This window comes from Rhopilema esculentum, chromosome 7, assembly GCF_057945365.1.
Source record: "Rhopilema esculentum isolate cy_ngs chromosome 7, ASM5794536v1, whole genome shotgun sequence".
Classification (NCBI taxonomy): Eukaryota; Metazoa; Cnidaria; class Scyphozoa; order Rhizostomeae; family Rhizostomatidae; genus Rhopilema; species Rhopilema esculentum.
The window spans coordinates 4,019,743-4,259,550 of record NC_142821.1 but is presented as its reverse complement, the minus strand read 5'-3'; the positions used below and the strand labels follow the sequence as shown (position 1 = coordinate 4,259,550).

At 36.1% G+C, this 239,808-nt stretch overlaps 23 protein-coding genes and 1 non-coding gene across 32 annotated transcripts; 10 read left to right on the top strand and 14 right to left on the bottom strand.

Annotated features, from left to right (window-relative positions):
* Nucleotides 1–8,126: 8,126 nt before the first annotated feature.
* LOC135693855 (uncharacterized) lies at nucleotides 8,127–9,881 on the top strand. Its single transcript, XM_065212439.2, has 2 exons — nucleotides 8,127–8,262; nucleotides 8,847–9,881. The coding sequence occupies exons 1-2, from the start codon at nucleotides 8,203–8,205 to the stop codon at nucleotides 9,879–9,881; spliced, it is 1,095 nt and encodes a 364-aa protein (XP_065068511.2). The 5' UTR covers nucleotides 8,127–8,202.
* A 10,265-nt stretch (nucleotides 9,882–20,146) lies between these two features.
* On the top strand, nucleotides 20,147–23,693 carry LOC135683549 (caspase-7). The gene is made up of 3 exons (XM_065198843.2): nucleotides 20,147–20,629; nucleotides 21,755–22,066; nucleotides 23,093–23,693. Exons 1-3 carry the CDS (start codon nucleotides 20,347–20,349, stop codon nucleotides 23,644–23,646), a joined length of 1,149 nt encoding a protein of 382 aa, XP_065054915.2. The 5' UTR covers nucleotides 20,147–20,346; the 3' UTR covers nucleotides 23,647–23,693.
* Nucleotides 23,694–23,842: 149 nt separating this feature from the next.
* On the bottom strand, nucleotides 23,843–33,049 carry LOC135683558 (peroxisomal membrane protein 11C). The gene is made up of 3 exons (XM_065198853.2): nucleotides 31,829–33,049; nucleotides 26,933–27,174; nucleotides 23,843–26,418 (listed from the first exon to the last, which is right to left on the bottom strand). Exons 1-3 carry the CDS (start codon nucleotides 32,081–32,083, stop codon nucleotides 26,172–26,174), a joined length of 744 nt encoding a protein of 247 aa, XP_065054925.2. The 5' UTR covers nucleotides 32,084–33,049; the 3' UTR covers nucleotides 23,843–26,171.
* A 149-nt stretch (nucleotides 33,050–33,198) lies between these two features.
* LOC135683555 (malectin-A) lies at nucleotides 33,199–39,770 on the bottom strand. The gene is made up of 4 exons (XM_065198849.2): nucleotides 39,328–39,770; nucleotides 37,701–37,877; nucleotides 36,196–36,253; nucleotides 33,199–33,608 (listed from the first exon to the last, which is right to left on the bottom strand). The coding sequence occupies exons 1-4, from the start codon at nucleotides 39,715–39,717 to the stop codon at nucleotides 33,391–33,393; spliced, it is 843 nt and encodes a 280-aa protein (XP_065054921.1). The 5' UTR covers nucleotides 39,718–39,770; the 3' UTR covers nucleotides 33,199–33,390.
* A 5,230-nt stretch (nucleotides 39,771–45,000) lies between these two features.
* Nucleotides 45,001–47,590, top strand: LOC135683562 (sterile alpha motif domain-containing protein 15). Its single transcript, XM_065198859.2, has 3 exons — nucleotides 45,001–45,199; nucleotides 46,355–46,453; nucleotides 46,668–47,590. Exons 1-3 carry the CDS (start codon nucleotides 45,056–45,058, stop codon nucleotides 46,875–46,877), a joined length of 453 nt encoding a protein of 150 aa, XP_065054931.2. The 5' UTR covers nucleotides 45,001–45,055; the 3' UTR covers nucleotides 46,878–47,590.
* LOC135683540 (peroxisomal acyl-coenzyme A oxidase 3) lies at nucleotides 47,402–69,957 on the bottom strand. The gene is made up of 16 exons (XM_065198829.2): nucleotides 69,511–69,957; nucleotides 66,635–66,712; nucleotides 64,086–64,175; nucleotides 62,918–63,150; nucleotides 62,274–62,480; nucleotides 59,339–59,411; nucleotides 58,067–58,189; nucleotides 57,517–57,637; nucleotides 56,501–56,623; nucleotides 56,065–56,163; nucleotides 55,088–55,173; nucleotides 54,023–54,091; nucleotides 53,326–53,461; nucleotides 52,737–52,804; nucleotides 52,059–52,145; nucleotides 47,402–48,775 (listed from the first exon to the last, which is right to left on the bottom strand). Exons 1-16 carry the CDS (start codon nucleotides 69,862–69,864, stop codon nucleotides 48,659–48,661), a joined length of 2,064 nt encoding a protein of 687 aa, XP_065054901.2. The 5' UTR covers nucleotides 69,865–69,957; the 3' UTR covers nucleotides 47,402–48,658.
* A 3,259-nt stretch (nucleotides 69,958–73,216) lies between these two features.
* Nucleotides 73,217–85,052, bottom strand: LOC135683541 (peroxisomal acyl-coenzyme A oxidase 3). The gene is made up of 16 exons (XM_089109479.1): nucleotides 84,575–85,052; nucleotides 83,441–83,518; nucleotides 82,479–82,568; nucleotides 82,001–82,233; nucleotides 81,383–81,589; nucleotides 80,809–80,881; nucleotides 80,370–80,492; nucleotides 79,229–79,349; nucleotides 77,712–77,834; nucleotides 76,896–76,994; nucleotides 76,360–76,445; nucleotides 75,698–75,766; nucleotides 75,209–75,344; nucleotides 74,384–74,451; nucleotides 73,956–74,042; nucleotides 73,217–73,572 (listed from the first exon to the last, which is right to left on the bottom strand). The coding sequence occupies exons 1-16, from the start codon at nucleotides 84,923–84,925 to the stop codon at nucleotides 73,456–73,458; spliced, it is 2,061 nt and encodes a 686-aa protein (XP_088965605.1). The 5' UTR covers nucleotides 84,926–85,052; the 3' UTR covers nucleotides 73,217–73,455.
* A 3,598-nt stretch (nucleotides 85,053–88,650) lies between these two features.
* On the bottom strand, nucleotides 88,651–105,305 carry LOC135683542 (TNF receptor-associated factor 4). 2 transcript variants are annotated; one of them, XM_065198831.2, is made up of 10 exons: nucleotides 104,150–105,305; nucleotides 102,514–102,721; nucleotides 94,400–94,593; nucleotides 93,787–93,835; nucleotides 93,277–93,381; nucleotides 92,463–92,624; nucleotides 91,577–91,657; nucleotides 91,067–91,144; nucleotides 90,399–90,774; nucleotides 88,653–90,050 (listed from the first exon to the last, which is right to left on the bottom strand). In XM_065198831.2, the coding sequence occupies exons 1-10, from the start codon at nucleotides 104,401–104,403 to the stop codon at nucleotides 89,764–89,766; spliced, it is 1,794 nt and encodes a 597-aa protein (XP_065054903.2). In that variant the 5' UTR covers nucleotides 104,404–105,305; the 3' UTR covers nucleotides 88,653–89,763. The 2 variants fall into 2 exon arrangements, with proteins under 2 accessions (XP_088965606.1, XP_065054903.2); XM_089109480.1 differs by lacking the exons at nucleotides 102,514–102,721; nucleotides 104,150–105,305 and adding an exon at nucleotides 101,252–102,490 and having other exon boundaries at nucleotides 88,651–90,050.
* Nucleotides 105,306–107,070: 1,765 nt separating this feature from the next.
* Nucleotides 107,071–111,549, bottom strand: LOC135683561 (PRKR-interacting protein 1 homolog). Its single transcript, XM_065198857.2, has 6 exons — nucleotides 111,415–111,549; nucleotides 111,186–111,264; nucleotides 110,497–110,597; nucleotides 108,985–109,070; nucleotides 108,004–108,059; nucleotides 107,071–107,612 (listed from the first exon to the last, which is right to left on the bottom strand). The coding sequence occupies exons 1-6, from the start codon at nucleotides 111,547–111,549 to the stop codon at nucleotides 107,524–107,526; spliced, it is 546 nt and encodes a 181-aa protein (XP_065054929.2). The 3' UTR covers nucleotides 107,071–107,523.
* Nucleotides 111,550–111,622: 73 nt separating this feature from the next.
* LOC135683560 (mitochondrial import inner membrane translocase subunit Tim22) lies at nucleotides 111,623–113,994 on the top strand. Its single transcript, XM_065198856.2, has 4 exons — nucleotides 111,623–111,827; nucleotides 112,407–112,603; nucleotides 113,006–113,078; nucleotides 113,233–113,994. Exons 1-4 carry the CDS (start codon nucleotides 111,623–111,625, stop codon nucleotides 113,310–113,312), a joined length of 555 nt encoding a protein of 184 aa, XP_065054928.2. The 3' UTR covers nucleotides 113,313–113,994.
* Nucleotides 113,995–114,032: 38 nt separating this feature from the next.
* LOC135683548 (required for meiotic nuclear division protein 1 homolog) lies at nucleotides 114,033–122,401 on the bottom strand. 2 transcript variants are annotated; one of them, XM_089109481.1, is made up of 9 exons: nucleotides 122,271–122,401; nucleotides 120,004–120,156; nucleotides 119,803–119,856; nucleotides 118,240–118,675; nucleotides 117,295–117,359; nucleotides 116,799–116,875; nucleotides 116,060–116,180; nucleotides 115,060–115,176; nucleotides 114,033–114,314 (listed from the first exon to the last, which is right to left on the bottom strand). In XM_089109481.1, exons 1-9 carry the CDS (start codon nucleotides 122,352–122,354, stop codon nucleotides 114,267–114,269), a joined length of 1,155 nt encoding a protein of 384 aa, XP_088965607.1. In that variant the 5' UTR covers nucleotides 122,355–122,401; the 3' UTR covers nucleotides 114,033–114,266. The 2 variants fall into 2 exon arrangements, with proteins under 2 accessions (XP_088965607.1, XP_088965608.1); XM_089109482.1 differs by lacking the exon at nucleotides 119,803–119,856.
* A 1,921-nt stretch (nucleotides 122,402–124,322) lies between these two features.
* On the top strand, nucleotides 124,323–131,781 carry LOC135683559 (uncharacterized). 2 transcript variants are annotated; one of them, XM_065198855.2, is made up of 3 exons: nucleotides 124,323–124,732; nucleotides 129,724–130,225; nucleotides 130,713–131,781. In XM_065198855.2, exons 1-3 carry the CDS (start codon nucleotides 124,690–124,692, stop codon nucleotides 130,765–130,767), a joined length of 600 nt encoding a protein of 199 aa, XP_065054927.2. In that variant the 5' UTR covers nucleotides 124,323–124,689; the 3' UTR covers nucleotides 130,768–131,781. The 2 variants fall into 2 exon arrangements, with proteins under 2 accessions (XP_065054927.2, XP_065054926.2); XM_065198854.2 differs by having other exon boundaries at nucleotides 124,326–124,732; nucleotides 129,724–130,292.
* LOC135683543 (uncharacterized) lies at nucleotides 130,866–147,339 on the bottom strand. Of its 3 annotated transcripts, XM_065198834.2 has the most exons (14): nucleotides 147,247–147,339; nucleotides 146,772–147,020; nucleotides 145,614–145,883; nucleotides 144,436–144,509; nucleotides 142,751–142,808; nucleotides 142,513–142,593; nucleotides 141,563–141,691; nucleotides 139,282–139,356; nucleotides 137,759–137,853; nucleotides 135,326–135,400; nucleotides 134,403–134,555; nucleotides 133,691–133,792; nucleotides 132,966–133,062; nucleotides 130,866–132,390 (listed from the first exon to the last, which is right to left on the bottom strand). In XM_065198834.2, exons 1-14 carry the CDS (start codon nucleotides 147,274–147,276, stop codon nucleotides 132,253–132,255), a joined length of 1,626 nt encoding a protein of 541 aa, XP_065054906.2. In that variant the 5' UTR covers nucleotides 147,277–147,339; the 3' UTR covers nucleotides 130,866–132,252. The 3 variants fall into 3 exon arrangements, with proteins under 3 accessions (XP_065054906.2, XP_065054904.2, XP_065054905.2); XM_065198832.2 differs by lacking the exon at nucleotides 130,866–132,390 and having other exon boundaries at nucleotides 132,615–133,062; XM_065198833.2 differs by lacking the exons at nucleotides 130,866–132,390; nucleotides 147,247–147,339 and having other exon boundaries at nucleotides 132,615–133,062; nucleotides 146,772–147,202.
* LOC135684059 (U4 spliceosomal RNA) lies at nucleotides 142,272–142,410 on the bottom strand. Its single transcript, XR_010515847.1, has one exon. It is a non-coding gene; the product is annotated as a U4 spliceosomal RNA (small nuclear RNA).
* Nucleotides 147,340–147,345: 6 nt separating the features above from the next.
* Nucleotides 147,346–150,117, bottom strand: LOC135683546 (major facilitator superfamily domain-containing protein 6-like). Its single transcript, XM_065198837.2, has one exon. The coding sequence runs from the start codon at nucleotides 149,854–149,856 to the stop codon at nucleotides 148,204–148,206; it is 1,653 nt and encodes a 550-aa protein (XP_065054909.2). The 5' UTR covers nucleotides 149,857–150,117; the 3' UTR covers nucleotides 147,346–148,203.
* A 3,695-nt stretch (nucleotides 150,118–153,812) lies between these two features.
* Nucleotides 153,813–160,900, bottom strand: LOC135683552 (serine/arginine-rich splicing factor 1). Of its 2 annotated transcripts, none has more exons than XM_065198846.2 (3): nucleotides 160,679–160,899; nucleotides 156,280–156,637; nucleotides 153,813–154,386 (listed from the first exon to the last, which is right to left on the bottom strand). In XM_065198846.2, exons 1-3 carry the CDS (start codon nucleotides 160,861–160,863, stop codon nucleotides 153,961–153,963), a joined length of 969 nt encoding a protein of 322 aa, XP_065054918.1. In that variant the 5' UTR covers nucleotides 160,864–160,899; the 3' UTR covers nucleotides 153,813–153,960. The 2 variants fall into 2 exon arrangements, with proteins under 2 accessions (XP_065054918.1, XP_065054919.1); XM_065198847.2 differs by lacking the exon at nucleotides 153,813–154,386 and adding an exon at nucleotides 154,904–155,140 and having other exon boundaries at nucleotides 160,679–160,900.
* A 2,126-nt stretch (nucleotides 160,901–163,026) lies between these two features.
* Nucleotides 163,027–164,195, bottom strand: LOC148959926 (dynein light chain 2, cytoplasmic). Its single transcript, XM_089109484.1, has 2 exons — nucleotides 164,036–164,195; nucleotides 163,027–163,433 (listed from the first exon to the last, which is right to left on the bottom strand). Exon 2 carries the CDS (start codon nucleotides 163,431–163,433, stop codon nucleotides 163,164–163,166), a length of 270 nt encoding a protein of 89 aa, XP_088965610.1. The 5' UTR covers nucleotides 164,036–164,195; the 3' UTR covers nucleotides 163,027–163,163.
* Nucleotides 164,196–165,463: 1,268 nt separating this feature from the next.
* LOC135683557 (serine/arginine-rich splicing factor 1B) lies at nucleotides 165,464–172,574 on the top strand. Of its 2 annotated transcripts, XR_016143892.1 has the most exons (4): nucleotides 165,464–165,754; nucleotides 167,257–167,632; nucleotides 168,280–168,535; nucleotides 169,546–172,574. XR_016143892.1 is itself a non-coding variant. In XM_065198852.2 (3 exons), exons 1-3 carry the CDS (start codon nucleotides 165,543–165,545, stop codon nucleotides 168,433–168,435), a joined length of 744 nt encoding a protein of 247 aa, XP_065054924.2. In that variant the 5' UTR covers nucleotides 165,464–165,542; the 3' UTR covers nucleotides 168,436–169,175. The 2 variants fall into 2 exon arrangements, 1 of the variants encoding a protein (XP_065054924.2); XM_065198852.2 differs by lacking the exon at nucleotides 169,546–172,574 and having other exon boundaries at nucleotides 168,280–169,175.
* A 2,130-nt stretch (nucleotides 172,575–174,704) lies between these two features.
* LOC135695016 (uncharacterized) lies at nucleotides 174,705–181,050 on the bottom strand. Its single transcript, XM_089109478.1, has 7 exons — nucleotides 180,779–181,050; nucleotides 178,854–180,223; nucleotides 178,542–178,694; nucleotides 178,311–178,412; nucleotides 176,662–177,042; nucleotides 176,126–176,377; nucleotides 174,705–175,943 (listed from the first exon to the last, which is right to left on the bottom strand). Exons 2-7 carry the CDS (start codon nucleotides 178,956–178,958, stop codon nucleotides 174,705–174,707), a joined length of 2,232 nt encoding a protein of 743 aa, XP_088965604.1. The 5' UTR covers nucleotides 178,959–180,223; nucleotides 180,779–181,050.
* A 361-nt stretch (nucleotides 181,051–181,411) lies between these two features.
* On the top strand, nucleotides 181,412–189,444 carry LOC135683550 (uncharacterized). The gene is made up of 5 exons (XM_065198844.2): nucleotides 181,412–182,183; nucleotides 185,188–185,596; nucleotides 186,467–186,669; nucleotides 187,179–187,394; nucleotides 187,899–189,444. Exons 1-5 carry the CDS (start codon nucleotides 182,123–182,125, stop codon nucleotides 188,060–188,062), a joined length of 1,053 nt encoding a protein of 350 aa, XP_065054916.2. The 5' UTR covers nucleotides 181,412–182,122; the 3' UTR covers nucleotides 188,063–189,444.
* Nucleotides 189,445–193,372: 3,928 nt separating this feature from the next.
* LOC135683556 (uncharacterized) lies at nucleotides 193,373–200,491 on the top strand. The gene is made up of 5 exons (XM_065198851.2): nucleotides 193,373–193,665; nucleotides 197,128–197,461; nucleotides 197,766–198,019; nucleotides 198,836–199,012; nucleotides 199,639–200,491. The coding sequence occupies exons 1-5, from the start codon at nucleotides 193,614–193,616 to the stop codon at nucleotides 199,662–199,664; spliced, it is 843 nt and encodes a 280-aa protein (XP_065054923.2). The 5' UTR covers nucleotides 193,373–193,613; the 3' UTR covers nucleotides 199,665–200,491.
* LOC135683545 (TNF receptor-associated factor 3) lies at nucleotides 199,852–219,613 on the bottom strand. 2 transcript variants are annotated; one of them, XM_065198835.2, is made up of 9 exons: nucleotides 219,460–219,613; nucleotides 216,863–217,014; nucleotides 211,523–211,685; nucleotides 208,652–208,813; nucleotides 208,010–208,165; nucleotides 206,869–207,037; nucleotides 204,488–204,772; nucleotides 204,141–204,366; nucleotides 199,852–201,606 (listed from the first exon to the last, which is right to left on the bottom strand). In XM_065198835.2, exons 2-9 carry the CDS (start codon nucleotides 217,006–217,008, stop codon nucleotides 201,237–201,239), a joined length of 1,677 nt encoding a protein of 558 aa, XP_065054907.2. In that variant the 5' UTR covers nucleotides 217,009–217,014; nucleotides 219,460–219,613; the 3' UTR covers nucleotides 199,852–201,236. The 2 variants fall into 2 exon arrangements, with proteins under 2 accessions (XP_065054907.2, XP_065054908.2); XM_065198836.2 differs by lacking the exons at nucleotides 211,523–211,685; nucleotides 216,863–217,014; nucleotides 219,460–219,613 and adding an exon at nucleotides 209,095–211,461.
* Nucleotides 219,614–225,600: 5,987 nt separating this feature from the next.
* Nucleotides 225,601–229,421, top strand: LOC135683536 (uncharacterized). Its single transcript, XM_065198821.2, has 5 exons — nucleotides 225,601–225,812; nucleotides 226,680–227,037; nucleotides 227,567–227,751; nucleotides 228,443–228,631; nucleotides 229,062–229,421. The coding sequence occupies exons 1-5, from the start codon at nucleotides 225,728–225,730 to the stop codon at nucleotides 229,166–229,168; spliced, it is 924 nt and encodes a 307-aa protein (XP_065054893.1). The 5' UTR covers nucleotides 225,601–225,727; the 3' UTR covers nucleotides 229,169–229,421.
* Nucleotides 229,422–233,550: 4,129 nt separating this feature from the next.
* LOC135683535 (uncharacterized) lies at nucleotides 233,551–238,886 on the top strand. The gene is made up of 6 exons (XM_065198820.2): nucleotides 233,551–233,703; nucleotides 235,857–235,979; nucleotides 236,213–236,573; nucleotides 237,094–237,296; nucleotides 237,493–237,690; nucleotides 238,086–238,886. The coding sequence occupies exons 2-6, from the start codon at nucleotides 235,907–235,909 to the stop codon at nucleotides 238,181–238,183; spliced, it is 933 nt and encodes a 310-aa protein (XP_065054892.2). The 5' UTR covers nucleotides 233,551–233,703; nucleotides 235,857–235,906; the 3' UTR covers nucleotides 238,184–238,886.
* The last annotated feature ends 922 nt before the right edge of the window (nucleotides 238,887–239,808 follow it).

Below are 239,808 nucleotides of genomic sequence, written 5' to 3'. Positions count from 1 at the left end.
ACGAGATTTTCTTAGAGTGATTTGCCCCTCTATTTTGGCTCAGTTCATAAAGTTATCAACTGAGACCAAATTACAAAGGTTTGATGGGGCCAGAGCTTGTGCTCATCTGGTCATATCTGAGCCAATTCGTAATACCTGATTTTGCAGATTTAGAGGTATTTTATGATGCTCTTTCAGGTAGTAAGAAAAAATTTCAAAAATTTTAAAAATAAATTTTGTAACGTCATCATTTGACAACTCTATTACTAAGCAGAAAAGATTCTTAGATAAATAACTAGAACATTTATCCAGCTATACTTTTCAATTTGATTTCTAGATCCTAACAGCTAGTAGGCTGGGTTCAGGGGGGAGGGCGAAGTGTATTTAAAAGCGGATGAGGCAAAATATTAAAGTCTTGAAAGGGCATGGGAAAGATCGCCACCATGGTTGATGGCAAGAATTTTTAAAATTATGGTGACTTAGGGATGGCCAAAACAGTATCTAAAATGGATTTTGACTGAAGGAAAATCCGAAGCAATATATTTACGTTTGTTTCGTCAATCTGTCCCATAGTTCCGTCTAATGGAACACGATTTCGATGTTTACATTAAATAGAAAAGGTCTTTATTGCAAATGACATTTATGATTTATTCGGGGGGGAGGGTACCTTAACATGTTTGAAGTTACGGGGATGTGCCATTATTAAGGGGTGCCTTTTTTCTGAAAAATGCCGAAACATCATTGTCGTTTTTGAAATATGTGCAGAACCAAGGGTACAATTTGAAGAAATATGCAGAAATGTGGGTACGAGATTTTTGGCAAAGGACATGCCAAATTTGTTTGAAGATTTCGTTGTGCTTTAGAAATAATACTTGCTTTTGCGGAATTATTGGTATAGTTTTCATCATTTTTGCGGAATTATGGGTCACATTTTTCAGACTTATGTGGGATTATGGGTCTAAATTTTTTAACCAAAATGGCACATCCCCGTCCAAAATTAGGCTTAGTTAACGAGATGATATAGCTCTTAATAAAACTTTGTTTTAGATTTTAAAAGTAGTCAAAATAAGGTGGAAGGGAAAAATAAATAAAGCATGGTTTACTAGAAAATATTAACATTGAAATACCAACAGAAGAACTATCAACTAAAAACAAAAGATTTGGCAATTTTTTATAGTTAGGATATTATCTTGTAACATCTTATCTCAAATTTTTGGGAAAAATAGCCCTCTTAACAAAAAAGACACTATATTTGAAAAAATTCAAACTGGACTGGTCACAACGAGTTTCAATAGAATTTATAATTGCATCTAGTTTTTCTCTTTCTTATTAGGGATGGATCGTTACAATCATACTTTGAAGTTTTCTTGATGATACTTGTAAAGGACATATTTCTCAGATCCTCAATAACGTTCTTTCCAGCTGTTTTAGCTCAATAGTTAGTCCCTATGATGATGTAAACCTTGTAAAGTTTAAAATTGTACTAATTTTTCTACTTTAAACTCATATCTCAAGAAGCTAAAAAAAACATTAACAGAAAATGTGGCAGGGAGCTGTATTCAATCCAGGTTTTCCATTGTTTTGTAAAGGGCCTAAGACTTCTTCCTTTTTAGAAAACAATGTTCTATTGCTACAAAGGCAATTGTATGGAATCAAGGAGCACACAGTGTAAAAATCTCTGGGACTAGATATGAAGCTAGATTAGGTGAAAACAGCCATAGCCAATGTTGTCATTTTGAGCTGTTAATAATTATGCTTCTGGATAACCTTCTTTGTTAGATACTAAACCAATACGAAAACTCTGGAAATTATTACCAAGATTTGAGTAGGAGGATAAAATCTTTGTCTATAGTTTGTCCCTGTATTGTTTTCTATTGAAATTCCTTTTTTAAGGTTGTTTTTTCTATTTCAGCAACAAATGTCGCCAATGATTCTTGTTGGAAGAAGTTGAACACAGAGGCACAAGGATATGGAACCTGTGATCCTTTGACTAACAAATCATGCGCACCACAGTCAGTCATCATTTTGTATCAATTCCTAAATTACATGAAATGTCATTTTTATTGACAAAGTAATGTTGCACAGTCAAGCACAAAAACAGTGTCCAGAAAACATTACTGCCGCACGGTCATCGACCGGAAGAAGGTTTGAGAAACAATAGAAAGTTTGAAGAAGATATTGGTAAAATAGAACCTAAAAAAGACAGCTTATTTTGAACTTGTTTATTTGCTGCGCTTTGAATCTGTCGCAGAGTCGAATGGTGATTGGTGGCACGAAAAGACGCAAAATTTCTAAGCCACGCCCTTTAAATGCCAAAAAAATACATCTGAAAAATAATGCTGTTCGTGGCCCGTGGTTTTGAAATTTTTCAATGTATATTATATCATGTTTCCATCGATTTTATTGTTCGACAATAAAAAGAAATATTATTCTTGAGCTGTAAGGTGATTGCTTGAGAATTTGGAGGAAGGTTTTGAAAGGAAAAAATTTGACCGGAGGATGGTTGAGGACTTTATCGTATATGCGGTGAGTAAACAGGTAGTGTGACAAAAAACTCTTTAACAAATTATAAAGACCCTTCTGAATTGCAAATTCAACATAACAGCGTGCTATGTACTACCTACTTCTACTAGGTACTTTGAATACTACCTTCCTCAATTGCATTTTGATTGCCGTTTATATTGCATTTTCTAAAAGGGACATATTCTGCAGGCAGCTGCCAGGGCCGTAAATCTGTCGTGTCAATTTGGGAGGGGGGGAGGAGGAATGGAAGGTCAGCAGAGCGTGTGAATTAAGGTCATGGCACCAACAAGCAATTTATTGTATGTGTTATGGAAACAACGACGTAAAAAACAAAAATCAAGATTTTCAGGTTTAGTAAGAATTTTTCAGCTCTATAGAAGAAATTTACAGATATCTCTTAGAATGCTAATTTTTTTATAATAGAACTGATAACATTTTTCAGAGACAACAGGAAGACATTGAATCTGGGGGACTGAGAATCAAGTTTAGTGATGTAGAAAGACCAACCATGGTTGGGTCCGATGCGAAAGAAAATTTTTAAAATCATACCTTCTAGAAAAGCTGTAAAAACATCTCCCAGACCAAGTTTAACAAAATACTACACCCTTCAGGATAGACAAATCGAAGTTACTCAGAAAAATACAGATTATTGTTTCTGGGAGAAATTGGGGAGGGGAAGAGTCATGCTGAAACTCTAGTGACAGACGTTGTGGAAAGAAAGAAAGAAAACATTACCTTTGGCGTAGAGGGCACATTTTCAGCAGTTGCTTTATTCGCAACAGAGAAACGCAATGCTGACATTTTCCGCTTTTCCCAAATGTGTGTATTCTAGAGCAAGCGATTTTTTCCTGAAACCATATCGGATTCGAAAAAATAAGGATGCATTTAAAAACATATTCGGTCTCAAAACGAATCTTTTCTTAAAAAGATTTAGGCTGAGCAAAATTTATTGTATTCTTATGATAAAAAGTGTAGTCATTGCTTCTCTCTATATTAAATGCAAAGGTACTTCTTTATTGACGTTGTACTTTTACGCAAATTAATTTATTTCTTGCCCTCTTTGTCTTTAGGCCTTGTTCCTTGCTACAGTTAGAGGCAAGACTTAAGGATTTATTTTTTGTGTCTATGCTATTTTCATGTCACTAAATGTGCAGTTAGAATTAAGGAGCTATTATGAAGATCTTGGTACCGCAATTCTTTATAGAGGTTCAGAAATTAGGAACTTTAGGACCTAGGTTTTGAGTTAGGATTTTTATAAAAAGGCGTGTACTGAGAATATGTGTAATGTGGGTTTGTTGAGATTTATGGCGACTTAAATGATTCTTTTCTTACATGATTTTTGAGATTTATTCAAGGGGTGACCAGTGGATAAGATTTTTGGGGCTAATCCCCCCATGGGCAACGTCACCGACTCAAGACCACTCTGCAAACATAAATAACAGCCATCAACAATAGTGAACTTGCACTTAACACTATTACATAGTGGCTGAGGTTTGTTGCAATAACACATAAAAACTTAGTTTCGTTCTAACCCAGCTACCAGGGATTCCATTCTTTGAAAGAAAATGACGATAATTTCTTAAACGTTTTGCTCCAGGTTTTTGGGGGGTCCAGTCACTTTTGGGGGGTCCCAGTCACTTAAGTGATACAAACGCTTCTTGAACTGATATTTTGTTTATGTTTTCTTAATCCATAATGTTGCGTTTTTGACTCAGCTTAAGGAACTGCGAGGCAGTGTGAAAAACCGATTTGCATGGTTGGGTAATTAAAAAGGGTTCCTGATGACAGCAGATTCTTCATCTTGCTCCTGACGAAGAACAATCGTAGCCAGTAACGATAAATACAGAGTACAGACCAGCTCCATGGGTATATCCAGTCATGAAACATCCTGGAGAGGTGTGGCGCTAGAAACTAAAGTGCTGACGACTATAAAATGATTGCCGACATATTTCATGAACTCCCCTTTATAGTATTATTAAATCTTATGATGTTTTGAAAATGAATGAACAAAATGTTTTTATCCGTCAATCAAATCGTGTATACCTTCTTTAACGAAGATTGACGTAAACGTAAAAGTCAAGCATCTTGCCCCGCTCAGACTGAATATCATGGAAATGTCTTGTTGACAGTGAAAATGGCTATGCATTTAATGGTTATCACAAGCCCTTGGTTAAGACACTAAAAATGATTTCCCTGCGAGCAAAGCGAGTGGAAAATTTTGCGACCACGCCCTTTAGTTTAGCTGTAAATACATTCCAGAATATTTCTTGGAGCCATCTTCTTCTCATTGTTTGAAATGTTTTACTTTTCTTAATTTGATTTTTATACTATGAACAGTTTTAATTTTTCTATGTTTGAAAAAAAAATTATGATTGAATTCATTACATTCTTAAATACATTCTTAAAAATTGAATTACTTTAAAAGGCCCCATAGAGCCTTGAAGAAGCCCTAGAGAAATTTTTTAAATTGACGCTGAATTTTTCAAACTTTGATTGCAAATGGTGCCTGAACACTCCCCTCAAGCACAATATTTAGCAATTGCACTGCTTAAACCCTTATGATCTAAAACCAAGTGATGAACTTTTTTAAAAGGCGCCGACAAATTCTTACGTCACATAATGTTTTGATTTTACTCTGCTTTCGTTCAGAGTAAAATTCCAAATGATAGAGGGTTAACAACTGATAAGCGCATTAAATTCTGCAGCGAAAATGAACAATTTTAGTATGTTACACGATCACTTTTCAGCATGTTGGTCCAATATTGAAAAAAGTGATGGTAAAAAGTGATCGTGTAACCCGGCCTTTAAAGTTTTCAGTATCTGAGGTTTTCCTGTTTCTTAAATTCACACTAGCTGCACGGCTCTGGTGAAGTTTCTCGTTTCATTAATGGAAAACCTACGGAAAAAGGTATAAAACTTCCCCCCGTTTAACATGTTTATTAAACGGAACCATGCTTAACAAATAAAATAATTTTACAACAAATTCATCAGAGGTAGAATAGAAGATGAAAGTAGTGGTTGGGAAAATGGTTAGAGCAAAGAGAATGAAGATACAAAATGGGATGTTTTTACTTCTAAAATAGAGGAAAAGGTTTGATTTATGAATTATTTGCAGCTTTCTACTCGCTGTCCTTCATCCTTTTTCGATTGAAATTTAGCAAGGGTTGGAAGGTGGCTTGAGCAATTTTTTGTTTTTTGCTTTGTTTTTATCGTTTTATGGCTTCAGCACAGTTAGTGAAACATGAGAATAGAAAATTTCTTTATAAAAGTTGTTATAAAATGTTTTATTCAGGCATGGAACAGTAGAACTGCCTACCCGCTAAATGATTAAATATTCGACTACCACCACGCACGCCCCCAGTGGCCTAAGTGATTCTTTTTCTTTTCGTCCTTAAGTTAAAGCCTTCATTTCCAACTCATTTTAAAGTGTCTATGCAGCGAAATTTTATGTCTTGTTTTTTTTAAAAGTTATATTTTTCCATCTTTTCCGATACGTTTGACACCAAAATTGTCATAATTTGACCAGCAAAAGTGTGTTTAATCAGACTTTGAAATTAGGTAGTACTTGCGAAAACCAAGGCCAGTTTGTGACGTCACAGTGATGAGTCGGGTCGACAGCAATCAGGAAAATGCGGTAGTACAGACTAGGTTTTTAGTGAGGGAGATAAGCAGAAAAATTGTACAAATTGTGATACAGGAACCAAAATTTCAGAAAACACAAAGTTTGATACACTGAAAAAGATGTGATATAGACCCAAATCAAATCTTGCCCAAATAAGATCTATTTTTAGACTCCATGTCAAGACCCCTAATTGTACCTTTGGTCATAAACGGAGAACTCCAGGTCATAGAAAGTTGAAATTCACAATAAAAAGACAGTTTCACAAGTTAAAAAAGATGTGATCTAGACCCAATTCATGATTTGCCCCTAAATTCTATTTTTAGACTGGGGTACTCTGGTACAGACCCCTAATTGTACAATTGGCCATAAACAGAGAGTACCAGTTCATAAAAAGTTGAAATTCACAATACAAAGGCAGTTTAACGAGCCAAAAAAGATGTCAAATAGACCCAAATCATATGATGCACCCTAAATTCTATTTTTAAAACTGGGGTACTCTGGTCCAGACCCCTGGTGATAACTGGAGAACGCTAGGTCATAGAAACTTGGAATTCTCAATGTAAAGGCAGTTTGACATGCAGGAAAAGATTGGATATAGAACCAAATCATATCTTGTCCCTAAGTTATATTGTTAGACTGGGGTGCTCTGATACAGACCTTTAGTTCTACCATTGGCCATAAACGGAGAACGGAAATTCTCAATATAAAGGCAGTTTGATACGCTGACAAAGATGTGATACCGTAAATCCTCGAATTGGTCCCCCCTCGAATAAGTAAATAAATAAGCCCCCAGGAGGCTAATAAGAGAGTTTACGATATAGTTCCTATTCAAAAATAAAAAAGGGGGCAATATTCAGCCGGGGTCCAAATTCTATCTTTTATCAAACTGCCCCTTATTGCAAAGTGTCATGCTACGCTACCAAAGTGAGACTGAGATACGATAATACCGTCAATAAAAGTCTAGGGCAAAGTACCCCAGTCTAAAAATAAAATAAGAGAGAAATTTTCAGCCGGGGTCCAAATTCTATCTTTTTAAGAGTATTAAACTGCCCCTTATTGCAAAGTTTCATGCTATTCTACCAAAGTGAGACTGTGATACGATAATACCGTCAATAAACGTTTAGGGCAAAGTACCCCAGTCTAAAAATAGAACAAGGGGGCAATTTTCAGTTGGGGTACTTATCCTACATTATTGCAAAGTTTCATGCTAGTATCACAATTTGCACAATTCGACCTAATAAATGATTCAAACAGATCTGAATAAATGGTTTCGCCTCGACTCAGGGGCGGATCCAGAGCAAATTTGAAGGAGGGGCAGTTGTTAGTAGGGCGCTAAAAAATTTGCAAAAATTGAAGGCGAGTGTTCGCTGTATACAACAATTTCAGATCAATTTTCGTAATAAACAACATAATCCTTGAAGCAAATTAACTTATCGGTCTCAGAAAATTTTTCACTTGATTCTCATTCTTCAAAAGGGGCGCATAATTTCCAAAAAAAGGGGCGCCAGACTTGCTTCAACTCATTGAAAGGGGCAACTGCCTCTAGTTGCCCCCCCCCCCCCCTTGAAGCCGCCACCGCCTCGATTCATCACTGTGACGTCACAGCTGGAAATAAAATTTTCAATGCAACTGCAAAATGTGCATAGTTTAACACTCAATAAGAAAAGGACCATTAAACTTATCAGAATTCTGTTTTTTGTATAAGAACAATGGCGAAGGATTCTATAGATTTCTTTTAAAATATTTGAATGGTAAATTTGGCTGCATAGGCACCAGTGGCGTAGCATGAGCGCAGAACTTAGGCATGCAGTAACATAAAATATACGGCCATGATGAATGAATGTAATCGTAATTTCAGCTTCTTAAAATTACAAGCGGTAATTAATGATAATCGTGATAATAAATTTTGATTCTGAAAGCAAAGATAATGGAAGTGTGACTGGATAGGAAACTAAGCTGGAGAACAATAGGTTCTTATCAAAATGATGCGCGCGGTCTAAAATTTCAACTTGAGGGCTATGGTCATTTCCGGTTGCGCTTTTTAGTGGCAAGATCTCTCGACGTTGAACTTCAAAAAGATGGAATTTGAATATTTTTCAGACGACATCAACTTAGAAGACTTAGAGGTAGCGGCAGAGGTAAATTATGTTTATTTCCACAATTTAATTTTCAGTAAACCAATCTCAATGCGTAGAATGGATCGGCAAGCCGTCTCATATGGTGGCCTAACCGGCTTCTAAAACTTTATCCAAAACTTTTTCGTTGCCGCAGAACTACCCGTATATCGTCGATCGTATAAAAGCTGCAAGATAGCAAGGTAACATACGATATTAAGCAATACCTGATTAAAAAAGAGAACTAATCATTAGTTTCTCCCTCTGAAGCAAAAATATGGAAAAGGATACAACAAATATATAACATGGAACGGGACCGGTAGTTGTGATGAAGAGGGTTTTTTCGCAAAAAAGTGATTCTGTCATTTCAAGTAGTAAGCATTTACATATTGATATACTAGTGCTTGAGCATAGTTTCATTTTGTCTCCAAAATAACAATGGCATCATCTCTTGAATTTTATTTTAACTTGGCTCCTATAATAAATTCCATCAAGGAAGTATTTGCTTTTTTCCCCAGCCCATTATAAATACCATTGATATATACTTTATCATACTAACTAGTTGATGTTACATAAGTAGACACTATAATTATTTGCTTTGATTACAGGAAGTAACTGTGGCATTTTGCAGTGACAAAAACACGCAATTGATTATTGGAAAAAGTCAAATGAAAAAGAAAAGAAAAAGACAGACAGAGCCCAAACCAAACGCAGGTCATCTTCAAAATATCAACATCAGTTCAGTTTATAAAGAGGCATTGAAGGCTATGTCTGAAAAAGAGATGCTTCAACAACTATATAGTGCCACAATCAAACGCCTTCTTGATGCACCTTCTCCAAATTTAGACTTTCTTAGCAAACGCCTTGAGGATACAGTAGCAGGAAAGGCAGTTTCCCTTGACAAAATGTGGCAAAAGTTCCATCAAATATGGACAGACAATGAAATTGTTACTCAACTACAAGATTGTCTTGAAATTGAACAAGGATTCTCCTCCTGGCTTATTTTTGAATGTCAAGAAGTAATTGCAAAGAAAAACTATGCAATAACAGAAGACAAGGAGGTAGAGAAACAAATTTTATCCAGCAATGAAAAAGAAGTAGTAACATATATTTGTGGTGCAATCCTTAATAAGCTCACAAAAAAAACCTATGACAACATGCGTAAAGTTGAGGAAAATAAAACTGCACATGTTTTGTTAAAAGAACGATTGGAAGTGTTAAATGCTTGTAAGGGAGAAGAGGGGAAGCAAGAAGGCTCAACCAGACTTATAAGCACTCTAACTAGGGGAGGTTTGACATACCCCAAGGAATCTTTTGCAAAAATACTAGAAAAAACAGAGCTTGTTTTCCGAGACCACATCTCCACCCAGAAAACAAGGATAAATGTGCAAGAGATTCTGGGCAACTGTCTACTAGAAGATGCAATTTTGAATAATTTGAGTAGAGTATGCCAAAATTGTTTGGCCTCAGAACCTGTAAAAGAGGCAACACTGAAAGACTGCATCCTAATGTACATAAAAATCAGGGCTCATTCACATGCCAAACATATGATTGAAGAGCACAGGATGACCAAAAAGATTGAAAAGAAAGAAAAGGCATTAAGAAAAAAACTTAAAATCACAAATGAACAAAAGAAGCAGTGATTGTTATTGTGATATGATTCATAAAACAGCATTATACTAAACAAAACATTAACCATTTTCATTGCAAAAAACATAATACATATACATAAATTGGTTATTATGAAGTTTTATTAAAAAATTGGTTTATTATCAAGTTTCTGAAAAGCTGTTACACTATGTATAATTAACTATGCAATGTTGTACTTCATATATATTGAAAAAAATTTCCAACAAACAAAATAGCTCTTTTTCTTAAAGGCAACTTTAACTCTTTCAGTTTGTTTGAAAAATCTCTGCCAAAGTGATGCGGGGGAAGGCTGGGGAAGGGTAAAAATAAAAATAATTTTCTTTCCTTTAGCATCTTTTGGACATGATTCCAAACAAGTTTTTGTTTTGTAATGGCCAAATATGCATGGCTATTAATGTACAGGGGCACAAGTATGTTAAAATTGAAATCAATACAAGACAAGATCCTGTGCTTTGAAAATAAATCATTCATCTTAATTGGAAAATGGTTTCTTGATTTATGAAATGACAGGTGTATGCTGCTGACAGTTTGCAATAAGGGGTCAAAAGGTAGATATGGTCTCATAAAACCAGCCATCCCCTTATGTATACCTAAAAAATCTCAGAACAAATGAAGATTTCAGGTCACAACCCAAATTTCCTGATGCCAAAATTATGCAGTGAAAAAGGATTGATTAAGTATTCTAACTAGAAATTTTACTTGGAAACAAATCAGTTCGAAAAGCTAATTGATGCTAAAGTAAGTCTTGAAAAATAATGAAAAATGAGTTTGAAAGAGACCCTGGTCATTTCTTTCTCCTTTTCAATGGGCTTGTTGTGATTGTTATTCCTGCTGCTGGCCGCTTTATCCCTTTTGTATTCCCCTTTGGTGTAATGCTTGTTGCAATGCTCCTTTGAATACGAAATTTGGTTTCTTGAAACCCAAAGGAACTAATGTTGGGGTTAGTTGACCTCCGCCCTAAGCCTCTGTGTCTTCCAAAATGGTCTTCCAGAGGGTCTTGGCAAAATCTGTTTGTCAGAACGTATTTGAAGCCATTCTGAAGGAGATATCTCACACATTCTACAAGTGAAAGAGCAGTAGTCTGCAGCCCCTCATATGTTGCCTCACTCAAAAACATCTTTCTTCTGTCCTCATCTGAGAAGTTACCTTTTCTGTTTTTAACTGCATCTTTCCATCTGTTAAGATACACAAAAAACTCATCTTGAATAAATCTAAACCTCTCATCATTTATATCTTTGTATGGCTTGAGGAATGGTTTAATTTTATGATCTCCCTCTGTAAGTGACCTCACATTGCACAAATCAAAAAACTTGTCAATCATGAGGATATAATTTGCTGTTGCACTTGCTTGAGTGGGACCATACTCCACCATTACCTTACCAACTGTCTCACTCATAACTTGTGCTGCTAAATTAACACGCATCTTGCTGTATGGGTTAAGATAGATGTGCTCATTAGTTAACTTTGGCAGCTTCCGAACCATACACTTCCTGTCTGATTCATATACATCTACCACATGACTCCAAACAATGTCCTTCTCGTTCCACATGAGACGCTTCTTACCAAATCCTGAATTTGCTAAGTTATTTCTTGCAGTTTTCAGCAGATGTGGGGGGTCTGAAAAAAAGAACAAAGGGCGCTTCTCAGCCCCACTGAAGACATTTATTGTCTTGTGAGTTATTTCCTTGTCTTGCCCATGGATTTTAAACAGCTTTTGATTACTAGTTGCCTTATCACAAACAACAGCAATAACCTTTAAACCAACATAGGTCTCACAAAATCCAACTGCTTGCCACATTAAGGGATATAGCATTCCACAGGTGGCAGTACGAGTTGCAAAGTAACCTAAAGAAAATTTCAGTGATGATGCTATACCGCATATCATGAAAACCAATGCACGTGAAGCAACTGATGGTACCTTGCCATCAAAGCCACTGCTCTTCCTGAAAATGTCATTCAAATCTGCTCCAAGATCAATAAATCCTACAAGTTCTCCTGAATGTTTATCGAAAACCAAGTCATCGCTTACAGATACTTCGTCAAACATAAGAATAACATACTTTGCAATTCCATGCAGCTTCTCTGTTTGATCCTTCAAATCATCAAGGACTTCTTTCCTGAAACCAACAGAAGGGTGGACAATGTTCGAATAGTCCCTGAGTGTACGTTCAGATGGCAACTTCAAAACTAAACTTTGTTTTAGTGCTCTGTAAGTGGAAGGTGAGCGCATGTGCAAATGCAAAGCAAACCTGATCATCATAGGGTGCCATCTTAAACCTTTATCGAATGACTGAAAAGCCTTGCACTGTTCCTTCCAGAAAAGTTTCTCAAAAGAATTCTCTGGAAATTGGCTAGAAACATTATCAATAATTTTGGTCAGGTCTGCATGCACTTCATTGTCTAGAAATATGCCCTTGGATCTAATTTCTCTTTCCAGTTGCTGTATGGTGGCCTCTAGCTTTTTCTCTTTTTGACGTAAAATCTGAACTGCCACAACTAGTCGCCTTTTAGCAACCCTTGTTAATGGAGACTTTAGGCTTATTGGTTTTGTAACAGATTGTTTTTCAAAATCCAATTGTCTTTGTATCTTTAAAGCTATCTTTCTGCATTCAGTGCAAGATTCAGAAGACTTGACCAAGGTGTTGCAATGTTTGCTGTATACTTTGTCAACTATTTTGCCACTGACCTTGGTTTTGATAAAGATAAGCTGCTCAGACTTTTTTTGGCCACCTTGCCTTAAGGCATGTTCTTTTATTATTCTGTCAGTTATGCCTAGGCAAATGTGCCACTCTTGTATTTCGCTTAATAACCAGTGAATTCTTTGTCTGCAAATGCTGTGCTTGTAATTTTTGTACAGAAGGTGATCCACTGGCAGCTCATTGAAATTTGTTTCAACAAGGAATTCTAAAGATTCATCGACAGAGAAATTAAGATCTATTTGACCGTGATTTATCAAAGCAACCTTTATGTAGTTTTCTGTTTCCACTATTGTCACCCAGGGTGCCTTTATCTTTTTCAGATCCTTCTTCAAGTCACTGAAGTTTAAATACTTGTATGGCAACTGCGTTTCGTCTAAAGAACTCCTTTGAATATGACGTCTTGGTTTTGGTTTTGATGTAATAATACTCTTTTCAGCCAAGAATTCTGTTGGTATAGACCCAACAATCAGGTCCTTTCTTCCTGTTTTTCCTATTAAACGATTTAAGAATTTTAGAGTTCATACCATCAATAAGCTGACACAATTAAGGGTGCACTGCAAATCTTTACTGGGGGAGTGGGGGCAGGGTGACAATGGTTACCTTGACTTTTTAGCACCAAATCAGTGTCGTCGGAAAGAAATTCATATTGGGGGAGGGGGGAGGGGGGATTGCTGGAAGCCCACCTCTGTCTAGCAAATCAGTTTGTGAAAATTTTAAGGTTTTCCTCCCATATAAAAAATTTCATTTGTCCTATCCTTCCATAGCAACACCCACTTTTCCGAGTAATGCGGCCCCATTTGATAACATAAAAACATTTTACGCAAAATAATTTTTATTTGATAAAATGAGACAACTTTATGCAACCATTTTCAAAATTAATCAAAGCAGTTTGAGGGAGAGGAAAGAAGAAAGAAAACTGAACGTGTTTGATGGCCTAGGACTTACGACTAAAGAAGGAAATAGCTTTTGAAAACGTACCTGTTTTAAAACACTCCGGCTTGAAATGTCGAGAGCATATGAAGGCTGCTTCGGAATTGAAACTGGGGTCACATCTGTTGACTACTTTAATAAGCTGAGTTCTCCAAGCCTTTTTCTTTTGACATTTGGTTGAACTTGGTGGTATTTTGTGGAAACTTAGGAGAGGGTAAACCTCTTTACTTTTATAGGTACTACAATTGACCAAAGCACAACGCGCAACCATGGGCGAATGACACTGTTAATGAAATTCACAGCAAAAATCAAATTTCGAATAACTTGTAACTAAGTTTCTTACAAGCTTACCGAACGAAAACTTCGCCTACTCTATCGAAATCGCGTGATAAGTTTGAAACCGGAAATGAACATAGCCCTCAAGTTGAAAATATCAATGAACCATAACATGATCCATTGTTCTAGCAGAGTTTCCTATCCAGTCACACTTCCATTATCTTTGCTGAAAGTAACAAATTATTTGTACTCTAATTCTAATCAATCAATGCGTCTATTCTCTGCATCAGAGGCTCCGACACAGGTTTGAAAGTGAAGGGGTTTAAAAACTTCGAAAAGTTTTTAAAAAAGCTCAATTTTTTTGCAAAATTTTTCAGAATGACTCCTAGTGCTAAAATCGTTTTGCGAAAGATCTTATTCTTATTCATATTCCTCAAGAAAAGGCATCACCGAATGCTCACCTAATGTAAGACTTTTTATGCTATAATGCAGCTATGGATTCCCGCAAGGAGGAGCTCTCCACATTGCGAAAAGGTTAGGAGAAAAAGTTTCTGCTCATTATGACGTTGTGAGAGTTGTTAGAATTGAAGATGCTTCCATGTGTAAAGTTTCAGAAAGTTAGTCCCGGCAAATCATCAACTATTTGGCAAGGCTTCCGCTCAGGTCTACCGCATGCCCTGGTCCGTAAATTCTGACTATACTGGCAAGCCTTTTGACTTGAATTACGAAATGCGGATCATGACAAATAAACTTTGACCCCACTTTGACGAAACTTTTTCTCTTTATAACAGTCACAAAGTAAAGAAAGAAAAATAATTGGATTTGAAATGATGTATCGCGCAAAGAATATTCGGAGAAAGCAGCTTATAGGCAAAAAAATGTTCTGTATTATCAAATATTTGGAAATTCTTGCGCCCAGGCCGACCGCAAGCTCCAGTCCGGATAATTTTCACTTCTCTCAGAAGCTTCTCTCGAGCTGCACTGAAGCTGCACTGAAGCTGCACTGAAGCTGCACTGGGCATGGACTTGCTACAAGTCTCTCTCTTTAAAGAAAGGGGAAAAAGAAAGAGAGAGACTTGTAGCAAGTCCACACTGGGCATTGAAGCTGCACTGAAGCTGCACTGGAGCATCGCATGTTTCGGCAAAAAGACGGGAAAAAAGAATGACGCGGAGGGGCTTCAGTTTATTAGATTTTTCGAATTTCTCAATTTTAAGCGATCTGTTTACTTGGAAAAATAGCCAATTGGCATGTTGGCGCTGGAGTTCACTGCATGCTGCTCATGACCAGAAAGAGAAGCCGCGTATTTATTACCGTTAGAAGTGTTGCAAGAATTTAAGAATTTGTCTAGAATTTTTTGCGCTTGCGCCGCAAGCGTAGCATACAACACAGACGCTACTCCACTGATAGGAACTTTAAGTTATTTACTAAGAAAATACATATTTCATACGGCAGCCACTTTTTGAGATTACACTCGTTCCCTGTTCAACCATTTCGCTCAGCTCGGGCCTACGATTTTCCAACAAAAGACAACATCTTGGGTTGGCTTCTGCTTCTGACAAATTGAACATTTGTCAAATATCCACCAAAAGCCCGAATTTTCCGACGCGATTACCTTAGCCCCACATGCCCTCCATCATTTCCACAACTAGATACCAATAATTTTCGTTTTGCGTTTTACTAGCACGATCCCTACCTTCCGCATTCCTTGGAAAATTTGTGGTATGCTAAATTTGTCCACTCCGACCGATAGTGCTGAAGCACGTATAGACAGGACATATAGCCTGACAATCTGACATTCAAGCTAATGTTTGCTTTCTCAACGGATTCTGGTAGTAGAGAGTTCAGGCTTTCATAATCTGCCAGGTGACTTTTTTGAAAATGCCTGGATGTCACGTGACTGATGACGTCATTTAACGGCAAACAGTCAGACAAAATCATCGTTAGCTCCTCACTGAAGGGTTATTTTTTAACGCAACTTACATATTTTGACTCGTCTCATTGCAAGCTTTCAAATGATATATATATTTAAGCAAGATTTGCCGACATAAGTATTTTCATTATGACGTCATAAAAAATTTTGCATGACGTCATCAAATATTTTATTGTCATAAAATGATACGTTAGCATAATTTTGTTTTAATATGACGCTTGCTGTCAGCAAAAGCTTTTCTTCCATATGTTTTTCAATCAAAATAATTAGTATTCAGTTCATTTAAATTGAATTTGTGCCAACCGCAAAGCCAAAGTTCAAATAAAGAAGTCGCTTCTTTCTCCGAAGTTGCAAAGTCTTGCTCCCACTTTGAATCCGCATTTGAATGTTACACTAAATCGGAAGAATGTCTTGGCAATATAGGCTATCCAAGATGTCCTACCGATGGGCTGAAGGTGCATGACTTTTTTCAAAAAGGCTATCTTCTGCTGCGAAATAAGGCCATCTCATAAATAATATACTCCATCTGGCATTTTTCTGATGGTGGATTTATATATTGATTTGGCTCCTTGCACATGAAATTATAAAGAACAGCTTTATCTCCTTGTCACAGTACACCTTCAGGAGTTGCAAGACTAGAGTTATGGTTTTGATGGGATATGAAAATGCCTTTTCGATAGAGGCAGCCTTGCCAATCACGAAAGCTTGGTGGTCTTCGTTTATTATTGACACTGCTTTCGCTGTTTTCCTGGATCTTTGTGCTCCAGAATGCAGCTTAAGTTTCTGACTATACTTTCGTTGCCAGCAACAACCTACAATTCGAGCAAAATAGCTCATTTCTTCGAGATATTTCTTCCATGTTAGCGATGGTGTCATCAGTCCGTGAGAACATTTTGTAAAAACGCCACCAGAAAACGCCAGATGGAGATTTGATGAGACGGCCTGAGTTCGTAGCATCAAAACCAAGGAAACATTCAGTGTTTGGTTCAAGAACATCCATGGATGTGCTAATCCTCCTTATGAGGCTAAAGCAATGGAAGTGGAAACAAAGTCAACGCTAAATATTTAGAAACAGCACACGAGCAAGCAAACGGCAAAAGAGAGTCATCAAGGCAAGTGCATATAAAAAGTGGAGAGCAAAAGATACTCCAAAGTAAGAAGAGTATTTTTACATTGATGAAAAAAAGAGAATCTTATGAGACTTGCTCCCGAATTCTTTCGAAGCGCTGAGGGTCACAGGCCCCTGACAATTCAATTTGTCGTAGCTTAAGGAGGGGAAGCATCGGAGACTTCAAAAAGCAAGTAGAAGTCCCTTCAAGATGTAACCACAAAAACCAGAATATTTTGCATGGTAACTCAAAAGATGCAAAATTAGTTGCTGTTGCAAAATATACTGATTTATGTGTGCTGCTTGTTCATGCAACACAGAAGTGCAAACCCACAAATTAGTGGTTTATGTGCATAAATAACAAACAAATCGTCAAAATTTGAGGCATCGCTGAAACTTTTGGTTCCAAAATTTGCTGTATTTTATCACAGATTAATGGAATTGTGGGCTGAGACAACTGCATATATATAAGCACAACATTGATAAGGTTACTGTGAAAAAAGCTAACGAGGAACCAGAAACAAGTCATCATTAAAAGTCTCTCCGAAGGAGTTATCGCAAAAGCAAAGACATTCGCGAAACAGCAGAATATAGTGGAACAACATATAAAAGCTATTTAGGGACAAAGATATTTATCAAATCTGAAAAAATCATCTGCAGCAGTTCCAGCAGATCCATAATCACTCAATCAGAAAAGAATTAAATTGTATCAACTTAACAAGGTTATTTTGGCTACACTGTTTAGGTGCAACTACTACAAGACATGTCCCAAAAGCCTGATGTTGAAATTTGGACGACATACTCGACCGTTTAAAGTCTAAATGGTTCACAGGAAAGCAGATTCCTCATCTCCGAGAGCTTCCTTTACATCACAAGAATATGAAGGTAACGCAGGAGATGAATTTACCCATGAAGAAAATCATACACTTTCATACCCAGCGCTAAAGACCTATAGTGCGAAGACATCTTGGACAGCCTATAATAGTGCGAAGATATTTTCCGACTTAGCAACAGTCAAATGCAGATGCAGAGAAATAATTGTCCGGTTCAGAGTGGGAGCAAGACTTTGCGACTTCGGAGTAAGAAGTGACTCACTCGTCAGATAGTGACTACTACCTGTTTCGAACTTTGGCTATTGCAGTGGGCACAAATTCAATTTAAATGAACTAAATACTAATATTTTAATTGAAAAACATATGGAAGAAAAGCTTATGCTGACAGCAAGCATTATATCAAAACAAAATTATGCTAACGTATAATTCTATGACAATAAAATATTTGATGACGTCATGCAAAATTTTTTATGACGTCATAATGAAAATACTTGTGTCGGCAAATCTTGCTTAAATATATATATCATTTGAAAGCTTGCAATGAGCCGAGTCAAAATATGTAAGTTGCGTTAAAAAATAACCCTTCAGTGAGGAGCTAACGATGATTTTGTCTGATTTTTTACCGTTAAATGACGTCATCAATCACGTGACATCCAGGCATTTTCAAAAAAGGCACCTGACAGATTATGAAAGCCTGAACTCCCTACTACCAGAATCCGTTGAGAAAGTAAACATTAGCTTGAATGTCAGATTGTCAAGCTATATGTCCTGTCTAGTACTGTCTGGGTGCATTCGTAGGCAGCACACTAAGGTATGATTCCCTAACTTAGACCCTGTTTACACTGTCCCGGGACAATTTTGTACCGTTTTGTACTTTGATTTTCAGTGTTACTCTAGACTACAAAACTGCAAAGTCCAATGAATGCTATCTCATATTTTCCTTGCAAAAATGATTTATATCTAAAGTGACTGGGAAACTTTTGGCAGTAGCGTGCCTCAAATGCCTTGAAAGGACGTTCGGCTGAAAATAGCTTTAAAACGACCAAAGGCTGATAATGTATCACTTGCCACAAAATTCAAGGCCAATTTGATCATATTGGTTCTCAAACAGCTAAATGTGATTTAGCAAAGATATTTCTAAAGTTATCATGCCTTGTTCTAAAAACCTTTTAGCAGGTATCAGTAAGGTTTCAAGGCTTTGAGACTGTCCAGGAAAAGTGGGTCTTTGTTACTTTTTAAAAAGATGATATCTCTCAAAAATTGAATTGAAAGTATTGCCAATATTTTGGCCTTTTTGGCTTCAAACTATAGACTGATGTCTAATGGCTTCACAAAAGTGGTTTGAGTTTCATTGACTGTGATGCTCAGGAGGAATGTTCAGAAAGGGCCTAGGCATCCCGTGCGGTAGTGTAGAGGAGGAAATAGGCAATTATAAAAAAAGCCTAGTTTTTTTAAGAAAATACATTATTCCCAAGTGATAGCTGGGTGATTTGCTTGCGCAAACTATCAGGTAACTAAAATCTTAAAATGTTTCCTTGTTTAATTAACTAAAGCTTCATATAAAGTAAACTAGGGGCTGGCCATTTTTGGAGGTAGGTCTCTGGTGGGAAATAAGTGATGTTTCAGTGCAGATATTTTAGACACCGTTTGTGTTTCTGCTTAGGGCTCCGAGATTTGTACGAAACAAATACTCTAGAAACTAAGTTTGAAAAATCTTCTAGGTTAAAGAACGTAAATTTTTTTCCCGGGCAAAGGTATGGGGGTAGGTTTTTCTCCAAAGCAACTGTGTTTTGGTTTGAAACATTCAAAAATCAAGCTCGAAATGGAGGCCGGTGATTGGTTAATGACATTTTGTAAACAAACCCGTTGATTGGTCTAGAACAAAATGTGCCCTTGTTGCTTCAGACGATGCTATCTCATATTTTCCTTGCAAAAATGATTTATATCTAAAGTGACACATGAAATTTTTCTTGCTAAAATTCAAATAGCCGTTTTGTGGTTTTAGAAACCCCAGATCGTGGCAATATATTGAAGACCTGTTCAATTAGCTTTTACCTACAAGTATCAAGAGAGAAAAATTTGGCGCCAAATTAGGTGGTACAAGTTCTTTAAGTCTCAGTTAAATTTATGCTCCTTAACTCGGATGATCCATGAAAGAAATATTAATACAAAATACAAACTTCATAGCAGACTGTAAAAAGGTTTTGCAACATTTTGTGCAAGAGCCCCCCTTATTATTTTGATAGGGCAGTGGTGTAGTGCTATACGACAACGAATTCCAAAACACCTAATTGTAATATCAAGACTGTATTTTTAATAATCATCTCTTTTCTAATCAAGTAATGCTACTTTCCAAAAAAATTAGACCCAAATGTTCTAGAGAAACCCTGTTTCTCATTTCCCCCCTCCCCCTCCTCCCCACCCGTGCAGGAAAATGTAAACAATGAAAACTATTTGAGCCCACGCTATACAAAGCGGAACATGGGAAGTAGATTCTGACGCATCAAGTAGTTTCGCTTCAACTACGCATGGCAAACAGACAGAAATACGGCGGAAGGCGAGCATTGTAGAATATTTAAAAAAGCCTGCACATAGCCTCAACTCAAATCTATTTTTCAGACAGTAACGAACAAACCAGCTTTGCAGAATTTTTTTCGAGTCTCAACCCTTACCAACAAATAATGGCAAAAGCAAGCAACGATGAATTGGAATATTTTCCAGCAGTTAAAGATTTCTCAGTCGACTCTATTTCAAATGCACTGGAAGAGATACTCAAAATTAATTTTCGTGCATTGGAGCACTGTCAATGTTCTAAAGACTGCAGTCATGCAAAAGAACTTCAAGAACTAATTTCTAGAACAACGCAGGTACTTGAAAAGATACAGGAGAAGGAACGTTACTCGTCGACCATCCTCACGAGACAAAGCTCCTTTGACTTTTCTTCGCGTGCACATTATGGAAAAGGTAAGCTACAGATCCTGCTCTTCATGTTTGCCAAGTCCTGATTAACGGCATCTAATAATTTAAGAATAAAAATATTTTGATAACTAACCACGCAAATCACTTCTCGAGTTCACTGTGACTCTGATTTATTCTCCTCGTCATGTGATGGGTTTCCCCCTCTGTAGTGTTTGTTTTCGTGCAACCCTCGTCTGCAGGCCTACGCACGAAGTCTGTTTTCAGTTTCCTAAGTAAACTTATTCTTCGAATGGAAATTACGTTTCCTTTTTGTTAAGAGCCTGAAAATAGAATTGCTATCCTATGCCAACATCAAATGGACCAAGCAGGCTTCCTTGCAAATTATGATGTTCCTTCCCGCCGGGTTAGCGTTCTTCCCGGGTTAGCGTTGTCAATTTGTTACCTTCACATTTGCCATAAATTAACCATTGAAATGGAATCTTCACATTGAATCAATCTGGAAAGAAAATTCATTCTAAATATTCCAAATGTATCCTAGTAACTAAACGAAGTAGCGACCGAACTAATTTTCATATTGCATGAAATAATTTTCATCATAAACATCTTTATTTAAAACTAAATATTTAAAACTTAGTATTTAGCTTCTCATAAATTTGAAAAGGTTCAGTGCTACATTTTTTCAAATTAGAAAGGTAATATAGGGACAAGACTTTTTAAATCGCAGTTTGTCAAATGGAAAATTACAAAAAATTTAAAGTAACTGAAAATTTTTACCAGTGGATTGGATTGCATTTTTACCAATTTATTTTTAAAAAAATTTGGATTTTCAAAACACATTAGGTACTATCTAAAGCTAACAATAATAGTGGATATTATAGACATGCCCAAAAAATGTCATTCACAGTCACTCCTGCTGTGATATTTATTCAGATTGGGTCAAAGAATCTGATGTGAAACTAATCTAGTCTGGTATAGTATGATTGAGACCTAAAACAAGGAGCATTAAAAAAAGCATGCGTATTAAAATATAAAACAGCACAGCTCTGAAGGGATAAAAAATTCAATTTTGTTGATGTGTTTTATACTACCAAATAAATTATCTTTAGACTTTCTTCCTAGCATAACATGCAAAATTATTCTTACACAATCGCAAATGCCATTTTTACACAGATAATCTTTTATATGGATCATCAGCAATTCAAGATCAACAGCCTTCTTCATCAAGATTATCTAGAAGCACTCTATCCAAGTATCCAAGTTTGGACAATCAATCGGTGTACAAAGTCAAAAAAGGCTACTTGCTTCTTATAGTCAATGTCTGGTTTGATGGAAGGCTAGCACCCAGAAATGGAGCAGCAGAAGAGGGTGGAAATGTGAAGAAGCTTTTTGAAACATTTGGATTTTATGTTTACTGCTTATATAATGTGAAAAGGGATGAAATCCGAGAGTCTATTCAAGAATTAGCAAAGCCTGGTGTTCTAGGTATGTTATGGTTAAGGTTTAAATATATCTTGAAGTTAGACCCAGTGATAAAGAAATTCAATGTATTTCGTTTAAACAGAAAATATTCTAACAGAAAAATGTGAAATTTTGTTCGAAAGCATGTAACACTGAAATGCAGACTTCAGGATGCAAAAAAACAGAGAATAAAAGGAAAGATGTTTGCTATCAGTATTGGCATTACATCAGGCTCATTAAAACTAACTTAGATTAATTGAAATTTTTGAGGGTTTTGTGAAAGAAATATTCCAGAATCATGGTGGGAGGTATTTAAGAAACAACTGATAAACTGTTTTTAGGGCATTATTACAGAACAACTGCTGAATAATGGTTTTTTCAGGTGATTTACTTTTGTTTGTTCCATGGAAGTGATGGTCGATAGCAGACAGGGAAGGGCTAACAATATATTTAAAATACTTTTTAAAATTCTATGTTCTGAAAAAATAAGTGGCAAAGATGGGGTTTGCGAAAAAAAGGAACAGAGTAGTGGGGTTTAGCTGTACTCTTGTTTGTCCATTAACAATTATATTTGGGAGCACATTTGATGTGACAAATTTGTATCAAAATGAAATCTGATTATTGCTGATTTCTATTATTTAGTCTAAAATTCGTTTTAAATGTTTGTATTTTTGATACATAGAAAGTTATGTTTTCATTAGAAAATGTATTATTGTAGACATGGTATTAAAAGAAGCCAGATGTTAAATCAAAATGTAAAAAAATTAGTGGACCACTAATTTTTTTAGGTATATGTTCTTGTACAAATCTTATGAATCATACTATTGGGGTCATTTAAGAAGATAGTTTGAGTTTGATCAACAATATTCTGAAACAATATGAGTGCTTGATTGAGCACCTTTCCCGGCAAGGCCGGCTAATTATCTATTATTACATTAATTATCTTTTATTATATAATTATTACATTTTTTTATATTAACATGTAAATAAATAAAAAAAGTCAAATGCCAAAGTATGTTAAGAAAATTTTAAATTTTTTTTTTATTATAGATGACTTTGATTGTTTTGCATTTGTCATGATGAGTCATGGCAGTAAAGAGGGAATCTTTGGAACAGATAACCTTCCAGAAGACTTTGAAGCCATTGCAAATGAGGTGAAAGGAGATAAATGCAAATCCTTGATCGGAAAGCCTAAGCTTTTCTTCTTTCAATCCTGTCGTGGAACAAAGATGGACAGGGGACAAGAATTATATGGTCGCGGTAAGAATGCAGTAATGGATGGAAAAAATAGAGGGAATCAAGAAGTCCGCATTCCTACTGACAGTGACATCCTCATTGTCTGTGCTACAACTCAGGGTCAATTAGCCCATAAAGATATAGTGACTACTGTGGATGGAAGAGTCATTTCAAAATCCTGGCTGTTTGAAGCTATGTTGCAAGTCTTTTATGCGTACGCTGAGCATGAAGATTTAATGTCAATGATGTCCAGAATTAACAGTCATGTTTCACTGATGGGCAATGAGGACAGAGGAGTGCAGGTTCCCTGCCAGCTCTCAACATTAACCAAAAAAGTGTATTTCCAAAAAAGTCCTAAATTTCTTTGAGTTACCATGAGGTGATTATTTTAAAATGAGATATATATTTTCATATATTTATGCTATTTGCAAGACAGCATTTCTTACTCCCTTAACTATGTATTATTTAACTATACAACAAGCTATGTGAATATGTCTTTAGAAAAAAATTTATCATGCCACAAAAATAAACAGCATGAAATAGTTTTTTACCATTGTCATTAGAAATTGATCATATTTTTGCAATGCCTTAAATAATATCAGTTTACAAGCTATGATAAATGATAAATTTGAATGTAACAAAGAAATGATTATAAAATACATTTATGTTTGTATATTAGAGTAATAAGAATATTCATGTAATATAATAATTTATAGATATTTATGTTCGAAAGGTAATGCTCTGGTTATAATGCAATCAGTGTAGTTACATGTTGGTTTTTTCTATCATTTGAAACACATCTCTGAAACATTTCTATCATTAGCAATTGGCAAAAAAAATTTCATTTCATTAAAGTGAATTATCAAAATGTGTATGAATGAGATGTGAATGGAATTTTGACCTGAGAGACAATTGTGGTCTACCCCAAATTATCTTATTAGTTTAACTTTTCTGCTTTACTAGATCTCCAGCACAGAAGCTGGCACTTTTTTCATTTCTTTTGTTTAAACTGCTCATACAAGGTGTGCTAGATTTACAAAGATTGCTAAAGAAACTTGTAATGGTTCTAACAAGAAACAACAGAAATTAATATACCAAAAGATTGGAATAATATGAAGATGTATGGTAGTGTAAATCTGCATAATTTGTATTCATATTTGGATTAATCACTTGCATCCAAATGTGCATGAAATGGTGAGGTACCTAAAATACAATTAATGACCTGTGGCAGAGAAATAAACAGAAAAATACCAAAAAACCAGGTTACTTTGTATGATTAGGGAATTTAACCACTCTTTAGAAATTCTGTATTTTGGTCGACAGAAAATCTCCTTTGTATCGGTGCATAGATGTTCTGAAAGTCGAATTCCTTCTTTTTAAACACAATTCTATGTCATACTAAACAATCTAGATGAATCAACTTCTTTGCATTGTATAGGCTTTATCACTTAAAAGCCCCAATACAAGTGCCTGGTCATTTTTCCTGCATATTTGTAAAAATTTTTTTTACATGAATCTAGATGGAAAAGGCACTATTTGCCTGGTCTGCTACATCTCTTTTTGAACATTTAGTGTACTTTGCTTCTGCTTATAAAATGGCAAGGTAAAAGTCAACCTATTTTTAAGTGAACAAAATTTGATAGAATAAAATAATATGACTTTGTACAAGAAATGAATATTTGGTACAATGTTTCAAACTTAACTCTTCATCAGGTCAAAACGTTTTAGTTAAGCTGGAAATGTTGTACCAAATATTCATTTCATGTACAAAGTCGTTATTTTATTTCATCAAATTTTGTTCATTTTCAATTTACAACACGCACAACTTCATTGATTATTTTTAAGTGACTTTGAGCAGTAAGAACACAAGGTTAACCAAACCAGTCTTACATTTTGAAAGGTTTGTAATGCAGTTAGTTAAAAGAGTTGAAAGATTTAGTTATTAATATTTTCCTAGAAAAGATATGTGAAGGAAAAAAGCAATAAGAAATGATTAAGTCTCAATTTGATTTGGAAATTGATCATTTTATATATTGTTGGTCTTGATGGAAGTAAACAAAGCTTAGGAAGCTTTTTCTGAGGGAACAGGTGTAGACAAACAGACTACAATATTTTGTTGGTGCAAATTTTTCTTCTATATCCAGATCCGCTGTTCTCACTTGGAAGATTTGGAGTGCCTTTAACTTAAATACCTGAGTTGTAATTCCGGTTGTTCACATTCTGTTGCTTCATTTTGGTCCACTATTATTAAGAAGTTTTTTGTACAATCATTTTCAATCACTCTTGTTCACCAAAATCAACTAAAAACAGTTTCTTTACAGTTTATTGAATGTTTTTTTTAATCAAGACATGATAAAAAATAGCTAGAATTATTTTAGTCAAGAGGCAGGTATTTTGATAGTTCTTCTCTGATGAGAAGAAATTGAAGCAATATTGCACTTTGAATGAAACATAGCCCCACTGTAACTGAAATCATCCCACAGCAATCCTGTGAGCCTTCCCTTCTAAAAACAAAGGATGTCAAAATCATTGATTGCATCTGTGAAGTATGTATTTCATAGAGACAAGATAAAATATTCTTTGTTTGAGGAGAATATTATTTGTATACTCAAGTGAAAACCTGAAAAGTTGATATTGGTTTATGGTACAATATGCTGTTAATGGTAAAGTTATGTTTTGCAACACCCATAAAACCACATGTTTACTAGCCAGAGTTTTTGTGGAAAATTATTTTGCAAAATGATCACCTGGTAACATTTTATTTTACATGCAACCCTAGCATATTCATTAAATTATACAAATTTATAGTGTGAATTATAGTTAGATTATGGTCAGTGTTGTGCCACATATTTCAAAAATCCTGACTATCAACAATCCACAATTTTCCTGACTATCAGACAGCCGTTATTGCATTAAATAACAAGCATAAAGATGATATTGTCCCACACAAACCAACAACTTCTAATGGAAGTTTTGATGACCAAAGGAACCCTTGAGGCAGCCAATGAACCCCATTCACCAAATCAAATAGGTTTCCACACAGTCCTACAATAAGGGACACATTTTGCTTTGTTATACCAACAATGTGCCTGGTTTCAATTTCTTTGTATTCTTTGCTGCTATGTACAGGTGTTTCTTCCCTGAAAATATTAATTAAAAACTTTTTGAGTTAGTTCAATAAACAAGGATTAATAAACTAGGAGAAATCTAGTGTATTTCTAGCCTGAAGGGTCTCCCAAGCCAAAACTTGCTTTTGTCATTTAATCTGGTGAAATTTAACTTGCTGGTCATCAACCTCTTGTTTATTTTTATTGGGTTTTTAAGTTTTTTGGAAAGCCACACCAAGGCTCTCTAAATGCATTTCTAATTTTTGAGCAAGCAAGCAACTCAAAGTAAACAAAAGCTGAACCTTGCAATGCAGCAAAGTTAGCTCACTTTGTTGCTGATCTTCTCCATTGCTGGAAAACACTTTTTAGCATTTTTGCTTAAGAGCAGTTCAAAACAATAGGCTTGCCCCCTAATATTTGGGAAAGTGTCAGCCCTTGCTGCAAACTTGAAATAAAATGCTAATATAGACAGGAGCTCTGACCAGGTTGCAAAATGGGAGTAAAAATGCATAATAATTTCTCGTTAGAAGTAACTGGGAAGGCTCACTTGTTAGTTGATTTTGTATCTTTCTCTGACATGTTTTTAGAAGCCACCAGCTTTCTTATACTTGACAAAATCCCCATCATAAGTGAGATGACCCATAACAAACAACCAAAACTCCATAGCTTGTTTGAACTTCCCTTCAGAAGTCCAACATCTCTTGCCCAGGCCAAATGCTCAACTGGATAATAGAGCTGGTCAACAAAATTTTGAATGACTTGGAGAACTCGACAGACTGGATCTTTCTCCTGATAGATACAATGACAGAATGACAATAAACAGAGTATAAAAAAATGAATTTGGTAATGTTTAAGACCTATGATGAATATGGCTAATAAAGTAACAGAAGAAATTTGATGGATGTTAAACGCCATAATAAAGATGCTGTAAAGCAAGGAATAACAACACAACTTTTGACAATGTAAATAAGGTACAAATATACAAGTATGCAAATTTTGAAGCAAAAAGGACAATGGCACTTGAATTGGCTAAAGGTTATTTATTTGGTAACGGATGGAGGGATAGATTTCCTAGAATGAAATCTTTGTAGAAGATTGTAAATTCTATTTCAATGCTGCAGCATAGCTACTGTTAGACTGTTTATGAAATATGGTACAGGATCCCTCTTTTTAAATCTCTGGCAAAATTTCAATGCAACTTACCAGTGAAGTGTTTGTAGCATGCATATAAAGTAAAAGAAGGAATAGGAATAAAGTAAGTACCCAGAAGAAAATATATGTCATTTACATAAAGTAACGAAAGGAATTTTATTACGGAAAGGCATCAAATGCTTTTCATTCCTAAATAGAGTATATTATAAGAAATTGCAACCAAGCCACAGAAACAGCTACTCTTTAATATTCTAAAATATATGCTTCAAAGCAGGGGCAGTGCGCTGGGGTATTCAAGGTATTCACAAATACCAACTTTTTTCCAAACAACTTTTAATGCTTTTAATATGTTCCAAAATCAAAATCAAAATAAAATTTTATTTTGCCCATACAATGCCATTACAAAGCGGGCGAAGTTTCTTAAAAAAAATCAATGACCTTAACAATTGATATTGTTTTGGCAGTGGGTATAGAGACTTCTTAATCCCTTTTGTTTTCCGATGAGGCCAGTGGCCAGCAGTCACAAGGTATTCAACACTGGAGATAACTGTGAGGCAGGGCTCATTAATAATATTTTGCGCCTGTGAGCGCAAAGCCAAGTAAAAATGTGCCTCCAAGAAAGTAGGGTGCAATTTATAGTCAGATACCGATAAATCGAGAACCTAATGTTATGCTAAATTCTGTTACACCAACTTGCCTTTGTCAAAAGCAGATACCATATCAATATCATCATGAAGTACATGTAACTACATGTAAAACTGAACAGATGACATAATAAATGCTACTAACGTCATATTGTGTACATAAGAAAGGGAATGATCCAGTTTTTATCTATGGGTTGTTTTGGGTTGTCAAGTAGCCCTATCGCTGTTATCGATTCGATTTCATCAAATAGAGACATCTTCACGAATTCATCAAAGGCTTTTCAATATCTTAAACGCTTTACTTTAAATGGAGCAGATTTGTTTAGAACATCTTGTTTTAAGGTCTGTGAATTTAAGGATTTTTCTTTCGCTTCCTTGGCAAAGGTTGCAAGAATTTTGACATCATTAAACTGGCTTTTTCTCATTTCGAAGAAAGATTCTTTTTTCAATTACTTTCGTTGAAATGTCTTATTATAAAAAGTATCTTATACGGATACTCCGTTTTTTAGCTTTGAGTTCATCATGCTTGTAAGATTTGATTATTTTAATATGAAAATGCTTTTACTCCAATAATTGAAGAAATAGAGACTTGTTTGGCTGTCACAAATTGTCGAAAATTTTTGTTTTTGATGAATTATTTGGAGGTGCAGCGTGAAATTTCAGAAATCGATAGCTACCAGATTCAAAAGCTTGAAGACTTTAACTTAAAGAAAGTGTTACTTCAGCCTACTATGCACGAACAAGATTAACAAGTCATAACATAATACTCTGAAAAAAATGATACAATAATTGCAAATGATATCTTCCACCACTTGATTTTGAGAATCAAATGGCACCTTTAGAGTAAGGATCTTCTGTCTTTTTGGTAATAAAGACTTGCAACTACTACCTTTTATATTCTATTTGACCGTTCAATTTCAATACCAAGAAAGATGTTTGACTCTAATAAAGCATGACTCTAATACAACAAAGGTAAATGAAAATAAATGAAATGTGCCAGCAGAAATTCCTGAGAATGAGCTTTTGTGCCTGCGAGTGCCACTCGCGCAGATAAATGAGGTCTGCTGTGAGGCTAAACAAAGAATTTTGAAAGTGAAGGTATGCAGAACTTGTCCCAATACCTTGAGCGTACATGTCCCCTTCTAGCTTGCGTTTTCAGAACAGAATACTGCTTGGAAATTTGCAAGTTTCAAAGTATGTTCAACAAAGATAATCAGAATAAAATGCTGGCCTTATCTGGCTATTTTTTTTATTTTTAATGGCCTCATTTGGCCATTGCCTCAGTCCACAAACTGTCACAGCCTTGTGGCTACACTATTTAGAATTCAAACTGAATACCTTCCAATATGGTGCAGCTTCATTGAAAGGCTTTTGGCCATGCTTTGGTTTTGGATACAGGCCTCAGTTTTTACTGCCTGATAACCTTTCATACGTGTATATCAAGAGTGCAACGAAGCATTTGTTGTCAAGTGGAAGGTACATAATACAAACGAGATCTAGTTTTCTTGCAAGTTGATCCTGGACAACTGAGATATTTAGCAAATAAACCCTTTGGAGTAAAACATTTTAAATATGATCTAAAGCATACCACAAACGTTTTGGGTTTCTTGCTTTTTTTTGTTGGAATGTGGACAAGGTGAAGTAAATTATCAAAACTATTTAGACATCATTTTAGAAGCCAATTTTGAAAATCCTTTTTGCAAGGCTATATAAAGGGGTGCGGCATGTGGGGGATTTTATTTTTTTGGGTGTGGCATTTTATCGAGTAGATTGTTAGTATCTTGAATACCGATCTTATATTGCTCCAAGCCGCCCCTGCTTCAAAGAAATTCTAGCTCAACTTCATCTTAAAATTTAAACTTTGGTATAACCAAAAAATACATCACAATTCAATTATGAATTATTTCCTAAACTTCACTGCCCTGTAGTTCAAAACATAGTTGAGATAATTCTTAACATTTTTTACATTGTTTAGATATCATATAATCATGTAAATGTGATCTATACTCTTGTAAATGTGATCTAAACTCTTGGTTCCTAGGTGAAATTTTTTCAAAATGTGTCCCTTACTTTGAAATATGCCAATTGATTAAAATTTTCAAAAGATCTACTAGGACACTGCTTAAAATATCTATTATTTGAAAAAGTATTATATTTGGCATTATATCATTAAATTGTATTATATCAATAATTTGATTATTAGCACTAAGTTATTAAATATTCTGTAACATAGGGATAGAACTTATGAATGCAGATATCCTAGGCCCAGAACACAACCAGTTCTTAAGATTTGTCATCTATAGTTTTATGAAAAAAGTAAGCTCGGAACTAAGAGTACAAACAGAACTCACTATATGCACAGCATCTGGACCACATTTGTAAGATATCAGCACAATATCTAGCAGTTGAATGGCTGTCATTTGTTTCTGTAGCCTGGCAGCTGGTCAAAAATTTAACAAAATGGAAACTAAAGAAGCTTTTCCTCTTCTGATTTTGGCCACACTTTGTGATTCAAATTCTTTGTAGCTTAAAAGTAGATTTTTTAAAGTTGAAGATAAACCAGAAGATATATATATTTAATTCTTCTCAAACCAATTGGAGCAATGAGCATACATATACATAGCTTGAGATGCTGTTGCAGAGAGTATTGAAGGTGAAGTGATCTTATCTCAAGAGTGACAGCACCATAATTTGATGACCTGCCAAACAGTCATATGCCTTAAATAAGTCCATCAGAATGGTATTTATTGGCTTATAGTCCAATTTACATAGTCCTGTTTTTGAAGAGAGTGATATAGTCCTTTTGAAGAGCATGAAAATATCTGGCTAGGGTCAGGGACTGAAGATCCAAGGGTTTTGGGTTCGAGTTATTGAATTGATAATAACTAGCACTTAGAATTTGGAGAGCCACTGGCTCTCTCTAATTCCAGGTGAAGGAATCACAAGGTGTGGCTGCATTGAGAGGGAGTACAAAGACACTGTGTGATATACAATCACAGCTTTTCATATACAAGTAACATCTACAATGACCAGGGCCTTTTGAGAAGAAAAATGTTTCCTATAAGCATATTTAAGTACTTTGGGAATTTGTTTACCAGAAACAGAAAAATTTGTTGATTTAAATCTTTTTGAAAAATTTCTAATAGCTTTAACCTAAAAGGATTTTTTTCTTATAAATAGTTCCAATGCAAATACTGTTGTAAAAGATTTGGAAAAAAATACTTTAAACAATGCAATGGATGAAAATTGCAATCATGAGTCGCAATTTGCAAAATTACATCTACTGAGATTTCAAGAAAGTTTGTGCTTACCAAATCATTTCCACAAACAATTTTATAGTTGAGATAAATAATTATTTGCTGGCAGTTCTTTTTTAATATTGGTCTAAAGCTGAAAAAAAATTTTATTAAGCAATTTAATATCTTCATGCTGGGATGTTCTTTAAACAATTTTATGATTTTTGCAATACAGTGGCTTGTTGTATTTTATTAAGCTGGGTATGCAGCATAACAGCCAGCATGGCACACAAGTCAGCTAAAGGCCTACCATGAGATTAGTTTTTTTAAAAAAAAAAACAAGTAATGACATCTTGCACAAAACAACAAAAGTGTCATCACTAACGAAAGAAAATAGTCGATATTACATACATGCTTTCCAATTCCATATGAGAGCGAATATTTTAACATGGAAAAGTCGTCGATTAACCGAAGCATAACTCTGAGGTTTGAAAGCTCAGCAGCTAGACGCCCAGTAGTGAAGTCATTATCTTTCCCCCGTAATCTTTGCAGCAATCCACTTGCAATGTATGCTGCATAGTTGAGTAACCTGATTACTTTGTCCCTTCCTCTATAGGTTTCAAGGAATGTAACCAACTGGGAAAAACGAGTGTTTACGTCCGCCATGATCGTGCACTGTCTGCAGCTACCACCTTAAAGGTTACGTGCGCTTTGAGGTCACAGGTCACCTTTTTCCAAAAGATTGTGCTCCAAAACTTTGCCCGAAAACATGGGCTCCGACCCAGGTTGGAACAAAGTATGGAGGAGAGGGAAAATTTAGCACCCATGACAAAAATTTGTAAAAAATCTCTATTGTTTTGCAAAAATCTCTATTGTTTTGCAAAAAAGTGGTTGGCCTTCATCGGCTGCCCTTCATCAGAGGCCCTGTAAATTGACAACCTTTTTGCCAGATTGACTGTTAATTGTAGAGAACATATGTTTTTCTATTTCAAATCAAATCCTTACGTTGAAATGAACAGGCACCGCACAGCCAATGGGCTAGCAAGGGCTATGTTAAACTAAATAAAAAATAAAGCTCTACCACACCCTGTGCACAATAGCCAGAGAGACAAAATTTGAAATCATTTTATCGAAGTACTTTCCTGAGAGTGCAATCGTATTCATGGTTCAGGCATCGATCAACGTTTTTGCGCCCCGAAGTCATTAATTTTCCTACAGTTTACCGTAAATAGAGTTTAAAGTGATGACGTCACAAAAAAATCATTTTAGAAATTTTGAAGTTGGATCCCATAGCTTGAAAGAGCATCAGGAAATACCTCTAACTGTGCAAAATCAGTCAAATGTGTTACGAATTGGGTGAGATATGGCCATATGGGTATCAGCTCTTTTCTCACCAAACCTCTGTATTTTGGTCTCTGTTCATAGCTCGATAAACAGAACGAAAAATATAGTGATTCGTTTGCAAACTTCAAATCTTTCATTGGCAATATCTCAACCGATTTTAGATATATTTGAATAAATTTGCATATTTGGAAGTATTTCGTGGTGACCTTTTATGTTATGTGGTTAAAATTAAAAAATTCTTAAAAGTAGGTTTTTGGTGATATCACACTTTTGAACTCTATTGAAGGACGTTGATAAATAAGAGGAATTTTTCCTTAACTGAGACGTTACCTTATACGGGCTGGAAAAATATAAGTCACGATTTGAAATTCTTTTGCTTGCGCTTGGCAAGCGAGTCAATCATTGAAAAGTCGAGAAAAAGTTAACAAAACGAGAGCTTCGAGATTTTTAACATTTATTTTGAAGAGGCAGACAATACCTCTGCTAAAATTTAACCGTTTTAAGCTGCGATCACATCAGGATATCAAATACATCGGTGTACAGCTTAGAAGGGAAATAAATATTGGTCATCGTCCAATAAAAGTCAAATCTGACGGGTACTGTTCTAAGACAGCAGCCAGTGAATCTATCTATAATTTGCATAAACATAAAAGAGTTGGCAAGAATATACCTAGGGCAAGAAGGATAGGGTAGAGAAAAGAACTATCCTCCAAGTCATACGGGTTTGTTGCCTTAGGCCCAGACGTCTTCCTTTTCTTGGCTGGCTTCTCAGATAGTTCTTCTGGTTCTTCTTCTTTCTCTTCCAATTTCTCATCTTGGACATTCATTGTGGGTAGCTTTGGTATATCTAAATTAGATAAATTATTGATCAGTATCGTTTAAAAGAACAACAAAATATCTCTTTTGGACAATTATAATGTTCAAACGTCGGATTAGTGTCCGTCTTAAGAGGAATTGATCTGTGGCATAAGTATACAATTTTAAAGAAATTTAACCCAAAACTGAGCAATAATATGAATAGTTCGGGTTTATGGCTAATTGGCAACGATGTTGCACCTTACATTGCAGAAAAAAAACGAAAAAACTCTACAAAGTCATCATCAATGGTAAGTGATAATTCTTTATCAAACAAGGTGTGCTTAAAGGGAATGATCTGAGCTAAAAAGCTGATGTACCAAAAACACTTGACGATTTATTTCGGTTAAGGATACTCCAATAATCTGTGGTGATATTTTATCAATAAGAAGCTTGCATTAAGTCGAAACATCATAACTTTATTAGATAATGAACAGATCTAATTTCGTCATAAGAGGAAACGATTGGAGATCTCCACTTTTAACTCATCTCACTTCTAATTTACGTTTCATTAACGTTCTATAGTTCTACTTTTGACGGCGAATATGTGCTCAGTTAGCGAACCAATGGGCTAGGCCAATGGCCCTAATCCCGGAATAAATAACACGAATAAAAAAATTCTTGTTGGATGAGCAAGCACACGATAAAAGACAGCGTATGCTACTATAAAGACACTATAACCTAACTTTTGAAATGCTTCTTGAGTGGCTAAAAAATCCCTTAAAATTTATAGTTCTTTTTGGACTTCTTGTCATAAAACAAAACAGTTTTCAAGGTTACTAAAACCAAGATAACATATTGTAAAAAACCTCAAACTAAAACTATTTTACCCTCAATTGTTTGATATAATGTCATTGTTGGTGTTCAGGATCGAAAAGAAACGTTGAGAAGATAAGCCTTTCAAAAAAACATTTTTTTAACATTGCTCATAAAGATTCTTTTTAACCACAGTTTAGAAAAAAAGTTGCTTGACTCAAATTTTACATATACCGAAGTTACTTAGACATGTTTCAGTTTTAGGAAAGATGATTACAAAATAGTCACTTATAAAACAATATGTGTAAATGGAAACTAACTAAGAAAAAATAAAAGTATCACACATAATTTTGAAACAGGAATCAACAAATGCTTTGATCCACAACTGAAACATTACTAAATTGATTAAGTATAAAGTCAGCCTGTTGCACATTACATACATTCAGAAGATTGGAGAATTCTGAAGAGCATAAAAAATAAACCATTTATCCGTACTTATAGACAATCTGGCCTGGCCGTTTGAGGAGTGTCATAGCTCTTGCTCCTCTCTAGGCTCTCCTCAAATGCTAGAGGGGAGCTTTAGACTGCTCTCTTAAATTGATCTAAAAAGCAAATTGCTCGCCTTGAAATTAATTTTTACTGTGTTTCTATTCATACCAATCTGCAAATACACTAGGTGAGCAAAATTAATGCACCCCCCCCCCTCCCACCAAAAACGGCCGCACCCCGCGAAATTTTTATAGCAAACCGAAATTCAAATAGCTGAAGCAAATTAAATAAAAGTTTCAAGATGACCGTTTGGGTGGGGAATCATGGGAAATTTATCAAGATAGAGTAATGATAATGAAAATTGTAAATATATCGTTTGTTTCTTTTTATTTTTCAGCCATATGGAACACTGCAAAAACATGAAAACTGAGCTATGGCGATAGGAGTACCTGTAATATTTTTGCAACAAAAAAGGCTTTTCTTTGCACAAACCTGTAAGATTTCAGTAAGGCGAACTTGGAAATACTTACTTTTTGCTCGGTTGCCCAAAACAGTTAATTTTTCTGGGCGTTATTTAAGTATTTTTCAAAAGTTTTGGTCACACGTTTTTCGACCTGCAAAACGCCTAATTTCGGATACCATTTCGTAACATGTTGCAACAGAATACAATCGATAGAACATGTCAGTAGCCTTTAACTCCATCTATTCCAGCTAATTGCGATGTTTTTTACGGAACAAATATTACAGCAATACGTCCAAAACAGCATTTCATCTCCTCGTTGAATGAAAATACCAAAATTTCTGCGATAAACAGTCGTAAAGAGTGACCCGCCAGTGTCCAAAAAACCCTCATTAAAAAACAGCTGTAAGTGTCATTTTTTGCTAAATTCAAGGCCAATAATGATCTTCTGCGATTTGAAACACCTAAATGTGATCTTGCCAAAGTTTACTAGAAATCCTTGCCAAAGTTTACTTACAAACAAGAAATCCGGGATACACTTGCATTAATTTAAAACTCAGTTATTCATTTACAGCACTTTTCTTTGCTATTCTTGAACCAAGATGTCTTTGAATCATGGTGGAAAGTTCTTTAAACCTGCTTACTTACCACATGGTAAATGGATCCAAACTTAGGAATGCTTTTATACCAAAACAAACCAAATAAAGCAATTAATATAGATAAGCTTTTGGCTAGATGGTTACAAATACTTTTATAAGGAGTCTCTTTAATAGCCTAAATGGAGCAAATATAACTCAAACAAGACACAGTGAAGAAGATACTCCAGAAGATCTACCAGTTACACATACAAACATGTCTAAATAAAAATACTTGCCATCAATAGTTCCTTTAAAAACAGCAAGTGCATTTATCTTTGGGTTGTCATAGTAGGTCTAAAATAAAAGTTTGGCAGTTTGATAAATGGGAATATGGAATGACTAAAAGATTTAGAATCATTGCTACAAATAATTGGAGAAGTTGACTACTTCCAAATTCTCAAAGCTACCACTAAAACAATGCTTTCATCTCCCTTAAACAATGCTTTTCACTTCATTAGAGGCTTTTATGCATCCAATGTCAATCATACTTACTGGCAACAAAATAATATCAAAACTGAGCAACATTCTAAGGGGGAATCAACTTTGTAAAACTGTGGAGATTTTGTGTACCAACAATTTAGTCTGTCACTTAACAAAATCCTAAGCAAAACTTCACAAGAAAAGAACACAGTTCTGTTGTAATTATGCATTAAAACTGAAAAATTGCTTTTCATCAAGCCATTCACACAAAATTTAGCTGGAAACAACAAGTCTTAAGCTTGGACACCTTATAGTCAAGCATTTTCAATGTAGCCTCCATTTAGAAGATGATAAGTCCTGTATTGTATCAAATAGCACTGTGACTACTTCATGCATTTTCTGATAAAAATCAAAACTATTGTATCCATCCAATTTGATGCATTCTTCAGCAACAAATGCCTGTCTTTCAAGGAATCATACCCACTCTAACAGCATACATTTTTCCTTAAAATCAAACAGAAGAATGATCAAACAGACCAATCTCATTCCAGGGTTCCCTGAAGCTAGGGGTTCATCATTGAATGAAATCACCTTTCTTTCCTTGACAAAATTTATATACATTAACTACAAAAAGTTTCGTCATGACAAAATTTCAAAATGAGACAAAATTTTGTCATGACTATTACATGAGGTCAATAATCAAATTCATGTATCCTCATCCTCATCCTCATCCTCATCCTCATCCTCATCCTCATCATCATCATCATCATCATCATCATCATCATCATCATCATCATCATCATCATCATCATCATCATCATCATCATCATCATCATCATCATCATCATCATCATCATCATCATCATCATCATCATCATCATTGTTATATTGGGTCCAAAAGGGTGAGGGCCCCTATGTTCCCTGCTCAATTCACCTTTGCCCAAACCCCTCTCCTTCCCAATCTTACCACCCAGGCTACGCTTCTTCACCGGTTTCAAAGAATTCCACCTCTGTCTTTTTATACCTATACAACCTATACATTTTAGAGATTGTGATTATTTCCCAATTTTTTACAAATTATGTGGCAGTTTACAAAACACACTAATTATTTTCAAAGTTTATAAAAAGCACTTTAATGCCCTTTGTTGAAAAAATTTAACAAAGGCCACAGATCAATTCTTTTACAAATATATTTCACTGACATTTTCTTGCAAAAATTAAAAGAGGAAAATCCATAGGACATTCTTTTCATGGTAGGAGGCTTTGTTGCAAAATAAACTCTGATTTTAACAAATTATTTTAAACATTTGAGTGCACCTACCTTGACAAACTCTACATGTAACTGACCAGGAAATGGAGCCTTTTGCTTACCAACTTTTAATGTACCCTTCTTTATACTGAACGGGATGTACTCATCATGTGCAATGCCATACCCAACTTTGTCATATATGTCAAGGTCTTTTACCACTGGAAACTGGTTAATTTTTATGTCAAAAACCTAAAAAGATTACATTGTATTATAGATTTCACTGAATAGCCTATTTTTGATGTTGCTGCAATTTAAAAACAACACAAGCTAGGATTGAAGAATAGAAAATAATTACAGAATATCTTAAATAATAACTAAGTTGTAATAGAAGTTTCCATTCATTAAAGTGTAGAGGATTTTGAATTAAAATGTCACTTACTCTTTTTATGTTTAAACAAAATAATAAATTACATTTTTCAATTCAGGATAGTCTCTTTTTAACAGCTCCACAAGATATATAAAGCTTATCACCCTTTATTCATCTTCTGCTTAAAGATATTCATGGTGCATTCCATGCAAAATCATCAAGGTCATGACACCCTTCATCTCAGAACAAGGCTTGCTTTGTTTACAAACAAACTGAATCATACGTTTCGAAGTAGGAATTGTAAAATTTCATCATTTTTTATTATGTTATGACATTCTTCTTCTGGAACCAAATACTTTGAGTTTGCACAGCCTTAATTTTAAATACGCAGAGAAGGTCAATCTCAAAACCAGATTTTGCACACCTCCTTAATAAAAATGTTTACATATTCCAAAAATATTTAAGCTTAGCAAACTGCGGTTATGAGGGTGAAGTTATTTCTAAAGAAAGTTAAGCATCTCTTGATCTTGCTAATATCATTTTTAACCAGCCTGTTTGAAACATGTATATCTTCTGTTTAAATAATATCCTAAAATTATATAAGGGGCTTATTATTGCAATATGAATGTATACCAAAGTTTGATTACAAAGTGTTTTTCTTCTGTTATCAAGGTAACCAAAGAGGTTGGAAAAACTATTCTAGCAAAGCATATCCAAACTCAATGGTCTAAAGGCTTTTAAAAACCCCTCACAGAATGTAATAATCAAGGAGAGTATAAATAATGTAGTTCAGCATATTGTACATTGAATCAAACTTTGAATGTCTGAGCAAATTTTCTATTTATCATGACACTACAAAGAGTTAGGCTCAAAACATTCCTAAGGAAATTCAGAGATATAAACAATGCTGAATTTTCCTGATAAAGAGTTATGTTTGAAACATAGTTATACTATGTTTCCCATATGACAAAGTCGATTCTTCAGTCAATTCAAGCAAACTTTTATATCTAATTTTATAGTGATTTTGAATTGTTGACTAGGCTGACAATTCTAGGTGGCTGACAAAAAATATGTACGTAACAAACAAAGTTGAGTGCTGTAATTTATTACATAGAGTAGGGTGCTGCATGCACGATGATGATCGGTAAACAGTTTTTTTAAAAACAATGATGATCGGTAAAAATATTCCAGAGAAGCAACTAGTGTTTTGTGGTGTTAGTTTTATCTTGTACAAAAAAATGCAAACTCCCAGTCGCATAATCCTTCTCTCTGCACGGTTAAGATTGCAATAAACACAAAGCCATTTCGAAACCGTGCATCGACATGTCCTACCTTGAGTTTGGAGCCTCTGAAGTAGACTTCGCTAAACTTTAAAACCAGAACGAAATCACCCTCTTGTTTGATAGGAATATTGTATCCAAAATCTGCAACATGGTATCTTTCAGTCTGATAAAGGATCTGATCGGCTGCAGCCACTCTTCCTATTTGAACATTCTTTCCATAATCGGAGGAAATTCCGACAGACAACTTATCAGCTTGATAATGGACTCCATTTAAATCTGTATGTGATGAGCCACCAGAGTTTACAGCATAAATTACTTCACCAATGCTATGAACACATTTTGTGAAATCCCCAATAGTTATTATTAAGATTACAAATAATTTTGACAAATCGAACACTAATTTATGCGCCATATTGACTTCTTTTATTCTTTCCACCATTGCACACGAGTACCCTAGTGAACAAGCTAGCCTCTCAACGGCAATCAGAGATGAGGCAGGGAAAACCTCCGTTGAATGAGCAATGAAACACCTGTGCCTTGTCGTTTTTCAGAAAAAAATGACACGCACTTTTTGTTTTGTGCTCCTTATTAATGTATTTCGTGGCTGATCTTGGCAGTGACCAGGCACCACGCAGCCATTAGGCTAGCAGGGGCTATAGCCCCCCTCCACTTTTTTGCAGTAATAGGCTACACATTTTAGGAAGGTTTACTTTGCATCGTTTGCATAGTTTATGTAGTAGAAGTTCTTCTTGACTTGGAACCGTTTTTGTTCATTTTCTAGGTGTTTATCTTGTTTAATGATATGATATATTTTCTAGGTTGGTTAGCTTGGTATTTTGTTACCCTCAAGCTAATTTTATATATATTTTTATAGTTATCGATAACTTCTCTGAACCCGACTGCTCCCTCCCTGCTCCCACCCTGCTCCCTCCCTGCTCCCTCCCTGCTCCCTCCCTGCTCCCTCCCTGCTCCCTCCCTGCTCCCTCCCTGCTCCCTCCCTCGTTTTGAAGTCCTGCAAAGAAAAGAGTCTTTAGGTTCAACTAGAAAGAGAACATCATTTTTTTGAGTGTAATTTAATATTTCTCTAGACACGCTTAAACTGAATATTTGTGTTGATTTCTCTTTGAAAAATGAAAAAATCGTTGGATGATATGTTTTTTAGCCTTAATGCAATGTAAAGTCTTTGCAGTCAATTGTACAATCATTTATTTGGCCCCATGAAATTCCGAAGTAATTTTTGCTTCTTGAATAGGAGAACAGATTAAAAACTTACAGAATGATATTTAATTGTTAAAGGGCCACTCCAGCCCAAAATTTTTATTTCAGAATACGATGTAATCAGACCTCCTGAAAACGAATATGTTATTATTTTTTTCATATCTCTAACCGTTTTGTAGTTATTAGCGTTTGTAAAATGGTCATTGAGTTGAATTGTTTTTCAACCGTGTTATCGGAGATCTTAGGATTGACGTCACAAGCATTTTCGGCCTCGGTAAGTTCGCGACAAGTATCATCGGCTGTCCAAAGGGTCAACGAGAACCTAGCGAAATGGTAGACAGGGCCTAGCAGCGGCATGCTTTTTAGAAGGCCAGACTTTTATCTGGAATCGATATAAAGATAGAAGTATCGTTCATCAGTCTTGATATTCTAATCGAATATGGAAGTTTTTATCGCACGAATCTTTCTGACAGAGAAGTCATATTGTCAAAGAAGGCCAGCGAGACAGAGACATTAGGATGTTGACAGACTTTCATGGAATGTTGCTTTTGAAGCAATTTATATTGGAAGGCCAGTTCTCTGATTTTAAAAAGAAGATTCGCGCTTTTTCATCAGCTCTTCCTTTAGTGCAACAGCTAAAAAAACCATCGCGCAATTAATTCGGGAGGAAAGACCAAAACAAAACCAGTATACCGGGAATGAAAGCTGTATGAATTGATACAACATATTCATTAGGATAAAGAGCTTCATATCAACATGACTATGACTTATTAGAAGTAAACCAGGACAATCGAGGGCATGGACAAGAAAGTATACAAACTTTCAAGACAAGACTAAAATCCTACCATTAGTCATGAGTGAAACAACTTTTTCAAAAATTATAAATGTGTTTTTATACAAAAAAAGGGATTTGAGATTATATTAATAATTCAACTTTTTCAATATACTTGTGTAAATATAATTTTTGTTTTTAACCTTTAAGCTATTACAGGGGCCTTTTCAGCTCCTTTGAGCTGTCAGAATTTCAACCTGCTATATTTATGAATAATAAATACATGTTTGTATTTAAATACTTGGCTACATTGAATTATATATTTAAATATCTATACAATCAGGCCAGTGAACTAGCTAGCAATTTGTAATTTCTATTGCACATGAGAAATGTTCTTATAAAAGTATCATGAAACAATAATCTATTGCAAAACTTCTAGAAAATACCTATATGTTGTTACTAGTTTGAAATAATAGTTCTGGATTTGCAAACTTTATATAGATATGACCAAATTATATATAAAATTTTGATAATTTTAAAAATAGTCTCCTTTGTAAAAATGTTAATACAAAAACAGAATAATGTGTTGAGGTCTTTGTGGTAACTCTTGCAGGGAAGAGAGGGGCAAGTTATCACTCCCCCAAAGCCAGTAGCCAGATAACAGGATGCACGTAATCTCCAACCTTCATCTAGCATTTTTTTGCAAGATCCTTTCTGCTGATCCATAAAAGAGTTTGTTACCTTTTTTATGCCTAGAATAATAAGGTTGACAGGGATCAATACTAACATACCAGTCAAAATTTACTTTAGAGTCATATTAAAACATAAAATGATCAAAGAAATCACTACCTTGGACACTCAGGGGCATTCAGAGTATAGATATTTAAAAGGATCAAAGAGAAATTTAGGGGTGAAAGGGCAACCACTGTTACTATAGCAAATAGCATCGAAGGATATTAATTTGAAGTAACACAAAGATGAATTTAAATGATATAGGCCATGCTTACATGAATCAATGCTAGAATAGCAAAGGTAAATTTAACAAATATAAACAATTCTGCCTTTAAAACATTAGAATGAGGATATGACACATCTTTTTTCCAAAACCAAGGGTGTAAATTCCATGTTTTATCTTTGGGGTAGTAGATCTTTTGCCCTGGATATTGATCTGGAAAATTTTGAAATTGTGCATCAATTTTATGATGAAAAAGGCAGAACTCCAAAATTGAAGGCAGAACATGGTAGAACATGATGAAAAAGGGTTCAGGAGACAAACCCTGGAAAATTTTACACATCTATACCTCGGGCAAAGGTGTAGTGCACAGATCATTGGAAGGGATGTTATGCTAGGAGGCTCAGGCCCCCTTGTTGGTACGAAAAGTAGCAAACTTCTACTTTTGGTACTATTTTATGCGACATTTTGCTTGAGAGCCCCTGTTGTACTTTTAATATAACCACATTTCTGACCATTTGGGGGGCAGTTCACAAGACTGGCTGTTAAAAAACTTATATTTAGAGGACGAAGTTTTTCTCAAAGCCCGGCAAATTGCGTTGCTTAGGGGGTGTGTGTCACACCTTCCCCAAACCCCCTCCAAACCTCTACACCCTGCAGTTTCGCCAAACGTTCAACATAGTAAAATGATAATAAGGATGAATTGTGACTTACGGGGAAGTTTCCATCTTGTGAATAGGGTTCTTCTTCTAATGCGTTAAGACATCAATTATTATTTAGCTCCCTGGAAATCCCTGAGATGACACGACGATAAGAAATGCCTTCGGTCAGAAATCCATTCACATCGGAAAATTCGTGAAGCATTCCATTTTGAAAAGCTTGCTGCGTTGCCAAGATGAGGATATGCGTTCAGGTTGAAGGTTCCATCTTTGATTTGTCGAATTACTAGTCCATGTTGGCTGGAAACCTCCGCTGAACATTAATCGCAATGAAGGAAAATAAATAAAACGACAACCGCGAGTCCGACATGAATCGCCTCTTCCGAGCCTCTACCGAGTCGTGCGAATTTCAGTGCGAACGTATAACAATAGCGCCGAATGTTAAAACAATGGTCCCTTCATACGTCACAAGGTACTTTTTCCGAAAAAAATTTTGTCGTATTTTTACGGCGATTCTCAACTTTGAGCGTCTATATCTGAAAAACGAGTTAAGCTTTTCAAAAAAAAATTTCACGATGGCTTCTTTTTCTCGACTAACTACCAATTTATGCAAAAATCTCAGAAAAATTTTTTGGGCTGGAGTGGCCCTTTAAGTATGGTTCAATGAAAACCCTCTGTGGTTTATTGACTTTTAAAGGATTTATCAATTGATAATAATTCAACATCCATATGCTTTGAATTGATCTACATTGCCTAAATTTCATAATATTATATGCTTAATTTACATTTTTAAGCTTCTGATATTTGCTTATCGCAAGTACCTTTGCATAATCTTCACTGTCCTTTTGTATTCATTTCATGGAATTACCACGATAGTAATATTGTTCTTTGAAAAAATCACCACACCAAGAACGGAAAATGCATGATTTTCCGGGAGATGTTGATTGCTTTCGTTGATACTATTCTTGTGTTGTTATGATGAACTTGTACCGATCATGTAAAATTATCAACCAAATACAGTTCTTTTATTTATAAGAAAGTAATTTATAAGAGACTAGTACTAGTATGGCCAACGATTTAAGGACCCAAAGTACCCAGCTCAGGAAAAATTAATTTCCATCTTTAAAAAAAGAGTCCAGAGTTTTTTATTTGTTGATTTTCTTTGGAAAAGATAATAAAATAAAATAAAAAGTTTTCAATAAAATAAAAAAACGCGAAATTTGGGAGTGAGGGTGAGACAATTTGGGATTTGAATATCATAATTGTATTGTTCCTCTAAACATATTGTTCATCAAGTAATGCAGGGTCCTTGCATGGCTTTTCAGAGTTAAATGGTAAAAATTTGGTAATCTTCTATTTTAAGTAATGTATAACTCGCTAATAGACAATTACAGAACAACAATCTAAATAGAATGTAACTTTATGAGGAATTGTGATGCTAAGATGCTATGCTGCCCATGAGTTCTCCTCTATTAACTATGGTCTAACATAACGATTTCTGACTTATTAAGCGTACGACTTTTGACTTGAAAAGGGAAAATTATCTAATGAGAATTGAAAATTACCCCGACTTAGCGAAAGTCCTAGTTATCCGGGAACGACTTAACAGAGTTCAACAGTATTTACTAAGAAGCGGCTTCCAATTTGTGATTCTTCCAATTTCACTGCTGCTCAGAATTCTCAGAAGAATTGAATGTTTAAAATTCAAATTGATGAGTTTCTATTCCACATTCCTACATCCTGTCCCGTTTCTACGAACAGCATGTGGCCATAAATGCTTTTCTTTTAGAGGGGCAAAACTATTGAATAGCCTGGACGCAAAATGTTATCTCGAAAACTCCAGAACATAAAGGGACCCTTTTTAGTCCTGGCGCTAGTTCCAGTATTTTAAATGCTTTTACTTTGTCATTCTAATCTGTATATTTGTATATCTGTATTTTAAAATTTTAGCGTTTATCGTTTTCTTTGTACAGGGCAGCTTTGAAAGCAATTTATGTATGTAGTTGATAGCTCTACCCTGTGTAAATAATTGAAAGTGATAATGAAATGAAAATATCGAAAGTTACAAAAAATGACTTCACGCCTCTTTAACAGCAGCAACCACCACCACGTGACCTTGCCAACAACCATTGAAATGCAAACAGCAGTTGCTAGGAAATAAGGCCCTAAACCTAAAATGGCTACCCAAAACAAGGAAGGAGATGCAGGGCAGCAAAATTTTGAACCGGCTTTTGACCGCCAAGGTATCCCGCTTTGCCTTTCATGGAGCATTCAACAGGTTGAAAACTGGATGGAGAGCCTAGGATTCCCACAGTACAAGGTATTGGAACTGCTTGTTAAGTCATTCCGTGTAAAATCACCGAGAAAAAAAGAAAATGTCACCTACCATCTCAGATTTTGCTAATTTTCACTTATTGTGTACTAACTAATAGGAATAGAACATTCTGAAAATTTCAGATCATTATCTTCGGTAATTTTTGAGATATCCGTAAATGAATTTTCAAGAATTTTGAGGTAAAACTACAGAGGAAGACTACAAAAAATTTTCTTTATTATCTGAGAAGTAAATTACCAGAACATATCCTATTTAACTTTTACAACTAAATTTAGCTATGAGCAATCCGAAAATGGTGTCAAATCGCATGTCTGACAGACATCTAAGATTCTATTTATAGAAACAACAGCAGGGGTTGAAAATCTGAAAGAACTGACTTTGGTGTCAAATTTCATTTTGTAATTTCATGGTGTTTGACAGGTAGCACCATAATGAGATCTGGCAATTGGCTTAAAGACATATTGAAGTACCAGAATATAGAATTTTGACTTGGTGTCTCTCCTTACTTCAGAACTATGGGCATTTAAAGTGAACAGAAAATATTCTCATATTCTTTGTGCAGAAGTTTATTTTTTGATGTAACTTGTCTGTTTATGGACATATAACTAACATCATTTGCAGCTTTATCAATACATTATTTGTTACTCACCACCTTTGTGTAATTGATAATGAGATGACCACACCCACACAACGGTGCGACAAGATGACCACACCCAATAAAGGGTGTGGCAAAGACAAGCAACATGTAAAGTTGCAGCATGTATGAAAATTTATACAAGTGTGCAGACAAAGATTTATCCTTTGCAAGCTACATTTTTTCTTTCAGGTATTGATGAAGGTAAAAACCTTGTAAAAATGGGTATAGATTTCCATCCCAAGGCAATTTCCTCTTGCATACACAAACAAACAAAAATAATGAGCCAGTTTTTAATCTTACTGGTAATCTTGGTACTTTTTAATCTAACATTAGAAAAACATTGATGATTATTTATATTTATCAGAGATGAGATTATTGAGTCGAGTAAGCATGGGGTTGAAGTACCTGCAAATCTATTTAAGTGAAGATGTTGCTTTAAAATGCTACACAGGACCTTGGGGCTTTCTTACACAATGTGATATTTCTTATTTTGTCTAATCCAGGAATGTATTAAAACAAATTATATAAATGGAAGAAAGTTGGTTATGGTGGACACGTCTACGTTACCCAAGATTGGGATAACTGATTTTGAGCATATGAAGGTAAATATGGCTATAAGCAAATTCTTATTGCTAAACTTGCAGATTTTCATGTGAATAATTAGACAAGTCAAAATAATCAAACATTAAACATTATCAACATACCTTGTGGTGCAATGCTCAATAATTTCACCACCCAGTAAAAAATTGGTGCCTCTTTGTTCATTTTTCATTTCCAAGAATGGGTTTTCCTGCAAGTGTCTTGATATATTTACAGTTTATAGCAAAGAACATACGTGAACTACTTGATGTAGAAGAACCATATTGGAATCGTAGTATCAGCCTGCCACCAAGAGAACCAAAGACACTATTTCTTGAAAGGAAATCAGCTACTGGCAAGGAAATAAATGCATTGACACTAGAGGAGCATCTTAGAGAACTAAAGCAATTCAATCTACATGGAGTTCCAGAGAAACATTTGTTGTGATATCAAGAATATAAGTTTCCACATAAGATAGATTCAGTAGCTGGTAATGAATACTTTGCAAACTATAGCCCTGTTAAGACACACAGAGTACCTGAATATTGATTAAATTACATTGTTAATGTACTAAGTTCTTGAATCATTTTGTAATACATTAATATATATATATATATATTTATACTGTCACTAGTAAATACCATATCAGGCATTTTGTTATATTTTCATATAATGATACACAAGTGTAACTTGTGGTTTATGGATGACTCCCTTTTTGTAGATAACCATCATCGTAATGCCAATAACTATTTAAGTTTTTTTCAATATTTTGACACTCTGATGTAAGCCACTTATCCAGGACTACCAACAAGATTCTCCTGCAATAGAGTCCATTGCCAACCCATTAAGTGGTTCTTATTTGCCTCCTATCCAAATTTAAGTTTTCAAGAATATTTTAAAAACTTTAACACAAAGGTAACTTCCAGAAATTATGTAAGACACCAAGGTAGAAATAAAAGACAACAACTTCCAAAAGCCTTATCTGGAAAAATTTAATTTTCAGCAACAAAGGATGGATTATGCTAAGAAACAGTAAGATAGGTTAAATAAATTTGCAACAGAACACAGTTCAAGAAGGTTTAAGATGCATGTTGTTCAGGTTTAAGAAAACAAAATGTAAAACTAATGGACTGTTATTTAAAAATATCAATGGATGTGGACCTGCCTTCTTTTAATGATACAATTCTCATTATAAAAATCTACGGTAATTTTTCACACAATTTATTACATATATCTTAATACATGACCGTTTTTCTTCACCCCAACAATGAGCCACACATTCAACTTTCTAAATGTCTAGATACCATTATACATGAGATTAAAACCAGCAAACTGCAATCAAGCAAATAACTTTATTTTGGTTTACATTACATTCTTATGGCTAAAAGTATAATAAGCAATCTAAATTCACTAATTTTTTTCCAAGACTAGCCAATGAATACCAGCAAAAGCAAAATTTCATGAACTGGAAGCAAACATGGAAAGTAATGGGCCATCCTTCTGGTACTACAAATCATGTCTCAAAGATAGCTACATCTTACAGCTAAAAATAGTTGTTTTACTTGTCAAGAGAAATGCCACCAAAGGGGGAACTCCCATACTTGACCTTATAGCATGTGATGTAGGACAGAGTATTTTTTTTCCTTAAAAATTATTGGACAGGGTATTATTGATGGTACTTAAATTCTGGGACATGGCATCAAAATTAAGAAAATCTAAAGAAGAAATACTTGAGAACAGCTTACTCTGATTTTAGAGTTTTCTTAGGATGAGCATGTTCCAATTTTATTTGTTACCAATGACAAATATCACAAGACTGGTTATTTTTTGGCATTATTGTGCCATATTCTTGGCATACTTGTTATAGGACAGTGTTTCCTTTTGGAAATTTATTTATGTGACAGGGTTGGTCCAAAAAGGCTTCTTGACATCCCTGTCAATTTCCTAATCAAGTGCCCCCCAAGTCATATGCCTAACTTGATAATCTGTTTTCTCCAAAAACTCTAAAATCACAAACAATATTATTCATTCATTTTCCACAAGATTAAATGTTCCATTTAAACAAAAGATTATATGTCTCTATAAAGAATGCACTATCGCAGACTTAGGCTGACTTCTATCCTTCTAAAAGCTTAGTAAAAAAAAGCATATATAGAGAATCAAAGAACAGTTGAACACATAATTATCTCTGTTTCTAACTTAAACTTACTGTCAAGTAATATTCGAAATCATAGTTTACTGGAAGGTACTTGATCTGACGGCTGATTCAAAACATCTTTCCACCAAGAAATGCGTTTCCTCTTGTCTGGATCTTCCATGAAGTTTTTGTAAAGATTTTCTAGGGGCTAATAAATGAAAGCAAAATATGAATTGGTGATTAAAAGGGAAGAAAAAATTACGAGCCAAAAAGAGGATTAAGAGATACATTCCATTCAAAATCCCATTTAAATAAAGGGGTGTCACAAAATGAAAAGCAAACACATAAGCAACCAGCTTAAATAGATGCACCAATGCCACACTTCGTACATTTTTAAACTATTAGCAAATTATTTAAGTCAATCATACTAAGCAGAAAAATGATTCATAAAGAACTTCCATTTGTGATTGCTACTGACTTGTTCCCAATATATAACTCATTCTATAAAATGTTTAGATGACAGTATATAAACTCAAAGAAAACAGTTCCGTAAGACGTTTTGCTTTTGCTTCATCAGTAATAACTTTACAAATCAGAGGAGCCTACTTATCAACCTAAATTACAATAGAAACAATAGAAATCTAAGGGGGACCTGCCAAATACAATACATATTGTTAAATGTTAAATGTTAAATTGTTAAATCTGTCAAAATGCAAATTGTTATGGGGAACTGGGAGAGAAGTGAATAGAAAGGTAGAAAAAAGAATGTGATGGAGATGTTAGTGTTGACTATCTCAAATACATATTGTTAAAATACAATACATATCATTAAATGTTAAATTGTTAAATGTGTAAAAATGCAAATTGTTATGGGGAACTGGGAGAGAAGTGAATAGAAAGGGAGAAAAAATAATAAAATAATAAGCACAGAAAATGAAAAGATAAGCTTAAAACATAAGAGCTGACAGCATAAAAAACAGGAAGGAACAAAATTAAATATGTACAATGATTACTGTAAATCAGTAATGATTACTGATGAAGACTTCGATCGAAACATGTTTAAACATTTTACATTATGAGCTTTTGAATACATATATATATATATATATAGAAATTTGTCTTTTGATACTTCCAAAGCACAGTGCTCAATACGTTAGCAAGTAGAGCGTGATATATCAACATCTCCTGAAGAGTGAGTTACTCACGAAACAGGCTTGTAGAGATAAACCATGTAGTTTTACTTTCTTCAATCTATGATATATATATATATATATATATTAGGTTGTTAAAACTATGTTATCTTCCTCTGATGCTATAAACACAACACCTGTCACTGTGCACTTAATAAAAAACATCAGCTACTATAATATTGCTCCAAAATTAAAATATATAGACACAGGCCACCAACATTGTCATGAAGTCTTGCAATATACTCTTCAGAAATAGTCTATCGAAATGCGCCATTGGCATAACAACAACAGGTGAATATCTTAAGTCACAAAGTTTTCTGTAAATAACTTCATAGTGCAGGGTAAGACCTGCTTCATTTTTTTTGGGGGGGGGAACACCTGTTATCAAAGTAATCTAGAAAAACATTTTCCATTTATTCAACTATTCACTGTTTGTTTTATTGCATTCCACTTTCTTTTATTTTTTTGATTTGTTTTGTCCCATTTTATAAAACCAAATACCACAAAAACTTGGGCAAAATCGGTTTCTGTACATACAGGCCGCATCCATAAGAGTCATTTCTGTGCCCTTTGGCCTTCGTCTACATGGATCCGTTTTAAAAAGATTGCATTTCATCTTAATGAAAATTAAAAAAATTCGCGTCCACACAGAAACAATGTATTTTCAAACTCTTGGTGTTTGAAAATAATCTACTCTGAAAGGCGATTTCGATTTATGTCGCAAGCTTAACTACTTGCTTGAACTACTTTGTGTATGAAGTATGAAAGGGGTTGGTTGTATCACAGCTCTAAAAGAAGTATACGTCGACAATGTAGGGGCAAAAAACTGACAACCAAAAGGGTAAGTTTTATCAAAACACCTCAAGATCATACACATGGGTATTTTGTTTAATCAGAAACGGAAGAAATTCACTTTGTCGATTAAAATAGCAAGGCTCTAATTCAGTTACGTTTAAATTACTCCTGGAAAAGACTCTGCAAATATAACACCCCCCCCCCCCCTAACACCAGCTAGCAAGACGAAAAATAATACGTGGTTAATACGTGGGTTTTTACCAAAAGCATTTACAGATCTATATATGAACTAGCCTGTGCTGCAGACCAGATTCTTCTTCAGAATGGGAAGTGCGCCGGCGACACTGGCTACCGTATTTGACCTAATAAACGCCCGGTATTTATTAAAATTATTGGCCTTTTGGAGAGGGCGACTATTAGAGAGGGTCCTTTACTGAAAAAATGTTCTTTGTAAAATAAAATCATTTTTCTCAAATCAATCCATGCTAAATCTGAAAAGTACAAAATATAATTAATTGATAAAAAATCATCCTCCTCTTCGTCTAAATCAATTTCAGTTAGTAGATTCTCCTCCACGTCCGAATCTGCTATTTCAAATGGATCCTTATTCTTATTGTAGTCATAAGGGGTCTCTGTTTTCAATTGTTCATAGCCTGCATGGCGCTGCTTTTTGACATTGCTTATAAAACGACCTAAACACGAAATTTTATCTTTTTTATAACATTTCTAAGAAAAGCCATAGGCATTAACTGGAGGGTAGGCGTTATAAGAGAGGGCTTTTTAAGATCAAATATGGTGTATATGATCTGGGTGCACAAATCAAAGCATCTATATTTTGCCATGGACATAAGGCCCTGTTCCAAAATTGCACTTGAATACACTTAACCCTTGTAGAATGCGAGGGATGTAAACAATTGAAAACCTTTTTAAGCAATGTTCAGCCATGTTCAGTGATGTTAAGTCAAATTTGACTGAAGTAAATTAACTCAACACTTATATAATTCCTTAAAAATGGAAGGACAAAGGAAGCCAACGTTTAAGCTGGGTACTTCTAAATGAGGGTAGAAAACACATCATACACGTATACTGGCAGTCATAAAGAACGTATACTGGCAGTCATAAACGCGCAGGTGTTTCTGGCAAAGTCAGAAGAGCATTGAAAAACTGTCTTTGATCTTTTTTACCTCTAACCTTATTACTTTTTCGAAATGAGATTATGGGAACAACTCCTATCATCTTTATTATAAGATATAGTTGTAATAGCAGAAAAAGATAAAAACTAAAAATACATTGATTACATAGAGCAGCGTAAGCAAACCCTATTACTGAATCCCCCTATTCTTGCCACAGAGCATGGCTTTGTAATGTAAAGATAAATACTTTTACATGGGAGCACTGTTAATTGCTCTTACAGGATAGTACAAGAGTCTGTGTGCTAACAAACAACAATGGTAACATAGCAGGTATTATGTCATTTGGACAAGAGTATCACGTATAAAGAATTACCTTGCCATTACTTAAACCAATGGGAGCTTGCAGAACCCAGTCTGGAGGTGCAAATGTATCAACAAGTGTGACTGCATCAGGCCGCAGCTGCAATACAAAAGTAAATGGGCATCTAGTTACAAATGAATAGGAAAATGCATAAAACTGGACATTGGAACTAAATTATTGAAAGACGGGTATGCATGTCTGTGTATCGTAATTACTGATTTTGCTACCCTTGGTACCAGAGCCTCAGTTAAAGAAATGATCGAATAGTGGTCGGACGAAGAAGAAGAGGAGAGGAAAGAGGCTCTGGAATAAGCGTAACACAAGCTCTTTCCTCCCCTCCCCTTCACTACCCACTCTTTACCGACCCACTGATGTTACATGATTTTACAAACTTCAAAAAAAAATGCGAAAAGGCAACCTGAGAATACTGATAAACTCCATAGTGAGCAATGCATTTTTGTTGGCATATAAGAATGGATTGTGATTCTAGATGGACGTAACAATGTATGTCCAAATGTACACAATTTTGACCAGTTTTGATTTGGCAGAAGCACTATATTGGCAGCAGGTGTAAAATCCTCGTTATAAGAGCTTATTTCCTATATGAATAGAACCAGTCAAACCTTAAATAAAAAATGTAACCATAGCAATAGAGTGGATCTTATCATAAACAAAAAAAATGCTGCTTACCTTGCTACACAATTGGAGAATTTCCTCTCGCAGTTTCATTGCTTCATTTCCATTCTTAAAGAAACCACCTATTGAATGGAACGGTTAAACTCAAGAAACACAATCACAAATTTATCAGAAACGACCTTAGTTATATGGTATTTTGAGTCTGAAATTTAATGCTATAGCATGGTAATGAGGGGGTAACGGTGAAAGTCTGGCAGAAGCAACTAAAATGCCACAACCAAATGCAAGTCGAAAAGTCCTATTTCATAAAAATCCATCCCAAAAATAACTTGTATTCTTAAAAGTAGGAGATAAAATAACAACTGACTTTTGCCAGGAAGGAAAATAAATAAACCAATAGGTACCATGTATGAATTTTTAGGTATCCAAAGTCGCTCCTGTTTGTTCATTGGTCATTCCTGTTTTATAGTTATTAGTGATTGGGCAATATGAAGATATATTTTACAAAGTTAATGAAAACCTCATAAAGTCGTTCCCAAATTCATCCTCTGTGTCGTATTCTTGCCAATGTTTATAGATAAAGATTGGTCATTGAGGAGGAGTACTTTAAGCATTTGATCTGAAGTGGAACAAACTGCGTTACCTTGAAACAGTGTTGCTAGATGTTTTTCTAAACTCCAAAGTCCATAAAGCATGTATATGTTTCTGATCACTTTACAAACGCTTTGTGGAACCTCGGTCTGGTAAACCTTTTTGTAAAACCTTTCAATTGCCACGTGCTACAAATTTAAGTGAGATAAAGCTGAGACAACGTAATACGTATAGGTAAATTTCCAATTGAATGGGAATTTCAATGTGAATTAGACCACTATTAGTTTTAACTCAGACAGCAGTTATTTAATTTGCAGAAAACTATTCGCTATGCTTATGCTAGTCAATGAAGAAAAGGGGTCGCAAAACTATGTTACAAACAAATCTGACAAGGTATTGACAAGGAATGTACTGAAAACATGCCTTCAATTTTGCATATACTGTTCATGGCCTTCAAAGGAAATGTAAATGTTTATGGGACCGTGTTATATTACTATCTGATTGGCAACTTAATGATGCGAGATTCAAACTCTTACTAACATTTTGTTCTGCTCAATTTTTAACTTATCAGAAAGAACAAAATTTTTTACTTGGGATGACTTTAAATACAAAGTTCAAAACTGTCAACATGCTTTTACAATGAAAGAAATTACAGGATACACAAGGACACAGTTAAATTTGGCTTCATTTGAGTTTAAAACATGGATGTTTACAAATTAAAATTGCAGCATAAATAAAGTATTTCTTACTTCAATGAAAGCCATTGCCAGAGTTCGACAGTAATAAACCTGACTGTCATTCTTTGCTGTAAACTTGTCCTGTAAAAAAAACTTCCAACATCAAATCATTGCAAAAGTGATTTCACAATTCTTCTCTTAACGAAAGGATTTAACTCAATTCAATGTTACTCGCAAACAAGGCGGCCAATAAAACTGGGACAAAGCTAGTCATTGATTTACGGTGATCTCAACGATTGTGATATTTCTATACAAAACAAGGTCCACAATATAAACCATAGTCCAATGGGGGGGGGGGGGATACAAATTGTTAAAATGGTTTGCCCTAGAAAAATATCGAAAAAACATAGCTTTGTAAATCTTGTTCTATTCTTTATCTAGCTTGGTAATACCACAAAAACCGTTTTGATAGAAGCTTAGTTGATTTCATAGCAAAACTGACTGGGAATTTCGAAAACAGGGAATTTTGAATAAATGGGGTGGGTGGGAATGCTAATAAATAGGGGACCTTGAATAGACAGGGTGGATAGGGAAAAACTCAAATGCCAATAAAGGGGGGTTACAGAGTAACAAGGTGATTGAAAGTTTTTGTAAGTTCGAAAATGTAGCAAACATTTAACATGTATTTTCACAACAACACACAAATTCTTACGACGAGTGGAATGCTGCAATGACGATGGCTGGGTTGCCTTTTTGGCTGTTAACAGAATTAAACATGCAAGTTTCTTAACACACAGAGCTGGAAAGGGAGGTTTAGAATAAGGTTGATTTTGGCTGTTATTCTTTGAAAAAATACTTAGAAGGGAGGGAACCTCTTTTTGCTTCTTTTTTTCTCCAAAAGAATAAAATACTCGCGTAAGGATACAAATATATAAGGATACACTACTTGAGGAAAAAACACGCACAAAGAGGTCGTTTTGAAGCTTGTCTAGTATAGTGAAATAAGGTTAGGAAGGGGGGGGGATACCGAAAAAATGTTATGCTTGAAGTGTATATGGGCAGTGTGTACCAAAACTACTATGCAGCCTCTACATTCACTCTAAATATAACTTGTAGAGATTTGAGAAAAACATTTACCTTTTGCATGGCCAACTGTTCGTTATACTTCCGATGACTTTCCGCAAGTAAGTAACAAACAAGCCAGTCATAAGCAGCCAAAACACCTGAAAATACAGTTCCAATTTATCAACAAGGTCGACTTTTCATTATACCTATAAATCTGTTATGAACAATGTTAATCCAAGACCAACGGAATTTCATACAAAAAATAAGTGACTATATCATAGCCATTCAGGGTACCTTTTTGCAAGAGCAGTTTTTTTGCACAAGAATTAGCTTTGTGCAAGCAACCCTATATAGCCCTGAATATAATATAAAAGATTTGTAACAAAAATTAAAAGAGTGCAGCTTGATTCCTTTACACTTCAGGGCAACATACGATCTTTCTGACTTATCATTTACTATATACATTCTCACGAATTTTAAATGAAAAAATCTGGAGGGGGTGTAGCTGGTATAACATAAAACCCAATTCGGTTATACAAGGTTACATTTAGTAACACAGTGTTACATTCTACTACGCACAGCCTCAATTGCTACAAGGAACAATGTTCGTTTGGTATCAAATCTCTATCAGTCCGAGGGAAGTCATCAAAGAAAAGGGGACATATCATTTTGATATAACAATGATGGCGGATTTGAGCCAAAGCGCATTGCTAAAAGGCGCATTCAGGTTCCATTAGCCTGCGTGCAGACATTACTATCCGTTGCGAAGGAGAACCAATACGGAGCTTGTATTGGTTCTCCTTCGCAACGGATAGTAAAGTCTGCACGCAGGCTAGGTCTCATTTGCCAACAAAGCTGTTGAGTCATCCTTTATCTGCTGACAGATTTGAAAATTCGCCTATCAAGGAGACAGAAAAATATGCTTTGCTTTGCAATGGATTTATAATGGTGGATTTAAAATGTAAAAACTGTCGAGTTCATCAATTGAGTAGATTAAGCTAGCAATCTCTAAAGTAAACTCCTTATTGTCTAAAATGTGGGGTGCTTACCTTCTGGTGTAGTGACATCGGGATGGTTTGTCGCAGAAAGGATTTCAGCATACCGATTGAGGAAAAGGGTAGAGCCAAGTGGTGATGCAATTTGCTTTCCTATATAAAGACAAAGATACAGTCGAAAAAAGCTGGAGAGCGTATAACTCGAGACACAGATAATTCTTGTTGATTGTTAAGCAAAAGCTAACAAGATAAGCAAGACACCTTAATTATCAAAGTGTAAAATGAGCATCGTATATTCCCTGTTTAATTCAAAATAGGGCAGGATTTTATTGGAGGGTGGAGAAAGTTAACTCCCAAAATTCAGAAAATTAGGCAAAAGTTATGGCTCCTGCAATCAGGCATGATTTTTAACACTCTAATGTTGAATACGTATTTCAAATTTGTTCCATGAAACACAAATAAATCTAAAGGAAATCTATAGGAAACATACCAATTTTTAGCTGATACAGCAATGATAACAGATGGTTACTTGTCTGGCCAAGAAGCATGTTGTTATCTCCTTCATAAGTGCAGTTTGGATCGTTGTCATCTCGCAGACTTCCAAACCTGTTGACTATCAGGAAGATCATCAAAAGCATTTCAAACTGGATGATTCTTAATCTCCTTAAACGGAACAGTAAGTTAGGAAACCTGCCAACTTCGCAGGGGGCAGCCCAATTTTAAGTGATTATGGGATGGCTGGCATTTTCATAAAGTTCTCTGTTCCAGTCAGATTCACTTTAAATTGGGGACAAGTTATATTTTGGGCAATCCTTGAGATGGAATCCGTGTAACTAAATAGTTCAGAGAAAAACTAGGGCCACTTGTTACGTTACTGGCACCAGGTTTAGAAGTATATGTCTGGTTGCTGTACAATTTAAGGACCAATAAGTCTTGTTATAAAACATTAGTAAAATTTTCCTGTCAATCTCTTGAATTATGGCAATACTAATCATGCTGAATTGAAGGTATAATTGACACTTCTATTGCTTCAGTGTTAAAATTTGGTGAGAAGAAATGAATGGTTTTTTATTATATGAAAAAGAGGCGTAGTCTTTATGACTCAACTCAAATGGGCAAGCACTCAAACTTAAACAGAGCAAAAAACTTGATTTTCAAAGTTTATTGAGAAAAAAACTGACAAAAGTTTATTGAGAAATAAAGAATTTAAATTCAACAAGAATTTTATTTAGTTGCTCACATGGTATCGACTCGAAGGACTACAAACATATAAATTGTGTAAAAATGTTTTTATGCTGAGTGATAAATATATTGAAAAAAAGTAAAATGAAGGACACCAAATGCAACATTATTGTAATAATCATGAAACCTGTTGGCTAAAGTAGGTATATATTTCTAAGTAAAACAACCTAACAAAAAAGTTAGAAACTAGGAATAAAAAATAAAACTACATATCCAACAGAATGTCTGAACAATCGTAACCTGAAATAAGAGTGAATTTTGTACCTGATAAATAGCCATGACCACCACAGGCTTCTCTGCATTCTTGGATGCCATCCCTTGCTAGCCATGATGTTAGAGGCTTGCTTGCACACGACAATGCATGGATCTCTTTACCAGTATTGTCCTGCAAAGAGCAAAGAGCAAAATCCCAAGAAACTTCAACAAGTATGTCAAATTCCTTCAATTCTTGGATATAACAGTCTCAGTGCTGACAAAGAACAATTGTCTTCTCCCAAGAATGCTGTTTCATCCACTATAGAGTGAAAAATTTCACCCTACCAGGAAAGAAATGATTGTTCAGAGAAAATTGTTGACAGTTTCATGCATTTATGATTTACCTTGAAAATGATGTAGGGCTTGTACTACATAAATTTTGACAGAATCATGACCACAGAAAATTACTGTGTAGGATAAACACCCAAAGTTATATCTTCAAAAGATGATTCTCAACACTACAATACTCTAAAGATAAAACATCATAAAACTATACAGAAGGTGCATTTAAGTACGTATTTTACAAGAAAAAAGTTATAACTTAAGAGTATTTTCGTACCATATGCTCACCCTTTTCACCAAACATCAGCTTCAATTGAAACTCATGTGAATCTACATACGAAGTTTTGAAGTAGTGATCCGTCACAAAAACAGCAGCTAAGTATGGCAACAAACGCCATTGCTAGAAAAAATATTTGAGCATCAAATCAAATATCAAATGAATACACTGAAAATTACTGTCAGTGGTCTTTCACATATGTCACAACTTGAAGCAGCCCTGTTGTATACACCAAGTACATACAAATAAAGCGTACACAGCATGTTGTATAGCTGTGTATGCTTTAGTGTACAGCAGAATGGCTCTTAGTTTTGAACTTTATGAGGCTTTAATTGAGTTACTGCTCTAGATCAGGCCAGATGCACTTTTATGGAGAGACGGCATATTGAGGGACAACTTTGGCATAAAGTCCATTATTATCAATGTCTTAGAAGAATTGTGCAGATATTTTCTTGCAGGTTGCTGTTGTGGTTCTAGAAAAGACACTTTTATTTAAAGGGGTTTATCACAATGATTGAGTGAGCACCATTTCTATGACTGAACTCACAATTTCAATAGCATTGTTCTTTGTTTTTGTTCTTGGATGTTAAAAAGGTTGATATAGAAAACTTATAGAAAACAGTTTTATTTTCACTCTTATATGTCTGTTGAGGCAAAAACACAACAGTTACTCAGAGGAAATGCTTTAGGCAGATGACATAGTCCCTATCAGCGTTACAATGGAGGAAAATTAAGCACATAAAAAAGCAACATTCATCTTCAGACCTTTATTCAAGGGAATAATCTGAGTCTGAGAGTGAATGTTGCCAAGACAAAGGTGGTGATCAGTGGGTGCAGTGTTGGACAGCCCCAGAAAAAGAAAAATTCTCCTGCTAAGTTTATGGAACGACTCAATTTTTGTTTTACTTGTAAGGAAAGAGTTCACAAAAGGCGTAGTGGGATTATAGGAAGGCCAAAAGATAACAACCATTTTATGCGCAAAAGGTGGGCAAAAACGAAGACAGGTTGCGACTTAATAGTGTATATATGGATGGTGAACCAATCGAAGTTTTTCAGTAGTTTGGCTACCTTGTTGATATCTTTCAGAATATTATTGATACTAGTGTAACAGTTAAAGTTAGAAATGGATGGAGTAAATTTAGGGAATTTCTACCATTACTAGCAAGCTGGTTGATGGTCGCAATAGAGTTTATATTTGACGATCGTCTGTTTAGGTGAAACAATACATTTTGGTAACAAACTGTTTTAAAGCATTTAGGAAATAGAAGATACCTGCATTTGGTAATCAAGGACAGGTATCTCAGCATCAGGAGTTGGTCCAAACTGCTTACGAGCAGCTGAATATCTATAAACAAATTATTATTATTGTTATTATTATAAAATTATTTACAGTAGGCGAAGCAAATTTTTTAGCTAATATAACAGCTAATTAAAGCCTACTATTTATACTTAATTTTTCTAAATCTAAAATTAATTACAATGAATAGATAAAATAATATAGGAAATGTACAAAATTAAAGGGATGACTCATTAGATAAAAATATACAATTATTCGATGACTATTTCAAAAATTAAATCTGCGCAAAGAAAGGTTTGCATAGTCTGCAGTGGCATTTTGTATCTTTCCGAGTTTTAATCTTTTTCTTAAATATTGCAAGGCTAGAAGATGTTTTAATGTCATTTGTAAGCTCTTGCCAGAGCTTGGATCCCATAAAGGTTGCATTTTCTATACCATAACAATTTGATTCTAGTTTTGAAAGCGATATTCGGGATATGTTTCTAAGATTATCGCACGTATTTCTTTCAGTAAAGATTTCTTTCATGAAACTTGGGTTGAGATTATGTAAAGTTTTATATATTGGATAGACGTTGAGTTGTCTTTTTCAAGAAGAGTTTGAAAGTTTGATTTATAGTCATCATAGGCAAGAAGCAAAGACTTTTCATGAATTCTATTTATTCTATTGTTAACCTGTCGATCACAAAACACCTAAATTAAAGGACAGTAGCTAAATTGTGATAAAATGAAGACGTGCATGGTCTGTTTTACTTTTCTATCATCCATGTAGTTGGAGATTCGGGATAAAGCATGTAGCTTTTGGCTGGCCTTTTTGCATATCGATTGTACGTGTCCTTTGAACGACAAATTATTATCAATACTTATTCCAAGAAGTTTTTGTTCTTTACTTGGTTTAATTATCGTATTATCTATTTTCAGAGATGTGTCTTTGCTGCCTTTACCAAAATTTATAAGATGGCATTTGTCCCCATTCACTTTCATATGATTATTTTCAAACCATTCTCTCAGAATAACTACGTGTTGTTCTAGTATTTTAATAGCCTGCTTAATGTCTTGGTCGATGACATAAAGCGTTGTGTCATCAGCATAATTGCATATTTGGCTATTTGATATAAACATAAACATGTCATTTATGTAAATATTAAACAAGAGAGGTCCCAAAACTGATCCTTGTGGCACACCTACACTCGTGGTTTTCCATTCACTGAAAAAGCCATTTATTTTGACTCTTTGTTTCCTCTGGCTAAGATTCGATAATGGGAAATTAAAGGCGCTTCTACTAAAATCATAAGCATTAAGTTTAGCGATCATTAGGGTCATGATTCAGACAATCGAATGCTTTTGACAGATCCATCAATAGTGCACTGACTGTTGTTTAGTATCTAGAGCTTTTTTGCAATTTTCTATGAGTCTGAGTAATGTATGTTGGGTGCTATAATTCCTTCACATACTATGTTCTGAAACCACATAGCAGTTGTGATAGAAAACCATGAGCGAAGGGAGGAATTTGTGATTCCATGATTCTCTCATATATTTTTTATGCTGATGGTAAGGTAGCAATAGGTCTATAATTTTATAATTTTTTGTGCAACGATGATATGTCTCCTAATTTGAGTTCTTTTGGAAATTTCATATTAGCTAGGTCCTCATTAAATGTTCTTTGTAAAATTTCAGAGAAAATGTCTGAATATTCTTTACATATCCTAGCAGGTATATTTTCTATTGGTGAGGCCTTTCTGGTATTAAGTTTGTTTATCTGATCCCAAATTTCCCCACTGTTAACTTCCCTAAATATAAAGGGCTGTGGGTCAGGGTACATTTCTCTTATTTTTATGATACTTGGGTGGTTTTTATATTTCTCAATGGCTTTATCAATTTGGTTATTTATACCATTTGTAACTGATATGTGAGTTATATCTTGTTGAATTCCTAGATCTTGTGTTGTTTATAAAGTAGTTGTTAAATAATTCTGCAATCTTGCGGTCATTACCAATCAATTCTCCACTTTCTTCCAATGTAATGGAGGGTGTTGATTTTATCTTTTCTGCAAAGACTGGTTTGATCACTCTCCAGAATTTGCGATTATCTGTAAGATTACTCAAGTCTAGGTTTCTAAAATAACTGCTTTTAGCATTACGTAATAACTTTCCACATTTGTTCCTTTGCCGTTTATATGCTTTATGATTTATAATTACAAAAAGGTCAATCTTTCGTCTATATCAGCTGATGACTTTTATGGAATTCGTAAGCTAAATTTTTCAAACAAAAACTGAACTACAAGTTAAGTGGTAAGGGAAATTATTTAAAAGGTTTTGTGAATTTGAAAATGGAGCTAAATTTGACATTTATGATTCAACTTTCAAATATTGGAAGATTAAAAGCATGAAAGGCGTGTCAAAGCCGGTGGCAAAGCTATCAGCTTAACTGGCTTTGTTTTAACTCTGTAATCTGAGATGAATCCTTCCGCATAAATAATGGTATCATGTTGCTCAAATCTTCTTATTTGTAGTATGTGATCATCTGAGATCTTATTCATGAAGTTAGTTGAATGCTTTGCAAGGCTTTTTCAGCTTGGGAGAATAGATCTTAAACTTCAAGAACACTGTAAACTGTATACACTGTACACTATAAAAAATAGAACACAGGAACTGGAAATGTTATCTGATGTACTCTTAGAGCCAAAACCCATTAAAATTCAAAGGTTTAAAAACCTGTCTGTATCACATTTCTTGCTGTGTTTAGAATTATGGCCAGTTCTTATCAAGAGTCTTTCATAACTCTTAGCAGATGTTGCATCTCGACTCGCATTACAAAATCTGCATGTGCGCTTAGTAACAACTTGGTAAGTTAAACAACAGAACAATAAGTCTAAAAAATAGAAAGTTTTGTACCTAAAGCAGCATAACAAACCTTATAGCTATTGTGATAGCAACTTTGAGATTTACGATTCCCATTCCAGTGATACCAACTCTACCCGCAGAAAGAACACCCAGAGCAGCACTGTGCCTTTTCTGTGGGTCTTTATATTTAGAAACATATTGACCTTCTGGAGTAACATCAGCAGTTCTGTTCATTAAATGTGTTCTTGGAATGCGAACATGGTCAAATAAAGCAAAGCTAGGAAAGATAAAATGTTTAGTTAAGAATTTCATTTAGATCTTACCTCTACCAAAAAATCAGAAAATGTATATTTTTGTCACACAAACTTATGAAACATATAACTATAAAAGAAAGCAAATATCAGTAAAGATGGGATAGCAATATCATACTTTGAAAAACTTCATAAACAGCATTCCACACTACAATAGATAAATTTGGGTGGAATCTCACAAATGTGGGGTGGAAAATCAATCATGTAGAAGGAAAGATTATAAAATCCAGTAGAAAATTGATAAAGTCATGTTATCAACAAAATAGGGTAGAAAATCAATGATCCCAAATTTGAATAAATTATCTAGAAATAGGGGACTCATTCCTTTCAATAGTTGCATGTTCAGTTTCGTATTTCGGTAATTCCCTAGTACCGTAAAGAATGGGTGACAAAATAATCATACCCATTGGCAAAATAATTTAAGCCAAGCTTCTTTCCCATATCACCCACAGTAACTCCAGGTAGTGAATGTAGAGTCTCTGGATCTCGCACTGGCACAACAAAAGTATGTAGTCCATGGCAGACATTGTCTGGTGTATAGAGTTGGGCATAGACAAGGGCATGTGTTGCTCCATCACCTAACAGCCCAGACCAGCATTTTGCAGCATCAAAATGTGGTGTATTGATGACGAATTCCTTGAAAAAAATACTATAGTAGCACAAAAACCACAAACCCTTTGACATATACCTTTCGTTCAAAGTTATTTGTGCACGCTAGAAAATCGTTTTAGAGCAACCTAGGCCTTTCTGGCAGCAAACATGATTTATATTTCACATACTGTAATTCACCATGTATAAATGAACCTCAAATTTTTTTTGCCTTTGCCTGAGGGTGTGTCTTAGCAGTACATTTTAGCATTGACTATCCCATCATTTCTTTTTTAAGGCAAAGTGTTATTTTATAGAGGGTTTGTTCCCTGTATCACTTCATTTGGAGGTATGTGGGAAACATAACTATAATGAGAAATGTATCATTGTGAATACAACATTGAATTGGAAAAAAACAAAGAACACTGCCAGTGACAACTCAGTGTAATTTAAATGTTTAGTTGAATTAAAGGCAGTATGTCCCCCAATTGTTTTCATGGCCAAGATATTTATGCATCATTGGATTAATGCACAAATAGCAATCAGGATGAAGAACAACCACAGTGTACTCTCCCTGAGGGAGTTGCTGTGAATTTTGTTTTGATGTCAAATGTCTAAATCCATTTTGATTATATAAATATTAAGGCATTTTTGTCATATAACCCACAATAACTAATGCCAGATGCTAAAAGGCAGATGAAATCCCTCTTCAAGGCAAGAATTTCAAGTAAGAATTAGCCAATCACAGGGGGGACAGACAGCCTTTAACTGGAAAATAATTTCATCACAGGTTTTACATTAGCAAAAGCTTTAACAAGGAATTAATCTTAGAACTTTAACAAGGAATTAAGGGCATTTCTTATACAAGAATGTGCCTTATACACAGCAAAATACAGTATCTGGCAAAACATTGCCCATGTTGAATTTAAAAAAAACATGCTTGTTTACATGTTGATGTTTCAAAACCCTTAATCTAAAAGTACCTCTGTTTTGGGGTCATATGTAGCAGTGGTTTTCATGGCCTTTGTGTTACTTCCATGACCAATTTCTGTTAATGCAAAACAGCCATATACCTGCATTGAAAAAGAAAGACAGGTCAAAGTTGAAATATATAATTAATACTCGATCACATCAATGGAAAGTGTGAAACATAGAGAAAGGCATAACAGGTCATTGAGTAGAAAGTTTAGACAATGAGAATGTTCACTCATTGGCGTTTGTCATTGCTTATTGGTATGTGTTATTGGAAATTTCCTGTGTTTCATGGAAAAAAGGAAATGAGTGACTTTATATACTGTTCCACTTTCCTGAAAGTAATGAGTCAAATTTTTGCTAAAGCTACCTCGAGTCCCCAGATTGTCTTTTAATGTCTGAAGCAACAGTCTATTCAGTTTGTTAGGAAAAATCTTGTACATAACATTTAGATTTGCAACAGGGCTTTATTTGAAAGATTTGCATATCAGTCCTTTTCGTGAGCAAAATTACGCGTGTGTGGCAAATCGCACATGTAAACAAATTTGCGCGTGCGATCGCACTTGTAAGAAAATTTGAAGTACACACCTGATAAAATTGGTAAAAGGAGCAAGAAGGAAAAAGCCACTCGAATACGTGCAAGAGCAAAACTCAATTAATCAATACATAACAGATGTTGTTGCCCTTAGCAGCCATCTTTTAAAAGTCGTCGTCACTCTCCAAAGTTACAACAGCAAGTAAAAATTGTTTCCAACAGCTACTTGCTTTCAGGGCCTAATTACGTTTTGACAGGAAATCAGTTATTACACTTAACATGCTAATGGCGATTTAGCTGAAGACGAGACGCTAAGTTGAATGGAGCACTCAGTCAAAAGCCAAACATCACTTCCGAAAATTGGAAAAATCATATTGTGGTCAAAAGTGTGAATCAAGTAACATAGGAAAGGATAAACAATCATGAGACCATGGGAAATTGATGTTAAAGGGCCTCTCCAGCAAAAAAATTTTTTTTTTAATGACTTAAAAGTTAGCATCTGGTGCGTGTATTATGACAAAGTCATTGTTTTTGAAAAATTCCAATTAGTTTAGAAGTTGTGAGGCTTTAAAGTTGCACCTTTCCGAGAAAAAAAACGACAAAAGCTCAATCAGTTTGGTGACATTCTGACGTCACAATGTGCGGCTCTCGTTCTCCATGAATTTCGTATATCTTCCACCGAAGCGTGAAGGACTCATGGTCACGCGTTGATAACTGCATCCAGTTCCAGTTCCTGTTCCAGCTCTTCCCTCGCGTATAATTAATCGAAATTGTCACTTCAGTTGTTCTCCAGAAACGATGAACAACCAAAGGCTTCAGAATTGGTGTCTGAAATGCTCAAACAGAAAAGCTGGTGGAGAGTACCATCACTTGCAGTGTTCAATTTGCGAATCGCCGTCGTTCGATTCGGTTTGAGGCGAGACTATCCGAAATACACTGTGACGTCAAAATTGCGTCACAGTGTCACCAAACCAAAAATTTTTGTCGGTTAATTCAATTAAATTATCGAAATGCAAGAGCTTATATCTCACAAACTGTAAAAAAATATCGAAAAACAAATAACGAATTCGTGATCAGCAGGCTCAACTTCTTTATAAAAATTGCCAATAAAATGCAAGTGCAAAATTTGGCTGGAGAGGCCCTTTAACAGAAAACTGCAAAACACCTGTTTGCACGTGTTGTCAAAAGCACGCGCAATTCAACTTGCGCGTGTGCAGGCGTGTGCGGGTGCGATCGCACGCGCTAAACGAAAAGGACTGCATATCCATAAGGATTTGCATATCTTTCTTTAAAGCATATCCATAAAGATTTGCATATCTTTCTCTATTAATTATATCCATAAGGGTGCAAAAGAGTGTAAATTCCAGCGAGGAGATCAGTTCTATGAACACTAAAAGATGGCAAAGCAGTAAAAAGTCTTTCAAATGACTTTTTACTGCTTTGCTTCGTAAAAAGTAAAAATGAAAGGAAAGTAGAATTGCAGTGTGCTTAGTTTGGGTTGAGGGATCTGATATAATTTTGAGTATCTTAACCTGAAGAAAGGCAAAATTATTCTGTAAAGCATTTGTTATCTGAACAACTTTTTTTGAGGGGGGGGGGGGGGAGGTTTTCTTACCTGCATCAATTATTCGGCACTAGGACAAGAAATAGTCATTAAATATTTGTGCCCTTTTTACAAAAGTTGGTCACAAATACATCTTTTTCAATAAATTGGTGGTATGACAGGAATTTTGGCTTTGTTTAGTAAAATGTTTATTTGTGACCAGTTATTTTGCTGCCTCTTCTAAGATTGGCAAATGAATTTCCTATCTTTAGCCCATCATAGTCTAGGCTGGAGTTTATTCTTCTAATTCAACAAACAGGTGAGGAGGGTGTAATACAATGGAAAGACTAAGATCAAATAAAGATTTATAGCATTAGGACAAAAAAACCTAGATATCAAAATGTAGCCAAAAAGTCTAACATGGGGAGGGGGTGTTAGGTGTGTGTTACAAAGCATCTAAGAGTATAAAGAATCCACGTCACCTCAAGTCTTGATGCCTTCTTTGATAGCTCAAGCATGTCAGGATTTGTGCATGTTGCTTTTATTGTTCCTGCAAACATCTACAATGAAATAAATCAATCTAAATTACCCCAGAAATGAGGGGATAAATCATAATTGAACATAGATGATTTTTTGGACTCACTAAACAAAAAAGCTAATACCTGAGCTTGGTAAAACAATCTTGAGAACAACTAATGTTTGACAAGCATAGCAATTAATGTCTAATAAATTTAAGAAAAATACCGCCATCTGTCAGACTGGCAGAGGAACAGATGGATCAGGCCTTGCTCGGAAAGGCGCTCGATCGAGCGCGCGCGCCTAGAGCGCACCCAAAAGAAGCCTTGGAGAGCGATTTATAGAGCCCCTCAAAACGTCAAAACAATATTACCACGGAGCAAAATAATTTCTTGGCCTTTGTCTAATAAACTTGATCAAGCATAAACAATCTTCCCAATAGACTGCAATATTATGATTTGCGTAAGATTACCCCTTGAGAAAAAAATTCAGCAAATTCAACGTTGGGTTTTCGATACCATTTTTAATCTAATAACCCTCTAATAACCACCAAGGTCACAGGCCATCAACCCTCATCTCCGGAAGATTTATTTGATTTTCGAGCAAGCGTTAATCTTCTGTTGAAGTATTATTTTCTGTTTTTTCTTAATAATTTAGAATCACCTTTGCAAATCAGAGATCACATTTCCGTCCAAATTACCGCATTGCTTTTCAGTTTTCATTTGCTTTCGTGAGTAGTAGATGTTCTAGTGTGTCTTATAGAAAGAATAGCATAAAAAGGGAAACAAAGCTAATGTTCGACTTAAAGCCATGCGTTTTCCTATATTTCTATATTTGTATTAACATAGTGTTTGCTGCATGTTTTGTTGTTTCATATTATGGTGCTTTTTGGTATCACCGTTGAATTTCTTATTTAACACTCTTCCAAAGCTTTCGATATGAAGCTCTCGATCTTCCAAAGCTCTTGAAGGATGCTCTCAAGGATATTTTATTTAAAGGTGCTAAATAGAGCGCCTAGAGTTTCTAAGGGGCTCTTTTTATGGAGCACCTTCATTTTGCTTAGAGCAAGGCCTGATGGATCCCAGTCAATACTTGAATGTCTCAAAGACATTCTGATGTCATGTTAGAAAGTTTGTCATGCATATGGAATAACTTCAAATAAAATCTGTGTCCAAAGGTCTGTGTCCATATTTGAAAATGTTTTGCAATCTGAGGTGCATCAAGAGAACCGAATTTTAATATACTTTGTTTGTGAATTTGGTCAAGCTATCAGCAACTTGATTGAGGTAAAAATGCTTGCCAAGAAGTAGTGAATCTAGCATAGAGAACTTAATATTCCTAGGCAGGTGCAAGAAACTTTTGTTCCCAGCAGAATTTTTTATAGAGGTACATTGGCAGGATTAATGGAAAGTTTCCAGGCAAAGTAGTCTGTTGCTGCAGCATACCTTGTGAGAGCCCTTAACCATCACTGATTCCATTAACCTGGTATTTTCAAACTATCACAAGATTTAATCAAAGCAATCAGCATGAAAGATGGTGCAGTTGTTCAGCTAGATAAGTTATATGAATAGCTAGAGAAGATTGTTGACAGTGTTTAGCAAAACTTCAATCCTGCAGAATTAGCATGGAAGTCAACAAGAAGACAAAATTGCAGGATAATGAACAGCATGGACATTAGGGGTGACACCATCTTTGACAGTGTCAGGTCAGTGGAAGTCTGAGATGTTTTTTGTTTCAGTTGATGAAGTGTCTAATGAAATCTTTTGCTTTCCCAAGTTGCTTTCCTTGACTTCTGCTAGATTGATTTACCCTCGTGATCTCTAGAAGGTCCTTGGATGTTTCACCCAGAGATACAAGCTACAATCCTGGAAAAAATTATTGACACAAAATGCAATTTCTGAAATTCTCTACTTTACATTGCCCCTAGCAAACTTGACTCCCCCTCCCCTCCTGAATCAATGTTGGATAAGTAGTTCTTTTTTTGTGCTTCAAAAACATGCAGTTAACATTGAATTGAGGGGGAGGTATTTTTCAAAGGAAAGTGAAAACACCAACTTTTCTTGAAAAGTCTCAACTTTTTTTTCCGGGATAGTTAATTGCTACAGACGTGCTTGTACGCTATTTGGCTATTTTGAGACATTCTAAAAGATCAATCCTGTCTGCCGAAATAGGATAGAGACAATGCCAGTGGTGATTTGGACAATGACGCTATTGGTGATGACAAGTCTACTCAATTTGTGGATAAAGGTGATGCGCACATAGGTGCTGGAAAAGTTGCAAAAGCTGACAAAGGTGCAGCTCAGCAGAAGAATAAGGCAACCTTCCTTTATCAATGCACTTCCTATCCTAATAAAGTTGGTAGGTGCATATCCAATGCTATAGCAGGCCAGTTTCATCATGTGACTGTCCCTGTTAGCTCAACAACAGCAGAAACTTCATTTTCAGCATCAGATCAAGCATGGTTCAAAATTGATTTCAACAATGATAGAAAAGAAAATTTTGCTGTTGCTAGATGTGGAACGTATCATTGACTTGTATGTGACAATTTTAAGTGAACACTCTATTGTATATATATTGTAAAAACTATTGTATGGTAGAACTTTCCTTTACAGAAGCAGTCATTAATATTTGCAAGACTGAGTGTGAAGCAAATGATGAGAAGAAATTTATGCTGGAGCTGGGGTCTGAAAACAATAGTTATTAAGAATAGATAGTTCTTGTTACTCGTTCTTGGAAAAATTTGATATTTTGAATATACTGAAGTAGAAAATAAACATTTCTAAAATTCAAACATTGCAGGCAGGTGTTTAAACCAAGATTATAATCATAATAACTTTCTTACTGAGCTGTTTAAACCAAGTCTTGCGCTCAAACCCCAGCCATATTTGGCCATTCCAAAGCACATTGGGGCATATGTTGCAAGTAAAGGGTGCTCTATGAACAACTCGGCGTCTACAAAGTTGTACTCCAATAATCTTTTTAATCTAAGGTGTTCAAGGTGTTGAATTTCTTCCATAGACATTTGGCCGGTTAATTCTTTCTCCGAACATTGGAACAAAGGATCTTTTTGGAGAGTTCTCCAGATCTGATCGAGCAGATCCTTGCAAAACATGTCTTCCAAAAACGTATGCATTTCGTGTATGTTAAATGTTGATCGCTTTTCAATATTTGAATTTTGGTATCCTTTCGTCTCCATTTTGAACGAGCTTTCTTTTGTTCCTCTTCAACTGTGATCGTCTACCCCCACCTCCCGCATTCGGACTTTGATTCTAATGTTGCTGTTGCATAATACACATTTATGAAAACCTCCCATTCAGTATTTCAAAACGAGACATACAATCAGCCGGGAAACAGGTTCCCATTGTTGACATCGACCTTATAGAGAATTATTCTCCAGGTAGTCAAAGGCTGGTGCACTCGCAGGCCCACTAAAGAAAACTCCAGAAAAAAAACATAAAATTAATTCAAATTCAAAATTCAGATCCATTTTAATTCGACATCAGTAACTTACTAACAAGTATAAGATTGCATCCCGTCCAACTTGCTTCAAAATTTTTACAGCGTAACAAACATATTCCAGGATTTGATCAGGCGTTCTCAATTATTTGCTTCAAATTATCCAAAACCTGAATCATAGAACTTGAATTTTCATGTTGAAATGAATCTGTGCCGAAAATTTAATGCAGCTTGGTTAGTCAGGCTGTGAATTACGACGTTTTCAAAAATTTACTGTCAAATGAGTCGCAGTTTCAAAGTTTTAAAGGGTGTGGACTTGCATTAATTTCAATGCTATAGAAAAATCATCATTACTAAAAATGTAACTTTTCATACCATTTATAATAAACGTCTTGAAATATGCAACGATACATTAAAAGCTTTAAATTATTCTCATTAACAAGGTATGAATTTTACCGATAACTAAAATCTACAGGCAAAGTCTGGTTTTGGCTTGTTCCAAGCAAAGTCTTTCAATAGAAAGACTTTACTCCAAGTTATGGTAAAAACGTTAAAACAAAGGGGAAATCTCAAGGTTTGAATGAATTGGATTTCTAGTATTAAAAGTCTCTGTTACTAGACTAATCTGCCTGTTAAGCAACCATTTTCTCATCAGAAAAATATGTTCATAATTTCAGTTACAGTCAGGTCTTGACAATGAAAGACTTTGAGATATTTAAATTTGGTTGGCAGCAAAGTAACCACTTGTATCCTTAGTTCTGTGACACGGACCGTTGTCTTGATAAAAAAAGGAACGGCTTATTGATATATCAAGTTTTCTCTGGCACTTTGGGTAAGATTTTCTCGATATATGACGATATATGAGAATGGCGATATATGCTACGCTTACAAAATACTTGCAGAAAAAGATTTCAGCAAGTTCTAACGCAATTCAAACCAATAATGAAGTTCCTCTTTTGAAGATTACTTGGTAAAATTCGCTTCTTCGGTTATTCTCCAGACGCTGAGAATTCCAGATATTATATTGACAGCAAATCTTCACTAGTCCGAGAGGAAAATATCTGGCTTTCTCTTTGGACAGATTTTGGTGTGGAAAAATTAAGGCTACTTTTCAGGGCCAATTTCCACATATTAGGGGAATAGTCCGCCCCTTCCCGCTTCTCCGCTAACGGACTGACCAGACTTCCTTGGCTCCTTCTTGCGATTTGATCTCAATAATTAAAACCATAATTACTGTACACAACTATATTATGCATATTTTAGAAGTTTTCTCTGGGAAAACCAGCCTGCTATCAGCAGATTTAAGAGGATCGTTAGCAACCCAAACAATTCCATTTTAATCTATTTCTAAATACTTTGAATTAATTCCTTTAAGGTTACGGTAAACGTTTTTGACACGATATTTGGTTTTCTCTCCCTAACAGCCGATCTATTAACGGGAGGCGGATTAAACTTCACATCATTCGATGCACAAGAATGTGATGATCCTAACCATAGCAAAAGTTATTGCATAGCAAATTGTAAAATGATACTCTCCAGGCAAATTTATTGCTTAAATGAGCATACCACCTTCAAAAGCTATTAGTGTAGTGGAATTAGATATAAAAACGGTCTAACCCAGATAAAAATAATATAAAGCTGTAATTTGGCACAGATGTTCTATACTAAGTTGGAAATGACCAGAAAAATACCCCATCAATTGGACATTGGGAATTCCTTATTTGGGCAAATACCATAATGGCGCACTGATCAGTAGTGGTTCAATGTTGCTAAAACCACATAGTATGTACATCTTTTGAAAGATAATTTCTTGCTGAATAACTTTTATTATTTAGACAGAAGGGTGGGAGCTTCCAACAGGGGGGCTAAATTGACTATAATATGCAGTTTTCGTACGTTATTTTGTCAAATTTGCTCCGACAATAACCTAAAATTTCCTTCCGATAGGGGGGCTAGATGCTTCCGATGGAGGGACTGTAGCGCCCCAGCCCTCACCTGGCGCCACCACTGTATACATTCTATTGCCCAGTTGCCCCCTATCTGCTATTTTTGACTAGAAAGTATTTATTTCCACATTGTAAGGGCGTGTATGTTGAATAAAAGTTGTTCAGCATGAAGCCGCCTTTCAGAATATGTACATATAATGTGGTTTTAGCGACATCAAAATTTGAACCCCTACTGATCAGTGCGCCATATGGGATTTGCCCAAATAAGGAATTCCCAATGTCCAATTGATGAGGCTTTTTTTCTGGTTATTCTCAGTATCGTATGGAACCTATGTGCCAACTTACAGCTTTTTAATATTCTTGTCCGGGTAAAATCGTATTTCCACCACACTATTAATCATATTTTGTACCTTTGAGGTATCAAAATCTGACTTATATCAGCAGAAAGCGCAGATCCTAAGCTACCAAAATGTGTCCCAGACTTTTCAAATTCCTTCTTCCCTCGAAATTGGCAAACAATTTTTCTACAATCTCATAGCTGTATTTGGCTATAAAAGACGGACCAAAGCAAATACAAAAATTTTGAGACCCACCTTGCTTAGCCGATATCTGTCCTGGCCGTGTGCAAATTTTTGAGCCATTTGATTGGTTCCTTGGGTACCAAATAGCTTTTTCGTACATGTTTGTAGGGGAGTTTTGTTTCCGGAGAAAACGGGATTTTACTGATCGCACTTGCAAGGTACACTCGTAAACCACAGTGTAATACGGGTCACGTCACTTGAAGCTTTAAAATCAATAAGCCTGTTTAAATAAACACGGTCGTACATTGGATACAGATGTACCATGCGATATTGTACATGAGACATGCGACCACAACCGCAAAGAAATGATAATCGGCTTCACAGGTTAAGAGAATTTCAGACCTAAACTAAAAGTTTTGATAAATAAAATATGGAAACCTTCGTTTACATGGGATTTTTTCCATTTTCAAATTGTCTGTTAGTTTCAAATTTGGTATCATTGTGTGCCTTGAAAGTTCGGCTACTTGAATGTGAAATAATCGAAAAATGGATGTTTACATCCAGAAAACGTTCACCGTAACCTCAAGTTCCTTTGAGTTCCTTTAAAATATAAGATAACTAAATATCGTCCTTTCATGTGATCACATAAAACCTTGGAAAACAGTTTAAATCGTAAAATATATCTTACAGATAAAGTTTAACTGTTATTGCAGCGCATAATTTCTAATTAAAGTTCAAACATGAACGACCTAAAATTCAGATTCAATCATTAAAAATGCCTCCTTGTGATGAGGAGTGGAAGCGAGACTGTCTTCACAGAATACATCATTTTATTCCATCGTTTTACAAAGCAAATCAATGTGTTTAGAGTTTGCTTTTTGTAGGTGAATCCTTCGGACGATTCAGGACATCCCGCCACCATGAAATTCTTTCACTTTTCTTCGGATCTTTTGTAAAATTTTCGTATAAATTTTTCAGTGGCTGAAAAGAAAAGTATAGCACTACTTGGAAAGATAGCAAAAAATAGCTTGTTAACATGCATAAACATTACAATAGTTTAAAGTGAAATTTAACTGAACTTAAATCTAATAAATAATTGTTTCCTGCAAACAAATATAATAAAAAGTTTCCTGCAAAAATCTTTAAAAATACAGTGGTGAAGTGTCTTCTCTGTCTTAAAATTTGACAATGTTGTTTCCGCATTGACTCCTGCGTTGAAATCCTGTAGAATCCAAATACTTAACTTTATATGCTACGGTTCCCGAGATAGCCTGGCTTGATAGCAGCTTCGTACTGGGAAATTCAATGTAGCATTAAAGCTTTGAAGTATTTAAGCGAAAGTGTCTTGAAAGTAGCTAGCTTACCATGCCATTACTGTGTCCTAGCGCTGACTGAAGAACCCAGTCAGGAGGCGCGAAACTGTCAACCAGCGTAACAACATCAGGTTTGAGCTACAACCAAGCAGAAGTAAAAAATTTCAATCGCTTATCCTCATTTATTACATGAATTTTCAAACAAGGAAAACTGATTGCGAGAGCGCCAACGTCTTCATATTGCCCACGGAGAAAAGACATCTTTGGGAACAAGTTTATTTCTTAAATGTTATCTTTCAGAGACTTTCGTACATCAGATCTCTTTAGATACATTCTTTTAGCCATCTTCTCCATAATGCTCGCATGATTAACTTTTAAGTATTTCATTGAAAAACGTTTATATGACTGATAGTAAACTTTACACATCATAACAGCATCTTTAATTAAATTGAAAGTCGATAACTGGTCTTGCACCATACCTCTGAACAAAGCTGAAGAACAGTATCCCGAACAGTCCTAGCGTATTCTCCATTTTTAAAGTAGCCACCTAAAACAGTTACAGAAAAAAGATAGCAAATGCAAGGAGGGGACCAAAGTTTGAAAAACATAATCAGATGTGTCAGTTTTAAATGTTGAAAAGTTGAAAAACATAATCATTTTCATCACAACCATAATCAGATGTGCGCTGACGTGTATTACCAGTAAGTAAACAACAACAAAATTAATCAAGGAGAGGAGACTTATCAAATCTCTGTAATTAACAGTTTTACACAAAAACCATTAATAAGAAGGTATTCTTCGTGCGTAAAACTGGGAGCTATAAAGTGGCACCTAGAAGTTAAGCACGTAACTCGGAGCAAACTTGGCACCATGTTATACACATAAAAGCTTGCTAGCTCTGTTTATACGACGTCAGCCACTATAAAACAAACTTGCACACAAAAACCTTCAATATTATCTCTCCCAAAAACAAATCATCTAAAGAGCAAAATTTTCTAAAGAGTTTTCATCAAAGAGAACAGCAGGTTCAGCCTAATCATTCTCTCAATTCAAAGTTTCTTTCCGTATGATAGCAATGATTAGAAAAATCATCCATGATGCCAATCGTGTAAACGAACAAAATGATTTTCTCTTGCGTTCTCACTGGGATCTTTGTGAGAAATTCTGTCAGTAGATAAAGTAAAATGGTAGCAGTTGTAGCGTCCGTAAAGAGAGACAGTAGCAGACAGAGGCTCGTGGAGTAAGTATATAGGCACTTACTACTCATAACGGTATGTAAACAAACGATCAACGAATGAAAATACCTTGGAAAAGAGTGGAGAGATGATTTTCTAGACTCCATAATCCGTACAGACGGAACATACGTTCAGACACATCACGAATATTTGCTGATATGTTGCTTTGGAACACTTTTTGGTAGAAACTATCTATCACCACTTTCTAAAGAAAACATAAACATCAATTACAAAATAACTCACTAAATATTGCTCTGGAAATGCACAGAATAGAAAATGAATGCTTTTATCAAAAATATCTGCAGGTGATGAGTCAACTAGTTTCGGGCGCAAAACAAACAATCATGGATTGACTCCCAGCATGACCAGTCAAAGAAATTTCAACTGTCACCTGAAATGTAAATCTACAATTTTTCCAAATAATATAAATCAACTATAAAGCCATGAAAACTGGTGCCATATCTTAAGCAACATAGCCTACCAATTAGAGAATTTGTTATTAAATCCTGACATTTGAGGAGCACCTGTTCGAAAAGAGGAAGCACAAAATAACCATACCTCAATGAAGGCCAAAGCCAAAGTTCTACTGTAGTAAACTTGGCTGTCGTTTCGAGATGTGAAATCATCCTTAAGAATAAAAAAGAAAAGAAAATCGTTACTAATTTCAAATACTCAGTACCAAAGAAATGTATGATAAGACCAGAAATAATATTATAAAACTTGAAAAGAAAGCAAATAAAGCGAAGAATGGAGAACTCTCAGTTTTTCTGAACTTTGAAGGAGTCATTTATCTCATTGGAACACGGCCTTTTTAATCATTTTGAGCATTGCTAAGGCAAGCAGAATCGTGCTAAACATACTTTGTTTAAAACCAACGTGCAACATGCTTGATTGCAATTAAGATTGTCTTAAGTTTATTTCAAAGTTTAGAGAGAAACTGTTTATGTTTTCACTATGACTCAAGGCTAAAAAAATAGACTGAAAAGCAATTCAGACCTTTCTTCTTTCCAATGGGCTAGTCTCGGTTCATATATATATATAAATATATATAATTGATTCATATGCTTTCCAACAATCCATCTATTCATGCCCTAACATTTATGGGACGAAAAAGAATGCTAGGTTCACATTGAACGGTCATCGTTATTCCAAAGAGCTTTCGATTTTTATACAGATCTAGGCTTTGAAAGATGAGAACAAAACATTTAAAATTGACTGACCTTTCCACTTTGCAACTGGTCACGAAGCTTTCTATCACTTTCAACCAGCAAATAACAAACAAGCCAGTCATAGGCCTGCAATATTCCTTGAATAAAATTCAAAACATATATACTTTGAAAGTTAACAACAACCAAAAATATTTGATTCATTTGTCAAACCCTAAAAATGTTTGTGAATTTTACTTTTCTTATTCAGTTTCTTTAGAATATTACCAAAAAGCTTACTAATTTTCTAAACAAACAAATCAGCATGTTTAAATAATCATTATGCCCGTTCATTCATGCTTTATCTCTCAACTTTTTGGGGATATTTTATTCCAAAACAGTATGCATTCAAGTCAGGACAGTATATTATCAATCTGCGTGTATATTTTCTTTGGTGATACGCCAGTGGATGAAGATCAGGACAAAGTAAACGTGATGCAATTCTACTGCCTTCAAGCACTGCATACGTGATACTTGGATCAAAGCGCTGCCCAGGAGCTTTGATTTGAAAGGCTGTCTTATGGCAAATAAAAGCTCTCCAGTACTCTTACCTTGGGGTGTTGTTACGTCCGACGTGTAGCCTGTTTTGAGTATGTGGTCAAGTCGTTGGATGAAATTTACCGACCCAAGCGGAGATGAAATGTCCAGTCCTGAAATACAGAATTGTTAGATTTTTCTTAAAGAATCTTAAAATGCCGAGAATATGATTAGGTTAACGAGGATGGGAATTAAAAAAGGAATGGGAACAAAGTCGCAAAAGTCCCCTTTTCTAAAGGATAAAACAGCGACTTAACCTGCCTTTGAATATAAAACAAGTGATACAAAGAATAGAAGGGCAAAATAGCCCTGCTTTCAAATAGGTCTTGCTGGGGAAACGAACACGTAGACCTTTTCTGGTAGTTCCCCTTGTCCTCTTGTTCAACGTCAAGTGCTTGGACACTGAACTCAATCTTTATTGGACATGCATAATGTTATTTCACGTGGATGGTTTCTTCATTAAGATAATTGCACTTGATCGTACCCTCTCCCACAACGATTGCGTCAAACTTCACTGACGTTGCAACGGATAATATTTACATCAGCTTTGAATGGGTTGAAAAAATTGCCCAATGACACGAGTTGAAATTGTACATGTTCTTTCTGCAACAACTGTACGAGTAGGTTACGCTTTTTGAAATTATGATTAGCAACATTCACGTGGATATTGCTAAGGAAGGCAAAAATATGTGGTGGAGACTTGAGTTGCAACTTAGAACCGTCCGGTAATGTAAATAAAACACAAAGCACCATATGAATAACCAGTAAACTTTATGAATATATGAATATTTATGAATATATGTTTTCATGTAATAAAAGACTGAGCATACCATTTTTCATGTCTTTTAATTTGCTTATCAAGTAATTGCTTGTTTGACCAAGAAGCATGTTGTTGTCCCCTTCATATGTACAATTTGGATCGTTTGAATCACGTAGATACCCAAAGCGGCTTACTGCAATGAATTGAAGAGCAATGCAAACAAATAGTGTTTTATTTCAGTAAATGAAGCATTCGTTAAGTAACACGCCCTTCTAGCCCGCCTTTGCCATTCTTAAGCTGGCTTTGGAAAACATCAAACACGTGACTGCATTCACCATTCACAAGCTGGTTTCTCCTTTCAGTGCTAAATGCTGGTTATCAGCATGCCTCACATTAACTAAAATAACAATTGCACGTTTCTGGGTTCAGTTAACAAAATAAAAAAAAATTTTATTGAAAGGTTCGAATAAAGGTAAGGGATGTCATTGGCATAAGAAAAAGGGGGAGAGAATTAAACCAACTATAGACATAACTTCTAAGTTCAATTATTCAACAGTTTGTATAGAACTAGCCCGTAACGTGAAAATATAGTCATGCGTGTAAATGACATTCCCATCATCAAATTACAGAGTATGTACCCTTCTATAGTGCCTGGAAAACTTTTTGCCAATTATCAAGACTCTTTATCAAAACAGGCGCCACGTTATCGGAAAAAGAAAGTTTGGTATCATGAAAGAGCTTGACTTAGTAATATCGTTGAAGTTTTTGATGCTATGAAGAAAATTTCCTCATTACTTAGTTAACATTAATTAACTTCATTTAATATATTTGCTTCCAAAGGACGCATGTAGATATATTCAAACATAAGCAGCTCTCAAATCTTGCTATATTAAATAAAAAACAAAAGGATTCTAAAGTTAGTCAAATTCAAACTGAATGTTATAACGTGGTTATAAAATATGTTTTATAATCTGTGACAATAGTAGTGTTATAATGATTTGTTATAAAGTTATAATGACCACGCCCAGGGGGCAATTTTGATTTTGATGAAAATTCATTTTGGTCAACATTTGAAATCTTGGTGCACTGTTTCTGTAAGTATACTGGAAAGACTTCAGACTCGGAATTACAAGAGCTTTCATTTGATACAAAAATCTTTGTTGTAGGTGCTACAGAACAGAAACGATGAGCATCTGGGTGTGGTCCAAATGCCCCTGATTTTGGAAATTTTGCAATTTTTGACCCGTCATAACTCGGAAACGGGTTGACATAGAACCGTAAAATTTTGGGTGTAAGCTTTTCTTATAGAGCCCTACACCTATGCAAATTATCAGCAAACTCTGTGAGGGTCATTGTGCAAATGAGGTTTCTTGGGTACACTTGATATGGAATGTCCCACTTGTTTTATTACATGTGATAACAAACTATTTGCATCATTATTACGGAATAAATGAATGTGAAAGTAGTAGACTGGGTTCAAATTGAGTTAAATATTCAAAGGAGAAGGTATAGATAGGAAAAGCAAAAACGGATGGGCTATATGCTTGCAATGGCGTAAGTAAATTTTCTGTTTTCAAGAAAACGTACCTGCTAAGTATCCATGGCCTCCACAAGCTTCACGACACTCTTGAATCGCTCGCTGAGCCATCCATGAACCAAGCGGCTTGCCGGAACACGATAGAGCATGAATTTCGCGACCCAAATGATGCTATAGGGCAAAACGTAAGAGAGGGTTCTGAGATAACATAGCAGAACAATATATCGCAACTACGTAATGTAAGTATATTCAATCTGGATATAATTAGTATATACGGATATTCAATCTGCATATAGTGAATACAAAGTGAATTAGAGAGAACACTTCCTTTCACCGCTCCCTTTAATTTCCTATTCATTGTTGGGGTGATATATGGCAGTCTCCCAACTTATAGGTCCATTCTGGACTTAAACACCAAACTTCTGTACAGCAACCGCAGTTCAGTTAGCTACCTGGCCTTTTGGCAGCACTACTCAAGGATACAATATTTTATGCACTGTGTCTTTTAAGTTACAATGTATTTAATATTCGTATTGATGATTAAGATAGGGGCCATAATCGCATTCTGCATCGAAAAAGGTGTTGTTTAACCACTTGGAGAGACTTACTGGAAGAGAAGAGGATTATCCAAATCACTATCGTTTGGGCATTGGGGCACTACTGTTGTCGTGACTATTGAATGGTACCATGACCAAATGAAGCTTCTTCGATTTTCTTTACAATTTAGATCTTGCTAAACTCCCATAGTAACTCCTATATCCAAAATATCTTTCAATTCTTCTTAAAATTAAACAAATAACCCTTTTTAAATGTTGAGGCAGATGTCACTTGCATCAATAGACTATCTTCTAGTGAGGCGGAACTTTGGAATGAAATTGTGAACTATATAAAATAGCAATTCTATTTTATCTGCAGATTTTAGATACAGTACCCTTAAAAGAGTCGATTATGACTAACAGGAATGCTTTGCACATAGACTTTGTTAAATATGATATAAATACAAATGTGAAATATAGAAAATTTGGTATAGAAAATTGACCTAGCTGAAATGTTAGCGGTAACTCATTTAGCCAGGTTGCAAAACAGCTGAAAATAAACTTGGAAAAAACAAACATAGACTGTAGTTGTGACGATATGGGACAAGTTTAAAGTGACACATATTGCAAGAATAGATATATAGTTGAAACCTACCAGCCTTTCTCCTTTTTCTCCAAACATGAGACTTGTTTCCATTTTAAAACAATCAATGAATAAGGATTGGTAGTAATTGTCAAGCGCAAATATGGTGGCAACAAAGGGGATGAGTCTCCATTGCTTTAAAAAGGAAAAAAGACAAAATGAAAATAGGCTACCTACATCACATTTCTACTTTAATTCATTCAAAGTCCAAGAGCTTAAAAGTAATCATAAACAAGAAATTAAAAATCATTACAAAGTAATTATTCTGAAACTTTGAAATTATTACAAAGCCTGCCGAATAAAAAAATTCTCTAAATACATCAATCCAAAAGGCATTCAGTAAAAAATCATTATTCAACATTTTGACAATTTAGAAGGAGTGTGATCGGCATAAAACTTGGTTCCTTTATCTTTAATCAGAGCTTATTTGTTAAAACAGACTTAAATCTACCTGCATTTGGTATTCTAACACTGGGATTTCTTCATTTTTGTTTGGACCAAATTGTTTACGAGCTGCAGAATATCTATGCAAAAAAATGACACAGGTGGCTTGAAAAAGCAAAGGCTTTTTTAAAGGCTTGAAACTTGCACCCAAAATTCGTTTGAAATGACAATAAAAAATACAGAAATATACATCTCAGCAATTCATTCAAGCTGTATTATCAGCAAAGTAATCAGCCATAACAGATGTTCACATTTCTTACGGAGCTCTATATAGATTTCAAAATAGTTTTCTCTAAAAAAAGTGTCTCAATAAAACCCAAAGGCAACTAGCCACCCATCAAAAGAGACTCAATAGTCCATAGAAAAACCTTTTCAGACATGCCTTTTAGGACACCCTTGAAAAACAAAGAAAAAGTAGGAATAACCAACCAACTTTGTAATAACACAGAAAACCAAAAAATATATTACAAATTACATGTGAAATGTAGCATTGGCCAACTTTTTGACAGGGAGATATAACCCTGGTGAGAGGAAAGGCTGGAATTTTGCTAGAGTAATGTTAAATGACATAATAGTCATACCTTATTGCTATTGTGAGAGCACATTTCAGATTGGATACCCCAACACCAAGTATACTAACTCTTCCCCTTGGCAAAGTACCAAGAGTTGCACTGAATCGCTTCTTATCATCTTTGACACTGGTTACATATTTTCCATCTGGAGTTACATCTGCATTCTTATTTAGAAGATAAGTTCGAGGAATTCTGGCATTGTTGAATCGCATAAATCTGGTAAAAGCCAATTGAATAAGTGCATTTTATACAGGGTGCATAAGATCATTTAATCAACAATACCTTGGGTTTTCAAAACATATTGAAGCTAAAAGTTTTTAAAAAACAAAAAAAAGACAGAAAAATATTGTTGAACTTTATAAGCTAAAATACTTCCTGTCTTCATATTAACAAATTTCAGTTTACTGTTGTCATCACAAACTAATGTAGCAACATGCAAACAAATGAGTTTACAAATTCCATTTATAATTAATTATGACATTAATTATCTTGGAATAACATCCATAAAAGTGCTTTCATCACTCATTATTTGAGATCTGTATTTAAAATTCAACAAAAACATAGCAAATTCAACAAATTCTTCAACATAAACAAAGACATCTTTGGACATTTTGATAAAATACCCACCCATTATCTAATCCATTAAGGCCAAGCTTCTTTCCCATATCACCAACAGTAATGCCAGGTAAGGTTTCCCATGTTTCTAGGTCTCTAATTTGAACAACAAAGCTGTGCAAGCCATGACAAATTCCATCTGGGGTGTAGAGCTTTGCAAATGTGACAGCATGAGATGCTGTGTGTGCCAAATGGCCTGACCAACACTTTACTGCTTCAAAATCGGGTGTATGTAGAATAAATTCCTACAAAAAATGTCCATAGCTAATTGTTTCATCTGTTTGGATATATTTCAAGTCTAGATTACAAAAAGTCCAAGAACAGCAATGAGTTTAACACTGCAACACACAAGACAAAACAAGACACAAAGGGGACTCACACCTTCGGAATAAAATTGAATCTAGTCTTGGTAAAATTGCACTGATTGTTGCATCAATTTAAACTTTGAGCTCAAGCATTAAGAACTTTTAAATTCCTGAGTAAGTCATACCTGAGTAAGAGGGTCATATGTAGCTGTTGTTCGCATACCCTTGGTATTGGAGCCATGGCTGATTTCTGTCAATGCATAACAGCCAAAAACCTGCAGAAAGAACAAAGTAACTAGTACAGCTACAAGTAATTTAGAGGGTTATGTCTGACCTCTAAAACTAAAATTAAAAGTATTCTAACAAATATTTTGACTTATTAAAATAAAAGGGACCTTTGTTCAATAATTTCTACATCAAAACTAATTATTCATGAAAAATGAAAACACCTTTTCTTGAACTTTGCTATGTTTGATGATACGCCTCATAAATATTATTTACTGGGCTCTGGTCTGGTCCAGAGTAAACAAACCACACTTTTATCAGATAAACTAACCTTACTGGGGAGGGGGGTGGGGGTATGTCCAGTGGCAGCAACAGGGGGTGGTATGGGGGGTAATCACCCCCCCCCCCCCCACTTTTTTCAAAACATGGTCTACATATTTCGCCTAAAAACGGGTTAAAAAGCACTAGGTAGGGGTAGATCATATTTCATAAGGAAATTTGACCTGGTACAATGCACTGAAATGAGGCGATTAGAGCGTGGTCTCACTGGCCACACCCATTACCCTCCCACTCGGCAGTAGCTGGCCCTGCCACTGGGTATGTCACTGCACAAAATTCAAGGAGGAACTTCGTGGATTTTAAAACCTCTATTTGATAATTTTAAACATAATGCTACACAAAATGGGTATGAACAAATTTTTCACCACAGAATAAGTTTCTTAGTATTTCTTGAGTATGATATATTTCATTTTTCACTGAAAATAAATGCTTTCAAAGTACCAAGAAAAGGGGGTGTGTCTTATACACACCCAGACACAGAAGCAACTATTTTCTTAGAATTTAAACAGGGAGTTATTGGTGCATCTTATACAAGAATGCATCTTAAACTTGTCAAAATACCACATTACACAAAAAAACAAACCTCCATTCTATCTGCTTTGTCTGCTATTTCTAGGAGCTCATGGTTTGACGTTGTTGCTTTAATTGTATTTCCAAACATCTAAATGAATCAAACAATGCTACTAAATTTCAAATTTTGACTATATTACAAATAAACCTGTGGAGTGATGAAAACTTTTTTATTCAAAAAACTCAGAATCTGATGTGATGATTAAACCTTCCAAACTTCAGCATTTAACATTAAAACTTCCAAACTTTCTGAAGTATAAATTATATTTCAGGTCTTCTCCATATCCAACATGTTTATTAAGCAAAGCTACAAATTATATTTTCAAATAGCTAGTTCTTCTTAAAGTTTATTTTCTAACCCAGGTGTGGGACATGTCTCATTTAAATAACAAAGTCAGATAAATGCATTGTCACATACCCATCTAAAACCAAAAGTATGTTGCTTAAATCTGCAGGAAAATCGTAGCAAGCAGACTTTCCTTAAGCAGGGTTAACAATTTTTAAAAGTGAAACATGAAAATAGCTTGTAAATGAAAGTAATTCCAAACATTGTGATACCCCCATGGACCTAGGGTGACAAGGAAAACATTAAAAAATGATATTATGTTACACAATATAGTTGATTTAATTTCATTTGTTGGACATTTAATTCAGAAGTCAAATCTCTAATGAGTCTTTTCCCTCTATAATTATGCTTACATACTCTTGATGGCATACTGGTCCTTGGTTAAATTAATCAAATATGTGCTAATAAAAGAAAGCTAGCTATCATATAGGAAGGCAACCTTAAAAGGCAATATTACTGTCATTGACAGAATTAGATCAATAAATTACTCTATAATTCACTTTTGCAAGTAACAGATCACTTTTGCTCTCTTTTCTTCTTTACATTCCTTTCCTATATGTACTAGGCTCACCAAAAATATCTTAGCAGATTGTAAAATCCATTTTGTTGGTTCAACAAAATATTTACTGGTGTTTGAAGGTTAACATATATTAAATTAAATGATCGTTACAGATATCCTGAATTATATATATTTTTTGGTAAAATTCGACAATTACTAGTTTCTTTTGCATCCTTGATAACATCTGCATCCCCATGGTTTAACCTAGCAAATAACTAAAAATTGTTTGAAGATTTTCTTACAGTCAAATGAATAAGATAACTTGTTAGGCAATCTCGGTTGAACATTCCAATCGAACTTTGCAGGGCTGCACCAACAAGTGGGTACTCCAAGAATGTTTCTAAATCAACAAACTGGTATTCACAAATTCTCTTGGCTCTCATATGTGCTAATCGCCTACACTCATCAAGATCCATTTGTTCAGTTATTTCAGCTTCTGTAGTCTGGAATAATGGGTCTTTTTCCAAGGTGTTCCATATTTTTCCACGCATTTCCAAACATTTCTCATCATCAAAATGGCGCTGCAGCTCTTTGACAGTGCACGATGCTTGGCGTCTATAAAAATCTAGTGGTGAATGGTTTGTGCTGGACATTTTGCAGATGATGATAGCAGAAAAATCTCAAGGTATCCTAATATTGTAAATTTACATGTCCTCTGACCCTGCACACAAATAAAGACATTTGTCGTGTCTGTCGGTCGCCTCGTTTCCGTAATTTTGGGGAGTGGTGGCTCACGTGCAATGAGGGTATTGTAACGACACAGGGTTCCCTTACGGACAGTATCACGTGACAATTGCACCATTGCGCTGTGATTGCATCAGCGTCTGTAAAAATGTTTTTTGTATTACGTAATTATTATTGCCCGCAACTCGCGCGCGATAGCGCGCGAGTGAAGGGCTTACTATTGCCCGCAACTCGCGCGCGATAGCGCGCGAGTGAAGGGCTTATAGTCTGCCCCGCGTATAAGTAGCATATGGAAGCTTCAGTTCATGTTGTCAGCACTTTGTCAGCAGATTTTGTCACTTTTCTGCTGCCATGACAACTGTCAATCAATTTCATTGTCAATCAATCGGCTTTGTCGAGGAGGTCGTTAACCGCCACCTCTTTGTGCGGAAGGGAATTATCTTCGGAGCGTTGCTCTGCCAATACTCTGTTAAAGGCCTTCGGTTTTTTTGGCACGAAAACGGTGCTGCATCACAGCTCGGTTCTCCGCAATGGATGGAAGTTTTGATTCGAAGTTTTGGGAATCAAAACCAGTCGAATGCCACACCTTTCTCCCAAAAACTCGAGACCATACGAGCAAAAGTTATGATTGGCGTGATTATCGAAAAATAAATGTCAAACCCTTGAAAAACTTTCATGATTTTCAAAAGGGCGTTGGACTTAAATCAAAGGCAAACTGAACACCAAAAATTCTTGATAAAAAGAATAGTTTAGCATCAACTAGAGCAGCTGTTTTTAAAAAATTGTGAAAACCCAAGATGTCTTCTTCGAATATCCTGACCTAAATTTTCAAAACAATCATTATCAAGGAACTAATTGTTTGCGGGCAGTACTAGCAAGAGCTATTTCTAGTTTTAAGGTTTGCTTAGGTTATATAAAGGGTTGTTTCATAAGTTAGGAGTAGTCTTGTCGAAAGTTTTGTCGTACTGCTTGGAGCTCTGCCGCTAGTTTTGTCGTGCCTGTTGAAGCCGTGTCGTTATTTGTCGAACTTGCTGTTAGCCGTTAGTCGTATCATTGCCATAAAAAGAAGAATTTTGATCTTATCTGCCGTTGCCGTATTTTTGAGAATTTCTGCCTACAAAGAACTCACGTTTGTAAAACCCCCACTTTAAGAGGTTTTACAGTATACCTCATTGCTCACGTGCAATTCTCTATCCAAGGTCCCAAAATTTGTTTTAGATCTGTACCATGGGTCCTGTTTTTCGGGTACCAGTAAAGTATACTGAACCCCCACAAGGTAAAATACTTGCTCAGAGCCTGAATTCCTACTTGTGTTTTCCTGTAATGGGTATTCCATTTTTCTTCAATGTAGATTTATATGTATACGAAATGTACAAGTTTAATATCATAGAAGGAGAACTGGCACCATCAGTGGCGATGCAAAAGGTTCGTATGGGGGGGGGGGGTGGGAGAGTGGTTATTAGTCTCCTCAAAGTTTTTCAAACAATGGTTCACATAATTTTTCTTACAATTGATAAAAATGCAGGGTATTTGTATAGCATTTTTCTCTTGTGGGCAAAATAGCCAAAAGGGCCCCCGATTTTTGCGGCATTAGTCTGCCACAAGGACAAATATATATTGTTTACTAAGCGAAATAAAAAAAATAAACGACTGCTTCATTAAAAAAAATTCCACCTTGGAGACATTCTGAAAAATTGGAAACAGCAAGAGCATTTCGCATCCTCGGAGAATGTACTGGCACCTCTGAGTTAACATGAAGTACCATTACATTCATTCATTCCCGTTACTCATTACCAATTGAATAGAATTTTAAACTATTTTTAGAACACTGGGATATTCCTTCCAAATGTTTTCGCCTACGACTGTGGTAATAGATTAAAGGCATTGAGTCATGGTAAATAGGCCTTCTCTATAGGGGGTCATTTGGTTTCGGCGTGATCGGTGCTATTTCATGTGATATTTGCATCCGCTGTTGACAACTTGCTATTGATGGAAATTGTTTTGTCAATCAGTACGAGGTGAGTTCATGTGACCAGTTCCAGGTCAACCAATAGCATCGCAGTCATGAAAATCATGACTCAGCGGATTTTGCACTTGGGGTATACCCAATCCATTATATCATGACTCAATGCAAATTTTAGGCTGTATTTGAGTCAAAAAAGTCTTGATTGTTCAATCACGGTATATCATATCCCTGATAGTTTTTTCTTTGGCTCCCCACAAACAGCATCGAGTAATCACACAACAATGCAGATTTCTCGTTTCACTAAAAACTAACTCCAGTGCTAAATCTGAGCAATGACATATGACAACAGATTGTAAAGACATCTCTACCCAATTAAACTTTATGGTACCGCTACAAAACTTCATTTTTCTTGTGTTAGCCTTCTTTCTATACTTTTGTATTTGTGTTCTTTTTTACCCAGCATCCGAGAGTGGTTTTTTTTAGGACACTGACAAGCTACAAGCATTGTTCTCCTCTAGTCCTCCCTTAATGTAACACGCTACGCATTATAATTTCTACGCACGGAATTGCAGTGAGCTGGCTAATTCACTCAATCTGGGTGAAAGTTTGGCCATGTCAAGGACTCGAACACTAAAACTTTGAAACTGTAGTTTGCGACCATAAGCAACCACTGAGAGATTCTCTATTAGTGATTACCCCGAAAAACTTTTAAAACCTAAGTTGCCATGACAGGAAATAATCTTATAAGTAACGAAATCATTTAATACCCATAAAAATAAAGTTTTGACTCATCACATGACAGTTATAAAATCGAGTCTATTTGTATCGTGTCAGTTATTCAGTCAATCTGGACTGAATAGCAAAGACAGTCCTTTAAACAATCAGCTATGGGCTTTACTTCCAGCTTTCTTTTTAACTATTGCATCTCTCCATTTGTAACTAGATCTCGGTAATAGTCAAACGAGACAGGTGAAGTATATGGTACAAAATTGAAGCTTTATCCTTCTTTACTACAGAAACAAACCAAATGGTTCACTGGGTTCCAGACCATCAAGCGTCAAAACAAGTGGGGCGTCGAGGAATTAAGCGTTCCGGGAGAGTGCGGTTACTCTGCTCTTGAAGGACAACTCCTAGCACTTATTGAATTATCTTGTATATCGTTATCTGCATCCATTGCAGGATTAATTAAAAAATTCAAAGTCGCTGTTTTGCTTTTCTTTGTCACAGTTTCCTAAGGGTAGTTGCCTGACATAGAACGCTTTGCTTTATAGCTTTCCTTTTTTGTGTACTGTTTTTTAAATGATCTACAACGCAACCTTCTTTGCCGTCTGCACGAATTATGTTAGAAGTTGAAAGCCAACCACTGGCTGCAATGTTTTTAACTTCTAATTCATATTACTGACATGGCATTCATATAATAAACGCTGTTATTCCATTCAACTACTCTCCTTTCTACCTGGAGAGAATTCTTAGTTGTTCAAAGCAAGTTAATCTCAAAATGATTGATTAACTTTGCAACAACAGCAACCAGGATTGGATGAAGATGCACCATTGCCCATACTTGGCATCCGCCTCTTCTGCTGAGCAGTTAATTGGTCAACTGGTTGCGGTAATAGTACTAACTTTTTCTTCACTGCTGGTTCCACCGGGCCAACTGTCCCACCAGTCAGCACGTTGAAAAACCCATTAAAAATGTATTAGATAGGGGTAGGCTATATCCTTAAAGACCCACTGTCAACCAACAAGAAGTCTCTATATTTTACAGGGTCTTCTCTCGTTTATTAACATTGCACCTGCTCAATTTATCGATTGGCTAACGAGTCACAGAATGTTGAAATGATTTATAAATATTAAATAATTAATATTTTTACTTTTTCAAAGAAATCATTGAAACTAATGAAGTTCATTCTGTTGACATCTGTGTCCAAGTTCATTATACTTCGAAGAATTGAAAAAAGACACAAAATTATGTGTTACGATTTTGTTCAATATTTTTCTAATGTTACGTGCACATGGTAAATGATATAATTTAAAATGAAGACTTTTTTACAAGTCTGTTAGTCTACTTTTATCTACAATATTACCATGTTCAGAGAGGAACTACTAACACCAAAACATTAATACAACCAGTCGTGCTGTTACTGATTTAATAGTGAAGTCACATTTCTTATCTGTCAAGCTAATAGACAAATTGCTAATGATGATGTATTTGAGCAACTTCTAAACTAAATACCCTAAATGAAATCTGGATATCAATTCTGGAGATTGCATATCAGCTCGATAATCTCATTCTATATGTTTTAGCACCTTAATTTAAATCGTTCAGAAAATCTGCCCCTTCTTTCACCCATTGGAAACAATATCAGAATCATATCTTTTACTTTAGAATGGGCCTAAAATATGGAATTGGCAGTTTGATTTTACATCGGTTAATATAGTTGTCTTTACTTGTCCCTTTACGGTATACAAAGACTGTCTTTTCAAGGGGCGTAATCAGTTGTTTAGTCAGTTTCAGCCTAATTAGAGAGGAATTTGGCTTATATCATATGACAGTTAGGGTCGGAACTAAAGGGTAGAGCCACTATATTTGTGTTTTTGATATTTGTAAGTTACCCCCTGAAAATCGTTATTATGTGACTCTTGTGAAATGGTGTTGAAAATGTCAAAAAGTCCCAGGATTATCACAACTGAGTACGTTTAAATAAATGCTCTCACAACTGATGTTATAAATAGAATAATTTATTTTACATATCATTTTTATATACAGAAAGTCAGTTACTTTCATGGCTCACTACTTCCATCACAGTCAATGGTTATTTTTATAAATATTGTATCATCTTTGATATACCCTCTCGTTTCAACATCTTCTTGCTTGGCAAACTTTGCTCCTCCAAAGCTAGCATTTTTCTCCAATCGTGGTCTTCCTAAGAATGGTTCGTTATCCTGGCAAGGGTTTGGCTTGATGCTAAACTTCAGGTGTTTTCTTTTTGATGCATCCTCTGTTTGATCCAGTAGATAAAATGTCACGCGGAAATCAAATGGCCATTTGAGTAGAGCATCGTATGCACCTATGTATCAATAGAATTTTATGAATATTATGTAAACGATAAAGGCCAGGTGCAACACAAGTTACAGGATTGCATGTATCTGATATGCAAGTGATTTAGGCATAGGGGTAACCAATAATCTATTTGTTCACATACTTCCTTAATAGCAAGTGTGCATATAGGGTGGGTTGGCTACACGTTTCGTTCTTGGCAATTTTTTGCAATTATCACTTTTCTAATACAAAATAGAATTTAGCATATATATACCTATTAAATGTGTGAAAGTTGATGAGACAGTATTTAGAAGCATGTCTCTTTTCACATAAAGAAGATAACTGTATGTGTGACCTATAAGAAAGTGTGACCTACCTCGAAGAACACTAACAAAAACTGACATGTGTGTTCCTTTGCCCTTTCCATCTCCATTCAAGCAAACAGATGCTGCCAGTCGATAACCGTGCTTGCTTGTAGTGAAACTCGGGCTGAACAGGGTCGTCAGAGAACCTGCTTTCGCTTCTTTCAGCTTTCTGGAATAGTCCTCGATTCTCCATATAAGCTGGTTACGGGAAATGCGTTCAACATCAGCTAGTCTTTCTTGGTGGTTTTGAAGGAGATTTAAATGATCTTGCAGCTGGACGTCGTGAGATTCCAGTCTCTTACCCTGTTCCATCACGAGGTCGTAGATTAGACGCACGTGCTCAATGATCCCAGTTTTGTAATGCTTTGGCAACTTCTCACGACTGGACTGCACAATAAGAACAGATCTCATATTATCGAGAGATTGTGAGCAGGAATTAGAAAAACAAAGTTAGATACACGTATATCTGAAATCAAAAAGGGATATAGAAAAATAGATAATATGGAAAACCATAGTTCGCCAATCAAAATGGTCACATGTTCGAGGCAGATTGAGACAAGATACACAAGGATTAAAAGTCAAAATCTCCCTTTCCTGTTCAGAGTACAAACATGCTTTTAAACACTTCTACATTTATAAAACAGTGAAAAAATATACTCTACAAAATGTAGATGCTTACTCGATGTGTACAGCCAATGTCCTCATACTGACACATGATCTTTGTTCTTGGGCATTCTTGCTCAATGTGGGCATCCAACTATATAAATAGTAAAGTAGTTTTACTGCAAGTTTCCAAAGACCATGAAACATAGAGCAGGTTTTGAAATTTGCTTTAACCGATTAAGAGCAAATGAATAGATCCATCAAAATAAACAACCAGGATACGTTTTACAAGTAAAGAATACGTTTTGGAAACATTTAGTTGGTTTTGTTAGAAAGGGTGCATCTTAATTCGGTGTAAATTCTCACTCTCCTATTAATCTCAGATAATAACAAAACGCTGATTGCCTACGTACCAAAGTGTGAAACCTAGATCATTTCGAAAAGACGAATTACTGTATCTTTACTTAAAAAGTGAAATTGCTGATAGTTTTGAAAAGGAAGCAAGACAAAGCAAAGAGAAAATATTGAAAGCTAAGGACAAGAAACTCAATATGGGATAAAGGCAGGAATTTATCGAGTTACTTACACTCTCTCGAGGAATAGTCAACTTTTTGTCGCATTTGTTTGGACAAGGCAGTGGCACTTTTTTGCATTCCTCAAGATGTTGCTGCAATTTACAAAATATGAAAATAACATATATCGTATAAACATATAACTACATACAAAGTCACGTGTCTAGACTACGAATCACGTGTCTCATGTTGGGGGTGCAAAACCGGGATGTAAAAATGGGGTATCATTTTCGAAGTAGTTACTCTAGTCAGTTTTTGCTCCAATGAAGGCACCCACACGTTTCCCTTAAGAAAGAATTCAATGTTATACAAAGAAAATATCTTAAAACCTTGTTTTTTGTTCATGGCTCAGCAGATGTATGTAGAGTTATTTCTGCACAGAAATGATCACAAAAGAAGCTTTCCGTCCAAAAAATACAAACAGAAACAAGACCTGCTTATATGCTTCTAGCTATATCGTACAATACAGTAGCGTACAACACAAGACACTAGAGTACAATACAATACTGTTGACAGTGGCGTAACGCAGTTTAGGGCACCTTAGCTCGATAATTGTCTTTTATATCTATGTTTTTAAATCTTCAAAGTTTTAAAGATTTTGAACGGAAGTTTTAATAACTCAGCTTCTTCTTGTTAACGAGTAAAATTATCATTCTTTCATCTTCGTAATTGTGTTTGACATGCTCTTCGCCCTTGGATGGGGCTTTTTGCAATCTGTATATAGGGCACTGACTCAGTTTTTTCCTTAGGGCCACAGATGGCTCCGTTTCGCCACTGACTGTTGAGTACAATAAAATACCTTAGGTTACTATACAATACTATTGAGTGCAATACAGTACCTTAGTTTACATTATAATACAGTAGCGTACAATACATTGCAGATATTTAGTCGATACTCACTCGTTTTTCTTCTCGAAGATGCCTTTCATCACAATATGCGCAAGGAATGATTCTTTTTGGGCAGTCTTTATCCAAATGCTTCTGCAAGAATCTTCTCTGGAACTTGGCTCCACAATCGTTGGCACAAAGAATGTCAGCATAGTCACATTTGTCATTGTGAACCTACAAATTGGTTTAATTTTGAGACTTTCAAAAAATTTCTACCGTTACTGTCAGTTTGCTCTCTTCCTGGCTTTAGGGGTATTCCCGTACAACAACTGCCCTGAACAAATAGATGAAATACAGAAGAAATAATTGATATTTCTACCCGCTCATCAGTGATGAAAATCATTTTTAATTCGCCAAATTTATAAATTCAACAATTATCCTTACAAGACTGGGTTTACATAGAGTCGTCGTAAACGTGGGCAAAGGGGCTGCGATGTCCACCATGATAACAGCCTTTCGGAAAATGTTTTTGTGTGGATGAAATATTAATCGTGCTGGTGTTATTTCGGAAAAGGTTTTATTTGAAGAAGGTCAAAGAACGGATTACAATTCTATTTTGGCAAACATGTTTTGTCATATAACCAAACAAAAACTGCAAGCATTACATAACGTTTGTTCTTTTCTTAAGCCTTAGATTCAGCGCCCAAACTCGATACGATCGTTTGTCGGAATTAAATTATAGCATGGATGCTCCCCTTTCTATTAGATTAAAGCCACCAAAGCTCAAGTATTGCAACATATGCAAAGTTATTTTGAAGTTACTGCATCGAAGTCTTTGTAAACATAAAACCAAATGCTTTAATAACCAAGATAAATCTACCCTTACCTGTACTTCTCTGAAGGATCCTTGCCAAGTGCACCCCCACTCATGGTTATTGCAAATTACATCCAATGCCATGATTTCCTCATTGAAAGCCTGGTCCACTGGAGGCTATCAAAAACAATCAGAGTATGAGTATTAACACAACAAAGGAACGGTTGCTTTCTGTTCTTGTCAAACCGGCTTTCATGCATAACCAGTTGAACTTTCTAGCCAAATCATGAAACGGGTCAGCTACAAGACTTATGAAAGATCAATTTGTTGCTAGGTCAATTTTCCAGCATAATTACACTAGACGACTATTTGATTCGACTATGCTAAATCGTATCTTCTGGCAAGGTTTCTAGGCTAAGTACTCGAACCGGAACCTGTTCTGCAGGTAATGGCTATTGATTTTGTTTCCAGAGATTTTCAACAGTTGAAAAACTCGGGAGCCTGCAACAAAAGAAACGAAACTCAATATCTATATTATGTGATAAAACGCAAGGCCATTGTAGGCCGCAAACACAACCGTACCTTTCCCTTATCGAACTGTGATTGATCTACTGGGCAGCGTGGTTCCACTCTGGAAGACAAATGAAAATTTGCAAGTTAAAACATAAACATATGAACATGATTATATTGGCATGATCATATTGGAATGAATATAATCCATGGTATGATTCTATTGGAAGCAGGTTTTTAAATCGAGTATGTGTGGTTGCTTTCAAGAACTATTAATTTCTTGCAATAACGAGAAACAAGCCTGAGAAACAACGTGCAAGATGGTTCCCCACGAGTACCATTAATGGTAAAAATAAAACCAGATTTGAGCATCCTGATGACCTCGTGGGAGCCGTTAATGCTATGATGGTGTTATTGGTTGTCAGTCATATAGGGGGATGACGTCTGATGAAGATTGGTGATAGCTGTTGGTCACTTAAAATGACGATGATGATAATGGTAATGATGATGATACTGGTCAATATGATTATTATAATGGCTAGTTATTATCGCAATTGCTACCCTTTCATTTAGCATAAGTGTCTTGAGTATTTGCTATAGGCAAGCCATTTGAAAAATACCAGTAAGCAATTCCTATGTAAAAGGAAAATAAGGAAATTGTTATCATTAACATCATCAATTTTACCTGGCAACCTCTTGATGACAGCTGTAGCACAGTCTATGGCCACATCCTAGTTTCACTGGGTATCGCAAGACGTCCCTACAAACAGGACAGGAGTGTTGCTTCTCCAGTGGAAATGCAAGCGTTACTTTGGATCTTTCGCGCCACCCTGCAGGACTTTCCATGCTGCTGCGGCTGAGAGCCCTCGATCCATTCACCTAGACCGGTCAAGCGTATTTTATTAAACATCATCATAATAATCACTACCATGATGTATAGAATGTAAACTGCTGTTAACAATTTACAGGCAGAGCAGTGCAAGGCAACTCCGTAGAGCTTCTAAAAGTATTAGCAACTATGCGTGGTTAGTTAAGCATGTTTGACTTCGTTGCTAAAACGAAAGCTCAGGCCAATCTCAAAAACAAGCAACAATTAATTTGGAACCCTGTCGTTTAAATGATTAGAATTTTACATCGTCTGGTAATTCCAATAAGCTACAAGGCCCACTGCGATGAATACTGTTCAATTCTTTCAGAGCGGTCTTGTTTAATAAAACAACATGTTTATTGGATATGTACTTTACCCTAATCAGATAATTCTAGTGCAGTAATGATGATGATGCTAAAGGTTTTCCCTTTCCTTAAAAACTTAAAGACTCAACGATGTCCCTTTTTCTTGAAATACTGAATTATCTGTGTTGACTGTATTTATCATTTTTACTTGCTGCCGAAAAATTGCTAAATTGCAAAATATGGATTTAAAATGAAATGCTATGAAGTGCAAGATAATGATATATGATTGATCATATTGAATCGCAAAATTTTTCTTTATGAGTATTTAGTGAATGGTCGTAGGACTGCTAGGTCAAGGCAACAAGATAAGTATAATTAATGCTAAGTGTCAATTAGAACTGTAAAAGAAAACTTTTGTAGAACTACTGTTTAAATATGCTTCGAAGCAGTGGCAGGTGTGTTAAAAGTCGGCATCAACACAACAGTTCTAGCAAGTCGCGAAATTGTGAACGAGATAAGTTATAAAGCGTTTCTCGCATTGAAAGACGAATATGGTTGTTGCTAATGTAACGAACACGCGAATTGCGCAAAATACAACACATCGGAGCCTGCATGAAATGTGATAACGATGCAATTCTCCACCAAGTGAGGAATGAAAAGACTAAACAGAAAAAAGGCAAAAAAGCTGTAGATGATTTGTATGAAAGGTAGAAAGTGGTACTTGATGGGAGCTCCAAAGACAGATAGCATACACTGAAATACTCAAGACAACGCTTCACTATCCCTCTAACAAATTACAGGCTATGGAAAAAAGAGGAGTTTCTGTTAAATTTTCTTTCGTATACCGAAAAAAGGTCACGTGTTCCAGTTGATAGGCTATTTCTCAATATTCATGTGATTTTCTGTTTCTCCTTAAATCAATGCAAAAAGTGGCATGTGGTATGTCGTACAGGACTAGCAGAAATCTCATCGTGTTTGGAGTGTTGTAACTAAGGTTAATTGGGGGTAAAAACAATAAATCAAAAGAAATCTACAAAGAGCAGAATAAGAACGTAGAGGGAATGGTGTATTTCTTCTCCAAGACCGCTTAAAATGAAATGCATACGCTGAATAAATCTTGAAAATATTCAGTTGTGCGAAAGTAATATGGAAAATTGTTTGATGTCAAGCTTTATCTTGACAATCAACAGAAATCTACGCCAAAATAGTTCAAAACTATTTGAAAACAGGAAAATAGACGTGAGTAAATGTGAATGACTCTGCGTGTGGGTTAAAATTGATAAAGACACATTAAATTCATTATATTCTTGCCAAATTTCCTGATTTGAAGGTTTTGAGGTTGTCAAAACCACACAAAGGACTTACATTAATCCAGCCTACGACAGGCTAGAGATATGGCCTGCCGAGTGAATATATAACACTGTTTTCAAGATGAGATGACGATATTGCTTTCCAAAAATGCCAATGATGCGACAGAAAGTTATTCCTACACTGTTTAACGTAGTATGTCTTTGGTAGAAAACGTATTAGAAAGGCTTTTACGAAACTTTCAATACTTATAATTCACAAGCAGAAGCAACAAAAATATAAGGTAAATGAAAGAACAACTAAATGTCAAACAATGTAAAAGGAAGAGATTCTTCTAAACAAATGATGATAAATTATCAAACTAGGTGTTGGTAGTCAAACTAGGCGTGTTAGTAGAGAATACAACTAAACTGAAGTGAACAGTAGAGCAGAGTCTTTTTTGCAATCTACGTTCATATTCTTATTCCCATCTAATCAAATGCTCTTACATCAAGAGCTCTAATATCGTTACTATACTTTTAATTTTTTAGGGATGCTTCAAATCAAATTTCTTTGTCATCTCATGTTACTTTTCTATAACTAGAAAACGTTTCCTAAAGTTTATTGCTCCCAGTTTATTGTTGTATTTTTTTATAGCCTTAGTTTTATTAAATATTGTAAATTAGGTTAGGTTGGTAAATTTTATTTGTTATTAGTATTATAACATATTTATTAGCGCTTATTTTAATCTTTTAAACATGTCAGGTTGAAAAACAAATATGTATGAACCTTTAACCTGGATAAATATTATAAAATGAAATGTATAAATATTATAAAATGAAAAAATGAAAAAAATAAAATGAAAAAGTGAATCAATTTTGAGAAATTCTCCCAATTCCCATCGTTTTGTAGAATGCTTCAGTGTCAAGATGTTCCATCCTTTTTTGTTTGAGAGCTAAACATTCGTACATGTAAGGACAAAATCATTAATCGGAGTCACATCTTCAAGTAGAGGACTTTCCTTGTTGAGGCAAGCCTACTTTATCACCTTTAAGCAAACCCACTTCAATTAGTTATGTTTGCTGGATGGCACACCAAAAATCACTTCCAAGCGCTATCAACGAGCGAGTGAATATAACTTTGATCCGACCATTGAAGAAGTGGCAAAAAAGCCTTGAAAATAGCTACCTCCGTTGACTTTGATGAATTTCTCCTGCGCATATTGCCTTCTTCTGGTGAATCACTTCTTCCTTCATGCGGCGACTTTTCGTCATTGCACGAAGACTCGACAATTTCAAGGGCAGATTCTCCAATGAAGGAGAGAATAGAATTACGTTTCTTTCTGTCGTTGAATGAATCGCATGCTTTTAGCAGTGAATTAAAAGCAGACACCCACTTGTCTGCATTTGCATTTTCGCTCCTGAGTTTTCCAATATCCACAGAATAGGACCGACCTCTTGCCATATTCTTCTGCAGATGTATGACTTTTGTCCTTCTAAACTTTGAAACTCTAGCAATGAAGCACTCCCAATCTTGATATAATGATGCGTGTTTTAGTGGTGTGACAAAATTGGCACCATTTGTGGGGAAATCACACTTGGTTTTCACAAATCTTATAATTTGACATCACTAAACATGGTAGATAGATGTGGATAGGTGAAACATAAGGTGGCTGATACCGGTGAAAGATCAACCGAATATTATCATTTCTGTCATCAGAATAGCTACAAAATTTCTTGTTCAAAACCAGCATTTCATACTTCTCTGCTTTTGCTGCAGATATATTTCTTTACCAATACAACCGTTCCTTTTATCACTTTTATTTTCTTCTACACCAATTGATAGACCAGGATAAAAATTCCCTTTAAAAGTCATTAACGCCCCTAAACAACTTCATTTTGAAAAAGAACAACTTGCGAGAATGGAAATGTTTGTTGCGAGAAGCAATAAACATAATGTAAAGTGAAGGTATCAAAACAAAATGCAATTTTACAAGGATTATTTGAATTGCATTGAAAAAAGTAAACATTTTGAAACACACTAGATGGTGCAATTCTCCTATCAGGCAGCATTTACCGGAAACCCCATATTGCGCAAAAAACTATAATGATGACATGTTTCGGATTATTTGTAAGCATGATCGTCTTTCCATCTATCTACATAAACATGACAAAACCATTATTGTGTAGACAGAAGGAGTTCGTTTTGACCTTAGGACTCCACTGATAAAATTTTCAATACGCAAGCAATGATTGGGAAACCTCGACAGTCATGTGCTCACATTCCTGATTGGCCCATTTCGATCAACAACTGGGTATAAACATATCATACCTAGCGTAGATTTTTCGATTTTTTGACGTTTTATACTTTGAAGAGTGTAAGACCAAAAGCTTTAGTATGTTTCAAAATATTGTTTTTTCAAAGAAGTTTTTTTTATTTTGTCCCACAAAAAGATTGTTTGAATTAATAAATAGCAAAGTCCATGTAAAATCACGTGTTTAGAAATAGAACATAGATAACAACAGCAAGTTCGACACAATATCACCAAAAAGCTTTAAATAACTTTTTTAACAGCTGCAATTGTCTTTATGGTGCCAGAATCTTCTAGTTTAAGATGCTGTTGATTTTATTTGCGTAATCCCACGCGCATTAACAAGGGATCCACTTTGTGTGTTGATTCACTGCTGTAGCAACTGCTAGCCTAGCAACAGTTTTTCGAAAGATGGCAGGTTGCGCTAACAGTAGAAAGTTTAACAGAGCTACCTGGCTTGAAATAATCAGGCAAGAGATTTGATATTCGGTGGTATTTGGAAGTTACTGTACCAAGTGCAAATAAGAGGGGAGTTTTGAACATAACAGTGACATGAGGGATAAGAAAAAACATTGTGTACTCACAGATGAATCAATTATGATAGAAAACAAAATGAGCCAATACTCTCGGCGTAGTTTTCAGCAAAATGAACAGCTATCGTAATTAGATATTTTATGAATGGGTTTCTGCATCACACACAGAACATCAATATCTTTAACACGATGATATAAACGGTTTGGACACTTTATAAACATTTCAAGGCATTTCGCTCATACAACATTCATGACATTGTCACCAAACTTCAAAATCATCTTACGCCGCTGCAATTTCGGCAGCTGTACACAGGTTGGTCGTATTAAGGAGACGGCTAGACATCCAATCAGTAAAATGTAGTTTCTGACGTACATTCAAAAAATCTGCAAATTCGTTATGGCTTGCAATACGCCATCACACCACTGTTTATTATACGTCAAGAATTGTACCTGCGAATTGCGATGAGGATGACAGGTGAAACATGCACATGCCTGGTCACTGCGATGTTTTAATTACAAGCAAAAGATCTTCTGTAAAAAACCGATTTTCAAAAAAACCAAATGAAATTAAAAAAAGGAGAGAGTAACAGGCTCTTCTTTCAATCATTCTTCACTTCTTCAAAACATTATTAAACAGGAAATTCTTTAAGAATTACAGAAAATGCATCAGATTTGAAGAAGTAACCTCAATTGACAGAAGTAACTTTCGATTGACAGAAACTATTTCAGACAGACAAAAAGCTACATTTGATTGGAAGAAAGTACTGTGGGTTGTACTATATATTGACAGAAAGTACTATAGATTGGCAGAAACCTCTTTGCATTGACAAAAACGACTTTGCATTGACAGAACCTACTTTTGAAGGAAGGCAACTACTTTCGATTGTGGGAAACAACTCTGCCTGAATTGTGAAACTAGATACTGCGATTCAAAGCCAATTTCAATACGTGACTATATCAGAAAACAAATTTGTATCAATAGAAACTTTAGAATGACAAACAGCGAGAATATCTACTGGTTGTTGAAGCAATGGCAACAAACATTTGACAGAAACAAGATGATTATCGAGCCACTGTCTGTTGCCAGCAAACAGCAAATCCCAAATCGCAACAAACCTATTCTGATAATGCAAAATAAGCTACAACGATGCTGAGAGTAGTGTCATTGAAAATCATTTCAAGTGCATGTATCATAAATTCTACTGTATATTTTTCCAAGTTCTGATTTCATGATAACTCGTCGACACTATAATTTCATGGGGTTAAACACATTAGGCCTATAAAGGTAGAACATAAATCAAAATGCATAAAAACCGAGTGGCGCAGGCTACGGTAGAGATTAAAGAGGTTTATATAAAAAAACTGTGATCAAAGGATTTTGAATGGGTATGGAAAGCGTTGTCATAGAGCTAAAAGCATTAAAAAAGTTGTTGTTAGTTTCTATGTAGAATATCCGCACGTTCAGATAATTTTAATCTTCTTACAATGGATGCAGAACTCCATTTCTTTGCAACAATATATACTATTCAAATTTTTGCTACATCCAAAGAAGTATTTTTAGCTGATGGATAGAAAGAGTTAGTAACATAACTAAAAAATAGAAATTGGGCTAAGGAATATTAATATCATTAACTCTTCTCCTGCAAGATGAAGGAAAAAGTTCATAATCAGAAAATCTGAACCGGCAATCATATCGATAATTGCAGTGATACGCATGAAACAAAATAAAACGAACATCTTCACGGTTACTGGGATAGAAAGGTTTCGTCCATTAAATACATCACTTCTCATATTAAACCAAGATAAAACTCAAAACTGGTTGATAGGATTAAAACATCAACCATCTGGACTGGATTACTGCGGAAGCTGAAAGTATTCAAACAAGCAAGCACACAGAAAAGACCAAAAAACAGACCTTTGAACGAGATGATTGTCGTTAAATCTGCGTATATTGATATGTATCCGTGTAACGAAGAATGGAAAGAAAAGCACTGCGCAAAATGTTGAGTAGGGTGATGAAAAAGTTTGAATTATATCACTTGTGCATGGACGTGGTAATGGGTTTTAGTCTAGAAAATACCATCAAATATTAAATATTCTGGGAATTATTAGCAATAACTGTTAAGAAATGGCTAGTTCCATGATATTGAAGAGAGAGTTTATCGAAAGTACAAAGAAAACTGTAGAAAAACAATTAGACAGTAGTAGATAAAAAAACAGCAGAATACCGTACATCATTTGAAGTTTTTTCTGTTTCTTGCATTGAGACGCACTCGCACAACTAAATTGACTGGTTATCATAACCAACTTTGGCCAGCTTGCAGCAATATCTCCCGATAACGAACTTACGTTTGTGACTTTGTTCTTCAGACAACTTTTAATTACAGCTTCTGTTCAAAATTATCAATGCGGCTAAACTGAAAGCAGTCGACCTGCTACTGATTAACAAAAGTTCAAATGCAGTCACAACCGTTTGCCTACGAAACTCAGTTGACAGTTTTGTTTGACAATGAAATTGCTGCAACAATCGGGCACCTGTTTTATGAAATTCAAATGACATTGAAATGTTTATTCCTTTAAATATAGAGAAAATGAGAAACATTGATTGAGAGCAAATGCTCTTTCTTCTTCTTTTTAAGCACTGTCAGTCCACGATAACAACATTGTCATTGACTTGATCTGACCATACAGCAATATCTTGTTCAAAAATTACTCAACAAAGTACTGCTTGAATTTTGGATTGTTTTGATTCTGACAGAGCATGACAGCAGTCTTCATGACAGTGATATTACATGCATTAATAATAAAGCTTGCTGGTAAAATGGTTTTTTCACAGCCAATGCAGGTCTAAAGCACGGCGAAACATTCTGTTGCTAAAGCAAATAGAAGTTTGCTTCTTAAAAATAAAAAAATTCATTAGGCGGTTCTAAAACAAAGTTCGAGATTTTATTGCAAAGAACAATTTAGTTATAAATGTTTTTTAAAGAGCTCTTGTAGATTGTCCTGATGCAGGTTCTTCTACTGAAGAAAGTGTTTTATTAAGAAAATCCAAAAAAGACTTCATTTCTTTGAGAGCAATTTTTGAAAAACTTCATACTTTAGTAAGCATTGAGCCTCGTTTCTAAGTTAAAAAAGTCAAGACGAGGACTGCAGATACTTGAGGTATTTTCACGAAACAAATCGAACGTTCAAGATACAAATCTACCCCGGTGACGTTTCTGCTTGAAGGAGGTGATGTTAAATTATTTCACAAATTTCAAACAATCAGGCAAAAAGGAAGCTGTATAACAAACCAAGCAAATTGCGGTCGTCTCACAGATTTGAAAGGTCTGAAGCAATAAAAGGCTTGATTTCGTGTAAAAAAGCTGAGCTTCGCATTACTCAGTCTATTGGCAGCCAATAAATGCCAAAGTTTAACAGTTTATGAGCCAGTAAAACTATAACGTTTGGTCTATGGCTAAGTTTCAACGATGATATGAAAACACAGGCCCTTACCGATTTCAATTCTCTTTCTTCTTCTCCATTCTGTTGTTCTCCCGCCTCTTCATCAACAAGCTTTTGCAACTCATCAGACCCCATTGAGATATTGCTCTTTGGTCTACTTACAGGTCTGGTTGCTGAGCCCATTCTGCTTTTATTTTGTTGTCCAGACTGGCGACCATCCCCATCCATGTTAGACTGTCTCGAGTTGCTTGTGCGTGGCCTTGGAAAAAATAAGCAAGTAAGAGAAGGACACAAGAAGAAAATTTAAACCTAAAGCTTTACTGTTGATGACTTGGTTTTTTCAAGCAACCGACCTTCTCAACTATAGATTGAACGACAGGCAGTGTAGACATTACAGGGCCAGACAGAACCTTATGCAGACATTGTATAGTACCCATAAAAAGACTTCGGATACAGTAAGCTGTGTTTCATATGTCAATGAGAATTGGATAATATCAGTCAACGTAAATAGAATAAACAACTAATCCCTAAACTAATGTCACTGTAAAATGGACATATTCCTACTGAAAGTGTATATCAGTGTTATGTTTGAATAGATAAGTTAACTATTGAAGATAAGAGTCTTTTGTTGCAGGCACTTGCTTTCAGTCAAAGGCAATACAACATTTCGCATTGTTTTTGGGTATAAGCTACATTGAGTTTTAGATCAATGGGTTTATATTAATAACAGGAAACAAGTAACACAATGAGAAATGTAAGACGATGGCCAAGAAAGCGCGAAGATCTGGTTTTTCCACTTGAAACTGTACTTTGCATAAAGTATTTTAGATTCCATAGCAACCAGAAAATTTCGGAATTGAAAGGAGCATCGGAATAACTTGATATGCATCTTCTTGTGTGTGTGCTTAGCAGTGGAAAATGGGTCGAAGAGGGCATTCGTATTCATAACACAAAATAATCAATTGAAATTTTCAAGAAAAGTGTTCGCTGCAAAAGGCTTGACTTCCAAGCAGGGGTACTCATTTGTTGGAATTGACCACAGCATTCCAGGTCTTATCCTAATATCGAGCTACGCGGCTACAAACGTTCCTTCAAATCCATTTAAGAATTAAATATTTTTTCAAAGATAAATAGAAGAGATTCTAGATGGTGATATAATATAGAATTACCTCAAATTTTGAATACATGTCAAAGTATAATCTGACGATGTATTGTTGAGACCTTAGTGACATCTACCGTAAATCCTCGAATTGGCTCCCCCCCCTCGAATAAGCCCTCACCCTAGAACTACAATTGTCAATAAGCCCCCTCCCCTTGAATAAGCCCCCATTGCTACCGTAAATGCTCAAATTGGACCCCTCAATTTGATGATTTTTGCCATCTGAGGTTGCCTATGGCGTTTTATTGAATAACTACAACAAATTCATACTTTTGGCAGTAATTAGTTAATACTGATAAAGAAATTCCTACTAAAATAAACGAGGTCTTTAAATAATGTTTTCTTAATATCTACAATAATTTTATAAGCCCCCCCTCGTATAAGCCCCCCTCGAATAAGCCCCCATCCAAAAATATCAAAGATAAAAAAGCCCCCAGGGGGCTAATTCGAGGATTTACGGTATTCCTATATCATGTTTGTTGTCCTGTTTCTGGCTTGTTTGATTGCACCATCAAAATTTATAATTACCTATCTTCAATTGACTCGACTTCGTTGTTTTCTTTGCTTTCGTTGTTTGCATTTTCTTCCTCTTCGATATTGTTTGTTTCACTGTTTGTTTCATCTTTATTCTCTTCTTCACTGTTCCCATTTCCAATTTCCTCTAAATCGTCATCTTCGACATTTTCGTTTTCATCCTGTCCACCATTCGTTTCTCCTTCTTCAATCTTCTTTGGTTCTTCTTCACCGATCAACTCTGCTTCAAGTTCTTCAATGGTTGACATTTCTAGACCTGAAGCAAGGTTTGAACTCGACACAGGTCTTTTTCAATTTCTTCGATAAAATTTTCAGCTAACGATGAGAAAAAGCTTTGCCTGCTCTCAGCGTAGCGGTTGAGAAAAATGTTTATTTTCGTAGCAACGAGCTGGTTTATCTAAACGGGAAATATCCCAATAGAAACGTGAAGCTAAGGAAGGGATGGCAATTAATAAGAACTGAATATGCACCATGAATAGATTCAATGATATCGTTGGATACCAGAATTGTCGGCTGTAAATAACACCAATCGTGGGTCCAGCAGGTTGCTCGATTCTGCTGAACGTATAAGCAGTTGTGAGGCATGTCTTGTTTTTCTACCGTTGCTACGCTATAAGCCTGCTGAACTCTTTAATACAACTGAGATCGGTGATATGGTTATAGTTTTGCCTGCTCGAGAAACCCAAAAAAGGCATTGAAATAGAATGCTGTTCTTCTCCTACAACTGGCGCTGTAAAATCTCATATAGTCTCTAATGAGAGGTGAAGATATGACATAAATTCTCGCTTCTGACTGAATTTCTGATACCTTTTATCCATCATTCACCTTTTTTCTAAAGACTGCATTTACCAAAAAAACTAAAATAATATACTGGTAACATGTTTGTAGGGATGAATTAATAACCAATGTATTGTTTCCACAATGTAACAGCAAGAATACTTAACGAAGGACAAAGTTTTCCTAGAGTGCAAATTATTACAGCGATAATTTAAGCAATATAAAAGGTTTAGATTTATAAAACCTAATAAACAGCAGATGTTCTGATGTAGATATTACTTCCTCTTGACCTTTTACAAGACACAGATCCTGAAAAAAGCAGCAAAACAATCTTCAAGCTCTAAACCGGTCGTTTTCTGTCTTTGTAAAATTTAGCAGAAAATGAATAGGCCATGAAAAGGCGTACGAGATCTTTTCGGATTTAAAAATCCGTCAATTTCGGGTCCAGATTTGCGGATTTTTTCAGATTTTTAGCAAATTTTTCGGATTTTTCCTCCGAAAATCTTAAAGAAAAGTCATTTAGCTTCGTTATACCTCCTTGCTTGACAACTCCGATTATCGCCAAATGTTAGTTGGTATATTTCATTTATTCATGCAGTTCTGTGAAAAGAACTTATCAAAACATAAGTTATTTAGCCATGTCCTTTAGACTTCAAAACATAACTCAACGAAACAACCAAATCAAAGCATAACAATAATGCCGGGTGGACAGGGTGTTAAAAACACTCAGCCCACTTTTTCGGGATTCTTCAGAAAATGATGACATTTGAATTCAATTGACGCATACCATTTGAATGTTTGTTCTATCTTCATTACAACGATATCAAGTTTTGGCTCTTTCATTGAATCATATATTACACAATGGACCATTCAGCTATTTCACAAAAGAGTCTGGATCGAATCATCTGTTTATACAATGGCTCGATTGAGTTGCGTTACAGGTCTTAGAGCATATATCGTTTTGTCATCTCATCATGCTTGAAAATTTTAAACTATGGTTTGGCTACATTTTCCTAGGTAGCTCTTGTCCTTTTATTGCCCTTTAAGCACAAAAATGATAGTATTCTCCCTAACAATGACTTGGAAGGATCATCTTCTTTCCTAAAGAAGCACTGGTTTCCAGGCTTTTCAATGTTGCGTTCTCGTTACGTTGCGCACCTGCGCTGCCGAGATAGGTTTTTGCGAAATGGTTGGTGGCTTTTCACGTTTCTTTTTGTCAAGGAAGGGACTGTTGGTGCACAAAAATAAAGGGACGACTGGAACAAGAACTCATGTTACCAAAGATGACTGTCAGCCAGCGAGGAACTATGATGAGGAACGGTAACAGCAACAACAACGGAAAGTCTCCGTATTCACTGTTCCAAATCATCCATTTCATCGTCCAAATCATCCATCTCATCGTCCAGATCATCCATCGTATCTTTCGATGATGTTTTTGATTGATCCAATAGATTTTCATTCAAAATGTAAGTCCGTGATTCAACGCTGATGTTGCCAGAGTTTGGCCTTATTTCTTCGACTTGGTACCGGGCATTTCTTGCACATTTCTGAGTCTGATTGGATTTTCGGAATTTTATTTTCTTTGTGGATCTCTGGATTTTTGAAAGGATTTCGTGGCTTTTTGCGGATTTTTGAAAGGATTTTCGTGGATTTTTGCGGATTTTTGGCAGGGTGTACGAGGATTTTTGAAGTGATACACCCCTCGCGAAACTCAATGTAGAGTAGACGCTACTTGTCATTCAATAAAAAAAATTTGAAAAGCCACAAATATAAAAGTATTCAAGATCGAAATAATCAAGTTCGCCTTGCTAAAGAAAATAGCTACGTAACGATTGACTGACTTATATTCTATGGCAACATCTAATGTATAGCATGGCCCATAAATATGTTGATAGGTAGTTGAAGCCCATAAAAAGCAATTAACTTATTCAAAACTCTTTTCAGCATTTGAACAAATCATATCAGCAGGCTTTTAAACAGTTCTATAAAAGTCGGTAGACAAAAGAAGCAAAGTTTGCATAATCATAGATAACGGACGCCATGCTAATTTGATATCATTTTTAGATACGACTTGTAATGCATTAACAGGTGAAGAAGATTCTTAGTTCACCAGAAGGGAAAAGGAGAAATTTCAGACGTGACATTAAAATTTCTAGTTCTTTTCAAAATAACAACAATAACATCTTATACAACGTTTCACGGGTGTTACAAATTTCGCCAGCGTGAAGTTGTGTTTACAGATACGTGATGGCGACGCGTTAAACAAATGTCTGATCCTCTTTTCGTGTCCAAAGTACATAACAAATGGGAGGAAACCGCTTATCGAGCAGCTGCACCCAACTTCGCCATGTTTACTGACAAGGTTAACAATGCAGGTAATTATGTCTGTATTTCGTTAAGGCTTTCCATATTTCAAATCCCTTGGAAAATATTATACAGATAATCTGGCTAAACAAGCATCCGTGATATCTCTTAGAGTGGAAGAAATGCAAAGTAATACGCGTGACCAGGCTTGCTGCATGAGCAAACCTATGACGAATTGTATGGGTGATTCCTCCAGCCATTTAAACACACATACACAAGCCTAGGCATCACCTCCCTCCAATAACAAAATGTTTTTCCTCTGTTTCACCTTCATCCTCCTCTTCTGATTCATCCTTACATTCGCTTTGTTTTTCATCTAAGCAAAAAAAATATATATAGCTACCTTTTCACAAGGAAAGAACCTATAAACATGATTGGGTCCCCTAAAGAGTTACTCTCTCATTTGAGAATAATTCTGCAGAATCTAGGATCAGTGTAAAAAGACTTCCCGGAAATGAATAACCGGAAATGAATAACTTCGCTTGAAGTCATTACAAAAACACTTGGTAATGCTTGATTTCACTAGTGCTGGTTGTTGCTAATATACAGCATGCATACAGAGCTTCCGAGATATTTCTACATTGGCAAACAATACCGGTACATAAAACATAACAATTATGTAACAATTTACTTGAACAAAAACTGAAAGACAGGGCACAAGAAACGTGCGAAAGGTAGCAATGAAAAAGAAGACCAAAGAGGAAAACCTTTGTCTGTATTGGTCTCTTTCTTCTTCACAGCTCTTCTTTGTTTTTTCTTTTGCCTGAAAATGAAAGCCGCATAACTATATTTAGAGAATAAAACTCTACATTAGGGAAATAACTCTTTTGATAAACAAGGGGCTTTATCCAAAGATAGCAGGTTAATATTCAGTACTTATGGATTACGAAGATTTTCTTCGCTGAAAACATTAACATGCGTAGTCATAGGTAGATTAAGATCTTAGCAACAAAGTACATTACAGCAAAGATCGTTATAGCAGTTTATGTTAGTAGCTGACGAGATTTTAAGATATAATGGTTCAGTCCAGCTTCTTTAACTTCCAAAATATATAAAAACCGTATGGATGTTTGAGACAAAGCAGCTATTATTTATAAATCGACAATAAACTGATCTCTTCATATCGAGATTCTCAAAATGAGATCCATTAAATGTCTTTAATTCAATTATAATTTTAGCAAAAATAAACAATTCTATAAACAAGCCAGTAATATGAACCTTGCATTGTCAGAACTATGCTGAAATATCTAACAACAACATACAATCTGAAATGGCAGCAATTAATTTCTTTCCAGGACTAGAATGCCACGCTTGCATTTTTTGTCACAAATATCAGTAGCTCAAACAAGGTTTACATGACGTCTTTTTCTTTTCTTTTTTCTTTTTTCTTCGACATACTTCAACAAAACACTATCCGTGACCATTTAACAAAAAACGATATAAAAAGAATGGACAGTCTTTTGCAAACACAACATGCTATTTGCAAAGTTTGAAAACAGTTGGTCCTTATGTCTGTGGAAACGTTCATATATATTGTAATATTGTGGGAAACAGTTGGAAGCAGGGGAAAATATTAACATGATGGATACATGTTACCCTCGAGAAATTAGGGTGTCATGTTTTTACCCCTCACACAGTGAAAACTGAATCAATGCACACATATCAGTATGGCAAGAAAAACCACAAACCTTTTTGCTCTCAATTTGGCTGTTTTTTGTTCAGCTTCTTGCTTGTTCTGATCAATTTTCTGATGGTATTGCTCTTCAGCTTTTCTCTAAAAGATGTTACCAATAGGGGAATGACAGCAAAAGACGGACTTGAATTCAAGACAACAGTATATCAGCTAGTCTTTGCAGTAGTCAAGAAAGCCATTTCGTGTTACAAAACATTCACCAAAGTAAATTATGTAACTTTATCTCATAATGATGAATGATTTATTTATGGCTTGTTAGCAAATCATAGCATGCTTGCTGTTACAGGAAATCTGTCATTTCTCCAGTTTCATTCTGGCTTGTTCTCAAAATTAGTTTGCAGGTCCCTTTGAGTCATTGGTCACTACAAAGAATTCTATAATGATCTGCTAAATCAAAAATTTGACAACAAGTTTTATGTTCTGGTCCATTTGCAACATTTTAGCTTTCAGGTCTTCTATGATGTCTGTATCAAACAAATTATGCCTACTTCTGGCCTCTAAATTTTTGGCACTTTGGGAAACAAGCTGTTGTTACTGTGACTGAAATGCTACAGGAAAAATGGAACAATGTTTTGTTGTCGTCATTTTGAGTTGCGTGAACAGCAGAAATGATAAAAATGTTGCTTTTTCGGAAATTTGTAAATGTTTGAGCATTACAATTTCTTCATTTTTCCCTCTCTACAATTTTTAAAATTGTCTTAGATTGGCAACTTCAAAAATGTTTTCTTGGTAATGATTTTCCAACAGGCTGAAGAAATTGTCTGATGATTACTAGGCACTAAATAAAACTAAATAAACATTTCTAGCAGGCTTTATAACTGAATGTAAGAACAAGTCACTGATCATTAGTTTGACCACATTTTTACAATGCAAATTTCACTACATGCATTTTTTTGCCCACTGTTCTGTAAAAGGTTGAAATCTTTTGGGAAGCCTGCAGTTTTACTAATTTGATGTTTAACATTGATAGGAAATTTGAAGATGTCTGCATGATTGATTGAAATCAAATATTGAGAAATTAAAACAAAGAAAACATTGAATTTACTATCATTTATTTCACAGAAACACTGTAATGTTACTGCCATTTTGAGTTTACAGAAATGCTGCAGTAATGAAAAGTCTTTTGGCCAAATTTCCAGGCTTTTAACTTCAGAAAAATTATCTTGTTTTTGGAAGGCAAGAACAATTCTGTGCATTGTCAAAGACTTTGTAAATTTGCTGTTAAACAACATGGAAAAGCAGATAAAATGCCACTTGTTGAACTTTATTACAATGGATAGCATTAAAAATATTTGATGTGATGCCTAGAGGCACTAGACGACAAGCCATGTGGTTGCATATATCCAGTTTAACCTTAAGTATAATATTAAGGAATTTTAAGGCATATATCCAGTTTAATATTAAGGAAGACCCCTCAGCTTCTCAACTGAACCTTAAATATCAATGACGTGAGTCTGAATGTCAAAACCAATCAGATTTTGAAAAGCCAAGTGAACTCATGACATACTTTGGCTGCTTGAGCATCTAGCCATTCATTTCTCTTGGTTTCTCTTTCGCGTAGTCCACGGTATACATGAAACTCACCACTACCAGCACCAGCACTTGACCCTTGAAAATACAAACTGGCAATAAACAAAGTTTTATCACTGTTTTAACCAATGCAGCACAATCTAAACTACATGACATAATTCATGGAAACTGATAGGCACTAGCTACTTGCCAATCATCAAAATATAAATTTATGAGAAAGCAGCGTTTTGTCATAATTCCCTTTCCATACAATGGTTGTTTCTCAAAAAATTGTTCTGTGCAAGAAAAAGGATTTTGAGCAGTTTTGAAAGGTATTTTTGCAAAATAGCCTTGTTAAAATCTGTATTGATGAGAATCATTGTCTAACAACATGTTCGTATTCAACATGAACCATACATGAAGAGCTTATTCCAATTTGCAAAATTTCAGGGACATTTCTTTTCATAAAATCCACCTTTTATAGCTCAAAAAAGCATAAAAACCAACTGATAGTGATATAGCTAAACCTTGCGTTCTTTCTTTGTCTACCATCATAAGGTTAAGCTATCACTATCATTGATAGTATCAGAGGGTTTATGCTTTTTTGAGTTATAGAAGGCGGACTTAATGCACCGAAATTTGTAGGAAATTTCGGGGAAATTTCGAAATTACAATAATATCTCTTACCCATAACATGACGAACAAATTCTGGTGCGTCTCTGGGCTTCCATTCTTTCCTTGACTTTGGAAGCTCGATTAGTTTGTCCTTTAAGATATTGATGAAAAGGGGGAATCAGACAACAATTTCCTTCTTTGGAAATTAAACTAGAAAATACAAAAACAGTAGGCTATTGAATCGAAAATTAAATGAGTGAATGAATATGTAACACTAAAATAGCATAAAATTTGAGCATACTGGGTCTTTCATAAGCTTTTCAAGTTGGCGCTTCTGAACATCAATAGCAGATCTAGCAACGAATGGTTTCTTTGCGTCGCTGTCGTCTCCTTCTTTAGGCTTCTTTCTTTTAGCGGTATTTACGACGACCTCCATTTTGAAATTTAGAGTAGAAGCTCTTTTAGCAAAGCCTCCTTTTCAATATCTTGCCGCTTCTAAATTTTTAAAGATGGACGACGAACGTGAGCAAGCTGGACGTCTGACGACCCTGCGGCTAAGCCAGGTAATACCGACACTTGAAGAGTTTAGGAATAGCAAAGTAAATTTCACGCCGACGCCTGCTATCCCAAGCATGCTCAAAAGGAAAGAAGAGGTTGTTGTGGAGAGAGTCATGGAAAATTGTGCATTCAAAACCGCGATGGCATGTGTGCTAGGCAAGAAATTTTACTTGCATCAGGCTTGATTTATCAAGGTTCCTCTAAAAATATCTTGATTTTCTTGTCTTTTAGCCAGGCACCGCGCAGACACTGGGCTAGCAGGGGCCATAGCCCAATGCAATAGTAGGCTAGAAAATTTTTATGAAGGTTTACTCTAACGCAACTTTGGATAGTTTACTCCTATGTAGTAGCAGTTCTCATTGACTGGGAACCATTTTTGTTCTTTTTCTAGGTGTCTCATCTTGTTTAATGATATGATGTATTTTCTAACTTGGTTAGCTTGGCTTTTTATTACCCTCAAGCTAATTATATCTATTTTTATGGTTATTGATAACTTCTCTGAACCAGACTTTTTATAAAAATTCAATAGAAATAAGCAAGCATTTTCTAAAAGGTGTGCTTTCTGTCGTTCAAGAGGGCTTGGCCTCAAAACATTTTGGTCACACCCATTTCAGCCCCTCCACCTTTAGAGTAGTGTGCGGTCCCTGCTTTTAACTGCAATTCCCTACTCTCATTCTAAATTTCAATATTGTGATTGTGATTTCATTCCTCACTAAATGATAATCATTTCAACAGGATATGGCCTTGGTGCTGGTTTTGGATTATTTACTGCAGGACTCGACTCATCAATGCCATCATACATGGTACAAGATACTCAAAACCAAACTGCAAGATCAGTATTTCGAGAAATGAAATCACGAGCCTCATCATATGGAAAGAATTTTGCAGTTGTTGGAGCAATGTTTTCAGCTACAGAGTGTCTCTTAGAATCAGTATGTTAACCTAACAAGTTTATATTCTTAATTTGGAAAACTTAAAGTTTGCATACAGTTTTACTCTATTTTCATATTTAATATAGCAAATTAAGGATTATGAAATGTCCTCCAAAACCAGGGCTTGAACTAAAAGGTGAATAATTTGGACAAAGGTTTAAAAGTAATTAAGTGTACAGCAGTATGAAAAAAAATATGATGAAAGTGCTCTTTAATGAAAGTGTTCTTAAAAAAAGAAATTACTGAAATCCATTGGTAGCATATACTTACAAATTCAAACTCTTGTGAATAAATTGTCATTATAAGTTTCAACACACAAAATAGTAAAATATTGTTTGTGTCTTGACTAAATGTTACCTACCATTCAGAAAAAAATATTTAGTTTTCTTATTTTGCTAACAGTACAGAGGGAAAACTGATTTACAAAATGGAACCATGGCTGGATGCATTACTGGAGGTCTTCTTGGTTTGAGAGGTTGGTCACATTTTGATAAATATCATATGAAACATATCATAACATATTTTATCTAATAAATAATCTGATTTAGTCAACTAAACTTTGGATGCAAAGTTCTATGTTTAGGATTTAAGCATATCAATTTCTTGATATTTTTGCAATTTTCTTTTAGCTGGAGGTCAAGCAGCCATACTTGGTTGTGCAGGCTTTGCTGCATTCTCAACTGCAATTGACTACTATTTCAGGCACTAAGTGATACAAGTATGGTATGAGAGATTGCAGCTCTTGTGTAGCAACTTGTAAACTGTGATTAGAATGATATCGTGGGAAGGATTTGGCACCAAAACCAGACTGATACATTACCAGACTTGATGAAACATAGAAGTCAAGCCACGTGGAAGAGTGGATATAATGATAGAAAAACGATGGTAAATAATGAGCTATTGGAATGTCTGTATTCAGTATTTCAATAACTGACTGTTATCTGTAAATAACTGAAATTTTCCAATAACTCAAAAAATACACCTGCCCTGCTAGTGAAATTAAGCTACATCTATTATTTAAGATTTTTAGAAAATTTAGAATCCTTTCCTTGCATGGGGAATGATTCAGGTTTTTAGAATATAAAATTCTCTAGTCAAGATTTTCAAGGTAGTCAATGGCCTGATAACATGCCTGAAGTAGAGATCTTCATGATATCAAAAACTTTTTCTAGTAATATGTTGATCTTAGAGGTCTCATTGGCTTTATATTTCAATAAAGTTCCACCCTCGCTAGTTATGTTTTTTCTACAAGGACCAATTTTATGGCTAAAACAAAATCAAATAGCCTGTCATTACAATATTGCTGTGAAACTTGAATTTATTGTTGATAAATGTTCACAAATGCTTGTTTATTTGGTAGTTTGTTTGGATGTAGCTACTACAAGGCATATATTTGAATTGAGAAAAATAAAAAAAAAAGGAACAAATATTTATCAAATAATGTGTATTTTTTCAAACTTTTTGTTGAAGCTAAAAACTTAGGCGATATACATTGGTCTTATTACATAGCATAAAAACAGTCATAAATTGTCTCTAGGCTCTGCTAATTAGGCTAGCATTCTTGTACCATAAAATGTAATGATGTGGATTGGCAAACCTTCTAAATTTATTTGTATTTATTAGAAGTTGAGTGTGATTGTGCGATCCACTGCCTGTTGATAGTTTATAGCGGAAAAAACTTCTCTATCCAATGCCCAATTTCAAATAATACCTATAAACAAAAATACAATTATAGCAAGCAGTGGTGGTGTGCACTAAAAAGAGTTGATACTAGTCTACATACAGAATATGGATGTGACCTGCTTCAGGTCATGCCCTTTTCAACATATGTAATGAAAGAAACAAGATTGTTGATTCAAAAGTTCTGAAAATAATATAACACTTCTCGTGTACACAGTGTCTGCATCTATAACACTTTTGTTGATACAATCTGTTGCAGTGTGAAAATTGCCCATTGTGATGCTGATTGTATGCCCATGAAACTCGATTACAATATTTCACAAGGGAGTTGGTGACAATCTCCAGTAAATGCAAGAGGCAAATGATTTTGAAAGAAATTAATCAAATGGGCAATAAATCCTTGAAAGTTTAGAGTTCTCAATCAAACATGTTGGATGATGTTTTCTGCTGATTTTTTATTCGTTTGGTTGGGGCTTTAATGTTTTGAAATTAAATCTAGTAATTCTTGAAAACAAAATGATTTAACAAAAATCATACAATTTTTTCTAGAGCGATAATGCCCCACCAAAATGCCATCAAGATAACACACACAAAATAACAAGAAATTAACTTAGAGAAAATTAATGAGAAATAAAAGAGATAAAATGGAAGTCAGTCAAAATGTGGTGCTACCAGTACAATTTGGAGATTTAAGCCCGTGTAGAGGTGTGCATGTGCGATTGCCCACCTAATATTACCAGGAATGCAGACATGAATGAAAAAAAACACATGCTTACCTCTATGGCAATAAGAGCGACGATAGCCCATTCAACTCTCAAAGAGTGTCTGTCATCTAAGTGACTTCTAAGAATTTCAACCATTTCTGAACAAAGATTTAATTTCTCATTTGTTACCTATGAAGATAGATGAATCAAAGGATAAAATGGAAAATTCTTTTCCATAAATTAAATTTGGAAGACTTTTTAATAATCAGGCCTTGTTAGAAAGCAAAAAAGCAGACACTTGACAAACTGATCAAATTTCTAGGCGGTCAATTCATCACCTGGGAAAAGTATTGCTTTATTGTTTAAAAATTAGTCAGCCATGATTTGAAAATAGAGATTTGTTTTCTCAAAATGCATGAAGTAAACTCTGTTTAAACATTGTGATTTGTGCTAATTTATTTGTCCAGATTATGATATAATGAAAGAAACTCAAATAAATTTGAAACTTTGCCATTTAAAGTACATATGCTTGGATTCAGTGTAAAGAATGTAAAAACCGAATATTATAAAATATCAGTAATAACGAATTTTGGTTTTTGGCATTTAGTTTTAGAGAGCAAAAACACATTAAGTGCCAGTCAATAAAAATCCCTAGAACGTTCTAGGCATGTGCAGCGGTTTTTCATAAAATCTAAATATCAACATAAAATGAAGAGCTGTTTAGTTCTTTATTTTATCTTGCTAATATAGGCTCATATCAGGTCTAAAACGCTGAAACTCTATGGTCATATAGAAAGATAAAGTAAAGGCCTCTCAAAATTCTGTGTTGAAGGGTTGGTATCTTTAAACCTACTAAAATCTTTACGGAACGGCTTGCAATAGAAGTTAGGAGTTATCAAATCACAGCTTAAAATACCTCTTTAGACTAGCTTGTCATTTATACTTTGCAAATATTCCTATTATGTACAGTCCCTAATAGAAATACTAGGCCAAATTGGCAAATTGGTATTTTGCTAAAAAATATGCAGGTCTGATCACTTTTTTACCAATGGTTTGACCAATGTTTACCTACCTTTGTTCTCCTTCCAACATCTAAATAATTGCATGTTTTATTATACAGAATCTCCAAAGACTCTCTGTCCCAGTAAAAGTCTGGCGTCATAAGTAGATCTGAATACAAATTTATCTGATGCCTATAGATAAAACCAAACAAAGATTCATTCATCTTTTATAAAAATACATTATATCAAGAAACTTTTGATATCATGAGATGATTGAAAATTTATTTGAGATATTGCAAAACTCAATGCAAATTAAAAAAACTTACAATACTTTATCATAAATGTATATACAATATAAAAACTATTAAAAAGAATCAAGACCCATTTTTCAAGTAAAGATGTCAAGAAAAACTATTAATGTGCTTACAGCCTCAACCCTCAATAGAGTTTTCCTGCAAGCCTTTCTCGTGTTCAATTCAAGCTGATTCCGCAACCTGGCACCACAAAAGGAAATAGCTTACTGCCCATTACCAGTTCTGATCTTAGGTACCAGTTTTCATGCTTAAAAGGGGTCTTTCCTCGTGGTTCTCATCCCCGTTGTGTCACATGATGATTTTTGATGAAAAAGTGTGACATATAACATGGTGCCAGAGTATTCATTAATTCTTACATGGAGGTAGTTCAGTGTCTGTGTCAAGCCTCTAGGGTTCAAGAAATTTAGACATAGAGCAAGAAAATCAAGAATTTTATCAGGGTACACATGATATGGCTAAAAATAAACAATCAGAATAAAAAATAAAAAAAACATACCGTAAGCTTAATAGCTCTCCTAACTTCTGTAAAACTTGTTTTCTTGATATGTTGGGCTTAAGCCCTTTCTGTAAATCCTGTCAATTCCCAAATCATTACAATTAGCATTAGCTGCAAGATCAAAGGTGACTGAGCTTAAAATGATTATCTCTTTCAAGATTTATCTGGGTTAACTACACCAGGCAAGATATACAAAGGGTGCTAGTTGCATTTCAGATCAACTCAAGAGACAGGCATAGGAAATAAAGCACCTAAAACTTTTCCTGACTTTCAGAATAAATGAGGGATTTTTGTGCAAAAACTTCTAAGTTTGTCACAATTAAATAAAATATTTCGACTTTCAACAAATAAAATATTGTATGCCGAATAAAGCACAACATTCAATGTGTTGTGTCAAACTCAATCATACGAAACTCCAGGGTAAAGCAACAATAACTAGACTGTTGCAATCTTATTGATAAAGACAACATCTCAAGCTGAATTATAATGGGTTTACCTCTGGAATATTTCTCAAAGAATCTACAAACTGATCCAATGCAGCCTCCCATATAGCAAGCTTCACTAAATTGAAAAAAGAGAAAATGGTCAAAATCAACTCAACTAACATGTCAGATTTGATGAGAAAATATTACTGGTTTTTCGATCCTTTCTATCTTGGTCTGTTCTCAATTATCTCACATTTATCATTTTACTATAACAGGCCCATTGAAATGAGAATTATGCTACAATTCATAAATTATACTGGCAAAGTCATCATCATAGCTCAGCAAGTTGGACCACAATATATTGTTACTAAAGCCTATCTTGCTTTATTGTATGATGACAATCGTGCTCCTCACTCTCCTGAAATATCTACTTGTGTTGAAGCAAGGCTGTGCCCAAAGTCAACAGGAGGTATCTAGTCTCCAGTTAACAGCTTCATGAAAACTGATTCATTTGGCTTTAATAATTTGGCTTTTAGTCGCAAAAATAAATACCAGAAAAATGGCTGCTTGTTGACAGCAGATGATCAAAGTACACTCCATTAATTATTCGGTAGATTTTGAATACTTGTTCATTCATACTGAAAATTTGTAAAGAATAAACAGATTGTAAAGATAACCAAATTTCTCTCCACAGGTTCCAACTACAAATAAATTTCAGCTTTGAGTTTATGACTCCAATCTCTTTAATGTGCTTTGTAGCAAACAAGATAAAGTCAAGGGCTTTGAACCAGGCACAGGTTGGGATTAAGTCATATGGCCAAAACCACTATATCTGTAACATACTGAATATCAAGGTAGCATGCCTAAGAAAAGGGTTATGAGATAGCTCCATGGCATTTTCCCAATATTTCCAAAATTAGAACATTGTACTGAAAGTCAAAAAAGAAGATATTATAGAGATACTCCTTCAAATGAACAATTCATAGCAAAGATTATATAAAAACAGTATAGCATACCTGATAAAGCCATTGCATTTGCAAATGCATATTTTTCTAATGCTTTATTTTCATCCCCTAATTTGCTGTTCAGGTGAATATCCCCACCAGCCAAATTTGAGTCCCGTTCTTTATAAAGATATGTTAGCTGTTCATTTTCTCGCTCAACAAGTTCGTCAGGATAAGGCTTTGTTTGAAAATCATTGAGCATCAACTTTAATTCCACTCTTTCTGCTTCATTGACATTCCAGCAAACAAAAGCTCCTAGGCGCCTAAAGAAGAAAATTTCATGACTTTCAGCTCCGAGTTGCTCTTGACGTGAAATCCTTAAGACATCTGATGTATCTTTGGGTAATTCTGCCACTTTGTAAGTGCTACTTTTCCTCTCAAAATACTTTCTCAAAGCTTCAATGTTGTATGATTCACCTGTTGAATATGCTGTGCAAAGCCAGGAGTCCTAGAAAAAACAATAAACCATTTTGGTCTTTGATGCATTGACAGCTGAGTTGGCAGGGCTCCAGATGGAACATGATCCACATATGGCTAAAACTCGCCATAGTTAAAACTGTGATTTGGAAGGGGTGGTTAAGCCTCCTCTTATAAAAAAATAGGAAAATACTTTGTTTCCAATAAAGGATCCATTTGTTTCTATTATTGTGTTGCTATAAATGGTCTCACCAATAATTCTATTCCTCCTATTGGAACTGGTTCAGATCATGGAAAAAATACTTTGACAACACCAACTTTAAGCTATGAAAGCCATGATGCAGCATGCCAAATAACTTTATTACAAAATTAATAATAAGTACCATGTCAAGGAAAAAGACACATGGAGACATTAGACAACTTCTTGTTACATCATGACAATCCGATAATTTCTTTTTGTGACATTATGCGACATATGATGTAACAAGAAGTTGTAAAATGTTTCAAGCATTATGTCTGTTTTCTTTGTTGTGGTACTTATTATTAATTTTATTATCAAGCTGCGGTTTCCAAAGTTTCAATCTACTTTATTACAGTGTGGTATGATTGAACAGAATTCAGAAAAGTGAATCAGATTTATGAAGGTGTACTTGCAGTCCAAAGTTTTAAGATGTTCCATCACAATTGTTATATAACATGACACGATATGCAATCTGCCAGATTTACAAACAAACAATTCAAAGAGATCTCTATAAATTATTTGGCTTAAGGTCATAAAACTTTTAAATGTCAGATAACTAACAGAGTGACAGTTAATTAATGAGAAATTTCAAAGAAAATTACAGTTGCCCTTAGCCCTCATGAGTGTTTTGAATTTTAGAATTTGCTTTCATTTGGCAAATAATATGTTCAATTCAAGAGCCTGTATGGTAGTTCACAGTTTCCTGAAATAGTTATCCCAAAATAATCATTAATTTGCCCTGATGATCTATTATGACATTCAATTCATTCAGACCAATGGAACCGTTTTTAAAAGGGACAGCTACAAATGTAATTTCCACTTTAAGATCTTTGAAGTAGCATGTCTCCATTCAGAGAGAGCATTAATTGTACAATACAAGCTTGGCGTAGATGTACCGAATAAACAAACTAAAGTACCTTTGTAAACCTATCAACTTTGCCTTTTCTGATGATAATGGCCAGTTCTCTAAACTGAAAATATAATTGGATAAAATATTTACAAAATAACCCCCTTCAAGACATGATAGAAGTTTCCCTTAAGATTAATAAGAATCACTTCATATACATACTTATGAAACTGGAAGATATTGCATGAAACAGAGTAGGAATTCTACGTACTAGTCTATCTCGTTTTGAAATTGTAGAAGATGGTGACTTGGTTCTAGGTCTTGTTCCATCTCTCTTCTCTACAACTGATGAAGTGGTTGAGCAGAAACATTTGAAGATAGCAGGAGTACCTGAATTTCTTGCAAAGCTTATTTCGTTTCTCATCTGAAATAGAACAAAATAAAATCAAGGAATATATTTAAATTCAATTTGCTTTCCTAAATCGTAATTAATTTTCCTACTTGATAAGTAGTCATATTCAAATTGTGAATCTTTTTTAAGTGCAGTTTATACAGCCAACTTGTTACCGGCATGCATATTGTTGCAAAATGCAACCTATCATCATCTACTGTAGCCTACAGCTAATTTAGAATCAAAATCTTATTTTCAGGTCAAGTTGCCTTAGGTTCCAGGTCCGTGGCGATAAGAAAACTGAACAAATATAATGTGATATTTACTTCATGGTGAGAAGTTCGAGTTGACAAAGTCAATTAAGTTTGAATGCTCATTCAAGGCAGAAAATCCACTGGTTGAAAATCTCGAGAGATACCTATGCCTCTATAGCATAAAACTAGATGAATATAAAGACAGGAACCATCTGTATCACATACATGCAAACACTCCTGCAAATTGCAGGAAAGTCTCCCTATATTTTCGCTCAATAATGACCCCCAACACGCAAACCATCATATCAGAGAAAAACTCGCTGGTAAATCCGAATGGTCCACTGTTGGAAACAACATTATTTTGTTTAAACATTTTTTGATTGACAAAAAGCACTCACCCTTAACAAAGCACCCACTATCTCTACCTTAACATGTAATAACTCAAAAGATTCACCAAAACAAGTTTCTGAGACTCTGCAAGTCTTAGCCTTACAGTAGCAGTGAAGGCAAATGTTGCATAAGGTAAAACAAGGAAGAAGTCCATTAATACCATCATTTTCCGCCAGTGGATATTCATTTTAAGAATAAAACTTTAATATCAAAATTTTCTTCAAAGAATGCAATTAAGATTCTTCCGGCGAGATTGAAGCATTAAGATTATGAAAAATTTTGCCTTTTTGTGGCAACCATGGTGCCGCCCTATTAATATGGCATTGCTTACACTCTATTAATCTGAGAAAAAATTAAGAACAATTCAGCCTCAGATTTTTCAAAAAAAACTAAGAACAGTCAGTCTGAACTTAAATTTACTGGTTCAGCACACCTTTTCATCACCAGAGTGCACTGACTCTACTTTTTTTTGACAAAAAACTTATCTCGAGCTACATCTTTTGAGGAACTCTCAACTAAGTGATTATGAAAAACTTGAAGTTTGCTTTTTTGACATTTTGTAATTGAATTGTTCTTCTGTTTTGGACTCAAAGTTGCTTTGCAACTTTTGTAAGCTTGATTTAGTCCAAATATATATGTTTGTTATTTATTCATTTTTTTGTTAAAAGCCTGCCCCCCTCAGGTATAATTCTTGCTCGAGTTTGCCCACCCTAGCCAAAATCAACAGCTATGTGGTTGTTGCCTACAGGGGCGGCTGGAAGTGACAGGCGTTTCCCGGAGACGAGGGCTATAGCCCGCACTGCGCAAACTCCACGCAAAATAAATTTGGGAGAGCTTTTTTCTGCCCACGCAGTTTTTCAAACCAACATTCTCATAACCGCGCAGTTTAGCTTCCCAATATTTTTACTACTTACCGCTAAATATCAGGGTGTCAGTAAATAAAGAGAAAGAGGTCTTACACGTCTATGTGTTTATCACATGTTAACAGACTTTTGTATTATATGCTAAAACTTGCAATAGAAAAGGAAATGTGTATGCATGAAATATACCTCCGATGGTGGCCATAGCCCCCCCTCCCCCATAGCCCCCCTGATTTTTTGCTATTCTCTTTATGACTATGAAAAAGAGAGTGTTAACATAGAAAATGGAAAGGCGTCTTCGACTTGTGCGGCAAAGAAAATCAAGCTACTGCCATGCATGAGGTAAAGCATCGATCGAAAGAATAGTGCAACGTTCAAAACAACCATTGAAGAGAGTTTGGTTGGAAAAGACAGCAGCAGCCACGCCCTGATACCATGAAGTTCTCTATTAGAAGTTTGAAATCTCTCCCAGCCGCCCCTGATTGCCTATAAAAGCATTATCCTTAAAATATTAAAAAGGCCTAAATTTCAATTGAAATGATTTCTGCATAAGGCACGAATAAATTAAAATAAATCCCACTACATCGACATAAAAGAATGCTAAAATACCATAAAGCTCATTTGAAAGAATGACACAACATACCAACATGCAAGCTCCATTTTTCATGAAAACACTAGCTACCGTATTGGCGAAAGCCTTCACCTTCACATTTGCGAAGGAGGCCATTTTGCTTACCCTCGTTTCCAGGGCGAGGCTTGATATTGATTTTGATGGAATTCTTTTATCAAACCCCTTACTTTTTAACGTCTTGTCCCCTCTAGCCCCCAAGTTATCTGAACTTTATTAAGGCTTTTCTTTTTTCGTGGAAGTTAGGGACTTTAATTAGTTTATAAAGGGTTCCTTTACAGGGCCCGTGCCACGATTTTAAAGTGGGGACCAAGGCTAAAATGTAGGGGTCCAAGACCTTTTACCCCTGTTACTGCAGCTTTAAAACTACTTGCTTCGCAAAAAAGAGGGGGAGGTGGCCCTGCTTTAACAACGATTGATGTAGGTTGTTAAAGAAAATGCCACTAAACGGGAAAAAATGCTTTTCCTTCCGGGGCCTTCCAACTTAATCTGGGACGGTATCCTCCCCAAATACTTTTAAAAAATTATTTAATCTTAAACTATTTTTATACATATCAGCATTTAATTGTAAGTAGTTTTCATAGTATCGTTCCTTTACATACTAGCTTTGTTTCAATTTTATACTATTATTTGGAAAGGGAAAGCCCCTTAAAACAATTTCTGCTGAAAAGCAACTCTCCTTGAAAGAACGATATTTTAAATAGGAAATTCTGCGAGATAGATAACCATGATAGTTCTACGAGAACGGCGATAAGGGAGGCAAACTGAGGAAGAAATTTTAAATGAAGAAAGAGAAAAAGAAAGTTTGTGCAATTGTGCAACGATAAAATATCGAGCTTGTTACTTCAACAGTCAAAGCAAAAATCTCCGTTAAAATTATCAAAAGCTGATAACAAACAATCTCTTTGCTAGATGCAAGTATCGATAAAAAAAACTATTACCTAAACACAGTGTTCTTTTTCACATTCAGCCTTTTAATTTTCTGCTGAGTAAAGATTGCGATCTATTAGAATAAATGCAGAAGACTGAAAACCCAGCTGTATGGGTGGCACATTTTCAAGTTAATATTTCATTATGGTACCCCCACCTTCGCCCCCTCCCACCTAGGAATGCTCTATTATGTTAATAGAAAAATTCAACGATTTGCCCTCGGCACCAACACTGCCTCTCCTGCTCTAATCTTGTGCAGGCGTCCCTGGATATCCTCTATACAACGCTTGACCATTTCACCACACATACTTAATGAGAATACTCGTGGTGGTTGTATGTATAAAATTCATAGCAAAAGTTGTTTTAGATTCCTGTTATTTACCAAAAAGACCCCTAAAGATTTTCTAACAATTATAATTTTTATTGTCACTCCTACGCATTATGCATTAGTTTTGTCAACAAGATTCGTGCTTTGCATCAGTTAGCATGATATTTTAAAAATGTTCAGTGATAAAAGATGGTTAAATCACGACATGTAACTGCCTTACCTAGGCTATTCTACCGAGAAACTTTAGGGGAAATGGATACAAAGCACAATTTCACCTAAAGAAGGCCTGTATTTTTGGATTTATAGCCAACAAGAAATCTTCAAATCATTAAAGCTTTTTTTGTTTACCTTTTTTCATATCAAGGAATATCATATACAACCAACAGAGAAACTACCTTTGCTTGATCCTTCATTGATTTTAGGACAGGAAGGTCTCTGAAGTACCTAATGCGTTTCTTCCACTGAGCAGGTTTTACCTGAAATTTTCTATTGGGACACTATTGGGGGTGTGACACCCCCCAACCCCCGGTCGCGACACCCCTATTTCTGAAGGATCGGTGTTTTGGCTGGGACTCGGGAGGCACAAGAGGGCCTTTTTTAAAAAATAGTAGTAAAAAGATGACTTTTGCCGTCTCCTGGAGGAGCCCCGTTTTTGGCATTCCTGAGCCCCACTCTCCCTTCAACTCTTGAAATGCATTCAGCGTCTGTGTCGACGACTTGTTTGACTATCTTTGTAAACACATGCGCATTCGTGACCGCAATTGTATATCTTGAGCATTGCATGATTATTCATTGAAAAGGTATCCTTTTTTGCAAAACGGAAGTGACTCAAGCTTTGAAAGATGCACGCACGCAAGCAATCAAATCCTCTTGTAAGCAAATATTACTTTGCATTCTACCTAGCTGGACCGTGCGAAAAGTAAGAAAAGAAATTTGAAAGATAAAATCATTAGAAAGATAACTAAATATCACTAGTCTTAGCATAACCTCAATGGTAGGAGTTCTTTTTGTAAGTGGTAATTCTCAACGCTTCAGTGGCTGGACACAGTTGAAAGATAGGATGAAATGAAACAGTAGTATTTAACGTCAACACTTCTCAAATGGAGAGTATGGACTCAAAGTGAATTTAGCCTTCATTGAATGACAAACTAAAACCAATAGCTGGCGCGTGAACGCATGATGGAGGTCCATCTTCTTTGCCTTGTCCTGCTTAGCGAAGGTACGTTTTGGCATACCTTATTGTTTTTACTCTGAATATCCTCTTCGCTCCTCGGCACTTTAATAATGGTTAATTGGCAAACTATAACCAATGAGAAAGAAACTCCACATTACAAACGTTCCAGTGTTGGGTGCGTGAATGAGGAGAATGATTACCAGAATATCGATTTAACTATCCGCCTGTGGGTATTAAATCAAAGAGTAAGGTTGTATTGTAAGGTAGCTGGGACGTGGTGGTGGTGGCCCACCTGGACGGGAAGTTTCCCCATAGGCCCCTTGAACTTTTTATGTGGGCCACTTGGACTTTTCTTCCTTTTAAGTTCTTATTATTTATAACATCAAATTTTTGAGAAAATCAAGTGAAGTAAGGCCCTACGCTACCTCCGTGACACCCAATATATTAAAAGTGATGATAACAAGAAGCAATCAGCATCAAAATGGTGTGCCTCAAAAACTTAATTTTCCCGGCCCATGAAAGGTTTCACCACGCTCCTGTAAGGTAGTAAAACTTGTTTCAATGAGTGCATTTTCCAGCGAACTGGAAGCATCAAAATTCGAACATTTCTCTCCAGTCACCATTGTATGCTTGCTTTTGCTCGTGTCGCGATATACTGCAAGTTAGCAGAAACTTAACCTACCTAAGTAAAAATGGTTCCTATCCTGTATAATGATTGAATGAACAAGAAAATCAAAGAAATTGTTATATCAAAGAAAGTTTCTAAAAGGAAAGCCTATCCCAATACCCTTTTGATGGCTGGCCTTGCGTGCCTTTGTCTACTTTCAATTACACCACTGAGATTATTATAATGTCGAACAAAGAATTTTATTAGACAAAAGCCTGGGAGTTTGCGTGGGTGCTTTTTCGAGAATATTTAAACTTTTCGGCAAATGGAGGTTGTCCTACTCACTTTGTTGGCAAATGAGGCCTGAACACCTTTTGATCGCTGAAGATCGCTGAAGTTTGTAACGATCATATGGAAACCGCAGTTAAAATGTCCAGCGATCCTCAGCGATCGTGAAAAAACTCACATTTATTCCAGCGATCGTGAGCGATCCATAAAGATCGTAAACGATCCTGAAAAATTAATGGAAACACGCCAGCGATCGTTAACGATCCACAGCGATCCAAGTATCCCATGGTACAGTTGAGGTGACAGGAGAAAGACAATCATTTGCAATTGTAAAATGGGTTAGCGTCGCTCAACCACAATTCCTGCACGAGTGTATTGAACACACCATGTTCCTTTCTTTTCTGAAATATGCTTCGAATCCAAAATCGATGCTTTCGTCGTTTACATTGATCTTCTTCTCTCTTTAAAGATAGTAGCACGAAGAAACTTGTTTGCAGTAAAATCCTTCATTCATTGCCGCCATTGCATCTTCATGCTAATGCGCGCCAAAAGAGTCAGAGAATCTAGCGATCCTGAGCGATCCTGAGCGATCCTGAGCGATCCGCAGCGATCCTCAGCATATGGAATGTAAAACACACCATATTCGTTTCTTCTCTCAAAAATTTCTCTGACCCAAAATCGATGCTGCCTTCGCTTATGCCGATCGATTTGCTTCTTCAATAAAAGTAGCACAAAAATGCTTGTTTCCATCAGAAATCTTTCGTCTACATCCGCCATTTCAAGAAATCTGCACGCCAGAAGCATCCAGAAAAGCGCGCCAGAAGCATCCAGAAACGCAGGGATCCTCAGCAATCGTGAAAGATCGTGAGCGATCATGAGCGATCCAGATCGCTTCAAAACTCCAGCGATCCTCAGCGATCGTCAGCGATCGTAAACGATCAAATGGAAACCAGGCTTTAATTTAAGAAAAATATTAAGCCAGGTTTCTATATGATCGCAAGAAATGCAAGTGATGCAAGGATCGCTGAAATTTGTGACTTGTGTGATCTTTGCGATCCTTACGTATTAATGGAAAGTCGTTAATCTGTTGCAACCGTTGCGATTCTTGCGATTCTTGCGATTCTTGTATCAATGATTTTTGTTGTTGAAAACGCTTGATTAAAAACTTGGCGATCCTTGCGTCAGTTTATCATCCGGGATGTTCTGCCAAACCTCACATTCATTTATTTTCATCGAAATTTCGAGATGTCTTTCGCAACAGATGAAAACCTTTCTTTCATAGAAGAATTAAAGAAGTACGACTGTATTTATAATAAGTATAGCTGGGACTTCAAGAACAAGTTCAAGAAATATTGTACTCCCGATCGTGAATCCTCAGCTCCTTGTTAAAGTGTGAAACGCACCAAGTTCTTCTCTCCTCTGAAGAAATTTCCTCACCCAAAGCCTATGTTTTTTATCCAGGACGATGTCTCGCTCTTTTCAAAAACGCAATTATAAGAAACAAGCTCGATTGCAGTAGAAATCGCTGGTTGATTCCCGCCATTTTCAAAAAATTTAACTTTGGCGCCTCCAAAATCAAATCACAAGAATTGCAAGGATCGCAGTGCGTTTCTTGTGATCCTCGCGATCAAATTGAAACCGTTTTTAGCAAGGAGTGCAAAATTCGCAAGGATGGCAAAAAATTAGGCTTTAAGAAATCCAGTCTCAGATTTTCGAGAAAATTAAGAACAGTCGGTCTGAACTTAAAACTACTAATTCTGATAAAAAAAGAGTGTAAACCGATACTTAATTATGTTACTATAATGTTGCTATAGACTGCTTTTCTATTGCTATTATACTATCATTAAGATATTATTCGGAATAGAACTTTAAGGTTTGGGACAAACGGAGGGTTTTATCAAAAAACCTTCAAAACAGGTGAAACATTTTTAATTTTTGATTATACTAACGGTATGAAAATTTTTCAAGAATCACAAAGTCAATAATTAGTAAACTGGGGCTTTTTTGAGACATCAGCATCTGCCTTCATTTCATTTAATTGAAAAATCTCCTACTCGGCAACCTGACGCTTGACAAACCCTGAGAAAATTTTCTAGCAACATTTTCATCAAATTTTTCTAATCAGATAAAAATTATTTTTTTGAAAAGCCAATTAAACAAATAATAAACATCATATATGCTATATTAGATAGAAATGATTTCAGTAAAACTTTATTAATCAGACATCGAAAATAAATGGTTAAGAAAGGGAATGTCATTTTGCTTTGACTTATCGCCTCAATAAAGATTACGAATAAGATAATACACTCTCTGTCTAAGGAGATTTGGAAATTGGAATCCTCATTATAGACAGGTTTTGGAACATTGAACAAGGAACAAAATCCAAATCATATCTTTATGTCTTTACTGTATTCAAACACTAGTGAATAACCAACCAATCACCACCCGAGTTCCGAGTGATGACTAAAACAATGTCACAACGAAATTCTTCATCAACATAATACTCAAATCTTTGCCTAATGTTGTGAAGTCGATATACATTTTAAAGATTTATCTGCGCTGGTTCATCTGTGATTCATTTTATCCATAAACGATTATTTTTAATCCAGACATACACGTACACGCGAGAACTGAGAAATTTAAAGCCAGGTTTATCCATTTTGACACAACTTCGTGTTGGACTTAGCAAGCTGAATTTTCACAAATTCAAACATAACTTCAGTGATACCTTGAATCCTTTGTGCCCAGTAAATGATGGTATTGAGGATACGGAACACTTTTTGCTGCTCTGCCATGCTTATGATACAGATAGACGTGATCTTCTTGACAATGTGAGGGCTATATTGCAACCCCATGGATTAACAAACCTTTCGAATGAAGCTTTACTGCAAATAATTCTTTATGGTCATGAAAAATTATCTTTAAATTCAAATACAAAAATTCTCGAGGCAACATTAAAATATATTCAGACCTCTGAAAGGTTTCATTAAGTAGTTTTATAAATCTTCTCTCCTATGTAATTTGTCTTTCATTATTCTTGTTTTGTTTTTGTCAATGTAGTTTGTCCTTGTTTTTGTTTTAACTTGTAAATTGTGAGTGTTTTTTTGTTATTAGTAATCGGTAATATGTAAATAATAACATACAATGTAATTCCAATTTGAAGCAAATACGTTTAATGTAATGGCCACAGGGTTGCTATGTATTTCCATGCTTCCTGTGGTATCGTCTTGTAGTTGTCTGTTTTGTAAAATTTTATGAGAATATAAAAAAAGAGCTTCACGTGCTTTATAGTCAACAAGGATAGTGTTGGTTGGATTTCAATTCTCCGATAGAAAGCCTGTTTCCATATTTTTTCCATTCAAGCCAGATAGGTCAATACTTGATTGAATGACTTTTCTTTAAAAGTAGCCCACATCTTTGATACACATCAATACACAGATGAACACAAACTGAAAGAGAAATCGGGTGTTTGCGCAGTTTTAAGGAGGTCAGAATCAAGAATGACTTGCCTTAGACTTCAAGCATCCAAAGTCAATGGAATAGGAATAATTAAGAATACTTAGGAAACATTTATACCAGTTACATGTAACTCCTTAGCTAGGAATCTTTACACTAGTCAGTGGCAATGTCAGAGTCACGAAAAATGGCATCCAAAAAGATATTTGCTTTTGGCACACTTACCTCAATTTGAGCATTTAAATGTCACAACAGCACGTCCGAAAAATGTTACAAGCCAATGCCTCTAGACCTTCTACAGTCCGTGGTATACTCAGGGTTCCAAATAACACTTGAGGGGCAAATAAATGAAAGGGAAAACCTGAACATTTTAAGAATAGCCATACAAGATAAAAATTCCAGGCTTCTAGAAATATAGACACTAAAGATTCATTTCATTTATTCATGCCAATGATCTTATAACAGTCAGTTAGGGTATTTGCCCCTGAATTCTAGATCATTTCTTTACATGATAATTTGCCACGATCCTTTACACGTATAACAATAACTGCCGCTCAACCATTTCTAATAGTAGGGATATCGAATGCTTTACTCTTTAACTGTACCTAGTTGAAAGGTGCGGATCTCGTAGTTTTTTGCAACATTCTACAATTTTGTGAAATTTAAGTCTTTGTTTTTCTTACAGTTTTAGGAACGGCAGCCACGATCAATGTCACTGAGACAATTATCAACGCTCCCAGTGGCTCAATATATGAAGATGTTTTAAAAACTGTTTATACACAGGTGGATGCAACACAATCATTAGCAAAGACTTCTTCATATGTAACATCTTACCTTAGCCGGATTTATACTTCCAATAGCAATGGATCAGATACCCTTCGGATGTCAACAAATGAGCCGGATTCAGGCTATGTTACAACAAAGAAATTGATATCTAGTTTTGATTTGACTACAAGAAACAGAAAAACTGAATTACTTCAATTGTTAACAAACCTAAAGACTACAGAAGGGAATAGTTCTCTGCCTTCAGTGATGATCAGCACGGTTGCGTCAGAATTATCGACTGATCAAGCACCTAAGACATCGATAATATATCCATCTACCAATATACCATATATCACGCCAAACAGCACAACGTCACAAAACAATAATCACGGGGAAGAGCCAATGGTAGCGAAGATTTTTATGTATGTTCTGCTAGTGTTAGCTGTGTGTTGTGGTTTATTGCTCATTATCCATATTCTCTACGTAATGGTAAGTGCAGAAATGTCTACAATTTTCATGATTAATATCCAGATCAAATAGTAAAAGAAGCTTTTCGCATTTCATTGTTGTTTCTTGCATTCAGGAACGTTGGGATCGGGTTAGGAGCTGGGCATTTGCCACCATTTAGAAACAGTGTTCCTTGTCTGGGAGAAAGTGCTTGTTCCAACCTGTACCCCTTCAACTTTAAAACGCTCCTGATATCCCAGCTCCCATTGTAAAATGATGTTTTTTATATATTTTCGAATAATTGACCAAAAAGATTTGAAAAAATTTTGTCTTAATTATTTTGACTTTTCTAAAGAGCTTTTGTCTCCGGGCAAAATATCGTGTTGAATCTCATCGTTATCAATGTATACAATACGTAAAAAAGGACCTCGTTGATTTTTTCCATTATCCTTACCTTTACAGGCGTTTGAGACAGATCGTAGCTGCAAAGCGGGTTGGTGATTTCGAATATTTTTGATAAATATTCAATAAAGGGTATGCGTAAAAAGTCGTGGACAAAAATGTAATTCAATGTTAAATGCCAATTGGCAAGCTTAGCTTCTTCTTGTATATACATGTATATGGAACTACAGAATTACGAAATTGGGGCCAATCGATTTAAGGCACTTTAGTGATTTTACCTATCTGATTAAGTCAAGCTACCTGAACGACTCAGCCTAATTCAGGAACGCGGGCTACTTGAAGAACTAGCAACTTAAGCTATTCGAGCAACTTACAACTTAAGCTATTTGAGCGACTTAAGATGCTTAAAGACTCATTGCTAACAATGAGCCATTGCGCTACGCAAGCATCCCATAATGCATTTTCAGACAGTCTGAAATCAATTATGGTTAATCAGTAGAAGTTTACTGCCATTGTTTGGATTGTCGCCTGGATAATTTGCCACCTTCGCAAAGGCTCATTGTTAGCAATGAGTCTTTAAGCAACTCAAGCAACTCAAATCTAGACTTGTAAAGTAGAGTCACGTGACATACAGTCACAAAAAACATGCTTTATCGCAGTTAAGTTTGTTTAGGTGTCGCTAAACACAGTCTCTTCCCTGGCTACTCCACACGACTTGAGCACCTTAAGATACTATTGCTACTCGAGCAACCAAAGTAATTTCAGTGACTCAATCTACTTGAGCGGCATTAGATACTTAGGCCACTTAAGCCATTGGAGCCATTCAGGCTGCTTGAACGATACCAAATCGAGCAAGGTTATTTGCATTAAAAGCCAATTTTTCATTTAAGGTTATAAAGCTTTCTTCGATTACAGTACACAAAAGAACTAATTCTTTAACAATATCGCATCAAATGTTTTATAATTAAGACCAAATGGATTTATATGCTCCTTATAATGGTAGTTTGTTTATGATCTTTACTGGTTTTTGCGCCAAATTGTTTATTAGGACAGTTAAAATGAAATATAGTTTATTTATATTTTGGAGTTGATGTCCTTAATGTACTTATAAACAAAATAAATTCCTGTACGTATCGTTTTGGTTCTTATGCTCTGTTCTAAGCATGACTCTGTTCACAAAAACTTTTTATATAAAGCTTTCTTCGATTAACGAATACAGAAGAACTAATTTTTTAATAATATTCGCATCAAAAGTTTATGATTAAGAACATATAGATTCAAATTCTTCTTGTAACGGTAGTTTGTTTACGATCCTAATTGGTTTTTGCCTCAAATTGTTCATTAAGACATTTTAAAATGAAATATATAATACATTTCTATTTTGGAGTTGGTATCCTCGATGTTCTTATCCTCTCCTCTAAGCATGACTCTGTACACAAAATATCAAAGTAGGCACATATAATAGTGATACGTCCAATCAATGTTAAACAGGGTTAACAAAACTTTCTGACTATCTTATACAACAACATATTTGTTTTTTAAAGAATGTCGTACTTAATGCAGCGAATTCAACATTACAAATAACACTTTTTCGGGGAGTTTAATCATAAATATCAAGTTGTTTCAACTGGCCATTATTCATCATGTTTTCTAATGCCGTGCTTTCGCATTTAAGCGCATACTCTCTGGCCTTGAATGTTTTCTCATTCTTCTTCATTCTTTCGACCATTTGGGATACCTAAACAAAAGATGAAACCAGGTCACGCAAATGCTCAAGCCGCCACTAAGATTATGAAACAACACTAGTGGGATACTTGATCCCGAGCATTTCAATACACAATCTTTGTTGCTGATAAAGAAATAATGATGATTTCAGTAAACAGTAAGTTTTCTTTAACAGTCGCTGTCTAATTGCTTCAGGGCTCAAAGACTAGAAGGTTCAACTATGGATGCTGTTTGCTGTTTTTAGTAGCCCAAATTTATGGTTTTTTAATACATCTTACTGATTTAAATTTCAGCTGAATAAAATGAGTTTGAGTTAGGATTGGGTATTTGTCTCTTTGGGAACTGAGATTGCTTTAACGTAATGTAAATACATATGCACATGATTATATTCTGGAAACATCGAGTTGATGAGCTCCAGCTGTAGAGAACCTGGGTAAAAGTGCAGAAATGGTGGACACGGAGTGGAGAAACGCCGAACTGTTCCTTTTCACATAGATATTCCTTGGCACCCTTGCTCCTGTCTACCAATGCCACAGCAGTTGTATTTATGTAGCTCTGAATACCAGTACAATGAATTTTAAGAACTACCTGATTTTGTGAACTATGAAGGGGCATTTTCTCCTTGAATTCTTCGTATTTTTTTCTGGAGAGACGAAGACGAGTCACCATCTGGTTTACAAATACGCTGAAGAACGAGAAAAGACTGTGATTCAAAAAAACGAATGGCGCAGAGTCTTAGATCAGAGAAAACTGCACGTGCCAGTGAAATGAGAGTATTGGATTGCAATATACTCTCCAATTAGCGGACACCATCGGGGCAAGAGCTAGGTGTCCGCTAATTGGAAGTGTGCGCCATTTAGAAAGTTTTCTATGAGACTTTGACCAGAGATCCTTTGATTGAGGAAAAAGATTTGTCCGTTAATCAGAGGTGTCCGCCTTTTAGAGTGTCCGTTAATTGGAGAGAATACTGTACACTACAACGTTAAAGGTGCTTTTGTGGAAAAGCTCTTTGCTGTTGAGAAGGGCAGGCGTATATACAACAAGCTTCACTGAGTGCATTCAAGACAAAAGGTACGTGTAAATCTACGTGACGAATAAACCAGTTTTGCTTAATGAGAATAACACAAGTCATGAAAAGAGGGGGGAGGGGGGGGGGGGGGGTAAGAATCACTCTTTAAGTTGCATTAGAAAATCAGTCATTTTTAAGAACAGAGATTATCTGAATCTCTTCCAACAAGTTCCTTCTTGCATCAAATGTTTTCGAATTTAAGACAGGGCATATTAAGGTAAAAGGACAGCCATTTTTGAGTTACCTCTCTTCAAAGTCACTTTGGTCACTATGATCCATTTTCTCTTGCAGTTGCTTCTGCCACTGGCATCGCATGTCACAAACATCAGCTTCCAACTCTTTGTTCCTGCCAGCAGACATAAAGAATATCATCAAAGGCGTCAGAAAGCAAATTACCTCTATTCATAGATAAAAAAATGAAAGTACATGGATAAAAGATAAGATTGAGATCGGTGTTAAATGCTGTTTTACGTAGTACTGTTCAACGGATCGATGTTAAATACTGTTCAACGGTATAGAATTTGAAATGCTGGGTTATTTCGCCTTGATTCCCTGCGATGGTATTATTCGTGAATGCATCCATTGCGCTTTGACCAGCGAGTGCAGATTTTGTTTAGTCAATCAGGGTTTTCATTTCGGTGCACTTTCTTCAAGAAAGGGCACTTGTGCTTCTAGGTAGAGCCAGCGTGCTCCTAGGTAGGACCGCGATAGAGGCGTCGGCAAATCTGGCAAATTTAGCGAATCTCCGCTTTTTCGAGAACTTCATTCTAACGCCCCACCTCTAAAAAAATGTCATGTATATCTTGTCGGCAATTTTATCATTGTACAATCTCCTAATGAAATATAATTGCGGCAGCTGTGACACTATAATGTTCTTAAATTAGCGGTCACACATTCCCAATGTTTTCCCATCCACCTACGGGTACCGCATTGAAAAAACTAAAACAGATGTATACCGTTGCTGTATCAACAAATCCTGTTGCTGTATTGCTTTCAACAAATTCTCGCACTCAGCTAATTTTCTCTTGCATTCACCCACATCTAGCTCTTTTTCCAAAAGCAGTTTCTGCAATTCGGCGTTCTCTTTAGCTTTCCTTTGAACCTCTTCTCTAAATAACGAAACAAGATTTAACATAAACAACGAACCATTTTTCTGCATTGACTTGCTTAACGCCACAAAAAAAACAACTGGTCGCAGAAATATTGCGAAGGCTGGATTAAAAGGGTACATTTTGTGCTTTGTGTTTTTCATTGTCTTGTGAAAACGCAACCAGCCTGCATGGCTCAAACATGCTCTCATCTCTGGTACCCAGGGTAGCTCTCACCCTGGTCGATTTGATCAAACACTTTGTTTATAAAAATGCCTAATTTTTTGCTGACCCTCAATGTTCTTGATCCTTTTATATTTTGGGCCTAAGTTGTTCTTAAATCATTCGGTCGTATTGTAATGTTAATGACTCCAGGGCCGGATGCGTCCATTTCAAAACAAACAGTATTAACATTTTTATTCAAACAGTATTAAACTAGCATTTGTTATGCTTCTAAAAAAAAACTCAAATAAACAAAAAAATTAATTTTTGATAAAGCTTGAGCCTTGCATTATTCTTAAATTGTCCTTAAATTTCAGCGATTTTAGCCTTAATAGCCTTATAGATTTTCTTCTTATATTAAAAAGTGTATAGGTTTACAGAGAAAATTTTGCGAAGATTTAATACAAGACATGACTTTCAACGATGCATGACTTTCTTTAACATCTTTTATATTTTTTCTTGATCTAGAGGAAGAGTCCGACATAAGATTACTTGATAAGTAACTACTTGACATAAGAATTCTTACAGAGTGATTAGAAGTATGAATTAAGTAAGTTTAAGAATGATACCTAGTTTTCGAGAACAAATTATCCATCTTAGCTGTTCTTTTGGCATGCTGTGCTTGAGCGAAATCATACTGTTCCCTAGGGTTTGAAAATTGTCAAACTGAATATTAATAGAAGAATATAGAAAAGAATACTGGACAGGGCATACAGATCTACTCTCTACAGGGTAGGTAGTCAAAATCTTATAAGTCCGGTTCGATCAATATTTGTGATAAACGAGCGTACAAATTCCTGTCAATATTTTTAGCGTATATGTAGGCTGTGTCATCGACGTTTAGAACTTAAAAATTCATAATAATCGCCATCATGCACATTTTACCTTACGCATACCCTCGACTTACTGCGACAACTACCCGTAAACATACAGAGATAGGGTTGTCCTCATTTTGTATTATGCCCCAAAACATCTTTTCAGCAGTACGGATAATTTACTTATATGTATTCCATGCTGTAATCACATACAGCAAATTGCATATCACACAAAAAGGTAGGCATAATACAAATGCGATAAAGTTAATACATACGGTGAAACCAGGGTGAAATTAAGAATCAGGTTGCTTTAATCAGGGTAAAAATAAGAAATAAATGCTTTAAAACCACACTTTGCAGATATCAAGCAAGTCTTCGAAAAACAAATAATTTTTTCTCTAATGGGATCTTTGGAAACCACAGACGATGGATTGAGTACATTTTCATCCTAGTGCAATTGTGATTTGCAATTTGGAAAAAGATGGCACTAACGACTTGCAACTGTAACTACACATTAGGTTTGTACAGTAGTGCCCTGTTTTGTGTTTCCTCGATAGCAACAGGCTGTAATAAGTTGTTTTAAGGGAATTTGGACGTGACTTAAATGTCGATGTCGTGTAATCAAAATGTAACTGTTTATTGGCTGTTCCGAGCTGGGAAGTACGTCTTTAAATGCACACTTCAGATTTCTGTCATTGCAAGACGATAGATAAAAGTCGTTTTCCATCAAAGATTAAAGTCTGTCGTTTGTGGTAGGCTTTAGCGAAGATAAAAAGACCGATTAGATGGATGTGCTGTACTATGTTTGAATATTGCTACAAACGGTGAGCCATACTGCTCTTTATTTTTCGAAAATTCGAAGCTGGATTGTTCTTAATTTGTTCTTAAATTATTAGGGTATAAGCAGTGTCGTCGCTAGCTTTTGTGCTGGAAATGTTCATGCTTCTTTTGCTAACAAAGTGAGATATTTTCTTTATTTGCAAAAAAGTTTGAAAATTCACCAATAAAGCACCCCCTAGTTTGCAAAAACCTCCTCGTTTTTGAGATGGAATTTTTTAAGGGAGTTTCACAACTTTATTCAAAATTCCATTTTTATACTACCTTAGCTACATCTTGTTCATAAATTCTGACTAATTTCGAGGCCCGTAAATTGTTTTTATAAAAAGGCTTGTTTTATCGCATAAATGAAAGGAAATTCCAAGATTTAATTGATTTCGAATGATGAACTAAGATTAGCAGTAATGATTGGTAGTGGTCAAGAACCTATGGTTGCCAACTGACGTTCACTATAAACGCTATTACAACATGAACAGTTGCCTGATGATCGCATTTAAGCGTGGAACTCCAAGTAGCGACTTATAACCGTTCCAAGGTTGCCAAGTCTCGCTTTTTGGCCGTGAGACTCACGGATATTCATTCACCTCTTCTCACAGTCTCACGACAGGAGTTACTTTTCTCACGGATTTCTTCCTGGGCCTTATTCTTCTTTCAATTCAGACCAAACGTTTTTCTGGAATGTTTTAAATGTGAAATAAACAAATGTTTAGGCATTCTGAATGGTCTAGTTTTAAGTCATTTGAGCACTCCAGATCTACTGAAATTCCGAATTCTTCTGCCCCCAACACTGGACCCCAGTTCCATTGTTCACTAGCTGCGCTCATGAAATCTCACAAGTATTATTTCCCAAAACTTGGCAACCTTGCTGTTCTGTTCTGCACAACAAATAGCGTATTCAGCTCTGCCTATGCGGGATCGAGCACTTAATGACAGACCAGTAAAGGGTAATTTCCATAAGAACGCTATTACAGTGTTAAAATGCATTGGAAAATTCTCATCATCTAGGATGTCTAAAGCAATTCTATAATGACGTCATTTATCATATTCCATAGAAATTTAACTCTTATCACTTATTGATTTTTCATATGACTTTTGATACTGAATAAGAAGGCTTTAGCTCTAGACAAGTGTTAAACTGGACAATAACAAGACGATAGTAATCTGTCTCACTGGAGTACTTAGCGTAAAAAAGCAGTTTTTAGATTACATGAGATCAGTTTCAAGATGAACAGCGAAACGGTTCTTTGCAACAACGTCGAATTTCACGCTTAAATCGATCATTATGCGACCATACTGAAATAAACTGCCATGTTGAAGAATTAAGACATATACTAGCCAACTTTTACTGACTTTTGAACTGCTATTACTGATTCGAAGTCTCTGGCTTTCTTTCTAGTTTCGAAAAGCTTTTCCTTTGTTACAGTCAGCTCCCTAATTGAAAAGTCCTAAAGAAAAAAGAACTTGTTTGAATAAAGTCGCAAGGTAATCGTGTAAGAAACTCTAGAAGGCAGTTTATACCTTAAAATTTTAACGACGATAGTCACTTCTCAACTAATTTTCAAAATTATCTAGACAAGGACTCTAGGACGTGTCTGATCCGACTTTTTCGTAGTGGGAGTTACTAACGTAAAGTGATTAAAAGCAGCCACAAACATGTATTATTGAACGTCCCCGACTGCCACGCTGCCAGAAACACCCTCAAATAAGACTAACTTCTAGCGAATTATTTTGCTAGCAAGTAAACAGCAGCTGAGTACAAAGTGGTTTTCCTTTAGAACGTATAAATCAAAAGCCAATTAAACATTATCACAAAAGGTGGTTAAGAAAAAATGCAAGTGTAAAGTGGTCATTCGTATGCTAACCCATGCCTGAAATCTTTGCCTGAAAAAAAGGCTGTTTTACTAGTACTTAAAAATAGTACTTTTTGATAACGTCACACTTCGGTGTGTCGATAGTGTTACCTGGTCCACTCCGTTGAGGATGAATACGTGCAATATACAAGCAGTTTGATAGCATGCATTTTGTGAGAATTACAGAGTTTTTTCTTGAAGACTTTGATTGTGAGCATGTGTGATCAGGGTTTATACTGCATGTATACGATTTAAATATTTATATACTTTATTTTATATACTTGCAGTAGTTACCTCTTCGAGCAGAGAAAAATCAGAACTGTGAAGTGATAAAATCACACACAAGCAAAAACATTCCACGTAGACGTAGATCCTTGATAGATCTAACCCCATGTCTGGAAAGCAAAGGCTGCTCCTTTTTGGCACCTCCAAAAAATATACCGCTAAAACTTGGCTGGATTATCGAGGGAATGTATCTGCAGCAACAAAGTCCCTCTGGTAAAACCCTCCTCTTAACACAAACAAAGTCTTGACCCTCCAGCTGATTTCCCTTCGAAAATATTGTGCCCCCCCCCCCGCGTCTAATTCTATCAGCATATAGAACAGGACAAAATTGGGCCGTAAGCCTTTATCTTAATCGAAATCATACACCATATAACATATAACATTGAATATGGCCTCGCTTTTAATCAAGGCCTCACAACATCAAAACTACTCTGGGTTCCAGAGTCAACGGATGAAGAACGGGGGAAAGGAATTGCAAAGGAGAATAGAATGGAAGAGGAAAGGGGAGATACGAGAGGTATTTCAAAAAGTGAGACATGAGGGAACGTGCAGACACGCAAAGTTCTGACAATTAGTTTTGCGGTATCCTTAAAATTCCTCATAGGGATATATAGACAATTGTTATTGCGAAGGCGTTATCTTCCGGTTGTTATTTGCGGCATTCAAGCGTGATCATGTGCCAATTCCTTCTCAATGCTCTACTGTTGAGAAGCTTACATTGTCATTGAAGGAACAAACCTTTTCTTGATCACACTCTGCCAACTGCTTTTCCAATGACAACAAAATCTCTTCAGCAGATCTGCGTACGCACACCTATGTTATGATAAAAAAAACATAGCTACATGAAATTAACTTCATATTAAAGATATGTAGAATTAAACAAAGAAAATAGTATATTGATACGAGCTGGATCATTATTTTGACTATAAACAGCAGACCTTATACTAATTAATTGACCGAGGTATTCCGGTGCTTTCTAATTCAAATCTTATGACGTAAAAAGCATAATTGCCATTTACCTTTGGTATGTTAATTCATATAAATGGTTTAATATGTGGCAAGGTCTGCATGTTTCATCACGTAAGAGCAGTATGTATAAATACATTATGATTTTATGGCATGATTGTGCATTATGAACTGTTGAAATTTGGCGTGGCTAAGGTGTGGAGTTAGGAGGGGATTTTTGCAGACCACATCCTTAAGAATGCCGACAACTTGCTTTTATATATGTATTTTAAATAAGCTATTGTTGTGAAGTTAAGTTTTCGCGTGCAATTAAGAGAATAGTAGCACGTGGTAAGTACAAAGGTCATTATGCCATATAAGGTAACACACACATATGGGCGTAGTAGGTACTGCAGCAAGACTGGTAGTTAGTTACGAGAAGGAGCTCCAGTAGAAAGGATATATATTAGAGACAGCCACTCCCTGGCGTAGGCCAGTGGAGTGGTAAGAAGTAACTCACACGGATTTGTCAAGTAATCATCAACCGGTTAGTCATAATTAGGCCTTAGTAAATATTGCATATAAATAAAAAAAGGCCATCATGGTGTCTTCATCATCTCTGCCCTGAGAATCCAGAAAGATACATAAAATGTTTACAACAGATATGTCAGTTATATATGCCAATGATTTGTTAATTAAACACAATTACAGTCATATGTAGCTTTTTGTGACTGGCGCTTTCATTCCCCTTAACGTTCGGCCCTAAACGTACTTGATTTCTCAATTCCTCTTACGTTTATTATTCTGAATCATGCGCGGAGGCTCTGTGTGGAAAAACTGACTTTTCAAAGCCGTAGGCAAATATATAAATAATAAGTCGTATTCAAAAGCTTCAAAGTAGGACCGTTTTCCAAGGAGCAAAGTCTTTGAAGACTTTGACAAGTATTTTGGTATCTAATTTTTTTAAGAACACTACTTTCTACCGACATTAGCAAGAGGATTTGAAGTCTCTGTTGTCTCATAGCTGATGGTAGTCAATATTCTCATTCAAAACAACCTTTCTGATGCGTTTAGTGATCATTTTTTGCAACTGAAATGCACGATTTAAAGTTTTTGAATAAGATTTTAAGTCTTATTCCCAGCCTAAAACAATTTCCCTGAACCCATGCTTAAGCAACACAACGTAAATTCAGTGAAAATCAAGTAAAAAATCCGCGCTATCATATTTCTTTATTGTGTAAAACTCTTCATTGTCTTCTAACACAATATAAGCTTGATGTGTGTATCTCAAATTTCTGCATTTAAGTCAGATAAATTGTCTCTTTCGCTCAAAGCACTTAACTGAATGATAGCAGGGAAGTGGCGGCCCACAGGGACACAGGAAATTTCCCGGTAGGCCCCTTGAAACTCTTTATGTGGCCCCCTTGGATTTTTCTTCCTTTTAACCTTTTGTCATTTGTAACATCAGATTTGTGAGAAAAAAAGCGAAGTAAGGCCCCACACTGCATCGCGACACTCATTTTCAACATTTTATAAGTGGATCATAAGTGGATGATGCCATTTCCATTAAAATGATGTGCCCCTGAAAACTTGATTTTTCCGGCACATAAAATTCCGACTACGCACCTGAAATATCACACCCACCCCCTGAGTGGAAATTTTATCGAGATTTGCACTTTCTCAGAGAAAAGATTGCTGAGCATGTAGGGGGGGGGGGTTGCCTTTCTTGCCAGGCTGCAACCTTCTTCTACTTCAAATTATTCATAACATTATAACTAAAGAGGTCGAAAAACTTCCCCTTCCTCTCAGCTAAAACCTCTCCGCATCTCTACTTTTCCATTTCCCCACTTCTCCACTTCTTCACTTCACCACTTCTCTACCGCTTCACAATTCCTCTTTCCTACTAGTCCCCTTTGCTCCGCGTGTCCGTTTCCCTGCTTGTCCGTTTCATCGCTCCTCTATTGCAGTGCACTAATTTCTAATGCTCTGGTACCTTGTGACGGAATATTTGGCCTAATTGAGGTGAATGCAAATTTCATTAAAGGTTTTCCTTGCTGCTGATTCATGTTCTTACCTCTTTATCGTAATGATCTCGTAGCACTTCCACCTCCTTTGCCTTTTCTCCAAGCTGGGTCTGAAGTGTAAAACATTCAGCCTTCTGTTTCTTGAATGAATTTTCAAGGTTTGCTAAAAGCTTCATTTTCTAAGGATAAGAAAAACATCCAATGAGTGGATTTTGATACGCACTTAGCCTTGACATGCAACTAGAGGCTGAAGACTATATCCTCCAAGTAAGGAGTTTCTATTGACTGAAATTCTTTTATGGCAATATTTGCGCTGAAAATGTCGTTAGGAGTTATTGTGAGAAAAATTTTCTTGTAGAGTTTCTTACGAAGAAGAAACAAAACAAAAAGAAAGTTTCATATTAAAACGTAACTGTGATGAGACTCATAATGTACTTTTTGTATGAGTCTCATGTGCTTTACAAAACATGTACTTAATGTGCTTTACAAAACATGAATGTACTTTTTGCATAAAAACAGTATTTTTCATTCACTGTTTATGTGTGCACAAACCGTAAATTGAATTTGAATAATATTTTCTGATTAATTAATGTGAGTAAATAGAGTATGGGAATTTAACAGTGCTGGTCACAAACCAGCAACTTTGTAAGTCGTTGTACCTTCAACTCAGCTACGTGAGTTCAGTCGCAGGCTCGGGTGCTTTCTGATCGGTCATCCTCCCCAGGACGAACCTTGAAATTTTCTTCAACTATTCAGTGACCCTGTAGAGGGCCTCCAAAAATTGCAAAGCCGACGATATTTCACGTCGTCTTGCGGGATATTGGGAAAAGTTTTCAATTAGCAATAACCGCGTCTCGGTAGGACCTCATTGACTACGGTAATGCCACTGCGCAAAGCTAGATATTCGAACTCGTTGCGGAGACTCGTATCAACAGTCATGTGTGATAGATGTGGGTTGTTTAAACAAGAGGCGCATGCGCATACACAGATTGCACTTCACCTCGTTGGCTTGGTTTAGCTTTGTCATCAATTCCTCTGACTTTGTCTTGAATTTCTTCTTTTGTTCTTCCACTTCTTTAAACTAATGAGATAAATTAACATGATGGTAAGTTTATTTGGTAGATTATCATACAAAGAAAGGACAAGAAAAGATACCAAGCGAGAATCAATGGAGACGTCCGAAGTTGCTTTAAAAATCACAAAACAGTCCATGATATTCGAAAAAAGTTTGTTATTACCTGTCTCTTCAGATGTTCAAATTTTCCAAAAGCATCTTCCTTGTTGCTTCTCTCTTGCCTGTAGATAGAGACAAAGATGTTGTGACTTGGGCGAGACATAGGTGTATAACATAGAGTGAAACACGTTTTCGAATAAGTAGATGATTACATGTATATAAGATTATATGCAATTATGTACACTCAAGGGAGAGAACCCCTCTCCACGCCTTATGCTCCTAACTCTAATCAATACTGACCATGGGAGGGCGTAATGCGAAGAGATGCCGGAAATGCCAAATATGGTAAGACCTTCTCGCCATGTGTCCCGGAGCCCTGGACCCAAAAGGAGGTTTTCTGTCTCCTTCATGATAAAAGATAACCAAATGTAAAACCAGTCAATCTTCAAACTTGCAACAATCCACTTACCCAATTCTTTTTCAAAACAAAGGACCTTGTACAACAAAAACTAATAAAAACAGTATAACCCTGGGTGCCAGAGTCTCTCTAATTTAGAGCCTGATTACAAGGGCGAGTTGACCCGCTTATAGCTCATTTACGGCTCAGTGAGCTGTCCTGATGCTTCGGTCCAGCTTCAGGCGGGCTAAAAGGGCTGGCCCGCTAACTTAGGTGACATGTATTCACGAAATAGTCAACCCGCTTGAGGCGAGCTGGCTCGCTCATATAATGACATAAACTGGTTGGTGGTTGCGCAATGGCACAAAGACCAGACGCAATTCGGAAGTTCAATGAGTTTAGGGACCATAAAAGTAGCAAGGCACTACACACATCTTTTACAACTTTGATTAGGGTACACTGGTGAATCCCAAATGTATTTACCGTCAAAATCATTGACCCTGTCTGTTTAAGAAAATAAAATATCACAGCAGCCTTTTTCTTCTACTGGCAATGCTCTGTGATTTGGTGAGAATTCTTTTTGAGATATGTAATGTCTCTACTCATTACAAATTTCATCAAAATCAGCTCTAGAGAGTCTGAAGTTCTTTTTCCATAATTCTTCTACTAGATTAACAGCTAGAATCACATCAACCCACCATATAGCAGTGCGACATTTTTAAAATAATATGTTTTTTTCTAACATTCTCGGCTATCTTGAATACAGCTGTCTTCTAATACGATTTTCTTTCGAAAAAAAATACTTGTTACATTTTTTAGTGTACTTTTGATTGTGCATACATAACGTTAAAAGTTTAGTCGATAACCACAGAGAAAAATTGTCAACAAAACAATAAGTTGTTGCTGCAAAAACTGAAGGTGCTTGCTGTATGTATCCGCCTTCTTCACTATTTTCCCGGGTTGTAAATGACCCAGCGCTGGGCCAACCCACCTTACATAGTTAGGCCCTTAGTTTTTGGTAGAAATATAGTCCAAATCTAGTCACATTCACTCATTCAACACCTTGCTTTTTAGAAAAATAGGTATCCCCTCCTCCGCATTCATTCATTCTCCACCACCGCATTCGTCTACAATACCTTATTCCTGGTTTATTGAGGCTCTGGTACCAAGAGTAGCTACTACAATACAGGCAAGATCATAAACTGAGGTTAGATTTATCCAGGTATTTTGATAACACCCAGACAGCATCGGTGTTATTTTGATAACATTTAGTCTTCATAGATACAACATAACGAGAACCCTAACAAAGAAGAATTTTAACAAAGAATTATATATCCATGCAAATTTCTTACTTTATCTGCATTTGAAGTACATCGTTTGAACTGCTCATTTGTTTATAATCTGATGTGAGGTTGTCTATCTTTTCCTATAATAAAAGAAAACCAGTTCGTTAAGGACCAGACAACTAATCTAGATGAATTAACACAGTTAAAACACGAACAATTTAGCATACATAAGAAATTATCTTTTTACATCATTGAATTCACGACAATTTGTATCTGTTTTCTTAGCGACTCTCGCTTCTAAGCCACCCTCGTTTGCAAGACACCCCCTAATATAAGCTGCAGCAACCGAAGCCAACTAATAAATACAGAGTCAATATTTGCATAAGAAAAATAAAACTTATGCTAATTTAAAATTGTTCCTTTGTCAGAAATATTCATCAGATATTTCAGCAATGGCTAACTTTCGTTCAACTTCTTTCAAATCCCTCTTTACTATTTTTTGTCCTTGTAGCATTCAGCGCCGACAGACCACTTGTTAGGGACCAAGACAAGCACCATAATTTGACTATCAGGATATGTTAATTCATGACACTGTTAAAATGAAAAAAATCCTGAATCGCTTCATCTGTAAAGCTTGGAATTAGCTGAATGCTGACGAAGTCAAGGTGTATTTCCTGGATCATTATTTCTAATGACTTTGGCAAAAGTCTTACTCGAGATGAAAGTGATGAAGTAGTGGCACTAGGGGGGGGGGGGGGGTGATGGGTTGTGGAGAAATAAACTACCTCCTTATTTTTATCAAAACCAGTTCAAATGATAGTTCTTAAAATCGATGACAATGTGGCAGGCAGAGACATTTCATATTTGTTACCATTTCCCTTAAGGAAATCGAAATATCAGAAGAGTGTACCACTTTGCAATAATGCAAAAAGGGGCGTATCCGCAATGTTTTAGCCGGTGCTGCAACTTAAATGTGACACTTGCGCTGAATAGGAGCTTCGCAAGTAGTTGCTGAAGAATTCTGAGCTGTGCCTATCGATGCAAAAAAAATTATTTTCCTTTCCGATTTCAACAGCGCTTTCTTGGGGTTGTGAAATACACACAAATGCAGATTTTTGATGCCCCTAATTGATATCTAATAAATCTGTAAAAAGTTAATTTCAAGACTAATAATATTACCAAAGGAAAAACCCTTTATAGTATGGAAAGAAATAGCACGAATAATCAGTATGAAACAGGCATACTTGCAAAGACTTTTCTTCTACCTCCTTGTCCTTCGATAGTCTCAAAAGTTCATCTGCCTTTTCTTTTGCATTGGCTTCAGCCAAGCCATAATATTTCACCAACTCTGCCTTCTCAGAACTTAAATTCGAGATATCACTTTCAAGTTCTACCAACTGAGTTTTCAAAGCCTTGTTTTCAGTTTCAAAAGTTTGCCTCTTATCACGCTCTTTGGATAGATCACTCTCCAACTTACACGATTCCGCGCACAGTCTAAAATTTTCAGTATTGGCCTGAAAGAGCAAACAATTGACAAGTAACTACAAAGATCAATCAAATATTTAAGCTAATAACTAGCAATGGCACACGTTTTAGATGCCTAGAATAGTGTGACTCCAATTTTAACTCTTCAACAAGGTTGTAACATTTTCCCTGGCTGTATTTTTCCCCAACTTAGTTTCTGGTGGTAGGTTTAGGGCACTTAGAAGCGATTCTTATCGAGCAGTGTCTTAGGCCTTCCTCTTGATGTGACTAGCGCTCGTAATTCCAATGCCTGGCATAATGGACAGCTAGCCAAGCGACTTTCGTTATTCTAAGTGAAAGTTTGGTCATGTCAGTGAGTCGAACTATAGACCCTTTGACCTGTAGTCAGCAACCCTAGCAGACAAGCCACCCTCATATTTTTCCCTTGTCTGCCCGACTGTATTTTTAAAACATTGAAATTTGGTCCCACCTCTGCTAAACCTCTGGTTAAACAAAGAAGAAAAAAAACCTGCCACTTTTTACTCAATGTAAGGATGTGTCTCTCTTCAAAGCAAAATCCATTAGAAATAATTTTTTACTCCTACTACTTCAGAAACGATTACCCGATAAGAAACGATTACCCGATAAATAATAGCTATAGTTGTACCCTGGGTGCCAGAGCCTCAAGAGAGTCAAAGGATGAAGAACGGGGGAAGCAATTGCGATTCTCCTACTATAGTTGTTGACAGAATAAGCTATCTCAATCGCAACATGAATTTCAGATCTATATTCAGTTATGAAATTCATTCCTCAATCAAAAGTATCTTTCAATTTTACACCTTTATTATCATAATTCCTGCAAACATATGGCCTGTATGTCGAAAATATCTAAACCTCCACGATTAAATATCAAAAGAAAAATTCCTCGTGCTCCATACTTTCTCAAGTCCATGCTTCAGAGCTGCAATTTCACTTTCATAGCCTTCATTTTTTTCTTCCAGTGTGTGCAATTTCATCTTTGCTTCGGTCAGTCTGTTCTCAGTAGACCATAATTGGTCTTTAAGAGAGTCTGTGAGCGTCTGGTTTCTTCCTTGCTCTCTACGCCACGATTCGACATGCTTTTTCATGGAATCGACAGACTGTTTGAACATTTTCATTGGTGTAAAATCATCAGGGGTTGAGAATGCCTGAAAAAATCATCTCCGATAAATATGTTATGAGTTATGACATTATTTATTGAATAATTGATGATGTCCTATGTGTAACCCTTAAGTAAACAAAAAAAGCACAAACTCAAAATATTTAGGCAAGTGATAGTCGATGTTCCACTTTTGAGTATGGCCTTTATAGCTGTCATCCTAAGTTCTGACAAAGAATGCAGTTGAAGCAAAAAAACTATCGTTTAATGATTACCTCGTCATAATGATTCATATTCTCAGCCATATTCGAATCAGCAATCAAATAAGAAAGCAATGAAAATAGATTCGCTTGCTGCCAACGAAAGAACTAAACTAATGGTCAAAAGTAGCTGATTTTATGATTCGTTGCAACATGACGTCAAATCAATACGGCAGTGTATCATAAATTAACATAATCATCACAACAACGTCAAGGTGGCAAAACTGCATTTCTATAAAAAGTGGCTACGCATTCTATATGTTATTCTTTGTCAATGTTAGTCCAATATTCAATTATTATCTATCAACATGGCAAACAGACGTTTAATTAAATAAGAACAGCTATAGACAACACTAGTGTATGCGGTAAATAGCATTCGGCGCAAACTGGCTAAAAGAAATCCGTCCTACCATGACTATGTTCATACACAATACCTTTGATAATCCCTGAGCAAACAGATATAAAGCATTACAGTTCTTAATACATGTTCAACGCTACCTCACTTTAATGGGAAAAATCAATCTAATAACACATCGATGAGAACAAAATATACGAAATTGCAATCAATATCATCATTATACATGAATTTTAGAAAGTGGTCTCGTCAGACGTCAAGTCATTCTAAAAACATGTGAAACTAAGTAGACTTCCGTGATTGCAAGTCAGCATCCATTGTTTTTAATTTATTACACATTGACACAATAAATTTTTATATCTTGTTTTATCAAAATATCTATTTCTAATGGTGTTCAGTTTTTGATAAAAGACGTAAACATTGAAAAATTATATTTTCACATCATTGCAATTGATAGTCGTCTTTGATTTTGTGGGGGAGTTGTCCATATCGATCAAACCTTAAGCCTACCTTTGACTTGTGTATACACAGCACAGAATTAAGTTATTTCAACTTTGTAGTTTATAGCCAAAATGCAAAGATTTGTAAATAATCAACCTCTTAAGTGGAAAATGTACTTATTCATCTGCATGAGAAAACAACCTCTTCGAAGGAGACAGTTCTTCCATTTCATCTTCTGTTCCCTGCTTATCTTTGACATTCTCATTTGCTTCTTCATCTTCAGCACAATGAAGTTTTCCGTTCTTCTTCCTTTCAAAGATATGAAGCAGCAGAAGTAAGGTCCACGTTGCACAAATGCCTGCATACCCTCTGAATAGGTTTCTACCGCCAAAATTCTTGTAAACAATACCCCCAATAATACTCGCTGTGCCCCCGGCTATACCAAAGAAAATGCCATTCTGGATTCCTAAGAAGGTTGCTTCCATGCCTTTCGGGGCAATAGTGGTAGTGTGGAAAACAGCCGCTGCCCAGAACAGTGCAAAACAGACGCTGTGAAGGAGCTGGAGAAGGAGGATATACCAGGCGTCCTGTACTAAAGAGAAACCAAAGTATCTCAATGAATACACTCCAAATGAAAGCGCAATAGCAGGAAGATTTCCTTTCAGGCGTTTGATAATGGAATTAGTAAATGGGAAGATAAGCGCCTCTGCACAGCAAGAGACAAGCACACTGAGGCCCATAACAATTTTCGATCCGTTTAAGTCCTGTATGTACAAGAACATGAAAGAATACAGCAAATTATCAGCCATTCCCATCATCAAGACAGTTGTGAAGAAAAATAAGACACTGGGCTTCCGTAACGCCCTGACCAGTCCGTTTAGAACTGTAACATTTTGCTGCTGGTCCAAAGAAGCGCCATTACCCTCTTTAATAGTGGGCTGGATCGGCATTTTCAAGAAGAAGCATGCTACCATTAAGCATATGTTACTGCCGGTAAATATGTAAAACATTGTAAAATAGTTGGGGCCAACATTTCCAGATAACTCGATGCCCACACCAGAGGCCAGCGATGCAAGGCCGAAACCAACCGCACCCCACAGACGCTGCTTGCCGAAATTGGAACCCGGGGCCTCCTTCAGGGAGTTGATCACCGAGTTGTCAATAAGCAAAAGAATGCCGCCGTCAAATATTCCGACAAGCGTAAACACGGATACCATGACATAAAACAAAGTCTCTTTGTTGTACTTGATTGTTTTGTTATTGCTTGAGGGGTTTTTGTTGCTTCTTGTTGTTGATAAATTACTTGGTGTTGTAAAGGTTGCGTCGAGCTCTTGGCTAACATTCTTTGTAATACTAGTAGCCACTTTTCTATTTACAAAGGCAGTGAAACCGGAGAACGGAAGTGGCTTGCTGGTGGAGTGGGAGGCTCTGAAATAAACTTTTGGTGATGGTAGAGTTGTGAAAGTAGATTCCGTGACATTCTTGTATAAAGTTGGACTGCTTCCTCCTAGGTTTGACATCATTGCGTCTTTTGGCAGCATAAAAGGCACCCATGGTGCAGAGAACAGCAGCATGGTGCTCACTATAATCTGAAGCAACAGCATAAGCTTGTACTTGCGTGTTTTGTCAGCTATTGCTCCCCAAACTGGTCCACTTAAGAACTGGGCAAAAAGCCGCGCACCAAGTATGTATCCTGCCTGCTCTGCATTTAGGCCATTAGAAGACATAAAAACAGCAATGTAAGGCGTAACACTGGAGTAGGAGAAGAAAAAGAAAAAGTACGCCAATTTCGGCGCCAGCAGAACTTTATTAACGCAGAATCGGAGCATCTTTTAGACTGGCAGCAAATACTTCCGCCTTCAGCTGATCAGGGCCAGAGTACAAGTTCCATCAGCACAACAGAAAGATAGCAGTTACTTTGAGTAGATTTATCCTGATCTTTGAAGTTCCTTGTACGCATTATCCCCAGTAATTCTTTTCTTATAATTTATTGTGATTCCAACATTGCTTGAGCATAAGCATTGCGATGACTCTGCCCCACCACTTTTGGCCAAGGCTGCAGAGCTGCAACAACCACAACCACATTTGCAACAACAACAGGGTTGCCACTGTATGAAAGCCAGATATACCTACAGCGCATGCGTTTTCTCCCTACTTTCTCCCTACGCATTTTTCCTCAATTATCCCTACAAATCCCTACAATTTCGAAATTATACCCACGAAAACAACCCACACAATGACAAAAAACTCAATTTGCTTTGTAACCTGTCTATTTTAATGAAGCTGTTATAACTTTAGAACGATATAATATAATAATATGATGCAAGTAGCAGTTAAAAAAATATAAACCAAATTAACACAATAAAAAGGGAAATTTGCTTCAGTCAAACTGTTCAATGTTCAGTAAATAGTCAGTCAAACTGTTCAATGTTCTCAACGTCTTCCCGGTCATTATTATTGTATCTTTCCATATATGATCCTCTGGCACTGGAATAGAGAGACGATAGCCTAGCACTAACTTCAAAACATCCAGGGAACTCTTCACCAACTCGGATTACGGCCTCAATCGTGCGGACTGCCAATCTGTTCCTCAATTTTTTTTGTTACAATATATTTTGGAGAATGTGTTGGATCAACTTTGAACGCGAGATGCATACCAGGGACGGGGAATTTCATTGAGTTCAATGTTTTTTGTGCAAATAAAAATTTACCCAAAGAAAATTCTTTAATCTTGATTATACCTACAATTTGAGCGATTTATACCTACATTTTGCATTTTATCCCGTAGGTTTATCCCTACAACCTACAAAAGGCAAAAATCCCTACTGTAGGTAGAAATCCCTACGAGTGTCAAAGATGATTCAAATGATTAAACAACGGAATATGATTTTGCAATATCTATAGGGACTTTGTGGAATCTTGTCACTTCGCACCACCTTCGAGTTAGTTGTATCATCATAGCGTAGCACTACTTTGTTTCAAAGCCACATCAAGGCAAGGGTTAATCTTAATCATAACAGAACCTTCGATAGATGAAATTGAAACGGCAAGGGGCATGGGGGTGTAGAACCCGGGAAGTTCCCAGGAAGATTTTTGTGGTCATTCATTTGAAAACACCTTCTTTTGAAAGCCTCATAATCAACATATACGCAACTGCATTCCCTAATGAACAACTCAATTAAGCCACAACTTAGTGTCCTTAGTGCCCCCGTTGCATGAATCCTAGTTTCATGAGTGAGATTTTTTGGGCAACAGAGGTACAATATGACTTGCGTCATTAGGATAGGATGCATTCCTGTAAAACCAAACTTGGAACACAGAAAAGAGATCCATTCTGTGCTTGAATGAGATAATGCAGTATCCGTTAACCAATCTTAATTACAGTACTTCTTGATAGAGATAGGCAAAACCAAAAATCCAAAAATCCATCAACGCAATATACAGTATTTACTGATAAAGATATGCAACACTAGAAATAACCTGAGTCCTAGATTCACTCGGGAATTTTTTTGAGGCAAGAAATGTGCAATAAGAATAGCTTTGGCGTTCCTAATGCTAGAACAACAAGGTTCTAGAAACTGATATATTTGGGTTTAAAACTCAGAGCCCGCGCCCCCTCACTTTTTTGCAAAGGAAGCTGTTTTAAAGATGCAGTGAAAGGGGTAAGAAGCCTTGGCCCCCTATATTTTAGCCTTGCCCCCCCTCCACTTTCAAATTCTGGGCGCGGGCCCTGAAAATGAAATATTACCTCACAGAAATACTGTATTATTGACAGCATTTTAAAAAAATGAGAACCGACAAACCTAAGTGTGACTTTAGATTGTTCAAAACATTTATCTCTAGATTATGTTTTATTTGACTCGCAATCTTTTATTATATCTTTGAGTTCTTTTCTTACATAAAATAAAATAATCAATCATACAGTTCTTACATTGTAAATATTTTCGAAATTGCAGATGGTTGACATTGCTATTAGATTCATTTGCGAGCTTTAAAAAACTGATTATGTCTCAGGTATTTAGCTCGATATGCTTTCATCTGAGGTCAAGTTAATTTTGCGTGTCAGTTCACCTTTAAATCAGGAGAAGTTCCTGCTTATCCTCTGCGAAGGAAAAACGTGGATGGAATGACGTTTTTAACAAAATAAATCTTGTCTAAGCAATAAAATCTGAAGGATATTTTAACTCTTTTGGTAGAAATACGTTTAAAGTAGTAATATGAGGTTTAATTTGTCACGTGACGTCTGTTTACCCCCATGGCCTTATATGGATATCTTATTAAAAATGGGCAAAGCAAATTCACCCTCTGACATCGGAAATTCATTAGAAGGGACTGTTGTGGTACTCAAACTATAAAAAAGGGCTTTTTGTCGTTTTTGTCAACCTACATTGATAGTATTGATTGGTCTTAAAGAGTATTACTATGCTCATACAGATAAGATAAACGTGGAATCTTACTGAGGAAATCAAGAGCTAGAGCTAAAAGTACGAATGATAGGTAGGAACAGCACAAACGACGAAAAGCAATTCAATACAAATTAATCCAATATGGTAAACCTATTTAGCAATAAATTATAATTTTGATAGGGCTTAATGTACTTAATCTTCTTTCTTGAGCGACAAATCCCCGTTTACCATCACAATTCAATATCACCAGTTAATAAAGAACTCGAAACTGGTAATCAAAATTTCCCCGCCCCAGAGTGGTACCCCCGCCATTTCCGTCTGGCCTACAATAAGTATTATTAGAAATAGTACTATAATTTGGAATTATAGTTTAAATTGAATTTAGGATAAAAAGTTTCCATTATCATAATTGTGAAATAAGAGCAAAACTTCTGAATATGAGGCTAAGGGAAAAAGGAAATTATTTTTATCATAAAGTAGCTAAAAGAAAAAGGTTCTACACAAAAGTCGAAATGTGTCTCCTTATATTGAGAAAAGGCAAATGAAAGAGTGCCTCACGAGAGAGAGTGCAGTGGTGCTGAAGGAAAAAGGTGTGTCAGAAAGAACGGTCAACTCAGTAAAAAGCACTTAAGTTGTTATGAACACGTGGAGACTCAAATAAGCTCAGAGTCACATCATTGGTTCAGACTCAATGTAAAATTGCACCAAGGCTCGGCCGGTCCTAAGAGCATTCAAATTTGGTGTAGTGACGGATGGTGCAGTCCCCGTGGCCGGCTACAAGGAAGAACCACAAGAAAAGGATGACAAAATGGTATAGAAGCTTGGGGATAAAGTTAATGCACTGAAAACGGAAGACTCATAAAGCCTGGAATTACCACTCCCCCACCTCGACTGAGCGGTTCTCCTTACCCAGTCAACAATTTAATGAGCGCCACCCACCCTGGAATAAGCGCCCCTTGCTCAAAAGTTAAAGCTCCCACTGTTTATGAAGGGGAATGATAAAGAAGAAATATTAACATTTATTGCTGACCTTAAGCAAAGAACTAACGATTTACTTTTCAATAAAGCGTAGATCGAACTAATTTTCCAACAACATAGCAATCTTTTTGTCACATGTGACTTTAGCGCCCCTTTCGAATGCGCGCCCTTAAAACATTCGAACATTTAATGCAGAACCAGACAACTTCAATGGTACCATATCTTTTGAAGAATTTGAGACAAGCGTCTCACGTAGGTAGGATAAGAGATAGGCCTGCCTGGATAGAAAGGTAGTTAGATACTTTGTTCAAGAGAATCCTTCCAATCGCTGTCTGCGGCTGTCTGACAGGAAAAGTTTTCTGAATCAATGTTCTGAGCAAAATAACAAATAAAACGCACACTCACATTTTAAAAGATACAAATCAATGAAAAACAAAGAAGTAAATTACATAATAAATCTTTTACGGTAAAAAGAATAAGCAGAACTAGATTTAAGTTGGAAGAACCATTAACACTCTACTGCACTGTATGTACTATTTGTTTGGCAGTTCAGTCCTTCCTGTCGTTTGAGCTCGACCTTGACTTTGATCGAGAGGCTGAACGCGATTTGTCACGTGACTTTGATCTTCTTGGTGACCTGCCATAAGAGCCTCTATCTGAGCGTGAACGAGAACGTGAATGAGACTTTCTGCTTCTTGATCTTGATCGTCTTGGAGATCTGGACTTAGAACGCCTTGGTGACCTAGAATGTGATCTTCTTGGGGATCGGGACTTGGATCTTCCAGACCTACTCCGCTTCGGACTGCGAGATCTTGAGCGGTACCTACCCCCTGACCTGCGACGACGACCGCGACTACGGCTTCTTGATCGACGAGGAGACCTTGAAGCAGAGCGGTCTCCATAGATTCGATCCGGTGAGAAGCTTCTGGATCGTCCAGGTTTGTCTGCCTTCACACGAACGAAAGACGTTTCACCCTGTAAAATGAATTTAAAGCATGAAAATAAGTTTTTACACATATCCATCTCTGTTGATAGCAAAATAACCAAACAAAAGCAGAAATGGATAAAACCGTTTGGGCAAAGGACAATGCTTATGATTGGCGACTGTGTCAATGAAAAGCGACTGTGTCAAAGCCGAATTTTTTCACAAAATGGTACTCAGTTCTCTTAGGAGAACCATATTGTAGCCTTTATGATTTGGTTTTCAGTTCTTAGTTCTTCCAAGGACTTTTTTAAGGCAAGATAGAAAATAACTTAACTATTCAGTACCCTTTCCGAAAAATATTACCAGGACATTATTCAATTGAATCCCGAGATTTTAGACTGAATTGGAGTTTGGTAAATGAACACATGAATTTTTTTCTAAAGCAAGTTATTGGGGCAGTATCTGTACGGCCTTTATCATTTCACCTGGGCACTTAAATATGTATGGTTTGTAAATATTATTGAACCTGTTCCTCGGTTCCTAAGTCCGCTGGATCATGACGCATCTGAAAGTAAATCAGACAAGCCAAATGTGGCATTTTTATGACGCATCTGACTCCAGACAATAACTGCTAGATCATCTGAAAATTTTAATGCTCCTCTGATTAAGGATCCTTAAGCCTGTCAGTTTTGGGACATGGTTGTTCTAAAAACTCGTCCTGTCCTTGCAACTGGTCAGTCCTGAGTATGGCAACCAGTACACCAAGTGACGCAAGAAAATCCCTGTCTGCCCTTTTATGTCCAGCTAAAGATGGAATGATCAAAAACGTGAAACATTACAGGGAAGTCTTTGCAATTTTTTGCAATACTAACAGCTGACTGAAATTGAAGCAAAATACAGTTAAAATACATTGCTATTATTTTGGTATGCCAGTTACAATAAAAGCTATTCTTCTTGAAAGGCCTCTCCAACCAAAACTTGTAATCTTTTTATACTGCCTAATCTCAAGGAATTTAATCTGCAGGCAATGAATTAGTAACATAAATGTTTCTCTTAAAATTGTTTAGTCTTCTCGTTATTTCATTTTGGCAACTGAAAAGGATTACACTGAAAGGAATTTTCAGTTTTGTGCGAAGGTGATATAAATATGATCTTACAGTGTAATTCACATCACCCTGCTGTGAAACCACAAATTTCTACTTCTGTGATTTTAATGAAAATGATAGAAGTGAAAATAGCAAAATCCACAAATCCACTTCTTTAAATCTCAGTAGTTTTCCAATAATGGATATGGAAGAAGTGGTATTTGAAAGTTACTTAAAGTTACATAGAAGTGTCACCAAACTGTTTATCTTTGTTTAGTTCAATTTCAAGGGGAGGGGGATTCTCAGTCTTATAACTAATAAATGATCGGGACTTTGCAATTAAAACAAGTTTATTACTGTGCTCAGCAGACATTTTTTTTATTACTTATCGTTCATCCTAATAATAAAAATTCAAATCTAAGTATTTTGGCTGGAGAGACCCTTTCCATACTAGTTGTTTGCTCAAACTTTTTCCCACTTTATTCATTTTCAAAATTTTGATTCCGGTCCTATACAAACAAACACTAGTTTCTTGGCATGTTACAAAAACAAGGACGAAAATACCGCAAAAGCCAATGTATAAGCTGCAATGCCCTCTTAAATGGATCTTTACTTACTGCTACTTGTTATCCATTCAGACATCAATCTTGAAGAAGATGACCTCTATATTTCACTATATCTGCTACAGTGGCCTGCTGCTCTATTTTTCCACTGTTTTTCTGAAACTCCGACATCTACACTTAATAGTTGTGGCACAGCATCTTATATACAAGCTTTAACAGTAAATATATCAGTGACTTTATTTTTAAGTAGAAATATTTTTTTGAAAATTTGCGACATGACAATTTCAATACAAACCTCATGTGATCTGAACTTTGTGTCATCAAGGTTCCTTATTGCCCATTTCATATCATCGTATCTTGCAAATTCAACAACACCTGTACCATCTTTGAAAACATCAGTGTATAAAACATCTCCAGCTTCCCTCATGTGATCCTTTAAGTCCTGCCAGCTTCCAGTTGGTGGTAATCCAGATATCAGAACCCTATAATCTGATCTTCTTGGTGGCCCCATGCCTCTACCACGACCCCTACTTTGGCCGTATCCTCTTCCATATGATTCATCTCTGCCTGAGTTTCCTCTTGGAAATTCTACTCTTATTCTGTAGCCATCCAAATCATATCCATCTCGTTCATGAACTGCATCCTTAGCATCCCTTTTAAGAAAAATGTAAAGATGCTTGAGATAGTTGACAAGTATACTTCATGAAATAAAAAATCTTTCATTTTGTATTTGTTACTATCTAACTTGCAAGGTAGGTTTTAGGACACCAAAAAGCTGTGCTTTTACAGCAGTGTCATGTTCCCTCTCTCTAAAAGGTGACCCCACCTCCTGATTCATGCACCTGTATATTGTAGCCTCTAATCCTGTATCTCTCTCCCACATCGATAAAAGAGGACTGGGCTAGCTCTGAACCTATGCGAATAAAGGGCTAATAGAGTACCAAAATAATGATGTCACAAACAACAAGTTTTTAATTTTGTTGATAAAACCAAAAAAAAATTATAAAATAAATCTAAAAGTACAAAATCAGTTGAACATGTTAAACATTGGCTTAGATATGGCCAGGTAAGCTCAGGCTATCAAGCCTCTGTAACTTTGTCTTAGTTCAGGGGCGGCTGAGAGCAGTATTACTGTCATTAATCTAATAGCAAATTCTTATCAAAAAAAGCTATCAACATCTACTGGTCATTTTTTTAAAATCAAACTAGCACTGCAAAATCCTTATCAAAATCGGCTTATTTTAAAAGCTTACTGTTTTCTTGCTATTTTGCAATGATATGGCCTGATGGCATTGTAAAATGAGCAGAAGCCATTAACCTTTAAACTTATTTCATCCTTTCAAGAAAAAGACCTCCCTTCTACGCTTGTTGCAACACTAATTGTGATGCATTCACCTTATGATTGCTAACAAATACAACAGCCACAGCCCTAAAATATTGCTATTAGGTTTTTGAATCCTAAAAGCAACTTTCTTAGCCACCTTCTTTGGTGTCTCTTTGTGTGAGATAAAGCACCCAATCACACTGTTGTGAAAGACCCAATAAATTCGGCCTTGCATGCTATTAGCCACACCACTTTTAATAGCAAGATTCCTTTGTTTGCCCTTCCATTCCTGTTGCATATTGTATTCAAAATAAATTATGTGGCCGTTTCTTGTTTACTTTTAACTGGGGGCTTTAACGGCATATTGACAGACAATCCATTCATCGCAACAACAATAAATACACAAACAGCGACTCTGTTTAAAAATGTGTAAGATAGCATTCTACTTGAAGGTGTAGGCATGACTTTGGAACTGTAGGTGTGGTAGACATTCTAAAAAGGTTGTTTTTGTAAAAATTTGAAAGAAAATGTCTCTCAATTTTATTCAGAACTGAGAAAAATGTTGCAAATTTTCATTCTTGTAAGGCTTAATAATATTAAACTAAATCTTAACAATGGGCAATGTTACTCCGGAATCAAATATACCTTTGCCCCTGGCCACAGCTTGATCCCATGATTAAGAGCATAGAAAAAAACATTTCAAATGTCTAAAACAACCATTGAAAAGGGTGTGGTTTAAAAATAAAGCAGCAGCCATGCCATGATTCTCTCTAAAATCTCTCCCAGCCGCCCCTGTCTTGGTTCATAACTTTATAAAACAGGCCAGAATAATGGTAATCTGTTAGCAAACTCTAAATTTTTAATTGGTCATATCTCGCTTAATTTTGAACATATCTAACTGATATTGCATGTTGAGAGGTATTTTATGCTGTTCTTCAGAAAATGTGGTCAAAATTAAGAAATCCCAAAGAAGATTTTTGATGACATCACACTTCAGTATATACTCTATTCAAAGGAAGGCTGTCCCCTGTTGTGCTCAACTTTTTTCTCACATGAGTGAAATTCATGTACCATATAACTTGATTAAACAGCTTAAAACAATCAGAGACAACTCTAATTCCTGAGCTTTTGTATGAAACGGTCGTGTTCCCGTTGTAGTGAAGTTGTGGCTAAAAAAAATTGTGTTCCCTGTTTGGTTTGTGTGACAGATATGTCCACTACCGCAGCTAGTCCAGCCAAAGCAAGCAGCGCAATCTCTTAAGGTGCGAAGACCTATTGTTCATTAGTCAAACATTGAGGGGACAGACTGAAGGTTACGGTAAACATTATCTGGATGAAACATCCATTTTTTGATTTCTTCACATTCAAGTAGCCGAACTTTCAAGGCACACAATGATATCCAATTTGAAGCAAACAGAAATTTTGAAAATTGAAAAAAACCCATGTAAACAAAGATTTCCATGTGGTTGAATGTCTCATTTATGTCTCAGGGCCCTTCATGGGACATCCATGTATCCCATGTAGGGCCTTGTTTATTTAAACAGGCTTATTGATCTTGAAGCTTCAAGTGACTTGACCCGGAATACACTGTGGTTTCAAGTGTACCTTGTAAGTGCAATCAATAAAATCCTGTTTTCTCCCGAAACAAAATTCCTCTACATACAGGTATGAAAAAGCTATTTTGTACAAGGAACCAATTGAATGGCTCAAAACTTTGCACACAGCCAGAACAGATGTCTTGTAAGCAAAGTGTGTCTCAAAATTTTTGTATTTGCTCTGGTCCGTCTTTTAAAGCCAAATACAGCTATGAGAGGGAAGAAAAATTGTTTGCCAATTTTTGACAGGGTATAGTTTCAAGGGGAGGAGGAATTTGAAAAATCAGAGATACACTTTGGTGGCTAAGAATCTGCGCTTTTTGCTGATAGAAGTCAGATTTTGTTACCTCAAACACAAGGGTACAAAATAGCTTTTGAAAGTAGTACACTCATTTTAGCAGTAAATTTGCCTGGAAAGTATCATTTTACAATCTCTGCCAATTATGCATAGTTTTATCTGATTCCGTTAATAGTTTTGTTTTTAGGGAGAGAAAACCAAAAAATGTGTCAAAAACATTTACCGTAACCTTAAATGCAGTTTTAGAACCTTCTTTGCCTGTTCCATCTTTTGTTATGGCATTTGTAGGGAGCTATTCAGATTATGAGGTAAATAATTTGCAACAAAACATCTTCAGAAACAGGAAGAAACCTCAAGAACTTTTCAAAAGAGCTTCTAGTTGGTTTAGAAGATTCCGTTTCTTGGATTTTTTTAGGAAAACGGGTTGTTTCAATTACATCAAAGCTTTGAATTTGACGGGGTTATTGAAAGACCATGATGTTTTTTGTTTTTGGAAATTCTTGTCACAATTTCAACATAACTAGGTTTATTGCTTTGCTTAAATATAAATGGTCTTTGCAAAGCATCATTACTTGTTTCTGTATTTGGCTGGGCGCTTTCCACAAATAATTATTATGGACAAAACATTCAGCATTGATTGACTTCAAACATAACACCAGCTTGCCGCAGCCATTAGGCCCAACCAAAAGTCTGCCTGTCCTGGCCTACCATTCTTTTAATTTTAGACCACCTCGTTAACTTATTGTTCTTGCAAATAACATGTGTTGGAGACTTGCTGCAACTAAACTTTCTTGCAGTTTCAGCAAACAAAAGAAATGCTAGGCCTAAATTTTTTATTGCTTCTCATTCCCTTTCTGGTTGCTCTTGTGTTTTCGGCATTGAAACTAAAGCTTTGATATTTTCCATTTCTCCTTGACATTTTGTTGCCATTTTGCCATTTGCTCCTTGACGTTTTGGAAATAAATTGATTTTGCTAGACATTGCATTTTTGCTGATGCAGATTCTAGAATCCCGTCAAAACAGCAAAATTTGTTCAATCAAAGTTTGAATGCTAGTTTTGGAACCACCATTTTGTTATTCATCATCCTAATACTTTTGTCAAGAAATGTATAATAAATAATACATAAAAATAAGCATAAGCTTAACAAACATAAGTAAAGTTACAGAGTTATCGAAAATAATTCCCCCCTTTAAACACAGGAAAGGACAAGAAATGAATTCATGACAACTGTCCTTTGGCTTAAGTCCTGAGAAATAATAGCTTTCTTTACAGAAGGCCTAACAAGAACAATGCAAAACGACAAAGAAAATCCAATTCGAAGACATAAAACCAAAATTTAAATAAGTTTCTTAAAAAATACCCCTGTAGGCAATGAACAATAGCAAGCCCATTCCTTAAAAACTCATTGAATGCAGTCTAGAGAATATCAAGCTCTTCTAGGCCATCAGTTATTAAACCACGTTTTACGTCTCATACCTTGGGTCCTCAAATTCCACGAAAGCGAAAGCTGGATTGTATCTGTTATGGATGTCTACAGCAGCAATTCTTCCGAATTTATAAAATACATCCTCTAAATCTTTCTCTCGAACGTCCTTTGGTAGATTGCCGATGTACAGTCGACATTCATTGGTAGTTGAACGAATCAGTCTGTTCCCGTCCATCGTGAAAGAAAGATGAAACTAGAGCAATGATCAATCCCGAAATGCTTCTCGAGAAAGAATGTAGCCCAGGCCCCAAGAAAGAACAGTATGTTGGAATGGGAGATAGGGCCATCATAGATAAAGATTAAGATTATAATAATATATTTATAAAGATGTTTATGTATGCTCCCGGCTGTAAACAATTTTACAAATATATAATGCTAAAATAGTTTTGGTCGGTTTATTGCATTGGCTATGACCATTCGACCATTAGTGTAGAACCAAAAAATGTAGAAGAGGGGGAGAGGGCATAGAGCTTTCTAAATGTCAAAAAGTAATATCAATTCAATCAAAGATTTGATCCTGGCAGAAATTATCCATAACATTTTAGAATTACCCAAAGAAAAGGAAAGGGTGCAGCACCTTTCTTCTACAGCCTTCTACGACGCGTCTGGCATGAAGAAGTGGCTGGGGGAAAGCATAAAAATGTTCCTTTTTTCTTTTGCAGTAACGAAGTTTCTTTTTCTCGTTTATTGCAGCATAATCAAGGACCGTGGAGCATACTACAGACTTAGGGGGCTTAACATGCTAGAAACCAAGAGCAAGGCGATATTTAATATTCCAAGGGGGTCTAAGAAGTCTTTCAAACAATATGGAGCAAGAATTTGGAACTATTTGCCCAATTCATTGAGGCAATGTGACAATATTCATTCTTTAAAAATAAACTTGAAAATTGTTTAATAGACAAACTTAAGTTGGACTCTTTTAATAGTTATGTATTATTGATGGATTCTAAAATAGCATTTTTAACTAACATTATAGGTTCATAACTAATTATTTGAATTTTGTACTAGGTTTTTGCTAATTCTTATTTATTTATTAGTTCAATTTAGATAATTTTTACTTTTAACTTGTGAACCAAACTTAGTTTGTTATTCATATTAAAGATTATTATGCATACATACATATTGGAGGGTCTGAAGCACACCCACCCCCAAGCTGCCCGCTTCTGGGTCCTCAAGTATAACAGTTTCATAATAAATATTCACATTTTCCGTGTGTATGTAGTAAAATATTCTTCACAACGACAATAATAACTTTTGCCTATTTTTTTTGGACCTATGGAAGCTATCAAGATGTTTATTTAACAAAAGATTAACCATATGGCAGCCTGACCAATAATTTCTCAAACAATAACGTCTTGTACAAAAATCTTGATAAAAAAGTAGAAGTTCTTGAAATGTTGATGTAATATCCACTTTTTGATCCAACCAATATACACATTGAACTTCCAACTACGAGTATAGGACAGTGACAAACATAAGGGCCCGTAGGTACAATAGCATATCACATCCTGTCACATTAAGTAATCGTAACCCCAAACAAAACAAATGAAATGTCGTAGAAAATGCAGAAAAATTCTAAGCATATGTGCTTTCGCCAGTGACATTGATTAAAATTTTTAACATAACCTATAATGCATTCAAGGAAAACAAAAACTATTTTTAGCTGGAATTCACAAAAATTTCATTCACAAATCTTTGCTCACTTCCAGGGACATAGCCAATTACATTTTTAGCTGTTGCAGAAATGACTTATGATGATAACAAGAGCGTGTCTCAGACTTGTATGGTGCAGAGAAGAGATTCTAAGCTGCCTTCATGCATTTAAAAACATACTGTGACCATTTACAAAGTATACATATTAATAATGAGAAAAAGTTAATCATATAATTTCTTAGGTCTTCAAAAACACCAATTTTTCAATGTAGTGTTTTCCTTGCACAGGAGATTAAATGTTGCATTACTGTAAATCTTATTATAAATGCCGCAATTTCTTTAATTTTCTGTGATCCAGAAATGTTTTTCAAAGTTTTCTTTACAATAATTTACTGGTTACAAATGTACTACACAGTAAAAAGAAAACTTGTTTCTTTGCCTGACAAAATTCCTTGCTGCGCCAACAGATTAAATTACAGTACCCCCTTTGGAAACCCCCTGCTTGCTTCCATGTTTCTCTAGCTTTAAGTTTTCGAAAATGGAGTTAATTTCCCCTTATCATTGACTTTATAAATCAATTAAAAAGCTAAAAATGTCGAGATCTTTTAAAAGTATGAGCCAGTATAAACGAGATTCTTTCCTTTTTGAAACAACATAAAAGGGACTAACAAATGAACCAATCAGATAAATGGTACAAATACCTCATTTAAAGCAATTTAGAAGCACTAATAATATGAAATAAAGGGTTTTTTATGCATGCTTCTAAAATATAATTATTTACATTATTTGTCACTAGTGTCTCCATTGGAGCAGTCAATGTTCTTATCCTGACTTGAAAAGCAGAATTGCAACTTGTCCCATATAGAAATAGATGAAGTGTTTTGTTTCATGTGTCACATATGATCCAAAGTTTCTGCCAACAATACAATGCCACGTTGGGTTGTACTTTTTGTCGAATTCTTTTTTGATGAATGCTGCAATATCTTTTTCAATGTTGTATTTATCTAGAGCTTGCTTTGCACATTCTGTTGCATCATTTTGCATGTCCTCTGCCATGTCAGCATTTTTTATAACAGCTTTTTTCTCGCTCATCTAAAATGAAAAATTTAGAAATATTTGAGAAAATGCTGTGTGACCTTTGAACAGCCAAGATTAAAACAAAACAAAACAATACACGCAGGTTTGAATAATGGAACAACATCTTGTACGCACACCCTTTTATCGGCGAAAATGGAAAAATTACAGGAGTAAATGAAAATAAAGAAAAGACTATCAGTTGGACCTATAGATTAATAAAAAATTTGAGAAACTTTTTACTGCAATGCAAATAACGCTGAAACTTCAATAATCAGTTGGTTTCGGCGCGAGTTGGTTGCTACGGATGCCATCACCATAGCATCAAGATCCAAGGACGAGTTCCCTACTCGCTATGCATGTGGTGGCTAACAAAATTCACTAAATGGTCAAACCTTTTATATAGAGCAGCTTGCGACATATCTGTATCTAACCATTAGACGAATGGATGAAGTTTACAAACAAGTCTATCATTTGGTTTCAACAATACTGTTTAGAGATAATTTTTTGAACGAGAGAAATTTCAAGACTTAAGACCCAAAAAACTTAGATAGGCCCTTTCTAATGTATCATTCTGAACACTATTTTCATTCGAGTAGCTAACAAAATATCATACTTACTTTGACGTTTATCGATCGCTGATGACAAGCAGTATACTTTGTTTCACAGCCACGAGTACTCTATGAAAATGTTACTACGAAAAACGTCGCTACAGGTTGGCGCGGAAGGTAATTACAACATTAATTTGGTATCTATGTTATTGCTATGGTTATTCCATAATTGACCAATGACACGCGAGTGAATGACGTTCTTTGGCAATGGTTTTCGGTAAAGTTTATTTCCCATCATGCATTGACATCCTGCATTTCGAGGTTGAATCTGAAACGAGAATAATCGAAATGAAACTCTGGATCAGGGGGGTTGATACAGTAAAAAATCCGCTTATAAGAACATGGGTTTCAAGAACCTGGTCAGGCTAAAATTTCTAGGTTCTTACCAGTGGAGCTCCTGTAAAGGTTTCTAGATGGAAACTGTTGAATTATTGTGTCTATTGTTTCCATCATTCCAATTAATTCTCCTAATATTCAGCATTTGCGAAGTGCAAAATTTTAATTTTCATTTATTCCAAGTTTTCGACATATACAGTAAACATTGTTCTTTAAATAACAGTTCAGAGATTTTGCTATTACAAAATCGTTTATTCAAACCATACAGTGATGTAGTGCTAAGGGGCTCAGGGGTGGGGGGCTGTTAATGCCGAAAATTGGCAAATTTCTACTTTTCCTATTTTTCGCAACATTACGTGCAAGAGCCATCCTTGTTATTTTGATAGCTCTACACCACTGCAACCATGTATAAGATTTGAAATATTTGCTGCAAACATGTGCTTCCAACCGTGCGAGGACTCTTGCAACGAGAAAAATTGCATCGAAATAAAATGACATGACGATGACGTGACATGACAGTCCACGAATGACATGTGCCATCTTCAAAATCTCGTCTTTTGCAGAAATTCTTTTTTGATAAAATCTTCCAAAAATAAAAAAATTCCTATTATTCCAAAAAGTCTCATCGGGGGCGTCGAAAGCACTTTTCCATTTCAAAGTTGGTGCAACACAGGCTGGCTGGAAAGGGCATCACGCCTAGGCTACCCACGCCTAGGCTACCCGCGCCACGAATTTGAAAGTGGGGGGCCGAGGCTAAAAAATTAGGGGACCAAAGCTTCTTACCCCTTTTTCTGCAGCTTTAATATAACTTGCTTCGCAAAAAAGTGGTGGGCATGCCCCCAGTGGCGTGGGCTCTGTCATATCACGGAAAAAGGAAACATTATTTCAAAAGGATTTATTCTTCGAAAAGGGCATTATCCCAAAAGTTTGGGGGCACCTGCTCTGGTGCAACCGCGGCTCTGGCTCCTACGTCCCTGATCCTGAATCTCATGCTTTTTTGAAAAAGAGAGGTACACCCGAGAGTACACCTTCGAATGTGCTGCCATCTTTTCCATAGACAGATAAAGTCTGCACCTTACCCCCGTCGCGCTTGATTCCATGTTTTGTATACGGCCTGATTCAACTGTTGAAGAAGCAACGTGTTTCGGAATTGCATCTCTCACATTTGGTTGTAGTAAATATGTCTCACAGTAGCAGAAATGACGTCCCTCCTCGTATGAATAGATCTAATTCAAATGAATGTCGTTTGTATGTTGGAAATCTCCCCGATGATATTCGATCCAGAGATATTGAAGATGTCTTCTACAAATATGGAAGCATAAGGGATGTGGAGTTAAAATTACCAAAGGGGAGAGGAACCCCATATGCCTTTGTGGAGTTCGACGATCCAAGGTAAAGTTATTTATTTCATAACATAATACAAGGGATGCCTTCTCTTGTATACAGAAGACTACGGGGGACCTCATTGAAATCTATAAGTACACACATGATTGCTATGATACTAAGAGCTTATTTGAGATACAAGAAGATAATATTACAAGAGGAAATGATTTAAAGCTTAAAAAACAAAGATCCCGAAGAGATGTTCGAAAAAGATTTTTCAGTTTGAGGATTACCGACATTTGGAACAAATTACCAAACAGCATAGCTAATGCGAGTTCATTGTGTTTATTCAAATAAAAATTGATAATTTTTCGGTGACAAGAAGTACTTAATGGACAGATCAGAAATGATTTCAAATATCTGAATATCACATGAATTAAGACAAGGGGATGTTCCGGAAAAACTGAGACAAGTCATACTTTTCAAATTTTCCAAGCTTTGATTAGTTTTTATCCAATGGGTTTCTTTCTATTGCGCATGGACCAATGTTTTAACTTGCATGTTTTTCAGGAGCATCCCCTACCAACAACAACAATTAGATTAGAAGCGATCTGTAACAGTATAGCCTACATTACAGCATTTGTTATGTTATGTTATGTTATGTTATGTTATGTTATGTTATGTTATGTTATGTTATGTTATGTTATGTTATGTTATGTTATGTTATGTTATGTTATGTTATGTTATGTTATGTTATGTTATGTTATAATTTGGGGCAAAAGGTTTTCCCATTGTGGTGCCTAAGGGAGGTTAATAAAATTTACAATTACACTCTTCTTTATGAGAGTCAATAGATTGAAGTTCTGGCTGGTTGTTCTTAACTTTTTCACAATCTGAGGCTGAATTGTTCTTAATTTATTCTTAAATTTACAGGATATAAGCAGTGTGATTGCTAGCTTTTCATTCTAGGGAGGTGTCTAGGCCTCATTTGCCAACAAAGAGTGTGTTAGAAAACCTTCATTTGCCACCATCCTTGATTATTCACCAAAGAAACATCCCAAGATGGCAAAAAATTCCTTGTTTTTGAGATGAAACATTGTCCAAAGTTACATTTTACAGTAGCTCAGCCTGTTCTTAATTTGTTCTCAATTTTTGACCAATTTTGAAGCTCCTGTTCTTATAAAATTTTTCTTATAAAATGAGAGTGTAAAGGCAATATAATTATTTTGAATAAAAATCTCCATCTGTTGTATTTTATATGCAGCAGGGTAGCTTCCCCACAAAGATTTCTGATGGCATTGAGGGAAGCTTTGATACCCTTATCTTGTGAAATGCTAGGGTGTATATCAAAAGTGTGTTGTAAAAAATGAGCGCATGCTCTTTGAATCCAGGATGGAGGGTTGCCTCATTCCCCAAGGTTAGGCAAACACATCGGTGAACTTGTGGACACACTGAGCAAGGACCTAAGCAAGAACAACTTACCTTAAGAAGTATTTTAGTGTTACAGGAATTGAGGGCCAGTTCCCAGCATTTCCAACTTTTAACTTATTTACTCAAATTATTCATTTCAGAGACGCTGAGGATGCACTTAGAGGAAGAGATGGTTATGAGATTGGAAGGACCCGAATAAAAGTTGAATTTCCAAAATCAGCCAGGGACTACCGTGATGGAGGGGGTGGATTCTGGGGTGGTCAGGGAAGAGGTGGTGGTTATAGTGGAAGGGGGCGGGGAGGAGGCCCTCCAAGAAGGTCTGACTACAGGGTTTTGGTATCAGGACTACCACCAACTGGAAGCTGGCAGGATTTAAAGGATCATATGCGAGAAGCTGGTGATGTTGTCTACACAGATGTATTCCGAGATGGCACTGGTGTGGTGGAGTTTTCAAGAAAGGATGATATGAGATGGGCAGTAAAAAACCTCAATGATTCCAAATTTAAATCTCACGAGGTAGGTGAATTGAAGTAATTGGCAATTGAATGGGCATACCCGAGGTCCCTCTGATCTGGTGGTAACTTTTTGTTAACATATCTATAAATGTCAAATTGATCAAATATTTGGATCTTGAAAAATTCCAAAGCGTAATTCTTCATAAAAAGAAGAACAAAAAAGAATGAACTGAGGCTCTTTTTAGTACGGTCAAAGGAACAAATTGTAATGATTCTTTTGAAGAATTTTGAATTGCCACTTGTGGCGACAATAAATTGTAAAACTTTTACACCCTTTCATGGACTTTCTTTTTTCCTTGCTTATGTTTGATACATTTTAGAAGGGCAATAAAGTGCCTTGCAGTTACCTTTTTCATGAAAGGAGACAAGATTTAATTTGGAAGCAATTCAATGTTTAAGTTCAGATAACTGCAATGAATAACATATGTCTTTTTTCAAGTAAAAGTAGACCTTAATCAGAGGGGTTACAGTGGGACACTTTAATATATGCAAAGAACACTATTAATCAAGGTTTTTTGTTTTATACCTCTTCACTGGCTTCAGCTGATATAGTGAAGATTTTATGAAATTTTATTTTGTCTGTGTTTAAAAAATATGTTCTTTGCTAATTGATGTCAATTTTGGAGTTTGCTTTATCTTTTTCCACAGGGAGAATCGGCTTATATCAAAGTTAAGGATGACGGGCCAGGACGTAGCCGCAGTCGTAGTCGAAGCCACTCTCCACGTCGCAGAACATACTCCAAGTCTAAGTCAAGGTCACGCTCTGCATCAAGGTCTCCTAGGTCAAAATCACCAAGACCTTAGATTGGAAAAATTAATTTTAACCATTCCTAAAGGAACAGTGAAACATGGAATGGATAATACAACAAAGTTTGTCTGCACAGTTTAATGTTGCCAATTCAAGGTAAAAACTGGCACTTCTTGCTTTTGTTTATCTTGAACTGGTTTCTGATGATGGTATCTCTGTATAGTGCAAACACACATTAGCTATAATAAGTTCTATATGTATTTTATATATTTTTGACAAAATCTTTCTAATCTCTGCTGTTGATCTTTAGTGTAATAGATAGGGGGAAATGATGTTTTCACATGTGGTGTTCCAGTAAGATGTGCCAATGAATATCGAAACCAGCTGTTACTGCCACTTCTGCTGGTAGAAAAGTTTACCATATCCTGCATAGTCTTATAAACACAGGTTTCTAACATTGTTAATTGATTCAAAGAGAGGTCTATATTGATAAAGATTTATATTAAATATCTTTTTAATACACAACTCAAAGGTTAGCTCACAAACTTATAAGATAAATTAATTTGTACCACTTTAACTCGGTATTTCTAAGTTGAGTTTCTTGTTTAGGACTAGCAGGCAACATTGTATGATTTTCCCCACAAATTTTTGTTATTTCAATGTTTTCTCTGTGATTTTCTATGTATTTTAACTAAAAGAAATTTGATATAGTGCATATCCTTGTACTAGCAAGCACTTCTATGTTTTGCATTGTATTTTCATCACATTTGTTATTTTAGAAACTACTGTTGTAAAACGTGTAGCATTTTGTTTAGAAAGTACCCTTCTTTTTTATTTTTATGGTAAATACAGAAACATGAATAAGATCACAAAGAGGACTGCTATGTGATGTGCAGGATACCTTTTTTATAGAAAAAAGAAACAAAATTGCCAACTTGAAAACAATCAATTCATTGATTTAAGCTCGAATTGATATATTTGTCTACTTGAAATTATTTGGAACATTTTGTTTGTTTCATTTGATACTTTTTCCCACAACTAACATGTTTTAAAGTCCAAAATTTTCCTATTAAACTTCTTCATGTTTCTATAACATGAGAGCTTGTGTTACTGGTCAGAAATATCTGTGTATATTGTCCTCTGAAGTTCTTATTAACTCATTTCAGATATCAGGACAAATCAGAGCATTCATTAAGTTACACATGAGCTATGCAACATGCAATTGCAGAATGTGATCATGTCAGCTCACAGAAATTGTTTTGGAACATAATACATTCATGTTAGGAGGACAGGAGGTTTACAAGATCCACTTTATTCATATCCATCAAATAATAGGATATGTGTCTTCAGCTTCAAATCAAAATCTAACTGTCCAAATTGCAATATTTGGAGTGGATTCAGTTTGGGGGCAAAATTTGGACCAGGGTAACTCAAAAAGGAAAAGCAACACATCAGGATACCCAGGCGGATCATATTTTGGGAATTTCATTAACAGCTATGTTGTTTGACCCTAACTAATAAAATACCAGGACTGTGTCACTTTCTAAATGCAAAAGGAAAGGATGACTGTTTCAGTTGAAGGAAAGTGTGGTCAATTCAATGTGTTGTAATGTAAAGGTCACAGGAGTCGCACAGTGATGTAATTTTGTATGGAGCAAACAGTATCTGGAGCACTTGCTAATAAGATGCAAAATATACCAGGGATTTAAGATGTAAAACATACCAGGACTGGAGGTTTTTATTGGTTGGTTTTAAGGTCAAGTGGCTATAAGAATATGCTATGTTGAGTGTAAACAAGGATTTGTGTTTAGCAAACAGATAAGGAACTCCTAGTGCATGGAAATACTACATAAAACATATAGATACAGATTGCACAAGTAAGATCAAGGAAACATGCTAGATTTTTGCTGTTATTAGGGCTAAGTCGCAACAATTTTAAATTCCTAGAGCCAAGGCTTGTAAATTGATATGTCACTTCACAGATCAAATTGCACTTGGAAGTCCCAAGTGTAATCTTATAGCACAAAATGGAACGAAAAAATTTGTTTCTTTACTCTCAATTATTGGACATTTTGGTATCTGGAGTCAGTAACAATTATGGTAATGGAATGAAAACCTCCTACAAACACCATTGAACAGCATACTCTACAGATTTAAAAATGTAAGTTTGACCAAGAATAGTAACATCAGTTGTTGTTTGTGCTTTTTCTGTTTACTTTGACCATTTCTCTGGTCAAACCTCTTTTTTAACTAAACAAATGTACCAACACCATAAGCATTGCTACCAGAGGAAATTGTAAATTAATAATCAATTTCTTTGTAAATTGTATAGTGGTTAGGTGCTTTTATCAAATGTTTTTGTAGAGAAGATTTTGGAAAGTATACTTTTGCGAAAAAATAAATCATTGGAGGTGGATACATATATGAGCTGCCTTTGGTTCCCCTTGGCAAAGATTTTGTAGATCAGAAGTGCAACTGGATATTATATTGCTTTGTGATTCAAATGGTTTGATTATTAGTATAATTCATGATATAATGGTATGTTTTCAATAAATTGAAATGTCAAGTGTAATTGTAATTGTGAATGCTTTGGGTGATAGAAATTGTAACAAATATATGCTCAGTCATATGTTCTACATTTCCAGCTTTGAAATTGGAGATGGGCCATGATTTTAAAAAAGTAGTTGTCACAGTTTACCTTATTCAAAAAATGGGGGTTTCGAAGTTTACCAATTTCGGTAGATGACTGAATATCCGTGAAGTGAGGATAGAAAAGCAGTGGCCATTTGCCTTCAACCCTGTGTTTTGTTAAAAACTGTCAAACTACAATGTCAAAAGACATGTTAAAAACTGTCAAACTACAATGTTAAAATGTCAAAAGACATTTTTAATAATTGTCTTCATTTTTGTGTTTATTGTGCTACACTATTTATATTTTCACTGAAAATAGTAGTTGAACCTTTCTCAAATTATTTAAATAAGAGCCTTTTTGAAAATCTCTTTTAAACAAGGTCCCTATTAAATAGTGAAAAAGTTAACCTTCTCAGTTTTCAGATTCTACAGGTTGTAGTATGTTCTTGTGTAATGGTGTTTTTTGTATTTTCATTTAAAGGCTGTGGAGTGCCGTTCCATAGCATTTTTATTTTATGTTGTGTTGTGAGATTATTTCCAGCAAAAAGTGTGCCATATGTGGCTGAAGGAAGTTTGAAAAGAACTGTCTCAGACAACAAATATTTATAATAATTTTTGCTAACATTTTATGTGCTTGTAATCACTCATCAGACCATGTTAAGAACTTCTTAAGATTCATATTGCTAGAAAAAAATAAGCCAAAGAACTAAGCTGAAATTGTGAAGGGAAGTTTCCAAAGTTGCCAACTCTGCAACCCTTATTGGTATCGCCCCTAGAAGCAGGTCTGCTAAGAGCTTTTCTGGGATTTTGGGCAACGGGGGCCTGCCATGGCGTCATAAAAACATGTGATTGTCACTGTTGCTGTTGTTTTTACGAACTCTATTTTCCCTTTTTAGGGCCCCTCCCAGCTTAAGTCTCTGGGCAATCTGCTTCCTGCCCCTCTCTTGGCTGGCTTGCCAGCAACCGTGAAATAAATTTCCAAAGTGATGACAGTCACAAATATCTTTATTTAGAACTTTGAAATTGCATCCTGTAGCCTGAAAAAGCCTTGTGAAATATGTGATACAAATGTTTTGTCATGAAACAAAGTGCAAAAGCAGTTGAATGGTTCGAAAACTAGTTGTGCAAATGTGGCCATGTCTCATTTAATTTGTAACCGATTTGACTGATTTGGTATTTTGAGATATTTTATGGTGCTCTTCAAGGTTTTGCCAACTTAAAACGCACCTATTTTGACGTCACGCATTTCTTATGATGTCACCCAACCCATCGCCTTGCTATTCAATATGCTTGCTCACGATAGCCACTACTATTACCCCCCCCCCCCTCCCTATAAAACGTTGAGTAAGCCTTAAACTTATTTGCCCATGTAAGATTGGAAACCCTATAGTTGAATTGATTCCAAAAATGATATAAAAACACAGGAAAATCTTGTAGTTGCAATTCCTGTCAAATATATCTGTTTCCTTCCCTGTCAAATTACTACTGATCAAATGTATTGTCAAAGACCAAAAGATGAGAGGTTTTCATGAAGTTCTGATTTAGTTCAAACGCTCTCGACTTTCACTCGACTACTCTCGATTTTTGTTGAGCGTTGTCGAGCAGTGTTGAGTGTAGTCGAGCGGGGGGTGTTCAAACGCTCTCGACTTTTCACTCGATTTCTGTTGATTATAAAATCCCTCCTGCGAAGTGGCAAGATGCTGTGAAAGCATACTGACAACTTGGCGCTTCGTTGAGTCTGTTTCTTCGTGAGTTCATTTTTCCCTTTCGACTCAGTCTTTGGTGATTTCTTCCGGATTTCGCAAGAGGCTTTCGTTTTTCTTTTTGATTTGTACAACGGCTGGAGGAGGACAGTTTTTGCGCTCTCGTCAAGATCCTCCAGCCTGTCATCGCCATTTTCACTGTCACTTTCTCCTAAACCGAATTCTTGAGAAGGCAGAAAAAGAATGCTGCAAACTGTGAATGATTCGTCCTCCATTTCGATTGCAACAATACGAACTTCGCTGTTTTGTGTTTTGGCGGGCAAAATCATAAAATCAGAAGAACGCATGCGCACGCTCGACTTTGTTGAGCAAGGTGTAGACTTACTCCATGAGCCTCTGTTTCGCTACTGCCTCACTTGACGGACGCTACAACAGAGACTCATAATCCAAAGTATTCAAAAACTGGCGCTCAGGACAACTTTTTGTCCTACCAATCACAGAGCAGTATTTGGAAATGCAGCGTTCTGATTGGCTGACACCAAAATTTTTTTCATAACGAGGTAAATTTTTAAAACCATCCTTACCCCCGTGTTAGTTAGCGCGCCAAATTGTATTGTCGAGTAATGGCGGATAACTGCGACCGTATTATAAGCGAAATTGAACGAAGACACGGTATTGTTTTCAAAGATTTTCAACGCGAAGTCTACCGAAAAGTGTACTTTGGAAAGGATGTTTTTGTGTTCGCTCCTACTGGAAGTGGAAAGACTTTGTGTTTTGCATTTTTGCACGAACTTTTTTCTTTGAAGACATCCCTATGTAATCCAACAACAGGACAGAAGTTCGAAAGTAAAACATTAGTTTTATCACCTTTAGCCAGTCTTATGCTAGAGCAGTCTGACCGTTTCGCCAAATTTGGCATTAATGCAGCTTTTGTGGGCGAATTGCAGGCCGACATTAGTGTTAAGCAGCGTGTAAGGTCCGGTGATATACAGGTTTTGTTTATTACACCAGAGGCAGCATTTGATTCAAATTGGCGGGAAGTTATTTCATCAAAAAGTTTTAGTGAAAAAATTTCCACAGTTGTTGTTGATGAAGCACATTGCATCTCTCACTGGTAAGTTAGTGATTCCTTACAGCACTTGAATGCCCATTCAATACGAAAGGGGTTGACGACAGTTAAAGCATGATAATTGGCCTAGACTATTCCCCACATCTGCTTATTATCTTTTTCTGCTCAATCGCAAAGTTTTATCTTTTGAATGTAATTTATATATAAGACAGTTTGTAATTGTTATTCATTTATTAAAATATTGATTATAATTCAATTGATTTGGATAACTTTTAAATGTATAAAGCACAGGGCCTGTGTCACCTGTTCCTATCCGAAGATGATAGGGTATAAATTTTTTATCACTAAAGAATATTTGGAGAGGCATTGCTACTGCCCCCATAACCTCCCTTGATGCAGTGGTCCAGTGGCCAAGTTTGATTTGTACAGCTATGAGTTCCAGCTATAAATATATGTTAACAAATATAAGTGCATAGTTAACTTTCCAATCTGGGCCCTAGTAAACTTTAAGTAAACTTTAAATGAAAAAGTGTTGATAAATACTTGAAAGACTATTTGAAGAATATATTTAGCAGACATTTTTAGATAGCTATTATTTACAATTATAAAATTATGTACCAATTTAGGTGGCACAAGTCCTTTAATAACGTTTCTTATGTAATATTTCAATCATGCAATGTAAATAAACCCATATTTAGAACTTGCGATTCATTTGAAAAAGTTGAATAAACATGTAAATGATCTATATGGTGTATTTGTAGTTGCATATTTTTTTGGGTATTACCTCTCATAATATAGGTTGTCAGTGACGGTCAAATTTTATGTCGTTGCGATGATCATTATGAACTACCTATGTTCAAATTTTATGTTGTCTGTTTTAACACAAGTATGTAACAAATAGGCTTATTTTGAAACAAATAAATTAAACATTAATGCTTTCAGTAGTTCTATTTACTTTAAATCTTGAATTATTCTTTGCAATCTGTTCTTTACTAGCCATTGTTATTCTGCCACTTAGCCAAGAGTTCACCTTGCACCAATTGATATTTCTTTGGTTTTTTATTTTTTCAAAACTTTTATGATACCTCCCTGGAACCTTTTTAAACAGGTTTTCTTCTTTTAATTCATTAACCATTAAAGACACATCTTCTTCATAAAAATTTTCTCTATGCCTCCCAATTGCTGTGAATCTCTCTAGCTGCCTGTCAATTGCATGTTCTACATTTCTGCATGGTTTCAATGATTTTCCTACCCTGTCTATTGTCTGCTTTGTCAAAGTCCCATATTTGTGTTTAAGGTCAGGCTTCACCTCACCATTCAAGAGTTCAAGTGCATAATCTATTGGCATATTATTGCTCTTCCCTCCATAAAAGTTCACAGTTCTGTTATACAAAAGTTGAGCAGCCTTTCGTTCACTTAGGCTGAATTCAACTTGTGAGACAAAATCAAAAGCCAGCCCAGCATAAACGGTATGGCCACTTGCAAGAAACTCAACCAGATCATGTTTCCATATATGGTAGAGTCCCTTCCCATCTCCTTCCTTGCTCACAAATTTTCTTAACAGGTCTAGCAGACCTTCTCTTAATAGCCGGGTGGAATAATTAAGCTTAAAATCTGGTTGATTGCTATCATTTGTATTTGTTTCAATGATATCCAATGTTTCTTGCTCTAAACTCTCAATATCTTTGGTTTCATCTCTAAAGACACACCTATCCCTATGTTTCATCAACATGAATTTTGTTGTAAAACTTTTCATGCAGCCGGAAAATTTGCATTTGTTTAAACTTTGTTTTGTTAGCTTCTTTGCTGATTCCTGTTTGATTGTGCATTGTGACTCGATGCTGTCTTCTGCTATTTCAAAATCTTGGAAAACATATTTTTGCAATATTTTCATGGCCAAATCATTAAGATGGTCTTTCTTTTCCTCGTCACTAGATGGATTTAAATTTGCAGGTTTCTCATCTTTATCTTTCAAGCCCAAAATCTCTATAGCAGCAAGCACGGTGTATCCATATGTTACAAAGTTGACAAAATCTCTACAAGAATGGACTGCTTCTTTAACAATTTTTCTCACATTTTTTCTATTAAATCTTTCTTTCAACTGACAAAGTGTCCCCTTTTCTGCAACAGAGCTTCCTTTGTACAAGTCATTGAAGATCATCTGTTAAGTAATATAATGAACTCAATGAATATATTTGTAAACAATAAACACAAAGGTTGTAAAACATAGTAGGACTAATTCTTGTAGCTGGCTTGAATTCACATAAAAGTACCTAGTTACTTCTGATATTTCTGTAACTCTATTCAGCATTGATGCAACATGACATATTTTGAGAATTGTACCTGCAAACAGAGCACAGCTTCATGCCAATCTTCAGATTTCATAATTAGACCCTCAAGACGCTCTTTTTCACTAGGTGCATCAGCTCTTGCTAGCTGGGCATCTTTTCCCCTTTTGGTTGTTAATCCATCACCACCACATAATATTTTTTCAATTACATCATTCTTCTCAGGACAGTAATCTTGGAAATGCTCCAATATTGAAATCATATCTTCGGTATACATTTCATTTTTTTGCAATATTCCAAGTGGCACCTAAATAATATAAAAGATGACAATCAGTTTAATTGTATTGTCAAAAAATCTAAAGTCATAAACATTTGAAATTATGATAATATTTGTAATAATGTATTATTTTATGTATCTATATATATAAAAAAAATATTTATATCTTATCGGAGCGATTAGTTGAACTAAAATAAACATTATTCTATTTACACTAAATTCATCATTATTTTATACTGTATTGCAGAAATGTTCAAAGTCAATTTTTTTAGAAAATTTTAATGTTTGGCTTGTATGCAGTTGACAATACTCACAATGACAGATTTTTCTTTCATTTGTTTCTGAAACGAATGAGAAATATCTGGTTTTGCTAGATGGCTATAATTTTCCTTGTAGTAATTCATGTGTTTGCAAAGAATCGCTTTGATTATTGTTGCCATAGTCATCTGTAAACTCTCAAATTCATCCTTTCTTAGCATCCATAACCTTGGTTTAGCAGTTGATATCGTGAAATTCCTTGCTTGATCACTCAGATGCTGCACATTTACTCTATCCAATATTGCAATACCATGGACCATATCGTATCTTGCATTTTCATTGCTTGCTGTTTTATGTCTTGCATGACGTTGGAGATTCAAATTGTCGAATACAATTTGAAATACTGGATGTAAGCCTTTATCATCATATACGTTTTCCTGAAAAAAATAATATTTAAGACAAATCCTTTTTTGAATTATCAATTTTATCTCATTTTAGGGGAAATGATTTTAGACCTAATTACCGTCGTCTTGGCGACCTTCGATCCTTTTTGCGTAGCGACGTACGATATGTTGCCCTTACCGGAACAGCAACCGACGAAATTAAACTGAATATATGCGAGAGTCTGCACATTACAAACCCAGTCACTATTTATGTTCCAATGGAAAGGTCAAATATATACTATGAAGTTCGTAGGTTAAAAGCAGATGACCTTTCTCCGTTTCAGTTTTTCATTGATGCATTGAATCATCAGAAACAAAATGCACCAAAAACTATCGTGTACTGTCGCAATGTGAAACAAGTGGCTGTTCTGTTTAACCATTTTAACTATATGTTAGGATCGAATCAATATTTAAATGGTTGGGCCTCACTCGAAAATCGTTTTATTGCCATGTTTCATCGGTCAACTGCAGAAGTCAATAAGAATTTTGTTCTTCAAGAATTCAAGAAACGTGATTCTATTATACGCATAGTGTTTGCCACAACAAGCTTTGAAATGGGCTTAGACTTTGAGGATGTAGAGGTTGTTGTCAATTTTGGAGTTCCGCGAAGCTTAGAATCGTTTGCACAACAATGTGGCAGAGGTGGTCGGCGGTCTGCCCAGGCTTTTTCTTTAGTTCTGTACCATGGAGGATCAGGGCTAAATTCAACAACAAATGAAATGAGGGAATTTTCTTTAAGTACAAAGAAATGTAGAAGATCGATCATTAATCGCCATTTTAAGATTAAGTTAGACAAAGAAGATGTATCATATGAGTCTGTCAATCCAATACCAACCGGCTGTCGATGTTGTGATGTCTGTAAGTGTACGTGTGAATGCTTAGAATGCTTTCTAGCCCCTTGGGCTAAGGAAAAGATCACAGAATCGGGTGATATAGAAATGGAAGATGTCTCTGAAAGCTTGCATAAGTGGTCGCCAGAAAAACTTAGTTTGTTGGAGAAGAGTCTCCAAGAATATTACATCGAGGTTTTTCAATTAGACCGTGGCTTTACAGATGTAATAAGTGAATTTTGGTCGATTATTACAGATCAAATTCTTCTGTCTTGTTCGGTTGTAAACACCATTGATGATTTGTTAACAGAAACGCATATTACAGACTTGGCTTTAGCAGAAGATCTTTTTATGTTAATAGAGGAAATAAAAACCTCAAACTAAGACGATTTGCGACTTTAAAGAAGAAATAGACAAACTTAGATTACGTACCTTTCCTTGTTCATATCCTGTTTGGCAAGTGTTGTTGATGCTTAGAGTATTTGATGTTTCGTCGGCGTTGTTCACTACGTATAAATGGTCGTTGTAGGATTCCTGAAATTTATACAAATTTCTTATATTAGCAAAATTTCTCTTTGATATATCATCGATAGTTAGTGCAAGAATTAGAGAAACCTTCAAACAAAACTAATTTGAGAAAGTCTTATTGCAAAATTGACTTACCTGACGAACTTTATTAGCTGTATCTATTTGATCAGCAACCTCTTCCTTCCAGATTTTGACTTCTTTGTCAAAATTTTTGCTCATCTGGTTTATTATTTTGAGGGTAGCGGGGTAACTCATCGACAGTCCAAAGAATGCTAAACGGTTGAATACCTATAAATAATAGGTAATATCAGTCATCCGTATTGAATAAGTCCTAATTTTATAATCTATCTTGCAGTCAATCATTTGGCTCTTAAGAGTAAGGAACTTTGATAAGCTATTTCCAATTTTTAATGATAAAAGATACTTAACGCAGATGAATCTTCGCACCTTCACCTTTGCTTTTGCTCTATAAAGAAGTATGCATAACAGTTTCTGTATGGTATTCAAACGTGTATTTCTATTGTTTATCAGGATTCCGAAGGCTGTTGCCATGCGTATAATAGTTTTTTTCTTCTCCTCAATGACTTTGCGTTTTGCAGAAATTCCACACAATGTATGGTATACAAATGGAGCCCTTGATTTGATCTCTGATGCAAGCTCTGTTAGTTTTAATTCTTGCAATTTGTTAACATCTCTGCATCTGAATTTAGATTGTGCTCTGGGTTCGGTGAATTTTTGCGTTTCTTCGCGAACTAGTCTTTGAATGTGTGTAAGAAGGGATAACTTCACCTTTGGCTCCTTTATTAAATGTTTCAATGCTGCATTGTACCTTTTTCTCTTGAGTGCAACTATTGCAGCTTTAATGTTGCCATTTCTACCTCGAAAGTTGTCGGAAAACTGTACCTAAGAAATAAATTTACTTCTGTGATAACCTTTCAACTTAATGTGTAGAATAATAGGCAAAATATGTTAAACGTTTTGGAAACATATTTATTTTGCTGCAGTTATGTAAGAGCAAAAACAGAGAACCTCGTTGTGACTATAATAGCTATTACAATCTTTAGCTCTATTATGAAATCAAATAGGGTCAGAATGCTGTTGCTTTTCCAACAATGATGTAGCATAGCCAAGACGACTCAATTTAACCTTATACAAGTTTAACCTTAATTAAACCTCAGAATAAATAATTTGATCTTGAATACGGCATCTATTTATTTCAAGGTAAGGCCTTATGCTGTGCCTTGCAATATTTTGAAACAATATTCTTTATTGAACTATTGTTTTTGATTGTTTTTATTTAACTATTGTTTTATTTTAATTTTCAGAAGCTACCAGTTTTCTTATTTATGCCTTTTTTTACATATAAAAACAGTGTATCTATCCATGCACAGATCTTAACCTTTCAAAATATCACCAATTTAAATAATTACTTGGCTTTATTGGAGAAGACAAGACAAGAAATTTCACAAATTGACTAGATACCAACAAATGCAATCCAGGGAAATTATTGATACAAAACAAACATATTTTAAAATTCAGTTTATCACAGCAACAATATATCTAGATTAAAATTGGTTCTGTTGAAAACTCTTTATCCTTCCTTGAAGGACTTTTTTTTTAAATAATTCAATGTGCAAACATCTGTTCTTGAGTACAATTGAATAGTGGTCCATAGCATCATTATAAATAAGACTTTATAAAGTTCAAAATGTCTTCTTATCTAAATCCACAAATGAATTTAACATAATTCAATAGTCAAATTTTGAGAACAGTTGTAGCGATTGTCTGTGTCTGTCTTCATTCAGTTGAGTTGTAATCTGGAAGGTAGAGATGATAAATGATTAGTCACAATAACAAAAAGCATACCTTTGTTTCTTTTGATATCTTATTGGCTATAAGTCTAGGCGTCAACTCTTTCTGCGTTGACAACTCAGAATTCGCCTTATCTTGCTGATCTGGAAACAATTCTAAACGGGTTCTTTTTTCAAAGGTGTGTATTCAATCGATGCCAAAAACGTATGAAATAGATTCTGCTGAGATCCATTGTTATCCCTGATTTCACTTTCAATGACTGACAATTTTATTCTTGTTTTCTTTAAGCTGTCAATCTTCCTGAAGCATGTCTTGCAAATATAAAGTTCTTCTACTTCATTTACTCTATCGATTTGGCTAAGAACATCGTGAAGCGGACATTCATATAACTCTGACAAAAGTTTTATATTTTCATCTGTTCTTTTTACTACGCGTTTATTGCCAGACTCAAGCGTGACACAACAATTCACGCAAAGTAGATAAGAGAAGTGCATTTTGAATTATTGTACATCATGTCTTGTTTGAAAGTCACAGGAAAAACAACAAAAATAATAACTTACCGTTGCAAAGTTGGAACGTTGCACTATAGCAACCATACGACATTGCCATCCCTAGAGAAGAACTGACAAAACAGCAATACAGGCAAACTGGCTAACAAAAACAAGTGGTATGAGAGAGTTGTGCAAATCAGGGGGGTGGATTTGAAAATTTTCGGGGAAAAAACGAGAACGAGGCAAAATTGAAGTTGCCAGTTTTTGAATACTTTGGATTATGAGTCTCTGTTGTAGCGTCCGTCAAGTGAGGCAGTAGCGAAACAGAGGCTCATGGAGTAAGTCTAAGCAAGGTGTTCAAACGCTCTCGACAACGCTGAACAACACCTTGAACAATAGGAATGTTGTGTGACTCCGCTAGACTTTTTTAAACGTGTTCAAACTTCGCTCGACTGCTCTCGACTTCGCTCGACTGCTCTCAACAAGGTGTTCAAACGCTCTCGACTTTTACTCTCGACAAAAATCTAGAGTAGTCGAGTGAAAAGTCGAGAGCGTTTGAACGGATTCGGGATTCACTTTCCAACAACTTCAATCAAGCCCGTAGACAGGCGTGTGGAGTAGGGGTGGCAAACTTCCTGTGTTCAATGCAGGCGAAGTTTAAAATTAAGCTTTTGTAGGGATAGGGGGGGGGGGGTCGGCTAGAGTTTATGGAAACAAATACTGATACTGTCAATATCACTGTCAGGTGTGACAAAATCATTAAAGTGCTTGTGAACAAATGCCCTTCTTCGCTGAATGTTGCTGACCACTGATTATTCCATTGGGTATCTATACTATAGAATATTGTTCGCAAAATTTCTTGTTCACATAACTTTTGATTCTGAAATGCCCTGACCACTTTGTTGCAGCAAGTTGTTTCAGCAATTTTCTGAGAAGAAGTTTTTGCTTGGCAGCGAAAGTTTTTTTAGCGCCAGGTATAATCTTAAGTTCTACATGGGTAATAATAAACCCCAATTAGCATCTTTCCTTCTTCCAGTATTAGGTTGAACGGCAATCCAATGACAACGAAGAAAAACTCCTTTAAAAATGTAGAGACAAGATTCTCGGGAATGGCAAACAGCTGGCACTCTCTTGCCCCAGGGGTAGCATTGCCACCCTATCACAGAATAGGAAATAGTTCCTATTCGATGACCCTATGCCACCCCCTTTCTACGGGCCTGACGTCAATTGAAAACAGGAAATAATGAATTGTTGGCTTCAAGTGTTTCTCTGTCTGCTACCCTGTGAAACCACGAGATCATAATAGGTGACGTCATTAAGAAATATTGTGGTCAGATGAAAACGGAGCTAGCTTTTCAGTAGAATCCTGTTGTCCAGAAGGTTTAGTCGCCGTGGCCAGTCCAGTTAAGAATCATGACACTCGTCAACGGATTCCTTATTCACCTCGTGATACTTTTTGTTTGGACCAGAACAGGTATGTATTTTAATTATAACCATTTTCTTATCGTATTAGGACACTGAATCACGTTGGGTTTGTTATTGTATGCGTTTTGTGTGTTTGATTGGACTGGAATGTGGAATTTTTTGTTCTGAATTTAAATGTTCAAAAAAGCGAATATTGTTGCTCAAAGTTTGTCCCAAAATCATAAAAGCATGCTTAGTTTTGCCATCTTTGACAATTCTGTAAAGAATTTTCGATTATCACCACCTATGGAGAACTTATTTTGAAGAAATTCGACAAAAGGAGGCAATGGCCCCGCCATTCCATCTTTGGCTACGCCACTAACCTAACGATTTAAAATCAACCAGCTTATGCTGTTGGAGACATGAGAAAACAACAAATTGGAAGTTTTACACCAGGTTCATTTAACTATGATTGTCTCCCCTTTTACCGTTATAGGTTCATGGAGAATCAAAGCAACTTTTTGTTCCATCCTTTCAAAATAAAAATGTTTGCATTTCTTTATGAATTATGACAACAGTCGTTTCCACGACGACAAAAAAATCTCTTTAAAAACCAAATAACCTAATGAAAAACGCCCTCAGATCAAAAACAGCTTTATAACTTTGGAATATTGACGATGGTTTTCCGACCTTTGGCAAACGTTGGTAGAAGAAAGTAAGAAAGAAAATTACTTGGGCTTAAGATTTGCAATTAAATGGTGGGAGGCACCAAAAGCAATTTTCCAAATACCTTACATGAAATAAAAATTCCAGCATTTAGAAACGGCATTTTCTACGGAAACATATACCGAGATGACGTAGTACTGCGAAATTGGGCTTTCGTTGATTTGGGCAACGAATAGCCATGGGGGTAGCAGATGCTACACTTTTTGGCAGGCCAAGCGAAGCAGGAGGGCTGGGGTTGCTTTGGCCCCCTTCTTATAGCAAAAAATGCGAAATATTAAGAAGTGAACTACCTGTTAAGCCTGTTTTTATTCCGTTTTAGCCCCCGCACTTTTTTAGGCCCCCACTCTTCTAAATGCTCTGCGGTCCTTGTTAGGGGGCTAAGTATGGAGTCTGAAATGCGATAAATTTGGTTAGGGGGGATGCAGCCCTGCCAGCCTTTCAGGGATGGTTGTTATTGTTAATCCTAACAATTTTATACGCCTATGCGAATATCAATCTTAAATGCTTTGTAGCAAAAAGACGTAATCCCGGAAATCACCTAATACTTGAAAGGCTGTAAATCTGGTGACTTTTTATTATCGGATACAGCACAGAAGAAACAGTATTTCCTAAGGATATTAGTTTGCCTGCATTCAACCATTCTAAAGCAGATGAAAAACCATTCTAATATTTTACCTGGAAACAAGATATGCACCACTTCCTTCTTTCCAAGTTCATTTCACGATAGGAAGATCATTTTAGCAATAAGGAGTCGCTAGGCCTGTTTTGGAATAAAGAATTTCAACCCTATGGTGATACTTCTTTACAACAAAAATTCCGATGTGAAGTGGTTGTCATTGAATTTTTTGCTAAATCGGTCAAAATACTACAGTCATATTAGTCTTCTATAGTCAACAGGCTAAAGTAATGCTTTGAAGGGACTGACTGATTGTTAAACTGATTTAAGAGGCCATTAGGAAGCCATGTTGTGGGAAACTCTAACCATCATATAGTGTACGGATTCGTTTAAAAGAGCGTCTGCTGGGATGTCTACAGTGACTAAAAAAGGTGAAGGCCAGGTAAGGGAAACTGAGAACCTGTTTGATATCTCTCTTTCTTGCCAAAATTAGCATTGCTTCCTTTCTCAGGGGCAAAAATTTGACCTGTGAACAAACCAAAAGCGCTCATATTTACGTCCAACCCCATTTCCGTTCTGACCTTTTCTGTTCTGTATCTGTACGAAATTTGGGAAATTATTAATGCCTTCTCACAGGAAAGAATGGTTTAGAAAAGGAGCAAAGATTAGGGTTGTGAACAGAATCATTTTTAATTTGATGCTAAAACTTTTAGAAAAAAGCGGGTATATAACGGGTTCTTTCATTAGTTAGTTTTATTCTTGTCGAAACTTTTGTCGTACTGCTAGAAACTCTGTTGCTAGTTTTGTCGTGCCTGTTGAAGCCGTGCCGTTATTTGTCGAACTTGTTGCTTTCAGTCGTTAGTTGAATCATTGCCATAAAAATAAAAATTTTGATTTTATCCGCCGTTCCGTATTTTTGAGCATTTCTTCCTACAACGAACTCACATTGGTTAAAACCCCTTTTAAGTGGTTTTACAGATGGCTCACCCGCTTTGTGGGCTAAAGGGGTTGGAACCCCGCTTGAGCACAATAGCTAGCGACGGGCCTGGTAGTTTCTCCTGTTCATTACTACTTTACCTAGATGATATAGTCTGTACCAGATTAAAGTGCCTGTGACATGATTTTCGTACTTTTGGGTTTATATATCTATTCTTATGTAAAAAGGCCTATTATTTTTATTTCTGAGATTAGTTTTTACGTTTCGTGAGAAATGAAGGAGTTATTGGCGATCTTCTACGCCAAAATTTGCCATCTTGGTTTTCAGAATGAGTAGACAGTGACGTCACGGGAGGGACCCAATCGCCTCCTCCTTCGAGTTTTTGTATCGTAGTCAATGGGGGAAATCTAACAGGTCCAAGATGAGCGATATTTCCAGAGAAAGTAGTGGCAGCGAGGATGAGATTTTTGAAGGTCGACATTGTTACAATAACGAGTTCCTCCCATGACGTCACAAGAGAACGGCGAATTGTGATAAAGCGACTTGGCTAGGCTGCACTATTTTGCTTAATTTCAATATCAAAACGCTTTTATTTCAAAAAAAAGTTCAGATCTACTATAAGAGCAGTGCAACGCTTCAATTATGAGAATAAAAAAAATCATGTCACAGGCACTTTAAGTTTTAGGCAATAGGCCCGTCGTGGTGCAGGCTTACCAAAAGTAAGTTCTCTAATTCGTATCTCTAGCCATTAGTAATTGCAATTGTATGTTGTGAGATTCATTTCGTGCTCCATAGTGACTAGCGGATTCTTGCCCAATGTCAACTGTAACACAAGATTAACGGTAGTGCCAACAACATCGGATACATCATATCGGTTTTACCCCTACTTTGTCAATTTACATCGATGTCAGGGATCTAAAGGCAGAAACCCCCCAGCTTTGATGGAATGCGTGCCTGCGCAGGTGGAGACTGTGAATGTCGAAGTGAGGCCGCTTCAAACAGCTGACAAGTCGAATGGCTTTTTGAGCATCCAAGGGAAAATGTATTTGCCGATGGTCAACCACACATCCTGCAAAGTCCAGTGTGCTTTCAAGAGAGAGGATTGTAGAAAGCCGAATGTTTATGATGAAGCTGGCTGCAAATGCGTCTGCAATTTGGGCTTAATAGGCCCTGCAGGAATGATTTGTAAAGATTCAAGAAAAATGTATGTTAATTACTTATCCTTGTCTTGATACAGCACTCAAAGGGGCCTGGGCAACATGGAGCCTTTGCACGGCTGCTGTCGACTTCTAAAAATCAAAAAGTAATATGGCTCCTGCATAATACCCTTTTCTGTTGCTCAGACCCCTTTAAGGCCGGTTTTCACTTGATTTTTCCTGCTAGAGCGAAATTAGTGAAAGCGAGGTCAGGAATTTCGGGGGTTGCACAGCCCACAACCATGAGGAGGTCATTGGAAGCAAAATGGTTTCAACTACCACCCCAGATAAATCCTTGGTCTTATTGTTTTGTAAGAAACGTTTTGAAAAAATTGTCTTAGTTGACGGAGGAAGGGCAACAACTTTTCTGGAGTTTGAGCAAAGCAACGAAGGATCAGCAAATCGGCGAACTAGACTAGCCGTTCAGTAGCTCTACCGATTTGTGAAAAAGTGTGTTATACTTTGTGCATGCTCGGAAGTGCGTTTGCTCAGTCTCGCAACCAGTACGAATTAAATGGAATCCTGCCTGTATGATATATCTTTGAAAAATGTTTCCAGTAAACTTTCCAACTTCCTGTCCGGAACTACACCCCTAACCCCACCCCCCTCCCCCTCCCCACACATTTTCCAGGAGCTACGTACACTACTTGCTATTTTTTTTAACAAGACCCTTTTGTCTATATGCGTTGGGTTGACGTACACTCATTGTTGCCTTATTGCTAGTCAAGGGGCAGAAATCTGACATTCCGGGCGCCTTTACAATTTTGTTGGGCATTTTATGTATACAGACTTTTACTTTTCAAAAAGCAACTTGATAAATACAGAATCTTTTATTTGGCAGTATGTGCTCGTGTTATTGATTTATCGTACCTTTGTAGGTGGAGCAACGTGTACTGTGGCTGCATGTGCAAAAACACCAAAACCTGTCGAAACAGGCGTCAGTACTTCGATCAGAATAGTTGCTCCTGCAAATGCAAAAAAAGGCGTTCGGCTACTAAAGGCTGTGTATACTACGGCGAAAACTATGATCCGTCAACATGCAGTTGCTTCAAAAGAGCGAGACGAGTCAAACAAAATCAAAGTACGATAGTATGATCTGATACTTGATTGTGTCCATGATTTGATTTATGATTGGATCCATGACTTGTTTCGTGATTTTTTCATGATTTGACAGATAATATGTTTCATAATTTGACTAATGATTTGATTTGTAATTAATTCATGATTTGATTAGTGATTTGTTTGATGATTTGACTGATGGCTTGTTTCATAATTTGACTAGTGATTCGATTCGTGATTTAATTTGTGATCTGTTTCATGCTTCGCTTCACCTATTTGTCTAGTTGCTAGATGCTTTGATTTTTTGTTCTAGAATGAATGAAGTTGTGCTGTTTTACTTGAGCTAAGGTTGATCATTCGATTGCATGACTGATCAATTTATGTCATTGTTTGATCTTGGAAGAATACCCCTCAACTCACTTGTTAGACTGATCAATTGATTGCTCAATTTCGTTTTCAGATAAATTTCTTGAATGGGTTGTGAATGAACACTGATTAATTGATTAATTTAATGATTCTCTTTTCTGACAGCCATAAATCAAGATCAGCATAAGAAGAGTAGCACTGGCTTATGGATTACAGCAGCTGCCATCGAACTTTTCCTTATGTTATGTGCTTTTGACGTGTTTCTGCATAAGCACGAGGCAGGTTTTTCCTTTGCAATCAAATCCAAGATTTCGAGCAAAGATAAACCAAGAATCAGTGACAGTGATGATCACGAGGAGAAGCCCCATGAAACCACAAAATGTAAGTAGACTAGATAATGTAACCAGAGATTAGATAGTTGCATGTAGGGTACCTCAGTGGATCTTGGCGATTGAGGAAGAAAAATCGTCCCACCACTATGCATTGTCTCAACCTTCTTTCATTTACATCTTGAGAGATTTTCTTGAAGAAGTGGAATCCGGGCCCTTCCACTGTAAACCGTAGTCCCCATATCACTTTTCATGAGCTTCATCTTCAGTTTCATTTATTTATCAAGCTTCTAAATACATTCCTACACAAACTGCAAATACATCACAATACAACTGCCAAATTGTAAAGATGAAAAATGTATGTTCAGTTTCAATGGGTAAATAACCTGTCATATCTGCGTTTACAATATCACGATTGCGTAAGAACGCCTTATAGGAAGCCTCTACGACTGAGAAAAACATATTATTGCCTTCATTTCAAGAATATAATTTCCCACAATATTGCATAAGACAAAAATGCAACTCAGACTCATGTTTGTATTTTTTTAATTCACAGTTCGCGTAACATTCAAAGAAATACTCCGTCGACAATCAAGAGTTTCCAGCTCCCTTCGGAAACGATCTTCCGCTTATTCAAGTTCCTGTCCTGGACCCCAGACGCCGCTTATTACGTCACCAAGCCAAGACAACATTGCAGAAGACGTATTTTTCCAAGAATAAACATCGAATGAATGCAACTTTGGAAACGTTCTGGATCAAAGGGCAATACAATTTTGTTGTAGATATGTAGTTATTCGTCACATTACAATGGAACAGCTAGACTAGTTTTCGGCTATCTCAACACTGTATTTATATATTTGTAATCGAAAGCTTAAGTGGCAAAGGGGCTTTAACCTTGAATTTTCACTCATAAATGCGCGAGTTTCTACCAAGTTCCCCTTCAATACTCGGCTTTTGTCTCATCTCCTTCATACATACACTGCATCCAAATATCTCGTTCAGTGGCGGCTCCAACCTGGGATAAGTGGGGGGGGGGGGACAAGTGGTGTGTCAGGGACCACGCCCTCTTTCCCCCTGTTTGAAACATTATCTAGATAACGTGTGACGGTCTAGATAACGTACATACACCCCCCCCCCCCTCGAAGTTTTCTCGTCAGGTTTGCGAGAATCTCAAGGACCAACTTTCTGAAAAGGTGGGAGGACTGGTCCCCCCCGTGGCTCCGCCACTGATCTCGTTATTAGTCGCTAGTAGTTGGCCCCCTTTCCCAGTCAATGACAAAGTATTAAGAGGCCTTGTTTGAGCTGGATTTTGGTTTAGGAACAATTCCTGATTTACTTTGTTCAAATGAGTCCCCTGTCTAGAATGAAATAAGCGGACCAAACTCTATAAAAGTCAATTGGATGCAAGTACTTACGCGATATTTTGCTCTTTCACAACTTTCAAAAAGTTTTTTCATTTCCTTCCAAGATTGGCGGGAGCAAAGAAGATATTTTTTATTTCAATCTACTTATTTACTGAAAATTGTTTCATAGTTACTTCAACTTGTAGCGACTCTTAAAGTTACAATCAAATGCAAATATTTAATTTGTTTAATATTATACTAAATCGATAATAAAGTCCTTAATATATTAACAATTTAAAATCAGATTTCTGTTAAATAGAATTTCGATTACCAATGTTGCTTTTGTCGAATTTCACTCTCCAACGAACCTGTTTTTTTTCATTAACAAACAGTACACATACTCTAATAATCCTTGAAGTTAAGGTCTTTGATGTCATTTTCTAAGAACATAAATAGAAAATATGTATTTTACCCAACATACATTTAAGAATTCAATTTAGGTATAGGAGTTCTCCCACCACCCCTAATTTTCTTGGTACTTACTAAAAATCTCAAATAAGGTTTTAGAAACGGTAGGTCACGATTTCTCTTTCGCAGCTTAATTTGTTTAGAAGGCTACGGGCACGCTGCAGCCTTTACATCCGTGAGAGTAAAATTTCCCTCAGCAAAGACAAGAATTCTGTTAAAACGCCCAATGAATTATAGGAAAATTTATCCTTGGTAGAGACAAGAATTCTGTCCAGGCCCCCAATGAAATATAGGAGAGTTTGTCTCTGAAAAATAGACAAAAACGTCAAGCCTCTTTGTCAAATTGAATAGACACGCCCAAAGAAATGGACACGCCCCGTAGGGGTCACGTGATATAAAGCAGGTTGCCCTGCTAAAAAATTTTGTTAAAAAACTTCACTCGCACTCCTGTGACTATCGCTAAGAAGGGGGAGCCTCTAGCCTTTTTCCTTTCAGCAATTTCAGCAGCAGCTGGATTTGGAGTAGCCTGTGTTCCAGACCCCTAACTTGAAAGTAGACCTCTTCTTTCAAGTTAGGGGTCTGGAGCACAGGCTAGATTTGGAGGTGCATTGCGGTCACGGTGGTTTTGATAATACTGTCTTCGGCGATTTCTCTGCCTTTGGTGATAAAAACGAACTCGGCGTGGCATACTATGAATTGACATTAAATAACTTTTGGTCTTGATAGACAAAGGTTGGGAAGAGCATAGAATAAAATTTCCAATAATAAAATACTGACTGAATTGGCAAATTTGTTAGTTATTGTCATAAATATAGCAATTGCTGTCTAAGATGATTAAATTTATGTGTTGATAAATAAATGCAGAAGATAAACTTAAGTGAATATATTTGGTAAGGCAAAGAGAAAAAATATACTATTTTATCATTTTGAAATGGCCAATCTCCGCAAATCTCTGTCTCTCAAAATCTCTTCGATGTTTACAAAAGAAATTCTACAACATAAATGGAGAAGACAATAACACAATATCGCAGCTAAAGATAAGTTTTCATAAGGCTATACGCGCATATGTCACCATAGTCAATAGAATTTTTCTATTGACTATGATGTCACACTCTGGCTTAAAAGCGATTTCCATTGAAACAAAATGATTGACAGGGCTTTTTAGATAAAACAAAAGGATTTCTACCAAAGGCGTCTAGGACTGTCTGCTTTCACTTTCTGGTTACACAAAACAATCAAGCTTCCTTTGCGATGTGATAAATGAACTTATGCCTTACTAAAGGTATGGCATTTTTCACTATAGATTCAACAAAGCTTCCAATATGTGGTACTCAAGTCAATGTCTATATGATACAGTTGATCTATATCCCAAGGGGGAGGGCGTACTCCTATTAGGGCCTGACAGGGGGGTCCAGTCGATTGTAGGGTCTTACCAAAAGGCTACCAAATGGCCCAGTTTCGATAATAACACTGCCATTTGGGAGGATTTCAAGTATTTGATACCGTGTAGGGGGGGGGGGGGTGGCTTTTACTCAGCTGCTTCGTTTCATTTGCGATTTATTATAGAAAATTTAAAAGATCCTATCTTTCCCGATTTAACAACAGTCAATGGCCAAGAAATTTTTCAAAGGAGGACCAGGCGAGCACAAAGAAATTGATGCTACGATTGGCATGATTTCTGTTCTTTTGCTACAATTTGAATGTTATTAGATACACAAAAATATTCAGTTTCATTTCGTTTACAGTCACACTCCGTTTACATACAGTCCCAATTTTGCAATTAACCTGGCTTTCAAATTTCTTGCACTGACCTGAATATCATTGCTTCCCACGACGACATAAAAATTGCTTCCCACGACGTCAGTTTGGCAAATTTATAGAAAAGGCTAATTAAACAGTTATCACAATCACGAATTATTTCTATATAAATACTCATGAGAGTCACCCATCAACGGTGACGTCATCAATGAAAACCTTCGTAATATTACCTTCGGTCTTGAAAATCAATCAATTTGTGAATGAATGGTGACTGCTATAATACTCAGAAGAAACAAACAAAACCTTTTAATTCTCACGGTGGAGTTAGCAGACCACAAACATTACTTTTTAATAATTTACATGATCTGATCCCGAAAAAGTAAAACCCCACTGTGCCCCCGCTTGAAATATGCTTCCGTTCCCCAATTCTACGTTTTTCAATGCTTTTTGAGCAATGCAAAACCTCACATAGCAGACAACACAATTATAAATGGCGTTAACACAGCTCTTGGCTTGGCACATATGGTAAATTCCCATCATCTAGTAGTAATAAACCCCTTATTCCAAAACAAAACACTCTCAATGCTTTTTGAGCCATGCAAAACCTCACGCAACAGACAACAGACAATAAATGGCGTTAAAATAGCATTTGGCTTGTCACATATGGTAAATTCCCATCATTTAGTAGTAATGAACCCCTTATTCCAAAACAAAACTCTCTCATGTTTTTATAAACTCTCTTGGCAAGAACACCGAGGCTCAGCTTGCCAAAAGTGAGAAGTACGTAAGATCATGTCTTTTTCAAAATTTTCTCTCGTGTTAAAAAGTCGGGGCAGATCTTTTCAACTAATGAACGTTGTTTTTAATAATTATGGTGCAAAATAGATATCTCTTTTAATAGAAGCAATTTATAATACTAGTTGTAGAAAAATCAATTTTGATATAAGAACAGCATCAAGAACACTCTTATTATCCAAAATCATTTTGTTCTAACAAAAAAGAATGGGAACAAAAGTGTAATTTGTAATTCAGATTTTGAGGGAGTGTTGAGACGTTCTCGGGATGTTTGAGAAATAATTGTGTCACGATCACGACTACTTTTTGGCATTTGAAAAAGGGGCATTATAAGGGCAATCTTACTGTCAGCTACGTTCATCTCCAAATTTTGTCATAATTCTGGGGGTATGTGCTACTGGAGTCCACTTAACCGAGGTCCCTGGTTGAGGTGATGTTTTGCCCGCTGTAAAATGTCATAAGTTAAAGTGCTATAAAGAGGATAGGGGTGGCCTTGGCGATTATTTTTCAAAGAACCAATCTAAAGGTACCTTTTGGTATTAAAAAGGGGATTGAGCAAAGTCCCAAGAAATTAGGGTGTGTCTGGGCTTGTAAATCGGGTGTGGACTGGTTGTAGCAGGCCCATTAGTCGCTGGATGCTTTATGGATGCCCACCTAGCGATATCTTAAGGCTACTTGTTGAAGAAAACTTCAGTTTTCAACTTTTCTCTAGAACCAGTAAATCTTTTAGTAGGGTTTTATTAGAGTTTAAGCTATAAAATCATGTGCCTAATAGGCATTGTTCTTAATTACATCAACAAAAGATGTAGGCTTGAATTTAAATTTAGGCAGGCTGTTCTACATTCCTTTTCATATGAACGAGTAAATTTAAGTTCAGGCTGGCTGTTCTTTATTTCTTTTGAAAATTTGAGGTAGGAATGTTCTTGATATGCTCTTAATATTAGGATGGAAGCTGTGCAATTCCTAGCTAGTGTGCACTAGTGAGGCCCTTTTTTGCCGACAAGTTGGAAAATTACTGAAAAGCACACTTAGATGGAAAAAACTATTGCTCAAACCAACTGTAAATAAAGAGATATCATTATTATTATTCTTATTATTAAATCAGTTGAATTTCGGCGACATTGAAATCTATTGAATTAGGCACGTAAACAAATTTTGGTTTACATTTCACATTTACACTTTACAGTACCTCAGCATGACCATGTTCTTGATTTTTCACCAGCTTTGAAGCTCCAGATCGTATAAAACTGTTCTAATAAAAAGGGCGTACTTGGCATAATTACTTCGAAACCCCACTGTGCCCCCGCTTGAAAGACCAAATGGTCTTTGAAAACCCTTGTTTTTTGCAAGTAACTAACTTTCAACGAAATCTAGCCCTGCTTTCAACGAAGTCACGTCACGTCATTCCAAATGAACGACAAAGGCACAAGGGATGATTGTATTGGAACTCCAAGAGCTGCAATCATCGATTTCGCAATCCAATGAACGTCAATACATGGATATTCTCATTATTATTATTAATGTTTTCCTATGATATCTTTGTTTGTGCATTAGATCTAAAGAAAAGTTAATCTGGTTTCTGAATACTTACATGCTGTAAATATAGGCATTATTGAATTCACAGGATGTTTTCAGAAGGCACCCAGCATCAGTATTTCAATTCGGCATCAATGGTGCTTCAGAGGCAGGACAGAGTCACCCTTCATTCAAGGTTACAAGAGGAGGAAGTACCACCCATCATTCTCTCGTGTGTTTATACTGTCATCACGTGGTTACCAGTTTTCGCGTCAGCTAATATAAAAGCACGTGTTATTAAAATATTGCAACATTAGAGGCGAGCTCAGAACAGCAAAAGCTTGAGAAAGTTTCGAGCATTCAAGGAAGTATAAATAACTTGAACTCCCATTATGATGGAGCAGATTCTATTTATCGGTGTATGGCTGTTGCTACTAAATGCAGGTTTGTGTTGAGATCTTTTGTCGTAAAATTCTTGAAATTATTTCTTTGAAAACATTGAAGACAGACAGTAATCTAAGCGGCTGCAAGTCTAGGCCGCTTTCCAGGTATACAGTTTTTATTAAAGAGATGAACACCCAAGGTCTTGAATATTTGAATCGAAAAACAAGGGACTTCTTCTCCTGCAGTCCTAATTCAATGTTTACTGCTTCATTGTAACGTGTGAGGAAACCCCGTAAACCAGATTCACTTCCTGATCAAAGATCTGCAAATGAAAGTAATTACAGTATTCCTTTGAATCGAAAATTTCTAAAGTTGCATGCAAAATTGTTCCCGTAAGCTGCATGTTTTTCCAACAAAAATACAAGGTTAGACCCTCAAAGAAAATTCAGACGAGACACTGTGTAATCACTTAGCTACGACCGAAAATAAACAAACTGGATTTCTATGACTGGCGTTTTTTGTTCTTGTCGCGGAGTCCTCCCAGTGTACAGTCTGTTTGCTGTCTGAATCACTTTAAATACTATTTTATCAAGTTGGGATCTGCAGTTATGAAAAGCTCGTCAGTTGCGTCGATAATTTATGAGGGCAGAGGGCATGGCATTTTATTTAGAGTAATGAGGAAAATTCATCATAAAATTGTGTAGAATTGGGATATGAGGGAACCGCCTCTTCGTGGTTTGTTATTTATCGATCCTTTAATGGCAGCTGTTGTTTCGTAAATGATGTGATTTGATGGAAGATTTATACTGTTCTCAACTGCTTATATTTTATATTTGAATGAGAAAAACGAGTGATGCACTTCCTCAGAAACGTATCACAATTTACCATCCAAAAACATTTTCCTGTAAAATTTCCTTTAGCATCGTCCATTAGGAGGGTATGAGTGCGGGTATGAACACCACGAAATTGTTTATTTCTCTCTCTGGGCTCTTCAGCCCTCAAAGGCCCCTCAAAGGCTCCTCAATGGCCCCTCAAAGGCCCCTCAAAGGCCCCTCAAAGGCCCCTCAAAGGCCCCTCAAACCCTGAAGCAGGCGGTGAATGGTGACCTGGAATTTAGCAATAAGTTTCGTTTGGATTATTCTGTATTTGAGTTGAGCAAGACTACAGTGAATGACCCTACGTGGGCCTTACGTTTTAATCTTCTTTTGTTCGCGGAATCGTTGTTATATTCTTTGACTGTGAACTTAAAATATATGTTAAGTCCTTAAGACCCGCTCTCCCAAAAATGTTATTGCCATGTGACATGTGACAGTGCCATGTGACATTCGGAACAATATAGACGAGTTCCAAGAACTGCAAACAATGAATCAGATTTAACCGAGCTTCCGTAAACGACAATGCTATTTAGTAGTTCTGTTATTCTTTAGTTTCACTTTCTATTTATCATTAAAGGCAATCGACGGTTATAAAAGTGGCGTAAATCATTTGTCAATTAATATTAGCCAATCAATGAGGGCGTGTGTGGAATCACGCTCACTGATTGGTCAGTTCTTGATTGAAAGATGGCTTTAACTTGAGAGCAATCCAACATATGGGTAATAACTTTAAAATTAAGGGAATTGAAAACCCAAAATGAGAAAGAAAAATCTTATATATTAAATATAAAGGCCTTATTGAAATTATTTTCTGCTTCCACGTAAAACGACGATGACTTGGGCAATGAAAACAATTAGTCGGTTTCATTTGACAGTTGGTTTTATTTTGACAGTTGGTTTCAACGTTTATAAGCAGAACGAGATTAGGTATTTATAAGTACCACAAAAAGTTGAAGAATATGAAGGCCAGTATTTAAATCATACAAATGATTTGCAGTTATCGAAATTCTTAGTATTACTTTCGTCATCCTGTTCCGGTTTCGAAAGATAGTCTGGCAGATTTTCATCGCCCGTACACGCTTTTCTTTTTATAAGGAACCTATCTCAAGGCCTAGTTCCAAAAGTTCCTTATTCGTAGACCTCAGATCATCAAATTTTAGTACCAAAAGTTCCTTGATAAGTCCTTAATTTTCGCTGCACATCAAGTGCCGTAAAAAATTGTACAGAAACAGAAATAACATAAAAATTTTGATATTTGCCTTAACTTGTGGCTAGAACTCAGAAGCAAAAACACAAAGAAGGCTATGTATAATGAAAACCTTACTTTCGTTGTTTTCACTACAACAAGCCTTATCATTTAATAGTGAGAGGGGCGAGACAGCATATGCGGAAACTACTCAATGAAGCACTTGACACACGAACAGCAAACAATCTATGGGAGTATTGGCTGCAAATGAATGGAACCGGCTTTTTAGTTTTTGATGCTTGCAGTTATAAAAATTTTTCAAATTGGAAAGTTCCTTAGGGATTTCATTTTTAGTAGTATAAGTTCTTTAAATATTTCGGCCTTCTAAATGTAGGTTCCTTATAAAGTGGTTCCTTATAAAAAGGGTGTAGCTTGAGAAACCGAAATTGCTAGAAGGGTAATTTATAGTACCAGGGGTGTAGTGACCAGGGGGTAATTTGAAATGAGAATATCATCCTGACCTGAAGTGTTCCAATTTTCAAATGGTTTTTGCGACCAAAGCGACATATTTGCCTACACTAAAATATCGGCATCACTGCATCTGGATAATATTCTGGGTAGTAATAATACTGGATATTATGCACCGTAATATCCCAGAGAGGAAGCGCTAGTACTGAAGTTGCATAATATTCATTTTGCAACAATATGCAACAGTCAGTTTGCAACAGGTTTAACTGAATTTGCAGAAAATTCATATTTTTAGACTGATATTATTCTCAAACCATTCTTAAAACGCAACATGTTTTTATCATATGTTTCTATAAAACGTAAAAATATAACATCAAAGAAGAATTTTTTATTAATCTTTCATTTGCATTTAAGGAAATGAAATCCAATTCAAGCTTGCGGAGTGTATCTCAAACTATAAGCGCGAAAGTTGGGCTTCTCTTGTTTGCTCAAAAACTCAGGTAGATAAAAAGCCAAACTGGATATGAAATTTTAGCCTGGCTTACATTATTCTTGACAATTCTTGAATTAGAGCAGTTTTGAGCCTCGAAATTTTCATAAAATTTGTTCTTATACAAGAGTTTTTCTTATACAGAAGAGGACGAGTTAACAGCAAAAGTATACTGCGCAATTACAGTACGAGTTTCTTTTCGATGAACACGAACATGCAGCAGCAGCAGTATCGATACTCGTCTTTTTACGCACATTTATGCAAAATTTAATGTGAGGACCATCCCCCGGATTAACCCCCGGATTAGTTCTGGACTTGGGATCGCGTTTTTTGGTAAGACTGTAAGAAGTGAAAGACAGAGTGTAGGCAAGAGTTGTTTTTAAAAAGGTTGTTGTAAAAGGTTTGTTTACGAACGAGAAGTTTTGTTGAATAACGGATTATCTTTTCTGCCTTCATATCTGTTACATTAATTTATGCAAAATTTGATGAACTTCATTTTTTAGGCCTTTGTGAAAACAATGTAACAAAACGTTTGCCAAATGAAGAGTGTCGTTTGCGAGAGACATTGGTGCATGTGGATAAACTGGGAAGCAAGTTCTATCCAATCATCGTAAAGCTGCATCGTTGCGGTGGCGCATGCAGGCATTACCCACCATCTGTAAAGGGATGCGTGCCCAGTACACCTTCAAAGTACATTGCTGTCAAGGTAACCAGACTGAATGACTTCAAAGAAGACACAGTTTATTTACGCAATGATACTTCATGCAGCTGCCGTTGCGTTCGTGATGAAAAGGCGTGCTCTCCAGAAACACAAATATTTGATGATCGTTCTTGCAAGTGAGTGACTTTTACTTCAGATCAAAATGACTGAACTCAGCCGTCATTGTTTTTCATTGCTTTTATGAATATAGCTTATATTGAGAGAAGCATCCTTCTTTCTCACCTAGCACCTACCAACTGACTAAAACTGGACAGATAAATGAAACGTTTATGGAAATTTGTGAAAACTCGAAATAAAGCATATATATTGAAACTTACAGCTTAAAGTTTCATTCAGTCTTCTGGCCATTAACATCCCAGAGGGTAGAGGCTTGTAGGTGGTGAAGAAGTGAAAAAATGACGGATGAATGTTATTTTGTAGATGTAAATGCAAGCCGGAATATAGATCAATTTCTTGGAGATGCAGGTACCCATTTGAATGGGATCCAGTCACGTGCAGCTGTGGTTGCAATTTAAGATGTGGACATCGTGAGCAGCTGGACAAGAAAAGGTGTAGATGCAGTTGCAAAACGGAGGCCTACATAAAGTGCACTGCGATGAATAAGTATCTGAACCCAAGTACATGCAAATGTATGTTCAAAGCAGAGAGGGAAAAGTCGGTTGGCAACATACAAAGTGAGACATTGTTTTTTTACCAAACATTCTTTCATATAAGTCGACAAGGGACTAGTATCCACGTATTGAGTAAAAGGGGCGCAATGATTTTTGGGGAGATCTGTTGCCAAAGTGCAAGTTCAAACATTAGGTTATTGGTTGAACTTTTTACATTATCAGAAGTGCACATAGGACACATTTTTTGCACACACGTCTTGTCTTATTTATTTGGAAAAATCATTTTGATGTTTCAAGAAGAAAAGTATTTATCACTTAATGTTCTAATTTTGTGCTAGACTACCAAGGACGTCGGTAAGGGGACGCAGGAGGTCAACCGCCCCTGTTGCCTTTTGATAGGAGGGGCAAGGGAGCCAAAGTGCCCTTTTCACTTTCCCTTGACATCGGCCGTTTGTAATTATCAAAAGATTCAAATGAAATTCTGACTGTACTGCCCTTGGTGACGACATTGAGTTACATCCAATAACATTGAGTTTTCCATTTATTTTCCGGTTTGTCTGCTTGTGTAGCGTAAATTTTCTTCATTTAAACTATGGAATTACTGGAGCGCTTGGAATCAAATTAAATTTTTTCAACAAATTTTCCAAGAGGAAATTTTGATCCGAATACTAAAAAATGACCTGAATCAAATTCTGACAAAGTAGCAAATTTACCGACAAATAGGTGCTATGGCTGAGCTGTAACCCCGGGCAGGACATTGCCTTTTCCACAACCAACAACCCCCTTTGTCATCTGTTTGATCACCGAGTGTTACAAGCACACTTAATAAAGTTACCCCTTTGATAACACTTGATAAACATACTTCTTTGATAATTTCAGCTTGCCAAGGCCTGCCAAGAAAATGGATCGTCGCGTTTGCTGTTAGCGGCGTTGTGATGCTCATGATCCTAATATTTGACTGTGTGCTTTATCAACAAAAAACAGGATCATTATACAGAATAACACACTGTTGTAAGAAATACAAACAGAAAACTGAAGAGAAGGATATATGCTTGCGTAAGTATTTTTATTCATGTTACAATCCAGAAAGTCTGTTGTATTTTGTTTTTTACCCCCGAAATAATGCAGGCCTCAAGCTCGATGCAGGAATTTGATTGTTGACTCAAGACTCAAAATACTTCGAACTCAAGCAAACTTGTGATGAGAATTTCCCAAGAGCAATAAACAATACTTAGTTTAAAAAATGGGACATTTTCAGGTCTTAAAAAACATTAGAATAATGATAGGAGATTCTACGCTAGGAAATATATATATAAATATATCTATCTAGCTATAAATAGCCCAGCAAGAAACGCGAGCACATAACTAGGTTTTAGCTTGTAATTTAGGCGACTCCGAAACTATAGCAAGCAGTTAAATAAAATCACACGAGCTTCTCTTTATTTCGTTTACCAGTGCGCAAGTGTATTTATGATCTTTATTTGAGCGTGTCTACAGAACAAATGCACTTCAAGACAAGCAAGGCAAGCAATAACCCCTGCCAGTACTAAGCAAAGCTTTTACAAACTTGAAATTGTTTAAATATTTCTGTATTTTGCATCTAACAGTAGGGGAAATTTTTGCAGTCACCTTCAGGTTCAATGTACATGAATTTGGTATTCAAAAATTTTCTTGGTCTCTAGCAAAGCGGGCACTTGAGGAAGGCTAAGGCAAAGAAGGTTGAGAATCAAAATCTGGAAAGGTGAAAAGTATTGCTCAGGATAGGAAGCAGAACGCTGCTGTGGATGACGCAGAACCCAGAACGCGGCAGACACAAGCGGAGAACGACAGTGCCCTTTGTTGCCTCGAAATAATTCAGAAGAAACACGTAGAAGAGGTCAAGCAAGAAAGGCCACTTTCGGGAGAGCTCCATATTATGTTATTAACAAATACAATAGTAAAGTTGATGATAATTAAGCACCTTTAGAGATCTGCACTAATTAAGCGCCTTGGAGATCTTAAAGTAGCAATATTTAAGCGTATTGCAAATACAGATAGGTAGCAAATCTGTAAACTTAGAAACAAGTACTCGGGAATTGTGAGTGACTCAAATTTTATTCGTTGTTACTCTAGCGAACATTGAAAAGCAATACATTGCCATGCAGCATTTCAAACACGGATGAAGCATTAAAGGGCCTCTCCAGCCAAATTTTGCACTTGCATTTTATTGGCTAATCTTAAGAAGTTGAACCTGCTGATCACGAATTCGTTATTTGTTTTTCGATATTTTTTACAGTTTATGAGATATAAGCTCTTGCATTTCGATAATTGAATTGAATTAACCGACAAAAATTTTTCGGTTTGGTGACACTGATGTGATGGTAATCCCAGAAACGATGAACGACTAAAGACTTCAGAATTGATATCTGGAATGTTCAAACTTAAGGCCGGTGGAACAGAACTGAGATTACCATCACTTGCAGTGTTCAATTTGCGAATCGCAGTCGTTCGATTCGGTTTGAGGCGAGACTAACGAAATACACTGTGACGTCAAAATTGCAAGTGCAAAATTAGCCAATAAAATGCAAGTGCAAAATTTGGCTGGAGAGGCCCATTAAGTTTCTCCAATTCATGTCAATTAGCGTGACTATAAGATAGATCGAAATGATTTCAAGTTACTTTATTTTGGCCACTCGCTTTTAAGAGGCCTAGTTTCCTTCATAAATTTTACTGAAGTCTAGTTGTTGGAAATAAATCACTTTTAGAGACTGTAAGCAATTTTCGCATTAGACAACAATTCGGCAAATACCTTTTAAACAAACACATAATTCAATAAAAAGATACGCAACATGAAAACTCTCTAAATACCACTCAAATCTATTGAATCAAAAGTCAGTCTTTATTTAAATTAAAATATTCAGATATTGCGTGTTCAGGAATCTTAAATCGATGGGTCGAATGAACCAAGACGAAACAGAATTTGCTTAGATACCTTGACAAACGACAACCACCCCCCCCCTTCCCCCACCCCACTACCCATGACCGAAATGGTCCCAAACCCCTGGTCCTTTCCTGCTCTTCATGGAAATCTCTGCCGATAAATGTAAAATTGAGCTACAAATTGGATTTTTTTCTCTCGTAAATTTGGGACATTTTTGGGATGTAAATTGTTACTTGACAATGGCTTGAAATATACGGATGAACTAAGACAACCCACTGTTTCGCTACACTGCTGACGATCATTCTGACCCTTAGTACTCTGCGGAAGGTCAAGCAACAAAACCTGAACACGCAATACATTTTAAATGGAAAAAGGGGCTCGCAGTGTGGACGTATCGACGATGACCTGGACAAAGATGCAGTTGCTTTTGACGTATGCCCCATTGCCTACTTTCTGCTGACTAACAAACAGCGGAACGCCAGACGCGATATTCATCTCCGATTTAGGCCGACGAAAGCTTGAAGAATTCGGGTCCGGTCGAAAAGCTTCTGAGACATGGGAATTTCCTTCTTGTGACAGCAACTTCATTGTGATTTTGCAGGGGAATGGCCAGTCAAGCATCGCATCGTATTCGCCTCTCATAACGACAAAGAACAGGGATATGTGACTTCCCTTACCTTGCCCATCGCCATTCAAGTAAATTCTGGCACACATTTTGTAACCAAAACGGCTTGAAAAGAAAGTGAAACACTGTTAGATGCATTTCTAGTGTAGTTTCATTGGTGATCCCCCACCCCTCCATTCGATATGGGTTTGGGGCTTTTCGTTAAACATCCTATAATCACAAATCAAATTATCACTCATCTTCTTTAATTAGAATACAATTTAGTGTCTATATTGCTACAAATTATATCACATAAACAAGTGCCACACTTATGGTCAAATTGTGAACAGTTTGCTCAATCAAAATTCTATAAAGTTTCACTAACCTATAATTCTATTAGTAGTGAAAAGTTGTGATTTAATTATCTATTTTTGGGACCCCCGGGCCCAGGCATAGACGTGTCCTCTCTACCAACAAGTATGAAAGTCCGAACATTTTATTTGTAGAAACTTAGGTAAAAGAGATTTCATGAGTTGAAAGCTGAAAACTTAGCCTCTGTAGCTACAAAAAACCGAACAATTTGTTTTATTCCTATGCGTATGAAAAATTGGAATTTTTTGGTCAATTTTTTTATTGATAAGTATGCGTTTCAATAAAACATAACAAAAAGTCTCGTTTTCTACTCTCCGAGGCGGCACCATGGTTGCCGCAGAAGAGTGGGAGAATTTTCGCATTTGAGTTATATACAACTTCTGACAATTCATTTTTTAGCGTAATTAGATTGGTTTCTTCAGTAGGGAAAAAATCTCTCACATCGTTTGGTTGGGTCAAGGTCTTGGTAATGGGGCTTAACAGGACGGATGGGAGAATAACTGAGTTTTCATCACCTCCTGGCTCAACATACTAACAAAAGAGCAAGGCACATTGATATTAATCCTGAAATCTTTTCTAGCGCAGTCCCAGAGAGAAGGTCATGCCCTTGGTACAGTTACTTTTTGTGCTTCAGCTTTTTGTGCTTCAGCTTTTTGTGCTTCAGCTTTTTGTGCCTCTTGAATGTGAACATTTTAAAATCTGTTACACTGTTATTGTCGATCATGTAATCGCTATCCTCCAATTTCTTCACCATGACTGTTAGCAGATTTGGTAATTTCATCCTCTCTAACTGCTGCAAAGATTTTAAATATTTCCTTTCTTTCGGCCTTATCCTACTAAATATTGGTTATTTTTCTAATATAATCAAATTAGTGTCGAATAACGTCCACGTTTCCGATGTTCCCTCATAACAAGATGTGCTCTTAGCATTTGAAGCCTTATAAACTTTTATTTGTTTACATTAATTGATCTTGCAATTTCCTTTCATAAAATAAGTGGTAATGGCAGAGGTATTTCGTATAAAGATTCGGCAAAGACATTGGACAATTTTACATTTCTAGATAGATGTTATAGGTTGTTAAGAGCATCCCTCTGTTCTTTCGTGAAGTTAGGGTTGTCTGTAAATTCGTATAAGATGGAATCATCCATATCAATTTTTAAAGCTTGTGAAAAGATTGGTTCTAAAAACTTGTTAAAGCAGAAGTTGATTGTAATTTTACTCTTTTAAATCTGGTGCACGACCCCTTCTGCACACAAGCAGAATGTGAAACAGTATAAAGCCATTTTCAAAGGCATTTTCAAATTTTATATCGGCAAAAAATTCTTCAAATACATATTAAAGGACAAGTGACACACTTTTCACCCTATCTTTTCTTTTCATTAACTTATAGATCATCATTTAGAAGTAAGTTTTTCCTGGTTAAGAACAAAAAATTCTAACCAGGGGGCGCAGGGGGCGCGATTTTGCTTTTTATCACGTGACCCTATGACGTACATTGTGATAACTCGGAATTTTCCTGTCATTGATAGAGAGTTTACGAAACACGACGCGACAGGTCCAGAGGAACTGAGTTTGTTTAGAAGCGTGTTGTAAACGTTAATATTGCACTGTATACCAGTAGCAGCAATAACAAATTATCACAATCTACGCCATAGTGTCACGTGATTAATTTCCCGCCATAATTTGAAAAGGGTTTTTAAGTAGGAAAATGAAATCAGAAAGGAAAAATATTTCAACAACACTCCCATACAGCATTTTACTTTAAGTAAAAAGAAAAAAAAAATTTGGCGCCAAAAGCTTGTCCATTAATAACCCTTTCCCTGAAATTTTTTGATTCAAATAATTTCAAACCTTGAATTTTTGTCAGGTTGTTGAATAGGATAAAATCAGTTGAAAAAACCCACAAACGACCATTGGTTTTACTGTAAGATACTTTCAGATACTAATCAGGTGCTTCTTTCTATTCATGAATATGTTGTAAATTCGCAAATTGAAAAGTAACATGACAAGCCACGAAAAAGCAACAACGTTAGCCGAATCCTGCAGCCAAATTCTAATCTAGTTAGCCAATCCTACGGATATCCTTTCATTGATTCAGGGCGTAAACTTCAACCTAGAAGAATCCCCCTTTTTCACGGACTACTGTCATACTTCAAATAAGAAGCTTAAGAGTTTGAAATACTGTTGCTTTTTGACAGCCTCTCTTCTTAGGCCCAATTTATATCACTCTACTCTACTCTAAAGAATCTTTTGGATTAGAAATACGAAAAACGTAAGTGCTGCAAACCTGGTATAGAACGGAGGGCTGTACAGAGAGGGCGTCTTGCCAGTTATCGCGTCTTGCTTTCTCCTGTTGTAATTGTCAATTTTCCACAGTAGCTTGCCATCATATGAGGTCGACTCCAGCAATTGCAGTTTCAAGTTCAGCTCTGCGATTTGCACGTCTTGTACTGCCAGCTGATTTTCAAGTTTATCCATACGTCTGTCAAGGTCTTCATTGCCATTTGACTTCCCTAAAAGTATTTGTTTCAACAATAATTATGGCAGGGTAGACGATAATTTTATAGAAATGACCCCCATGAAAAGGGGAAGGGGTGCCTTTTGAAATGGGAGTGAAAGTGGAAACTCACGTACCTGAGGGTAGGGAAACGGCACCTGACCAGTCTGAAAACTGAACCTGTGCCCCAGCTTCATTGACTGACTGTTTCAATTGGTCGGCTTTCAGCTGCAGCTGCCTTGCTTGATCCTTCAAATTATCAACATCTTGGACAATAGCTGATCCACTCTTTCCCTCTAGGAAAACAAGGCGTTCGCCCATTTCTTTGCTTTGACGCGTCAGAATCGTGATTTCTTTCTCGACGGCTTTAAGCTGGGACTCAAAGCCCGCATGATGTTCTTTCAAGGCATTTATTTCATTTCCTACAGCAAAATATCAAACGTAGAAACTACGAATCTGCTAGGTAAAGTTATAATTCACATTCCATAGAAACACTAAATATGAAAGGCAAGAAAATGCAGCTCGCAAATCACTACAGTAAATAACGCCCATTTTAGGCAGGGTCATTTTGGTAAGAACGGGCAGTCACTTCGATTTTCTATACAGCTAGACTGAAACATTCTGAAGTCCTGAAGTTTCACAAGTATCGTTAAAAGGTGTTTATATTTCTCCTTTAACCTTTACTTCTGGATATGATGGTATTTTACGAACTATGAAAATTCCATTAACCGTCAATTACATCAAAAAGACGACAACTAAGCTCATTGTTTTGAAATTGCTGAAACATATCATACCGAAGCAATTTTTCACGTGTCTTTCGACCAATGCCTGGATATAATGTTCTCCTTAATTTCGGTCACTATTCGACGTTTATACTCTGAAGAGTGTTGGACGAAACCTACTTCAGTATGCTAGTTTTACGCTATTTCGTGCGATCTTCAAATTTCGCGGTAGCTAAAACTCATTTGATCGTTGTTTTCTACCAAACTGGAACAAGATATAAAGACATTTTCATTAAGGGTTTCGCCGCAAATTTGTTTTTCTCTTTGCTCCTCGCAATCGATAGTTTGTTAGTTCAAGGTTGGTACGTATAAAATCTTAGTTAAATTTACTCTAAGTTTCTTAAAGTAAATTACTAATCTTTATAATTACATTATTATCATTGGAATTAGCTTAGACTTTAAACATTCGCCTTGATAAACATATGTTGAAAAGATGTTAATTGATTTAAACAAGCTATTTGGAACCTCAAGATACCACAAAATCAGGTAACATACCTAATGTGATTTTGTTGGGGGGGGGGGGGGTGGGGCGAACAAGAGAAGGAAGAAGCAACCCTCCGTCTTGGAGTCAGAGAGCATGCGCATAGAACGAAATCATTATCACGCATGCTCTTTGACACAAGGATGGAGGATCTCATACATTTAAAGATTTTCACTAGTTAGTCTCCGCAACAAGATTGGAAAAACCTATTCTTTCTTTTCAAGGTCCAAAAAAGAACTTTGTCGCTTGTTTTAGTAGTGGGCAAGCCAATAATTTTTTGCGAAAAATACGAAAGAAGATCAAACCGATGAACAGGATTTGCGCGTTTTCAACAACATTCTACATACCAAGAACTAATGTTTAGTTATTTGCATAAGGGTTTTCAATGCATTGAATTGATAGTAAGTTTTAAAGTCGCACTCGATTTTATAGACAAAGCGCTGTTTGGATGAACACTAAGAAATATGACACAGTACGTTTTGTCTAAAGTCTTCCCATCATGTAACAGAAAGGTTCCAAGTGGCCTCAAGTGAACTGACACTGTGCTATCGAGTTCCCACAAAAAAGGAAGTGCGATACAAGCTAGCACCTAGAGTGCGATTGAAACTAGGTGGATAAATTGTAAAGAAATTGTACATCTAATTAATTGCAAATAAATTTTCTTCCAAAACCAGAGAGACGGCGCAACGAAAATGAACCTGGAAGAGGCTGAAAATTTCTGAAATTCAGCCTTCTAGAATGGCCAAAAATGCATCTCACAGACTAAGATTAACAATTAATATACCGCTTAGAACAGACAATTCAACGATTCTCAGAAAATCACTGATTATTGATTTTTAGGAAAAATTTGGGAGGGGCGGATCCATGCTAAAATGCTAGTGGCAGACGTTGGGGAAAGAGAGAAAGGGTGACCTTTGGTTCAAAGTGTATATCGATTTAAATAACAAGAAGCTGTTGTATTGATTAAGAAAATTTTACTTCCTGAACAGAAATGTGCATCTTCTTTGTCTCGACTATTTTCAGTAGGCCATGTTTACACATCCAAAATGCAGACATGGTAATGATACAGAAAGGTATCTACTGAATAGACAATTAAAAAAAATACCTAAATAAATTAGTAAAATTCAGTTTGTTCTTTTTCTACTATTTTATAAAATAATTAAAAAAAGACGTCCAAAAAGTTTTTATCTTTGAAAAGTGGGGGGCTTCCCAGCCTCCTCCCAGTGGCCCCGTGCATGAAAACAAGGCGACTAACCTTGCAAGATGACTTGAGCCTCCAACTTGCCAGCTTCCGAAGCCTTCTGCTCTAGCCGCATCTGCAATTTAGCACTGTTTGCTTCCATCTGGCTGGCATGTTTAGCAGCCAGTTTGAGATGATGGTGTGCTTCCTGCCGGAGGTGGTCCTCTATGGCCTCCCTCTTCCCCTTATAAAGGTAGAGTTGCAGGTATCAGAAAAGACGACGAACTTTCTCAATTACAGAAATGTAGCAAAAAAGCTTTTGATGCTAACTGAAACTGATTTTACTTAAACACATTAAAAGAGCTCTTTTACGTCAAATCGCCAACTTTTAAATGTAACGTACAGCCTAGAGGTCTGTACACCCTAGTTGGGCTGGGGAAGAAATTCTGAAATAACGGTACTCAGATGTGGAAGGAGAATTTCATGCTTATAAGCGCATCAAGGCTCTCATCGAGAACCTTGATGCGCTTATATGCGGAGATTTGGACCAAGTCAAAACAAGAATAAAGTTCAATTAATAGCAGGCGTTGCCCTCTATTCATCGAAATTATTTTGTGCGTGGTTATTGAATATTGCAACATAATGATATTATCTGGGCTGTAAACCCTCCACATTTGAATTTATGAAATAAAACGAATTAGGAAACGCATGGAAACGAAGTGTTTGAAAACTGGAGCTGTGACGCTTGATCGCCTCTAGACAAGCAAACAAACAAAACTCAATGCTTTTCAGCGAGATCAGAAATAAGATGATCTTAAGAGCGGGAAGTGTCATAACCAAGAAATCTATAGAGGTTGCAACTGACTGCCACGTGACAAATAAATAATTTTCATGCGATTGCAAGGGCTGTTCTTGAGAGATGTAGAAAGCATCGTCGTTTATCACGTGAGGATCACATGAACTGAGCTTCCGTACAAGTACAGTAACAACACGAGGGCTGATCATACAATTCTTTAAAGAAACATAGCACTCCATGATTTTGCACCGCTTTAGGCATATTCTTGTAATACAGTTAAATGCAAATCCTTTTTAGTTGATCTTGGGGTCTCAAGTTCAAAAAAAACATCCAGTTACCCTAAGCTGGGCATAAAGACCTAGGCCTTAAATTTGATAGCCATCATTTCATAATTTTTACTCTGCTAAATTAATAACTTACCCTAAACATGCAACCACAAAATGAGAAATAACATGCAGTCTCAGCATTTGGACAATACTTTTCAAAATGCTCTTGCAATAGTTTACGGGGTATCTTTTCAGCACCACAATTAAAGCTGCAATCTATAGGGCAATACTCGCATGCATTGTAATGGCTCTAGAATGAGATTCAAAAAAGCGTCATGCATTCTTTCGTCACATAAACAAATCTTACCAGTACTACCATGGACAACAACTTTCCTACCACTTTTGCAAAGGAAAACTGCAGTGTCTTCTTAAGATTTTGTCTCATCTTCCATTTCACGACTAAGAAAATAACAGATTCCAAATGTGCACAAAGAAGAAATTGTATGCTACAGCAAAAAACTCTGTAACGGAATTGCAGTGCACTGATTAAGAGATGTTCTGGTTCTAATGATTATATGTAAGGATTAAACTCCTTTGCTTTTTACCCATTTATTTCAGCATGGCTATTGAAAGTTAAAAAACAATTAAAGTATGATGTGACAGCATATATCTTTCTTTTGAAGAAAGCTCCTCCGGCAGCAAATGGGAATATCACACAAATAGTATTCTTGGACGAAAATTCCATTTTAACGGACAATAAAAAGCTTAAGCTGGAATAATAGAAACAGCTGCACACCTGTAGTTCTGAAACGGGCACCTTCATTTGGCAATGCTCGCATTCGACTTGCCTGCGTGGACAATTCTCGTTGAGATGCTTCTCCAAAAGGCTTTTTGCGACTCTTTTGCCACATTCAGCGGGGCAAAGGATATCTTCGAAATCACATTTAAGAATATGTTCCTGTACAAAATACAGCATTAAAGATGATAAGGCTCTACTTCTTAAGATTCATTATCAAACAGTACTCAAAAACAATTTAGAGAAGGGTAAATGGTCACTGAAGGGTGGATCTTTTAACAAGCCTAGCTAAAGTAAATACACACGCTGTTGTGCTTGCAGCTTGATATTATGTACAGGCATGCAATTCCCAGGTAACAGACCAACACCGGCTCCATCAGACACAAACAAAAAAACATAAAAATAACTGAAGGTACCACAATCCAACAACGTCGGATACTCACATCTACAATACCAAGCAAATAATATACGTCAGCTGAAAATTCTGGCAATTTCAATTGCTGCACCATTTACCAGAACTCTCATCAATTCTAGACAATATCCTGTCTAAGTTGTCATCTTTACTTCCACCAATGTGCCAACAACTTCAAAATATTCCCCGTAGAATACTGAAAGTAAGGCCAGTTGTAGATGTGGCATCTTAATTTCTTTTCATTTCAACAAATATCATCGCAGTCTTCAGCCTCCAAATTCTCTTAACTTTGCTCGAATATTTTAGCCGATGGTATGCTTGTTCGAATTTTCGCACTGTCGAAGAGTTGATGACTTTATTCGTTTAATTTTTCCAGTCATTAACAACTCTTTGTGCGAAATGTTTAAATCACATAGTTTCTTAAATACCTGCGAATGTTTAAGTTACACCGTTTTTAAATGATTTCGTTTTGTTTCCTCTTGTGTTATTCTGCTTCAACTCGAAGAGCATAAAACTGCGTTTTCTTCTGTACTCAAGTGAAGGTAATGGTCTTTGATTTTATTTACTAGATTCGTGGCACGACGTTGTACACTTTCCAGCATTTTAACTTGTTTAGTTACATTAAGGCTTGATAAAGCTCCAGCCTTCTCCAGAAATGGTCGAACTAAGGTTAGTAATGCTTCTATGTTGATAAACTGGATGGTTCGTTTTATTATTGCAAGGATTCAATTTGCCTCTCATTGATATGTCTGTTTGGTTGCTAAGATAAAGTACACGACATTGGTCTGTGTTGGATACAAGATGCCACTGTTCAACGTCTTCCTCTCAATGTTTCATATAATCAACATGGCAAATGCCTTCAGTATCCGTGAAACATGATTTCAGGACGTATGAGCCCCTATGCCAAAATCAAATACCAACTACAACGTTAAAACCATCCAAATTAAGGTTAAAATGCTTCATTTTATTAGAAAAGAAAACTTTATAGTCAATAAATAAATGAAAACAAAGACCAGTATAATTAAAGATCTTTATAAGCTGAAGAATACTTAAAATTTGAGAGTCTGAATTTAAAAGAGAGCAGCTAACACGTACAGTGACCAGAGAAGCTACAAAAAAATATTCTGTAAATGGTATGTTTTTCGATCATTTTAAAAAAATTCTCAGTTGCCATCTCAGAAAGTCGCTTATGTTTGACAACAGGTTTTCATTTTATGGGTACGAGTAGCAAGTTCCTAAAAATTCTTTCTTTTTTGTGTACGAAGAATGAGTGGTTACTTTTAGAAAGAGTTTATATAAAACATAAATCCTTTTAAGTTAGGGATATTTGTCAACAATGACATTTGAAGTTGGACAGCCAAGCTCTAAAAGCAGGTGTACCTTCAGGATATTGGTTCCATTATGAAAGGCAATAAACTCTTGTGGAATATGTCTTTTGAATAGAAAATAGGAGTGTTGACCGTACATGAGTTGAGAATTTCCCTTTTGTCCTTTATTCTTAGACTGCCAATAATAACATAAACTTCTTGGTTCACATTTCTAGCTGTTAATAGTTGCATTGAGTTAAAATTGATTCTTCTTTTATTTCGTTCTATAGCTTATATATACAGAATCGTAGCTTGCCCTAGTGTTTCAACAATCTGCCTCTATAGAGACTAACCCTGTTTCCACAGCTATTTATTTTCTAGTTCAGCAACGCATAACTATACAACACGTCAAACCTACCATGGTGATCTTTATTTAATTGGGAAAAACACGCTTCAATACGGTTTGAGCTCAATTCAATATATTGGGGCCAAGCTATGGAATGAGTCACCAAGGGAAATAGGGAATTTATTGTCTAAATATTTATTTAGGAAAAAATTTTAAAAAGCACCTTTACACCGTAATTTGAATCTTTTGCACTTCTATTTGATCTGATCTGATTTGATTTGATTTGATTTGATTTGATTTGATTCAAATTCTACAACATTTCTAAAAAGCTAGTTAGTTACATAAATTATAAACAAATCAACTTAAGAACGCAACAACAACAATAACATTATTTAAAAGACAAAATGAAGCAGAATTCTTAAGGAGGAGCCTTCAAAGTAGGTTAACTAACGAGATGAAGGCCCCCCTATTGCATTTTTCACTCACATATGATAACAAAAATTAGAAAAGTGGGTGCTCTCTCCTCAATTAGTTTATCTATTGAGAGAGCCTTTCTTTACAAAATTCCCCTCCATACGAATTTCTATCAATTTTCTGTATTTTTTAAAGCCGTTTTGTATTTTGTATGTTTTTTTTGGCTTGTTATAGAGTCTTGTTAATTTTTGCATGTTGGATGATTTTTGTATGCAGTGGAATTTTAAAATTAAATGAAAGTGAAAAAATGAAAATGGAAGACTATAACATTCTCATGTTTATTTTGTAAGCATAAGATCACAAAAATAAGTGTGAAATATCATTCCTCCTACCTCAAAATCACGAATGGTTCCTTTCCATTGACATCCATTTTCACGGTAATTGCAAAATACGGGTATATTAAGAACTTCCCTTTTTGCATACGTATCAGGAAATACTTGATTAGGAAGAATAATTGACTGATCCACTGGACAAATAATATTACCAGCACTGCCACTAAAAGGAAATGTGGAACATTCATACAAATTCAAACATAATAATATCGGATATGATTTAACAAGTTGAGAACAAACTGTAAATTTCTTATAGCCAAGTATGTTCCTTGCACAACACCAGAAATTAGCAGTCCTACTGTCCATGCACTTTTTTACACCTATCTCGCCATACGATGCTACCACAAATCATGTTTGATACACTGCACCACTTCATTGTTTTATTTGCCTCTTCCCCTGATAGTCCTAGCCTTTTCAATTTTCCCCTCACATCCTTAAGTACGGTCCCAAGTGATCCAAAACACATGACATTGATTCTTGTTGCAATTCCATTTTCATTCATTAAGTTTATCAGTGGTTGATACTTATTTTCTTTTTCTCCGTAGGATGTATCCATATACAAATCAAAGCAGACAGTGACTTCAACAATTTCACATTCTCTCTTATTCATTTTTATCTCTAGTATATCAGGCTTTCTTTGGTTTAGCTTTCGAAATGCATTTTTGATGTTTGGAAAAGCTGTTTCTACCATTTTGTTGACAAATGTTGATGTTGAATTCTTTTTTTGGATTTTTTGGCATAAGAATTCTACGATCCCGATCGTGCCTTCGCGAGTATAAATTTTTGTACTTTCTGCAGGAATTCATCAAGTGTGCCATTGATTCAGTCCTTTCATTGCACATTGAACATCTTTTATCGCGATCCTTATTCCACATATGAAGCTGATTACAAGGAATTTGATTCATACGTGCACGTAGAATAAACTTGACTAAACTATCAGAGAGTTTCCATCCGTAATAAATTTGATGCGAAATTTTTTTATCTATATTCTCAATTCCTATAAAACTTCCTTGCATGCGGAGCTCACAGCTTTTAATGATATCCTGTTTCTCCAATTACCCCTCAATTTCTCTTTTCAAATCTTTCCTATTCAACTCCTTGCCATTAGCGACAACCACAGCAAAACCATCCTTGAAGATAACTGATCCATCAAATATGTTAGCATGAAAAAGTAGATCTGGCCAATCAGAGTTCCCTCCATATGTCTTTGTCTTTGCTAGTCTTAGGTTGGCATCTAATGTATAACCCAAAAAATTAGTTTCGTTATCTGTCTGTCTAACACCACGTGATTTCATGTCTAATTCCAAAGATTTTCTTGCCAGATACCGTATGTTCTCCTCATTGTGATTCAGCATTTTCATCAAATTAGATAAACGTGTTGCCCTATATACGTTTGATTGTCTCTCTATCTCCAGCCCCTCAAGTAGTCTGTTGACGAAAAATATCTTGTCACTGCTCTTGGGATATAAATGAAACATTTCTTTAACGGTTTTCGTAATCTTTGCATCCAGTTCTTCAAGCTGTTTTTCTTCTACCTTTGTGTTTTCAAATTGGTGTGAAATCTTTGCTAAAGCCATGTTATTGAAAGCACTGAGTTTTAAAAGAATAGGGAGCGTATATTCCTTGATTTTACCAATTATATCTTTGAATTCTTTGATGAAATCCTTAACTTGTTTTTCGTCTTCGCCTGCTATGGTAAACGATTTGCCAAGATATTCATGCGATTCGGACCTCTTGTACGTTGCTATTGTTTCTCCTTGAACTTTAATGGTTGGCTTTTTGTCACCTTTTCCCTTATACCAATTGTTACCTGACCTTCGCTCATAAAATAACGCACACTTAGATGCCTTTACTTTCAAACCAGCTTGATCAAAGAGTGGTTCACATTTTATTATCATCTCTTCAAGTAGTTTTAAATCGTATGTTACCATTGCAATGTCGTCTGCATATGCTTGAATTGGAATTGGCCTAATGTTTCTTTCATTTTCTATATTTATACCAATCAGGGCATGATTGAATGCTGGTTTTAGTACTTTATCCACTATCACTAGAAAAATCATAACGCTTAATGGGTCGCCTGTTTTTGTGCCCCTTGTGATGTAAATTTTCTGAGTCAGATTGTTTCCGCAAATAACTTGAAAACTGGAACGATGATATATGTGCTCAATAATCTTACAGTATACAATTGGAATGTTGTATTCACGCAATGTGGTTGTAATTTCTTTATGCTTGATACTGCCAAACGCATCTGCAAAGTCAATAAATAAATGAGGAGTTTTGTGTTTATATGTCTAAAGTCATCCAACATTGTCTGTCTAAAGTCATCCAACATCCAACATCGAACAACATTGTCATCCAACACCAACAACAGTCTTCAGGCAAAAAATTAAATCTTGCCTATTTCTTCCTTTAAAAAAAGCCCTTTGCCAAAATTCAATTTGTGGCTCAATGAAGGGCAGAATTCTGTTTATGATGCAACGCGAAAATTATTTGTAAATAACAGACGATAAAGATATATCACGAAGTGTCGTTTAGTCTTCGCGGCTATAATTCTTTTTCGGAATTCTTTGCACTATATAATGTTTCCATTCGGAGGGTACTTTTCTATTTTTTAAACTTGTATTAAATATGCCCACAATGTCAGTTTTAATTGAACTCAATTCTCTCTTTATGTCCTCATACACAACCCCATCCAGCCCTGCTGATTTTCCATTTCCATTCAATATTTTCACAACATTTTCAATTTCTTTTTCATTAAATGGACTAACTTCTTCGATATCATTTTCGTCGTTGTCAGCAAAGGATATCTCTTCCTCGTTTCTTGAATCATTTTCTAAAAGAAACAATTTTTCATTTCGATAGATCGCTTCTGTTTCCGCTTGATCAATTTCTACTTGTGTTTTGTTTGGCCATTTACAATCGTTCTTTATAACTTGAATTGCCCTCTTTCTTTTGTGCAGCCAAAGATCTGTCAATTTATTCCTGGAAACTGTATCATCCGTGAACATGCCTTGTCTGAGTGAAAAGAATGGTTGTATTGTTTTATTGACATAAGACAACTGCTCTTCTAGCTGGAACAATATGGGGTCATCTCTGTTACCACCAAGGGACGGTTCCTTGATGGTAACAGAGATGACCCCATATTGTTCCAGTTCTAGATTTAAGTTCCAAGACTTGCCATTGAAGCTTTGTTGTTGAAATTTCTCGCTTTTCACGAATATTCCAGTGATGACTTCAAGGACTTTTTTCCATTTGCTAAAATCTCCCTTGCAGATAAATTTATCATAAAATACTCCCCTGCTGCTCAAAGACTGACGAAAGGCCCTTTCTTGTTTTTCAAATTCCATCCAATATAGTCATTTAGGTGGGAGGCAAATTCATCAAGTGGCCTAATCCATGCAATGTTTTCGCGCTCAAGACGTATGACTTTCCCTGCTTTGATGGCATCTTTCGCGTAATTCTCCAGTTTCTGTATCAATTGCATTTGATGCTAAGATTCTGATGATATATAAGGCAGCATTTTTGGCGGCAGCTACGACGGATTACCATTAAATGAATCACAAATAGAAGGAGCGTCTCACGACACGTCCACCTTGTTGAGCACCAATAATAATAATAATAATCATCATCATCATTATCATCATCATCATCATAATAATAATCATCATAATAATAATAATCATAATAATAATAAAAGCAAATTCCAGGTGATCTGTCCCTTAACGAGGTCCAAAAAATAGTCCTGAACAGCACTGCACACATACTGAGAAGAAAATTTTATACATACAGGTGAAAACTTTTTCAGTGCCAAAGGCACTGTTATCAATAACGGCCCTGTTCTAAAAAAGTATTTACACGGTTAAAAATGAAAAGTAATTACAAGTTAAAAATGAAAGTAAAAAAGGGTTTAAGATAGTTATTAGTGGCTCTGAAGTGAACTAGTTGTTCAGGAAATGCTCTTTTAAACGATGATGTCAATTGGCATGTCGTTGAAGCAAGAAAGGCCTTGGAAATAAAATGACTTTTTCACAACCTTCGTCCTGACCTTTGGAAGGTGGAGCGTTGATAAACTTCCCCTCATGTTGTTATTGTGGTCCACTTTCTGGATACATATTGCAAGATTTGTTTTGGCAGTTTCTTGCAAGCATTTAAAGATCTATATCGCTGCCTTGAATTTTAAAAGATTTTGAATGATCACGAGTCCACATTCTCTGCTGCTCTTTAGCTGATTGTGAATGATCTTAATGACGCTCCTTTGCAACCATTCAAATTTAAATGCCGTTGAGTCTAACACTACGAGCCCAGGATTTGAACAATGTGATATTTTAGGGAGAACAATATATTTGTAGACTGAATCAGCTGCAAAAGTTGAGAGCGAATGTCTCACGGAGATAAGGGGGCGCCAAAATTGTTTGTTTGTAATATTTGGCTAGGAACATCAAAATTGATCGTACATGGGTAGAACACTTTGCTGTAACTTGCTGTGAAAAAATCAAAAATCAATGTTTTGCTGAGCATCGTCGAACTGTCTATTCTGAGCGGTGTAGTAATTTGTTAAATTTTAGTCTGGGAGATGCATTTTTAGCCATTCTAGAAGGCTTGATTTCAAAAATTTTCTTGCGCGTCGGACCCAACCATGGTGGGTCCTCCTTTATCATTAAACTTGATCCTTAGCCCAACACCAGATTCAATTTTGTGCCGCCGCCTCTGTCCGATTCAATAGTGTGATTCAATGCTTGAAACTTTCATGTTTTTTGAAAGAACTACTATTTAATATCTACTAAAGAATAACAATTTTGAGCCATGTTTGCATATCATACATCATATATGCGATGACACTAGGCTGATAAAATCGCCCATAAGCAGTGGCGAAATGGACAAAGGTTACCTTTAGTTAAAAAAACTAAGGAGCCCGAAACAATAATTTGCTCTACGTTATTTTACTCTGAAACTGGTATTCTGGATATAATAAATGAGTAGCCTGTATGATATGAAACATCAGTGTAATGGAATAAAATGTCTTTTGCTAAGTATTTTATGTTTTGCCTACCGTATTTCCTCGAAAATAGGCCGACTCTCGAAAATAAGCCAATTCAAAATAGCTTGATATTTTACCGAACCACGATCGAGAAGGTCAAATGTTAGGATTACATAACTTTTCCATTCATATTCGCATTCTTAGTCAAAACTTATTTATGAAAGTTTGGATTCAAGTTGCACAAATCGATTTCCCTTCTAGTTGCACAAATCAAAACATGCGTTAAAAGCTAAGTAACAGAAAAATACTTTCACAGAATATTGTCAAACAACACAGTAACAATAAATCAAGAGATAACATACCATTTTTTTTTAAGATCTCCATAACAGTCTTTGCACAATCTGTGACCGCATTCAGTTTGCAAAGGATCTCGCAAAGCATAAGTACATGCTGGACATTGATAGCGAGAGTTAAGAGGCTCAACATAATTTGCATCATATCCAACCATAGTTTACTGAATGGTAAGAGATAGCAAATCAATTTCAAGAAGACTGTTTAGCTAAAAATATATAAAAGGGGGGATATGCATGCAAAAACTAAGTAGATACTACCCATCTTGATGACAATTATCAGGGGTGTTGTGGCTGGGGGGGCATTTGTACAAGAAATGGCAAGCTTGACAATTGAGCTAAAGCTCAAGTGTGTGAAAAACAGGCTGCAAAATGCAAGAGCATCTTTCTAAAGCTCAAGTGTCTAAAAAACAGGCTACAATCAACAATGGGCCAAGAGATATTAAATAAATGTTGAGCTTGACTTATTTGACACTCAGTTATGATGAAGTAATTGGCAAGTTGGCTGATGCACCATTGCTAAGAAGACCTCTGGTGCACTGAAAATCATTCAATTTGATACTTTGGATTATTAAGATATTTTAATTATCAGTACTATTGCAAGTTTCATTGTTCATCACAGATACTGTTTACCAGGGTCCTAAAACGTTAGGAAGCGGGGCTGTACTGCAGGCAAATTCAAGAGGCCATACTCATGGCCACACTCTTATCACACCCATTATACTTCCTTTGTGTTAAAGACTCTTTGTTGTGTATATGGAATCATCCAACTATTCAATGACACAAATAGATTGATCAGAAATTGCTCATTTGTGAGACATCTATAGTATGATAAAGGGTTGCCAACACAGAATTGGTCCAGCCAAAACTGAACTCACTGGTTTAGGGGGGGCGGCTGATTCCCCCAAAAATCTCCCTTAAATTTAACAAGGGGGCTTTGCCCCTGAGCCCCCCTCTATGGTACCACAGCTGATCAATGATGAGTATGATTATCCAATGTTTGAATACATATGCTGGCTTTCCTCTGACTGACTTATTGAAATCAGTAAAAAGGATGTGCAAAATATACATATTGTTTGCCATGTCTTTCTGCATTTATAAAACTATGCATGTGCTTGATGACATAAGAAAATTTGCAAGCTGTTTATCAAAAATGCTTGCTTGAAATTTGAACAAACAAGCTTACTCAAATAAAGCAAAAAAATGATTTCAACATATAAGCCAAACCAGAGCCGCAAAAAGCATCAGAACCTGGGAACTAGATTCCCAGAAAGTTTTTTGGCTTGGCAGAAAATTTTCAGCAAAACTTGACAAGAAACAGCTGTTTTTGTAATAACAATTTCTTCTTTGTTTTTTCATAACATATCAAAAGTTCATACAAATGTAAGCTTAAAAAATTTCACATTTTGAAAACCCTTCATAAAAGCTATTAGTCATTTGTCAAACATCACAAACAAATTGTATAACTTGGAAACAGCCTTCAGGTTCCTTGTTCAAGAATTTCTTTACAGACAAAGCTGCAGAACTGAAGTAGGCAATTTATGTGCTTTGAAAAGTGCTATTTCTGTTGCCTTATATCAGGCAATGTTTTGGATCTTTAAAGATAAAATTCTACAATGAGTTACATGCATCCTCAGTTTTCTTCTTGCTAGCAATACTAAACTTGACTTGAGTCTTGCCTGAGGTGTTGACAGACTTGATGAAGTCCTGATTGAGTTCTTGAGAGACTTGGCTTAAGTTTATGATTGGTATTAAATTACATCCTTGTGTTCTTTTGATTCTTATTTGCCCTTATCTTATCTGCCACCATTCATTAATGTAAAAGATCATGTTGACATTTGTACCCATTATATGAAATGAAAGGCTGGCAAAGTAGATGCTGGTTAAGTCAAACCAAATGTTGCTTGAAATTCTGTGACTGTAAGTGGAGTGTGACTGTAAGTGGAGCAAAATTGAAAAGCTTTGCATATCTTAGTCTAAATTTTATGTGACTGCAATGGGTAATGTGACTTTAAGGAAAGTGATTATAAGCAGAGTCAACTGATCAAAAGCCGGATTCAGATTCCCTAAACTACTCCCAAATGTTGAAGTTTTCTTCCATTCAATAAACATATCACCATTTGGTTCACAAATCAGTACTACTTTTTTGCACAGTCAATTTTGCAAAAGACTAAAAAGCTGCAATAAACAGCCAAATTACGATATTTTATGTAAAGCATTCTCTAGACCCAATAAATTAGATGCCTTGTGTAAAATATTTTGTTTTACTATTGGTATAGCTTTTGTACACAATACTTAACCTTCTAACATTTTTGTCCGGTTTCCCCAGGTTCCCAGGACAGGAAAATAATTTTTGCAGCTCTGAGCCAAACAAATACTGACACTTAATTTAAGCTCAATATACAGCGAACGTTAACAATAATATAGTTAGCGAATTTATAGGCCCATATGAGCCATCTTGAGGCTGCCATTTTTCAACCTGCTTTACAAAATGAATGATGTATGTATATAATAAATTGAATAAGAATGAAATAGATCAGTACGATAGTTAAAAACACGGCGTTTCGAGCATGTACTCGTTATGAAGTGTTATGAAACTTTAACTATACCTTGCAGTGTTCTTTGGGACACCTTTCTTCAGGCTTAAAACGGAAAAGTAACGATGAACAATGGGGAATTCCATTATTACGCAGCGCGCATTCTATGAGAGAGGGAAATCCCCTATAGTCAGGCGCATACCAGCATGAAACTTCGTCCACAAGGGTAGTTTTGGGCGCTGAACAAGATCAGATGCAGACCCCAGCTGAGAAATTCCCCAAAATGCTATTTTTAGACTGTTGTACTTGGTCCCAGGCCCCAAAAGCGTTAATTGTAAAAATACTGCCGCTAGTTGTGATAACAACATGAAAGTTAGAAGAAAAAGGCAGTTTGATATGCTCGAAAAGATAGGATGCAAACCCCAGCTGAGAAATGCCCCTGTGTGCTATTTTTAGACTGTTGTACTTGGTCCCAGGCCCCAAAAGCGCTAATTGTAAAAATACTGCCGCTAGTTGTGATAACGACATGAAAGTTAGAAGAAATGGGCAGTTTGATATGCCCAAAAAGATAGGATGCAGACCCCAGCTGAGAAATGCCCCCAAATGCTATTTTTAGACTGTAGTACCTGGTCCCAGGCCCCAAAAGCGTTAATTGTGAAAAAACTGCCGCTAGTTGTGATAACAACATGAAAGTTAGAAGAAAAAGGCAGTTTGATATGCTCGAAAAGATAGGATGCAGACCTCAGCTGAGAAGTGCCCCCAAATGCTATTTTTAGACTGTAGTACTTGGTCCCAGGCCCCAAAAGCGTTAATTGTGAAAATACTGCCGCTAGTTGTGATAACAACATGAAAGTTAGAAGAAAAAGGCAGTTTGATATGCCCAAAAAGATAGGATGCAGACCCCAGCTGAGAAATGCCCCCAAATGCTATTTTTAGACTGTAGTACCTGGTCCCAGGCCCCAAAAGCGTTAATTGTGAAAATACTGCCGCTAGTTGTGATAACAACATGAAAGTTAGAAGAAAAAGGCTGTTTGATATGCCCAAAAAGATAGGATGCAGACCCCAGCTGAGAAATGCCCCCAAATGCTATTTTTAGACTGTAGTACCTGGTCCCAGGCCCCAAAAGCGTTAATTGTGAAAATACTGCCGCTAGTTGTGATAACAACATGAAAGTTAGAAGAAAAAGGCAGTTTGATATGCCCAAAAAGATAGGATGCAGACCTCAGCTGAGGAATGCCCCCAAATGCTATTTTTAGACTGTAGTACCTGGTCCCAGGCCCCAAAAGCGTTAATTGTGAAAATACTGCCGCTAGTTGTGATAACAACATGAAAGTTAGAAGAAAAAGGCAGTTTGATATGCTCGAAAAGATAGGATGCAAACCCCAGCTGAGAACTGCCCCTGTGTGCTATTTTTAGACCGCTGTCCTAGGTCCAAGTCCGCGGAAGTGGTTATCCTTATTACTTTGATAAACTCTTTTATTTTGGTTTTCGAAGGAAATTAACATAGGGAATTAAGAATCTTTTTTCATTCTCCTGCAGAATATTGATAAAGGTTTTGTGCAGTCTAGCTTAAATAATTTAAAAAAGTAGTCGAACAGAATTTTAGTGGAAGAAATCTGATACCTTCCTTTTCAAACCCAGTAAATGAACCGGATGTTGTAATGGTTTCATTCCATTTCCTTCAAAAGTTTACTTTCGTGATAGGATCTATTGTCTTGTTTAACAATAGCGATGGGGCCATCGAAATTGCAAACAATTCATATAGGTTTTTTTGAGAAATAAAACAATGATACGTGGAAATGTCTAAGAAAATATTTCAACTGGTTAACCCCCATAGCGAGTTGACCAGACCTAGTTCAATGAGCAAAGAAATACTGGAGACAAATTGGGAAAGTTGTTTTTTTTGCCAAGAAACGACATCAGAGGTACTAGAATGTCCAGCAAGGAAAGGCACTCACTCCGATAAAGGTTCAGGATACAAAAGCTTTGCAGAACAGCTTGAAAGGTTTCAGGGCATTGGTGAGCTTCCTTCTTTCCTTGATACAAGGACAGGCTTAACAAGCAACGAGGTATTAGCTGGCAATCTTTTGCAAAATGAGGCAAAATTTCATAAGCGTTGCAAAAATAAATATAACGACTACCATTACCAAAGGGTATGTAGGAAAAAAAGAAAGAAACAGCTGATGTTGAAATCGCTCAGGTCCCACCTAGCACACGCCAAAGGTACAGCGCAGATAATTTCAAAGTTAGGTGTTTTTTTTGTAAAAAGGATGATTTGGAAGTGAATTTGACAAACGCTCAAACACTCGTGACGCGGTAAATAAGCTCTTTGATGAAAAACTCTTAGCCAAGTTAAGCGAAGGTGACATGGTAGCAATTGAGGCCCGATATCACAAGCAATGCCTTGCCGCTCTTTACAACCGTCTGAAAAGCTTTCATCGAACAAAATCTGTTCACGAAACAGAGGACGCTATTAGAAAAGGGGTAGTATTGGCTGAGATTATTGATTATCTTAGGGACATGGTAGAATCTTCCAAGAATATTTCCGTATTCAAGTTAAGCTGTATCAAAAAGCTCTTTTGCGATCGTCTTGTGGCGCATGGTGCTACTGCAGAAAGTGTAAAGAATGTGCACAGTACTCGTTTGAAGAATGACATCTTACATCACATCCCAGAGCTCGAGGAAGAAAAGCAAGGAAACAATGTTCTCCTAACACCCAAGGAAGAAACCGGTACCGCGATTTATCAGGCATGTCTAGAGAATGACCAGGATGATGGAATTTGCCTTTCTAAAGCTGCCAATATCATTAGAAAACATGTATTTTTGCATAAGATTGAGGACCCTTCCCAATTTCTTGCATCTCAAAAAGCTTCAGTACCCCCATCTCTTGTCACTTTCATCAGTATGCTCATTAGCGGAACACGCATAACTGATTCATTACCTACATCAGCACATAAGGCTTCACTCATGCTGGTATCACAACTAGCAGCAGTATTATTAGGATAAACGCTCTTGGGGCCTGGGACCAAGCATCACAGTCTAAAAATAGCATTTGGGTGCATTTTTCAGCTGGGATCTGCATCCTATCTTTTCGAGCATATCAAACTGTCAATTTCTTCTAATTTTCATGCTGGTATCATAACTAGCAACAGTATTATTAGGAGAAACGCTTTTGAGGCCTGGGACCAAGTATCACAGTCTAAAAATAGAATTTGGGGGCATTTCTCAGCTGGGGTATGCATCCTATCTTTTTTAGCATACCAAACTGTCCCATTTCTTCTAATTTTCATGCTGGTATCACAACTAGCAGCAGTATTTTTACAAAAAACACTTTTGGGGCCTGGGAACAAGTACAACAGTCTAAAAATAGCATTTTGGGGCATTTCTCAGCTGGGGTCTGCATCCTATCTTGTTCAGCGCCCAAAACTACCCTTGTGGACGAAGTTTCATGCTGGTATGCGATTTTGCACAACATTTTGGTTATCAGCCCTGACTACTAAACTCGCAGAGGCAGTAGCCAAAACTGGCCCAGCGGAAATACGTCCTTGATGGAGGGTCTCTTTTGCAAGGTCATGGAAGCATGGAGACCGTTTCGCTAATCTGTGTTGCGACACTAAAAGGTACAGAAAGACAGTTGTTGTCTTTGATGGTTACGACCTGGTCCATCTCCGAAAGATACGACACATCAAGAAGAACAGGGTTGTCCGCTGGAGGAAGATATGGTCCTTACTATTAAGTAGGACATTTTTGCAGCTAACAAGGGAAACAAGCAACCTTTTATATATATGTTAGGCAAAAAGTTAGAAATGGAAGGGTGTGAAGTTGTCTACTCAGAGGGTAGTGCAGATTTCGCTATTGTAAATAAAGCAATAAGCGTATCACATTGAAACTGTTGTTGTAGGTGAAGACACAGACCTGCTAATTCTTCTTCTTTATCACGCTAAACAGAATCGAAAATCCATCTATTTTTGTCCACAGCAAAAGAAAAATGCAAAGAAAAAAGTTAGTGTCTGGGGTATAAAGTTTTGTCAACCAGTTCTCGGTTTAGAGACATCGAGTCTATTTTATTTCTGCATGCATTTCAGGGGTGTGATACGACATCAAGTCTTTTGGTATAGACAAGGACCTGGCACTGAAATTGTTTACAAAAAGCACACATTTTCATGAATGTGCAAATGTTTTCAATGAAGAATCCTCTACCACCAAAGATCTGGTTTCTGTCGTAGGAGAAAAAGCATTAGTTGCCATATATAATGGAGAAGAGAATACTTCACTAGACGACCTCCGCTATGTTTTCTGCACAAAGCCTGTTTCTGCAAAATTACAGATCAAACCCGAAGTACTACTACCGACATCAGCTGCAGCAAAATACCACAGCATGCGAGTATACTGGCAGGTGAAGAAATGTAAAGGCCATTCAATAGATCCTAACAAATGGGGATGGTAGGTCAAGGATGGTGCGATGCTTCCATGTCTCACAGATCTCCCTTTTGCACCTCAAGAGATGTTGAAGCTGATTTACTGTAAATGTAAGAAAAGGTGTACTAATATGAGATGTTCATGCGAGAAAAATGGTTTAGCCTGTATTACTGTAGAGAATATCTCTGCTTGTTAACGCAGGTTCAATAAATGATTAGAGTAAACTCTTAGAGAAAGACAATCTTTATGTTTTCTGAATTTTCTGCTCAACACAACTCAACGTACATCGTGAAAAATCTCTCTCTACGAATCCTTAGCGCTCGATTCAATTACCAGCTTTTATAGAAGCAAACAAGGAACTAAAATTTATCTTAGCCAATCACAATCAATTTTAACTACTACTCAAGCCAATAAAAATTAAGAAATTACAGCTTGTGGAGAATGCTGCGGAATTAGCTGCGACAACCCGATGCGTTTGGATGACTCACCATCTAGTGATGAGGAATGAAAAACCAGATACTCAAATGCAAGTTTGGTAGTAGCAATGTTCATTTTAAGTTTACATTAAAAAAAAATTTTAAACTACTTTCTAGTTCTTTGTAAGAAAATAATCATAACGGGAAATTCTGAGGTTATGACGTCATATTGACGTAATCAGCAGCCATTTTTAATTTTTTTTCTGAATCGTTAGACTAAAATATAGGCTTTCGGCGTGCATATGGCAAATTCAAACGAAATTTGACAAACCCAATCCAAGTTTTATACAAATAGCGATTTTATATATGCACGCCGAAATTTTATATACAAGTACGAGGGAATTTAAAGCAATTGTCATGGGGCGATATTGGGGGTTCTACAGCTGGGATTTAATGGGGCTTTTTTCTGAACAAGGTTTAGCTGATGGACTTTCGATTGCAACTTAAAAACATTTTGTTGTAATTACTTCAGGGTCAAATTACAGTTTGACTGGTCATAACATATTAACCAAATACACTCTCTTTTTTATAAGAACAATTTTATAAGAACACGAGCCTCAAAACTGGTCAAAAGTTAAGAACAAATTAAGAACAAGCTAAGGCTGAGCTTCTGCAAAATGCAATTTTGAACAACGTTTTCTTTCAAAATCGAAGATTTTTAGCGATGTATGGGTGCTTTTTCGGAGAATATTCAAATTTGTTAGCAAATTAAGGCTGTCTCGCTCACTTTGCTGGCAAATGAGGCCTGAGCACCTCCTTAGAGCGAAAAAGCTAGCAATAGCACTGCTTACACCCTCTCAATTTAAGAACAAATTAAGAACAATCCAGCCTCAGATTTCCGAAAAAATTAGAGAACAGTCAGCCCCTGAACTGAAATTTACTGGTTGTTATAAAAAAGAGTGTAGTTATCTTCAAGATACATGTGCGTATGAAACAACCCGGCTAGTCCTTGCAACAAGCCAGGATTTTTAGCGTAAGTGGAGCCATATAACAATCTTAAGCATCTGGCCATAAATCTTGTAAAATTTCTTGACGTGAGCGTGGGCCCTTGTGAAAAATGCCCCGCAATTACAAAAAAACTTTAAAAAATGCTCCGGATTTTGATACGAGACGGGAAAACTCCTCAGTTATTGGGCTCTATTACTCAGGGACTTAATTCAAACCATCACTTGTATCATATTGGTTGCGATACCTATAAGTTTCCTACATACAACGAAAAAAGTATGATTCACTTATCAGCTACTTTTAGAACTAAAGGAATTTGACAAATTCAAGACGACCGGAACTGCGTCAGACTTTCAAAAGAGGAAGTGGCATTATTCAGGAGCCTACGCCTTCCTTGGATGTTTCTACTAATGCTAGTCAGGCATTTCATTTACCAATAAACGATGCTTGGAAGTTCTTAGTTGAAAGTAACGAGCTTTTAACAAAGCAGAATTATCAAGATGTTCAGATACAATCAGCTTTTAGGTGTCAACTGTGTTTCTTTTGTTGCTATGATGGCTGCCAACCTCGTATTTTTAGTTGCAGGTAAATATAGCCATTTTTTTCAAATGCCTTACATTTTTCTCTGTTTATGCCAGTAGATGTTTATGATAGAGCTTTGTTATTTTACATCAAGCATTCTTAATCTTCACAATGCTTTTGCTTTTGTTGATATTCATTTCATTAAATTTACGTTATCCTGCTTTTCTCAAATGGTCATGGCCTAAACGCAATTATCTACAACTTCAAATAAAAAATACCAAGGCAAGCAAATTTTAAATTTGTTATTAGCGTTGTTTCAACATTTTAAGTGTAAACATTCTTCACAAATCAGGGCTGGCAAGTCTTGTTTTGGGGGTTCAATGGAATCATTACTGACGGACAATTTTCTGTAAATGTCAAATAGGCCCAAAAGTGACTACTGATACATATTTCAAATGAACAAGAACCAGCACTATAAAATGTCAATATTGGAGACCACGTCCCTGGTCTCTTTTCTCTTGTGGCCCCAATAAATATGTCGTTGGAGTAATACTAGTAAAATAATTTGCACAGCAGATGGTCTTACTAATGGCCAGGGTCTATGGCCAGGGTACATACCGTAAATCCTCGAATTGCCCTCCCCTCGAATTGCCCCCCCCCCCCGACGAAAAAGCCCAACCCCAGAAATATTAATTGTCAATAAGCCTCCCTTCTACCCTAAGTCCACGGATTTGCCCCTCAATTTGCTGATTGTTCCCATCAGAGGTTTCCTTTGGTATTTTATTGAATTACCACAAAAATTTATACTTTTGGCAATAGTAATTAAATGTTAATAAAGAAATTCCTACTAAAATATAAGGTGTCTTTTAACCTTTTAACTTTTAACAGTCACCACCATCTTTTTCAATTCCTTGTTATTTCAATTTATAGCGGATCAACCTCGCATTCTCGGAAATGTCTTCTGCAGTCTACAAAAAACCCCTGTTGCAACAAACGGGCACATTTATCCGTATTACGTTCTCTTATCGCGATGCCAAGGTTCTGTTAGCTTGCAGCCACCAACAAGAATGAGGTGTGTTCCTATTAAAGAGGAGGCTATTAAATTCCAAGCAAGAGATCTTGAAAGGAACCAAAAAGTCATTTTTGAGTTGAAAAATCACACCCAGTGTGGAGGAGAATGTGTCGCGAAACCCTCAGACTGCCCACCGTTGGCAAAATTTGAGAACTGTCAGTGCATATGCCCGTCTAATTTACCAGAAAGTTCCATGAAATGTCCTGCAGGACGAAGGTATGTTTCTGTTTTTCCTATAGAGTGCGCATGATAATTCTATCAGAGATGCTAACGAGGACCCTAAGCAGGTTAACGTATTGGATTTGTCACAGCCCATTTTTTCGTAGACAGGTATTTTGTTTTGGTCCATGCTCTGAAGAGATATCTGTTCTTTTAATGGTTATGGTTATCACCTGGATGAACCTTAATGAGATTGTAGTAAGAAGAAAACTTGAAACATTGAAAATTATGCGATCAGGTTTATCGAAGACTTATGCGATCAAAAATTAGATTTCGGGTTAGATTTAAACATCATTGTCCATGAAAATTTCTGAAGTTTTCTTTTCTTTATGCTTTGAAGTGTTTCTCTTTTTTGATGCTGGCTGGTATAGGCTGTTAAGAATTATGCTACCCTTGCAAATATTTTCAAAAAGCATCGATTACATTATCTCCTGCAGCACACGTGTTGTGCACTGTGGTATTGTTTCATAACAAGCGAACATCGAAAATGAAAGCAGTTAAGAATGCATGACTGGTTTTTTTCTAGCTGGAGCAAACAAGAATGTAAATGCAAATGCAACAATAGTAAGCAATATTGCGGCTCTAAAAGGTTTTTCGATGAAAAAACCTGCTCTTGTCAATGCAAAACTAAGAAGATTGACCGATGCTTTGAAAGGGGACTTTGGTTTGACCACGAAAAGTGCAAATGTTCACGTCACTCAACAAGTACAGGTAAGGAGACGCTGACGTAGCAATTTCTTACCATGGGACTCAGTCCCTTGCCCATGGATCATTTGCAAGCTGTTCAAATACCTCCATAAATTTGACAAAGACTTTTTAGAAAAAGTTTTGGTCCGACAGATAAACGGAGCCTTATTCCAGAATACTTTGCTAATAGCATTTTGTCCTTTTTTCTTTTGAACCGAAGTTCAAAAAGTTATTAACAGGCCTTGAAGTTGCAAATGTTATAAGTAAAAAAATCAAGATTGCAGAGGATCACGAGTTGAGGAGCAGTTCAATGTAATTAAAGAAAACTTGGAAGGCATTCAATGCCTTTGAACATTTAATTATGACACTCGAACTTTATTACAGGGATTTTTGTGGTCCAGTTACAGCCAGGTTTTGAAATTTGACATTCCTGTGAGTTAGGAATATGGCCTAGTATTGAATCTCGTGTTCAAATAGCTTCTTCTTAGTGAAATAGCTTTGAATTCAGAAAGCAATAAAATAAAAGGGTATGTTTATTACAGTGAATCTCATGGTGAATCTACACTAAACTGAATTGTTTTCAAATCAACAAGGCTAAGAACTTTTCACAAGGAATAGCATGTTATTCTTATAGGTTTGAGTACTTGATGAAGCGACTGCGTTTTAGAATGCACTTTATCGCGGTTATTTGTAAAAAATGTTTTGTTGTTTGTAGGTACACAGCCTGGAAGTATTGAAAAAGATGCCTTTTTTTGGATATGTCTGGCTGTGGCTGAGTTCATCATCCTCCTTGCTGCCTTTCAACTCTTCTTGTATTACAAGAATAAAGGCCTCATCTACACTCTACGAAATTATTGTCGAGGGAAAAAGGATTCATTTAATTTACGCGACAGAAGCACAGAAGGTAAGATTTAGTGCTATTAGATAAAGAACAAGGTAACTGCACTATATTCCCAGCCTCCAACTGAATATGAATTTTAATGAGCAAAAAAGTGTGACATCATGAATTAACGATTTCTAGATGTTCTTCTTTGGACCACAACCTTAAAGAATACCATGAAATACCTCTATTAGTGCAAAAGCATTTAAAAATTGGACAATATATGCCTAATGAAAGAATTCAAGTTTTCTAACGGATAACTGTTATTTTGGCTCTGTTGTTAACGTTTAGGAAAGACCAAACTAAAGTGATGGGGAAAGAGCAGCTAATTTACAGGTGGGGGTAACTGCCCCTAGTATTTTGCTGGCATGCCACTGGTTGCATTTTCAAGTTACACCTTACATGCTTGAAATTTAAAAAATTCAGCAACGCTAACTATATTTTTCTTCTCTAGCAAAGAAAAATGTTGATGGTATTGATTCAAGGATTATTGACGAAGCCGATCAAGATGTTTACTTTCTACATTCAAGATACCAATCCGTTGATGAAAAACCACTGTAGCTACATTATCAAGAAGTCTAGTTTCTGCACTTTTAACAATACTGTTAAACGTTGTACATTTTTATTTAATAGAATAAAATTCACGACAAATATTCTAACTTAATATTGTATAATACTAACTTATTTGTATATTATAAATTATAATGATAATAATATATTAAACGCAAAAATACTTTCACGGTTCACCTATCATATCAGCTACAAATGTCAGTATGTTATGCTTTTAATTAGATTTTATAACACGATAGTATTAAAGACATATTTATTTGTTATTTATTCATAGATTATTCATGAAGTTGATTTGTGTTGATTTTTTCCTGTCAAAGATACTTTGTGCTACTAAAAAAGAGCTAGATATAATCTAGCTTGCAGGACAATCGACGTAAACATACTGGGCTTCTTCACTCCTGTCTTCTATTTCCTTGCTCGAATTTATTGCTGCTTTGGTAGTATCTGTGTTGCCTTCAAATGCGTATAACTATCTCTCTGTGCATTTGCATCAATGTTTCTGCATCCCTCATATAATGATATACAACTGCCATAAACACTTTAAGTTTACCTTGTTAATTAACTGGATACTTTTGTGATCTATCCTCTGAAACCTTTCTTCTAAGCAAACCCACTGTGCATAATTTGTATAAGTAACGGTTGCAAGGGGTCTTTATGCTCGAGGGTTTAAAGGGACCTAAAATAGAGAGAAACTAGTTAGAAAAAGGAGTTATCTTCAAAATTGGGAGAAGCATGATACCTTCAAAGTCAAGATATCTCTCCAATTATTTCAATACTGCCATTTTTCAATCGAATTTTCTTTTTTCTTTGGCATTGTTTGGCTTGAAGGTCCCTACCAGTTGGAGAAAAAGGATTCGTGAACATTGGATTGATTGTTCTGGTTTGAGACAGGTTTAGAGTCCACAAATGGACCTAAAGGCAGGCCTGAACAAAAAATATCTTAAAAACTTCTTGAAGCTTTTCTTTAACGTATTTATTGTGCAATTTATTGGGGCTTAAAAGTTAGGTGACTTACCTCAAGTCTCTTTGAAAAAGGGCGTTTCAAGGATGTGTTTTAAAGCAAGGGAGCTTGATAGAGCTTTGACATTTGAATGCATTTTTCCATCTTCAAATTGAAGTGTTATATACAGATATAGGGTTATAAAAAGCTCGGACAGAGATATGACAACGTCACACAGAGAGCACAGGGTTGAAAAAATTCAATTTTTTTCAAACTTTCCTAGGATGAAAAGTATGCTCATTTACTCTTGGCGTGTGCGTGCGTGATTCATAACTGCCAAAAAACACAAATAACAAGACTTAATAAACATCAACCACAGCAAGTGAAAATTGCCAACAATTAAAGCACGGTTATCTTTTCCAACTAAACATGGCGTGATAGCTCTGGTAATAACTTTAAATCTCCGTTGACTTATTTGTATATAAAACATTCGCTGGCAGTTGCTTGTTGGTCTGATCACACGATTTTAGAACATTTGAATTTTTCTTGGAACTAAAGATAAAGACATATCTGGGTCTAGCAAAGAAACTATTTGGGATTTGTGCTTTAAGACTCGATCAAGGTAAAAACTTTAGGCCTTAATATATCGTCATTATGTTCACCATAAAATAGTTACAATGCTTCTCAATTACGTTTGTACTTCTTCTACGGCTTGAATTGGCCAAATGTTTGGGATGTGCATTTGATGTATCAAAAAACCTAGCAACAATTCCAATCAAAGTAAAATGAGTTCATCTCTTACTGGCAACGATGTCATCTCTTTGTTGCAATGTGTTTCATCTTTTTGTTGCAACAGGCTTTATACCTTTGATGAAATGATTTAACAAGCAATTGTCTTGATATGAGCTAGGGAAATATGGCAGTCTACGGTGAAACACGTGGGCGTAGCGGATGCTAAATGGCCCAGGAGGCCGAGTATAGATCTTGCACGAATATTATTGCTTGAATACACAGAACTGCTCGAATAGGGCATGAATACAAAAAATTTGTCAGATTAGGATGCTGCACTTCCCAGCTCCTGTCTTTCCTACTCCCATAGTGAAAAACGAAAGAAATTGAAGTGCTACCCCAAAAAGCCCTGTCTTATTATCTTCGTTTCCAAAGCTCGAAGGAACTGAAGCGGAATTGAAGGTCAAATTGGAAATCTGGTACTTTCTTGAGGGAATAGGCTTATTGATGAATATGTTGGTATATGGAGAGATCTTTTCAATTTGTGGAAGTTACAAGTGGAAGCACACTCTTTTTTTATAAGAACCAGTAAATTTCAGTTCAGGCTGGATTGTTCTTAATTTGTTCTTAATCTAATAGGGTGTAGGCAGTGCGAATGCTAGCTTTTTCGCTCTAGGGAGGTGTTCAGGCCTCATTTGCCAACAAAGTGAGTGAGACAACCTTCATTTGCCGAAAAGTTTGAATATTCGACGAAAAAGCACCCACTCATCGCTAAAAATCCTCGATTTGAGAAAAAACGTTGTTCAAAATTGCATTTTGCAGAAGGTCAGCCTTAGCTTGTTCTTAATTTGTTCTTAACTTTCGACCAATTTTGAGGCTCGTGTTCTTATAAAATTGTTCTTATAAAAAAAGAGTCTAGAAGTTTTTCATTTTCGTAAACAATGAACACAACCTGAGTAACCAGCAAAACATTTCGAGGTCAATGAATTCGAGGAATCTCATAGATAAACAGAATAATTTCAGCCAAAATACCCTGATCATCCCCAACACACTAAATCTACTGACAATCTGCTCTTCCCATACCATAATCATTACAAGGATTCCCAGATTATATAGGCCTAACACATGGCTTATGGGTTAGGCCTATATATGGGTTATTCCCTAAAATAGCTAATTACTGATGCCCAATGCTACTTGAATATTTTGTGGTTTGACAAAAATGGATCGGTATTTGCATGCGGGGATGAAAGGCCTCTATGTTCAAACGAGGAATTGCGGGAAGGAAGGATAAGGAAAGACTGAAACCTCCTTACTTTTACATATAAGGAACTCGCCTGTTCTTAATTCTGCATGACATATACTGGAAGGTATTCTTACGACCTGAAAACGGAATGAAGGAAGTTTCGATGTTGCAAGATAATGCCATCATTCTCTTTCAATTTTATTGTGTATCTTCAAGATTAAACCACCAACTAGGAAATGCTTTAGAACTTTACTGATAATTTACAATCTAAGGAAATCGAATTTTAACGGCAAATTTTTTACTTGCTATGTGAAACCATTTCCTTTCGCAACTGAAACTGTCCCATAAGCTAATTAGGACGATTAAAGACACAGTGGCGACGCCAAAACTTCCTTGCCCTACCAGATTGACCTTTTTCAGCCCAAATTTTCCAATTTTGGCCTTTTTCAGAGTAAAATTGCATGGAAAATTTGTTTTCAAACTACTACTTAAACTCGGCCTTTTGGCTCTTTTAAACATTATGAGTTCATTCCTTTGTTTTATATAAACTTTAGCACCTAAGTAACAAACAAATTATGAATTGAAAGAGCAATGCTCCACAGTGTAATGGCCTAACGATTAGCAAAGGAATTTGTTTGAAGGGAAAAGTTTCTCAGTTTCTTGCTGGAGCTTGGAAAGCTCATGCATGGAAATATATTCTCCACTTCGCCCTGCGTATTTTGGGGGAATTTTCAATCTGGCCTTTTTATGCGCATTTTGACCTAAGTTTGTCACCCATCTGGCCTTCTTTTGTAAATTTCATCTGGCAACCCTGGCCTTACTTCCAAAACCTAAAAAAGTACATGACATCGTTGCTTTGTGTTGAAAAGGATAATGAGAAAAATAAATTCTGATCGAAAACTTTAGACTCTAAAACTGATTTCTTTATAATTTTTAATTACCTTCTGTACCGTTGCTGCAGGATTCTTTTTTTCTAACACCTATATGTAAAAATAGATAGAAGGATGGTGGGCTACGCATATATTTTCGCCATGCTGTGTGGCTTTTCGACCTTTTTTATTTATTGCATTGACAAGACAACTCAAACAGGTCTGACAAACATCCCTTTGACTGCGGCCTGTTCGTAAACATGATTTTCAGGAACTGTTAATCCTTCGTCATCATTGCTAATGCACCAGGCTGTTTACTTATTGCATTCAAATCATCAACGACAAATTTTCGTTTATTTGATACACGTCCGAGAATTAGACCGAAGTATTTTAAATGTCAACGAAGCCGAGAATCTTGGTTTTCGTCTCCGTATCGTATTAGTTTTCGGAAATCGTCTCTCACTGAAAATATCAATAGATAAAGAAGAGATTTGTAGACGTGGGTGTGTCTAGCAATATTTGCACAATGATCAATCAAACAGTTGTACATTTTGTCATGAAAGAATTTGAAGAATTTCACAAAGATCTTTGATAACAACATTAGGAAGCTATAAAAGTGATACTCTGACAGTAGTGGGTCATTGACTGTACAATAATTGCTTTGGCTGGTCCATAGTACGACGAGTACGAACAAACATCAATCTAGCACACATCAGAACGTGGATCGTTGAATTTCTTCACAGAGGTATGTTTGAGGAAAATACAAATTTATTTCTGCTGAAAGTTTTATCAGTCAATATAGAAAAGTTCTTGATATAAATTTCTTGTTAGTGATATTATAGTTCTCGATGGTGCTTGTGCAAATAGCGCATGCAACTGTAAGTGGTAGGCCAAATTGATTTCAACCAAAACTATGTCAATGAAATAGCAATCTAATTATATAGAAATTAAAGAATAAAAGATAAGGAAATTTGGCCTAAACTATGACGACGTACAATACAAGCTAACATGTAGGTACTCAAATTACAGAGAGTACAAGAAGTAAGGAATCTAACATTGAAACTACCAGTGAAATCAGAGAAAAACAAGACCATAGGCTGGAAGTTGGGCAGTGGACTCCGGGAAACTCAGCCCTCTTGTTAATGCAGAAAGAAGACCGAGTTTTGTTTTGTGCCAAACGCCAATTGTTGAGAGGCTGAGTTTTTCTCTCCTTTTTAGGTTTTACTTAATCCTCCTATGTCAATTAAAAATCTTATAAGTTTCTTTACGAAATTAAGTCTTTGCATAATCTCAAGTTTCCATCGTTCGGCAGTCCTACTGCATTGTTTGGATCAGTGTTCCTGCATTCGGTGTCTTGTGTTTCTAGGAACGTATGGCTGTTTTGAGAAAATACAAACGCTGCCGAAATCAAATTGTATCAGAACAGTTTCAGAGCACAATTAAGTTTCGCTTTATTCTTAGTAGAAAATAAAAATCGACACATGGTTTTCGGAAAAAAAGCAAATATAGATAAAGAAAAATTTTTTAAGCAAGACAGTACAGTCTGTCATTGACCATCCACCAAATTGGAAACTGTATCATCCATCTATTCTCTGTCTCCGCCTGCCCCACCCTAATGATGTACCTCCAGTCATTAACTGAAAGAAAGACAGGTGACAGTAGGGCAGGGTAGCTGAAGTCGTGGTTTCTTTTCACGTCTCCTTGGTGATAACGGTGTTCCCCACAAGTCAATCTGTAATTGTTAAACACAAATAACTCGTTAGCTGACTTTTTGCGACAGTTTTACAGCAGAGGTGGCGCCAGAAATCTTCCGACAGAGAGGCTGGAGCTTCCGACAGGGGGGCCAAAATGACTAAAATAAGCAGTTTTCGTATGTTATTTTGTCAAATTTGCTCCGACAATAACCTAAAATTTCCTCCGATGGGGGGGGGGGGCTAGATGCAGTAGCTTAGCCCTCCCCTGGCGCCACCACTGTTTTACAGTCGCAATTTGTTTTAGTGAAATCAACCACTAAGAACGTAGCTAATGTATCAAATATAAGACAAACAATAAATCCCATTTTTTAATGAAGTAGAAATAGTAAGATTTCGTAACATATAACTGTTTAGTTTGGATTATCAGTTTATCCACCATCTAAATAACGCAGTTATCTTGATTATATGTCCATCTTTTGTATTAGGATTTGATATACCCTCCCACCTGATTCCAAGTCTTTTTTCGGCTATGATTTCAATAAACGATTGTCAGTTTATGCGTGCTCCAGGCAACTTGTATACCAGGGCCTCCGACGAAGCATTTTTGCAAAACAATAGGGTTTTTTTTCAAAATCTTTTGTTATGGGTGTTAAATTTTCCCTTGGCCCCCCACTTTTCAACCTTTGTCGGAGCCCATGTATACCATGCATCTGTGCTATACCACGCAAAATCAGTAGTTACTACATCAACATATTGTACTTGAAAAATGCACTTTTCATTATTCGAAACTATAATACGGAAGTTTTTACTATGACGCATCAATTTTAAATGGCATTCTTAGAATGTCGTTATTTTAGTTGCGTTACAATACCTCTGCATCTGTAAACCCACTTTCTAAAAATTTTAACAGCCAATATAAGGAATTAACTGACACTCACTGTTACTCGGTTACACCCCTTTGGAAGCAATTCGATTGCTTTTATTGCTTCATTCAACATACTAGGGATTAAAAGATTTGCTGTTTTACCTCATGTTGATGTCCTGCAGAGCATTACAATTGTCTTCAGTGCTAGTACGGTTGACCTTGCGACCTTTCGTGAATACTTTCTGACGCGCTTCCGGTTATATTCCAGAGCACTATAAATCTGGCAACTCTTTTTCTTGGTCAGTTGAGTTTTAACGGTAACCGTTCTGTTTCACATAGGACACGAAGAAGACATTCAAGAAGTACTGTCAGAGGAGAATACCATAAAGATGGCTAATAAAGTTGCAGTGTCAGTCTCTGTGTGGTTGATGATTGCTGTGGCTTTCCAGACGGCCCTAACTGGTTTGTGAAACTCCACTTTACATTTATCACTGTTACCAACTTAATGTAAAAATCTAAGAATAAAAACAATTCTTTTCACCGAAACAATTTCTACGAATTCTTTGTAACCTTTCTCTATTTTATTCATGATAATTTCCTACAGTTGACAAGGGCATCTTAACCACAATTCTTTTTAGTTAATTTCTTTTGAATTCACGACTTTCTGTTATTCATGTTTTATTATTTTTGCGCAGATCAAAAAGTAAAGAGGCTACGAAATCTCCATTGTTCTCCAAGACCAACTGTTGTTGAAACCAAGCCGATGTTTTACCCCTATTTTGTCAGCCTCCATAGATGCAATGGCTCTATTGGAACCCGATCGCCTGCAATGATTCAATGTGTTCCAAGCAAAACTGAAAGTTTTAAAGTTACCTTGAGATTAGGATCTGTGGTGCGCGTGGTCACTATGCAAAACCACACGGAATGCAAAGCGGAATGTGCGCTGAAAAGAGAGGACTGTCCCTACCCTGGTGTCTACGACCCTTTCAATTGCAAGTGTGATTGCCCCCATTCGTCACCACCCAGCGATATGCCGCAATGTGGTCCATTTAAAAGGTACACTGTTTGATCAGAACTTAGCGGTTTATACTCTTTTTACAATAAAAAATGTTTTAAAACATGAAGGCCCTACTTACCAAAAAACAACTACGAATGAAGATGCCCAGCCTTGAAGAAAAGTAAAAAAAATTTTAGAAAATTTTCTTTGAAATGGTTCAAACGGAGTAGACTTAGCAGCTAATTCATTGTGAGAAAAATCAATGCTGAAACAGGAACGAGATTAATAACAACCGAGCCTCAAATTAGTAAAGAAAATTAGAAGATCGTGCCTCGGCAAAAGTGGTTCTTATAAAGAAGAGTGTATTATGTGAAAAACGTAGATATGACGTCATTTCAACTTATAACAGCTGCTGAGTATTACCATTATCGTGTTTTCTAAAAAACATGTTATGTCCAACTTTGGCCCCATTTCGTGTTACCAAAATAGGTATAATGTTTACCAGGTAACGAGTAAAAACCTTTTTGCAATCAGTTTTTTTATAAAATTCTAAAAGTAACTTTATATTTCTATTTGCAGCTGGAGCAAGGTCAAATGCGGCTGCGTCTGCAATCGAGTGAAGAAGTGTCCTAAGAAGTACATTTTTGATGAAAGTTCGTGCTCGTGCAAATGCAACCCCAAACGAAAAATGAAGTGTGAGTCAATGGGAGGAACGTTCTACACTGCAAAATGCAAATGCAAAAATATACAACGCCAAACATCAGAAAATAAAGATCACGAAGGTATGTAAAGACAGACTCCATCCTTTTTTCAATATAGCTGTTATCGAAAGTGGGATGTTTTATTTCTTTGCACTAGCCAAAGGGCGTATAATCACAGGGGGATGTTTGCTACTGGCTGTTTTCAACAGACTGCAAACCCACCATTCAGCTTATGTTTCATCATTCAGTTAAAAAGTATTTTCTGGTTTATTTGCAGATTCGTTTATTGGAAGCACGACATTCTGGATATACGTCTTAATCGGAGAGTTTGTCTTCCTTCTTTTTTGCTTCGATCTGATTCTTTGTTGCAAGAAGATGGGCCTGATCTATAAACTGACCAGGGTTTGCCGTAGCGAAAAGACGATTGAAGCAGAGCCTGAGGATAACGAAGAAAGATCGCCCAAAGAAGTTAAAGGTACGTAAGCAACCCTTAGCTCAAAGGGTATTTTGTTCCGTATTTAAATATCTTTGCTGGTGACATTTAAGTTGGTGCCTGATGCATTCGGGATATGATATATAAAGGGGGCTTGAAAACATTGAAAATTGAATTCACGTATTCTTAACAAGCTTCCAAATATATGATCACTGAAGGCAAAAACCTATCCTTGCGCTCTAACGTCGCTGAAATACAAAAAGTTCTAATTAATTTTTTAGCAGCCAGCCAGACAATTTTTGCCCTTGTCTAAACTACAGCCTCGATTGAATTTCATGCTCACATAACCATAAACTGCGTTCTTTTTTATTCATAACGGTAAACTGCCTTCTTTTTTTATTCATGGAAAATTAATGTAGTACTATTTTTCTCTCCAGTCCAATTCAACGAAGGCTGCCATACTTCATTTTCCAGTTTACACAATATTCCAGAGTCAATGCAGCCCTCGCATTATGGTGAAATAAGACAATTTTGATGTGGGAACACGCTAATAATTACATTGAATTTTGTATAGAAGATGAAGATTTATCAAATCAAAGAACATTATTTATTTATTTAAATATTATGAACTTAATAACTGACAACGGTGTCTCAAAACCCGCTTTGTTTAAACTGACCTCAACCAACGCATTGTGGTGTTTGGTCTCTCTTCCCAGTGGCGTAACGGAGTCATCTTGACCCCTAAAGAAATACTGAGACGTGGGGCCCCTAGAGCATGTCAAAGACAACAGCAAGATTTAAAAATAGAAAATTTTCTCGTTAACTAGGGTTATAGGGCCAGATATTAAAAGCTTGAGTTTAAGAATTTAGTTTTTAAAAATATGGTGAAGTTGATTGAAGTCTTAAAAACATGGATATAAAAGTAATCTGAGGGCCCCTTTTGGTTGGGGGGGGGGTCTTAGCTATCGAACCAGAACTTCGTCACGCCACACTTTTCTGCTGTCTGTTCCCCACACAGCAGAAAATGCAATAATTTTATACAAATCTTATGGATAGAAAGGTTAAATGTAAATATCAGAAAATAAATGTTTTATATATATTTATAAGAATTCTTATGCAACAATGCACATTATGAAATAACACATAAACAACGCCATATTTTTACTTAAATTATTTGCAGTTTAAATGCACAGCATTCTGATTCTGTTCGCAGTTTATCTATTTGAATTTTATCTCTACTGTACTTGTCTTTCTTTGTTTAAATCCTGGAGCCGTATAGGCGTTCAGTTTTGCCTTAGCCTGGTGGGAAGGGGCAAAAATCGTCATAATCTGGTTAGATAGAAAGAGTAAAAAATTTCACTATTATAAAAAATACAAATAAAAAGACAGTTCATAATTTGATAAGACAGCTGAAATAACAGGCTTGGTTTGAAAACAAATTGTCATGTAATTTCGTAGAAATAGCTCTTCGAAGTACCTTTTCTTCTTGGTGAAGTGTAATTTCAAATAGGATAGTTCAAGATGTCGGAGCCTCTTGCCCCCTTAACTCTACTACGCCTGTCCTTAGACTTGGGGGTATACTTTTTATTTGAGCAGGCCGTTTCGAGATCGTATTTTCGACATTGAAAATTGATGCCTCTTTTTACAACTCATTTGCTAAGAGGTGGCAGTAAAACTACAGATTTCTGAGATGAAGCCCAAAATTTCCATGAAGCTTCAAGCTCTTGAGCGTCTTAAAGCTTCATATACTTGTGCGTGCTAGTCAATAATCAGTCAATAACCAGGTTCAACATATCATGAAACTGAGACCCATAATTTCACGAAATCAAACAACAGGCTGAAAAGAGACAGTGATATTCGCGACTTCAGAACTCGCAAGAACCTTCTAACAACAAATTCTATAGCGTATATGCACGAGCGTCATCACAATCCCTGCTCCCTCCCACCCCCCCACCCCCCCACCCCCCCCCCCCCCCCCCCCATGGGACGCAGACGCCTAGTGGGCACAGGCGCATTGTACATAAAATTTTGTACCTTTTTCTGCCTGCGCAGGATTATTGCAAGGGGGCGTATGATAAGGCTGTGAGGCCTCTGCGCATATGCTACAATAGATCGTGTAATTTCAGCAGCATTACAATTTCTATTTGGTTAACTAATGTA

Coding starts and splice junctions, on each gene's coding strand:
- LOC135695016 (XM_089109478.1), bottom strand. CDS start 178,958: ATGGCAACAGCCTTCGGAATCCTGATAAACAATAGAAATACACGTTTG. Junction 178,413..178,541: donor CAGCTAATAAAGTTCGTCAG/GTAAGTCAATTT, acceptor TATAAATTTCAG/GAATCCTACAACGACCATTT. Junction 177,043..178,310: donor CAGGATATGAACAAGGAAAG/GTACGTAATCTA, acceptor TATTTTTTTCAG/GAAAACGTATATGATGATAA.
- LOC135683556 (XM_065198851.2), top strand. CDS start 193,614: ATGATGGAGCAGATTCTATTTATCGGTGTATGGCTGTTGCTACTAAAT. Junction 193,666..197,127: donor GCTGTTGCTACTAAATGCAG/GTTTGTGTTGAG, acceptor TTCATTTTTTAG/GCCTTTGTGAAAACAATGTA. Junction 198,020..198,835: donor GTCGGTTGGCAACATACAAA/GTGAGACATTGT, acceptor TGATAATTTCAG/CTTGCCAAGGCCTGCCAAGA.
- LOC135683542 (XM_065198831.2), bottom strand. CDS start 104,403: ATGTCAACCATTGAAGAACTTGAAGCAGAGTTGATCGGTGAAGAAGAA. Junction 91,145..91,576: donor TGACTATTCCTCGAGAGAGT/GTAAGTAACTCG, acceptor CTATTTATATAG/TTGGATGCCCACATTGAGCA. Junction 90,775..91,066: donor ACATTGGCTGTACACATCGA/GTAAGCATCTAC, acceptor CTTATTGTGCAG/TCCAGTCGTGAGAAGTTGCC.
- LOC135683557 (XM_065198852.2), top strand. CDS start 165,543: ATGTCTCACAGTAGCAGAAATGACGTCCCTCCTCGTATGAATAGATCT. Junction 165,755..167,256: donor GTGGAGTTCGACGATCCAAG/GTAAAGTTATTT, acceptor TATTCATTTCAG/AGACGCTGAGGATGCACTTA. Junction 167,633..168,279: donor CCAAATTTAAATCTCACGAG/GTAGGTGAATTG, acceptor CTTTTTCCACAG/GGAGAATCGGCTTATATCAA.
- LOC135683548 (XM_089109481.1), bottom strand. CDS start 122,354: ATGGCCTCCTTCGCAAATGTGAAGGTGAAGGCTTTCGCCAATACGGTA. Junction 116,876..117,294: donor CTTTGAGAAATATTCCAGAG/GTAAACCCATTA, acceptor GGGAATTGACAG/GATTTACAGAAAGGGCTTAA. Junction 116,181..116,798: donor GGAGAGCTATTAAGCTTACG/GTATGTTTTTTT, acceptor TTTTATCTATAG/GCATCAGATAAATTTGTATT.
- LOC135683560 (XM_065198856.2), top strand. CDS start 111,623: ATGGACGACGAACGTGAGCAAGCTGGACGTCTGACGACCCTGCGGCTA. Junction 111,828..112,406: donor CGCGATGGCATGTGTGCTAG/GCAAGAAATTTT, acceptor TCATTTCAACAG/GATATGGCCTTGGTGCTGGT. Junction 113,079..113,232: donor AGGTCTTCTTGGTTTGAGAG/GTTGGTCACATT, acceptor ATTTTCTTTTAG/CTGGAGGTCAAGCAGCCATA.
- LOC135683541 (XM_089109479.1), bottom strand. CDS start 84,925: ATGTCCAGCACAAACCATTCACCACTAGATTTTTATAGACGCCAAGCA. Junction 75,767..76,359: donor ACCAGTTGCAAAGTGGAAAG/GTCAGTCAATTT, acceptor TTTATTCTTAAG/GATGATTTCACATCTCGAAA. Junction 74,452..75,208: donor TCTCTCCACTCTTTTCCAAG/GTATTTTCATTC, acceptor TAACTGTTTTAG/GTGGCTACTTTAAAAATGGA.
- LOC135683549 (XM_065198843.2), top strand. CDS start 20,347: ATGGCAAAAGCAAGCAACGATGAATTGGAATATTTTCCAGCAGTTAAA. Junction 20,630..21,754: donor GCGTGCACATTATGGAAAAG/GTAAGCTACAGA, acceptor ATTTTTACACAG/ATAATCTTTTATATGGATCA. Junction 22,067..23,092: donor AGCAAAGCCTGGTGTTCTAG/GTATGTTATGGT, acceptor TTTTTATTATAG/ATGACTTTGATTGTTTTGCA.
- LOC135683558 (XM_065198853.2), bottom strand. CDS start 32,083: ATGGCGGACGTAAACACTCGTTTTTCCCAGTTGGTTACATTCCTTGAA. Junction 27,175..31,828: donor CATATGGAATTGGAAAGCAT/GTATGTAATATC, acceptor TGTATCTATCAG/GAGAAAGATCCAGTCTGTCG. Junction 26,419..26,932: donor GATACAAAATCAACTAACAA/GTGAGCCTTCCC, acceptor TAATATTTTCAG/GGAAGAAACACCTGTACATA.
- LOC135683562 (XM_065198859.2), top strand. CDS start 45,056: ATGGCTACCCAAAACAAGGAAGGAGATGCAGGGCAGCAAAATTTTGAA. Junction 45,200..46,354: donor TAGGATTCCCACAGTACAAG/GTATTGGAACTG, acceptor TGTCTAATCCAG/GAATGTATTAAAACAAATTA. Junction 46,454..46,667: donor CTGATTTTGAGCATATGAAG/GTAAATATGGCT, acceptor ATATATTTACAG/TTTATAGCAAAGAACATACG.
- LOC135683550 (XM_065198844.2), top strand. CDS start 182,123: ATGACACTCGTCAACGGATTCCTTATTCACCTCGTGATACTTTTTGTT. Junction 185,597..186,466: donor TGTAAAGATTCAAGAAAAAT/GTATGTTAATTA, acceptor GTACCTTTGTAG/GTGGAGCAACGTGTACTGTG. Junction 186,670..187,178: donor ACGAGTCAAACAAAATCAAA/GTACGATAGTAT, acceptor CTTTTCTGACAG/CCATAAATCAAGATCAGCAT.
- LOC135693855 (XM_065212439.2), top strand. CDS start 8,203: ATGGAATTTGAATATTTTTCAGACGACATCAACTTAGAAGACTTAGAG. Junction 8,263..8,846: donor ACTTAGAGGTAGCGGCAGAG/GTAAATTATGTT, acceptor CTTTGATTACAG/GAAGTAACTGTGGCATTTTG.
- LOC135683545 (XM_065198835.2), bottom strand. CDS start 217,008: ATGGTTGGATATGATGCAAATTATGTTGAGCCTCTTAACTCTCGCTAT. Junction 211,686..216,862: donor GGAGATCTTAAAAAAAAATG/GTATGTTATCTC, acceptor ATTTCCTTTTAG/TGGCAGTGCTGGTAATATTA. Junction 208,814..211,522: donor GAACCATTCGTGATTTTGAG/GTAGGAGGAATG, acceptor TATTTTGTACAG/GAACATATTCTTAAATGTGA.
- LOC135683536 (XM_065198821.2), top strand. CDS start 225,728: ATGTTCAGATACAATCAGCTTTTAGGTGTCAACTGTGTTTCTTTTGTT. Junction 225,813..226,679: donor CCTCGTATTTTTAGTTGCAG/GTAAATATAGCC, acceptor TTCAATTTATAG/CGGATCAACCTCGCATTCTC. Junction 227,752..228,442: donor ACGTCACTCAACAAGTACAG/GTAAGGAGACGC, acceptor TGTTGTTTGTAG/GTACACAGCCTGGAAGTATT.
- LOC135683559 (XM_065198854.2), top strand. CDS start 124,690: ATGATGGAGGTCCATCTTCTTTGCCTTGTCCTGCTTAGCGAAG. Junction 124,733..129,723: donor CCTTGTCCTGCTTAGCGAAG/GTACGTTTTGGC, acceptor TTTTTCTTACAG/TTTTAGGAACGGCAGCCACG. Junction 130,293..130,712: donor TCCATATTCTCTACGTAATG/GTAAGTGCAGAA, acceptor TTACCTTTACAG/GCGTTTGAGACAGATCGTAG.
- LOC135683552 (XM_065198846.2), bottom strand. CDS start 160,863: ATGGACGGGAACAGACTGATTCGTTCAACTACCAATGAATGTCGACTG. Junction 156,638..160,678: donor GTGGAATTTGAGGACCCAAG/GTATGAGACGTA, acceptor TTTTCTTAAAAG/GGATGCTAAGGATGCAGTTC. Junction 154,387..156,279: donor CAAAGTTCAGATCACATGAG/GTTTGTATTGAA, acceptor TTCATTTTACAG/GGTGAAACGTCTTTCGTTCG.
- LOC135683543 (XM_065198832.2), bottom strand. CDS start 147,276: ATGGCTGAGAATATGAATCATTATGACGAG. Junction 134,556..135,325: donor AATTTGTTCTCGAAAACTAG/GTATCATTCTTA, acceptor TTCGTTATTTAG/AGAAGAGGTTCAAAGGAAAG. Junction 133,063..133,690: donor CAAAGTGACTTTGAAGAGAG/GTAACTCAAAAA, acceptor CTCGTTCTTCAG/CGTATTTGTAAACCAGATGG.
- LOC135683540 (XM_065198829.2), bottom strand. CDS start 69,864: ATGGAGACGAAAGGATACCAAAATTCAAATATTGAAAAGCGATCAACA. Junction 56,164..56,500: donor GCTGTATCAGCTAAAAATTG/GTATGTTTCCTA, acceptor GTCTTTATATAG/GAAAGCAAATTGCATCACCA. Junction 54,092..55,087: donor AACAGTTGGCCATGCAAAAG/GTAAATGTTTTT, acceptor TTTTTTTTACAG/GACAAGTTTACAGCAAAGAA.
- LOC135683535 (XM_065198820.2), top strand. CDS start 235,907: ATGGCTAATAAAGTTGCAGTGTCAGTCTCTGTGTGGTTGATGATTGCT. Junction 236,574..237,093: donor CAATGTGGTCCATTTAAAAG/GTACACTGTTTG, acceptor TTCTATTTGCAG/CTGGAGCAAGGTCAAATGCG. Junction 237,691..238,085: donor ATCGCCCAAAGAAGTTAAAG/GTACGTAAGCAA, acceptor TTTTCTCTCCAG/TCCAATTCAACGAAGGCTGC.
- LOC135683546 (XM_065198837.2), bottom strand. CDS start 149,856: ATGCTCCGATTCTGCGTTAATAAAGTTCTGCTGGCGCCGAAATTGGCG.
- LOC148959926 (XM_089109484.1), bottom strand. CDS start 163,433: ATGAGCGAGAAAAAAGCTGTTATAAAAAATGCTGACATGGCAGAGGAC.
- LOC135683555 (XM_065198849.2), bottom strand. CDS start 39,717: ATGGTGGAAAGAATAAAAGAAGTCAATATGGCGCATAAATTAGTGTTC. Junction 37,878..39,327: donor TCAGAGGCTCCAAACTCAAG/GTAGGACATGTC, acceptor TAATCTTTTTAG/GTTTTTGACATAAAAATTAA. Junction 36,254..37,700: donor TACATGTAGAGTTTGTCAAG/GTAGGTGCACTC, acceptor CTTTTATTTTAG/ACCTACTATGACAACCCAAA.
- LOC135683561 (XM_065198857.2), bottom strand. CDS start 111,549: ATGGAGGTCGTCGTAAATACCGCTAAAAGAAAGAAGCCTAAAGAAGGA. Junction 111,265..111,414: donor AAAAGCTTATGAAAGACCCA/GTATGCTCAAAT, acceptor AATATCTTAAAG/GACAAACTAATCGAGCTTCC. Junction 107,613..108,003: donor AGAGACCAATACAGACAAAG/GTTTTCCTCTTT, acceptor TTTTTTGCTTAG/ATGAAAAACAAAGCGAATGT.